This window comes from Polistes fuscatus, unplaced genomic scaffold, assembly GCF_010416935.1.
Source record: "Polistes fuscatus isolate 324 unplaced genomic scaffold, CU_Pfus_HIC Scaffold13, whole genome shotgun sequence".
NCBI lineage: Eukaryota > Metazoa > Arthropoda > Insecta > Hymenoptera > Vespidae > Polistes > Polistes fuscatus.
Window position 1 is genome coordinate 4525948 of NW_025113031.1, and position 285063 is coordinate 4811010.

At 34.0% G+C, this 285063-nt stretch overlaps 25 protein-coding genes and 4 long non-coding RNA genes across 67 annotated transcripts in view; 18 read left to right on the plus strand and 11 right to left on the minus strand.

Annotated features, from left to right (window-relative positions):
* The first annotated feature begins 13326 nt into the window (after positions 1-13326).
* LOC122513945 (synaptotagmin-C) lies at positions 13327-44637 on the plus strand. Its single transcript, XM_043630482.1, has 10 exons — positions 13327-13491; positions 16330-16669; positions 38938-38998; positions 40465-40726; positions 42310-42543; positions 42635-42656; positions 42908-43267; positions 43341-43574; positions 43973-44140; positions 44321-44637. The coding sequence occupies exons 2-10, from the start codon at positions 16391-16393 to the stop codon at positions 44498-44500; spliced, it is 1800 nt and encodes a 599-aa protein (XP_043486417.1). The 5' UTR covers positions 13327-13491; positions 16330-16390; the 3' UTR covers positions 44501-44637.
* Positions 21742-24241, plus strand: LOC122513746. The gene is made up of 3 exons (XR_006302840.1): positions 21742-22256; positions 22774-22817; positions 24172-24241. It is a non-coding gene; the product is annotated as an uncharacterized LOC122513746 (long non-coding RNA).
* A 3812-nt stretch (positions 44638-48449) lies between the features above and the next one.
* On the minus strand, positions 48450-51374 carry LOC122514042 (caseinolytic peptidase B protein homolog). Of its 4 annotated transcripts, none has more exons than XM_043630667.1 (11): positions 51069-51373; positions 50844-50873; positions 50701-50753; positions 50440-50629; positions 50104-50354; positions 49900-49990; positions 49609-49816; positions 49402-49534; positions 49100-49312; positions 48715-49012; positions 48450-48636 (listed from the first exon to the last, which is right to left on the minus strand). In XM_043630667.1, the coding sequence occupies exons 1-11, from the start codon at positions 51196-51198 to the stop codon at positions 48488-48490; spliced, it is 1746 nt and encodes a 581-aa protein (XP_043486602.1). In that variant the 5' UTR covers positions 51199-51373; the 3' UTR covers positions 48450-48487. The 4 variants fall into 4 exon arrangements, with proteins under 4 accessions (XP_043486602.1, XP_043486601.1, XP_043486600.1 ...); XM_043630666.1 differs by having other exon boundaries at positions 50829-50873; XM_043630665.1 differs by having other exon boundaries at positions 50844-51374.
* A 776-nt stretch (positions 51375-52150) lies between these two features.
* LOC122514041 (97 kDa heat shock protein) lies at positions 52151-58950 on the plus strand. Of its 2 annotated transcripts, XM_043630661.1 has the most exons (12): positions 52151-52572; positions 53721-53919; positions 54308-54664; positions 54753-55074; positions 55158-55413; positions 55498-55628; positions 55708-55973; positions 56182-56289; positions 57784-57909; positions 58017-58256; positions 58346-58636; positions 58737-58950. In XM_043630661.1, exons 1-12 carry the CDS (start codon positions 52457-52459, stop codon positions 58920-58922), a joined length of 2598 nt encoding a protein of 865 aa, XP_043486596.1. In that variant the 5' UTR covers positions 52151-52456; the 3' UTR covers positions 58923-58950. The 2 variants fall into 2 exon arrangements, with proteins under 2 accessions (XP_043486596.1, XP_043486598.1); XM_043630663.1 differs by lacking the exon at positions 56182-56289 and having other exon boundaries at positions 52152-52572.
* A 1375-nt stretch (positions 58951-60325) lies between these two features.
* LOC122514043 (vacuolar ATPase assembly integral membrane protein VMA21 homolog) lies at positions 60326-61142 on the minus strand. Its single transcript, XM_043630669.1, has 3 exons — positions 60972-61142; positions 60791-60896; positions 60326-60691 (listed from the first exon to the last, which is right to left on the minus strand). Exons 1-3 carry the CDS (start codon positions 60984-60986, stop codon positions 60552-60554), a joined length of 261 nt encoding a protein of 86 aa, XP_043486604.1. The 5' UTR covers positions 60987-61142; the 3' UTR covers positions 60326-60551.
* Positions 61143-61667: 525 nt separating this feature from the next.
* On the plus strand, positions 61668-77215 carry LOC122514044. Of its 7 annotated transcripts, none has more exons than XM_043630672.1 (14): positions 61668-62087; positions 62370-62480; positions 62589-62660; positions 62789-62893; positions 63098-63392; positions 73104-73205; positions 73821-74068; positions 74275-74873; positions 75012-75312; positions 75394-75895; positions 75969-76127; positions 76255-76430; positions 76774-76980; positions 77090-77215. In XM_043630672.1, exons 7-14 carry the CDS (start codon positions 73954-73956, stop codon positions 77170-77172), a joined length of 2142 nt encoding a protein of 713 aa, XP_043486607.1. In that variant the 5' UTR covers positions 61668-62087; positions 62370-62480; positions 62589-62660; positions 62789-62893; positions 63098-63392; positions 73104-73205; positions 73821-73953; the 3' UTR covers positions 77173-77215. The 7 variants fall into 7 exon arrangements, with proteins under 7 accessions (XP_043486607.1, XP_043486606.1, XP_043486609.1 ...); XM_043630671.1 differs by having other exon boundaries at positions 62789-62889; XM_043630674.1 differs by lacking the exons at positions 61668-62087; positions 62370-62480; positions 62589-62660; positions 62789-62893; positions 63098-63392 and adding exons at positions 63415-63940; positions 64470-64606.
* A 1825-nt stretch (positions 77216-79040) lies between these two features.
* LOC122513878 lies at positions 79041-82788 on the minus strand. The gene is made up of 5 exons (XM_043630377.1): positions 82615-82788; positions 82444-82536; positions 82067-82228; positions 81753-81990; positions 79041-81670 (listed from the first exon to the last, which is right to left on the minus strand). Exons 1-5 carry the CDS (start codon positions 82679-82681, stop codon positions 79546-79548), a joined length of 2685 nt encoding a protein of 894 aa, XP_043486312.1. The 5' UTR covers positions 82682-82788; the 3' UTR covers positions 79041-79545.
* Positions 82789-82918: 130 nt separating this feature from the next.
* Positions 82919-86065, plus strand: LOC122513879 (TBC1 domain family member 19). 2 transcript variants are annotated; one of them, XM_043630379.1, is made up of 12 exons: positions 82920-83363; positions 83440-83562; positions 83677-83881; positions 83959-84046; positions 84111-84171; positions 84244-84271; positions 84332-84474; positions 84550-84624; positions 84687-84921; positions 85049-85250; positions 85328-85514; positions 85594-86065. In XM_043630379.1, exons 1-12 carry the CDS (start codon positions 83262-83264, stop codon positions 85660-85662), a joined length of 1518 nt encoding a protein of 505 aa, XP_043486314.1. In that variant the 5' UTR covers positions 82920-83261; the 3' UTR covers positions 85663-86065. The 2 variants fall into 2 exon arrangements, with proteins under 2 accessions (XP_043486313.1, XP_043486314.1); XM_043630378.1 differs by having other exon boundaries at positions 82919-83363; positions 84244-84474.
* LOC122513877 (coronin-7) lies at positions 85711-97569 on the plus strand. 11 transcript variants are annotated; one of them, XM_043630369.1, is made up of 19 exons: positions 86211-86551; positions 87140-87374; positions 87451-87599; positions 87690-87876; positions 87970-88267; positions 88340-88595; positions 88676-88828; positions 89991-90365; positions 90695-91319; positions 91450-91563; positions 91637-91807; positions 91896-92337; positions 92413-92551; positions 92622-92828; positions 92924-93059; positions 93135-93268; positions 93567-93656; positions 94043-94089; positions 97439-97569. In XM_043630369.1, the coding sequence occupies exons 2-18, from the start codon at positions 87215-87217 to the stop codon at positions 94049-94051; spliced, it is 3645 nt and encodes a 1214-aa protein (XP_043486304.1). In that variant the 5' UTR covers positions 86211-86551; positions 87140-87214; the 3' UTR covers positions 94052-94089; positions 97439-97569. The 11 variants fall into 11 exon arrangements, with proteins under 11 accessions (XP_043486302.1, XP_043486310.1, XP_043486309.1 ...); XM_043630374.1 differs by lacking the exon at positions 93567-93656 and having other exon boundaries at positions 86210-86551; XM_043630370.1 differs by lacking the exon at positions 94043-94089.
* Positions 97570-97604: 35 nt separating this feature from the next.
* LOC122513946 lies at positions 97605-98252 on the minus strand. Its single transcript, XM_043630483.1, has 3 exons — positions 98217-98252; positions 98007-98143; positions 97605-97761 (listed from the first exon to the last, which is right to left on the minus strand). Exons 1-3 carry the CDS (start codon positions 98250-98252, stop codon positions 97608-97610), a joined length of 327 nt encoding a protein of 108 aa, XP_043486418.1. The 3' UTR covers positions 97605-97607.
* On the minus strand, positions 98243-102768 carry LOC122513880. Its single transcript, XM_043630380.1, has 5 exons — positions 99432-102768; positions 99210-99329; positions 98945-99062; positions 98612-98873; positions 98243-98518 (listed from the first exon to the last, which is right to left on the minus strand). Exons 1-5 carry the CDS (start codon positions 99684-99686, stop codon positions 98389-98391), a joined length of 885 nt encoding a protein of 294 aa, XP_043486315.1. The 5' UTR covers positions 99687-102768; the 3' UTR covers positions 98243-98388.
* Positions 102769-105038: 2270 nt separating this feature from the next.
* LOC122513813 (calcium-dependent secretion activator) lies at positions 105039-121592 on the minus strand. Of its 2 annotated transcripts, none has more exons than XM_043630290.1 (16): positions 121483-121592; positions 121062-121279; positions 114532-115128; positions 114215-114382; positions 112905-113396; positions 112319-112725; positions 111736-112200; positions 110656-111015; positions 109999-110238; positions 109599-109899; positions 109006-109162; positions 108451-108902; positions 108228-108386; positions 107973-108089; positions 107648-107886; positions 105039-107173 (listed from the first exon to the last, which is right to left on the minus strand). In XM_043630290.1, exons 3-16 carry the CDS (start codon positions 114946-114948, stop codon positions 106966-106968), a joined length of 4182 nt encoding a protein of 1393 aa, XP_043486225.1. In that variant the 5' UTR covers positions 114949-115128; positions 121062-121279; positions 121483-121592; the 3' UTR covers positions 105039-106965. The 2 variants fall into 2 exon arrangements, with proteins under 2 accessions (XP_043486225.1, XP_043486224.1); XM_043630289.1 differs by having other exon boundaries at positions 109596-109899.
* A 1055-nt stretch (positions 121593-122647) lies between these two features.
* On the minus strand, positions 122648-132521 carry LOC122513816. 4 transcript variants are annotated; one of them, XR_006302878.1, is made up of 8 exons: positions 131207-131390; positions 128911-129014; positions 128336-128438; positions 127533-128214; positions 124898-127282; positions 123334-123510; positions 122933-123100; positions 122648-122806 (listed from the first exon to the last, which is right to left on the minus strand). It is a non-coding gene; the product is annotated as an uncharacterized LOC122513816 (long non-coding RNA). The 4 variants fall into 4 exon arrangements; XR_006302877.1 differs by having other exon boundaries at positions 122933-123510; XR_006302876.1 differs by lacking the exons at positions 122648-122806; positions 122933-123100; positions 123334-123510; positions 124898-127282; positions 131207-131390 and adding exons at positions 132197-132288; positions 132359-132521 and having other exon boundaries at positions 127501-128214.
* Positions 126887-127446, plus strand: LOC122513817. The gene is made up of 2 exons (XR_006302879.1): positions 126887-126975; positions 127052-127446. It is a non-coding gene; the product is annotated as an uncharacterized LOC122513817 (long non-coding RNA).
* Positions 127766-130253, plus strand: LOC122513814 (beta-1,3-galactosyltransferase 1-like). The gene is made up of 2 exons (XM_043630292.1): positions 127766-127898; positions 128012-130253. The coding sequence occupies exons 1-2, from the start codon at positions 127766-127768 to the stop codon at positions 129112-129114; spliced, it is 1236 nt and encodes a 411-aa protein (XP_043486227.1). The 3' UTR covers positions 129115-130253.
* Positions 132522-133149: 628 nt separating the features above from the next.
* LOC122513815 (WW domain-binding protein 2) lies at positions 133150-136789 on the plus strand. 2 transcript variants are annotated; one of them, XM_043630294.1, is made up of 6 exons: positions 133152-133303; positions 133722-134056; positions 134179-134331; positions 134443-134631; positions 136069-136154; positions 136269-136789. In XM_043630294.1, the coding sequence occupies exons 1-6, from the start codon at positions 133248-133250 to the stop codon at positions 136314-136316; spliced, it is 867 nt and encodes a 288-aa protein (XP_043486229.1). In that variant the 5' UTR covers positions 133152-133247; the 3' UTR covers positions 136317-136789. The 2 variants fall into 2 exon arrangements, with proteins under 2 accessions (XP_043486228.1, XP_043486229.1); XM_043630293.1 differs by lacking the exons at positions 136069-136154; positions 136269-136789 and having other exon boundaries at positions 133150-133303; positions 134443-135481.
* A 610-nt stretch (positions 136790-137399) lies between these two features.
* Positions 137400-139453, minus strand: LOC122514045. The gene is made up of 3 exons (XM_043630678.1): positions 139213-139453; positions 138011-138828; positions 137400-137912 (listed from the first exon to the last, which is right to left on the minus strand). The coding sequence occupies exons 2-3, from the start codon at positions 138764-138766 to the stop codon at positions 137697-137699; spliced, it is 972 nt and encodes a 323-aa protein (XP_043486613.1). The 5' UTR covers positions 138767-138828; positions 139213-139453; the 3' UTR covers positions 137400-137696.
* An 844-nt stretch (positions 139454-140297) lies between these two features.
* LOC122514046 (ubiquitin domain-containing protein UBFD1-like) lies at positions 140298-142871 on the minus strand. Of its 5 annotated transcripts, none has more exons than XR_006302926.1 (6): positions 142768-142871; positions 141821-142210; positions 141542-141732; positions 141251-141439; positions 140964-141172; positions 140298-140443 (listed from the first exon to the last, which is right to left on the minus strand). XR_006302926.1 is itself a non-coding variant. In XM_043630679.1 (5 exons), the coding sequence occupies exons 1-5, from the start codon at positions 142778-142780 to the stop codon at positions 141062-141064; spliced, it is 894 nt and encodes a 297-aa protein (XP_043486614.1). In that variant the 5' UTR covers positions 142781-142871; the 3' UTR covers positions 140593-141061. The 5 variants fall into 5 exon arrangements, 3 of the variants coding, with proteins under 3 accessions (XP_043486614.1, XP_043486615.1, XP_043486616.1); XR_006302925.1 differs by lacking the exon at positions 140298-140443 and adding an exon at positions 140593-140679; XM_043630679.1 differs by lacking the exon at positions 140298-140443 and having other exon boundaries at positions 140593-141172.
* Positions 142872-143206: 335 nt separating this feature from the next.
* LOC122514047 (polycomb protein suz12-B) lies at positions 143207-148402 on the plus strand. Of its 3 annotated transcripts, XM_043630683.1 has the most exons (10): positions 143207-143557; positions 144780-144826; positions 145128-145140; positions 145267-145450; positions 145526-145617; positions 145890-146082; positions 146158-146523; positions 146589-146890; positions 146994-147271; positions 147360-148402. In XM_043630683.1, exons 1-10 carry the CDS (start codon positions 143489-143491, stop codon positions 147982-147984), a joined length of 2169 nt encoding a protein of 722 aa, XP_043486618.1. In that variant the 5' UTR covers positions 143207-143488; the 3' UTR covers positions 147985-148402. The 3 variants fall into 3 exon arrangements, with proteins under 3 accessions (XP_043486618.1, XP_043486619.1, XP_043486617.1); XM_043630684.1 differs by lacking the exon at positions 145128-145140 and having other exon boundaries at positions 143208-143557; positions 145284-145450; XM_043630682.1 differs by lacking the exon at positions 145128-145140 and having other exon boundaries at positions 143209-143557.
* A 121-nt stretch (positions 148403-148523) lies between these two features.
* On the plus strand, positions 148524-149959 carry LOC122514051. The gene is made up of 2 exons (XR_006302928.1): positions 148524-149611; positions 149675-149959. It is a non-coding gene; the product is annotated as an uncharacterized LOC122514051 (long non-coding RNA).
* A 188-nt stretch (positions 149960-150147) lies between these two features.
* LOC122514050 (methyltransferase-like protein 22) lies at positions 150148-153561 on the minus strand. Of its 4 annotated transcripts, none has more exons than XM_043630688.1 (6): positions 153236-153561; positions 151621-151693; positions 151271-151402; positions 151027-151212; positions 150767-150934; positions 150148-150704 (listed from the first exon to the last, which is right to left on the minus strand). In XM_043630688.1, the coding sequence occupies exons 2-6, from the start codon at positions 151691-151693 to the stop codon at positions 150424-150426; spliced, it is 840 nt and encodes a 279-aa protein (XP_043486623.1). In that variant the 5' UTR covers positions 153236-153561; the 3' UTR covers positions 150148-150423. The 4 variants fall into 4 exon arrangements, with proteins under 4 accessions (XP_043486623.1, XP_043486625.1, XP_043486622.1 ...); XM_043630690.1 differs by having other exon boundaries at positions 153279-153560; XM_043630687.1 differs by lacking the exon at positions 153236-153561 and adding an exon at positions 152778-152896.
* Positions 152393-156836, plus strand: LOC122514048 (protein disulfide-isomerase). 2 transcript variants are annotated; one of them, XM_043630686.1, is made up of 9 exons: positions 152393-152435; positions 153666-153874; positions 154273-154604; positions 154687-154824; positions 154903-155133; positions 155220-155591; positions 155676-155804; positions 155879-155965; positions 156037-156836. In XM_043630686.1, the coding sequence occupies exons 2-9, from the start codon at positions 153718-153720 to the stop codon at positions 156085-156087; spliced, it is 1497 nt and encodes a 498-aa protein (XP_043486621.1). In that variant the 5' UTR covers positions 152393-152435; positions 153666-153717; the 3' UTR covers positions 156088-156836. The 2 variants fall into 2 exon arrangements, with proteins under 2 accessions (XP_043486621.1, XP_043486620.1); XM_043630685.1 differs by lacking the exon at positions 152393-152435 and adding an exon at positions 153408-153516.
* Positions 156837-157162: 326 nt separating this feature from the next.
* LOC122513947 lies at positions 157163-159411 on the plus strand. Its single transcript, XM_043630485.1, has 5 exons — positions 157163-157178; positions 157242-157448; positions 157526-158344; positions 158404-158689; positions 158752-159411. The coding sequence occupies exons 2-5, from the start codon at positions 157254-157256 to the stop codon at positions 159003-159005; spliced, it is 1554 nt and encodes a 517-aa protein (XP_043486420.1). The 5' UTR covers positions 157163-157178; positions 157242-157253; the 3' UTR covers positions 159006-159411.
* Positions 159314-162179, plus strand: LOC122514053 (dynein axonemal intermediate chain 2). The gene is made up of 10 exons (XM_043630692.1): positions 159314-159475; positions 159547-159708; positions 159814-160072; positions 160144-160397; positions 160469-160628; positions 160710-160902; positions 160964-161099; positions 161167-161313; positions 161397-161612; positions 161713-162179. Exons 1-10 carry the CDS (start codon positions 159404-159406, stop codon positions 161788-161790), a joined length of 1677 nt encoding a protein of 558 aa, XP_043486627.1. The 5' UTR covers positions 159314-159403; the 3' UTR covers positions 161791-162179.
* On the plus strand, positions 161713-167189 carry LOC122514052. The gene is made up of 7 exons (XM_043630691.1): positions 161713-161770; positions 162384-164228; positions 164311-164456; positions 164528-164881; positions 164945-165100; positions 165183-165631; positions 165704-167189. The coding sequence occupies exons 2-7, from the start codon at positions 162449-162451 to the stop codon at positions 166950-166952; spliced, it is 4134 nt and encodes a 1377-aa protein (XP_043486626.1). The 5' UTR covers positions 161713-161770; positions 162384-162448; the 3' UTR covers positions 166953-167189.
* Positions 167190-182812: 15623 nt separating this feature from the next.
* LOC122513734 (active regulator of SIRT1-like) lies at positions 182813-184370 on the plus strand. The gene is made up of 4 exons (XM_043630205.1): positions 182813-183046; positions 183130-183225; positions 183623-183771; positions 183846-184370. Exons 1-4 carry the CDS (start codon positions 182986-182988, stop codon positions 183966-183968), a joined length of 429 nt encoding a protein of 142 aa, XP_043486140.1. The 5' UTR covers positions 182813-182985; the 3' UTR covers positions 183969-184370.
* A 142-nt stretch (positions 184371-184512) lies between these two features.
* LOC122513735 (translocation protein SEC63 homolog) lies at positions 184513-188630 on the plus strand. The gene is made up of 12 exons (XM_043630206.1): positions 184513-184910; positions 185285-185387; positions 185485-185599; positions 185670-185775; positions 185972-186195; positions 186303-186464; positions 186530-186758; positions 186848-186993; positions 187078-187225; positions 187303-187798; positions 187918-188209; positions 188277-188630. Exons 1-12 carry the CDS (start codon positions 184787-184789, stop codon positions 188415-188417), a joined length of 2286 nt encoding a protein of 761 aa, XP_043486141.1. The 5' UTR covers positions 184513-184786; the 3' UTR covers positions 188418-188630.
* A 350-nt stretch (positions 188631-188980) lies between these two features.
* On the minus strand, positions 188981-192503 carry LOC122513736 (inhibitor of nuclear factor kappa-B kinase subunit alpha-like). Its single transcript, XM_043630208.1, has 12 exons — positions 192055-192503; positions 191736-191932; positions 191488-191646; positions 191196-191413; positions 191027-191131; positions 190802-190940; positions 190478-190663; positions 190195-190406; positions 189795-190076; positions 189585-189731; positions 189280-189477; positions 188981-189204 (listed from the first exon to the last, which is right to left on the minus strand). The coding sequence occupies exons 1-12, from the start codon at positions 192164-192166 to the stop codon at positions 189141-189143; spliced, it is 2019 nt and encodes a 672-aa protein (XP_043486143.1). The 5' UTR covers positions 192167-192503; the 3' UTR covers positions 188981-189140.
* Positions 192504-251616: 59113 nt separating this feature from the next.
* The window catches only part of LOC122514038 (CUGBP Elav-like family member 4), a 486258-nt gene continuing 452811 nt past the window's right edge, over positions 251617-285063 (plus strand). The window contains exons 1-3 of one of the 3 annotated variants that reach the window (XM_043630660.1): positions 251617-251659; positions 252223-252249; positions 253441-253539. The gene's annotated coding sequence lies outside the window, so the exon portion shown is untranslated. Of the gene's footprint in view, positions 251660-251862; positions 252250-253440; positions 253540-285063 lie in introns of those variants that run through there. The other 2 variants (XM_043630651.1, XM_043630654.1) reach the window with 2 other exon arrangements.

Consider the following 285063-nt stretch of genomic DNA (forward strand, 5'->3'; position numbering starts at 1 on the left):
AACAATTACTAATGGGAAAATGTAAATTATTAAAGTTACCATTATGATAGAAGAAAGCTGAGGTGTTTGCTCATTTAAATACAAAAAAAATTGCCATGATTCATTTTAAATCTTGTAAAACTCTTCTTTTATGTATGTACTTGATACACAAACAATAAGAAAGCCTAATAGATGCTGTGCTTTTCCAAATCCTAAAATTCTTGCAAATCTGAAAATCATAAGATTGTATTAGTAAAGTATCAAGCAAACTGAAGAGTCTCTATATGTATTTGTATGTATTTGTATAAGATGTCACTCACTCTCTTTTTCTCCTTCTTATACTTTTTATAACAATCTTCATTATGTTATAAAGAAAAGACATAAACTTATCACAACTGACATCAATATAAAAAAGTAAACACAATTAGACTGACAATGAGTATGTTGTATTCATGCTGTATTCTACCAATGTTTGGAAACAACTAAAAAAAAGTAAAATACTTAGCATTGGTATAATATAAAGAAAATTAAAATATAAGTGTTTATTATACGTGTAACACTTTCCTTGTTAATATTTAAAAAATAATGCTAGAATAAAGATAATATACACTAAAACTTTGTCACATTGCACAGAAAAACACAATTATATAGAAAAGAAACCACGTTGTTGATATTTTATAAGACAATTGACATCACATTGCACAGAGAAACATAATCGTATAGATAAGAAACCACGTTATAGAAATCTTTAAAACAAATGACATAAGCAATATAGCCATCCTTAAAGAATTAAAATAAATTGAAACAAAACAATTGACATCTCTCATACCAACGATGAAAGTATAAATTCCCATACTCTGTTTTGATATGGAAATACTCTTGTTATTTTAATTCTTGAAGGATGGCTACAATGCTGTATGTCAATTGTTTTAAAATATCTGCAACGTTGTTTCTTTTCTATATGATTGTGTGTTTTCTGAGCGGTTTTAGTGTATAACCTCTTTATTTTATTCCTTTTCTTAAATATATAAAAGAACGTGTACACCTAATAGGAAAATTAAATTATTTTTGATTTATTAAATAAATAATTTTTTGTGTTTTTCTGTGCAGTGTGATACGTTTTCGTGCATATAGTCTTTATTATACACATTTGTTTTTAAATATTAACAAGGATAGCTTGATATTATACTATACAATCTTATGATTTTCAGATTTGCAAATATTTGAAGATTTGGAATTACACAGCATCATTAGGCTTTCTTATCGTTTCATGTATCAAGTACATATATAAAAGAAGAACTTGGAAGATTTAAAAATGAATACATGCATTATTTTTGGTATTTAAACAAGCAAACACCTCAACTATCTTTTATCATAAAGGTAAACTTCACATTTTCCATTAGTATATTGTTTATTCATTGTTTTAATATATTGGTTTTATAATTGTTTAGAAAAATGTACTTTCTTTTTTCATTTACATATACGTTAATAAATGCCAAAAAAAGTAAGTAATTTTGTTACATGTTAATTTATTAGTATTCATTCAATATTTACAATTGCTTAGCTGTAATTTATATATAAAAATTACATCTTTTTAGTGTAGTTTTTTTAAAAAATTGTATAAAAATTGCATAGACACTAGCATCGATTAATTAATAATTATTATAATGCACTAATGACTTTTCTTATATTGCAGCTAAATGTAATCCTGGAAGTCATCTCTGTGCAGGAGCAATAAAAAACTACATAAAACATGATAAAATACGAAAATCATAACGTTATAATCTTAAATTTTATTGATTAGATGGATTATTCCTTTTATACACATGTGCAACGTTAGGAAAGTCAGATAAACAACGTTTAATAAAAGTACTTTCATAGAGGACAAGAGCACATTTCAACGGTGGATTTCGAAGGGAACGATACATAGATCGTATATTCCTAGCTTTTAGACAACAATAGACATTCCTATCGATATTTAACAATTTTTTAAATATTCTGATACACTCTACTTATATTTCAGATTGTTAAACACATATGTACTTAAACATTACATACTTATTAACATACTTTGAATATAAAATAATTTTAATATAATATTCTTCTGGATGAAAATTTTATTATCCAAAGTTATCATTGCACAGGGATGTTAAAACAAATGTATATTAGTTTAAACGATTACATAAAATTGAAGGAATGTTTAAATCAGAACGTATTGATGTGATAAAGTTTTTAGTCTATATTGTCTTTATTTTACTCGTTATTTTTTAAATATTAACAAAGAACGTATACATCTAATAGAAAAATAAATTTGATAATAATAATATTAATTGGATATATAATAATAATTATAAATTGCATAATTATATATAATTAATGATAAAATGGATTTTGATTTATTTAATAAATAGATTATGTGTGTTTCTCTGTGTAGTGTGATAAGGTTTATAGTGCATATTGTCTTTATTTTTTCGTTATTTTTTAAATATTAACAAGATACGTGTACATTAAATAGAAAATAGAATAAATCTTTTATTTATTTAATAAATAAATTATCATATCTAGCTTGACTAGCGTGGTCATGAAGAAAGCCAAGTTACGTATATGTGACATGGCAAGCTTGTGTGCGTGAAATTTCTATATGGTAATTGGGAATTTCTGATTGGTCATCTTTTTCTTTCGCAATAATTATCAGCCAATCAGGGCTCTTTGCTGATCATTCCTCTTTCTTTTCGCGGCGTCGGTGCTGGAGATCGGACGGATGCTACGTCGTCCCGTTAATCTCAGGTAATTAAAAAATATTTTCTAACGTAAATAATCTTCCTATATACTAATAGATTCTTCTAGCAAATGACTTCCAAATGATATAATCGAAAGATTACGATAATGTCGAGGATAAAGAATATTTGCGTAGAAAAAAATTCCATGTACATTGGTATGCATTTTTCTACGCAATGATATATATCTTGTTTTACGGCATCATTTCTATGGATATCGACTTATAATGTTCAATTTTGATTGTTTGGATTAATAAAGTATCTATTTCGACAATTTTTATGTTCCTATATCCTTTTTTAACTATTCGATTTTTCTATAATAGATGGAAAAAATGCAAATCTCAAGTAGCCATTGGTCAACGGATCTCGCTACTTTTTTTGAAGTGGACTACCGCGCATACTACCGCGCGCAGCAGATGCGCACCAGAGGCAACGCAGTGGCAACGGAAGGGGGCAGGGGAAAGGTAGAGGAAACGCCATTTTCTGTCAGCTGTATATGTTCCAGCGTACTGCGTCATCTCGTTTAATTCAGGTAATTGAAAAGTATTTTACACCTTTCTATTACATATCAAACGATAGTTACAATAAGATTTTCATACGTGAATGTTTTCAAAACGAAATATTGAAAAGTTCATAAGAATTTGTGAGATTATAACATCGATATATCTCGATATCCCGCCAAATCTCACCAATGTTACTTAACAATATTTCTTCTAATTTCCAGCTTTTTTCATGGTATCGATACTTACTACCATCTCTAATGATGCTCTAATTAATTATTTTTCATAATTATGTATTCAAAGATCGTATTTCGTATTAAATTCGATTCCTGTACATACACACACATACAGGCATATATGCATAAGTATAGTAGCTCGTACACATACACTCATATATTTGATTTTCTTTATGTTATACTAATGTAATCTTTTTTTTTCCTTTTTTAGGTACCGAGCATTAGGAGAGTCCAGCAGGAATACATATACTCAGTCTAACAATTGTGTTTACTCTTTTTATCTTCATATTCATCGAGGTAAGCGTTATTCTTTTTTTTAAACCATACAGAAATGTATACAAAGAGTGAGAACGAAAGTGAGAGAGAGAGAGAGAGAGAGAGAGAGAGAGAGAGAGAGAGAGAGAGAAATAAGAAAACAAAATATTCTATCTACGGGCAATAACGAATGTGTACGTATATTCCAGGAATTTCTCGAAGTGAGAACAGAAGAAACGAAGACAGCCGAAAACAAAACGAAGACAGCCGAACGTTCGACATGAAGGACGCGATTACGTGTTCATTCCAGATCATTCCTTCAACGAGCTAACAATAAGATCTAACGACGTGACGTATTAAACTATTATATATATAACGTTATCGATTTTTATTAACAATTTTTACTGATATTAAATACTTTATATGTAATTTTATACAAGTAGTGAGATAAAGGCAATTAATATTGCTTGAATTTATATTGATTCTTTATGATAAAATATCTTTAAAAGTGTGCAATGCCTTCAGGAATGATTCACAGGATATATTGTTCTATAATCTTTTAGTATGTTTCAGCTTTTCAGAGTTTTATTTAATTTTATTTTATTCATCGTCATCCTAAGGGTAGGATACCCATCCTGCAGTCATCAATGAAGACTAAAAGTAAGTATATTTTCCTATTAAACGTTTCTATGATAACTTTAATGGTTTTTTATTATAACGATGATATTAATTGTTCTTTTTCTTTTTCTGTTTCAGAACATCATTGCAATCGAGCGCGTAGGCAATGAGGTACTCGTGTGTTGCATCGTAAAAATAAAATACAAAAGAATCGGAAAGTAAAGTCAGTGTTGATCGTCGCATGTTAAAGTTTCGTTTGCTCGGTTAAGAAACTCCGTAAGTTTCTTTTATTCGGTTTAAACGTGTGCTCATCGTCATCCTAAGGGTAGGATACCCATCGTGCATTCATCAATGAAGAATAAACGTAAGTCAATTTTTATTTTAAACACTTTCTCAATAATTATAATAATTTTTTTACTTACAACAATGATATTTATAATTTTGTTTTTATTTCTGTTTCAGATCATCATGGGAATATATCAGTGTTGGAAGTGTTTGTGAATTGTGTTTGTGAAGTGTTGCAAGTGTTCGTGCATTGCTATCGTGCGCGAAGCAATATACGGGAGTGTTGTATCGTTAAATATAATTAAAATCACGGATTAGAAGCACGTTCGTTCGTTTTCATTTCAATTCCGTCGCGTTCGCGAACTATTTTTGAAATTTATATATTAAATTAACTGCGACCAATGCAGTAATTGCATTAGAGTTTGTTCGAGTAAAGTTGTATTTTTATCTTTAAACAGTCGCACAGACTGTTCGCGTATTAGAATCAGTGCATCAATGAAGATTTTTCTACTTGCATTGACTGTGTGCAAAGCAGTCTTTGAATTAGTTGTGTAGAATCAGTGATCGGGCGTAAAACAAATTAAAATCAAACGCGAATTAGAATCAGTGTTGTTCGCCGTATAATAAAATTTCGGTTTCGCGATAAGAAACTCATCTATAGTTTCTTATTTTCGTTTATACCGCGTATAAAGATATACGTTTTAGATTCACGCGAGGTGCATCGCCATGGTGCAATTGAATTTCATCCCATTGGAATGCATTGTAAGTATCTATTTTTATTTACATTTTATTCGATTTTATTTTATATGATTTTGGATTATATTGCAATAACTTATCGTTTTGTTCTTTTTATTTTACAGATATGACGACGGACTTTCTACCTTATCAAAGATGTGGAATGAATTCTTCGATGGATCTTCGATGGATCTTCGATGGATCTTCGATGGATCTTCGATGGATCTTCGATGGATCTTCGATACTCGCATTCTACAATACTTGCTGCGAAGTAGGAGTGTTTTGGAGCCATCGTAGAACTTCTTATGCCGTGAGTTAAAATTTAAAGTCCCTCCGGTGCTCAATCATGTCGAGGATGAAAGGTCCTAATCGGCACGAGTTACTGGTTGTAATTATTTAAATAAATTAGTGACGAGCACATGAGTAATTCCTTTCTAGGAGTTACTCATGAAAATTGTATATTATATTGTATATTGTATTGTATATTTTATATTAGTTCAGGATAGGTTTTCTTGTCTCACCGGTTAAATTCATTTAATTAATAATGCAATTAATAATGCACTTTCTTTTTATTACGTGTTTTGTTCGTGGTTAGTAGTGGTGAAATCGAGCATTATTTACTCGTTTTGTCCAGAAAAGCATGTAATAAATGTCTTACATGCATTGCTTCGTACTTAGTTTATCTAATCGCGATTAATTGATATATCGATACTTCGATATTATAAATAAATGAGCAAGAAGACAAACTCATTCGCGACGGATAGATTCTAGCAGTTAAGTGGTGGCTCAAAGCCCAGTTCTTTTATTAGAACAGCCAACTTAATGAAAGGAGTCGTCCGAGGTTTTTAAATATATTAAAATATATTAAAAGATATTAAAGATATTAAAAGTTAATATTTATCAAATAAATTGTAGAGTCCTTAGCCGCTTAGATAAATTTCTATAAAAATGTATTTATGTCTTATGTATATATGTGTTTTTAATCATATTTTTTAGATCAGGATTTTCAGCTTCTAATATACTAATCTCCCGTTTCTCCCCCCTATACTTTCTGCGTTCTCATCTATGCGTGTGCCCAGGTGCTACTCGTATGGGTGAGAAACGGTTAGTATAGGTTTAGTTTTAAGTTTTTCCCCTATTGGCGGCTGTCATTGTGCTAGTGATTGCACGTTGTACGTTGCACCTGTGTGTGCGTTTAGGTGTGTGCATTGTACATCGTTTCGCGACACGTAATACCGCGCTAATTATTTTTAAAGTTATTGAATAAAAATAACTTGTAGAGTCACGTGTACGATACGAACTTTTTTTTTTTAACAATCGTTTTGCATAGTAGAGTTACCGCATTTATTTGTGGAAACTTTGATATACTCGTATATTACTAGTATGCATATATACTAGTGTATACTTGTATTTTTGCTGTAGTTTTTTATGCAATAATCACTAGCCTTGGCAGACGATTACAGCATTGGTACGTACTCCCATAAGTTTAGAAAACGCGTTTGAACTAGGGTGTCGGAGGTGCCCCGGGGCATGCTCTCTAGTTTAGGCTTTTGCACCCTGGTGGTATGTGAGAGAATCGTGGAGTGGGTGGGTGGGTACGTATGTGTATTTGCTCTTTTTAAATACGGGTAATTGGCAGGCAGGTAGCATACTTCTTTGAGTGAATGTGAAAACTTTAATTTTAAGTAGGTAGGATCCAGGAAAGGCACGAGATTCGCTTCCACTCCGGAGTGGAAATTTCGCCTCCTGGTTTATACAGAATTGTTGCAAAATTTTATCATCTCATTCTATTATGCTTGTTTTGTAAATTTATTTTGTGACTGTTCTGTAATCTTGAGTATGTATCATAATTTATAGAGGTATTTGCAACCATTTGGAAGATTCATTTCTTTTTCGATTCTATCTCGAACGAGATAGAGTCGAATCAAATTGGCAAAGCCTTTGATGAATTTGATACTTAGTTTTAAGTATTATGAGATTAGCACTTCGCACAATAGCGATTTTCTCTTGTAATAAAAAATATTTAATATAGTTCAATATAACAAATGAATGAAATGAAAATATTGCAAGAAAATGCATTACATTTGTTGCATTATTTAATTTCAATTGAATTTTGTTATTTGATATTAAAAGTGCGACGTGTTATTAGGTCATCGAGGGAAATTATCTGCTTGGACGTTTGATAATTGTGCTCGTGTAATATTATGCAATGAACTCTAAGTTCATCCATGGTTATACGAGCTTGAATATAAATGCTTGAGCATTAAATATAAATTAATTTTTTCATAATTCCATATTAGAATCATAACGAAATAAAAGTTAATTTGCAAAAAAAGATATGAGATATCTTATCTTTCTTGCACGTTGAAAATGTCCAATGCAGTTTTCAGGGATGAAGAAAGAAGAGGCTAAGGCCGAAGAGGCCCCCACTTAATTGTGGCTGAAGAGGGCAACTACATAGACTTTTGAGTTATTTTCAAGGGTTCAAACGGCAAGTTCGAACTTTTCGAGAATAGCTTTCTAGTCATATTTTATATTTATTATATTACATTCTTGCTCGTCATTAATTTGTAGTTGTAATTGGAGATGATGGACCATTCCATCTCCTTGGCACATCAAATCTGTGTGCCATATCGTCCAAAAGATGCATATGTGTTTAGTTAGTCTGAAATATTAAAATTTTTGTATTATTAAATTTGAAGCTTAAATAACGTTCGGTAAATATTACAGTAATTTCTCTTTTCTTGTTTCGTCTTTAAAATTTTTGACCGTGATCGTATTTTATTAAATTTGCAATTTTTCTTTTCTATATAATGCAGTTTAAAAGTATCTCATAATAATTAATAGATATTATTTTTTTAGTAACTTAGTATTCTTACTTTTCCTATTTCTTTATATTTTTATTTATTTTATATAAATGTAAAATCACGCGTTTAAATTTAATTTTATGCAACGGTAATTAGAGATTTGATAAAAGTAAATAAAGGATTCAATTGAAAAGTGCATCTGAAATTGGACCACTTATATGTCAGGCTATTGTGTCACTTGATTGTATGATTAATATAGTTTTCTTCTTGTTACAGGTGATCATCGTTGGATTTATCATTAAACCTTCTGGATTCTTTTTTATTTGAGTGTTTACATTGCTTCATTTTAAAATGTATATATAAATGCATTTCTGAAGGCACACACATGTTTATATATTAAAAATTGAATATAATATATAAACTCTATATTACAATATAACTATACTATATATACTTTCAAAGAATATTGCATTCTTTCCAGTATTGTACTGTCATCGCATTAAGTATCTACTATCGCCCATTGATGATCAGGTTAGTAACAAAGATGAATGGGGTTACGCGAAAAGTAGACTTGTGATCTTCTATGTAATTCTGTCTAGCATTAAAAAGTGTTTTAAAATATGTTATACGCATGAGCAACCATATGCGCAAATTAAATGCACTTATTCATTTTTTTCTGACGTTGAGGTTCTATGCCAACTTTTTAATGTTCGAGATAGCTATTATAAAGGTTCATGGACCTGGAAAAAATAATCGCTAAAGTTATTTTAGTGGCAGGCCGGCTAAGGCGATATCGATAATAGTAGTGCTCTACCTTTATCTTTCCTACCGTCGGTAAAAAAATATTTACAGTCGATAATAGTAGATTCCTATTTTAAAATATCAACTGTTGTTATTGGTAGTTTGTACTTTAATAATATTGACCACTAGGAACCTTAATATAAATTGTTACCTACGTAGAGTTAAAAAAAATATAAATCTACTATTACCGATATCGCTTTAGCCGGGCTGCTATTAGAGTGGCTTTAGCGATTATTTTTTTCAGGTCCACGAGCCACTATAGTGGCTCACTCGAGTAGCTTATTTTTTCACCGTTTGAATTAAATAATCGTCTTCATAGTCATTCATATTTAAGTGAAATGTTAAAGTTTTAGTATATATATATATATATATATGTACAATATATTTTTAAGAAAAATTATAATTTAATCATTAAGGAATCTCTACGTAGAACATACGAACTTTTTTTATATACGGCTGATAATTTTAATACATTTAGATAGTAAAGAACTGCTTTTATATCCGGTAACTATTTAATAACAGACTTCGCACACACATTAACTTCTATTATATTTTATTATTATTATATCGCGACAGTTGCATAATCCTTCTGAAGAAGGTATACAAAAAAAATAAAGCGATTAAAAAGGTGATAATCAGTCAGGGCTAACAACTTATTTTAAATAGCACAACCATCATTTTTTTGTGCTTGGGTGTTTTGTGATTGTAAAAAAAGACTATAGTATATTATTGCATACAAAAAATAGATTATTTTTTGTTTTTCAGTTCTTGTCTCAACAACCAAAAGAATATTGAATACATTTATTATCGTTTAATCGTAATTATCACAAAACAACATAAGATTCAATTAAAATTTTATTTCACAGTATATATTTGTTTTATAGTTCTCAGTTGTATAGTTCTTGATGGTTTTATAAACTTTAATTGAACTCATAGAGAGAGAGAGAGTCGTCTCCTTCAATCTTTCAAAGTTTCTTAGATTTCACTTTCACAATACTTTTCTTCTCGGCCATTATAAGAAACTCACTTACTTTCTTTTCTTTTTTTCTTTTTTTTTTCTTATCTAATATATTTGAAAAACTTTTTATCGTTTTCTTTTTTCCTCTCCTATTTTTTCATTATAAGAAATTTTTTCAAATATGATCCATATAGTTGAATAAAACGTACACGTAGAGCTCTATTCGAGTTCGTATAATCAAAATATCGTAAAGCCACACAATGACGATTTCTTCCATTTACTTATCTTCTCTTTTTTTTTCTTTTTTCTTTTTCTTTTTCTCTTTCTTCGCAAAAAAATTTCTCCACGAGTAGATGATGGTAGTATACGTTAGGTAATATCGATCGAGTTTTCAAAGAAACGTGAGTTACATTGGAAAACGTGGACAAGCGTTGAATGATACGTAAACCTTGAGAATACCGAATGATTTTTCCCATCGGACTAACATCCTCCCATGCCATCCTTTAAGCCATCGCAAGCAAACATATTCCCCCAATCGAGCAATGTTTTTTAATCCGGAAAATAATAATTAACGTTCGATTGATTTGTTTAAAGTTTACAATGTAAACATGATTTTTTTTTTGCGCTAAGGTAGATTAACCTTTTGCGTTGATTTCAATGAAATGACAAAGCGAAAAAATAGGTTGAAAGGAATGGGGAATGATAAAAGAAAAAAAGAAAAAGGCTGGAAGAAAAGCAGAAAAGCAAAGAAAAATTATAATATGTCACGACCTTAATGACATTACAATTACGTATGTCACATTTCCTTTTTTTTTTCTTTTTTATTTTTTATATGAATGAACGTCCCATGTTAGAGTATATTTTATTTTCAATTTTTTTGTTGTCTTCCTACGCGTTTGAATACATTATTCAATCATTTATTATCCATGAGGAAAACTAAAAGAGAAAGAAGAAAAAAAGAAAGAAAAAAGTAAAAGTACCTCAGCCGATACGTGACATTAATGTTTCAAATTTCTCGAGTACCCATTTGGCATTGCAGTCATGAAAGTTCTAATCAAGTTTCTCTAGAAGTATTCATAGCAGATAAAGAATAATAGAGACTGTACTTGAAGGGAGGATTTGACGCGCAAACGATGTTAATTTGATTAGTTTGATCGATATAATTTTATTGACAAAGTATTTTGTTTTTTTTATATATATATATTATATATAAAAAAGAAATTAATCATTTTTAATGACCAGGAGAAATTATAAGCTGATTAAAATCCATGAAAAATTCATAAACAAATGAAAATACTTTGATATTATTTGAAAGGCAATTGAAACACGTATGAACCTATTCATACATTAAAACCATCTCAGTGTCACAAATATAAATGATAATTCCGTCTATTCACATACATGCATCGCAACTATCATCTAGGAGGATCCACACGTGGCAACAGAATTTCAACAAACGATATTCTGTATAATATAGTCTCTATTACGAATTCCAAAACGTGCTACGTCAGTATAACCAATATATCATCCTCAACATATCCAACATGTTTAGCATTTGTCATTTCATTGAAATTAAATTGGATAGTTATAGCACTATCAAAGATAAATAGATGAATAATATATATGTTACCGTGAAAGATCGAAATTGGAGAATATTAGGATTCGCATGGTCGCTTGTCAACGCATACTAAATACGTCAGTGAAAGTCCAAATGTTTGGATTTATTTTTATATATTGATCTTTCATGGTAACATATGTATATATATGGAGAGTGAGAGAATAATCCAAAAGTTTCTTGATTATAAATTATATTTGTAATTGAGCCCATAATTATGAAAGTAGTCTAATTGCAAGTCATATATCTCTTGTTTCAAGATATTTAAATATTAAATGAATTTCAAATACATCGTTGAAATACCAAGTACCATCAAACGATTCATTTTGGACAATATCGTAAAAATGACATTGAATTAATTTAGTTTAAAATAAAGCGATGTGAAATAACTGATAAAATCATTTTCTTTGGCCTAATTTTGACTTATAATTAAATCACTTTCATAATTATGGACACGATTAATCTTGGAAAAGGAATTAGCTTCAAAAAATATGAATTGATCGTTAAAATCAGCTAGGAAATTTTGTCCTAGGTTTGGAAAAGCATCGAAATAAATCTTCAATAAAATCAAATGAAATATAACGAGAAGAGAAAAAAATAAACTAAATATTGAATAATTACAAATATTAGGATATTAATAAAAAAATAAATATATTATATCAACTAATCGAGAAAATTCGTACCATTTAAATCAATAGAGATAAAATAGATGAATGATACACAAACTCAGAAAAATGGCACGTACTTTCTTGATTATATCCAATATTAAAGAGGAAAGAAGGGATCAAAATGCAGAGAGAGAGAGAGAGAGAGGAAGAAAATATAAGTGGATAAAATAAATAAAACTGAACAATGAGCAAAGAGATAACAACGTTCGGTTGGTGTACGAACTAATTATCGGATGATAAAAAACGACTGATAAACCATAGTTGGTAAAGGTCAAATGTCATGAAGATATTGAGATTGATCGAAAGAATAAGAAGAAGAAACTTGATCCGTTTTTCTATTTTATTTTCTCCCTTATTTTAATTTAATTTTTCCTATCTTACTTTCTATTCTAATCTTTCTTTTCGTCCCTTTTTCCCTTTTTTTTTTTCATCGCCATCTATCTTTTCTTTCTTATTTACATTCATTCTCCGTCTCTCTCTCTCTCTCTTTTTATTGCGATCAGTCCCTGCCCGTTCATTCATTCTCTTACTTTCTCACAGCATAGTGATTTCTGTCTTTTAACTGTTGATTTTCTTTCTCTTTCTTTCTTTCTTTTTTTTTATTAATCAATTTAATCTCCTTGACAAATACGTTCTCTTATTTTCTTTCTTTCTAATCGAAAGATCGATAATTCTTAAAATTTTACCATTCATTCTATCTTTATCTTAATCTTTTCTAATCGTAGTAACTAACGTCCATTATATTTTCTATTAATTTGTTTTGTTCCATTTCTTTGTCCCTAATGCGTTCATTATCGCATCATTTATAACCCTCTATTTTGTTTGTTCCGCTTCAATTCCCTTTTCTATTATTAATTTGATCATTTTATTTGCTGCCATTCTCTTTATTATAATTCGCCTATTCTTCTTCTTCTTATATTCTCTCGCACATATTCCATCTCTTTCCTTTTCCCCGTTAGCTTTTGTCTTCTTGTTCTCTGTCGAATAGTAGCTCTCTCACTCACTCACCCACTCGTTTGCTTTCATCACCCTCTTCTAACAACTCCCTTTTCGCACAGACTCTCCTTGAACGGCGCGTAGGTCCTCAGTTCGAAGTGCGCCGCGACACGAATAAGATCGTTCCTTATTCGTCAAACCTTTGCCCGCCAAATTTTTCATCTATTCCATTATCTATATCAATGTATTCCATTTGAAAAGTATTCCAAAGATATTTGAAATTGATGCACGAGGAATCGATTGGGGAACTTTGAGACAAATGTGCGTTCACTGTGAGAAATTATTTTATTGATAAATTAAGTAGCATAAGTCAACGATTGCTTAGTTCATCATTTCGTTCGTTCATTTACACTAATAATTTCCAATTAATGACGATCGTCAAATTTTTTTTTTATTTCTTTCCTTTCCATAAATTTATTTTTATCGAAAATTAATGAATAACAATCTTTTTTTTTTTTTAGTTATAGTATTATTAAAATTAATGATTTAATTAAAAAAATATATTATTTTTCAATTTAAATTTAATTCTCTCTCTCTGAACAGAGACATTTATGTTTCAATTACTTCAAACTACGATCACGTACTTTACGTTATTCCACATTTTTCTCTATTCGTGTTTGTGAGAAAAATTACGATGTCTGACAGACCGTGGTTGACTTTTACTACTGAAATAACTAGTCTGACTAAATCACAGGTTTTATTATCTACTCCTCGTTTGACCACCCCATTGACTTTCACTACTTAAAAACTTAGTAATCTCAACCGACCGACCGACCGACTGACCGACCAACGCGAAATTTTATATTTATTTATTTTTATTTATCTTTTTGTTTGTCAAATGATATGGAAGATCGTGGAAACAGATTAGACGAATCGTACGAGCATTTAACGTTATAATAAAGTCAATGAGATGACTATAATACCAGCTATGGCGATAACTAATCTCAACTGAAGATAAAAATCCGTGAGAAAATCGATATTACGCGTTATCAGAGTTTTCGTGCGTTATCGTTGAAATACGACGAGAAAAAGAGAGAGAGAGAGAATGGATTAAATGTTTCGGTAAAAAAAAAAAGAAGAAAGAAAGAAAATTAAATAATTAAGTTCTTCTTCTTTTTTTTTCTTTTATATATATTTATTTTATTTTATTTTTGTATTCATTTATCTGTCAATAAAAATAATAACGAGCCGATGATATAGTCGTAGAAGATAAATCTATTAAGCACGTCGTAACGAGCTTATACACTCGTTAATGATGATATTGCCAGACGAGTGTAATTGCACGTTCAACCAATAATACGAATAACAACGCTTGCGATATTCGCTTGAGCGTGAATGACGCCTATCCCATTGGGCGCGTGTCATACCTTTTTTTAATACGAAGATGAACGTTGAAGGAAGAGATAAAATTAATAAACAAAAAAAGAAAAAAAAGAAGAAAAAAATGATGGAATAAAAAGAATGATTTATCTTTTAACATTACTCTCATTGTCGGTTCATTACTCTCTCAATACATTTATCTATTTATGAAATTATATATTTGAAATCATTTGATAAGATTAAATAATTAATTGAACAATTATTTAACGAATTAGAACGTTCAATGAAAATCAATTAGATGTTGGCGGATAGACAAACAATGAAAGATAATTAATTCTCACGTACACATCTTCGTAATCGTAATGTACCGAAATACCAAAATTATTCGTATAATCTTCAATAATAATCAGACATCATACGCGAAGTGTAATCCCTTTGTGTGTGCAGAATTCCATGCTATTTAGAAATTTGTTTCGCGAGAAACATTACATTAACAATAATAATGCTCATGTGGGAGATTGCACGCAGAGATAATGGATTTTATTATTGTGAAATTAATTTGAAATAAAATGTTGTTGGTTCATCATATATAATCCAAATTAAAATCTTTTCCAATTGAAATATTGTTTACGAATTTACGATTTGATATTTTATGCAAATATTTGTAACATTTCAAATAGAATATAAAAATTACTTTTTTCCTTTGTCATTTCGAATATTTTTAATGAATTAATTGGAAAATTCGATGTTATTAATTAAATGTACCTTCATGTGGAAACGAAAATATTCATTTTATATATTTACGTGTGTACATTACTTTAAAAAACGAGGTAATACTTTTGCAAATAGCATCAATAAAAGAAAAAGTTCAAAATTTATGAGAAATTATTAAAAGTATAATAGATTACTATATCGTATTTTTAGATTTATTTTTCCCTGTCGAGCGCGTTTAGATGAATCGTTAAAATTGATAATAACAATCGCAGAGATATTTTTGCCGGTACATTAAATACTTTATAGCTTTCATTTCATCTCGAACGATTCAGATAATGATCACATTTTTGACATTACTCATACTTGTCGTACATATAAATCTACTGAAGTATGTGGACAGATGAAAAGAAAAATAAAGAATAAAAGAATTCAGATTTTTATTTACGACGAAATTTTCGTAAAACTCCAAGGCAGGCGTTTAGAAAAAAAAACAAATTGTAAGATGGCATCGAAGAAAATAGTATGACACCCTCTCCAACTTTTATGCATGTAACCTTGTTATCCTTATTTTCTTTCCTCGGGGAAATGCAACATAATCTCACCCTTCTGTAAATCTCGAGAAGGCTACGTTTTCAAAAAAGAAAAAAAATGAAATAAAGACAAGCAAACAATAAAGTAAAACTCGTGAGAAAAAGAAAAATAATCGATAGAACCTCACGCGTGTTATGGAAGGAGATAAATAAAATAAAAATTAAAAAAAAAACAAAGTAAAGAGAGAGAGAAAAATGTATTGAGAAGATTAAGAAAAGAGATTATAAGGAAGTTTTAATGAAATTTTTTAAATTAGCATTGTAATTAAAAAAGACAAAGTTATTTTAATTAAATATTTGTATTAATAATTAATATTTTATAAATATGTATATATAGGTATATATATATATATATATATATATATATATACCTTAAAAAGAATTTTAATCAAACAAGTTCATCGTCATAATCAATCGAGAGCTGTTTTCGACATCTAATACAACTTACGTTTCTTTTTTCATTTTGCTTTCAAAGACAGGAGAATAACAAGGAACGGGGAAAAAGAGGATAAAGAAAGTTGAGTGTATTGACAAGAATGGTTTCAATGGTTTCTTCAGCAGTCCTTGGAGCAGCAGCAGGTACAGGCTTGGCTTTGGTAGTGGCAGTGACTATAGTCGTCTACAGGTATTACGCTTTTAAACGTAAAGTAAAATATTGGAGTAATCTCGATCGATGGCCAGATCCACCTCAAACGAATAGGAACAACGAAAAATCATCTGAACCTAATCAAAATCACTGTCGCGAAATTTCGACTTCTTACGTTTTGGGTTGCTGGAAAAAACCTCAACAAAGTTTCTATGCCGTCCAGCCAACCGTAAGTTTATTTATTTTTATATTCATTATCTCTTTCTTTTTTTTTTTTTATTTATTTTTAAATCCGTTCAACGTCGATTCGTTTCTCCTCTAGTTGCGTTAAAATTCTTGTCAGGCTTTAAAAATTATTGATTCGTCGTTAAATTAGTTTAATTGATAACGATTTGTTCATGTTAATTCGTAACCGCAAACTCGTTGCTCGCGTTATAATTCAATTTCATTTCGAAAATTCAATCTCTTTCGTGTTAAAGGATTCTCGTTTGTTAATTATATTTGCCCGTTTATTAACGTCAATTACTTCAAGGCAATTATAAATAAATTTCCATTGAAATATATTGTCTAATTAATATCTATATATATATATAAATATTTATATAGATAATCTCTGAATATACAGGAACAGTGTCGTTTTAAACGATTGAATTTTCGAGAAACGTTGAAAACATCTACAGATGATAAAGAAGATTTGTTTGGTGAATGTAGGTTTCTATATTATCGACTGAATAAAGTTCGTCGGTAACATTATTCGTTATCGGTAAAACAGAACTGTCGGTAAAACAGAACTGTCGATAATTTTCTGTATTATTCATTTCAGATAATATAATATTTTCAAATTTGAACATTATTTATTTTCATATCAACGGAGTTTATTATTTGATTAAATAATTATATATAAACAATTTATATATATATTAAATATATTAATAAAATATAAATTATATATTAAATTAATATATAACATAAAAGCATAGTTTATTAATAATTATTATACACATTTTAGATTAAAGAGCATACCAAATATGATAAATTTATTTCCAACTTATTCGGAACTGTCGATACATTGATAAAACATAGCTATTATTATTATTCTATCCTCGAGTGTATAAAAACCACAAACTTTGAAATATCTATAGGAAGCTAATAATAAATTGATATTAATCAAACTCCAGAGGCGTATTTATATGTCATCTAAAATCCTTGAAACTTTTATGAGAATGTAATGTCAAAGTTGATTCGTTTAAAAAAACATTCGCTTTCCTTAAACAAACATGTTATTGCCGAGAAATTTAAATTGAAGGCAATCGAGGTTGTTCCTATGAGAAATCAGTTAACTTATTAATCATGTTCTGTATCGAGATTAAATAATAACAACTAATTACATCTAAGAAAATATTCTTATTGTTTTATTTCTTTTAATAAAATTATAAGATTTGATTCTCTCTTAATAATAAATAGTCTTTAATTATTTTTGTATTTTTCGAAATCGGTTAACGAAGGGTACAACAACGAATCGTTATTTCTATCCATCTACGGATTTATATCTACTTTAGATTTTGATCAAAATTGAAGAACGTAAAATTTGTTATCGCACTTATCTTAACAGTACACGCAATCATATGCATGTATACATGTATATATATTATACATATATATTACACACATGAGTGTGTAAACGCACGGGAAACCATCCTCGACGTCCTAATATAACAGTGAATGTATATTCTGGAATTTGGATCGATTCAGCCGCACTCTACGACTGACCGAACTAGAACGTGCTTTCAATCGCAACCTATACAGAGAAAGAAAAAAAAAAGATAGAAGAAGAGAGAGAAAGAGAGTAAAAGGAAAGTGAAAAAAAAAAGGAAAAAAAACAACCCTTTTAACAGATGAGTTTAAAAAGACGATGATGAATCGAGGCAATGGTCTTTGTTTATTTCATTACAAAATTAGATTATTGAATTACCTTAAAGAAAAAATAAATATCAAAGAATAAACGACACGATATCTATTGAAAATTTTAATTAATTAAAAACATATAATATTTCTGTGCAAATAAACTTTCTGACACAATCTATCTGATCATTTATATAAATGAATAAAGTAAATTTAAATGAAAGGGAAGACAAAATTCAATTGAAAAATAATGTTTATCATTATTTATTGTTGTTATAAAATTGATCAATTTTATAAGAGGATTTTCTCGTTCTCTCTTTCTCTCTCTCGTTTCTAATCACTCTGTCTTTCTAAGCTCTGGAATCGCGATTAACGAGAAATACCAGAAAGAAATAAACGTGGTATTAGTTCTCTCTAGAGAAGTTTCGAAGAAAAGGCCGCAGTAGTTACGAATTCTCAACAAAGTTAATTAATTTAGTTAATTGAGAAACGAAAACAATGAGAATTTCTTTTTTTTTTTATCCAACTTCAAAAAATAAATTCACACAAATAGGATGAATTTATTTTAAAGTGGAAGAAATAAAGATCGACAAAAATTTCTACCCTTCTTCTTCTTATTCTTCTTCTTTTGTATTTCTTTTCTTAGCTTAACAACTTCAAATGAAATTACACTCGTCGAGATATTATATATATCACTTTTGAAAAATCGTATATTGAAATTTATTATGTCATATATATTTACTTAACGTTTATCGATATAACAAAAAAAAAAACACATGAGAATCGAGAGAAGATGGGGAGGGAAGAGAAAACACGAGTGTTTTTGAAACATTTCCATCAACGGTTGCCGAAAATCGTTTGGCGAAGAGAAGAGAGACAACGCGTGTGTTTTTAAAACGTTTTTATTGATGGCCATCGGAAAGAGAGAGAGATAGAGATAGAGATAGAGAGAGAGAGAAAAAGAGACAAATATAATATTTAGTATAAAGGTTGAAAAAAAGTTTCCAATGGTTGCAAAAATAGAATGATTTATTCGCATGACTTTCTGACGACATTACGTAAAACAGGAATAGGTATGATATATATGATGCCGGAAATGCATTTTTCGATATTCGTTAGTCATCATTGCCGTCATCGTGTCCTTTCGCAGAACAATATATTCCGTTGAATAATAATATCTCAAAGAATTTGTTTCTCTCTATCTCTCGCTTCTTTGTTTTAAATTTTTATTTTTATTTGGTTTGAATTATTTTGTATGTTGCTTTATTAGCAAAGCAACGTGCCTTATGCAACGAGAAACGAAGATTATGTTTGTAACCTGAATTTGTTTTATTTGGCTTATTAGATTTTTCGAAAACTCGGTATTGATCTTAAGTCAAATATGAAACTTCAACTTGTTCGTATAAGTTGAAAGAAAAATAAATAATAAAAATATAATTATATACGCTTAGATTATTCAGCGCCTGGCGATAGGCAATACGTTCGTACACTCGTGTAATAAGTGACAATCGACTAATATAATCTTTTAGAAGAAAGGAAACTACATTATCGACGATATCTGATATGTTGCCTATCATCGGGCGACATTACTCTCATGTTAATGAAATTTAACATAAATAATAACAATCAAGAAAAAATAAATACTTTGTTCTTTGACACATCTTCGTTAATTTCTTGATTAAAAAATAAAGTGTTCGTTATATTTCATATTTACATTGTAAGAGATATTAAATGTAATTATCAAAGTTTTTATCGAACTATCTTATGATTTTATGATTGTAACAAAATAAATCTCAACGATTTTCATTTGAATTGTTAAGTGTTGTATGTAATATTATATTCTAACGTGATCAAAAAGAATTCATTTCTTTTTATCATCGATTTCATCCATCTTTTTTTTTTTTATATATATATAATAAATCGTCGAGATATTAAATAAGAAGGAATTGAAAAGTTTCACTCGTTTTGTATTGAAATTCTCCGTCATCCCTTACGTATTATTGTTTCTGACAGAAATTGAATTCCAAAAGGAAATAATTATTTATTTCAGTTATATTGCGTATCCCATAAATCTCTTCTTACTTTTCATGGTATTTGCATATACATAGAATATCTTTGAGGAGGACAAAAGACAGGAGAGGAGAACTTTACCAGTAACACGAAACATATTTCTTTATCATGACCACGTTCCATTATTTTGCACGAAACATTTAACTAGTTTCCATTTAGTCTTTGGTAAACAGTTATGAACGTTATCTAAAAATCGATTTAAACTCTCATAGATTATTTCGTCCTTCGCCTAGTACCCTTTAGAAAATAAAAAATCAAAAGGAAACATGAATAATATTGGAAGGGAAAACATATATCTTGCTGTATAAGAAATCGTTCGATAATCAAGCTTGACCTAGAAAATTAAAGAGAGAACGAGTAAGAGGAGAGAAAATAGAAAGAAAAAGAGAGAGAGAAAGAAAGAAAGAAAGAAAGAAAGGAAGAAAGAACGCAGAATCGTAATTAAATTCGCGTAAATACGTGCTTTACGCGAGTAAAAGGTGAAATAATAAATTGTAATATCGAAGATATGGAAGAAGATTTAATATATAAGGTAACAAAGTATTTAATAAAAAAAAAAAGAAAAAAAAGTAAAATATATAAAACGTAATAAGAAAGAGAGAAACAAAATAATAATAATAATAATAATAATAATAATATAAATGGATAGAGAAAGTAAGCGGGAGAACGATCAAAAATAAAATTAATCGATATGACAGATTCGAATAAGAGGGAAGAAAAATTATAAAAAGTAAATAGAAATGACTAAGTAGATTTGGAAAGGTAAGGAAAGAAAATCAAAATAAAAATAAAAGAGAGACAGACATACAGAGACAGACAAGTAAAAGAAATAAAAGATAAAACGAAGGATTTGAAATAAGATAAGTAAGGGGAGGGGGGTGTGGGGATGGGTGGGTAGGTAGGACGAAATAAATAAAGGACAGGGGAAAAAAAAGAAAAAGAATAAGAGAAGAAAAAGGGGGGTTGAGGGGAGAGTAGAAAAGGAATAAGGAAAAAAAGAGGAAGAAGAAGGATAATGACGTAGACTGGAACGTATCCAGGAGCGTATCAAAAAGGGTGAGAGAGTAACCTGTTGCGGCGCACGCACATTACTATCTCTCTCTTTCCTTACTTTCTCTCATGGTCGCCCTTTTCCAACACAGTCGAGGCAAGTCTCTTCTTCTTCTTTTACTTCTTCTCTTTCTCTCTCTCTCACTCGCTCTTTGAGTTGAACTTTCTCTCATGGTCGCCCTTTTCCAACACAGTCGAGGCAAGTCTCTTCTTCTTCTTTTACTTTCTTCTCTTTCTCTCTCTCTCACTCGCTCTTTGAGTTGAACCTCCCACCCCCACCCCCACCGGCAGCATCACCAACACCAACAAAACCAGTACTAGCATTACCAGGACTGCCACCACCTCCAACCATGTTCGCCGTTTCTGATTGCACACGAGCCCAGGCTTAGATAGAAGCAGAACGTTAGTCTGCTCTCACCAGCTCGTGGTGATACAAACGTTGCATTATATCTCTCCAGTTCATATATATATATATACTATTCACGTTATACTGTGTCCTACGTATGTGCGTTTTTCTTGTTTTTTTATTCCTAATATCTTGGAAATAAGAAGAAGTTGTTTAACCGCAAGTTGCTGCTTTATTCTATCTGATTTAGAGATCTCGTGAATCGTCTAAGTGTGAACAATATCAATTATTGTATTATTATGATAATAATCTCATAGTGTGAGAAAAAGAGGAAGACTTTTTAATAATATTATCGTTGTTATGGTTGTTCTTGTTATTTATCAACGAGAAAAGCTTATTAACTTTGTTAACAATCGTTAAAATAGTTCCAAAGGATTCATACCATATAGTAGGTATTTAAAATATTTTTCACACACATGTTATCTTCCTTATTATTTACAATTAATTATTATTAATATCTTTTTCGTAAATATGATCGTCTTATTATAACCGAGAGAAAGAGAAAGAGAGAGAAAGGAAAGCTAGACAATCTTGATTATACGTTTTAAGCCAAGCTAATCCATTTGGAAACAATAGAAAAGCAGAGAAAAATTGCATGAATTAAAGAGTCGAGTACTTTGATTGATAACCTTCTTCTGAATAAAGTTTTACATACATTTTTTCAATATATTTCTACATTTTGTTATATATATATATAGATAAATAAAATAAATAAATATATACACGTATATATGTATTTATATCTTTTCTCTCTCTTTCTCTCTTGTTTTTTATCTCCGTCTCTCATTCACTTTTTATTTTATTCGTAGTTTAATTAATTTTTCTTCTCTCTCTCTGAGAACGATTTATATTTTTATTTTCTTATTATTTTAATTAATATTTTTTTTATATATTCGTAAAATTAGGAAAAAAGTTCATGGGTTTGACATCGACTAATATAGCAATTAAGGTAAATATCGATTTAACGAAACAGATGGTCGATTTATTTCCCTATCATTCTTTTTCTATCTTTTTCTATCTTTTTCTTTGATATTTTGCTCTGTCTCTTTTTTACTCTCTTTTTTCTCTATAGACAGAAAATAATTATGATTCCTTAATCGTTCTATTCTCTTTATTTCTCTCGATCGTACTCTAACGTAGCTTTTTTCACTAAATAAAAGTTAAGAACATAATATTTAATCGGGAAAAATTACAAATAATAATCTGTGCCCTACTCAAACACCGCCTATTCTACTTACTGCATCAGACCTGTTAAGTAGTAAAAACGTAAACATAGTCAGACTTACAAGTCCAGATTCGATACGTCCAACTTTGTAAACGTTTGCTAAATTTTTATTTTTTATTCAACTGAACATTGTAAAATAGTATCGGACTTATTATAACACAATTTATACATTGAATTTTGTTCTCGGACTTTTGAAAACAAAAAAAATATTCTCGAAAATATCATTCCAGTAATTTCAGTTCAAAATTTTATTTTATTTAAAATACATTGTAAATATTTGAACAAGAGAGATATTTCTACGAATTTAATGCAACAAACTATTGCAAATTTTAGCAACGGAAAATATAATCCTACCAACACAAGTGTTATACACATTCTGACCGTCATGGAAATTTAAACTCTTCTCGTTTCAAAACCGAATTCCAAACTGAAAGTTAATATTATCGTCCTTTGTTCTACATTTTTCATTTTACTCGTTTCGCGTTAACAACCAGAGAGATAAAGAGAAGAAGAAGAAGAGAGATAGATAGAGAGAGAGAGAGAGAGAAAGAGATAATATAAAACATATCAAATATAATTATACTAAACTTTACTTGCAAATTTGTGGAAAATTTTCTTTCGCGAAACTTTAATCATTTCTAAAGAACGTCATCATTCATTTCGAATATCTTTCTTATGAATAATTAATGATCCCTAACGATGTTTCATAATAACAAAAATATTCAATCGTTCGTTCCTACGTTCTGAACTCAAAAAATCACTTACATCAATCTTCAAACTACATATTTCACTTTGTACAAAAAAATATTCGTAAAATTAAATCAGACATCCTGTTAAATAAATGACTTTTGACGCGCGTGTTATTTGAAGTCAATAGAAAAAGAATCCAATCGAATTTACTCAAAATTCGACAAATTTTCCAACTTGCAAGGAAAAAGATAAGAAAAAAAAAGAAAAAGAATAAATCACACATTTCTAAAGCGGTAAAAAGAAATCGGAAATTAAGCAAAAGAAAGAAAAAACGAATTGTACGCGTTACTTTAACTTAAAACTGTGATCTTGGACGCGCTGGTCAAAGTGCCGGATAAATTGTCGGAAGTCCTGGGGGATGTTCTGGAGTTAGCATGCGGCGGCGGAGGAGGTGGAGGTGGAGGCGGGGGTAGGAGCCGGAGTGGTTCTGGAAATACTACTACAGAAAAAGGTACGAGTGGTGGAAGTGCGACGAGCAAAATCGGCATGGTCACGGGAGTGGCCATCATCAGAGGGAAATGGGCTCAAAGGGGGAGCAGGTCACCTCTTTCGAGTGTTGCCAACACTGACAGTGCTGACAGCACTACTTCTACTAGCTCAGAGGTCAGTTTTTTGTTCACCTTACGCACTTTTCTTTTTTCCATCTTTAATTCCACCTTTAATTCTGTCATCAATTCATTTTCGTATAATTTTATTCGCATTGTTTTCTTTTTATTTCTTTTTTTTTATAACAATTCATCGATCAAGAAACAGATTACCATTTAACCCCCACCGGTTACATATGTGCACGAATAACTGCGAGAAAAAGAAGAGTAAATGAGAAAAAAAAAATAACGAAAAAGAAAAAAGGGACTACGAGGGGGAACTTCAAGGGTGACTTTGAATCCCTTTGAACAGGCTTCCCCCGGTTTCAATACCAATGCTATCGACGTTCAGTCGAAACGTCAATAAGATACCTCAAATAAAATTCTGACGAATCGCTTGATACCTAAGAAAGCCGACTATGATACACGTTAGATTTTTAGATCCAACAAATTTACGAGTCATTTTTCGTTCACATTTGTCTAAAACAATTATTAATATAATACAGAGATACCACATTATCATATATGATTATTATCAATAATATTTATAGATAATAATACATACAATTATTATTATTATTATTATTATTATTATCGTATAAATGAAAAATCAAAAAAAAAGGTATCATTCTATCAAGTGTAAAATTCACTTCATGCATTTATGCATTTATACGTCTATCTATTATTATTACTATAGTATTGAATCGATAGTTGGTTAGTTGATATCGATTCAATAATGTCTTCTTCGGCTAGGAAAAACATCCCTTACCGAAAATATTTCTTACCTCTTGGGAGTGAGCTCGGAGGAAGCACCGATCGTGTTCTTGTCACGCGAGTTGAAACGTTCCTCCTCTTTGAAATATATTCTATGAACGTATATATAATGTATAATATATATAATGAATTTATATATATATATATATATATATATACTTTAGAGATATAGTTCTCACGAAATTTATATAGGTATATATAAAATCGTGTACTTTTATGCTTGAAAACGATCGATACATATTTTTTTCCTTTTTTTATTTTTTTTATTTTTCTTTTCCCCCAACTTTCAACGAAACGAAAGAATATTTACTCGTATAAATTAAATTTATAATCGATTAATAACGTTAGTTTTCTATAAGAGAATCGAACGATCACTTCTTTTTTTATTTATTTATAAAGGATTTTATTTATTCTTTTTTTTCTTTTTCCATAAAACTTGTGGATTACTAATTAAACTTTTTGGAACGAATAGAAACTACTTTTGTTTTTTTTGTATAAATAGGAGCTGCATACACATTTGAATTAAATTTTTTATTCGAAATGAGAGAGAGAGAGAGAGAGAGAAAATGATGAAAACTAAAGAATAAATTAAAATCAACGTATTCGATGAATGCAAAACGTTCCTCCGAATATTATAATCCCTACTATATGCGTGCGTTAAACGAACGAATTCGTGTATCGATTTCAATTAAATGAACGCTCGAACGATTTCTTCTGCCGATCATGTTTCATGTAAATAATATAAATACGAAAATATATATATATAATGTTTTTATAATAAAAAATTAAATATCTCGTTCTGAAAATTACTCATTAAAATGGAATTTTATTTACAAAAAAGTTTCTCGATTAAAAATGAAATGAAAATAAAGACAAACAATCTATATTTAAAATGTTAATTTTTTTGAAAAAATATTCAAGAAAAAAAAAGGAAGAAGAAGCAAAGAAGAGAAATCGTAATAAACGTGAATCGAAGTTAAATGATGATGGCGTACATTGTACTTCCGGTGTAGTAGAGAAAGAGAGATAAACACTTCCGACACTCAAATAACGTTTAAACTCTTGTTCAACATGTAACGACACGTGTATCGCCATGTATTTCTTCCCTAGAACAATATACGTCTCACGTATATTCCATTCCTTTTAACATAAAATATCAACTACCATTTACTTCGCGTTAGTATATTTTGATCATAATTATTATGATAATACCGTGTTATCTCATCGTCATTTGTTATTTATTCTCGTGTATATAAATTAATAATCCGTCGTTTTATAAACTTCACATACTATATAGCACAGATTTGAATTATTTTAATTAACATTTTATAAATGAAAAACGTGTATCTATTAATAACGATAAATAATGTTAATTGATCATTAATCTTACAATTAAAGATACACCATGTATTACATTTAATCTTACTATTTAACTCTAGATTTACAGACTGTGCCAATTTGACTCATTTGAAATTATTGTTGTGTTACATATAATATATTAAAATGTAAATATTATTTTGACAAAATATATGTTGATTTTAAATGCCGGTAATGAAATATACGTAAATATTAATTCCTCCTCTCTACTCACATAGTTCTTCGTTCAAACAATGTTTTTAAAAATTTATAAAAAATAGTCAACAAAACATCTGTAAATCTAGTGTTGAAAATATTGCCGTACGTGCTGGCTGTTACTACTTAAAAGTGTCTAAACCATTTCATCGAATGATCTACTTAAAAACAAGCGCAACTTCCAACGTTGCTACTACTGGCATCAAAATGTCTGACCATTGCGTTACACGTTCCACTAAAAAAATGGTCGACCATAGGAATGATCGTACGTACTGACCACTACGCGTTATATTTTTACGTAGAACGATAATACGATCGACTCTCGAACTTTTAGCGAAATATAACCGAGTGCATACGTTAATAAGGCTCTTTATGACACTCGAGATTAAAAAGTGTGTCGAACGTTACGCCTCGTAATGGATATCGAGCGAGATAAAGAGAAAGATAGATATAGATGGATAGATAGATAGATGGATAGATAGATGGATGGATGGATGGATGGATGGATGGGTGGATAGATTTTTTTCTATGCCGTAGCAATAAGCGTCATAAAAAATGTTTAATAATGCCGTGATATACGATCACATCATCGTTTTATTATGCAGTGTTCCTTCCTCTCTTGTTTACGTCATTATATTCCTTTCTTTTTAGTTTTTATTTCAATCAAAACGAGAGAGGAAGAAGCTAATATAGGAAAAAAAAAAAAAAAAAGAAAGGAAAACGAAATAATAAGCGGGATAAAAAAGAATACACAATGTAATATATAAAATATAAAATAGAAAAATAGAAAGAGAAAGTGCATTTATATTATTTTCACATACATTTATATATATTTCAGTATCCTATGTTAAAAGTAAGAAGCGAAAAAATGCTTTGAAATATTTGATATTTCGTTATCCTTAATACGTTACGTATTCTTGTATTCTTTTAACTATAACTATATTTATTTATATTTGATATTTTCTTTTCAATAACGGTTGAAATATTTGATTATCGAAATGAAATTAATCGTCGATTATAAAATAATAACATTAATTTTCTTTTTAAATGAGAAAGAGAATGAAAGGTAGAGAAGAAGAAGTATCGAAAAACTCAAAATAACGTGAAAATTAAATTTTCATCTATTACTCGAGCTACCAACACACATAAACCAATATGAATAACCTAGAAGCTAAAGAAGATAAGAAAAAGTATATATAATGTTCGTCGAGAAAGAAAATATTATTCTTTTAAATAGAATTAACATTTTTTTTTTGTTCTCGAGAACTTTCAACTTTGCCTATTAGACAACTTGACTATCTAATAAAAAGAATATAAAAATCTGACATTTCGTGACTATACTACTTGATACTTTTATTCTCAACGATAAAATCAAACTAATATTGTTTTATTGGAATTTCTCGATGTCATCGTTCGAATAAGGAACGTTTAACTTATATGAGAACTGTCAGATTGAATAAGAAAATGGAAATATATATATAGAAAAGATAAAAGCAAAAAAAAAATAGGAGAGGGGAAGAGAGAGAGAGAGATAAATATGTCATCGAGAGTGGATAAAATGACTTTTGTAAAATAGATTTAGATAATACACTTTAGATATGATTTTCTACCTTTCTTTCATTTTTAATCTTATGAATTATTACATGTTCTTATACAGTTTGTTAATATAAAATTATAATAATAGGATGATTCACTTTTTCTGATATTATTTTTATTTAAAACGTGATGAATTTATTTGAAGAAAAAGAAATGTGTCTGTTCAAAAAATAATTTTCTATCTTTCTCACGTCCGACTTCTTAAAAATAAATAAAAAGTAATAAAAAAAAAGCTTCTCTCTCTTTCGAGAGAGAGAGAGAGAAGAGTAAGGAAAAATGAATAAAAAGGAAAATGAGAAGTACCAAGTCTCGTAAGATCTTTTTACGTCAGACTCATAAAGATATAGAGCTTTTTCGTGGGACAACAAGGCCGTTAAAGACCATGAGTTTCACCATAACTCCGTATTATAGTTATTTTTCATAGCCACCCTATATGTAATATCTGTATAGGTGTGTATATAAAAAGGATAATATATTTCGGTTATAAAATAAACACTATATTCTTTTTAAAACGTAAACTTTTAACAAAAGCCTAAAATTTCAATTATTCCGACGCGTTTGATATTTTACGTAAATGAATATTTCAAAATACAGAAATTCTAAGAGATCCTATATTTAAAAATTTGATTTTATATATTTTACATATATTACATATACCACCATATATGCACCCGTAAATATTCCCGATGGCATTTTCGTAGTAGCATCAACGTTAAGATTTAAAGGCGTTCCTTGCATTTTCTTTGTGGGATTTCAAAAAAAATATATCATTTCAACGAGAAAATGCATTAAAGTTGCATTCTACCTGACAACTTTTACGATCTCTCTCTCTCTCTCTATTGTTTTCTTTTTATTATTATTATTATTTTTTATGGGCCGGCAAACGGATCGAGAAATTGTTGTTTCTTTATTCTTTATAAAATAAGTACATCTTTTTATTATCATCAAAAATTACGACCAAAGTAACAACGTATTATAATTCTAATATCATTTTTCGTTCAAATTCATTTATCATAATACAAAGTCGAGATAAACGTTCGCTACTTTCTCAGAATAAAATACGTAAAAATATGATAGATACCAATGAATGTACATACATATGTGTCTACAAGAACAAACAGAACAACGGGCAAATAAAAATTGTATTTGTTCAACTCTGCACTCGAAGACATCGGGACGACAAATTCCCATCATTTTCCGTAAAAATATACGATCAAATAATAAAGATAGAAAAATAAGATAATAAGCGGAAAAAACCACAGATGTAAAAAAAAAAAGAAGAAAATAAACATGAATTACTAAATTATTGTTATTAATATTAAATCAAAAGATACGTTTTATATTCGTTTTTATATTTTTGATATATAAAAGAGTGCATCGTTTATTATACGATAATAATAATAATAATAATAATAATAATAATAATAATAATAGTAATAATTTATTTTTCATGTATAAAAAATTAAATTACATGTTTTTTAATTAATGACTCGATATAATAAAAATAATCTTAATTAATAATAATAGATGACTTTATACGCGTTTATTAATTGAATTGAACGTGATATTATCTCGCGCGAGGCTTATTATAATAATTTTTATTGAAGTTAAACTATCTCGATCATTGGAATACTAATTCTTGCAGATATTCCTACGAAAGACATATAGGATTTCAATCGATTCTCAATTACGCTATTGCAACAATTAATTGAATGAAAATTAAGTTGATTCACGGCTAGGCTTTCTACGGCTGCCATTTGCTTCAGATAGAAAGAGAGAGAGAGAGAGAGGGAGAAGGAAGAAATTGTAAAATGATCTTATTTATTTTCCAAGACAATTTTTCAGAAAACTCGAGAAGGATGATATCAATTTATGTCATTGAAAATTTACTGGCTTATCCATATAAAACATTATGAATTTTTCATGATTAATCAATTGTTAATATATTTCATTTATATCATCGATGCATTGTATATTTATTAGATGAACTATGCAACATTATTCAAATTGTATTATTGATATAAAATATTATTACGAAACTAATAATAATTTAATATAAAACATATTTATTTTTTAAGAAATTTATAATACCATCGATATAAATAAATATTTTCTATTCGATGATTAGAATCGATTTTAATATAAGTTTCGAGAATATTTTCAAAATTAAATAATATTTTCTAAACGCACATAATGGAAAATATAAAACGGGGAGTATATAATAATAATAATAATAATAATAATAATAATAACAATAATAATAATAATACTAATAATAATAATAAAAAAGTTTACCTGTCCCTCCTCGCGGAAAATAAAATAATAGTCGTTTAACTGGAATTGATTAAAAAGTCTGGGGAAATAGTGGTAGTGTACGTTTAGCTAGACTCGGAAGGACGTACTTCGCATTCCGGATCGATGCTTTCTACTTGACGATTCCGAACGAACGAGTGGTTAATTGGTATTGAAGAGCTGACAGAGACACGACCATCCAACGACCGAGCCTTTATAATGGATTCACATTCGCATATTCTACGTGTCTCTATGTAAACGGTGTAAAATCCCTAGGAATATTTCTAAACAAAACGAACGTATATGGATAAATAAGTACAAATTGAATTTAGAGATAAAACTATTCTCTCCCATCACCCCCACCCTCTTCTCCACCCCCACCCCATCCCATCCCTTCTCAACAAAAAAAAATAAAACTTCACGTGTGTTGTATTCTACAAGCTCGTTAAGTATCTTATTGCTACTATTATTGTTATAGTTGTTATTGTTAATTAAGGTGAAAATATTTCGAAGTAAATAACACACGTGATAGGAACACAAAATGGAATGAAAATAGGAGCATCGTATTATATTGCGATCGTGAGGTCTCTAACACGTACATGTGCACGCGCACACGCGTCTACACACTCACACACATTCCCAGAAAGAGAGAGAGAGAGAGAGAATGAGAGAGAAATAGAGATAGAGAGTAAGTCTGTTCGTCGTTTTAGATTCCATCTTGTTAATTTTCTTAGTCCTTTCCCATCGCCGTCATTATAATTAGATTCACGATCGTGCCATGGACTAAATTAGGTTTAATAAACGGCTCGTCTCTGCTGTGGTTACACGCTTGTCTCGCAAAGTACCGACGTTACAAAGCTATCACTCATATATCAATTAATTCTTACAATAATTATTAATAGTCAAAAAGATCGAACAAAAAAATATACATGCATATATATATTCTTTTTCTTTTTTATTTCTTTTCTTTTTGTTAACAGACACGAACAATCAAAATTATTCCAAATTTATATTATATACTATTTGTACAAAATATTATATGATCATTTAAATAAATATAACTGGATTTATATTGAAAATAATTTGAGATAAAATCAATTACGTCTTCTTTTTTGTTGAGATGGGTTGAGGAAGAGGGGGAGACTTTTTAGGGTCATTTATTTATTTCTTTTTTTTTGCTTTCCGATTGAAACAACTGACAAATCTTTTCGAATTTTTAATCGATCTCGTATGCATTAGAAAAAAAGGAAAAGTAAACGAAGTAACTCGTTACTTGGAGAACGATCAAAGAATCACAACACAATGCATCCATGCATCGAGCAACGTTCAAATATGGACACGCGAACGTCGAACGAACTACTTACGAATGTATGAGAAAAGTTTTTTTTTCTTGTTTTTTTTTTTTTTCAAAGAATAAAAAGAGACAAAGAAAAGCCCGCGAGTAACGTCGAACTTTTTCTCGAGAATGGAGGGAGACTAAAAGAAATAATAAAAAAGAAAAATCTAAAATGTCCTGACTTTTCCCTCGTGGTGAATTTTCTTTTTACACTTATTCTATGTTGTAAGTGTGTGTGTGTGTGTGTGAGTTTGTTTGCGTTTGTTTGTGTTCTCTTCCTTCTTTTTCTTACTCGATTAAAATTCTCTCGTTCTTTTCTATATAATCAGAATTGCATTAACTGTTAGATTATAAAATCATACTTAACGAGACGCAAGAAGGAAAATGGGACAAAGGGGAATAGGAGTGTTTTCATTTACACCTTTTCCAAACTCTATGTATCCGTGTCAATGTATGTGTGTGTGTGTGTGTGTGTGTTTATGTCAAAGAAAAAAAGCTTTTTCTTATTCCTTTTGGGTGATTCACCTTGTACAACATCGTTTTTAAATATGTATGAGAGTAGCAGAGTGAAAAAACGAAATAGAGTAAAAAGTTAGTCAACCTTGTGCCAACATCTTAACTTTTTTATATTTTAACTTTCCTTTTAATCTAATTTCTTCAAAATAAAAATTAACTACGAGAATTTTACATATTTACCGAAAGAAGTATACAAAAATTACCGCAATTTTTTATATCTATTATTATAATCTTATCTTTTTGTTATTCTTTATTTTATTTTATTTTATTTTATTTTTCTTTTTTTTTTTCTTGGTAAATTGGTAAATTTTCATTGTTCGAGTATTTATAATTATTCTTACAACAAACCATAATCTTCTCTATTATTTAATCTATTATGCTAATTAGAAACGCGTTTGTTAATTATTAATAGATACCCCATTGTCTCGTTCTTCTATGATATTGTTCTCTCGTCATCGATTCTTTTTTTTTTATATATATATTACATATTAATTAAAAATAAATATTTTATAAGTATTATGTAACATAAGATTTTTATTTTTAATCTTCGTATCGTTGAAATGTATAATTTAATTTTATCATTGACTAAATATTATATATTAAATAACTGATTTCTCTCGAATACAATTATGAAATAGGTCTCCTCGCGTGTCTACCAAGAAAAATGAATGTAATCAGATTTGCTCGTACGTTAATCCTTGATTTCTACCATTGCGTTATTCGATCCTCGAAACGACGCTTTCTCGTGCAAAGGAAATGAAGATTTTTATTCCAGATATCTTACACATTATGTTATTCTAAAAATATACGAGTATATCCATGGGAAAGATCTTACTCAAATGAACATTAAATTAATAATTCCATACATTTATCTCAAATACTTATATCTATATGTCAAGGTAATTTGCTAGAAGTGTAAATAAAAAATTAATAACACTAATTTTAAAATTATACGATAACAATCATATTTAATATTTTTTTCTTTTTTTTAACCATATGTTTATTGCTTTGAACCAATACTACTATACTACTATTATAGAACCTTATACTTTTATTTATTATTCCTAATTTCTTTTTACATTTATCTACTTACTGTGCGTTACTACTAATATAATGCTAAGTTTAATAATACTACATAATTTTAATTTCCGTTTTGTTTTATCTATACATTACATTGTACTATACTGTAATTAATGGTCTTTAGGGAGCCTAGGCTCTAGGGTCAATAAAATACTATTAAATAAAATAAATAAAAAATAAATCATATTAATCATCCATGCAACCGATCAGTATAATGATCGTAAAATACAAACGATAAGCATATTTAAACAAGTTAAATATATAATTGTATGAAAATTGCAGTCAAAAATATGTGATTTAAAATAATGTTTAGGATTATCGGTAAAATCGATAAATACATCGTCTCATCAGTTTATAGACACGTCTCTAATGTGTGTACGATGCTCTCGCGTGTGTGTCTGTGTCTGTATGTGTGTGTGTGGTTGTAGTGTAGGTAAGAAAAAGGGGGAAATATCGAACGGTAGAATAAATAAATATATAACAAATCTCGTAGGAGAAACTCACCTTCCTATCGACACCGGACTTCGTTGCATTGTAATATTAGACGTCGAACTGTATAGTGCTCGTATCAAACGCATGAAATTATTAAACGTTGTGCTATTGAAAATGAGAGTGAAACGAACCCAAGGGAGAAACAAAGGGAGAGAGAGAGAGAGAGAGAATGACAGATATATATTACGATCGAAATAATATCGAATGAGAGACAATTTTTGGATGAATGAATCGTAAATCTCGAACGCATTGAACCTTTCAAATCGTTTGTTTTAAACTCGCATGAATTTTTCAATAGTCATACTTGACAAAACACATATATCTCGTTTTATTATTCAAATTCATTACTTTTGATCGAACTTTTCTTTCTTCCCGTTAAACAAAGGGATCGAAAATAAATAATAAAAATAAAAAAAAAAACGGAGAGCTGGGGGGATTGGTGGGAGAGTTGAAAGAGTAAACAATCGATTTATATTATAAAAATAAAATCAAATCGAACCTGTTTTTGCTTTAGAAAAATTTAATACGACTTACTGCGGAATAATATCTCGTATTTTTTTATATTGATTCATTTAATAATAAAATTCAAAAGAAAGAGTAAATGTCTCCTTAAAATGAAATTTATTCAAATTAACGTCACAACCATCGTTCTTCTTCTTCTTCTCTTTCTGCTTTTTCTTAACAAGATGACGTTATCTATTTTTTCTTTTCTTTTTCTTTTTCTTTTTCTTTTTCTTTTTCTTTTTTTATTTTTTTCTTAATATAAAACTCAAGACGAGAGCTATAGTCTACGTAAAATGGGGAACAATGCGACCGAAGTCAAAGGGGAAAAAAATCGGATTGTTTGTCTGAGAAAAACAGTAAGCTACAATTCTCTGGAGTAAACAGCCTGGACGAGAGATACAGTAAATAGGTAAAATACTTTATTTACGTCAGTTCCTAAGCCGTAAGGGATAGCTCTCGTCGCACGGATCTAAGAAACATTCGGTAAAGCTATGGAAAATGTATTTCTTTACTAACGAAAAACCCTCATTCTGTTTTCACCTTTCTTTATTCATTTTTATTCAATAACAATCTTCATTGTTGTTTATTAACTCTGTAAAACGATAATTCATTTTTCTAAACAAACCAGGATAATTAATGAACGCTTAATTAGCAGTAATTTATCATTAAAAAAAAACAACAAAAAAAACCATACACACACACACACACACACACCTATAAATTTATTCGTGTTTTATTATAATTGATTTATTTATCAATATTGATAACCAAGCCTAGATACACGCAACCCATCAATTATCGTCGATAATGTTGCTTGCCAAAGCCATCTATCAGTAAGCAACTTTTCTCTTTTCTTTATTTTTTAAAATAAGCAATCAATTTTTCTAAACGCGTACGACGAAGTTACGTATCCTTCAATCTAATCAATTATTTAATTTAGAGATGTTTTCTCTCTTTTCTTTTTTTTTTTTTTTTTTTAACAAGAATATTTATTTACTTTTATTAATTTAATGAGGAAGAAAGAAAAATAAATTATTTCAAATAGCCTGTCACATTATAAAACTTGTACGATCGAATAAACAAAAAGAAAAAAGAAAAAGAGGTCAAGTCGAATGATAAATTGAAAAGTTATATAAATAAAAGTTCGATAAAATTTAAATTCCAACCTTTTGTTGCTTTTTCTCAATCTATCTATCTCTCTTTCTCTCTCTCCTCTCTCTCTATATACGTATATATTTATATATACAATCTTCTCATAGAAAACGATTTGTGTGTATCTCACAACCTCCCTCCACTTTCCCGGTGATACAAACTTCGTTCCAAAAACACTCATGCGGTTTCACGAGAACGCTATCACAGTTCGTGGCTTTACAACTATTGTGCTATGGATGGAAGATAAATCGAGCGTGGAATCCTTTTTCATCCTATTTGTCACGCGAAATATGTGAATGTTATATCTATCTTACCGGTATTTTACAGAATGCCTAGGCAATGTGTGAAATATGAATACATTTCTTACATTACCGGCTAATTTTAAGCATTTTCAACAATAACTAGGCATTCTGTCGAATGTCGGATTTCGTACTTTGCCGGTAACATATATATACCACCGTATATACAGGTGTTTATATAAATTTGTCCGTCTATGTGTCTCCTATGTGAACTATATTATATACCACGAGTGTGTGTTAGTATATAATCCTTTATTACGACGATCGTAAAGTACATTATTAACGTTCTACGTGACACGATAAGCCTTGCCTATCTCACGAACATATTTTTCGCAATTTAACACCCTTTTCTCTTTCTTTCTTACGTGATCTTAATTAAAAACTTTTCCCTCCCAGAGTATTTTTGATCTCACAACACATTGATTAGAAAATAATACATTGATCTAATTAATAAAAATCTAACTTATCGTACTTTCAACTTATTTCACTTGTTTTTTCTTTTTTTCTTTTTTCTTTTTTTTTTTTTTCTTTATTTTTCCATGACTAAATGAATATCAATGGTAATCGAGAATGTCGTCGAAAAGTTTTGACGAGATTTATTTGAACGATGAGTAAAGAAGTGTAATGGTCGGATCAGGGGGAAGGGGTAAGGAAGATTTTTGCAGAAAGAGAAAAAAAATATTCGAATAAAAAAGAGAAAGAGATACGTCAGGAGATTTCATATTTGAGTACGGTGGGCGTAACCACAGGACCTGCTCCGGTTGCTCAGAGTATCGACCCGTGAAAAGCAGCTTCCAGCGACCTCCGCCCTCTACCTGACAACTTTACCCTTATCTATTCGCGTTTTCCCAGAATGTTCAAACTCGAATTCTCCCTACCACCCCCTCTCCCCAACCGACCCAACAAACAAGAAAAAAAAGAATAGAATTTCATCGATAGGATACGTTTCAAATTTAAATCGATGTTAAGGTAAAAAAAAACACAAGCGAAACGAGTTTTTATATATAACCATACTATATATATATATAACAATATATAAACAACAACATTCATAACATTAGTAATTATGTTATATTATATAATATATATTAAGTATTATATATAACAATGTAACATTACAAATCAGAATGATTGAAAAATTTTCTTTCTATCCATTGGCATTATTTAAATATAAATCGATTATTATATATATTTAATTAAAATGAGAGTTTTTTAATTATTATTAAATAACTTTCTTTGCGTTAAAATAAATATTACGAAAATTGAAATACTCTTCTCAAATGTCTACTTATTAAGTACTTCGATCAGAGCATTCGTTAATTCATATTTAATCATTCTGAATGAGAGAAAAGTATATGCTTACTAAAATTTATTCATTTACATTCATAAATGCACTTATTTACTTACTGCGAGCTTTTTATTCGCACTCCTTGGTGCAGGTATATACTTACTATGATTTTTATATGCACTCTTCGGTGCATTCAATCGCAGAATGATTCAAATTTTCCTTTCATTTATTTATTAATATTTAAAATGAAAGTCAACGATCATATATTCAATAAAAAAGAAATTATTACATATATTCAATAAATTATTATATCGTGGAAAAAAATTGAAATGAATTTAAATATGTGATAATATTAAAAATATTTATTTATTATATACTTTGATTAATGTGTGCGCGTTTATTAATTCAATTTGAATAATTCTGAATGAAGATTATGAAATCTTTATTGCGTTGTTCTTATCTGCATACCTGAATGCAGGAATATCTTTCTCCGGGTTTTTTCATCAAATGTTGTAGATATTTTTCATCAAAATTATCAGAATAATTTGAATAATCAAAATAATCAGAATAAACGTAATCTGACAAACGTAGTCAAAAATATTGAATTATTATATTCTTTATAGGGAGCTTCCATTATCATTATCATTATTATTATTATTATAATTATTATGATTATTATCATTAAAATTCGTCGCGTGATGTATGCGCGTATAGGGAAGGAATAAATTCGAGAGAAAAATATCCGAAAAGGGATGACGTATCCTGACGAGGAATTTGTTATAAGAGAAATATAGTAGAAGAAGAAAAAAAATAGTAGAAGGGGGTGGGGGGGGGTGGAGAGGGAGTGTATGTATCATTGGATAAAAAAAACATAAGGGAGAAAAAAAAGAAGAAGAGGGGAGAAAAAAAATCGTATAACGAGTATTCCTGAGCATTCCCAGGGGGATTAAACGACTTCTTCGATGATAGAGGGGGTAGTAGTAATGGATGGGGGATGAAAATACATAATGACGATTCCCGAGTGTGATAAAAGATCTTGTCTGGAAGTGGGTCAAGAGTACCTACGCGTTTCTTCGATTCCTTTCGACACGTGGTGTCGATAGGAGGTCATCATTTTCAAATATAATTCAATAATTTGTTGATACACATCAAGAAATTCGAACAAAAGGAATGCGAACTTTAATAAATATTCGGATAATGTATATATTTTATGATTTAAAAATAAAAATAGGTATAAAATTTCCCTACCTTTTTTTTGTTTTTTTTTGTTTCTCTTTTTCTATCGGTTATTAATTTCAGTGATAAATTATGCAAGGATAATATATTCGAGAATTTTCCAACGTAATAATATATATTCAATTTCTAGATTTTAATCAATTAAATAACGAGCTCGGTCATACGTTAATTGGCTTCTTTTTTTTTTTATAACGAAAAAGAAAAAGTCATTGGGAAAGTGAGAGAAAAACAAAGGGACGTTTCATATAAGGGTTGATAATTTTAGATGTTATTATATATAATAATTATATATAAAATTATACTCCCCTTTCTCTCTTTTTGTATTTATCTTTAACATTATTAACAAAGAATATTATTTTGTATATATTTGTAGGAATTCAACATCGCCAAAGAACAACACGCCGTACAACCCTCACCTGTAATGATCGAGTCAGGTATTCATTTTTATTTTTAATTAACATTTGAAAATAATTGATTGTAGTTTTTAAAAAAGCATACATTTGTTTGCATATATTTTTTCTTTTCGTCTTGTTGTTTCCTAGTTTTCTTCTTTTTTTTGTTTTAAATTTATTTCTATCTCGTTCTCTCCATTGTTTCCACACTTCAGCATGATAACCATAATACATGCGCCAAGTTTTACGTAGTCTCGATTATCTTTCATATTTAGATTTTCACGAGCACACGACACTGTGTTTACGAGAGCAATATTTTATATCCCGGTTATAAAACTAGCCGACCAAGTTACAGACGATTTTTATGCACGGTAAAAGGGGTGTGGATCAGAGTCCTTGAAAAAAAAAAAAAAAAAAAAAGAAAAAAAAATAACACGACAGGAAAACAAAGTGCGTTTATACGTGTGAATTTTTCATTCGACGCCTCGCGTACTCCTCTTTCCCTTACCCCCAACCTCTCTGACGTTTTATAATTTTTTCTATAAAAAAAAAAAAAAGAAGAAGATAAATCGATTTAATTTTTTTAATATTAAAATATTCCATAGTACTGTTCCGTTAATTATAAAAAAGAAAAAAAAAGATAAAAAATATAAAATTCAAGCATTGAAGCAAACATTAACGATTCGACGAATACGAACGAGCGTTCAAATTTCCTACGAATTCCTTCTCGTTTATTTGTGTAATAATTTAAAGGACGGGTATTTTGTAGCTAAATAATTTTTCAAATATATTCCATTCAATATACCATATTTATATTATTTCGTTTTACTCTCGGGTCCGTTATATTATATTCGAAAATACGGATTTTTTCCTTTCAACTTTTCTCTTTCTTTCTTTTTTTTTTTTTTTTATGATTAAATCTCTGACACGGATTCGCAATTTGCGTGTCGAAAATTCGAAACGACTGGAATTCACGAAAATGTGTTATAAAATGAAGTGGAAAGGAGGAAATAATAAAAATAAGAAATACAAATGGTAAAGGGAAAATCGAAGAATAATTTATGGTGTCAGTCTGTATCATAGAAACTTTAAGATAATTGATAAGAAAATATAACGTTAATGATGATTACTATAATGAGATTCAAAATTCAAGCAAAACATTATCTAATGAACATTCGAATAATAATAATAATAATATTATTAATAATGTAAAAGAAAACAAAAGAAAGAGAAAGAGAGAGAAAAGGAAAATAGTGATTGGATAATTCTGAAAAATCGTCAACTTCCATTTTTCATAAAAACTCCAGTGTAATCCGTCCATTCGTTTTGATACTTTTAAAAGAGATTTAAAACGACTGTAAAACAAGCTTGAAATTCTCGTAATTATCCAAACAACAAAAGTTTCGGATAAATTTACCTGTCATTTTGTAAAAGGAGTTATTTATTTTTTACTTTTCATTTCTTTTCCCCCTTTGAATTTTTTCTACGTAAATTCTTCGATCTCATAGGAAGCTTACCCCATCAAAGTCGCAGTTATCCAGGTGGTAGCGGGGGAAGTGGGAGTGGACGAAATCTTGGAAGAAATTCATCGGTCAGTTCGCAAAGTTCTCAAGAAGGTGCCTCCTGTTCATCCCCGCATCGTGGCTCTTCCCCACAAATCAGAGCATTTGGACCGGACGGACGTTATCATCAACATCACCATCACCACCATCATCCCCATTACGATCCATTGCACGCTGCTTCTTCCTATCCACCGAGCAAGAGTTCGAGGTAGACAAAATAAATCTCTTGTCGTTAGATTTATATTCATTCATTTAAATTTATTAATAATTATAATCAAACTTGTGTGTGTAAGATAATCAACTCGTTTTATCTTTTAAAGAATAAATATGCAATGTATTTTTACGTTTCATATTTATAACATCTTAGAACGTAAATATTATTTGATATTATTTTGAAAATAATTCTCTCGAAAGAATAACACTTTTAAATCAATTATCCAAAGAATTATAAAATTACATTCGAATGAAATAATGAATTGGATATTAAACAACAACAAAAAGAAAATGGAAAAAATAAAAAAAATAGTAAGAAAATTGTAAGTGAAACTTAAACGAAACGTCTTTTCGTTTGACTTCGAGATCGTTTAATATCATTGATGGACGGTAGATATTCAATCTCGGTTGGTGCATTAGATGTCCGGCAAGATATAATGAGTCGCGTGGGTGTGTCTATTAGGCTAGGACTTGCTGTTAGACACGAACAACCAAGCAGGGAAATAACTGTTCCAGCTGGCATTAAACTTTTTGATGGCAATAGTTGATAAGAATGATGATTGCCCGATCCAATTTCAGATAACGTAAAACTCGCTAACCCTATCATTCCACTTTTACTTGTATCTCTATACACATAAATACATTTAATATATTTTTGCAAAATGAATATTCTTCGTTCGTTATAAATAGTGTACCACAAAAGTTAATCGTTGATGTTTCAAATCAATTAGATTTTCTTATTTTTCCAACTTGTTGAATTCATTTTTCGTCTTTCGTTTTTTCTCTTACAACGTAAAATTGAACTCGTAAATCAGACCTCGTAGCTTTACCATATTTAAATATATAATAAGAAGAAGAACACAAAGAACTGAGCTTGAAGTCTTTAACAAGAGCTTAATTGATTTGTTAAATTACCCGACTACTTTTAGCCTACTTTGTTTATTAAGACTCGAGTTTATCTTCTTCTCTCTTGTTTTTTCTTTTTTTTTTTTTTTCAAAAAAGAAAAGAAAAAATACCTTCTTGTTTATTAAAGCTTACTTACTCAAAACAACTTTGTAAGACTTTAAAAACGGACAGGCTATTTAATCTTTTGAAATGGTTTTGAACTTTTAACGTAAGCAAACTTTCATCGTGGCGATGATTTCAAAAATAAGAAAAAGAATTAACGCAAAAATTAAATAAGTTGTTACATTTTAATGTGGAATACACCTCCTCCTGTTACGTGGGAGATATTTTAGAACTTTTTTTTTTTAAATTGGATAACAAGCGATGCCATTGTGATTATTTTCTTCGAGAGAGATTCACAAAGTAAAATTTATCGTAGACTTAAGATATTACAGTTTTATAATCATAATAATTCGACCCACTATTGTTTAAAAATAATACACCTACGCATACATGTATTTTAAACAAACAAATAGAAAGACTCGTAATTGAAGAATACAATGTTTGTTGAAATATAATTCAAAGAAAGCTTGGTTGTGTGTTTCAAATTAGATAAATACGAATTCGAAAAAATGATGATTTTTCTTTTGTCCATTTCAATTGTTTAAACAAATAATTGAAATTTCGGATAGATCACCGTCACCGGCAAGAACAGCATCGCTTGATGCTAGATGTGGAAGTCCAGGAAGTTATACCGGAAGTCTGCACAGCGGTAACGCTTCCCCCTCTCAAAGTTCTCTATCGTCAATGGCAACAGGTGTAAGTTCATCTTGCGGATGTCCTTCGATTAGTGGAATTCAGGGTACGCCAAGGGCAAGTCGTTGTCTTTCGCCACTTCTCATTCCTCCTTCGCGTGCTTCCATCAGGTTAGTCGAATCAAAAATTCCCTCCACCCCTCCCCCCCAAAAAAATGATGAAAATAATCAAAAGCTAATAGTAATATTTGAATGACAATAGCGATGGTGGTCCAGCACCACCAGCAAATAGATAAAGTACACACGTTTATTACTTTAATCCAGAGAGTAATTGGATCATCGTAAAATGGTCAATTTATTTAAGCAATATCCAAACAATGTGGACGATCAAATCACCGATTAAACGGCGTTTACGTTCAAACAATACGGTATAACTATTGTAGAAATGAATTATTATTTAATATCCGACATATATGTACTAACACGCTTGTTGGATTTATTCGATATACAAGACTAGCATGAACAAATAAAATAGATAAGAGTTATTTTTTGTCGTATAGAAGAAAAATCTAAGGAAATAATTGATATTTTTGCTTGTTTGTATTTGTTTGTAATTCGTAGAACCGGTAAAAGTCTCGGGAGATTGCATCTACGTTTGAAATACGATTTCGATCGATCGGATCTCAACGTTCACCTAATCGAAGCACACGATTTAGCTGGCAGCGATCAAGGTGGTTTCAATGATCCATACGTCAAACTAACGCTCAGCCCTGAAGTCGATGCACGCAAAAGGCAAACACCGATTCATAGAAATGATCCCAATCCTTTCTTCGATCAACACTTTAAGTTTCCGGTCGGCTTCGAAGAATTACAGGACAAAACCTTGGTTCTACAGGTTAATTTATTTTACGATCCGACTAATAATACGTCATTTTCACGTGAACACGCACTTTCATTCGATATTACAGGTATTCGATTACGATCGTTTCTCGAGAAACGATATTGTCGGATCAGTTAGAGTTGCAATTGACAGCTTAGAATTACCACCGACTTCATCTGCCATAGAAGTTTGGGGTGAGATCGAACGCGAGAGAAAACCACCTGAAGAAATTCAAGAAGTTCTTCTATCCCTTTCTTATTTACCCAGCGCCGAAAGGCTCACTGTGGTTATACTCAAAGCAAGGAATTTATTTCCCTCGCAGGTGCGATACTTTTTTATTTCAATATTTTATTAAGATTTAATTGGTTCGACCGATCAAACGAATAAACGCAAGAAAATTACTGGTTAGATTAATTAAAAGATATTGCCCCTTGAAAATAAACAACATTTTTATTATATATCATCGATAATACCCCACAGAGTATGCAACCGTGTATACAAATGTTGTACGATAACGTTGCATTCACTAGAGTATTCAACCGATGCATATAAAAATATATTACGATATTATTACATACTCTAAGGAATAGAAAATATTCTAAAATCAAATTTACCTCTCTTATAGAAAACATTTCTTTTCTTCGGTTTATTTCTTATCGGTTATTGACCTACACTCCGAGATATCTCAAAAACTAAAAACTAAATAGAAATTCTATTTAGGAGAAAGAAACTTTGGACCCTTTCGTAAAAGTTAGTCTGCTTTGTGGCGAGAAAAGGATAAAGAAGAAAAAAAAAACTGCTGTTAGAAAGGCTACGACGTGTCCTGTATGGAACGAAGCCATGTCCTTCAATGTTCCTTCGAGTTCTCTCGCAACATCCGCGATCGAGGTAACATTTTTATTTTTACAATTAAACAACATTTCATCATGATTTGTCTTCTCCAAAAAAGAAAGAAAAATAATAATAATAATTGAAAAAAATGAGAGGAAATTCGTGTGAAAATACAAGAAACACATACGTTTATATTTTAATATTAATTAAGAAATGTAATTTTTGTTGTTATTAAAGGTATGCGTCTTAGATTCCAGCAGTGAATTGATCGGTGGAAATGCTATAGTTGGTTCCTGTATAGTTGGACCGGCTTCAGGATCAACAGGAGGATCAGAAAGTAGTCAAAGTCGAGAACATTGGCTTCATATGACTCAGTCACCGAGAAAAACCATTGCCATGTGGCATACGCTTCATTAGTTTTATTTATCATGATAATAGTCTTCGTTGAATGTTTATTAAGAAATTTTGCAACGAAGCAAATATCTTATAAGAGAGAGAGTCGAGTGAATAGAATTCAGAGGATCCTTGAGAACAAAAATAAAACAAAAAGGAAATAAAAGGAAAGAAACTGATTAGAAATTAAATCGACTGATTTCATATTCACTTTAGAAATCGTTTAAGTAATTAGCTGATCAAAATCTGATATTGATGGTAACCGAGAGAGGAATGTGCTTTATCATTCGTGCTAACAAGATTCGATAAGAATCTATGAGTTACCATAATCAATAATTTGAACGACGAAGGAAAAAATATGTATCTCCTACTCTCTTCATACTCGTCCTATCTATAATAGTTTAGATAATCCCTTGCTCACTTTTGTGATAGCCTTAGGGAATATCGTTGATATAAAACATAAAAGCTAAGTAGTATTAATAATACATGTAAAATTGAAAAAAAAACGACAAAAGGGAGGAAAAGGAAGAAAATAGAAAAAAAGTAAAAAAATAAAATGAATTCTAAATCAAAGATTTATTAGAAATCGTTACACACTTTTCTTATTATTATATTATATTATTATCTCACGTTTATTTTTTAATATATTATATTTTATATTGATATATTATATATATTATATTGAATGTGTGTGTGTAATTATGTTATAGCAGGTTTATTATTAACTGTGAACGTATAATAATCGTGATTTTTAATTTGGATTATTTTAAAAATACTTCCGAACGACCGTATTCGAATAATTACAATGATTTGTTGTACAATTTATTTATAAATTCAACTCTTTATTTTTTATTAATATATTTCAATTGATTTTTGAGAAATATATATGATTACGTTATTGAAATATCTTTATAAGGGTGAAAAAAAATAAAATCCACGTACCATTTTACTACGAACGTAAGTAAATCGTACAAAGTAATGTTTTAAGATAAAAAGTCGATAAAATAAAAAAAAACGCAATTCAATGTAACGTTTTAGTATTTCTAAACAAAACGTCCGACAAGAAAGAAAGTCCGATATTACGTTCAATCGCGTGTATTTAATTTAAAAAATAAATTAATAAATGGGAGAATTAATAAATAAAAGAATAACAAAAAAAAATATTGAATAAAATAAAATAAAGGTAATTAGGAAACCTAACTGATAAATGTGCAAAAAGTGTGGCCTCTAAAATATATTGTCGAAATAACAAAAAAAGAAAATGAACAAAATTATCCGAAAACATTAAAATAAATATTTAAAACAAAACAAAAATAAAAAAACAGAAAAAAATTACGACAAAAGAATTTACACGCACGAAATAGAAACGGCTTGCTCTCGAATTCGAAGGCCTAAAAAATAATACGTCTTTCGTGTAAATGTATTTATTATTATTATTATATATATATATAAAATATATATATAATATATAATAATATAATAATATTATTATTATTATTAAATTATAAACTTCTAAACTATTAACTGTTCGCTATAATATATTATAGTATGTATTGAATATATTATATACTATAATATTCTATACCATATAGATACATATAAACAAAAAATCGTTATTATTAATAATCGTATAATTATCGAAGCAAAGCAACAAAAAAATGCATAAAATGTAATCTGTAGCATGAGACTAATAATTCATATTCATGTCTTCGGGAATATTTAAAGGAAAATAATGATCTAAAAATAATAACTCAATAAAAAAAATAAAATATAAATTACGTATTAATTTAACGTTTTCAATGAAATTATTACGATGTGTAATAAAAAGGAAAATTGAAAGAAAATTATTCGAAAGATGATGCATTCGTATATGTATCGAAATCCTATCTCGTTGCGTGAATTTTTCCGACCAAATCGTCATATCATAATAAAAATACTATTTTCAAATCTTACAAAATAAAAAAAGCATTATTATACAATTTAAAAGGATTCTAAAGACTCCGCCTATTATTGAAAAATGATTAAATCATTTAATCGTTTGACTGACAAAAAAATATAAAAAAATATGTCACGGCACAGCAACGTAAAAATATTATAAAGTAATATAGGGGAAAAAAAAAATAGAAAAAAATTAAAATAAAAAAAAAAGCAGATAAAAAGAAGAATAAGAAGAAGAAGAAGAATATAAAAATTAAATACAATAGTTGTAATCGTTATCCATATAAAAATGAGTATAACATATATAAATTTAATATTAATACACGTATAAGTACAATTATTGTATAACGCAAAAATTGTAAAATCAAATATGAATTTCGAGGAAAGAAGAAAGAAAGAAAGAAAGAAAGAAATGATGCAATGAAAGAATAATAAAAATAAAAATGAAGGGAAAGAATTGAAAGAAAAAAAATTTAAGAACGCTTTATCGTTGAAAAATAATCGGTCCGAATCGTACGCTTAAACTTATACTTACACAGTATTTCTATGGTTCTACGTACTTACTTACATACAGCGAGAGGTATACTGTTTGTATTAAATTTACATGTACATATATATATATATATACATATATATATATACACGCATACAGAAAAGCGTGCATATGCATATATATACTTGAGATATATGTATATATGTTTACCGCCGTATGAACAATCATCCCGGGTGTCTACCGAAATACTCTCTCTTTTTAAACGCCTTAATCATTTTGTGTTACGAACATATTCAATATTTACATACATATATATATATACACACACGTAAAATATAAAACTTATATTAATATTATTAAAATGATATTTTTACTAAACTATCACACATTTAAGCCGTAAAAAAAGAAAAGAATAAAACCAAAATCTCACTTCTCATTTTCGATAATTATTTATATGTATAAATAACTAATATATTCCTTTATAAATATATTATACTTGATATCTTTTACAGAGGAATTTTGCAACATACAAAAGAAAAAAAAGAAAAAAGTAAAAAAGAAAGCGTCAGTAATTTCTAAATCGATAGACACCCTTGTTGGTCGGACCTGAATTTGCCTTGAACTGTATAGTTAACAAATACCGTCAGCATGTTTATTGTATATGTCGAGAATATTCTATCAAATATGGAACTGCTTTTTATTCTGTCGATTATGAATATAACAAAAAATAAATTGTGTTTTAAACTTCTTCGATATTGTGACTGCAAATATTACAAAAGATAAAAATTAATTAAAAAGGGAGAAAAAAAATGAAAACAAAAAAAAAGAAGAAAGAAGGGGGGGACATAATATTCTCCACAACTGGCTTTGTGGATTATTTCTTACGAATAATATCTATCATCTTGGTACGCGTACACTAATGTATCTTACATGTAATGTGTAATCTATATTTTTCTTGTAATGTATCCTTATCGTGATTTTATTCGAAATAAAAAATAAATTATTTACATGGTAATAGTTAATATATAATATTTATCAAGGAAGGGGCATGCATCTTTTCGCTGATATATCTTAATTGAAATAACAAAAAAAAAGAAAGAAAAAGAAAAGGTATAGAGAATCAATTTTTGTTCAATTATAATCATTATAATAATATTAATAATAAATTAAACAATCAATTTGTGCTCTTTGATATTACGTAAACTATTTGAACTATATAACTATTAAAATTTAATATCACTTCAAATAATATTCGAGCCTAATATCATAGTATATTAATTAATTTACAAAAAATATCTATAGAAATAGAAATTCGATTAAATATTATATCCTGTCTGAATGAACAATATATTTACTATATCTGTCAAGCGTAATAACGTTATTATGAAAAACTATTGAATAGAGAAAAATCTTTGAAATAATATATATGCATATAGATTTATGCATATATATATCCATATACACAGTTTTATATTATCTCAAAGTTAAATAACTTAATAACAGTAGAATTAAAATATGTAACGCATTTAATCCAATGTATTATTATTATCTAAGTCTATCTATTGTAAGCTGAAATGATTTTAAATCGTAAAAGAATTGACGTTTTTAATTAAATTATCAGTTTCGGCGATTTCCACAAAATCTTTTACTCCCTTAGGTCGAACAGCAAGACATATGCTTGCTCCATTTTCGTGCCATTTTGCTTTAAGTAACACGCTACATCCCTTTGCTATAATGCAAAAAATATATCAATTAGTAAAGAAATTTAATTAATTCAATTAATTAGCGAATAAAAATATTAACATACCAATTTGTCCTCGTTCATGAGCAGCAGCCAATTGATTGACTACACGTCTTTCAACTTCATACTTAATCGAACGTGCACCATAATGAGAATCATATCCATCAGCTAAAACTGATAACACATCTCTCTCCCACTTTAATTCGATCATGTGCTTTTCACGAGCACGTACAGCCCATGTTTCTAATTCTCGTGCTACTAATTTTAATAATTCTATTCTTGAGAATGGCAAGAAATAAACTATTTCATTTATTCTACCCAAAAATTCGTCCCTTCGAAAATAAGCTTTCAATATAGGACGTACCTAAGAAAATAATCATTGTTTAATTAGAAATAAAATTATTCCGCAATTTTTCTTTCATAATTAAAACATAGAAATTAAATGCGTTACCACTTCATCTTTAAAATTACGTGATATCTCAATACGTTCCGGTTCTTGATCTTCGTTAGAATTTTTATCAAGTCTTTGAGATAATAAACGATCTGCTTCTTCGCGAAGCTGTATAGCATATTCTGCGATCTCTTCGTTTGCTAAATTCGATGTCATTACAAAAATTGCGTTTTTACATTCAATAGTTTTTCCTTTGCCGTCGGTTAATCTTCCCTATTAAATTATAGTATAAATGGTATAATTATAAACTAATTTTTAATATCTAATTAAATCAATAAAAATATATTTATCTATTAATATACCTCATCAAAAAGTTGTAATAATACTGTTAACACATCAGGATGTGCTTTATCAACTTCATCAAACAATACAACAGCATTAGGAAATTTTTTTAATAACTTTGTTAACTGACCACCATTTTCGTGTCCTACATATCTAGAAAATAAAATATGACATCAAAATTAAATATGAAAATTATCTATGCAGATTAGAATATAATATAGACATACCCTGGTGGTGCGCCAATTAATTTAGCAACTTCATGTTTCTGTTGATACTCAGACATATCCAAACGAATAAAGCCATCCTTTTTATTTTTATGAATGTATCCTGCTAATTGTTTAGCTAACTCAGTTTTTCCAATTCCAGATGAACCGAGGAATAAGAATACCAATGGATGTTCCTCATCTATCCAACCATTTTCTTTTCTCCTAATAGCTTAATACAATCATATGTATTTTAAACATTTGTATATAAAATATATATATTCTATATAAATTAAGTAATTAAATTCAACTTACTAGAGGCAACGATTGAAATTGGTCCTTCTTGTCCAACGATATGTTGTTTAAGACGTTGTTCCAATGGAAATCTACGACGTTCTTCAGCTTCCTACAGTTAATGATCCACAAATTATGGGTAGAATTTCAAAAATTCTCTCAAAAAAAAGAAATATCAAGTAACATAGAATAGTTACGATTATTTTCGTTTAAAGTTATACATACTTTCTCTTTAGAAATCTCATCAAACTTAGAAGCATAGTCAGTTAGCATTTCTTTAATGTCTGCTTCTTTCGTATATTCTACTGGTCTATGTCCTGCATCATTTTCAATGGTAGGATTTGCTCCTGCATCTAGTAACGCTTTAATGCAACTTCTAGAATTTGCTAAAACAGCATAATGTAATGCTGTGAAACCATGAAATGTAGCTTTACTGTTCAATCCATCAAAGAATTCGTTTGACCTTATCTGAAGTACTACAAATTATTTTGAATACATTAAAAATACAATTTATTCTTCATTTTTATCATAATTACTAATAATCCATTTTATTGAAAATACCTTCTATAGTATGAAAGCCTTTCTGCATAGCAGTTTTATATACATTAATAAAATTATCTCCTGCATTTAGATCAGCACCCCTTTCTATTAAAATTTTAACTGCGTCTACTTTTCCATTCATCGCTGCTGCCTGTAAAGCGGTCCAGCCCATGTGATGCCTTGCATTCACATCGATACCATCTGATAATGCCTATAAAATAAAAGACGATGAAATAACTCTGCTTGTATAGCCTGCACGTAATCAAAAATTCATTTACGTACTCTTGTGAGTTCTGGTACATTGCCATATTGCGCAGCACGAAAGAAACGCTTTTCTACAACATATAAATTGTATATACATATTAGTAAAAGAAATGATATTGAATAGGATATATCATATATGTAGATACCATTTAATATTATACCTGTGGTATAATCTGGTATATCACAGAAAGCTGTAACGAGACCAATACCACTTAATATCAATGCAAAATTTTTATAATGGTTTTGATTACTATTATTCCTTCTTATTCTGAATGGACCACTTAAATATTTAAAAACTGATGGACTACATGTATTACAGAATACATTTATCAATTTACATAATGGATAAGTCTGTTTTTTTAGGATGTAATTAAATTGTCCATAACCTCTATCATACTGACAGAAGATATCTCGGATTATACCATTTTTTCGAAGTTTTATATAATTTAATATTAATTCCATATGCTTAGAACTCCTCATGGTTTTATATAATTTCAAATTATACCACCGTAACATTTTTTAAATGTAAACTTTTTTTTTAAGTTTTACACATTATATTCTTTTTGCAAATTTTTTTTGTTAATATTCACTATTATTTCGTATTCATTTGAAACGACTGATAAGCTCGTTTCTAAAAAATATTATAATTGCTTATTTTGATGTAATTAATGTTTATATTTTTTATACGCATTAAAAAAAAACATTTACTTCTATCAAACGTATTTATATAGATGTGATCTAAACGAATAATTTATAAGAAAAGTCACGGGTTTTTTTAGTAATATAATATATAGTAATAAACAAATTTTTACAAAAATTACAAAGACAATTTATAATTCGATTATTAAATAGATGTTAATCGTAAAAGAAAAAAGAATAATATCAGTTCATTGCGTAATATTCAAGGAAAATTTGATCGATCTAATCATACGATCTTGAAATGCGAAAATTATATCATACTAGAAAAATCGAATAATTATCTAAAATAATAATAACATCGTGAATTTTGAAATAAAAGAGTATCCAATAGTATTAATAAGACATTACAACGCGTATAGCATCATTGAGAAACGTTCGAAGGACGAAGGAATGATAATAATTTTGAAAATTAATTAATGATGCCATTTTGTTTGTCCTAGCCAATCATATTAAGCCAGCGCAGTGACGAAACATTCAAATATTTTCTCTTTCAAGAAATCAAGGTTATTGAAATAATTCTGACAAATTTAAACCATGTTTGATTATCGTTAAAAATTATGAAAATAAATGTATTAAATATATCACTAAAAAAATCTATAATTTTCATGAAATTCCAAGGATTCGATTAATTCTGATTGTTCGAGAAAATACGCGTGCAAGGTATCTATTGCGGAAAGGTATTATATCGAAGATTCCAGAATATTCCAGAAGAAGCTATCGACCAATCAGAAAGCGTATAACTAGCGCCATGATGTTTTAGCGGGCAATAGCGGAAAGTTTTGCATCGTTAGAGTCACGGTCTAAAGGATCCTCTCTTTCAGTTTATCGTACGCAATCGGAGCAAGCGGAAGGTTTTTTCGTGAAAGTTGTGTTGCTTTATCAACGTAATTAAAGACTCCGAAATTTTCATCGAACGATCTTATTCGATTTACATTTCATCTTTCTCCAACTAAATAATCGATTATCGTGAATAGACGAGTGATTGAAAATACCCTGAATAAATTCTAATCGATAGTAATTCGTGTTACACAGTGTCGTTAGGAGAACATCGTAATAAAAATCAAAGAAATCAGCCATGGCTGCTATGTCCGTGATCGGGATCGACTTCGGAAATGAGAGCTGTTATGTCGCCGTAGCAAGAGCGGGAGGTATCGAGACTATAGCTAACGATTATAGTCTTCGTAACACACCGTAAGTTTCATCATTCTTATCGATAAATTCTTTGTCATTTTCTTTTTCATTATTCTCTCTCTCTCTCTTTTTCTCTTCCTCCCTATCATCTATCTTTCTCTTCTCTTCTCTTTCTCTCTCTTCCTCCCTCTCCCTCCCACCCTCTCTTTCTCTCTCTCTCTCTCTCTCTCTCTTTCTCTCTTTTTCTTTCTCTCTTTTTCTTTTTCTTTCTTTCTTTCTTTCTCGTCGTTAAAAAAGACCGCTGGATTGCGAACATGCCGGTACTTTTTTAATTCATCGATTTTTTATTTTTCTATAATTGTAAAAATATCTGAAAGGTGTTTTCTTTCATCTAATCGTCGAGAAAAAAGAAGATCCATGAGTGCTTCGTCATCTAATACCAAAAATGGTCAAACGTCGAATTAAGATTTTGATCGACGCCTATAATTCGCTAACGATTTTCTTCTTTTATGGTTTCGATAGAAATCGTCTATAATAATTGTCTATTTTATTTTTTATCAAGATTATTTCTTTTTTTTAATCTCTATTCAATTATTTGTAGGTGTACTCACCTTTAATATTTGTCACTTGTAATCTTCGATTTATTGATCATCCGATATGATGTTCTTGCATAGTAATGATTCACTTATATTCTTTTTTATTTAAATAAATAAATAATCAATAAAATCAAGCATCAAATAATCAAAAAAAAAAAAGCATTACTTTAGATTTTTATTTCATTTTTCACGTGTCTTTTGAAATCTAAAAATTATAAATAACAGAAATGAATTTGATTACATGTTATTAGTATACTATTCATATGTAATGTAATGGTAACACTTATAATATGATGAAGTAAATCTATGAGAACAAATGCATATACTATGTAGAAAAAACGTTGATTACTTCTTGCACAGCATGTACACAAGTGTTTTTTTTTTTTCGCAGTGCTTATTATGATTATCACATACATCATACTATTCATTTTCTAGAAGAAACATTATTGATCCGGTGATGGAAAGAATTCTTTGAAATAAACCAGAATTGCATTAGTTCGTCGAATAATTTTTATTGAAAAAATTGTCTGACTTGTTACATTTGTGAATCTATTAATTATATCTTAATTTAAATCTTTAATTTTTTTCTTTTTTTCTTTTTTAATCTCTCAGATCATGCGTAGCATTCAGTGGAAAAAACCGTGTGCTTGGTGTAGCTGCAAAAAATCAAATGGTAACCAACATGAAGAATACCATTTATGGATTCAAGAGGCTTTTAGGTAGAGAATATTCAGATCCCCAAGTACAACGTGAACTTAAATGTTTGTCATTTAAAACCTCCCCACAAAAAGATGGTGGTATTGGAATACATGTAAGTTTGGTGATTCATGATTGTGAAAAATAAGTTCATTCATTTCAATAAATTATTATTTCTCATTATTGCATATAATTGTAAAGTTAAATTGTTCTACTAAAGTCTATTTAATAGTTTTTTGCAATGAAGAATGAGGATTAATAGGAACTTTGCCAAGAATTCAATAGTTTATGAAGGCTGACATTTTATTTATATCAATTTAACATATATTATGCACGATGAATCAGAATTTTCATTCAATTTATAAACCTCGCGAGAAAATTTGTATCTTAAAATATATAAATTAAATATGTAATAATAAATATAAATATTTAATACAAATTCTCTCTTTTTCTCTAAACGTATTTGCTTACAGATATTTTATGTTATATTACTTTATTTGCAGGTACAATATTTAGGAGAAGAACATATTTTTTCACCAGAACAAATAACAGCTATGTTATTCACAAAATTGAAAGACACTTCTGAAACAGCACTTCAGACAGCAGTTAATGATTGTGTTATATCTGTACCATCATATTATACACAAGCTGAAAGGCAAGCTTTGCTCGATGCTGCACGTATTGCAGGCCTAAATGTTCTAAGATTGTTTAATGAAACAACTGCCACTGCTTTAACTTATGGTATTTACAAACAAGATTTACCAGCTCCCGAAGCGGCACCAAGAAATGTAGTATTCGTCGATTGCGGTTATGCTAGTTTACAAGTGTGTATTTGCGCTTTTCATAAAGGAAAACTCAAGGTTTGTATTGTATTATTTCTTATTTGTTCGTTTAATACGTTACCAAGTTATTCAATACATTAACAATGAATTAATATTTTATTTACAGATGTTAGCTAGTGCAGCTGATAGTAATTTGGGTGGTAGAGACATAGATACTATCTTAGCGGAACATTTTTGTAAAGATTTTCAATCTCGATATCGCATAGATCCGCACACAAGTCCGCGGGCGTACTTAAGGTTACTTGCCGAAGTAGAAAAATTGAAGAAACAAATGTCAGCCAATTCTACTACTCTTCCACTTAACATCGAATGTTTTATGGAAGAAAAAGACGTTCATGGCGAGATGAAACGAGCGGATATGGAAGCAATGTGTGCTCACATGTTCAAACGCGTTGAATCAACTCTTAGGCAGTGTTTAGCAGACTCAAGTAAATATTTTCTATCTAAATAATATTAATTTTTCTTCCAAATAAACAATGTATAAAATACAATCATTAATATTTTATTATAGAATTGTCACTAGAAGAAATACATTCAGTAGAGATAGCTGGTGGATCTAGTCGTGTTCCTGCGTTAAAACGTGTAGTCGAAGAAGTATTTGGTCGGCCGATATCAACGACATTAAATCAAGATGAGGCTGTTGCTCGTGGTTGTGCATTACAATGTGCAATGCTTAGTCCTGCAGTTAGAGTTAGAGATTTTTCGGTCACTGATATACAACCGTATCCATTAAAATTGACATGGGATCCTACTCAAGGAGAAGAAGGGTAAGTAATCTTAATTACATAATGAATACTTGACAATGAGTATATTGACAAATATTTTAATTTGTTATATTATACATTAAATAGAGAAATGGAAGTGTTTGGATATAATCATCCTATCCCATTCTCAAAAATGTTAACATTCTATCGTTCAAGTCCATTTAAGCTTACTGCTAGCTACAGTATGCCTCCATCATCATATCCTTCAACATATGTTGGTATGGATTTATACGTTAAAAAATGTAATAATTCAAACAAAGGAAAAGTGTTCTCATCTTTTTCTGTCATTCTTCTTAGGTGTGTTTTCCATTAAAAATGTTAAACCAACACCAGAAGGCGAGGCATCGAAAGTTAAGGTAAAAGTGCGAATAAATCTCAATGGTATTCTTACTATTGCGTCTGCATCGCTTGTGGAAAAACGTGAGCCAACGCAGCAGGAAAAAGAAGAAGAAGAGAAACTATTGCAACAACAACAGCAACAAAATAATATGGACGTCGAACAGGATAATAAGAAAGATAAATCTGATCAAGAAGCACAAGCAAACGAACCACCAGCACCTGAGGTATTTATGTTTATAATCTGTATGATTGTTTTTTCTCTTATTGAATTCTATTGAATACAATAATAATAATATTGAAATTATATAGCAATGATATAACCATATAATATTTGTTCATTCGGTATTATTAGCAGGGTGCGAAAAATCACATTCAGTAACTAAACTATAAATATCTTCAGATGCATGATTACGTGAGTTTGTTGTGGTTTAGGTGAGCATGGATAAGACTCGAAGGAACTCAGATGCTGACGATGGTGGAAAAGGTGTTAGGGGTTCTGCCCCTTCCTGCTCCTCGAGGATTCTCTCTTGGTTCAGCTCGGTACGCGACACACTACCTCTACTTGGACCCATACGCATAGATTTCTTCAGCGATTATTATGCTGATTTTATTTCTTACATTTGCTTCAATTAGGCCATTATGTCGTCGTATCAGTTTTATGAGTCGTGACTATCCCTTTATTCATAAATATCAACGACATTGACTGTCTTTTGTATTATTAAATTCTTTACATAGGATCCATCGTTTGTATTTTAAAACGCGATTTGGTTTATCATTTTAGATTGCAATAATGAGAAAAGTTTCTGCACGTATTTTATTAACCTGAAAATACTTTCTTTCAATTTCTTCAATACTTGAAACAAATCTCATACTTTCATATTTGCCATGCAACAAAATATCGTCGATGTCATCTTTCATGTTGTACACGTGTAGTTGAATACGTCGATATAAATTTAGATATCACCTTCGAATCAGTCGCACTAAATCCATGTATAACTTTCTATGTTGTGTATATATTTAACGAGTATTAGGATAGAACTATATATGTATATATTTTATTTATTATTTATTATTTATTATTTATATTATTTATTATTTATTATTTATTATTATGACAAAAAGCACACTTGCATGAAAAATCAGATGCATATTAAAATCCTGAAGCTCTGTGTCGATTTCTTCTGCAATCTCGACCACTTAAGAATTATTTCTGGTGGCCATATCTCCATTCTTTAGTCGGCATGGAGTATTAGTAAAAATGTTTTAATAATTCCAGATTTATGTATACTAAAAGTGAGAGTATATAGTGCATATGGGTCCAAGATACAGCTGTGTCATGCCGTGCTGTCTGTTTTTGCTCTGCTATTCTTTAAACTGGGTCGCAGAAGGAAAAGGGACAGTGATCTCTCTTCATATAACTGCCATCTTGTAGTTCTGCGAAATATTATTATTAGTTGTAAAGGCAGGCAATGCGGATTCAGTTTTCTATTCGTACTAGTCATTCATATAATAATTAAACATGTATTTCTAAGAGGAATACATTTCTCAACATATTCTTATTAAAATTATTTCACAGAGAAAATGAAACGGTACGAATTGTAAACTATACGCATAAAAACTTGTCCTTGTGTTAATATTTAACAACTGTCAATGCCTGATTTCCAACTCGAATCCTCTTATCCTTGCCTAAGCTTTATTTTTATATATATATATATACTTTCTACCTTGTTATGTTCTGCTCCTTTACTATAAGTGTAATATACTGATGAGTCAGAATCTAAAAAAAGAACAAAAAACAAGTTACAAGAAAGCAATGTAGTACAGCAAAGGTAAGTCGAAAGAAAATAAAAAAAAGAGTTCTACGTTTAAAAAATAAAACGAAGCTTTCTTGTAAATGTTCTTTTTAACATGACCACTAAATAAATACTATCGTGATCTATTTTTTATTTATTGCAAGTGTAAATATATATATATATTAAAAAAAAAGATAAAGAAACTATTATCGTATAATTAACAGAAAATTTAATGTTTCAGGGTGAAGATAAAGGAGAAGATGCCAAAGGCAAGAAAAAAGTTCCTGTACGGACAATTGAATTACCAATCGAGGCAAATGTCAATGGACTTTCTCAAAGAGAATTAGATATAGCCTTAGAAAAAGAGGTATTATTATTTTTCTCTTTTAAAATAGATGAAAATCTCTGCCACTGTATTAATCTAATTTTCTGAAGTTTTGAAATTTGTATTTATATTTGTAAACAATATTATAGTGTAAAATGATAGCTGAAGATAGACAGGAGAACGAACGTATTGATGCACGTAATGCATTAGAAGAATACGTTTATGATTTACGTTCTAAATTGACCGACGATTATCAATTGGCTACATTTGTTACGGAAAATGACAAAGATTCGCTTTGCCGTACGTTAGATGAAACTGAAGTTTGGCTTTATGAGGAAGGAGAGGATTGTCAGCGACAAGTTTATATAGATCGTCTAACACGCTTAAAGGTAAATCATAATATACGAATAAATTAATTAATATACGATTATAACAATACAAATAATATATTAAAAATGAATAATTATCAATTTAATAGGCACAAGGTGAGCCAATAAAAGAAAGGAGACGAGAATTTGAGGGAAGAGGTCATGCATTAGAGGAACTAGCAGGTGCATTACAACTTGCTAAAAAAGGATTAGATAACATTAAGGCTTCCTTTGGGAAGGACGATAAGTATTCTCATCTAACTGATGATGAAATAAAAAAGGTCGAGAAAATAGTGCAAGAAAAGTGGGCTTGGTTAGAAGAGAAACGTGTAGTACTTGCAGGTACTCCGCGTACGCAACCACCATCAACAACAGTATCTCAAATACGTTCGGAGAAACAGGTATTATTTTTTATATATTTAATTGTATTATATATTATTTGAAGATATATTAATGCTAAGTGTATATTTATTGATATTTTTATTATTTATGATTACATAGGCATTAGATAGCGTTGTATTGCCAGTTTTGAATAAACCTAAACCTAAGGTAGAACCTCCTAAAGAGGACAAGCCAAAGGACAAAACTGCTAATGATCAAAAGAGTTCTAATCAGAATAGTCAGGGTGATTCTCATATGCAAAATAATCAACCACAAACCGAAGATGATAAGATGGATATTGAGTAACAGTCGTCTCAATTTATGTTTTTTTAATAGTTGTTGACGATCGTTTGTTATTTGAAAGTGGGTGTCTTGGAAATACAAAAAAAAAAGTACACACACGATAAAAATAACTTTAGTAATTACACAATGAATTTATTCGTACTATCATGTCATTCATAGTATATTGTAATATATATAAATATATATATATACCTAAAAAGTGTAATATGTGTGTACAGGGTAGCCCATTTAAATTATTAAAAATAATTAATACAAATTAATTCATCTCGCTTATCATCTATGGATTCGATTCGAAGAAATAGAATTTCATCCTGTACACATGTATCATCTTTTGCGTACATATTGCGACATATTTTAAGTAATGTATTTAAAAAAAATTTATGAGAGATTTATTATATGATTAATAAATTTCCAAGACACAATTTATTGAAGGAAAATTGCTATGTCAGTAAGATATAATCTAAAAAAAAAGAAAAAAGAGACTCTCTCTCTAAGTGTTCTCTAAAATGCCAGTGAAAATGTTTAATACTAAGTTAAATTTAAAAATGAGAACTAAAGTAAATTGTGAAGTAGTAGAAAACATCGCTGGCGATCTTATGTATTTAAAAATAACATAATATTGTTCATTCCATCGTTTTCGAAAAAGCGGACAGTTAACAAAAAATTTACTGTCAAACAAATTTATGTTGCATTTATGATACTTAAATAAATTAATGTTTCATTTATTAAGTTCACCAAGCCTGCAAATAGTAGTTACATTGAGTAAGTATTAAGCAGCTATGTAGCTTTTTGAAAGCTACAATCTTTCTTAAGGAAAAAATGCAAAGAAGTACATTGAGGAAAAAAGGACTGTTGTTATTTTCATTAATTTTCATAATGAAAATTGAGCTTTCAATATCGAAATAGTAAATTTCTAGTTCCTAGTTAATTAGATATACTTGTAATTTTACATAGTGACAATGTGTATATAATTAATAAGCTTTGGTACATTTCAGCCATTCTAATTTTCTTTATTATTGAGTTTAAAGTATATGTAATACCTGTCGATTTCTGGTCACAGCGAGGCATGCAACATGTTTGTTTTATTTTTATTTAAATTTAAAATATTATGCCTTCACGTAATTACTATATATTGATTATAATAACACTACTATTATTTATGCTTGATTTAAATAAAGAACAAAATTAAATAAGAATACACAGGTATTTATTGTTAATATATTATATTCAATAATAGTAATATAATTTTTTGTTCGTTTTTGTAACACATATTAGACAAAAATGGAAAATTTATTAAAATTAAACATTAAGTCATCTACTTCCAATGGTAATATCGTTATAAAAAAATATATAATATTTGAAAATTCGATAGGAATGTTCATTATCCATTTTTAACTTTTTTTTGACATACAAATGATATTAATTTTTGCTATGTCGTGCAACACACCCACGTATCTTATATAATTACAATACTTTATATATTAAATATCATCAAAGCTTATGTAATTTATATATTACAATTATACAAGCAAACCACATTTTTTTTATTTCAATAATATCTTGATGACTGATTAAATGTAGATGAAAATTATGGAAGTGTACTGAACTGCACGTGTAGACTAATAAAATTAATTAATCTTTCTTGACTTCTGTTTTGGACCGTTCATCAAAATATGCTCTGTATATAAATGCTGCCAATGCGATATGTAAGACCACGATTGCAACTCCTGCTGAGTATACATTGCTCGATATGCTATTTTTTCCCAATAAACCTGTAAGAACATATAAAATATTTATTAGAAAGTAATCCTCAATTGATAAAGAATTGTTAATACAAAAAATCGAGTATATAAAACTTATTCAAATATTACCATCAAATATAAAAATTTTGCTCATAAAAAACGATAGCACAGGAAAGGCTATTATTATCAAACAGTGAAATAATACTGTTTTAAAAACTTGCAATTCTGGTAATTCCTAAAACAGGTAAATATTAATCAATTGTGTCAAATTTTGCTAATATTATTTAAACTTTGCTATTATGACACTTACTTTTGTATTCGCCATAATATAAATTATATATTTTCAATATAGATTACAAAAGAAGATAAATGAAAAGGTTAAATAAAAGCACTTTGATCTATATATTTTACATTAACTAAAGCATAGCATTAAATAATACTGCATTTAAGTACATAACCGTAAAAAGCAAACAATCAAATCGATATTGATTAAATTTGGAAAAACAATTGTTTATTATATATTATACTTGTTTGTAAATTATTTACAATTAAATATGACAAAACCGGCTTAACAATAAACTGCAAAATAGCTAGCTGTATTTATGTCACAATGATTTTAGTGTTAGGGTTATCACGTGCATACAGTTTTGCCAACATTGTGAACGGTAGCGCCAAATTTAAATATTCAATACAAGAAATAATTTCATTTTACATAATCGCAACAAAAATAAAATTATAATAAATAAATTATTGCAAATATATAATAAATTAGATTTTATATAATTCTAGTATAAGACAAAGGGAATTATCTATCATTTTTCTTGTCTAATATAAATTTTAACCTATATATGCAGAAAAAGAACATTTCATTAATTTTAAAATATATATGAACAATTACTATTGTTAATTTAATTTATATATATAAATGTAAATGTGATTATAAAATATTAAAATATTTTATCGAAATAAATTTCGATAGAATAATCGATATAATAATCGATATACATGAATTATTATATCGATATCTCGATTTTTTGGGAGACCAATCGTGATTGGTCTATTTCATGTAATGCGCCAACGACAAAAATGGCGGTGAATGTAAGAATCGTGAAGAATTCAAGTTAAAATTTTATAAATAATTTCTTATTTTATTCACGTCCAAAACACTTTAATTTAAATATATATTACAAAACGAAACTTCCAGTACTAAAATAAATATCAAAAGTATATAATTCAACGTATATAAGTACGATAAATGGAAAGAATGTATTGAGGTTAATCGAAAGCGCGCGTAACGAACTACGTTCCTGATTTAACGATAACTGTTGCGTTAAACTAGTTAAATGATCCTTCACTATGTTCGGAATCCTGATTGAATCACTGATTACAGTGCATTCTAAAAATAGAATAGCAGTCTTAGAATGAAGTAAGAATACAATTTAAGATTATTAAACATCGACATACTATTTTCAGACGTAAATAGAAAAAGTAAATGTTTTCGTTAAGCAAAATAGAAGTTCGTCAAGTTTAATATACATAAATTTGTATATATATATATACCAAACATTTCTCAACTCAAAATTAGAATATTAATTAGATGATGGTTTACATCTTAACAGAGAAAATTTTTATTATTTACTTTTAATATTATATATATTTCATAATTATATGGTTTAATTCTAACCACATTTGTTAAATAAATTTACAGCTATCTCTTTCTGTGTGAAAAAATCTATGAGGGCAAGTTCACACAATACTCACCGGCAGGTGCGAGTGTACCCAAGAGCGCGTAATCCAAATGCTAATGAATTCATTACAGGTAAAGAATTAATTTTACGATTTCTGGTTAGAATGACGTCATTCTTCCATATGCATATAATTAAACATTTCCGTTTATTGATTATTTTCTTTCACACATTGTTTACAGAGAACCATTACAAAAGAAGAAAAATAAATCAAAGGATTTCACCGGTAAAGAGAATTGTATAATAGTTGAGAAGTAAGTATAGACAATAATCAATAGATTTTTATTACTATTGTGAAGATGATAATAATAGCATAAGGGACGTGGAATATAGTTTTATGATTTACGATCGTTAATGGGGGTATCATAAATGTTTTCGACAGGTATCACGAGGTGGTTTGAGCATCAATTCCAAAGCCCTTGCCATAAATTTCCCTGGAAAATCCTGACCCTTCACGCGCAGGAGCATACCATGCAATTATGTGTACGTATGTATCTGACATCACATAGAAACATAATGTAAATATACATATGTAAACGAATTATTGATTAATTATCGAATGTAAATAGCGATTACGAAAGTAACCTAAGTTTTTGATAATAGATATTATTTACAATCTTGGATCACACTTTCTTAATTACATTGATAGATGTTTAGACGTGTTAAAATTGATGAAATATTTGTATTGCAGGTCTCTCGGACTTTTAAACGATGTTAAGAAAAATCTTATTGTCCTTTCGAATCCGGAGTCGATCGTTACGTTAGAAAGAGGTCATTGAACTCGGAAGATCGAGCCACCCGTTCTCTGAGCTCGACGTACGGGTCAAGACGAAAGAGAGAGTAGGAAAAATGGGTGGTAGGAGTGACGAAGAGGAGGAGAACGAGGAATAAAATGAAAAAGTAAAAAACAAAAACAAAGACAAAAAAGGAAACGAAATTATATGAAAAGCTAAGCCCGATGTGATGGTAGAAGGAGTGCTTGATAAGTAAGCAAAATGAAATAATTACGAAAACTAATTGCAAGTGGTAAAATAAAAAAAGCAAGGAATCTTCCTCGATAAGTCTAAACTAGCTAGCTGGATAGCTAAATGCCTTTGCTAACTGATAGAACATAGCAAAAGTATAATCTAGGAAGTTAGAGGAGCGTAACTCGCATTGACGTTTACCACGCGGAGAAGCGCCGTGTACGAGAGACCAGCCAGGGAGTTAGAGTAACAAAGAGGGAGTGAGAAAGATAGAGGAAGAGGGGGAAGGCTCGTGTACAAACCGGGACGGGGACGCAACAGTCGCTCGGCGCACTTTGTGCTGGAATCATCGACGACGATGCTGCTCTTAGATAATAGATCTGACGTTTCGTGATTATTCCTATTAATTATTACCATCATTCACTGATATCACTCGTTCATTCCCTTTCCATTATTTTACTGTCATTTTCATAGCAATCACGTCTACCTTCATTGTCGTGTTACCACTTGAATCGTGAACCAGGAAGGCAAGAGCACCGTTCCCCTCATTCATCAAACCTTTCGTTCAGGTAAGCCGTTACTTTAATCCTCTCTTAATTTGTTTGGTTTCTTTATTTTTTTTTTTTGCTTTTCGTAGGATAAATCTTTCCAGTCTGTCATAGTTTATCCTAGGAATGAAATCATTCACTTTCATTGTCGTTATTCGTTTATTCTCGCACATACGCATTAGTTCTAATACTAGATTAGGATCATTCCTCTTCCTCTTCCTCTTCCACCTCCACCTCTTCTTCCCTATTACTAATACTACTACTACCACTATCATCACCACCACCACCACCACCACCACCACACCACCACCTACCCTTCGTTCCAGTTCGAACTGCGTGACCTCCTTTTCGAGCCGAATCGTCAGCAATTGTTTTTAACGGACGACATCCTCCTGGCCTAACCGGAGTTTCGGTTCGACGAGGAACCCTTTTTTCCCTCTTCTTCCTTCTACAGTATTTTTTTTATTTATTTCTTATTTACACCGAGTTTTTCATGATTTCTTTAGATCTTTTTTACTTACATTTTCTTTCAATATTGCTTTTCTCTTAGTAATACTACCATCGTCGATCGAACGTTCTATTCTCGTGCGAATATAAACAATACGATCAATGATCTTGATACTCAAGAGATTTATCTTCCAAGATAAATTGAAAATATTGAACGAAGAGGAATCAATAAAATTATAAGTGAGATACCATTTGTAATGCTTCAACATTGTAAGATAGGAGATATAATGCATGGATTTGAAAATTTTAATGAAGGATTTTAGATGAGAGAATCCTTATTATTAAAAAAGTCATTTCTTTTGATGAAATTTATATCGAACGTTATTATCGGGACATCTTTTCTCTCGCGACGAAAGATTCTATAATCAAGCGAGGAGATAAATATTGTATACGTGACATCGTTATAACACGTATACTTTCATTTTTCTCTCGAGCGAACATACTATTCAATGACCCGTTTATCCTGTAATGATGATATCGCGTGATGGTTCACGCGTACGGAAATAAAAAAACAATAAGTTGAGTTCTCCACCAACTATACACCTACGCATTCACGAATAGATGATATATTGTAATCGATTAACAAAGGATAATCATATTTTGCATATTTCTTATCATTTTATCTTTTTTTTTTTGCCAAAAAATGTAATTATTTTATAAAATTATTTATAATTTGTTCTTTTACCCCCCCCGTCCCCCCACGTATCAAATTTAATCAAATAATTATTATTAATGAGAATAAGGTAAAACTGGCAAAGTTCTTAGATGTAAAGGTGAAATTCAGTGCCGTTCTTTGGCTTCTTCTCGCAGAGGAATCGTGAGTGACCTTTGAGATTACGTATCGACCGACTGGAGTGTGTACCATTCCGTTCCATCGGCTCCAACCAAGATTGAATACAAAAACGTTTGCGGTATTGTTCCTATTATATCAATCGTATCGATAAATGACAACGAAATCGCGAATTATATGAGAGATTGGAAAGAAAACTTATTATTATTTGTTTCCGCTTGGTTAAATTATTCCAATATAGAGTAAAATAAAATGGTGATTAAAAATCAATTTGATTTGAAAATAAAATTCATTTTTATTATTGCGTAGGATAGATTGATAATTTAATATTTATATATTGTTAAAGAGTAATTTTTAGATATTGTTTGAACTTGTTTTACATGCATGATTGTATATATAGATCGATCGATAATTGAATGAAAGGGAAAACGAGATTGGACGATTTGAATTTTTAATGAAAAAATATCGCGAGAGACATACATATACGACGAACAATTTATTAACGCATGCGATCTTTCGTGTATAACAGTCGTCGGTATATACACGTACATCTTATTTATATTTATAAACGTCGTGTCGATAGAAAATGTAATTAACCATTCATTTAATTACCTTCGTAAAGTCATCGCGTTAAAAGGAATAATTTTATTTATTATCTTATTAATTAGATCTAATCCAACGTAAAAAATATTTTCATAGGATCACCCTAATTCAATACTATGGAATTGAAAACATTGCGTGATGATGTTACTCGTTTTTAAAATAATATTTTCTAATCGACCACGTACATGCACGAAACAAGGTCGTTCTAAACGTTTCGCGTACGAATAGATTCCAACGGAAATCCAAAAAAGACTTTCTTTTCATTTCATTTCGTTTCGTTTCGTTTCGTTTCGTACTTTTTTTCATGGAAAATAATCTACAACAATATATACGGTACTTACGCATACATTTATATATCATAAAGCGTTTGCCTCGGTCTATTCAACATCGTCAAATGCATCGTCGTACTTCACGCGAATATTTCTCGCACGATTGCATAATGCATTTGCAAAAATCTTCTTCTCTCAAATATACCGACGAATCATAGTATTTCTATATATATATATATATATATATATTTTTTTTTTCTTCGTTTAACCGTTCACGATCGATGTTTCGCGTTCTCTGGATCATTCGAATATTTCTTCTTCTTCTTCTTCTTCATCTTCCTTTTAAAGAATTTCTAAGAAAATTGAAAAAAAAAAAGAAAAATAGAACAAAAATAATATATCCCTCGTTCTTATCTTATTTCAAATAAAAATCCATACATCTTTTATCTGTTTCTCTTTCTTCTTCTCTTTTGAAAGTCGTACGAACGAGAAGGTACAAGCATAGCCAACGTGGTTCCGTTATCCGCGGTAAATACACGGCTGGCCATCCTGTACGTTTTACCTCCGGTGAAAATAAACGATAACCACTCCAGAGCCCTGTACGATTCCCCCTCTTGCTTCACATGCCGATAACCTGGATCCACGTAGCTTGTGCGTGATCGTAGAATCGATCTAGATCGTTTAGATTGCCAAGTGAGACAGAGAAAAACATTTATTCTACTCTAAGATCATCTTTTATAACTGATTATTATCATTACGTATTCATTTAATTCGTGTATCATATATTTATTTATAATTCGAACACACAAAATATGTTAATTCTTGATTATATTACATTTCTTTCTTTTTTTTTTAAATCATTTTTATTATTACTTAAAAGTTTATTCTTATATTGAAAAATATTATATTATTAATATAATCGACATTTATAATCGTATTTCAATGAAATTTGATTGATGTTGAAATAATATTTGGAAAATTTGTATTGTTTAATTGTTATAATATAATTTTATTGAAATAATATTGGAAAATTTTATTTTAAGGATAATCGAAGGATTATGATCTCACGAAAAGGGGATGTTGACATTGAACAGCAGCTGTTGCACTAAGAAAAAAAAACAAATTTATAATCGTTGCATAATCACATTCTCTTTCAATTCAGTATAAGTATCGTAAGATATTTTCTATGCTCTCGGAGATGTAATATATTCGAATAACGAGTTCGTGCATCGTTTGAGATCATTGCAAGGGTGCTGTTCTATCGAGAAAGAAAGAGAAAGAGGGGGAAATCGTGAGAAAAGAAAGGAAAATAAAAGGGTAGACAACTAACAGAGTTGAAACTCCAAGAAGAACGGGGTTGGAGAGGGTAAAACAGCCGAGAGAAGAAGAAAGAAGTGATGGGGGGTTGAATTAGGTGTCCAGCAGTGCTGCGACTGTTTGAATGAATAATTTCCATCGATCGTGAAATCTGTCTCGACGTTTCTTTCTCATTTCTTTTTTCTAGTTCTCTTTCTCTTTCTCTTTCTCTGTTTCTTTTTCTCTTGCCTCGGTCGTTCGAATTGAAAAGAAACGGTTTAGAACAACCTAACGTCATCGTCGACTATAGAAATGACCCTGAAGCAATGAAACTTCTCGAGAAACATATGTGAACGTTCGTATATATGTTCTACATACTTATCTTTGCTACATAATCATTTCGACAAATTTCTTATACATTTCGTTCATTGTTATATTATACAAAATTATTACATTAATAGAAAAAAATAAAAAAACAATTGATTTAAATTAAATTTATTGTCATTAATATAGTAATTATAATAACACACATTTTTATTATTATTATATTAAAATATAATTATATATAATTATTATATAATTATACTATAATAATATATATAAAATATAATTAATATTATAAAAAAATATAAATATATATCATTTTTATTATTATTATATTAAAATTGTAGATTAAAAAGTACAGTTAGTTGTTGTATATAATCTTTTTCTTTTTTTTAAATCGAACGTATTATTATTATTACTATTATTTAAAGTTAATGGGGACACACACACACATATATATATATATATATAAACTGTGGGTTTTCTTCGTGACACAAGTAAGTCTTCTTTAGTCAGCGTAAACACGTGCTCTTAACTCGAACGTCGAGAACGTTATAAAACGGATTATAGTTGTTCTGTCCGAATGCGACGCGATTTGGCACATAACCACATCTCTTTGGCAACTAACTCGGACAAGGATTCTCGAGAGATCTGTTCTACCTGTGTGAGTTGAATTATCCTGACCGCTCCTGCTGTTCTCCTTTATTTCGAATTATTGTGTCTTAAAATAGAATCGTATCTTTTTATTTTTTATTATTATTATTATTATTATTATTAGGTCAGCGTGCATTGTATAACAGACAATATTAAAAATAATTGTTTCATTTAGATAATTAATAGAATAAGAAAAATGAGATCGAATCGTTTATGGTGTTTTTTAATTTTTAATATTTTTTTTCTTTTCTTATTAGAGTATTTATTTAATTTGATTAGAAATTTAATTACGGGAACAAATAAGGAAAAGTAAATGACTTGTAATTTTGTTTGATGTTTAGTTAGTAAACCATTTAAGTAAGTAATTTATTTTGTTTTGACCCATTATGGTATCTCGATGTCCTCCGTAAGAGATAGATCTTACGTCATCGAGAACAGGTTGCCAATTACGTCATTTTTCACATTCCCGTATCGTCCAGACTGCGAATATTTCCTTGGTATCTTTGATAGTAGTAGGAGATAGACCATAAACTCTAAAAATAATCCTTTACGTATTTGTCAGAGAATCGAGGACGAATCCTATCTGCATACCGAAAGAAAAAGAAAATAATCGGTCGACCGAGGAACAGGATTTTGAAATGGACAAATATTTTCGTATGAAACAATCAAATTTAAATTAGAAGAAATTAATTTTCCAATTTAGATTTTATAATGGAAGATTACATATTACCAACAAAGCTAACAACTTCACGCTAGTTCTACAATAGTTGCGTGTAAAGTTAATTGAAACAATTAATATCAATACGTTTCCATCCATGACGCTTTACACGTAACACCCACACAGGTACATATACACATATACACACACACACACCAATTGTCTTATCAGCTTTCTCCTCGTCGCTGATTTTTTCTTTCCTCGGTTGGTTAACATTATTTTTTCTATTTTTTTGTTTTCTTTTTTAATACAGGATGAAAGCGTAAACAATTTTGTATACTTAACCTGTTTGGAAATAGAAATGAATACCATAGAATAAGATTTGTGTCAGTAATTACGTAGCTCTAACATCGGGAAGGTAAAAAAAAAAAAGTGATAAATAATATATACTTTTTTGTTTCTACAAGTAATTCAATTTAAAAAGAAGCAACGTGTTAAACACTTTACTATCGTATTCCTTACACACGCGTGACGGTAGGAATTAATTTTGAATGAATTTTAGTCGAATGAGTTGGTCGAAAAATTGCATAAATATTATTAATTATTTTAATATTCTAAGTTTTGAAAGTATGATGACATAAGACAGATTAAATTTAACTGTTTAAATAAATGTTCAAGGGTTCAAATCCCCTTATTTTTTCTTGTCTATGGGAAATGAATTTTCAATGGTCCATTTTAAAGAACATTTATTGATTTTTCTTTCATACAAAAGATGAGATCGGAGAAATTCATTTTCAATGAAAAATCGTCTCATTTTAGGAGGCTTCGCAACCCTTTATCCACTTTCACGTAGACCAATATGGTATCTCTTGTGCGTACTCATACGAGTATCATCACTATTCGCTTACCAACGACTCACTTTTCTACATAGGACGAAGTAGATCGATGCAAGTGAAGAGTACTCAACTATGACGGAAACTCAACAATATATACTACCGTTAGAATAATGTCGGACTCATCGTTGACTCGTACCACCAACTCTACTCGTGTTTATCCCATACTTTGTTTGCCTTGAACGCATACAAACACAAATATATATATACACGCATGCATACCTGCAAACGTATACATGTAACTTTTTTCCTGTTATCTGATTGTGAGACTAATTAGGGAAAAAAAAAGAAGAAGAAAATATATAAATCTTTTTAATCTTTTATTTTTCTTGTATTTTTTCTAATTCTCTGTTCTAATTCCATCAAATGTAAGATTTTTCATTTATATATGAGAAGAAAACGAATAATAATGAATAGAAATTAATGAAAATGATACAAATTCTTACAATCGTTCTAAAAGTAAAATACATCTCTCTCTTTCATCATCATTTCGATGTAAAAATGTCGACTACTTCATCGAATACGTTATCTACATGGGAATGGGCGAAAGAACAAGAACAAAAAAAAAGAAAATATAAAAAGAAATAGAAACTGTTCGGAGAAAAAAAAAAAAAAATGCAAGAAAGCTTTCACGTCAGGAACAATTTGAAGACAGCTAACGGGCAGATATAAAAAAAAAAAGAAGAAGAAAAAAAGCACAACTCAGTCTCACAGTTTGTAAGGACGAAGAGAGTACTCGTAGGAACGTTCCCTGAAGCTCGTTGAAAATGCATAATAGTAAAAAGTAGTAGTATAGTATAGTAAAGTATAGAATAGTATAGTCTATAGAAACTTTTTTTCAAGAAAAGCTCTATATATATATACACATCTAAACGCGCTTTTCTACGATTTACCACGAGAATCCCATCCGTCATGTGTGTCCGTTCTTACAAAGCCGGTTGCTGACCGTGTTGAAGAACGTAGTAGGTGCATACGCACGTACGAACGAACGAAGAATACGATTGAATGAAGGAGACGGACATTTAATTGTGAAGAGGCGTAGGAAGAGGTACTGAAAGAGGAACAGAATATAAACGTGAACTAGGTAGCCAAGTGTGTCGTCTCCGTAAGATCTGTGTATGCACGTATATGTGCATTTATGTATATAAACCCGTATATTTGTGTGTATGTGTATGTGTATACGGGGAAATTGTGTTCGTCTCCGATCCCTCTTATTCTCATAACATCGACGATTACCCGGAGCGACGTAATCACTCTTAGACCATATCCCGTTCTTTTCTCTTCTACTTTTAAAGCTTTGTTCTCTGTGTTAGAGTAAACTCTTATACGAGAGACGATGGTGTAACATTTTACTCCAATCATAATCAAATCAAATTCATATATCTTTTAATTGTATATCGGAATTATCTTTCTTTTCATTTTTATTTTTTCTTCTCTTCTTTTTTTTTCTTTTTTTCTTATAAGAAATAAAAAGCGAAGTAATTGAAACGCGTATTATTTTAATTATTTCTACGAGTGTTTTTCTTTTTTTTATTATTATTATTATTATTATTTTGTAATATATAATTGGTATATAGAATTGGTTATACTTTGTTAATAATTTACAAATATTTTTAGATTGAATATTTAAAGTTTTTTTTTTTTAATCAACGCCCTTATAAAATATTCTCTACGGAAATATTTGTTTATTTTTAATACTTATTTTTTTACTAAATTGGCGGTGTAGAAATTAATATGCAATTTATATGGTTGATAAATGAGGATGCATCGCTATTATCCTGTCGTAAACAACTCGGATGTTTCGGATTGATTATACATAACGCGTTGTGTGTTTGAGAGGTAGCTAGATAGATAGATAGATAGATCATTAGATGAAAAATAGATAGATAGAGAGGGGGAGAGAGAGAGACAGACATAGAAACAAGATTCATTGATTTAATAATATTCACATCTTTACGAACGTAACAAAGTACGAATGCGTGTTTACCTTGGCATATATTTATTGCACTACGACAACGACGTTGAGACGTGCAGCATCTTCCACGTTCATAGGTTTACAAGTTCCTCTTCATTAATAGATAAAAAAAAAAAACATAGTATCTAAATAAATATATATATACAAGTCTACATAAACTGTTCCCATTCTTCCTATTGTAAGTGTTTCAAAAAAGTGAAACAAAAAATTAGAAAACAAATATTAAAAATTGTATCTTCTGTTAAAAAACGATTAATTATTTTTCTTTCTTTTTATAATATTATATAATTTCGCAATGCTTTACGTGAATCATTCAATATACATTTATGTTCTTTGAAATGATAATATTCTCTTTTAATGCAACGAGTTATCACGGTAATTACACTTCGGGCGAACACTTGAAGAATATTCTGCGCTACGAATAAAAATGAAATGAAAAATTTTTTGTTAACTTTACCTTCGAGACATTATTAAATTAAATTCGAAATCGATCCACTCTCCGGGCTGTTAACTTTACGAGAAGTGCTTTTTCGTTAGTTTCAATCCTTTCTTTTCCGAATCTACACATGATTAAAGTAACGCAGACGTTCGTTAGTGAATTATGATACAGTTTTAATTACCAGACGTTTCGTTTTTTTCTTTTTATGTCTGAGAAAAAATGTAGAAATAATAATATTTGTCAATTTGTTAATAACACAATAATAATCGATTTATTCGTTGATTTATCATTTAAGTTCTAATAATTATGTATTATATACAGTATTAATATACTTAATGATAATGAGATCATTTATGATGATGACTTTATAATAACAGACAGGAAGGAAACGTTCCTTGTTAAGGTTAACGATCGAAGATCGATCGATATCACGTCACGATTTCCTTTGCCTTCTTAAAGACAACAATCTTATCTTCTTGGCGTTCGTCTTTTGATCGGTACCTTTCATGTCTCTTGTATGCACGCGTGCTAGGTGAAAACGTCTTCCTGTCTTGATTACAATCCATTGAGTACGCGATCCGCATGACAGGTTTCGTTCACTCTAACATTTTTTTTCTTAGTTTGGTATTGTCAAAGGTAGACCCCTTAGAGAAATATATAAATCATCTTTTGATGTTCGCATCAAGAATATATACTTTTAATCTTCATATAAATTCTTACAAATAAATATAAATATTATATATATATATATATATATCTTTTATATTTTTTTTTAGTTAAGCAAAATCACTCGTCGTTTCAACATCACGAAAATATGCAGAACATTTCTTTTAAGAATCCTTCCGTCAAACTGGGCTTACAGCGCATTTGTAAATGGCGTAAGATATAAACATTTATTATTTTAATATAATAATATTTTTTTTTTTTTTTATAAAATATCGTATTCATTATTATTTATAGATACTATTGTAGAATGAATGATTAAAAATTATTAAATAGAAGAATGTTTATATTTGTGCGTTATATAATTTAGAATGATATATAATTATTTATAAAAAAATATTAATTTTTATTCCTGCAGATATGCAACACTCCATGCATGTCGATATGTTGCTTGCGAGCGTCATCTATCAATATGAAACATCCCCTCAAAGTATGCAACTGCAGCTTACAGATATGTACGACGATATTGCATATCTCTGGGGAGATGTTTTATACTGATAGATGGCGCTCGCAAGCAACATACCGACATTTTATAGAGTGTTGCATACTTTCAGGCGCGATATTTAATAATTTGCATAAATAAAAAATTTATATAAAATGAGAGTAATTTAAGTAAACAAAATTGATTAATAAATTAAATTGAAATTGAATTTAAAATTTACAGCATTAACAGCTCTCTTTATAAAGCTTTTAATGATATTAAAATCTAATTAAAAGAAAAGCTGAAAATACTTTTTTAATTCATAAAAATGATGAAATGTAAATTTCAGGTTTATGAGAAAGCAAACAAAGTGGACGGAATTAGAAGGAATAAGTCTGGCTTAGTGTCGCCGACCTCGAATCGTCGAATATCCGTAAATATTTGCTCGCTGGAAAAAAGTTAAGTAAGTCTAACCGTCAGCAATGGCAACGACAGCGTCAACCGAAAGGATGGAGTTACCGAAAGATATCCTTCAGAAAAGATTCATCAACACGAATCTGATATCTTTGAAATGTCTGTTATTCCTCTTTTTTGGAGGTACGCCTTCGAGAGTTTTACTTTCAATTTCTTTTTATAAAAATAGATCATTCGGGATCTAAACGACTTAATTTATAAAAATGAAGTTCATCGTTCAATATGTATAATTTTAATATATTTTTTTTTTACATTATTATTTAATAATATTAATGTGTGTAATATAAAAAAGAAATAATGTAAAGAATATATATTTATATTTACAACAGGATTAGGCAGTCTCTTTCCATTTCTTCCACTGCACATGCAAGAAATGGGATTGAGCATAGAAGAGATACGACTGATCTCGATGATTTCGCCAATCGTAGCACTTCTTGGACCACTTGTCGCCGGTCCGATAGCAGATAAACTCGCAGGACATCAAGGAAAAAATGAAAAATCATCGACTGGTCGCTACTTAAGAGTAATGATAGCTATTTGTTGCGTCCTCTCAGCCGTCTTCTACGCAGCCTTGCTGCTCTTACCGTCCGTTAACAAAACGGAATTATTAACAGTCACGGACAAAATCGAGACACCTAACAGTCCAGGTTTAAAATTTAGTTGCGACGAAAATGGTGCGATAGTACAGCAAGAGAGATGCAAAGAAGATATGGGTTGTCATCGTTGGTCTGACGAGGACAAGATAGGCGCATTGCTTTTAGAGAACTGTAATTACGCTTGTTATCCGATCGCGACGAAACGATGGCAATCATCGGAATTCGAGGAAGAATCCACGTCTGATCGGACCGTTGAGCCAGAAATCGATGAAGAAGGTAGTGCTGATGTAACCGTTACTCCTTTAGATATTGGAGGGGATTACGATGTTCAGGTAGGATTACTTATCGGCGGATCAAAATCTTACTACTTTTTTTCTAATTATAAAATGATGCAGTCAAATTATTTTCTCTCTTTTTATCTTTCATTTTTGTAGTATATTTATAATACGTTATTTAATTTTTTTGGGTAGGATTTAGAAGGATCCAAAAAAATCCGTAGATTTATAATATCCGCAAACGAACCACCACACCTTTGTTTCAAAGACGGCGACAACGTGGTTTGCCACGTGTACACAGAGTACTCCGAAGATTTATCATTAAACGTTAGTTTAAAACAAGCTATTAATGCGGAAGATAGAGAAGCTTGGTGCGCGTATCCTATTACGGAATACTTCGATTGTCGAATACCACCTGAACTTGAGACGAGAATGGTTGAATACAATAAAACTTGTGCGATAGAATGCGACTTAAAGGATCCTTACGTTACTCCTGGTATGCAAATTCAAACGTCAGGTTGTATCAACTATAACTAAAATAATATATTGTATATAAACGTTTCGTTTGTTAAATTAGGTAGCATATTAGCTGAGAGTCAATGCTCACAACCGTCCGGGCTCGCTGAGTTAACATTTTGGACTTATTTAGTAATTCGATCGATTGCTGATATTTTTCCAACAACTGCTGTAGCCTTGGTCGATGCAGCAATCGTGATAGCAACTCGAGAAACTTCTTCAGGTCGCGGAGACGTTGGTCGACAATTAGCATTTGGTTCTCTAGGATTTGCCATTTTCGGTCCACTCACTGGTTATCTTAGTAATCTTTTACAAGGTGCAAACAGGATTTATTATCTACCAATCTTAATTCACGCCGGACTGATGCTTCTCGTAGCAATAGTTGCTTTAGCAGCGAATAGTATGCCACTTAGTCCACCCGAATGGTGGTGGCATACTAGAAGTGGAATGTTAGCCTTGCCTTTAAGCGCTATCAAAAGATATGGTAGCGAGACTGCTGCTCTTGTCATTGTCCTTGTTGTAATGGGTATCTTCTGGAGTGCTATGGACAGTTATTTACCTCTGTGAGTCAAAATTATTTTATTTGTGTTAATGTTCATTCTTGAAGAAATTTGAAGTTTTCAATTTATTTCGTAGATATCTCCAAAGGCTAGGAGGTGATGGACTATCTATTGGTGTTGCTATGACTGTTGGAGCAGTCCCTGCATTTCTATTTCTTTGGAAGTCAGAACATCTCGTTGATTACTGTGGTCATAGTAATTTACTCATCACTGCCTTTACTGTTTATATTATTAGGTAAGTAGGTGAGTCTATCTTCTTCTTGGAAATTAATCGAACAAAATTTGTTTTAAAGAATTTCGTATTGTTAGAAAAATAATCTTTTTATTCCTGTTTATTTATCTTCAATTTTTTTCTTTTCTAGATTTACTGGACTAAGTTTTGTCGGAGGACCATGGTGGTCATTAATTTCCGAAGGTTTAGAAGTATTCACATTAGGTATCATGTGGGTTACTGCAATTCTTTACTTGAGACATCTCGTCCCTCGTCATTTAACAGTAACTGCTCAAGCTTTGCCTGTGATTGCTCACTTTTGCATTGGTAGGTGTATTCATATATGTGGTCTTTTAAAAAAAAAGTTAAGGGAAGTTAGTTCTCTTTTTATTGGAAACTCTATCGATTTCCGATAGTCTTGGCAAACTTTTTAATGACACTTCTCGAAAGAACTTTCTCGTATTCTTGTCTGCTTTTTTATTTTTGTATTATTAATATCATCTCACTTTAAAAAATAGAGAGAAATTTCGAAAGAAATAAAATATTAATAATAACTAAGTAAACATTTATTACATATATACATAACATTTATAATAATAAATATTTATTTATTATTATTATAATTATATAATAACATATAGAAAATGTAAAATGTACATAATTTACGTAGGTCGATGCATCGGTGCTGTAATTGGAGCTTACATAAATATCGAAAATGCTAGTGCAGTTGATTCGTTAAGATTTGTATTCCGTTGCATGGCCGTTGCTGCAGCAATCGTAGCTGCATCGTACTTCATACTCTATCACGGTTTATTAAAACCACGATGCCATGCTCAAACTGTTCAAGGCCCAAGACAACCGCCCTCAATTGTATTAGGTAAATATATCATTTATTAAATAATTACATATAATATATACATTTAAAAATATAATCAAATTTAATTCAATAATATATTCTAATTTTCATTATTTATTTATTTACCAAGCAGCCATGAATGGAAATGGTAATTATACACCATTGAGGGTTTATCATAATGGTATGGGTAGAAAAGGTCAATTCAGATATTAAATACCATGTAAAAAAAAATATATATATATACATATATATATAAGCAAAAAATGCCCTAATTAAAGATCAATGGTGCTTTCACCTCTATGTCGTTCTAAAACAAATAGATATTTTCTTTATATTTTATTTTTAATTAAATATTTAGTTTTATTTAATTATAGAGTGATATTGAAATACTCATATTCGTCATATTAAAAAAAAAAAAACTCTTGTACGTATTGCATATGTATATCTTGATAGAAATGTATGTATAGAAAGAGATGATTTATTTTTTTTTAATTTTTATTATTATTACTATTTTTGTTCATACCATTGAAAATCTCTTCATTTACTCATACACAATATTTACATAAAAAAGACATCTAACAATAATGATTGTTTATGAGTTCCAAGTATAAAAAAAGGAAGTACGCTGTGACTAAACTAAAAAAACATATTTGTTAAATACGATTAAAGTAACTATATATATATATATATATATATAACATATATAAACATATCTTTTTTATATAAACAATTTTCTCCCTTTTTTCTCTTTTTATATCTTGTCAAAAATAATTGAAAAAAATATGTGATAAATATGCATCAAACACTACTGCCTTTTCTCTCTTAATAAAAAAAAGAAAAGGGAGAGTAGTTTTTTTTTCAAATAACTCTACGAAATGATTATGTATATAACACTGAAAGTTCGATTATTATTATTATTATTATTATTATTATTATTATTAGCATTATATAATTAATAATAATATATGTATGTATGAAAAAAATTCAAACAAGAATTGATAGAAATAATACATGAATTATTCAAAAGTCAGTTATTTAGTTGTATGTATGTATGTAAGTATGTGTATATGAGAATACTATAAAATAAAATACATTGAACGAAATATAATTAAACTATAATTCTTATAGAGCTGTTATATATGGTAGAAGTTTATGCCTTGTTAAATAATTAAACCATTTTAATAATTTATATATATTACTGTGAAAGATCGAAATTGGAGAATGTCAAAATTCGCATGGTCGTTTGTCAAATCATGTCAAATCATACCAAATACGACGTTGAAAGATCGAATATTTAGTATATGTATATAATTTCTTATACATTAATATTTCGGATATATACCAAGTGACCATATGAATCTTGACATTCTCCAATTTCAGTCTTTCATGCTAACATATATAATTCATTTATTCCAGTTAATATATATCTAAAAATAAAAATTTCCTTCAAGGATTACCGATTTGACGATGCATTATTTTTTGTTTCCTTTTATATTGTGCGTTTACTTTTAATGCATCCCGGTATAAAAAATGAAGTTTTCTTTTATTATATATATTATTATATAGCAAATATGTTTAAAATTTCTTTTTACATTAATTTTCAATGACAATTCATATGTATATGTAAAAGTAAGTATTACTTTAGATAATATATTTTTGTTTAAATAATAGGTGCGTCGATTGCATAATATGATTAGGAAAGTAAAACAGATTTTTCCCTAATAGGAATATTATATACTTTTGGACAATATATATATGGTTCTTATTATTAAGCATTCAGTAATTATTTTTCTAACAATTTTAATAAAAATTAATATACACTAGTGTTAGTCGTTATTTTACTACTCTTTTTATTACTATTATTATTATTATTATTATTATTATTATTATTATTGTTATTATTATTGTTATTATTGTTATTGTTATGATTATTACCAAGTTATATAATAAGAATGAATTTTTATATCCTACATAATTTTTTAGATATAATACAAATATATATTCTTCAAATTCAGTCATAAAAAAATATACAGTAATAATAACAGGAAATAAGTGAAAATAAAAATTTCGGTCAATGTTTCCAAGAAATTGATATTTTTATCAAATGATATATTAAGACTATGTCCTGTCCGGTGATACCACGTTGATGTCGCGTTCAAAGCTAATAAAACAAATGCCGGCATCAGATGAAAGAATTTCGGTTACACGTGCCGGACGTCACAGTTTAATGTACAATTTCATTTTAATGGAAATATTTCATTTGAACAATCAATTGTACGCTACAATGATTAGTCTTTAGCATTATTATCAAATAAAAGATCTAATTGTTTTAAATAAATATACATGTAACAATGAAGTCAAATTGTTGTTGCACGTTGTATAATAGGATACATATATATCCAACATATGTTTTTTTTTATGACATTAAATCTATATTTTTATATCGACAAGTATTAACAATACAGAAATCGGAAATTTTAATGAGTATGCTCTTATTTATAAGCATAAATTAATTTGCCCAATAGTGACGAACAATTCCATTATGAATTTATTAGGTCGCTTTTATTACGTTTTTTTAATATTCTGTTAATCTTCGATAATGGTGATATCATCTTCAGCAGTGGAGTTGTTTAAATTTGTGGTTACATTTGTTTCGTTACTTATTAATGAACTTATAACGGTCTCTAAAGCTTTTTTTACATTTATCTTTTGTTTTGCGTGTATTGCATCGTTCGTCACTGTAGTACATTCTTTTTCTAATTCTGTATTTATATTAGTTTCATTGGTTGGAATTTCCTTTATCCTGAGATTATTTGAAACAGATTTAGAAACTGGAAGTATAGACTCTGCTTCCAGTGAATTATCCAAGGTTTCCGTTTTACTATTTTTTTCATGATTTCTTTTCGACGTTAAAAGATTATATAATTTAGTGCATTCGTTTAAATTATTGGATGGAATTTCATTAATTAATGTTTCTGAAGTACTTGAAGAATCCGTTTCTATGCCTATAAGACTTTCTAAAGCAATTTCATTTGATGTATCATCTATTTCGATTCCATGATCTTCAATATGTTGCAAATAAAGTATAAATTGTTCTTCGTATTTGCCAACATATTCACTTGGCGTTGCCATAGATGATGAAATACTGTCTTTAGTCGAAGAATCATTGTTAGGTTTCATTAAAACCGAATGTCCAATTATTTTTTCATAATCCTTCGATTCAAAGTCAAATACTTGTATTGATTTATCTTTACAAACAGTAGAAGAAGTTTCAACACTTTGATTAACCATCTTTTTCTTGTTACAAAAATCTTTAAAAGCATTAGTTGAAAGTATAAGTTCAGATAGTTTAATAGTTGTCACATCTTCGTGGTCAGATTCTTCACAAGAATCTGCTATGCAAATCATATCAAGTGGTATCTCATTATTTTCTTCAAATGATGATCTCCTGGAAATGTTTTTCTCAATTATTTCATTCTTTACATTTTGAGATCTTTCCCAGCTATTGTAGTCTCGTATTACCCTGTCATTAATATATGTCATTTCGATAATGGTGCTGTAAATTTCATTATAAAGAGACCGAATTTTATATCGTATTTCTTGTATACTATTCTTATTCGTATCTTCACTTTGTGTATCTTCAAATATTTGATTAAGTTTAACTTTAAAATTATCCAAAATTTGATTAAATTGTTCTTTATATGGTTGTAATACAGTTTGATTCAAACTTTTGTCGGGTTTCTTTAAAGTTGTATCCAACTCACGTAAAGGCTGTTCTATTACCTCATTTACTTGTACTCTATCAATATTACAACCATTATCTGTACTCACGAGTGCTACAGGTACAGCTACTGTTGACGATGAATTAGCATTAACTGTAGTATTATTATCAACAGGAGGCGTATTTTGTATATTTTGAGAATTCATCAATGAAATAGGCAATGGTTCATCAGAATCACTATCCAAATTGATAACATTTGGTGTCACCATCATATTTATCATTTGTTTTGGTTTTGGCAGTAAGACTCGAGGAGGTCTATTTAACACTACAGGATGCTGTGGTCTTGGAATAGCTACCATTCGCGCTGTAGGATAATATGCAGTTTGAAATGAATTCTTACTTGGAACATGTGAAGTTAATATAGCTTGCATCGGTTTAAATGCTGCTGTGGATTGCAGTAATTTTACAGTGGGCACTGCAGTGATGTTAGCATTATAAATTGTCTTTACATTAGGTAGATCAACTTTTTCTTGAATGGTTTGATTAGGTCGTGAAAATAATTGATTTTCTTGTGTTTTTGGTGGAACAGACAGACTAACTATATCGCTTGACTTCGCACTAGTGTTAGCAGTTTTTACACTTGGGAGAGAACTTAATGACATACTTACTTCAGGAGGCTTACGACTATTTTTAGGGGGCAAAGGATAACGTCGAAGGACACGTCGTTTTATAGGTACCAATCTTGGAATACTTCCATTAGATATAGTTAATCTTCTGTGCTTGTGTCTTCTTTTTAATACTCTTCGTCTTGGTGTTACTGGTTCATTATTAGCATTAGGATCATATGTTTCATCTTCATCTTCATCTAGATCTGTAGATCCAGTCCTTTTGCGTTTACGTTTCCTTCTACGTGGACAACATTCACTCTCATCTAAATTCATTCTTTTTTGCAATTCTTCTGGAGTTAATGTCTTATCGTTTTGCAATATTCTACAAAAATATAAACAAAAATTAGATTTAAATAATTAATACGTAGAATAACTCCAATATTTATTTTCCTAAAAATTAGCACCTTGTGGCTGCTTGTACGTGCTGTAACAAAGCCCAACATGTAGCTCTAGCAGTGTACAAATCTGCTGGATCACAAACAAAACATTTCCACTTTTCATCGGCCTCAATTTTTTTTCTTATTAACGAATCAAAATTCCTCTTAATACATTTGTAACAAAAAGTATTACTGCAATAGGAACAACAATATAAATTGCCGCCATTTGCACACCACCTACAGAACATATCAGTAGCGTCATCTCCTAAAACAATATGTTTATAACCATTTGGTATTGTGAATTAACCGGTGGTGTATAAGATATAGAAAAATATATATACCTTGTTCGAAAGTACCATCTCCATAAAATTCATTACACTTAGCGCATAATAATGTACGCAGCACAGGATGTGATAACATATTTTTTGCTTCTGCTGGAGCTGAGCCGATATGCACATCACATGCCGTACAATGAATTTTACGAAACCTTACTATAGAAATATCTATGGAAAAGTAATACAAATTTTTTCATTATTAAATTTCTAGTAATAATAATAATAATAATATTAATAAAAAATTTGAACATTGTAAAAGCAAACTACCAGCAGAGCTCCATAGTAATCCAATAATAATAATAATAATATACATTTTTTAAGTGAATAAAATAAATGAGAAATATAAAAATATTAGAGAGAGAAAAGAAATTTAAAAATCTTACCATTGCCAAACATAAGCTTATAGAAATTATTTTCTTCTTGAGAAATTGGCGGTGGGGTAATGGTTACGGAAGGAATTAAATCCTTCGGTGTAACTACAAAACGTAAGCTAGGTTAGTCTTAAAAATTCACATTGTAGGTTGTCACAGGTTGGAATTATTCGATAATCCTACCGTTCTTCTTCCTATTAACTTCTTTCATTTCGTCTACTTGTATTTCGAGCATAGTTGAAACATCCATACTCTTCAATTCTAATATGAAATAATGTTGGCTGGGAGCCTTTCAAAACACATTCTGTAGCAACGCCATTTTCTTATGTAGACATACCGGCCCAGGGCCCGTCCTGTTCAACTGGTCCGCTATTTATACTTAACTCACCTTATTTATTTGATTTATTTACTAATCGATTCACAATTATTTTAATTTTAATTTTCTTCATTAAAATCTTTGATTAAATAAATATTTTTTAACCTCATTGAAAATATTCTTATTCTTGTCGTATCGAATCGCGTTGGATTTTAAACATTTTCCCGCTCGATGTTACAACCAATGGCAGATAAATCGTTTCCTTAATTTAATATCGTTATTCGATTATTATAAAATCGATTCTAACGATTTTTGTAATAGTCATGTGATCTTCGATCGATATGAAAACTTCATACATAGCACTTTGGTTTACATGGGTATTTCGTATCGTTTTTAGGTGAGTATAAATATAGAAAGTGTTTCGTTGCGATGGCGGGAAGGTTTATTTACAAATGGCGTTTCATCGGTAGTAACATGATGGTCTGATTATCTAAAATATTTAAAGAAGAAAACGATGGAGGAATCTAAAGAAAATTTCATTGAAAAATCAGCTGAACGATTAACCAAAAATGTACAAAATATGGCTAATTATCGAAGCCTTTATAATGAAATTCAAGTAAGTATTGTACTCATATACTACATGCATCAATTGAATTTTTTATTTTAATTGGTTTTTTTTCCATTATTTTCAGAGACTAGTTGCTTCGACTGTTGTAAAAAAAGACGATTTTAAAAATACTCTGATCGATGCTCTCAAAGTAAATGGTTTAGAAACTGAGCTTAGAAATACTGTGTTTCATTGGGTACGATCACAGGTACATTTTTATTTATTAATGTATGTATTCATTTTTATTTTTTTTGAGGGGTTATTTTGTTTATACGTTTAATATTTAATTGTAAATATTTTTATACAATTTTTATTCAAATAGGATTCGTTGAGATCGAAACCAATACTCACTGAAAATACTGATTTGACTTACTTGAAAAAAGTTCAAATTCAATGGGAACGTCGTATTCAAAAATCTTTAAATTCCATGTGCATTGAATTAAACGTTCCATTAGCTCGTATAAGACCTAGTGCAGATAGAGAAGAACTTGCTGAGAAATGGAACGAACTTAGTACTTACGATATTGGTAAAAAAAATAATAAAAAATTATTTTCATAAATAATTCATATTATTTTAATGTTAATAATTAAATTATTTGCATAGATCTGTCTCGATACAGGCCATTGTATGCTCCAAAAGATTTTTTAGAAGTATTGTTTTCTATACGAGATCCAGCATTTAAAAAACATCCGTATGTATACATAAACAATTAAATAAACAATATAGTGATTAAAATAAATTTTGATATTTTTTAGTGAGGAATTAAATTGGGATTTCAGTCACATACAAATTCGTGTAAGAACACTTGCAGAGCTGGTATGTATTTTTTAATTAACATCGTAAATAATTGTGCTACCAATATAAATAATATTTCATAAATATCGACAGAGATGCTTGTACGTCGAACTAGCTCAAGGTATGCCTTTGCTTGGTGTTAATCCTGATATGCCAGCTACAGGAAATTTCTTAAATTTAGAAGCCGAAAGAACTCATATAGGTGAAAAAGTATTAAGTACAAATTATGTGCCAATTGCACAGGAATTTTTAAAGAAAGGAGCACCACGTGCTTTAAGAGGACGTCTTTGGTCTCTTGTTTTAGGATCAGCCATTAAAGATAATGTATGTAATATATGCATCTCTCAATAAAAATTTAAATTTTTGTATTTAAAAAAATCATAACTTCACATATTATAGGACATCGAATATTACGAGGAATTGAAAACTATGGTCTTGCAATATGACATTATTGTTGATAAATTAATTATAAAGGTAATATTCTACAGTTAATTTTTTTTAAATGATTTACATCAATTATGGTTTTTATATTTTAGGATGTACAATTAACAGCGAGTAACGACGATCAATATTTTGTTTTCGAAGATGTTCTTTATAAAACGATGCTGTGCTTTTCAAGGGACTCGGAAGTATTAACTCCGGTTACTACCGACAGAAGTGCAGGTGGTCAAGTGATACATGCGGTTTTACAAGGGAAACCTGCAACCCTAGAAAATACTTTAGTATTCCCTCCAAGTGGTGTAATACCATTCCATGGATTTACTATGTATGGTAGGGAAATTAAGAATTATTCATTTAATTATTTAGAAGATATTTGATATTTTCTACGACCTATCATACTTATAAAAATAATATTTAATATTTCATATGCATAAAGTAATTCTTTTTTATTTTTAAGCTACTCCATTCTGTTATTTGTACGACGACCCATGCATTATGTATTATACATTTCGAGCATTTTATTTACGTTATTGGTTTCGTCTTCACACAGTCTCGAGTCACGAGCAAGGTATAGTTGCATTATGTTTATTATTTGAAAGATTATTGCAATGCTATGAACCTTTATTATGGGCCCATTTTAAGAACATCCATTTACAACCGTAAGTTTCCTATATATCTTTTATTTAATTATTATATTATATATTTATTGATATAATTTTTTAATTTAATTTTATAGAATTAAAGTAGTATTCAAGTGGTTGATGAGAGGCTTCAGCGGTTACTTACCACCCGAGCAATTATTATTTTTATGGGATTTAGTATTAGCATATGATTCTTTAGAAATAATAGCTCTTCTTGCAGTGACGATTTTAAGTTTTAGAAAAGATAATTTGATGCAGGTTAATACTCAGCACAACGTTGAAGTAAGAAATCAATATGGATATATATCTAACAATTAAAAAATAAATCAATGTTATCATTCACAAATTATATGTTTTTTAGGCTGTCTTAGCAGATTTATCATCGTTAAAAGTGATACCCTTGTTACAATTAGTCTTATTGAAAGAATAATTAGATTGCTTTGATTGAAATAGAAAAAAACTATCGTCAAGCTTGCGTCAAATTTGAATGACTTTCGAAACGCCTGTAGATCTGCAACCCGTTCTACATGTAAGCGAAAATGCACATTTTCAAAACACCAATAACTTTTTTTGATTACATTTGATTAGAATTTGTAATGCATTATTATTGATTATAATCATGTAGTATACATTTACATTTACATACTGATTTAAATCGTCTACGTTGACAAAAAGAACATATGTAAGTTTATTGAGAGGGGTGGACATGCCTGTTTCCGGCCAATGGAACACGATCGAAACTACAAGCTACGCTCACACACGTAATTGTATAAGCAGTCATTATGACGTCATCGTTGGAATCATACAATAAAACAGTTTAAAGCAATTAAAAATTATCCTCGTTTGTGGCATAATTTGTAAGAAGCAACGATTAACACACATAATCATAATAATTTAGGTATATAAAAATTTGTTAACTATTGTTTTATCTTTAGTTTGATGTAAATATAAAAATAAGATAGAGTTTTTTAAAAAATATAAAAATATACATTTAACAATTTTTTTAAATGTATAATTGAATTTGAGGAAAGAAATTATGTTAAAATCTGTAATATTTGTATCGATGTGTCGATTCTCGAAAGTAGTGTAAGTTGGATGACGTCGATTCTCAGATGCGCGAACTCTCTGTAAAAAGCTTTGTACTAATCGAGCATACCCTGTAGTGTTCGTGCGATGCACGAAAGCAGAGACGCCTACTACTTGCTGTCGCCAATTGTGTTTATATAGTTGTACTCTAAATATCCTATCATCTCTCTCTCTCCTTTTAATTAATTTCAAGTGATAATTTGTCGCTGAATTAGTGTAATAATCGATAAATTGTAAGTAATAGTAATTAAATCTGTAATGTGAACGTGTTAAAATCCTTTTTTTTTTTAAATGTAATAGAATATGTCTATGTATATGTACGTGCGTTCTCTCTTACCGTGTAGAATTGTAGTTATTAAGGGTGGGGTGGTTTTCACCCCCAAATTATTAGTCATACTCAAGTTTGTGTCACTGGCTGTAGTCCCCGGTTCAGCGTTCTTTACAAATAATTCGATTACCGTCGAATTGACGTTTTAGTTTTATCTTTTTGGTCTTTCAAACTCGATAATGAAAGTGGTAATAAGTCTTGTTAATCATAGCACGTCGATCACCGCCCATTGAAACAGGACGAAACATCTGGATCGTTTGTTTTATCGAATATATCATAAATATATGTATTTCCGCTTTTTCTTTTCTTTTTTTTTGCTTAGATAATGATCTGTGAACTCATAGACAGATATATATATACATATGTATATACATATACTTATATACCTATTATATATATGTATATATATATGTATATATATACAAGAAATTAAAATACTTTTTCAATAAAATAATTTTTATTCTCTTTCCTATTTATTTTTTTTTCTCTTCAGGCTTGCATTGTTCCATAAGATTACATGATTTAAGAGCAATTTAAATCGAAGAGAATTCAAAGATAACATCACAAGATGGCTTGGCGTTTCAAAGCATCAAAATATAAAAATGCTGCACCTATCGTACCTAAACCAGAAGCATGTATTCGAGATATCTCGGTAGGGTCCTACCAGACTTATGGGAACAATATTACAGCTTCCGCTGCATTCATGGCATTTAATGTGGATCATAATGGTATTTTCGATGATAATAATAGTTATTATACATTGTGTATATATGTTTCAAATACTATGTCATGTATTTCTTGTAGGATCTAGTTTGGCTGTATTACCACTGGAAGATTGCGGAAGAAAAAGTAAAACTATGCCATTGTTACACGCTCATGCTGATACTGTGACCGATATGGAGTTTTCACCTTTTCATGACGGCCTACTTACTACCAGCTCACAAGATTGTTTGGTAAATTTAATTAATTTGATTAATGTTGTATATGTGGTATATTTTTTTATCTTTTTTCTATAACAATAACATTATTTTCTTATCTATTAGGTAAAGTTGTGGCATATTCCAGAAACTGGATTAGAAGAATCTCTTTGTAATCCTGAATGTACATTTTCTCATCGTCAAAGAAGAGTAGAAGCAGTTTGTTGGCATCCAGCTGCCGAACATCTTTTAACAACTGCCTCATATACAACTTTAACTCTTTGGGATGTCCTTTCTCAACAAGAATTATTTTGTAATAGAAACATTTTATTATTATACAATTATAATTTTATTTTACATACAGTAGTTTGTTTAAGATCTAAAATATTTTTTAATTATTTTGCAGCTAATAGTGATCATACCGAAGTAATACAATCATTAAGCTGGAAACAAGATGGAACTATTTTAGCAACGTCTTGTAAAGATAAACAAGTACGAATTATTGATCCTCGTGCATCAACGTGTGTTGTTAATTCATGCTCGAGTCATATGAGTATCAAGGATTCCAGAATTGTATGGTTGAATAACTCTGACAGAATATTAACTACAGGATTTGATGCGGCACGTCTGAGACAAGTATACATAAGGGATTTGAGGCATCTTAACGAACCAGTTAAAACATTGGAATTAGATTGCAGTACAGGGTATGAATTAATTGTAATTGTTATTAATCAACGCATAGAATAGCTATTAAAATTTAATATATTTTGTTTTAGGATCTTAATGCCTCTTTTTGACCCTGATACAAACATGCTATTTCTTGCGGGTAAAGGAGACACCACTATCATGTACATGGAAGTTACGGATAAAGATCCTTACTTGGTAGAAGGAATACGTCACAGTGGAGAACAAACTAAAGGTGTGTGTCTGGTACCGAAAAGAGCACTCAATGTTATGCAAGCAGAAGTCAACAGATTATTGCAACTCACATCCAATATGGTTATTCCCATCATGTATCAAGTACCTAGAAAGGTAAATAGTATTTTCATTTAATAAAATACTGAGCACATTTTATTATATATTTATTTTAATTTATTATACTTATTTTTTAGACATATAGAGATTTTCATGCTGATATTTATCCTGATACTAATGGTTCTGTCGCTCAAAATAATGCAGCAGCATGGATCAAAGGCCATAACGCACCTGTTCCAAAAATATCGTTAGATCCTGCCAAGAGAACCAAAGGTGAAGACCCCATAACTGTAAGTAAACATTTTTCCAAATAAAAATCTATGTGTCATTTAATAAATTATTACAAATATATTGTAGATTATATATTTTAAGATTTAATGCCATCTCATTTTGTATTAAGCGTTCATTTTTTCGATATACGCACGTTTTTCAATGCTTCTGTATGCCTGTACTTATATAGCAAACAAGAGATAAGTGCTGACAATTTAATTACATTTTATAGAAACACACGCTTTTAGAAAAATGTTGTTATAAATATTGTTGAATGTTTTTTATCAAATTTATTCGTTTTTTTTCGTTTTTTATTAAGAAAACATATTTTTTGTGTTTGCTATATACCTAAATTATTTTGCTGTGTGACTCGTACCTCTTGTATAATTATTTATAATATATTTATTCTTCATATTGCAACATTCGTGTAAATGTAGCAAGGTATTTATTTGTAAACTATATCATGCATATTATGCATGTACTCAGAAAAAGTATTATTTTCTAATATATTTACATTGCTATATTTACATTATTAAAAAGTATTTAAATATAGTTTAGGTATTTCAAGGATTAATGGACATATATGTATACATATATATATGTATGCATATACATACAAATATATATATATATATATACATATATAAATGAATTGTACTTTCCCAGAATATGCATATGTCATTTTTATTTTCTTTCATTTCTCTTTTTATATTTTTTGTATATTTTTCATATTTCAGATATCCAATGTATATTTTATAGTTAATACATTAGCACTATTGAAAGTGTTATTCCTGGCACGTGTAATTGTAATGGCAATTGATGTTCTATAGCTTAATCTATCAGCGTAAGTAATATTAAGTTCGCGTAAAACTAAGTTATGTATTTTTTATGATTTTCATTATTTTCTATATGCTCAAATACATACATAGAGTAGTTTGATAATATATATATATATGAATTAGATTAGTTGGTACATTTTATTTAGTTTCTGTTACGAAGTAAAATAGATAGAAGTGTTTTTGTGTGTATGTATGAAAAAGAAGCTTGTAGATATTATTATTATATATATATATTTATATAATATATATAATTTAATATAAACGCAAATTAGAAAATATGCAATTGGACATTCATACGTGGTTTGACTAGTTTGCGTCATTAAGGAATTTACCGTACCTTTAGGTACACAAAGGAAATTTAACAACACTTAAAGAAAATCAACATGAAATTAAAGTGGAATCAATCAAGTCTCCTAAATCAATAACTATCGCAACGCCAAAAGGATTTTGCAAAGCTCAAGGTATCAATCACGAAAAGGAGAAGAACTTAGAGAATGATATCGAGAAGATCGAAGAAAATAAAAAGATAGAGATAGAAGATGAGAAGATCAAAATGCAGAATGGTGGACAAACAATACCGCCAAAGCCTTTACCCAGAGCATCAAGAACTAACAGCGTTTCCGAGGATGAGCCTAAACCCGTAGCACGACCGCGTACATCACCAAATCCAGGATCCGTCGTTACGTCTGTCAATCCAAACGCAATCAGCGGATACAAGGTTGTAAATTAGTTACAAAAGAAAAGAACAAAAAAAAAATCAAGCACAGGCGTTTATTTTGTATGTGTGATTTCGGTGTGCGTTTTCATCTTTGCCATTTCTTTTCATATATCATCATATTTTTATAAACACATTTTTTTCTAACACTTATAATTATATTTTAATTGTTAATGACTCATATCATAATCATATCGTAATCATATTCAAATTATTATGATTTCGCAACTACAAATTAATTTGTTTTCTTGTAGAATTAATGAAACAAATTGTTTTCTAATGTTATTTGTAAAACAAAGGATCAATATATAAATATTTTTTTCTTTCCACAGCCTCGCCTTGGACCAAAACCATTTCAGGCAAAATCTGGTAGTCAGGAATTCTCTTTTGACAAGGTCTTCTCTGTGCCAGTTGCACCAAATAATGATACAAATGGTTATCCAAATGATATTGGTATCCCTATGGATAATGCTACCGATCCCGAGAAATCACCAACGTTTTCTAACGAACGTATGAAGGAGGCAGAGAATGGAAAAAGTGATTCTAGTTCATTGGAAGAGGATGCGAATTCAAGCGACTCTGGATATAAACCTAAAACCCCAAGCACGGCAGAGAGGCGAAAAGTTTTTGAAACTAAAGTTAAGGATGAATCGCCTGAGAATGAAGACATTGGCGGTTTTGAACGTGGTAATGTTAATAGAAACTCAATCGCAGAAAGGCGACGTTTGTATGAAAGTAGATCTGTATCTGTAACTGATGGAAATTTAGCCGAGAAAGCAATGGGATCGCCGACGATGTTACGAAGACGAGATTCTTTCAAAACTAAGAGCGAGGTAATTAAAGAAGACGACGTTAAGAAAGTTGTACCAATGTTGCGCCAACAAAGTATGGATCCACGCTTGGAAAAGGTTGAACCAATTACAACACCAACTCCTAAAAGAACATCCACAGTATTTGGTATAAAATCATATATAAAACAATTTCAATAATATATATATATCTATATTAATATATTAAAATATTTTAATGTTATATTGTATATAAAAAAAAAATTTTAAGTATCTAGAACTAATATTTTTATTTATAGGTCGAGTATCCAAATTCAGACATCTTAAAGGTACACCTGGTCATAAATCAACTCATATTGAAAACGTAAGAAATATTAGTCGCCAGATATCAGGAGAATGCGATGGTTTTCATGGTATGTATGTGTTTGAAAAAGAGATAGAAACTTTCTCATTAAACAAATCTGACGAGTGTAAAATCAATTGTAGCCAATTCCGATCGCGTTGCTGTACCTCTGAGTGGACCTGGGGGAAAAATTGCAGTATTAGAATTGAAGAAAACAGGTAGATTGCCTGATGGTGTTATGCCAGCATTAGTTCATGGAGCAACAGTGATGGATTTCCAATGGGATCCATTTAACAATCAGCGATTGACAGTCGGTAAATTAAAGAAAACAAATTCACCTAACATCTAATAATAATAATAATAAATCTTTGATATATATTATAATAATTATTTATTATTCAGCATGCGACGATGGAATGATCAGATTATGGGAAATACCTGAATCTGGATTAGCAGAGCCAACGAATGAACCAAGTCACGTAATAGAAGCACACGCTGATAAAATTTATTTAATAAAATATCATCCATTAGCATCTGACGTACTCGCATCAGCATCGTACGATATGACAGTTAAACTTTGGGATTTATCACCTTTAACATCAGGAGAATCAAATCAGTTATCAAAGATAACATTGTTAGGACATACAGATCAAATATTTAGTTTAGCATGGTCACCATGTGGACAGTATCTTGCTAGTGCATGCAAAGATGGAAAATTACGGATTTACAAGCCAAGATCCAGTGACGTGCCTATAAAAGAAGGAAAAGGACCAGTAGGTACTCGTGGTGCAAGAGTTATATGGGCATTGGAAGGCAGATACCTTGTTGTAATGGGTTTTGACAAGTATGTTGACTTCAATCATTAAATTATTTCATTTTGATATATGTATAATATTTCTGTACTATTCTTTTCTTTTAGGGTCTCTGAAAGGCAGATAATGGTATTTAAAACTGATAATCTTAATCAGCCTTTGAATACAGTCGGATTGGATGTTTCTCCTGCGATTTTGATGCCATATTACGATGAAGATAGTTCAACTTTATTTTTAACTGGTCGTGTAAGTTTTTCTTTCTTTTTTTCAATTTTATTCAGATTAGATCATTGCTTTATCGAAAATATACTTTTAGGGCGATTCTACCATATATGCTTACGAAGTTACGGAAGAAGCTCCTTATTGTTGTCCTCTGAGCCATCACCGATGCAGCAGTTTGCATCAAGGGTTATCATTCCTTCCTAAGAATAGATGCGATGTCGCAAGCGTAGAATTTGCGTCTGCTTTAAGGCTGACAAATAACACTATTGAACCATTAAGTTTCACGGTGCCACGTATAAAGGTATTTCGAATGTTTTTAACGTTTAAAACAGTTTAACGTTTTAAACAATTAAAATTGTTGTAAAATTAATAATTAATAATTAATATAATATTTAGAGTGAATTATTCCAAGACGATCTTTTCCCACCAACTAAAATTACATGGAAGGCAGCATTAACTGCCAATGAATGGTTTAATGGAATTAATAAACAGGCCTCTAGAATAAGTCTTAAACCACCTGGTATGGATAACTGTAAGTATAATTATTAATTTGCAAATAATACATTAATTAATAGTATATAATAAATATAATTTGATATCTATATAGTAACAGAGAATCAAGGACAACCAGCAGTTACTGTGCCATCTGCAACAAAACAATCAACAGGCCCATTTTCAATCTCTTCGCAACCCTTCAGTAGGCTTGGTTGGAACACAGACGTAAGAGCAAAGCAAGAGGAGGTAAATTAATATTATTATATTTATTATTATTTTCTGCACGTATAATTTTTTCTCTGAGAATCACATATTGAAGAATGATTTATATTAATGATAGTAGAACCACGCGTAGAAGTTATGTGTGTTTGATATAGTCGTGAAAGATTACAAGCATGCTTTCAAATTTTCACTTTGACAAATGAAGATATATGAATATCGATAAAAAATACACGTATTACTTTCATCTCACATATCGAGCAAATATTTTTTTTTAGTTATTTTATGTCTCTCAGTGTATTGCATAATGTGTGTAATGTGGTAGATCCAAAAAACAATGAGCAACAATGTGGGGGATGTAATACAGTGCTCTTTGGAACAAGACCACATGGAGGGTGTGGAAGAGCACGAATGGGTAGGTTCATCATTCGTTGTTATGCAGTATTAATTATTTATTATTATATTTCTTGATTTGCTCTTCAATTATGCACCTTATTACGTTTTTTTTATATTCAGTATATTACAAAATTGAGACGAAAAAAAGAAAAGAAAAAAACATGAGTTTATTTGAATATTTTGCTTGCTATTCTCGAAGGAGACTTATCACATTTGAATTGATTTATTAGAAGTTATTATTATATTAGTAATTAGTTTTTGGCTGTGCTATTTCTATGCTTTTTTTTTTTATTAATTCCAATTTATTCTTTGCTAATTCATTTTCTATAGTCTCTCATTTCATTTCTCATCTTTAAATATGTTATATTCTAGTATAATGGCACGAAATTATTTTTTATATTACAGGATGAGTAAGGATTAATGACGTACTGGTAGAGTATTTTAACTAAATGGTAAGATAGGATCTAGATATATAGAAATTTAAGCCATAAGTTATTAATTATGTTGAGAATGGAGGCAGGGGATGTGTCCTAATGTTACTACATGCTGGGCAGAAGAAGTTTTACATTTTGAGAAATACTTCCAAAGATTTACCTTCTAAGAGCAAAAAGAGACAAAACGGGATGGTGTCTAATTTTTTATGTTTTAAACACTATTACGTATTTTTTAGCCATTTTATATACGAACAATTTTATAAACATATAAACGTAAAAAAAATTCCGCGAAATAGTGTAAATATTCAGGCTTTGTATTTGAAGTTTAAAAAAGAAAATGGAAAACACGAAGGAAAAAAAAAAGACAAAAAAAAAATACGAAGGAACCGACTGAAATTTTGTGAAAGTCACAAAACTACACGAAACTTTTGTAAAACTCTTAAGGATTATTGATGGATTAATATTTCTGTTCTTTTTTTTTTATCTTATCTTTATTTTTTTATATATATTTTGTTTATTTATATATATTATATATTCATATAGGAGATGCGTGATGATACTTCTAGTCTTAAATAATTGTGCTTTTTTTTTTATTTTATTTTATTTATATGTGTATCTCATGCTGCATATAATTATTATTAAAACAGTGTCATATGTTAAATACGATATAATTAACTTGATTATTATGAAATGAAATGAATTTTGTTAAGTAGCAAGGAATGATTTTGAAGGAAAAAAAGAAGTTTATGTGCAAATTTTATTATTTGCTAAATGCGTGATAGATCTTAAAAAAAAATCATATTATTAAAGTGAAATATTAAAAAAAGAAAAAAAAAAGAAAAGTATCGGTTAAAATACACATACATACACACACGTATATATTATCCTAAATGCAGAATGAAAGATATCGATTTAAAAAAAAATAATTCTGTTGTATTTATATATTATATATATATTATATATATTATATATATAAGATTACTATAATTATGATGATTTAACTTATAATATGCCGATGAAACGAACGCGCAAAAAAAATACGTGCCATTGATAAAAAGCCAAGAGAAAGATAAACTTTCATCGACTAGTGATAATAATTTAAAAAAAAAAAAAAGAATAAAATAATAATAATAATTGTTCCCTGGTGTGTTGCAAAATAGATATTAATTAATATCTTAGGCGATGCACACATTGGTATTGAAACAATGATTTTTCTAGGAAAATGCAATATAACATTTTAAATTAGGAAAAAAATTAAAAAGAAAGGATAAATTTATAATGTCTATCACAGAGAATATTAACAAAAAATTAGAAAAAGAAAAAGAAAGAAAATTTTCCTCAAGAGACATGATTGTCGTAAATTCTTATAGCACGTTTTTGCAACTTCGTACGCGTAACGCACACATACACACACCACATACACACACATATACGAAATACGTTCTAAGAAAAAAAGGATAAATAGTTTTAACGAGGAGGATATACGTATCAAGTATTAAATTATAATATTTAGTAATTTAGTCGTGTAAAAGAACAAAAAAAAATACACATAGAAAGAAAAAACTAACACGAAAGAAAGAAAAAAAAAAGAGAGAGAAGAAAGACGATATGGTGGAGTGATTTGATATCAGATAATTACAGTTATTTCCTGTATATCTCTCGGATGTGGTCAAGTGGTAAACTTTTATACACATTTGTATCTCGTAGCAATGCATTTATTTTCAAATATGTATCTAAGAGAAAGGAAAAATATCTCGCGCGACATTTTCTTAAAATACAATAAATAAATACACATGTATATCATAAATATATAAATGCATACACAGTGTATTTGAATGAGGGGAGTGGGACTCTCTTTTGATATACAAGAATTTTTCATATTGGTGTGAGTCGTGAGTTGTTTGATCTACATATTTGTAAACGATATTATGGTGCTATAGTACATTTGATAAATTCTTATTTATTATAGCCCTGAGTGAATTGCAATTATCACAGCTATTGTGTCTAACACATACATACATACAACGTACAACATACATACATACATACATACATACATACATACACTAAACACATGGATAAATATATACTTTCGTATCGTCGAATTAATGAGTGCTTATAATAAAAAAATAAAAAGAAAAAAAAAAGAAGAAAAAATATGAAGAAAAAAAAAGATAATAGACCATATAATTAACAATATCTCAGAAATTACCTAGGGCACAGTATTTTATGCTAATTCTTTTAAAAAATAAAAGATGGAAAAAAGGAGAAAAAAAAAAAGAATATCCAACGAGGTGCCAAAAGAAAACACATAAAGACTTGGTATTTAAAACTGAAAAAAAAAAACTAAAGAGAATAAAAAAGTAATGACGGGCTAGTAATTATGTGTTAAACAAAAAAATTGACGATGCAATTTATAATTATAAAAATACATACACCTTCGCAGGCATGTTACACACATATTCACACGGTATTTAAATTTACTATCGAATTTTTGGTGAAAGTGATGAGTATATATTTACATACTATATTATATTTTTCTCTATCATACGAGATCGCGTATCTTTCTCAGTCCTGTTTATATTTTTAGAGACTTTAAGGTAATTTTACACTCGACGATATTCAAATTAAAAAACTAACTATCACATTGTCAATCACGAAAAGAAACTATAATTGTGTCGTCCATATTATTATAAGTAATTCAATCTTTTTCTATTCTCTTCGTACGAAGTAACCATCCATAACAAAACCAAAAACTAATCTCTGTAGTGTTGAGAAAAAAAAAACAGAAAAAGTAGAAAATCTACTCAATTTATATTAGTCGGAATGAATGAATTTTTTCAGTTATTATTTTTCTATGCCATTATACTCTTTTCCTTGTAATACTGTATTTAAATATCATATATGCATATAACTTATTGTTAGATCTCTGTATTTCGATTGCTGCACAGCTTATGTATGAATAATTATACTTTCTCGTCAATGAAAAAAACATTTTCATTGTTGGTGTAGTATAAACCTACTCTCTCTCTCTCTCTCTCTCTCTCTCTCTCTCTCGGAAAACAGAAAGACTCGCGTGAGCGTTTTTTTGAATCATATATTAAAAAAAAGAATAATAGTATTAATAATATTAATAATAATAATAATAAAATACAGAAATTTATCGGTCAACCTTGTGCGCTATGTCCAATAGTTATTTAAGTAATTCTATCATGTAGTAACATACCTTTATATCGATCTTATACCTTCTATGTATATCATCTATAAAACCTTTTTACCAAATATGTAAATTGCATTTTCGACTTTTACCTTTTATTCGTTATTTAGTCATATATGTTATATGTATTTAATATATTTTCAACTTCAGGAAACCTAATCGCGAGCTTATTGCATCGACGAAAGGACCATAAAGTATGAGGTGGATGTTTGCACGACCTTAAAGAAAATAAAATTAATGCATATATGTAGATGCTAATAAAATGTCTTATGGCACATTTACATATCTTCTTAATATTTTATTTTAATTAATTCATTCATTAATATTTATATATTCTTACCGTAGAGAAAGTTTCTAAACAAAATATGAATATTTTTCCTGCGGTTAAATAAGAAGGTCTCAGGCTCCTTCGAATAATAAGCAATATCATTTTACGTACTACCATTGGTGCATCGTACCATAATCCGCTATATCTGAATTAATTTATTATAATATATTTTTTTTATTTCTGTATAATTTAAATATATTTGATAAAAAGTATATTTATTTTTTCTTTTTTATCGACTGTAACCTTGTTACCATGAAATGGTAAATGAGTTCCTTACTTTTCGGATAGATGGCATTCGTAAGCAATGTTACCGACAGAAATTGAAAAATATCTTATCTTTTAAAGTGTAGTATATGATAATAAATAAATAATTCTTATATTTTAACTCACGCTTTAAAACAAATATCACTGCTATGATCAATTATTCTTTGACCGACAAAACTAATGCAATACACATGGAAAAGTTGAGCCAGTGTAAATGCGGCAAATTTAAATACTTCCGCTGATTTTCCCAGTAACTCTGCTACCTATGATTTTAATAAAAAAAATAAATAAAATTCACGAATACGTAATCATTGAACTTTAATAAATAATACATACGCGCAAAAGAGAAACGCTTAAACAAATTATATTCATTCCTGTTATTAATAATGATGGTAATGAAAAATATGATTCCATAATATCGGCGAATCTTCAAAATTACAAGTAAATTAAAAGTTAGATTGTATAATTATTCGTTTATATATTTTATAGATTTTTATAATTCTTATTTTTATACTAACTCGACAGCTCTTTTGTGTGCACCAATAAGAAGCACGACACTTCGAATACATTCCTTGCGTCGATGATTTGGAGACATTTTCTCACAATTGTTTTCCTTTAACAAATGTTCTAAGCGATATCTGAAAAATATGATCAAATCTATTTTCCCTTTCGCGTTACAAAATTTTTCTTGTAAAATAAAATTAATAAAAAAACTAGAACATTTCTCTTACCCAACAGTCGCAAATAAACCGCAAACGTGGGAAGTAAAAACCAAGAAAATGACATCGTTAGCGAGAAAACACGTAATACCAATCATAATAGCCGATGTCATGTGGAAATAAATTGGATAAAAGTATTCTTGCGGATCGACAAAGTATTCATTCATAATTACGTGCTGCAACGGACGGGATTCGTTCAATGGCAAAATGAAATCGATGATTTTTGGTACAAACGATACCAAAAAACTTAATATCACAGTTGTGTAGATGTATACTAAACGGAAAAGAGCAAAACAACTGAATACATTTGATGATACATTTAATATGATGAACATGAAATCTTACTTATGTATCCTATCGTATATAATCTTCCTTCTTTGGCATACTTTTCCATTATAGTTATCTCTTCTTTGGTTTTCCATAATTTCCATTCGTCTTCGATTTTAATTAAAAGGTTTTTTATCTGTGAATATAGTTTGTCAATGATATTGAAATAAAATAAAATCATTAGGAAATGGAGTGCGATAAAAATTCTAAAATAATTCCTGACCGCGATAATAGATAAAAAATATTATTATCTATTTGTGAAATAATAAGACAATTAATTGACCTTATTACCACCGAAGTAACACGCGTGACATTTGATAGAAAGAGTTGACATAAGTGATATTCCTACAATAGCATCAGCCATAAATTCTAAAACTCCGTTAGAAGAATACAATAGTAAAATCTGTAATAATAATAATTAACTGAATCAGCTTATCCGTTAGACGAACAAACCTTTTTTTTTTTATATTATATCGAATTATAATAAATCTAAAAATATATTTACCTCAGTGATAATAATAGACGTGGTCAGAGAAGTAACAAGACAGAGAGAAAATAAACGAACATTAGGATTTTGATCAGGCCACTGACCTATCATTGATAAAAAAAGTTTACTAACCCTATAGTAGGGAAGATCGAAAATATCCATAGGGTTGTTAAGAAGGCGTGAAACATTCTGAACGAAAGAAGAGTTAGAAAAGTGACGAGAAAGAACCGGGCGTATCCTATTAAAATATTTAAACCCTCTTTTTTCCATCATCTTGAAGAAGTAGTCACGAACTTTTCGAAAGTCGGACGTAAGACGAGTGACTGCAAATTTAATGATCTCCTTTTCTTTGTAAAGTCTTTTCTTTCATTTTCTTCTTTGTGACATTTCCTTTTAATTGTATGTTGTTTCTAAGAAGCACGCTGTTAGAAACGTGTAATTACAGCTGAGCAAGTTCTTCAGTTTATTTTTTCTTCTTTTCATTTCTGAGATAGATGGAATATGCTATTATTTTTTTTATGAAATTAACTGTCAAATCGATCATTTTAACAATCTATAATTAATTTATCTCGCACAAGCGTATAGACGTTAGACGGTAGATTGTTCGAAAAGTTTCAATGTCTTATAACAGTGTTACTTAGCTCTTTCGTTCATAGAAAAACGATCGTAAAAAAAGAACTGTTTAATTAATATGATAAACTATTATTCCAAACTATTGGAATTAATTTTTTATCGTCATGCTAAATATTTAAATTTTTGGTGAAAGAATTTTCCGAGCAATATCAAATGTTAATATCAATATAAATCAGAGTTTGTTCCTTCTTCTTGGTGTTTGCCTATTTTATATTTTTAATATTATAATGTGACATTAAAAATGAGTGATTTATATTATATATATAATTTATAATTATTTATATTAATTAATATAAATTATCACCCCCTGGAAACATGCAACACTCCAGACACCGTTGATAATGTTGCTTGTGAGCGCCATCTATCAACATGAACGTCCCCTCGGAGTATGCAACCGCAGCTTACATGTGTGTCCGACGGTATTGCATACTCAATCGTACTGGTAGATGGCACAATTACAAATCACAAGCAATATTATCAACGGTGTCTGGAGTGTTGCATATTTTCAGGGGGTGATAATTTATATTAATTAATATAAATAATTATATATATCGAGAAAATCGCATTAAACAAATTTCATGACTAAGCTTATTGAAAATGATTAGCGGTGAGCGTTGAATAGTGTCTAAGAGTTGGTGAAACAATGACATGAGGTACCAACGTACATATATCGTTTATTTACACAAGGTAGATCGTTCTTTTTAGCAATATTATCCTTTTCTTCCTCATCTTATCTTCATTTTCTTATACAATGACGATGCCATGTGAAAATGCGTGTGTGTGTTTTTGCGTGCATGAAAAATTTCTGCGTAAGTAAATAATGCCGGCGCGCATGTTTTATTTAATGGTTTTTTTTTTTTTCTTATTGTTTTCCTCTAAAATCAAGTTTATATCTCGCACTAAAATGTATCATGTAATATGTTTTTATGTTATTATGTATGCATGTAAATATGTGTGATCGGCTTAGCGTTTGATAAAAAATTTTCTTTTATTTTATTTTATTATTTGTTAATTTTTTTTTATCTTTCTTTCTATTTTTAGTGAAGAAGGACTAGATGAGCGGATGATCATTTATGTATATATATATTATTTTGTTGTTGTTGGTTATCAATGTGCTTATTGATATCTCCTTCCCATTTCTCTTACAAGTCTTTTTCCATTTTCATTGAATCATTGTCACATTTCGTTTATGAAGGAAGTAAATTTCGGGGATACGAATTGAACCGTTCATCATTTTTGTTGAAATCTTGTGTAAGTCTCTTTTTTTTTTTTGTTTTTTTTTTGTCGTAAATTTTCTTTTCTTTTTTCATCGTCGGACTTTTTATTAACGAGAGAACAACAGTTTTGAGTAGAAGTTTAAAACGACTAGAACATTGGCTAGAGAATTAAAAAGATATCTTTCCTTTCTCCACAGCCGAATTTTGTTTGTTTTTTTTCTTTTTTTGGGTTTTTGTTTGTTTGTTTTTTTTGGTATTTCCTTTTAAGTTAAGTTAATGTTAAAGTTAAAGTTAAAGTTTTAAAGTTAAAGTTTAAAGTTTAAAGTTAAAGTTAAAGTTAAATATCTCTTTGTGGTTTTAAACGCAACATGAAGAGACAGAGACAGGACATAAAGATAGAGTGAATTTTAAAAGGGTTGAGAAAAGGGGCTTGAGGGGGGAGGAAGATTAGAGTGGATTTTAAAGAGGTAAATTGTGTAACCGTGTATTCGTTTGTAAGTGTTAATGTAATTGAAATGTCTCGATTAGAATGTAGATTAGGAGACAAAAAGGGTAAGATTTAGTGTATATTCTTGTGTGTTCGCGCGTGTTTATGTGTTTTTTAGTGTCATTAATTTTAAACTCTGTAGATATGTATGCGTGTATATGTAACGTAGTACATGTACACAAAAATTCGTACATAAGTCCAGTCGGTGTAGAGATTACTATTGCCGGCGCAGAGATTCGTTTTGTAATTAATTGTTTCTAAAATCTAATTAGTCATAGATTATAGAGAGATAATAATTATACCAATAGTAAGAATAATAATGATAATCATAATAATTCTAACGATTCGTTAGCGTTAAATGTAGGTACAATAGAATCATTTTATAGTAGCTTTACTTTTTTGCAATAACTTTTAGATATTATTATTGCCTTTTCAATTATTTCTCTTTTCGTTATTCTTGTTGTTCCTTTCATTTTGTTTTGAATTTCTTTTTCCTCGAGAATAGGAAAAAATAGAGCTACTTGATTATTAGAAAAAGAAATAAACTTAATTGTACAATATTTCCAAACCTAAACCGGATAGGTTTTGAAATAAGTCGGCGCGTTCGGCAACGCATAGAGTTTTTCTTAATAATTAATAATTAATAATAGAAGATATTTATGTAGTAGAAATAGATAGAGAGAGAAAATGAAAAGATACTTAAATAGAAGGAGATCGGTCAAAGTATGTATTAGCGTGTAAAGAGAAGTTATAATGAATGAACGTACGGTAACAGAATTCTTTTAACAAATAACCAAAAAAAATAATAAAAAATAATTTTCATATAATTTATTTCTTTTTGTTTTTTTGTTTTTTTCTTTTTTCTCTTTAGCCCAACGTTTGAAACAATCGTATCATTTATCAAAAGTATGTAACACGTCTTGCACATTTACATAGAACAGTTTACTTTCTATTTTTCTTCTTTTTTCTTTTTTTTTTTTGCACGATTCGAGAAAATATTAGAACAGCTCGTCAAACTTTTTTCTATCTTTTTCATTGTTGTTTCATGTTGTTTTTGATATTATTAATTGGTTGTTGTTGCGTGATTGGTTGTTGTTGTTGTTAATACACTCAATATGATATACGTACGAGATGAAAAGAATTTGTATACGGTGTGATAACAATTACTTTCCTTTCTCTTTATCTCTTTATCGTCTGGTTCTTCCTTTCTCATACATTTTAAGAAACTATCATGCTTCTTTTTCTTTCATTTGGATTTTGACAATGAAAATTACTTTGTCAAATAAATCCAATCGAAAAGGCGAATGTTGGTACCATGCGAAAATTTGTTTATTATTATTATAATTATTATTATTATAATTATTATTATTATTATTGTTAATATTATTATTATTGTTATTGTTGTTAGCTTTTGTCTTTCTTCTTCTTATTCTTCTTCTTTTTGTTCTTTTTTTTTTTGTTCGTTTCTTAACATTTCGTTAAATCTAGAAAATCGTTTCCGATCGAAGACTGTTAATTAACTGGGAACATTTGTGTCGTTTAACATTTTGGCATTATTTTTTTCTCTTTTATTTCTTTTGTATTTTGTTTTCTTATTTTTTTTTTTTGTCTTGTTTATATCATCTCCTCCCTTCAAATGAATTTCGAAGCATCACATAAACTTTTGCCACACACCTATACAGCGAGAGAAATATGCTAATTAAATTCATATAAAAATTACGATGCTCCCTTATTAATCTTTTTTTTTCTTCCTTCTTCTTCTTCTTCTTCTTCTTCTTCTACTCTTCTAAAAATATTTACAAACGAATGGGATAATTATATTATATAAAATTGTCCCTTATCTTTTTTCTTATATTTTTTTTTCAATTTTTAATATTTTTTCTTCTTTTTTTTTTAATCCAAGTTTTAATTTCTTTGTATCACTGCCCGGCACATCGAGGAAGGATGAAAATCGTTTAAAGGACACACGATACTTTGATTTCATTTAAATTTGTTTTATACTCGGAGCTGTGCACTCGATATGTTTCAGTTCGTTTAACGAAACTCTTGTTCGTGTAAAATAAATTATTAAAATTATTATTTCGTAAAAAAAAAGACTTTAATGACAAAATTTACTATCCTCTATGTTTACTTTTACGATTATTAATATTTTTCGTTACGTTTTCTAACATTAAAAAGACATAATATAAATTATAGAAATAATTCTCACAGGTAACCAAATTAGAACAATCAAATATTTCTTTTGAACGTGAGGTAGAAGAGAGACAGTCAAACAGCTCTGTAGATAAATCTCAAAATTGAACTTTTTATCGTATTAAAATTGTGCTCTTTTTTAAATGGAATCGTGAAAAATTAGTAATAACGATTTTCCAAATCCTTCTTCGTGCAACTAATATCGCGCACATATTTCTATATTTATATTTCCAACAATATTTTATCAAACTAAATGGAACATCTTGTTATAATATACGATCATTATTGTGGCATTCATATTACAACTATATCTTCTTTTTTTTTTTCCTCCTTCCGTTTGTTTTCATTTTTATTGAAAATATGCACACAACGTCGTTCAAATATTAAACCTACATAACATTTATTTATTTATTTGTCTTATTGTTAATAGAATATTTATAAAGAGAGGATCCCCCCTAAAAAAAAAACAATGCAAACAGAATTATATAGAAGAGAGAAGTATGTATGTATGTATGTATGTGTATGTAATTCCAATTTGAAACGTTAGATAATCATTATTGTTAATTAATAATAAAATAAATCGCATTTATCGAGATCTCATCTCGATCATGCCAATTCGCCCTTCGTTAAATAAAGTCTCGATTCCGATCGATAATCTTTCTTTCTCTCTCTCTTTCAATCTATGCACGTCAATTATTTCTTTATTTCTTTCTCTCTCTTTCTCTTTGCAAATATTTTAAAGGCACGGGCCAACGTGTGTTTAATTATTTAATTATTTATTTAATTATTTATTTATTTAATTATTCATTCCTTTTCTCCATTATCGTTTAATTATCCAATCCATACGTTACCATAATCATTTCATTCTTTAGCATAATGTATATATGTTATGGGCAATGTGTAAAATGTGGACATTCAATAGAACGTCTGGTCATTTTACAGAATCCCCAAGGTTTCAGAACAATCTCAGCCCAGAGAGAAAATTATGTTATTCTTTAAATCTGAATATTTAATAATACATTATAGAGAAAGCTTTGCTGTTCTGTTTTATTCGTATTTCTTATCTTCTCCCTTTTATCTTTTTTGTCTCCTTTATTTCTCTCTTTTCTTCGTTAGAGAATTATTTTTAACTAGTACCATCGAAACTATATTCTTCATCGGTTCTATTTGTCTGTCTGTCTGTCTATCTGTTTGTCTGTTACGCGCGAAAACTATGACAAAATTTACTCTCTTCCAGTCTATATCTTTTTTTTTGTGTTTTTTAACTCGGTTAATTAATTAATTAATTAATTTTACATATATTTATATATATTTATATATAGAGTCATCATCATCATCATCATCATCATCATCATCATCATTATCATCATAATCATCGTGTGGAGAAGTAATAAGTTCTTATTTATAAGATATTTATTGCCGTTTAGGAAATCATCCCTTCTCGAATATTTCACACTCGCTTCGTTTAATTGTTCTTCTTCTCTTTTTTTTGTTCGTGGCAATCGGTCTAACGAAAAACAAACAAAAAAATACGAAAAAAATCGACGTAATTAAAAGTTTCGCGATTTTTTCTCTTCACATCAGGTGTCATGTTTTTTTAAAGTGTGAAGAAGTGTGCGAATGAATGATATTGTGATAGAGGAAAGATAAGAGTGGTCATCCAACAGATAACAGCGATCGTATACCTTACAATTATGAAAGTATTCTTCCTGTGTTAGAACAGTCGACGCTTCTCTCGTTTGCTTCATATATATTTAGGTATTTCATTATTATTTATTCATTTATTTCTTTTTCTTTACCGTGCAACGTTGCAATCGACCGAAGAAATCTTTCTCCCCCAACAAAAAGTCGTATCTTTTTAATTAATTTCTCTGCGTTGTTCCAAATTATTTTTTGCTTTTTTTTTCTTTTTTTTTTTTTTTGCTTACTTAACACTTTCCCTCTCTTTTATCTTTTCTTTTATAATAATAATAATAATAATAATAATATGTATGGAGATGTATATAGAACATCTTGTAGTTAACACGGACTCAATGAAAATTTCATTTTCATGTTTCATGTTTCATGGGCCAACACATTTTCCAAATGATTTTAATTCATTAATTATACTCTCTCGTGACTATAATTTTGTTTGTTAATATTGTAAAACTGCGAGCTTCTAATTTGAATGATTTGATAAAAAGAGTATAATTGATTTCTTAAAATCATCAAGAAATTTTTGACCCACCCAATGTGTATATGTATATAATATATGTATATGTTGCCACAATATCTGCTAATATTTAACGGAGTATTTAGTTTACATTTTGAAGAAAATGTATTCCAGTACTTCATAATTACAGAGCGCATATGTAAACACATGTATTAATGCACCTGCTATATATACATATACATATATTTTGCATAAGTTATATTTATAATTATACTGGTATTCTTGAATCGTCATAAACTTGATTTTTCAATGGACAGATACACGATATTGTTGTTGTTCATTTTTCACTATTCTGATATCCAACAAAAATGGATAAATTACTTGAATGTATTAGAAACGTTTTATTTCTCTCTCTCTCTCTCTCTTTCTCTTTCTTTCTTTCTGTATTTCTGCCTTTCTATCTTTTATCTTTCTTTTTGTTCAAAAAATCTTCAATCGATCGTAACATTGCCATAAGTTAAAAAAGGGAATTAGATTTTAATTAAATCGAAGGAATTCCCGATCGATGAAAACATTTTTTTTTCTTTTGTAATGAAGTAAAATTCGCTGTACGGACGAAATTCTAAATCATTGTATACGTTTTAAAATACGGTGCTAGAATTATGTATGTATGTACTATTTAGAAATCCTGCCACCTGATTTTTCTCTCTCTCTCTCTTTCTTTCTTTCGTTTTTCTGTTTGTATGTATGTGTGTATATCTGTCTATCTGTTTTTCTGTCTATCTGTCTGTCTTAATTTACTTATAACAAAGAAACATTCCTCTAGACAAATATAAAGTTTTACTGGCAGAATACTATTTAAAATAATAACTAGAACCAACTAGTGGCACCACCAAGTTTGCCAGATAGACCACCGATACCCTTGCCGAACATACTGCCGACTTTGCCAACAACGTTAGAAGTTACGTTGCTAATATTGGCTACATAGTTCGCATCTTCTCCTCCCATTGTTTCGACGATCGTCACCTTCGTTTTTGGTCTTTCCACGTCTTCGTCGTTACCATTCTCGGAAACTCCTCTGCGAGATTGATTTTTTGTGATGAAAAAAATAAAAATTAAAATTAATTAGTTAAATAAATTAAACGCTAAAACAATACTAATGATTATAAAAGCGTGATCTAAGTCATTTAGAATATTAAAAAATAAGTTGAATCACTGATCTTTATACATATTTATAAATAAATCATAATTATAGTGCCTGGCTATATGCAACACTCCAGACACCATTGATAATGTTGCTTGCAAGCGCCATCTATCGGTATGAAATATCTCCTCAGAGTATGCAACTGCAGCTTACAGATATGTACGACGGTAATACATGCTTTCAAGGGATGTTTCATACTGACAGATTGTGTTCACGAGCAACATGTCGATATTGTATGAAGTGTTGCATATAATTTCAAACGCTACATTAATTAAATATATATGACTAAGATCACTACATCGTTATATAACCTAATCATCAAGAAAAAGATAGTAATTAATTACATACTCTTCGTTCTGAGCGCTCATGGTTAAGGCACAAGTTGCTTCTTCCGTCTGCATCCTCTTGGATATAGTCTGATATGTCTTCGAGTTGAGCTTTTCCTCCATCACACCTTGAAGCTCAAAGTCCGAGTAGATCTTTTTAACAATGTGTGCGAGACAGGTACATTGATAGAGATGTAAACTATGATCGAGTCTCTCGGACAGCCACGTGCACAGCATTTGAATTTGTGCAGTGTACCATTGCTAAAAAAATAAAATAAATTGTTTCTTAAAAAAGTGTAAAATACTCATGAGAAGATATAAATATTTTAGCATGATTAATAATTTACCTCGAAGAAAGTCAAAATCCATAATTCATCGAGTACTTTACTGCGAATCTGATCCAGACAATTCCGTGTGAAATTAACGTAAGCTGCACCCATTTCCTTACCGCTTCCCGACACCTTCTACAAAAAGTCCCATAAAATATCTAGGATATTTTGGAAACTATCTACGTTAACGTGCAAAGCATTTTACAAAATAAATAAAGAATAATAATTATTCATGCAATTATTCGATTGACAAAAGAAAACTGAATGACATACCGTAAAGCTAAGAATAGAACCGATAAGAGATCCTTCATCGTAACGAGATAACTTGGACAAAGTTGTTTCCAATACTGTAACTAATTTATTAATCATTCCCAAGTTCATAGCAGCTGAAGTTTTCTCTAATAGATCGTCGATCTTTGAGTGATATTGGTGCTGAAAAAAATATATCGATAAAAGTTTTTCTTATCTAAAAATGATAATTAAATTGTTTTCATACCACATCGACACCGTCAACAGTGCAAAGTTTGAAGCTCTGATTCTTTGCATCCAAAATGACGTTCACCATGGCACATATTTCCGATGGTATAATATAATCGGTCGATGTAAACGTCACACCCTTTTTAAGCCATTGCTGAAAAGCCGTATCTGTCCTCTGAATGCACGATTCTATCATATCACAGGCCATTAATTTCAATCGTTGTTCTAGGTGTTGCCGAAATTCTTGATCTGGCCAATGTAAACCACCGATAAAGGATTGCAAAGCATCGAGCTTCCAAAAAAGATCTTCAGAAGTTGCACATCCATTTCCTTTGATCTCCCAACGTTCCTTTTCAAATCCTTTGTGAATGGACTGGGCGATTGATGTTTCCATTAAGTCGACGTATCGCACAACCAACGGTGCAAACGTGTCGCGTAAGTGTTGATGAAATCTTCCGTTTTTCAAGTTGTCTACACAAATTTGAATGAAATAACACACAATTAATTATCTCTATCTTGAATCTATAGTTTTAATTAGAAATAAATGAAAAATTGAAATTTGAATTATATTCACCGTCTGTCCTAAGATAATCGTTCAAAATCTGGAACAGTGGAAAACTGTCCCAGGTGTCAGGTGGTTGCTCAGCCAAGACCTTATCCATATCGACCGCAAATAGCGACCAGAAGATCTCGGCGTGCTCCACCATGAGATCGCTGAACCAGGCGAACGCCTGCGGTACAGTATAGTAGGAGCGGATCGTGAAAATATTGGACGTCACACATATACGGTGGGCACTTGTTTTCTAGCTCAGAGCAGTGGGAACGCTACCCTGAGCACGGAGTCCTCGAGGACCCAGAAGACACTACTTCTACTTAACGTCTAACTTACGTCAGTGATGTATGAATTATTATTCTTTTATATGACAAAAAAAATAATTAAAATGAAAGCGTAACTATATTTTTATTATTATGTTACGTGAAAGTTTCAGGTATCACACCGATTTGAAATTCGTCGCGATTATGATAATGAACAAAAAATAATAATAAACGCGAGTTTTGTCTTCTGAGGAGGCTGCGGACCCTTACCAAATCCGTTTTTGAAGCATGCTACCCTCTCTCTCGAGAACTCCGAGAATGGACACTCAGTTCTAGAAACCCAACTAATACCTCCGAATAATGCTCTTCATTTTGTTGGAGGAGATCGACGCACAATTCAGCAAGGTGTATCAAATCCTCCAATTTTTTACTTGGAGGTACGCAAACCTCACCACTGAAATCGTCTTCGATCTTAGCCTCCGCCGACAACTTCGTGTAATTCACGAGAGCTGCCGTTTCTAAACAGGACTTTATCAAGCCCTTAACTTCCTCCTGGGGAACTGGTGTTACACTGTCCTTCATCAAGACACGTTCCAAAAGGGATAACGTTGACTTAAGTGCACCTTCTGGTCGTCCAAATGGAAAGCAATATCTGTGTAATTAATATACAAATTATTTATTTCTTTTTTTTTCATTACGTGGATAATGTTTTATAAATATTTTTTAAGAAAATTCAAAATTGTCACTTTGCCTGAAATTGGTTATTTGTTTTTCCAGGATTTTCCTAAGCCTCTCTTTGACCTCCTGAAATTTATCTTTCTCCTCGTGAGTTATCGAACCAACCCCATCCGTGGTATTACCATAAACGTGAGTAGCACAAAATGCAAAGCTAAAGTGTAGCAACGTCGGATCTATCATAAGTCCACGATCAAATCGATCTAAAAGATCATGTAGATAGCAAAGGTGACGGAAGCAACCACGAACACCGTATCTATAACACAATTAATAAATAATATTATTTCTTTTCTGGATAATTCCTTCATTATTTCATTTTAAAAATAATTATTAATGTTACATATTTATATATAAATATATAATTAATCTGCCTGGATTTATGTAACCCTCCAAACACCATTGATAATGTTGTTTACAAGCGCCTCCTATTAGTATGAAATATCCCCTCAGAGTATGCAATTATAACTCACAGATGTATACGACGGTGTTGCATACTCGAGGGGATGTTTCATACTAATAGATGGCGCTCGCAAGCAACATTATCGACATTGCATGGATTGCTGCATAATTTCAGGCGCCATATTAATTACATAAATAAATAATTTTTGCGCATTATATTCTTGGTTACGCTATAACGTATCTTATAAACGCTTTATAATATTAATGACATTACCTAGCACAATACTCATCGAGCACAAAAACTTGACCAGGAGAGAACCAACCCAAGGAGCAGTAAGGGTCGTTCAGTCTGTAGTCTAGGATTAAATTCTGTAGAAATTTGAAAAGTGCATGATGATCGAATTTACATGGATCCGCACTAATATAATCTTCCATTCCGTGTTTCTTAGCTCTGTCAGCGTCCCCTTGAATTTTACTAATCGTTGAATTCTTCTCTGCCACGGATACCGGTGGTGTTGGCTTGTGCGACTGTCCCGTCGCTCTGTACATAGCCATTACCCACAAATGGCATTCATTTTCGTCATCCGAGGCGAAGACTATAATGTCACTTTCACGTACCGCGTTGAAAAAGAACCTGTCGAGTACACGTAATGAATGACCAGAATTTTTTGTTCGTTAATTTTTTTCCTAGCATCAACCTATCCACAGCATACCACTTCTGAAATATCATTGCTTTCATTGAAATATTACAAGAAATGTCTTATTTATCATAATTAATCTGTGCACTTGTTTCATGTGTTCGTTCTATCTATACACCCATCTATATGTATATATATATATATACATTAAACTATATAAAATCTACTACGAAGCACAACTTTTAGGTCGAATTGAGTCTCAAATTAGTCGAATCTCTTGTGGAATTCGGATAATTCCAAAGAATTTGGATAATTTTGGAAGAAAAATCCAAATACTCGAATAACACTCGAATCCCAAACAGTTCGATCGCGAGTCATAACTTTTGAAACTCGAGTCGATCTAAAAGCGTTGACAAAATTTTTAGCCTTTTTATGTTTTACCTTTTCTACAATTATATTTGTAGAAAACAACAACCAAAAAATGAAAGGAACAGAAAATGGCTACTGTTGTAAAGAGTCATCGTGATATCATGCCTAATAAAAGGATGTACAGATAGTGTTCTAATAGTGATAATACCAACAAAGTGCTCGTTACGTTAATAACATGTTAATGCATCACCGATTGCCGTTGATCGTTGAAGGGCTACATAAATTGTACTAAGAGCATGCCACTACGGCGTTAGGTATCTCCTCTGATATTTCTTTCGGAAATTTACCTTCCGCCTTCTAAATCCATGCCGACCATGATATTAGCGGAAATAGCTTCGATATAGTCCACGGTATAGCCATCGAGCTGCATCATTTCCGACGGCTCGCTTTTCTTTTCTTTATACGAGCACATCGCAAATGTGTACTGCGAGACTTGGACCAACACAAAATATCGCTTCTTCCACTTTTTCCATACAGACTTGCCATGAGCGTAAAGATAACCGCAGTGTTTCATGTTCAACGGCTTATCCATTCGGCAAGCTATCTTCATACGGAGATCTTGATCGGGATTATTTTTTGGTACCCTCATTCGATGCCACTCTGGTACCTTGGACGATAGCGGGGTCGGCCTGAGTACAACTTTTCCCAATTCCTTATCCTCCAAAGCCAATACAGCTGGATTTTCGGTGTAAAGTCTAACTTTGACTACTGGGAGTGGATGCATCGTGGTGAAATCACCTTGAGTGTCCCACCTAATAACATTAAAGAAAAACCAGGCAAATACGCACATCGCGATTCTTTGTTTTTTTGTCGTTTATCCGTTTGCTTATCGTGCCCTTTTTTCCCCTTAAATATAATTCTGCTACTCACATTGGTTTGGACGCTTCAGCCTGATCAGTCTGTAACTTCTCGCTACCCTCCACTTGCATAGTGCAATAAACTATTTTATTGGATGCTAGACTCTTTAGGCCTTTGACCTCCATAACAACTACTTCCAATTGGAAAGTCAGGCCGACGTCTATTTTTGACAGCTGGGGATCGGAATCAGCGGAGTCGCCCTCCAGTTTAGCGAGGGAACCCTGACCGCGGCAGCGGGAGCGCTCACCACGATAGTTGTAGCGCTTCAGCTTCTGCAGCCCGTATTTGCTGTCTATCGAACCCTTGGAGACCGGTAACGACTCCAAATTAGCCATTAGCAGGTTGATAGACGACTTGAGCTCCTCGATGTAGAGCGACTCCATCTCTTTCAGGAGGAACCTCGGCATGAGCTTGCGGTTCTATGGGACAAGGATTGCTAGATGTTTTTCAGACTTACAGAAGAGGAATATAGATGCAAAAGGGATAGTCAAGAGATCAACAAATAAACTTCGTATTCTTCTCGAATGCAAGCCCTTTTAGTAGATTCATAACTGTTGGACAAGAAAAGCCTAATTAAATGGATAAATAAATGAAATACCTTCTCCATTTCGCTGACTTTTTGTATGCGACCGTCCAGCTCCCTCCTGATGGCGGCAGCCTGTTCGTCGGCTGAGTCCAACAGGAGGGCGTTGAACAGAAGCTGATGTTCAAACTTCTTGATTCCAAGGATTTGCTGAAACATGTCGTACAACTGCTCCTTTGACAATATCAATTCCGAGTTTAAAGACTGCTGTTGCATCCTGGAAGGCCTCTTTGTGTCTTCGTCACCTGTCCCCTTGATAATACAATCGAACTTGGCCAACCAGGACGTAAGCACAGTCTCTTTGCTTAACCCGTCGATTTCCTGGAGGCTTCGAACACGCTTTTGAATGTTCTTTTTAAATACCTCGCGGAAGTCGATTTGGGAACAAGCACCGCTTTGTACCATTCGAACTACTCTGTCCGATTTCAGAAATACGTCGAAGTAATTCTGTATAGCATTGCGGAATGCCTCGTCGGCCATTATCTGCGTCTCACCTTTCAAGAAACCCTGAAAATCGAAACCGGTTAATAAGATTTATAAAAGCTCTACGTGTTTTTTCTTTCTTACTTTTTCTTTTTTTTTTTTGTTTCATTAACAAAATACTTTTAATTAGAAGGATCTCGTTAACCTATTGACCTAGTCTTTCGGTAACACTCATTTCAAATGTTATTCCATAACGTCATTAAAATTTCCAAAGGGTTACTCTTGAGAATTAATTGTGAAATTATCTAAAACCATTCGGTGCAACGTGCTAAACCTGGGAGATCTCGTTTTATTTTGCGTAATCTTGTAATTTCCAAAATGAACATTTCTTTTTTGGTTTCTATCGTATCACAATGAAATCTCATTTAATTACGGAAATTTGTTTGACCCGATGACGCGTGAATTTATTGCCGATAATAACGAATTCTATGGATATACATCTATATTCGATCAAATAGGAACTAATGTACTTAGGGCCTAGACCAGAGTAATTATTGACGACCATCGGCTCGTGTATAGATAATTTAAAGCAGCGTATCACATCGATTTACCAGAGAGTGTAACGAAGGTGAAGGTTATGCACGAATCAACTGTAAGACTCCGTGTAAGGTTTCGCGAAATTACCGTCTATTTTAAAAGGTTTCTAACACTTTCGATATTATAAATCTAACATATAATAATTATATATATAAATTTAACGTTACGACATTTAAATTGTGAAAACTCAAACGTTACGATCATCGTGTCGATATCAATATCTATGTCGTCTGACTAGAAATATATTCATGTTCCAGATCAACAACTGATAAACGAACACAGAAAAGCAAGCAAGCTCCATTCACCTGAAAGCGAGAGCAGATCGTTTCGAGTTGCTGCTTCGTTACTTTCATTTGCCTGCGTGTCATATCCATCGGTTGTTTCGCATTGAATGGGTAAGCAATGCATCGTGAGATAAAAACGTACAATTGTATCCTTGTCTTTCGTTCTTCCTCTTCTCTTTCTTGTTTATCCTAAGGGACCCAACAAAATGAGAACAAATAAGTAGTCAAAGACAATGTTAACAGTAGGTACCTGTGCAAATTAACGAGGAGAGGCAACAAAAAAAAAAAGAAGAAAACAAAGAATAAGGAAGCGGCGAAGGTCAACGATAAGACGATACCTGCAAATCCACTTCAGTTTTTTCGCTGGCAACAGAGGGTGAAGGGCTTGTTGGTCTTTGAGAATAATTTGCAGCATCTTGAGCTGCACTCATAGAAGGTGACAAAGAATTTCTCGCACTAGAAATGCTTGGTACGTCGAGAGCAGAGGCTGAATCTTGCGAGAGAGCGCCGGTAGTACGAGCTTGTATCCCAATACCACCGGGGGGACCGACGTGGTTCGAGCCACCAGGAGACGCGGTGATGCCCGATGCGAGCGAACCAACGCTCCCAGAAACTGTACCACTACCAGGACCACCAGGAGGATGGTGGTGGGAGCCGTGGGAGCTTCCGCTACCTCCACGACCACCGCCGCCACCTCCATGGTGAGTACTCTGGTCCTCTTCGCTCTCCTCCTCCGATGAACTTGGATCTATCATCTTTTATATATGTTAGGCCTTCTACCAAGGCCCAAACGCTTCACCGAGCGGTCTTCGACCTCCCAATTCGGAGGTCCAGCCGCTTCACTTGATCACGGATCCGTCTTGCTCAAATGTGAATTATCTTAGATTCTTATTTTTCTCCAGGTTATTATTTTCAACTTATTTTTCTTCTTATTTCTACAAATTAAATCAAATATCATCGTTATACGCAATTGTTAAACGCATTACACTTTTTATTCATTCAAAAATAATTCATATTTATCTTTATTTTAAATAACACGTATAAATGTTCATTTAATAATCGTCTTGTTACGCGTTTTTAAAAGAAAATGGCACAAAGCAATGTTAACAAATTCACAGAGAGAAATTTATTTCATAGAAACGAGTTTAGAATCGCGTCTGACTATATTCGTCTTTTACTACTCAAAAGAACACGTCCTCCATCATCATCATCGTACTTCCACAACTATCCCACTCTTTTGAAATGCTTTAAGGTTTCAAGGGAAACTGAACGGCTTTAGAGCAAAGTGTATGCATATACATATATACATCATCGACTGTAATATTTCACTCTTTCAGAAAGCTTTTTCAGATTGCACAGTGATATGATGTAAGTGGAAATATCGATGATAAGTCAGGGGTATACCAAAGAAAAGATTTTTTCATCGCAAAGAGAAAACCGATAAAATAGAAAACAATCAAAATATATATATATATATATATCTTTGTACGATGTATATAAAAATTAACATAAATTTTCTTCAGTGATTTTCTACAATGAAAATTGTAACAATGGTGTATATGTTTATTTGAAATGTGTCTGATAAGCATTTAATATACATTCTCGGTATTATAGAAATGAGCTTGTGTGAATGTTAAAACAACACTACAAAACGATAAACACGCATACGGGCGCGTTAATACCTAACCCAGAAATGCAAATGTTTCCGCCGTAACGTTGATACCGAATGTCATTCTAAGCACGGAAAGTGAATATACATAGATACATAGATTTCTCTGTGTGTGTCTCCATATATGTATATAGATTTAAGCTATTACTACTCAACATTTGTTACGTAACTGTTAGAAAAAAAAATAAAAGAAAAAAAAGAGAGACAAAACTTTCACTATTTTCTACTAGGAACATGATGGTATACATAGAAAATCGTTTACAAAATATACAATAAGTTTCAATTATGCAAGATTGAAATATTTCAAATATTTTATACAAATCAGATATCCAATAATGAAACTATCGTATGAAAATAAATGAATTAATTGTTAAATCGTCAAAGAGAAAAAATAGATTGATGAAAAGATAGAGTCCTATCGAAGAATTAAAAAAAAAATTATAATAATGTTAAGTATATAGAGAGACATAAATGAGATGTACACATAAGTTCGATAATATCATTTGCAAAAGGGAAGGACCGTTGATCTAATTAAACCCAAAGACACACTTTCAGACACGTATCCTTTGTCATAGTACTCGTCTCGAAAATTCGAACACTATTTACACCCTATGATCCCTAAGTGACAGAGAGAGAGTGAAAGAGAGAGAGAGAGGCTGAGAGAACCCTCAAAGTAATCGTTTTAGTACATTATTAATGCAAGAACGGCGCGTACAGAGTAAAGCTGCCTTTTACTTCCAATGCAGAGAGCTTTGATCGAAATTTGTCCTTCGTCTCTATTCGATTATCAAACTATGAACATACTATAACGCATGATTAATATCATTATTTAATATTTCTTTTCTTTTTCTTTTTTTTCCTTTCTTTCTTTCTTTCTTATTTCAATAGAAAAATTGATTACATTTATCTCATAAGAATGTGAACTTAATTTATTTGATTAATATTTGTAATATAATTATTTATGATACTTTTATGATAATTAACATAAAAGATGATTTATTTTTCAAACGGCAAATGATTATTCACAAGAGAAACGCGTAGGAAAACGTGGTATTAGGTTAAAACATCGATTTATGGAAAATGTGACGCACAACTTAATTGAAATACCTTATGGACTTGCGCACATTATTTCTGTATAATTATGTGGCAATATGTATACATGTTGTGTTGTACGAGTAAATAAAATTGTTACTTCGTCCCAGGTGTTTTACGTGTTAGCTTCTATTAAACATCACCGCGATAAACAAAATACTTTTTTTCGTGTTTTATCGACGAATTTGTGCATACTTTTTTTTTCTATTTATTTATTGTACGTATTTATATTTAATCCATAAGAATAAAAAACAACGAATATAATCTATTTTATTATACAAACGATTAATCGACGACACTTTTAATCCGTATTTATTTTCATCTTTTGTTTATTTTAATCTTTAAATACTAATCGCATAAAAGAGAGCATAAAAAAGAGAGAGAGAGAGAGAGAGAGAGGCAAAAAAGGGGGTCTCGTTAAACCAAAAGATAATAGATTTAAAATGTACATCGATTAATATAATCAAATTCATCGATTTATTTATTACACGCACGATTCGAAGATTAAATAAAGAACAATTTATCTAATTCTCTATTCGTTCGCTAAACAATCATATTTTTCATCATATGTTACTTTATTATAATTCAACGAATAAGAAAATAAAAGAAAAAAAAGTATAGAAAATGTTTCATAATAAACGAGAAATTCTTTCAATACTATACGAAACTGAGAGAAATTTCAGTGAAAAATTCAAAGAAAATTATTTTCCATTGAATGAATATTTTTCTTTCCCTCTCTCCTTCTCCTTCTCTCTCTCTGTCTCTCTCTCTGCCACTCTTAGTTCTACTCTCTATGGACGATCTCGTAAATATGAAAAATACATGTCCTTGTGAATGCAAAACTTTTGTGCTTGTATGCGTCTATGCACAAGAGTGCATCCAACTGTGAGAGGAAAAGATTTGTCGTCTACATTGAATCTATATATATATATCTTTATCTTTTTCTCATACAATGTGGAAATACGAGAATGAAAAATGAGAAATTCTGAAAGATGGAAAATAAAAATTTGAATATCCCTGAATGAATGTATAAAAGAAAAAAAAAAATGATAATACATCTAATAGCTAAAAATGCAACACAATAAAGATATTTATATATGATAGATATCTTTCGCGAAGCAATCTGTTCATATTTTTACTATCTTGCAATATATATTTTTTACTTACGTACAAGCTTTTGTGTAGGTGCGTGTAATTCGTGTGGGTAAAAGTGTATACGCTTTACGATACTTAATCAATGAATGATGAAACAAAAAATCCATAAAGGTCATAGTGGAACGAGCTTATCTTCCTACTCGAATGTGCGTAAAAACATGAACATATATATAATAGTTGAAATAAATCAATATAATACGTATTATTTGTCAAGTAACATATATTAAATTTATTTATATTAATATTGTTTGATTAATTAAATCCAAGTAATTTAAATAAGAAAACTTGTATAATACTATGAAACGACAGGAAAATAAATAAATGCATTTATATTTACTTGTTTTTTTTTTTTTTTTTTTTTTAATAATCACAGATTTATTTGAGTGAAAAGTTTATGAGATTTCAAAGGAGACGTGCTCGGAAAGAAACCGATAAAATCTCATTTGTATTTAAGCCCGGTCCAATTAATCTTTATGAATTTTTCATAGTAATTATAAGTTGAAACTTTAACGTGCGTTTTTAACAAATTAATATTGCATAATTTTCTGTTACAAACTTGCGAAAAAGAAATAATTTATACATTTATTTACGTATCCTACTTTTCGTTTAATTTTTCTTAATATCTAGTTATCACTTTTCTACAATTTTTTATATCAAAACATTTTCAACAATTATTATTTATAATCTCCGAATACTTTTTTATTCATTTAAGGAGGACACTTTAATGCTTTCGCAAATATGCATTAACAATACAGAATAGTATAAACTACCCTTTAATTCTTTCCATTATACTTTTTCTAACTTGGAAGCTTCTCTTGCGTACCGCATTACAAGCCTGTTTAATATTAATGATAGCTTTCTGTGCTTGCAGATTTCGAAATAGAAGAAGAAAAAGAACAAGAAAGAAGGAAAAAAGAATAAACGAGAACAAAAAAAAGTTTTTCTTTGAAACCGCATTAAACTCAAGAGTCAGACGTTAAATGGAGCTAATCGAGATGAAAAGAAGAAAAAGTGGAATTTATTTTTCGTCGTTTTTCGATAAATCATTTACCTATTCGATTATATCGAATGGTGTGACGAGATAGAACAATATTTTCTTTTATATAATAAATTTATATTTCCACACACATACGCAAAAAATGAAATTTTTCGTTTCTCTCTGTGTCGTAGGAAAAAGAAAGAAAAAAAAAACGAAAAATAAAAAAAAGGATGTAGAGTGAGAGAGAGGGGGGGGAAAGATAGAAGAGATAACAAATAAAATCGATTGGACAGCGGCCTATTTAACAGGACAAACAACGTAATCCAGATTATCGACGTTCTTGTTTAAACGGTTGCCGTTTAAACGATCTTAGAAAAAGAACAGGAGAAAAAAAAGATAATATTAAATCTGAACAATATATTGAAGTAGCTTTCCTATATATCTATATCTACTGTACCACAAATACGATAAAGCTTTTTTCCTGTTTGTAACATGAATGACGAAGCCACCGACAACCGTTGGCGAGTGTTCCATTCAGTTGGACGGATAACAGAACCAGTTTTAAATGAACGAACGAACGGCTCTATCTTATTTCAAACGAAACCATGTTGCTTTGAACATTTTTCTTCGACTCGTTCTTTTTAATCAACGATAAAAAATGAAAGGGGGGAAATACCCGAACGAAGAAAAGAAAAGAAAATAAGAATAAGAATAAGAATAAGAATAAGAATAAGAAGAAGAAAAAGAACATTTCCACGAGAAATTGCACGGAAAAGTCGTCAAATACATAATCAAGTGGAAAAAGAAAGGAAGAATAAAAAAAAAAGAGTAAGAGAGAGAGAGAGAGAGAGCAATCCATCGTCAGCGCTTTGGGAAACGTGTCCTCGTTTCCGTAATTTTGAGCTCTACTTTTAACAGAGCTGAGCTTCCGCATTCAGAGTATTTTTTTTCTCTCTCTCTCTTTCTCTCCCTTCTCTTTTTCTTTTCTTTTTTTTTTTCTTTTTTTTAAACCAAAGCTCACTCTTTCTATAGACTGTGAACGCTACCGTATACAGATCTTAATCCGTTAAAAAGAAAAAAGAAAGAAAGGTAATACATAAAAAAGGAACGAAGAAAAATAGATCCTCGAGTAAATTCCACTAACGGGTAGGTAGTTCATTAAAAATAAGTTGAATCCTTCGTAATTGCTATTCCAGCTTGGTGATAATCACAATGGTATGACGTTGGCATGCACGGTGTGCCAAGATTTTCATATTTTTTTCTCTATTAAGTATTAGACGAAAATTAACCCCTTGAGAGAAGAGAAAAATGAAGGAAAAAGCGTAGAGCAAAGAGAGAGACAGCGAGAAATAGAGAGAGAGAGAGATAGAGAGTTTTCCGAACGAATTAAACATCAAGAACAACTAATAAATAATAATTGCAAAAATACTATAAATAAAAACACCTGTTTTCTATCTAAAACGAAATCGTATCAACGTGAAAGAATTGAGAACGCTCTTGCTTGGATCGAATGGTAATAAATCGAGCATGATTTCTTCGAATAAAGTAAAGATACGATTCTACATAAGTGTGTGTAATAAATAAATAAATAAAAGATAAAATTAAGACGTATAGCAAAAGGAAGAGCATGTTTCTTGGTGTCGAGGAGTCTGCTTGAACTCCTCGGCAGTGTTTTATTGATCTAGCTTGAACACGAGCTGGTGGCTTCGCCATTGCTACTGGTAGCCAGGCAAGGCATATCGGCTGTTTCGCAGCCGCAAAAAGGACGTTCTGTGTAGTTGGGTGTGTCCAAAGCAAAAAGGGAAGAGCAGGACGATGTTGATGATAACTTGAGAAAGTTAGTGTCGTGGTGTCCTGATCTTAAGTTTCACGTACACGTACAGGTACACGTACACGTACACGTAAGAATGTACGCACGCACGCACATGCACATGCACATGCATATGCACATGCACGCACACAGAGAGACTAACCTCGTATCAGATGTAGCTTGGTCACGACATAGAAGAAGACAATTGTACAGTCATTATGATGTCTCTTGAAACACGTACACGTACACGATTTTTCGATTAGGTCTTGATTGTTTAAATGATTATTTAGTAATACGTTGTTTCTCGGTGAATATTTATATATAATATTCTTCTATAAGTAGTTACAGGCGACAGATTCTCGTTCGCGATGACGTTTCTTTCTGGAGGAAACGAAGAGAGAAGGCTGATTAGATAAGAATCAAACTTGCCAATAGAACCGGGTAATTGAGTAACAGAAACAAAGAGACGGAGTGACAGAAACGGAAAAAGAATGAAAGAAAGAAAGAAAGAAATAAAGAAATAAAGGGAGAGAGAGAGAATTGTTGGAGGGTTGTAAAAGCGAGTAAAAGCGAGTAAAACGGACGACGGATCCTTGCGGTGATCCGCAGGGTGGCGCGTTCGACTGGCTCCGTTCGTCGACTGACGTGCCGAAAAATGAGAGAGACGGAAAGCGCTGTGTCGGCAGCGGGAACGATAGAGAGGGAGCCACGAAACGGTGGATGAGATATACAAGTGTATGTGTGCTTGCTTTTCCTCCCTTTACACATCTCCACCTTTCCATCGGGCTTTTCATATATTTACAAATACATTTACATATATGTATATGTATATGCATATGTGTTGCGTTAGAGACACAGTGGACGAAATTTGACGCATCTGTTGGAAAGTGGAAGACAGAAGGCGGTCATATTATTATCAAATTTTTGTTGTTGTCTACGCAATTAACCACGTTAAAATTTACCACGCTTTCTACTTGGTAATTAGATCAGTCCAACGATGAGGGACAAACGTCGTGACGTGACGCAAGTATGCTTCGAATGGAAAAAACGGTACTTGCGCGGTTCGGGGGTTGCTGCAAGTGTCGGTAAAGATAGAGGAGAGGTCTGATGAAAAAGCATGACGTTAGAGAGAGAAAGGGAAATAGAAATAGAAGGGGGAGAGAAAGAGAAAGGGTGAACACGGAAGGCAGTCGGAGGGTGAAGGGTGTAGGACGTAGAAACGCACGACGAAGTTAGAAGTGGGGAGACACAAGTGCTACTGGGCCATCGATCGGCTGCGCGGTCGTCGTTGTAGCAGCTGAACGTTCCAAACTGTACGCAGATATCCGTAGGACTTCTCTTAGCACTTTCTTAGATCGTTTTTTATATACATATACTAGATGATATTCTAAAAGAAAGAGAAAGAGAGAGAGAGAGAGAAAAGAAAGAAAGGAAAAAGTAAATGGAAGGGGTAAGGGAAGTATGAAGAAAATGAGAAAATAAAAAGGAAAAAGAAAGAAATTGAGATAGAAAAAGTCGGAGAAGGACAGGGTCAAGCTAAAGGATTTGGGGATTACCGGGTAAGGGATACATCCCCCTTAAATCCTTTTTGTCAATCCTTTGTTAGGTCGAGTTTTTCGCATAGACATGTAAGTACGTGAGTACCAAAAAAGAGATGTAAAAGAAGCAGCCGTACTTTTTAGCTTTAGGCCAATCTTTTTCTTCCTCTTCTTCTTTTTTTCCTTCTTCTTCTTCTTCTTCTTCTTCCTCTTTTTCTATTTCTTCTTCTTCCGCTGCTTCTTCTGCTTCTTCCAGTATTTTAGGTCAAGTGGATCCCCGAGTCGTGTTGAGCTTGACAGTGTCATTTTCATGCGACTAGTAGGTATGTACGTGTCGAGCGTACGTAAAACTTTCGCCGGTGGTAGACTACTAAGATTATCATCGTAAGTACGTCTTTAAAAGCTTGTCGTTGAAAGATGGTATGAGAATGAAATAGGAAAAAGGAAACAAAAAAATATAAGAAACGACAAAAAACAAAAAAAGAATTCAAAGTACCTGCGTGACGATATTGTAGAAATATCCCCGTTGATTTGTCAATCTTATTAAATCTTTTCAGGATCGTAAACATTTGTCTTCCTTATCAGATTGTCCGGAAAATTTAAAATCATGATAATTTATTTCAAATCAATATCCACAGATTTTGATGTGTAACACGGGTCAACCCTTAAATTAAATAAAAAGATATTATCTTTATGAATTAATGTCTCTCTCATTTAAAATGAAAAAAAAAGAAAAAGAAAATCTTTAATCCGAGATGTCGTTTCTAATCTGGATTAGTGACGCTTGATATATGTTGCGTTACAATACTCATGAGAGACAATGTTCATCGATCGTCCTTTTTCTTTTCTGATTCGAAGCATCAAGTATACATATAAGTATAAAAGTAAGTAACATACATTGATGTTAAAGAAACTTCAGGGAATATTGATTTTACATAAAAGAAAACGAAGGACAGGGACGTCTATAGGATTGGCTTGTAAGCTTATCATTTATCATTCCTTCTCTCTTTTTCTTTCTCTTCTTCGTTGTCCAAATAAGTGACTCGTTCGGTACGTACGAACAGCCCACGACGCCTGTGGAATGACAAATCGGTTAGAAAACACGATTAAAAGTAGTAATAACAGTTTGTGGTCAGACCACGATCCCCTACCGGTAATATTAACGCTTGTTATCGTCGGTATTTGAAACCAGACAATAAAAAGCGTGTCGTTGGCCTACTAAAAATAAACTGCATACTTTCGAAACCTTTTTTCTTATTTTTTTTTTTTTTATTTAAGTAGACACGACTTTTAAAAAACCTTTATCCAAAATAACTTTCACATCTGTACTAAATAAAAAAAAATAGATAGCCTTGAGAACATACATATATCTTTCCTTGCAACGTGATCTTAAAAATTTATTATTGTCGCAAAAATGAGAATGATCTTTCTGAAATACATATATATATATATGTAGATATCAAATGACTCAATTTATAGAGATTAATAGATCATACAAGATGATAGATACACGATCCCAAAAGCGATAAACTTACTATATCGTTGGCATTGATCCTAACAAGCGATCAAGTTCAACGGTAAGTATTTTGCACTTGGTGTCGAGCACACTACAGGCCAGAGGATGGTTGGCTAGATTTTCAAAGGTTCAAACGAAAGAATGTGAAGAACTATGCCCGGTGAGAGTGCAACGTAAGCGATTTTTTACCGAATGACGTAAGCATAGACAATCGAACGACAACGACCGTCGATGAATCATCTATGGTATAGCAGTCAATCGTTCTTACAAAATTTTTCTCTATTTGACGTAATCTATTAAATTAATAACGAGAGAAATCGTCATCATTCATCAAACTTGTCAATGGTTATCCGTGTTGGTACTTGTGATGATAGAATTCGTGTTAAACGCGTTGCGACGTTAAGAGTCCTTCTCTCTATCTCCCTTTATCCCTCATGGTGGTCATGGTGACCGAGCTGTTGAATGAGAACCTTTAGAAAAAGACATTAGAAGACCGTTCTGCCAATCCATTGGAAATGATGGCTCGTAACGTGGCAGTGAAGCTAACGACTTTATCTCGTTATTAATCGTTTCTGCATTCTTCTATCATCATAACAAGCGCGCGCAAAAGAAAGAGAGAAATAAAAAGAAATAAAAGCGAATAATAAAAGGGGAGAATCGATCGAAACCACCTATTTGTGCACAATGCAATGTGTGTCCCCCTCTCTCTCTCGTTCTTTCTTCCTTCCTTTCTTTCTTTCTTTCTTTCTTTTTATTTCTCTCTCACACGAGCGCTTATTTTAACATAGAAAATGATATCACTCGAAATAGGTACTGCAGTACCATTAACAGCAGTACCATCGTCGTTTTCACGAATCTACGAAGGCCAGTCGACTATCTAGCTAGCTAGCTGACAATAACGCTTCTATAAATTTTACTCCGTTTTCAGCAAGGTCAAGCATTTACTTCGAATCGTTGAAATTGAAAAGCTCCTGGGCCCATTATTCGTTGAAATTATAGAAGACTTGTGCTTTGTACAAAAGCTGAAGAAGATCTGTTCGTTCGTTCCAAAGGAAGAGGGATGATATCTATTTAGAAGAAAAATAACAAGAAGAAAAGGAAAAATGAAATAAGATTTTTAAGAACTAAGATTAGTAAGAGAATATATAAAGAGGATTTATGAAATAATATTTTTCTCTTGTATACTTATAAGTTTCAAGCAAAAAGAAACATTTTGGTCCAGTAATGATAACTCCAGAAGGATCCTTACGAATGGTAGCACCCTCTTTCTCTCTCTCTCTCTCTCTCTCCCTCTCTCATACTTTCCATCGAATTTTGAAAACATTCATGACCTAGCTCGAGGACGAGGTTATTTTGTCGTGATGTCAAAGAGTCAGCAGCACTCAGTAGGAATTCTGGCGCTGTGCCAACCACCGAGAAATAGGTTATCGATCAACCTCTTGCTCTTGGTAATAACTACAGTCCGAACTACGATACGAAAGAGAGCTTTGACTTGGGAGATTTCATCCTTCTAAAGTCTAGCGCCTGCTTTGTTTTTTTTCTTCTTCGGCACAACTCTTTTAAACAACATAGATTTTCTTCGAGGAAGGAAGGAAGGAAGGATGAAACCATAGGATTTCCTAAAAATATAAAAGGAAAAGGATATTAATAAATTATAGAGAATCCTCTGAAGGCTTGTTAAAAGCGTTTGCATTAGTAAAATAAATAAATTCTTTCTTAAACTAATATTTATATCTCTCTGTAAAAACATCTAAAGATAATGTTTGCTGAACTATCAATCAACGGTACAGTGTCTTTGAATGGTTATCGAGTAAATGGCGCCGCATTCGTTTCCAATGCTCATTCAAAGAGCCTTCACGCATCAATGATCATGTATGCACCTATATACGTCTCTCTATTCGTATTTTGTATTACAAATATATATCTACTATTTAACTATATATAGTAGATATATCCCTTTTAAAAAAAAACATTGATGAGAGTCTACCTATCTAAAAATATCAACTAATTAATAATGATATAAAGGATTAATCAATCTTTCATTATCATCGCTGTTGACATTTAAATTACTTATACATCAGCTAGAAATATTGGATTTTGTGTTTGACGAAAAGAAAATAAAAGAAAGAAAGAAAAAAAAAGAACTGACAATAATTATTAATGCAAATGTGAGAAAGATATTCGGTCATGATATTTATAGAAGACTATTCGCGTATAGTTCTCTGAGTGAGATTGATCGTGAAAACTCGGCCGAATACAAACGGTAAAAGTAGGTATATATATTCCATTTTTAGTTTAGTAGAACATACATGGTATACGCTTTCTAATCGAGAAAATAAACTCAGCTTCATAACGAAATGTATAAAAGAGAGAAGGCTTATCAAACTTCTAATTTATCTATTTATCTATTATTCTTTTTAGCGTTTTAATGAGTAGCGATCGGAAATCCGGTTCTGTTGCGATAAACAATTTCAACTTACGCGTGGGAAACATCTATAATATATATCTATATATATATACACTTTCTATTGCAACAATAATCAATCCTTTCTTACAAATATCAATAATTAATTCAAAAATAAATTAATCGATAAATAATCTCTTTTCGAAAAAACTTTTGACGATATTAAAACTACGATATTAATCCAAAGGAATTAGAAAAATTTGATTTATAATAAGCAGCATGTATCGACGAATCTCGCGCCATACGGAAATTTAATGGTAACCATGAACACCCTCGTCGTGAGTGTACGGACTTCGTCCTGTCTGCCGCTAGACGTCGCAGATTCTAATAAAAATCATGCGTTCCTCGAAAGCGGTATATATATATATAGAGAGAGGAACGTTACAATATATAGATATATATATATATATACACACATATAGAAGTTGTATAGAAAATCTAACTGTGTTGCGCCCTATAGCGAGTGTTATATTGAGCATGTAAAGTAAGTAGTAGGGTCCGCTCGTCAGCCCTACTGATGAGATGATTCATCGAGCGGGAACCAGGTCTAAACGTTTAGGTAGCAACAAACTGTCCAAACTTTTTAACACTGAATATACAGCTTAAAACTAACATCTCTGTACGATATATAACAGGAAATAGTAGCAGGAAGTGGGGAGAGAAGAGAGGAGTAGAGAGAAGAGAAGAAGGGAAGAGGAAGGATCGACGCAAAATCGCTTCGAGTAACGTGGTCGACGTCGATGCGTGTACTATATATCGATGGGTGGCGAATGGGTTGCCCGTTGGGTGCTAGGCAGCAGCAGCAAGCTCGATCAAAGAAGAAGAGTGGAGAACACCTCGGTGACCGTCGAATAACGTGCCTGAAACTAGAAAAAATGAATCTCAGTAAAAGATGGTGGTGAACGTTTATAATTTTTCTTCACTTTGATAAGATTCGAGTTTAGCTTCGAGGGAACTCCACAGGACACAACGGTAGCACAACAATCATAACGTCGATAACCGGAGAGGTGAAAGGATAATACTGAAGCAAGTAAAAGGGAAAGAAAGAGAGTGAGAGACAGAGAGAGAGAGAAAAAGAGACAGATAGAAGAATCTTCAAGAGTTTACTTTACTCACAGTATGGAATTTATACCTGCACGCTCGCTTCTACTTTGAAAAGAGTACTACAGTGGTTATCGGTAGTTAACAGTAACCAGACGAGATAACACGACACTTACTAACGATTCTAACGAAACGTGACAATCACGACGATATATAATCAACGACGTATGCATGTACGCCGTTATTATTTGATAGAACGGAATTAGACAATCGTACGAGGCCCCCTCTTGCAAAATACGCGACTCGTCATGTACCAATTTTTGCATCCTCGTAATCGCCCTTTGCAGAGCCTCATTCTTGGCTTGATAGTTCTAACTTTTTATGCTTACTATCGTACCACCTTCTATGATATTCACCAGTTTGGTTCAGCTAGAAATTTCAGTGAGTATTCTTTTTTGATTTTTAATGCTTATTTTAGAGAATCATCCTTCATTGAAAATTTTCCTTTCCAAATCCTTTGTGCAACAGTCATCTGATAGATTTATTTATTTCAGGTCACGCCATTTATCAGGATGCACTTAGAAATCAATCGAACCATAGCATAGATATCCAATCCATGCCCAAAAATATGACGTATGAACCTTTGACTTTGAATTCTTATTCTCAACATAATGCAAGCAATCCTGCAACAATTATCACTACACTTTCTACGTCATCTAGTTCTCAAGTTTTGTCTTCCGTAAGCACCTCGCTCAATCTAAAACAAAGCAGTGAAGTACCTTTATTGGAAACAGAAATAGTTGTCAATACACGAAAGAGCATTTCTGTAGTTTCTAATGATTATGCACGTGCCATATATGAAGCTGGACATACCGTACCTATACCAGAAAAATGTCCAGATTTTGGCAAAGAAATGGACTTGGTTATTATTATAATGTCAGCACCTACGCATGTGGAAGCAAGGACAGCAATCAGGCAAACCTGGGGACATTTTGGACAAAGAAGAGATATCAGTATTCTCTTTATGTTAGGTGTTACTTTAGATCCTAAAGTTGAAAAAGTACTTGAAAGAGAAGAAAGGATATATGGTGATATGATACGTGGAAAGTTTCTAGATTCTTATTCAAATCTCACTCTTAAAACAATCTCAATTCTGGAATGGGTAGACAGTTATTGTTCTAAGGTGAAATTTGTTCTGAAGACAGATGACGATATGTTTATTAATGTTCCACGTTTGTTAGCATTTATAAACAAACATGCAAAAGACAAAAGTGTTATATTTGGCAGATTGGCCAGAAAATGGAAACCGATTAGAAATAAGAAGAGCAAATATTATGTATCGCAAGCACAATTCAAACAGCCCGTATTTCCAGACTTTACTACAGGTCCAGCTTATCTATTATCTAGTGACATAGTGAGAAAATTGTATGACGCTGCCTTGGACCAAACATACCTTAAACTCGAAGATGTTTTCATGACTGGAATCGTTGCGCATAAACTAGGGATTAAGCGAGTGCAAGCTAATGAGTTCCTCAATAAACGCATAGCGTACAGTCTCTGTAATATACAACGGGGAATAAGTATACACATGGTTAAATACAGCGAACAATTCGATCTCTGGAAGAAGTTGCTCGATGGTAAGAGTAAATGTAAGTGATAAGAATAGATAGAAGTTGTATACATAATATTGGAGAATCAAGTGACAGGGTCCTTTGTCACTAAAATTTGACTTGATTCATTCTATTTCACATTTAATAATTACCACTTTTTGGTGGTCTGCGATATATGTATATTTTATTCTACTTTTACGGCCTCAGTGAACAAATACTCTACATAATGTAGCCCATAGGTAATTTAAATTATTCTAAGTATATATAAAATAATAAGATTTTATATTTTAAGATCTGGAGTCTATGTTTTTACACATAGTTAGTATTTATTGCGAGATAATATGCCAGCAGGATGATATAGTTTGTTGTCGTCATATTATTGGTCTTCTTCTTTTTTCCATTGATATATTATTATCAATAAGTTTAAAACTTTCTAATCTCTATGACGTAACAAAAAAGAAGAAGTAAATTTCACATTTAAACGCATTTTATATCGCATAACTCTTACTATATCTATTTTAATATTAAAAAAAATAACAAAGAATATTAATCAATCAAGTCTAAAAATATTCTAATGCCATTTTTTAACCAGTGATTCTCAATTTGTTTCACAATAAGTAAGAGTATTTCAAGCAATTACAAGCAATCAGAAAAATGTTCACTTGAGCACTGCTGCCATAAAACCAATCATTTTCCTACATATATTTATACATATATTTTGCTCATAAATATATATTACAGTGAGAAGATCGTATTATACTTGGACTGGTCGTATATAAATTTCTTATTTAATAATTCACATAATCGTAAAAGAACAATCATATATATATATATATATAAATATATATATGTGTGTGTGTGTGTATACATTTATAATATAGATATATATTTTTTTCTCTGAATTATTATCTAGTCATTGTCTAGATAATATCTCTACATGCATTGTAAAAGCAAACTTCCACGTTATCTATTTATTTTTCTTTCTTTTTACTTTAACAAAAATTTTCGATTAATATCTCCCTGCTCACGAATGATACGTAGTAGACATTTAAACTGTGTTATGTTTTCCAAGTGCCATATATATAAAAGGATAAAATAAAATAGTATTGTCGTATACGAAAACTATTTTCCTAACGTTAAAAAAAACAAGAATTTTGTTTGGAAATTCTTTGGTTTGTGACCATCTTAAAATATGACTGTTTTTTCTCGTTTCTTCCATCTCTCTCTCTGTGTCCTTTTTTTATTATTACTATTATTGTCACAAGAATAATATTATATATTTAAATAATCATGAATCATTTTATATAAAAAAAAAAAAAAAAGGAAAAAAAGAGAAAAATGATTGTGAGGTAACGATTCTAGTATTAAAAAAAAAACGTTTGGGCCAAGGTTTTGTCGAGTAATGCAAATGAGAGCCGCTTGAGAGATCCGATAGTGGCCTTGACACAATTTTCATTCGCATCGAATCGAGATTTTATGATGGCACGTAATTATTATCAATTAGGTGCGCACGTTATTTCATTCTCCTCGACGTTGCATTTATCGCTGATGTGCGTAACAAAAGGGTATAAACGATCCTAAACGATCGCATCTGATAAGTGATTAGAATTTAGAAAGAAACTAACTTCCACACGAACAAAAAAAAAGAAAATAGAAAAGAAAAAAAAATCCTACGAATACAAATCATAATATATACGTAGCAAGTATTTGCGTGATATGAACTTTTTAAACGAGACAAAATCGATATTAAAAAGAAAAAAGCTAAAGAAAGAAAGAAAATTATAAAAAAATAATAAAGAATCGATGTTTTTTACTCGTATCTAATAATTAACAATAAACTGAAGTTTTACGTAATCGTAAAAGATATTTTGTAAAAAGAAACAACTTCGAACCCTATTTTGTAAGTGAATTCTATAATAAAAATAAGATCGCAACGTAAACATAAAGAAGCACGTAAATTTCAAATGAAAAAAAAAATTTGAAAGAAAAAACAAGAGGAAAAAAAAATAAAAACAAAAAAAATATTGTATATATATATTATACATATATACATATTACCCTCGAAATATTTCAAGCAAATATCTTCGACCGGTTTGAAGAATATCAAATATGAAGGCAAACGAGAAAGAGAAAACTTACTTAAGATTGCACCAGACATATTGGAATTGCACTGAAATGTTCCGATAAAAAGAAAATCTACTAGCGTAGTACTGGTACTTATGTATTGTAGATGTGAAATTGGCGGTTTGTATTGTATGCGTGTGTGTGTATCTGGTAATGTCACGTGACTCATCTCGCGACGTTACTCAAGAAAGAGAGAGAGAGAGAGAGAAAAAAATAAAGGAAAAAAACGCGCAAAATTAAAATTTATCTTTTTACATTCCTATTAACGTTAAATTAATCTAAAAAATTTAACAACAGAAACATTTTGTGTTTTAGTTTTTATACAAATCAACGATGATGATGTAATATTAATTTAAATTTAAATGATCTTAATTTGATCCACTACTTGTCCTCCATTTTTTCTTTTTTCAACGTACTAATAGATATATATTTTTAAGTTTATCTATTATTTAAAAAAAGACGTTTGAATATTAATATTTGTAGATACGCTACTGAGAATATTTATTTCAAAAGAAGTACATTTAAAATGAAACGGAAGCAAAAGAAAAAATGAGATCATAATAATTAGGTATAGAAATAAAAAAAAATAAATGATTCATATTAGATCGTGATATTTCAAAAAAGGATCGCGCAATAATATGCGGTATATATTGAACACCTTTCTAGAACTAGTCTCTAAAGATTGTGATTTCTTGTTCTTTTTTTCCAAGTGTATCATTACGATCCAGTAAATTCTCGTTGCAAAACGAACGAACGAGTGAATTCACTGAGGGTGAAACTCTTTTACGCAAACGTCCGTAATTAAATGCAAATACTGCGTGTACTCGTCGAAATTAGTGTTTGTACCGACGTCGGCTCGGTCGTTCATCCTTCCTTGGCTGCCAATGCAACCGGTAACAACGAGTTGCGAGACAACCGTCGACGACGATTACTTTTGTCGATAATAAGGAAGGAGGTCAAGCGTGAAATCACGAATAAATTGAACGAATCAAAAACATTTCTTACTTTTGAAATTTTTCCCTTCCTTCTTTCTCTTCCTTTTCCTATTTCACGCCATGTTTTTAGTACTGTCCCTCTCTCTTTTTGTTTCATTTAACCTTAAGTAAACAAAAATTAAATTAACCATTTGTCGTAATAATTGGGTAATAAAATAATTATAATACTTACTCTATAAGGAATATTTTTAACCGATGCGTACATCACGTCCTTCATATCAAATATTACTTGATTATGATTCTGTATTGTAGTTGAAAATGATATAACTGAATTTTTCAAATAATATACTATTTAATTTAACGGATATGCATCTTATTAAAGCTAGTCAAAATGGAATCTAATTATACCATGAAAATAATATAAATACGATAATTAAATGAAACTAATGAAAATAATAATATTTTTAATAGGAATAAAACCAAATGATTATCTTTATTAATGTTTCATTTCTAATTGCAACTTATTGTGCAACGTTTTTGTATATTTTGATTAATAATTACATCACGTACACAGTTGGTATGATTTCTTTCTATATTACCGACTTATCTTTACGTAGTTTTAATTCCTGCCAACATTAGCGCTATGATCTGCTCTGTCGATAATGCAGCTCATAAAATGGAGAATAAATTAATGAAAAGAATAAAAATCAAATTATATAAATTCCTATATATTTAACAATATTTATATTATTTAAAAATTTTTTAAATAATATATCGATTAGTGCTGCAATAAAGTTGTGTGGGAAAGGAACCCAAATAAAATTAGTAATTAGTGATGGTAAAAAAGGAAACATTTCCATTGCGTATACATAAATATTTTAATGACGAATCTAATTAATTCAGCCAATGGTATGATTTAAATATCGAATTACTTGCATATTTGTTTTACATTCACACAAAATAAAATGTAAATAATATTTCAAATTAAGTAGTCCAAGTATTACATTAGAGATTGTATGCGCTTGCGCAGTTTTTTATCCTTATCACTTATGAATCAGCTGATGACAAGAAGACGTTGCGAATTAATAAAAATTACTTTTGTGTTATAATTTCAAGTAAATATGTCGTTAAATACAGCGCACGCCAATGGAGGCGTACTTATTCACGCCGGTGAACTGTAAGTATAATAAAATAATTAAATAAATAATATCATAAATGTGTGTGCTATATGCGTGTGTAGATGTAATGCACTCGTTCGATTGCATCGACTACTAACATTTCTGTAACATCGTAATAATTCATTTTAACCATAAATCAATTTTTCTACAAACTAATAGTCTAGTTCTCATTCCAATCAATGATAATTTAATTACATTAAAAATTTGTAATAAAATTTATAAGATGGTCCTACGTTAGATATTTTCTCTTACAGTTAATTATATGTCACGAAGTCAATATATGTCTCGTGTGACGTGTCTAGCACTCCTTTGATTTCTTTTCTATACTTAACTTTATGTTACTAAGTATAAACGATATTATTAAGTTATTTTTTTACATGAATACTTGTAACTTATTGTTATTTTATATTCTTTTAGTATTTTGTTATATTGCGACAATGTTTCCATGGAATTTCACGGTCAAGAACATTCCGCATTTGTTGGTACGAAACGTGGAAGATTATACTTGACAACCCATAGAATGATTTTCAATGCCAAAAATACAAATGATGAAATGAAATCATTTAGTTTCCCATTTATTACATTGAGCGAAGTTGAATTAGAGCAGCCTATGTTTAGCGCCAATTGTATCAGAGGAAAATGTCGAGCTCAGCCTAATGGAAATTGGATAGGAGAATGCAAATTTAAATTGTATTTCAAGAGCGGAGGTGCCATTGAATTTGGCCAAACCATGTTAAGAGCAGCAGAATTGGGTATGGTCAATGTCATAATGTTATGCAACTTTATAAATTCCTACATACTAATCTCTTGCCATAAAGATTGCTAAAGTTATTGCATGATAATTGCATGGATTTGTTTTCTGTGCTCTTAATAGCACAACGTAATGGCCCTGATCATGATGCTCCACCACCATATACACCACCAACAACAGGCTGGTATGCGGCACCACCAGTAGCTTATTTAGCTCCAGGAACTAGAAATTATGGATGGATGCCACCAGGCAATGTATTTCCTGATGCTCCACCAGGTGAACTTTCAATATAGACAATTTTCTTCATAGTATTATGTATCATTAAACTTTAAAAAAAAAATATAGTATACTTAACTGCATATTTATTTGGTATTTTTATATTTACAGCAAATAGTGTCTTTATGACCGAGATGCCACCTCCCTATCCTGGTATAAATTCTCCTTATCAGGGATACGCAAGTGGAACACCACAACATCCGCAAGGTGCATGGGGCGGTGTCAATCAGCAATCAAATTGGGTACCAACGCAACCAAATGGAGCACCAGGATTGGCCAATCCCAATTACCCTCTTGGAGGTGTGTATCCAAATTTTAATGAGTATCAACAATGTCCACCATACACGCAAAGCCCACCATACACACAAAACCCACCATACACACAAAGTCCACCATATTATACTCAAAGTCCACCATATACACAAGCTCCTCAATATCCACACAATCCACAGTATACACAAAATCCACTATATACACAATGCCCACCCTACACACCATATCCCGGTGGTAATAATTATTATTCAAAATAATTGTTTGTCTCATTTAATTAGATTTTGATCATGGATTATTAAAAATTCTAATTGATATATGCTTTTTGAAAAAGTTTGAATTTTAAAGTATATTTTATGCAGAAAATTATTAAAGTATTATATTGTTACATATTTTAAATATTATATATGTATAGATACATACGTTCTTATATTTACATCTTACATTAATTAACACTAGAACTACCAACCAATTTTCACCATACATCTGTTAATTTAACCCAACAAAAAAAGGAAATATTGTATTTATTATTTATTTTAGTTTATGCAATTTTGCAATAATGATTAATAATAACAACTTATTTTTAACAATTCTCTAATAATTGTGATTTTGAGTATGTAACAAAAAATAGCTTTAAAATCCACAATTTTGATGAATTTAGTAGTTCTAGTGTTAAAGTATATTTGTCTTTAAGAAATGTTAAAATATTTGCACAAATATATATATATAATATACATATATATATATTATATATATATATATATATTTATTAATCATTGTAATGTAGCAGTTAACAATATATTGTTTCTAAGAGGTTATGACTCTCTGAAACGAGTTATATAATTGATATAACGTGGTATTAAAGGTCAATAAAAAATTACATGCTGTTTTTATTTAACACCTGTCAATTACAGATCTAAATTAATTAAAATATTTTCAAAATATTATCATCCTGTAACACCTGTTGACTCACCTGTCAAAATTGAAAGTTTTTGCTAGCATTATGCAATAGCGTTGCATAAATAGTCTTTGAGTGGCACATTGCAAGATTGACTTTCACTGAGCTTAGTTATTATCTCACTCTGGTATCATAGATATTTTCTAAATAAATTAATAAATATAATAACTACACTTTTATATTGTTTTATATTCTAAATTCTCTAATGAAATATTACAGAGATCCAAAATAATTTAATTAAAAGTATAACATAATTATTGTAGTGAAATATTTGTAAAAAAAAAAAAAAGGAAGTGTGAAATAAGAAAATTTTTATATGAAAATAGTTTAGCAGTGTTTTAATTTATTTAATGATTAAATAATATTACTGAAAAAATAGAAAAATGTCAGATCAAAAGAAATTTGGCATGTTTCATATCTATTGTATGTATTAAATTTTTTATTTAACATATATTTTTTTTCAGTGTATCAAGTATAATAAAAATACATTATGCTACATCATGTTGTAGATACGAAAGCTGCAGAGGCTACTCAGAGCGCATACTATGATCCCAATAGACCTCAATGCGCTTATGTTCCACCACCTGCGTATTATGTAAGTAAATTTTATAGTTTAATGTATTTTTATTTTTTACAAATTAGCTAACATTAATATAATATATAATTGTATATATATATACATACTTTATTAATATTATATTAAATTCAGGAAAGCCCTCCAAGCTTTCAACAAGCAACAGGAAAAAAGGATCAGTGAGAAATTATATTGCCTGGATAAAAGAAATAATGACCGGAAATAACTCTTTAAATAAGCAGTATTACTGCTCTTTTTCTTGTAGCACTGTATATGTTACATTCGCATCTTATATATAAAAAACGGAGAAAGCAAGCTGTATGCATTCCACTAAAAATAATCTGCATATTACTTCTTTGCACGTATGGCTCTCTTTAGTATTACGAAGCATTTTTATTATAATTATTTATCTGGATTTGCAAATTTATATAATAAAAAAAGGAACAGAGGGCTCGTTGCAAAAACAAAAAGAATTTTTGGATGTAATAATAATACATATAGTATTTAACTATGTTGTATAAAATGTTCTACAAATATTTACTATTATCTGTTATAGGTAAAATATATATGTGAATTGCTACACAATATATAATTTTATTGTTGTATTTTATTAGACCCGATTTATATGCTAAATAAAGCTTGACATACTCAATTTATCAAAAGTTTATTTCTATCCATCTACAATATATTTTCTTATAGAATATTTTACATTTAATTTCATAAATATATAATATATAAAGTAATATTTATAACAAATATCAGGTTTGACGTTTTATTAATATACATATATTTGTATTTTATAATTAAAGAAAATGTTTAATACGAACATATATATAATAACAATCGAACGTCCTGAAGTTGTATAAATATCTAAAAATATATATTTTATTGTGGTATATTTCTATCATAAACAATTTTTTATATTAAAACAAGAATTATTTTTTTATTATATATATATATATATACGTGTCTGCGTATATGTAGATTATTTTATTTATATTTTTTATTTTTTTAATAATTTTATTTTACTTTTTTCCATAGACTAGCTTTAACAATGGCAAAAAATTATAAACATTTGGATAGATATATTTCGAAATAGAACATTATCAGTAAAAATAATAATTTTCATTTATCTATATAAATAAAAATAGTATTTAAACTAATAAAATATTATGACACTTTTTTTAGAAAATGTCATATGTATATATATATATATGTATATTTATATGTGTGTATAAAAATATAATACTTTTACTAAAATACTGATTATTAACAGTACTCGAGTTTAATTTTAGTAAAATATTAATCTCTTATCGTTGATTTTAATTGGCACATTCTAGTTTTATACGTAGAATATTCATTTGTATAAAGTTGCATTTATAACATACATACAACTATATAATATGATTCTAATAGACTTAAAACATTTTAAAAGATCTTTGAAACATTGTAAAATATCTGGCAAGTAATAATTAATTTACAAGGTACTTATTATTTTGTACTAAAAGATCATTAGAGCTAGAAAATAAGAGGAAGATTACACCGATATCAAATAATTTTTTTTTACCCATATTCAGACGAGATAGTTAAACTAAATTTTCCATTTTCTGTGTACGTACTGTGATACCATATTCTTGTATCCAAAAGAATAATATCTCCAGTGTCAACAGAGAAGTTAAATGGTTTACAAACATGATTGCATTCAGGAGTCGGTGCAACAATCCATTTTTTACTACCTATAAGTTGTCCTTGCCACATCAGTCGAGATATATAATCAAGCTAATAAATAAAAGAATATATAAGAATTTGTCAAATACTTTATATATATAAAACAGATTTTATATTTATTATTTTCATTGTCATTTTTTAACACATACATGCATATTAGCTCCCTGTTTATGGCCCATAAAGATATAATTTGTCTGTGGAACTTCTGCATCATCTGGGAGAAACTCCGGCACATTGTAAAATTGTTTCATGACATCTAAAACTTCTGGATGACAATTTTTCCAACCGACATACCAAGGCTCTTCACCTTCTTCATTCATCGCTCTTTCTTTGCTCATAGCAAAGACTTCACGCAAGTTATTGAAGTCGCTGTCAAAATGTAAAAATTGACTTTCCTCTTCTATAGATTCATATGCACCTTCGATATGCTCGTATAAATTTTGAAAAAACTCAAAACTAAAGATTTTCGATGCTGGCCAATGGCTGGTAGCATTTTTTACTATTATAGGTTTGGACGAATAAGCATACGGTTCAAATTCCTTTTTAGTCACATCCGACAATATTATTGGCATATTAATGTTACGACAATAATCACAATTTGATATCGGTCTTGTAAATTCCCATATCAAATAGTTGTTTGGCACGATACAACGAGTTTCATAAAAATTTTTTGTTATAACATCAATGTACAAATACGTGAAAAATAAACCATAAATAATGGATATTAATAAAACAACAAATGCTTTTCTGAAATAATACGCATTACCATTATTATTTATTTTGATATTATCCGTCATGCCGATGGTCATTTTTAGATCATTAATTGTTACTCCATATTTCAATAAATCTTCGGTTAATACAAGAAACGTTTCTTCTATAAGTTCTAAACGTTTGTTAATTTCCATAATTCTATCTATATATTTTTTGGAGTAGAAATCTTAATATGTCATAATATTATATTTTTAATCTGAAATTGGTAATTATTAAATTTTATTAATAAATATAATATTTTTGTCCTTGAAAATTTTCTATTAATTTTGATTTAAAAAAAAAATGCCTAATATAATAAAATTGTCTATTTAAGTAATTTAATGTGTATCAAAAATTTGATTAAACGTTTTAAATGTTCTTAAGTTAATCATATGATTTAAGTTATCTAATTGACCGACAGTTGAGTTGTAAACCTAACCCAAACTTATAAAAGAACATACAAATATGTTAGAATTCGTTGTTTCTATACATTATTTTTTTTTAAACGTTGAGTATTTAATGATATTAATATCAATTATGAAAAGAACAATTATTATAATGCAAAAAAACATATTGAAATATATTTAATTTAAAAACTCACTTTCATGTGTTTATCATGCAGCATCATGTCTAACCTTGAACTACTTATGACTGTCACTTATTCATAACAATGATAACATTGGAAACTTATAGAATACAAAATAGTAAACGGTTTTCTTTCTATTCTCCACGAACGTATAACATCTGCTTTTAACATTTCAAGCTACTAGACAGTGATGCAGCCTACAAGCATATCAATGCAATATCCTAATAAGTCATTTCCTGTAATCCATGTGGTTAACAGATGTAGACCACCAACTAACATAAGAGAGTTTTGCCTCAACAAAATACAGCATTTAGAGAGAAAGAACAAGAGAAAGAGAGAGAGAGAAAGAAAATATATATTTTATTTTTTAATTACATATTTTCGAATATTTAAAAGCATGATAAAATTAAAAATAACAAGCAAACATATCAACAACAGAAATTACAAAGATTTTATAGTTTTAAAACTTCTTATTTTATTTTATCAAATCACACAACATAATTTACAAGTTTTATTTTTAAATGATCCTCCGATACAGACTTTAATAAATGTGCAATGAATCGACTCTTTCGATAGATGTTAATAATAAATTTTGATTTTTTTTTATCGTGTCAGTACTTCCATTTAAATTACACGTATTACATGGTATAAAACCTAATTTACAAGAGTTATAATACTAAATAAGCTACATAATATCTTTTATTTGTGCTCGTCGAGATGCAATCCATATGGATTTCAAGACAGCAAGGATTTGATATATAATTTCATCTTCTTTTTTTTTCCTCTTTTTATCTTCTTCTTTACAATATTATTTTTATCCCTAGGCCAATGTGAAAATAGTTTGAGTATATTTTGTAATTTAAGGTAGAGTGGAATTCGTTGTTATTTTATGTTAGTGTACACTAATATTGAGTTTATTACTATCTTGCTTATTATCACAAAGCAGTAAGTTTTAATTTTTATCGCAGAGAAAGAGAGAAAGAGATAGAGATGCAATATTATATTAATTATTATCATACGATGCTCTGTGATATAATAAAATTTATAAATATAGTTAATGTATAAAACAAAAAAGAAAAACTTGTTTTTTAATTGTGAAATTGTTTCAAATGTCTAATAAATTGATTTTTGATAAGTAAACAATTGATTAAAAAATGTCCACAATTATGACAATCAGATGAAATATTTCTCGACGAACTTCAAATGTCAGTAAATGCAACATCATAACTTCTTTCTTCGCTTCTTCCTACAAATGGAATTTTATAAAATGTTCACTTTTATCTTAAATTTTAAAAGCCCGTATTTAAATAATCAGAAAGACTTGGAATTTTCCAATTGACTCATTCATTAAGCTATAACTTTTTCTGCTAAAGTGTCCAAATAAAAACAATACTCTTCTCGTTATTTTCGTATTTTAATTAGGACAATTTATAAATTTGATGTAACGCAATCGTAATAATTTCAGTACCACTCCCCCCCTTCCTAGAAAAAGAAACTGCACTTTAAACTGCGTAACATTGTAATAGATTATGAGCTTTGGAAGTTCCAATAATCACAGATTATGTCATGTGTCACATTAATTTAAAAGTACTTTCAAAAGTTTATTTTAAGAACCTGAAACATTGGCAGAATGAATAGAGACGCATATCATGTAACAGTTATTAACTGAAATCTTAATTATCTATATAAGGTATTTTTTACTAGAACAAATTATTTTTATTGGGACTCCTCAGTGACATTTCAACGCAAAATAAGTTATTACTTACTGTTAAAAGTGTGTGACTAGCACAATCGTATTTGTGTCAATGTTTACACTCGATTACACATTGTTTTCCGAGAAAACAAAATTTCCATTTGCACTTGATCAGAAATAACACCATTTTCCAAGAATAGCATCTTTGATGGCTGATACGTATTGTGCCGGAACCCAGTATATCCAATATCTTGATGCTTCTGTTGTGCCTAATTGTATACCCTATGTTATTCAAAAAATTAATAATTAAAGTTTATTATTAAAAAAAAGAAAAATAATATATCCTATACTTAAACATACCATAATATGATACTCTGGATGATCAGTTATTGGTTCGCTAATGACACCTTTTATTGAGTTCATAGGTAGTTTATCTGTTCTTTCTTTTGTACCGATCCAAAGCTGATCTTGTTCTAATTTAAATGTAAGTCTAACCTTTCCACCAGATTTATTCAACATACCTGAGATAGGAAATTCAGGTAGTGGTTCCTACAAGAAGAAACTAAAATGTTTTTATGTGGGTCTGTAAGTTTTACAGAATTTGTAATCCACATTAGTGGATTTTTTTTATAGTTTGGAATATTTGATTACCTTACTATCTAAAATACCAGGCATGACATCATCCGGCATACCTTTATCTAGAACTTTACGGTGTACTTTTTGTTGCGATAAAGGTTCCTTACTTGCAGCAGAACTAGCTTCATCAGCGAGATCTTGCTTTGACGGAATAGATACGGCTAATATGTCATCTAGTTTTGATCCTACTATCATGACTTTGGCACCTTCGCAAACATAAAATTCGATAATCTATTTAAAATTTCATGATATTATTATTTATTATAGGAAAGGTATCAATGTTACAATCTTCACCTTTTGTAACTCCCAAGTTTCTAAGAGTTTGTTCATCTTTGGCTAATCCTTTAAACATAACTTTCTGCATTACATGGGGCACTGAAATAATATTTTGAAGATGCGTTTTCAATTCAGCCACGGTCCCATCTAATGCAAAATTAACATTTATCTTCTGTTTGTTGTAGATTACTTTAAAGTCTATTTTTTCTTCTGATATAGTTTGTGATGTTGTAGCAGCAGCTGCATCTTCGGTATGTTCTTGTTGCTGTTGTACACTAGCATTTTCTTCATCTGTTCTGACTACATTTATTTTTTCTGATGCATTCTCATCTGACATAGAATTGGCTACTATTTCTGGACATAAAGTTGAATTACAACATTTGTCATTTTCGTCACCTTTGGTAGTACCTACGTAAGTATTACAAAAAAATACATAGTGAACAATTTGAATGACTTTAAACTTCTTTAATTATTAAAGATAAAAACTATAACGAGAGATTCGATAATTAAAATTTTAACTATATAAAATCGATGAATTTGTTGATACATGTGATAATGAAATCATACAAAAGTCCACCTGTTTTATACGCTCAGACAATAAGGTTGTCTGAGCGTATTGTGATTACCTTAACGTGAAGGTTATGTTGCATAAAATTGATTTAGACAAAAACCATATACTTGATGAAAATATTTTCTAATCATTAATTGTTTAGACGTTAAAAAATGTTATCAATACGTACAAAACATATTTATATAAAATGAAGAATCATTGTTATAGTAAGATTAACAAAGTTACATATATATGTTGTTATTTCGAATGTTCCCTTATAAATCAATTTTTAAGAAGGAATAAATAAATGTTTAATATACAAAATAATAAAAATAATCATCCGTAAGGACACACGATTATTCCTAATAGTTTTTTCAAAAGATAGGACAATAAATTGGCAGGATTCAATACCTACCGACGTACTCCATGATGGACTGTATTCTGTTGACCAATCAAAATGATTTCAGGTCTACCAAATACTTGTGTAACAGTTCGTCGGAATGACTTTCACTTTATTCTTAAATAGAGTTTACAAAATGATAAATAACGTTGAGTTCACTTAACATTATGCATTTAAAAAATTATATACGAATATACGGCTCACGATAATAACAAAAAGAAATTGATGTAAAAAAGTTATTAATTTAATACAGAATTTGATTAACCAACGAAAAATAAAGTTTTCTTACGTTTAGATAAGTACAAATACAATTCCATTAAAAACGCATTTATAAATTAATTTCTTTTAAATTTTGCAATAAATATCGTTTAATATTATTGAAATTTTTTTAAGAAGAATTAAAAAGATTAGTCGATATTATTGGATGATCTTCATTTACTTAATCGTTGTAATTGGTGGACGTATCGATCACGTGGTCGACCACGTGCAATAAGTGCTGCATAAGACCAGGTGTCGGTGTGTAGTACTAATTATTTTATGATTCGTGGATTTGGGAAGCGAATACAAAATAACGTTGGTAGGGCGCGCTTCCGTCAGTGGCAGTCGAGTGCCGCAGTTTTCGCGCGGGGCGGGTGTTGTCATCGGATTTTACACGGGAAAAGAGTGTGACTTTCTGTGGAATAATCTGTAAATATTAAGGTGAAAATGCCCCCAAAGAAGCGGGAGAAAGAATTGGATGGACAAAAGGGCCCGCGAATGGATCAAATACAGGCAGACCATGAGTTATTTCTTCAAGCCTTCGAAAGTGAGTAGAAAAAGTTGCTATCTCTTTTTCCCCCCTTTTACATATATTTCATTCTTATCAGTTGTTTCAACCTATCTAAGTACTAAAATTTTAATTAGCATTGTTCCAACGGTATCTTTATGGATCCTAACTGTTAATCTTTTTCATGCTAATACATAACCCTATTTTCAAAGGGTTCGTCCAGCGCCGTGGCGCGCGTCGGTTCAGTTACCTCCCTCCTTTATTCTTCTTGCCGCAGACACCTGTCAGCATTTGCCTCTTTGCTTTAATTTTTACAAACCGCGCTTTTATTAACCTTACTTATGAATATATTTAACTTTTACCAAACGGTTAAGAAAATATCGATTATATTTAATCGAATGAAACGATGTCTTCGTTCTGTTGTATTTTTACTTTAAATCCTCTTCGAAAAATAACTCAAGTTATTCTCACAAATTTACTTACAGAAACATTGTATTAAATTCTGATGAAAATGTAACTATAAACGCTACTTCGTACTTATAATATGTTTGTTCTATTTTATACTCAATTAAATTTTGTATTTAAGTAAAATCCTGGTTAATTGAAACAACATTAAATAGAAAAAATAATAAGTAATAGATAATATAATATTTTTAAAAAGAAAATATTTCGAAACTATATAAATCGGCTTTCTCGTCAACTAACATTTTTTTGAAATTTAACACATAACGTATCATGTAGGGAACGGTCAGAAATCAAAATTTAGTTTCTATCAGGAGGGCATTAAAGTTCTATATCTGTTAGAAATAATAAATTGTTTTTTAATAATAATTGTAAGTCATGAATTAAAAATTTAATGGGATCAGAGAGGTTTATCCTGCCAAAATCGTAACAAGAGTCGGTGCAGGCATCTCGTAACGACGAGCAAAACCAAATCATCATGTCCCATTCTGATCAACAGAAGGATCATCAGAAATCGCTTCTTATTCAGTATTTGAGCTCTAGAATAATATTATTTCCTTGCGAGAAAAGTTTTACTTAATACGCCATCTAGTTATTTCTCGTGAAACTGTCTAGATTTAATTCTACATTTATATTAAAAATTCCTATACAATAATTTTTAGTTTACCAATCAAATTTCTTTTTTTAATTTTATAACATTCATTTTATAATATATATATATATATATAATTAAAAATCTTTTATTTGTGCATTTAATATCCCTCAGATGTATTTGATAAATTTATTCATTCCTTTACAGAACCAACACAAATTTATCGCTTTCTACGTACAAGAAATCAAATATCAGTAAGTATATAAGCAAGTTATAAATTATTATATTTAATATTGTATATGTATAATGTGTGTTAATTTCTAATCCACTCAAAGTGTTAATGCTATATATTTTCTATGTATATTATTAAGCATATTACACAATGCTGTTAGTATCGTTTAATTTTTAAAAATTATAGGATTTTCTATGACCAGTGATTGAATGTGATTTATAGTAATTTATTGTGTTTGTTTATATGTTAATGCAACGAGGTTACTATCTCATATTTTAAAAATTATAATCTATTTTTTTATTATTATATAATTTTACATCCAGGATACTTATTACGGTAGGTATAATATTATATTTTTTTTTCTCATATATTTATTATTTGATTTTATTAAATAATTTTTATTCTTAATTTAATATCACATGAAATTTAACAAGTTCAACAGTTTGATTTTATTTATTTTAGCCAATATTTCTCTATAGAAATTTGACATATATGAGGCAACGTATGTCCAGGAGTCATAAATCCCGTAGGGGATTTAAAATTGATACAATATTGGAAAAATTAACGTCGAAAAATATGGAAGAACAAATTCTTGGTGTACGTGGATATATGACACTTACATTTTTAGGATTCTATGATAAAAAGAGTAAGTTTTTTCTTATATAGATTGATATATTCTTTGAATTTACTTACAAAGTATTATATTTTCATATCATTATAGTTGAAGCATCACAGGATCCAGTAAAGGTAGAAACTTTACTCTTAAAAATTTGTCACAAGAAAAGAAAAGATGTAAGCTCACCTATTATGCAAGTAAGTTTATTATCAATGAATATGTTTTATTGTATTAGGTCGTTGTATAATTTCCGTCGTATTTTTAATTGATTTAAACTACCAGAAATCTAAGAAAACATTTATTTAATTAATGATATATATCGACAATTATTAACAACAATTTGTCAATATCCAATAAAAAAATGTCCTACTACTATATTTATGCAAAAAATAAAACACTGTATGAGAAAGAAATACGACAGAAATTATGCAACGACCTAATACATACTAATTCAGAACTTTTTGTTTAGGTATCTGTTGGAACCAGTGAAGTTCCAATTAATCCTTTAGAAAATCAACCTCCACCTAAAGCACCAACAATCTCAATACCTAATGAATCATTTACCATAAATAATGGACATTTAGCGAAGACGTATATGCTTTTATTAAGGGTATATTGTACGTCTAATAATAGCTGCCTTATACATAGCTGTGATTTAGAAGGTATATGCACAATTATATCAGATTATATCTAGCATAAGTAATATATAAATACTTAAAATACGTTTCCTTTTGTAGAACCAGCACAGAAACGTCGAAAGTCTTCTGCAGGTTCAATTAAAAGTGGTGGTGAAGAAGTAAAATTGTATGGCTCTGAGCTCATAGTATATGATAAACATAACAGATGTCTTCTGACAGATGGTGATTATGAATTAGGTTTGCAGGAAGTACACGCTAATGTTAGATCCAGCCCAAAGAAATATAGTTCTTGGGAAAGTGTACCTGACATTAAAGATAGTGGTCCTTTTGAAGTGTTCAGTAGAGGTCCTACACTCAAATTTAGACTTAGTTGGACTATGGAGCCAAGTAATGGTTTAGTGGATAGACCTGCTCCTATTCATCCAGTGCCAAGCGGTGACAATAAAGAAAATCGATCAGGCAATAGTAAGTTCTTGCTACTATTTAAATAGTAATATGTATCTAACATTGTGCATATGTAATTACTTTAGCTGGCTTTGAGCGTTCTTCTACAAATCATAATAATAATAACACCAACAATAACAATAATGCAACACTGCCAACACCTAGTCCATTGACCCCCTCGAGAATGTCTGTATCCACTGAAAAAATGGATAATTCAATGGGTACTCAACAAATAGTTTATCAATTTTTATATAATAATAACAGTCGTCAACAAACAGAGGCTTGTGAGGATCTTCATTGCCCATGGTGTTCATTAGATTGTGGAAAACTCTACTCTCTTTTAAAGCATTTGAAATTATGCCATTCTAGATTTACATTTACCTACGTGGTAAGCTGTTTTTCTTTTTTTTTTTTTTTTGGGAGAAGAAGAAACTATCTAATATAATTTCGTTAGTTGGGCGTTAATTATTAAGCAAATGTATCGTTTTTAGCCAATACCACAAGGTGCCCGTATAGATGTAGCAATAAACGAATGTTATGATGGTTCATATGCTGGTAGTCCACATGAATTAATTACTCAACCATCTGCCCCCTCTGGAGCTGGGGCAGCGTCAGGGCAGCAACGTTCCAATGGCCCAACTAGACGTACGAGCGTAACTAATATTTTAGTCTGTCGGCCAAAGAGAACAAAACCGAGTTTATCTGAATTTCTGGAACTCGATGAAAATGAATTTGAAAGCCAAAGACCTTATATCACTGGACACAATAGGTAGGATCGATAATATTTTATTAGAGGGCCAAAATCTTTTTGTTTTTTCTTTCTATTCGCATCTGATCAATGTTGTTGACTTATGCAGATTATATCATCATACCGTTACTTGTTTGCCTATTTATCCAAAAGAAATGGATATTGACTCAGAAGGAGAAAATGATCCAAAGTGGTTGCAAACAAAGACAATGATGATGATCGATGATTTTACTGATGTTAATGAGGGAGAAAAAGAACTAATGAAAATGTGGAATCTACATGTTATGAAGTATGGATATGTAGGAGACTGTCAAATACCATTAGCCTGCCAAATGTTTTTAGAAACCAAAGGAAAGGAATTACTTATGAAAAATTTGTATCGAAATTTTGTACTGCATATGTGCAGCTTATTTGATTTTGGTTTAATAAGTCCCGTTATTCTTTATCAGACTATTCAAAAGCTCCAGGAAATTATGAAAGAAGGAGGTGAAAATGGTGATGTTCGCAAAGTTTTGCAAAAATCTCATGAGGCTCAAGTAGATAGATGGGTATCCACAGGTTTTCAGGCATCTACTGATGTTACTGCTACTAAAGCAAGTAGTACAAAAATCAGTTTTAATAATGACTGTTCAAGTTCTAACGCTAGGAGGAAAACATCACTACCCTTGGGATCACCAAATTCTCAAAATGTAAAATCGACTGTTTCTATGCATATGTTTCAGTCAACACATTAACGTTTATTTTGATTTTATATGCAGTTTTTTGATGAATTAAAAAATGAATAAGAAAAAGGAACGCTTAAGCTGTTCCTGTCTAAGTAATTTGCATTAGTTCAAAACGCATTATATTAATTAATAATTATATATTGGCAACAATTATTATTTTTTAAACATATGGTATCATACTGATTTTTGTATGGTCTAGTCAATGATACTATTTATGTTATATATATTTTATATCTTTGGATGTTACAACGTATTGGTACAAATGGTTTAAAATTTACGCTCATAATAATATAATGTAAAATTCTCTGCCTCATAAAAGTAGTAAGACACATTAATTTGTAATAGAAATTAAATTTTGTGATAAAAAACATTAACCCTAAAAGACAATCAATTTTTGGGGAAATTATTAAAAAAAAATAGAACTTTTTAAAATTTCTTGTTAACTTTTCTGCTTTCACATATAATCAATATGTCATCTTTTTTTTTGTACATGCTGTTTTTTTATACAGTATAGTAATTTTGTATTTTATAGAATGTTAACTTAAATTATCCTATAACTTATCATATTAATATTTTAACATCTATACCATCATGGATGAATTATACAAACATATTTTATTGATGAAAACGTCATAATGAATGATAGAATTGAATTAATTCAAGTTAATCTTTTGTGCTCTATTTGAATTACGCAAATCTTAAATTGTAAATTTAAATTTATAAAAGAAGGAATGCATAGGTTGAAAGTGCCTTTACCAAACTAGCAAGGTCTGTATATGAGAGTAACAATTGTTGACCATTTTGGGAATCTCTATGTGTATATTTTGTTTCCCATAATATATAAGTCATATTGTTCTCTCATAAAAGCTTGTAAATCAGAGCTAGTGCATCATGATAAAATGTTTACTTGAGTGTAATATATGACTTTTACTGCCCGTAGTTGTTCGAAGAAACGTCTACATTCCTTTACGTATAATAATATCGTTTCTTTTAATTTGTTTTTGTTAGTTATTCATATACTTGCTCTTAATGTTTGTTAAAAATTTTGGAATCTTCGTTTTCTTCGAACGACTTCAACTACTGTCCATTAATATTATTGTCTCTATGCTAGGATGTAAATAGAAAAAAATAAAAAAGAAAAATTACAATAAAATACATGGACATAAAAATAAGTAGTAATTATTACTTTTGTTTGGAATTTAAAGTATATTGAAATACTTTCAAAGTTTCTCTAACGATAGTTTGTATTAGACTACAATAAGATGTGTTATTAAGAGAAAGAATGAGAGAGAGAGAGAGAGAGAAAGAAAGAAAGAAAGAGAGAGAGAGAGAGAGAAGGAGGGAAAGAAGTTTTGAGTATCTTATTATGTCTCTCATCATATACATTTTATGAAACAAGCAAATTTTAAAAAACGAACTGTATGAAATTGGTTTTATCTAATTGTCTGAAGGAACCAGTTGTCATCACAAATTTTAACTTTTGATAATAATATTTATCCAAGGAAATGAATGTTATAATCCACGATATAAAATTTTTTATTTATCCTTAAATTTCTGTAATCCATATCCTTTAGTATGTTAACATCTATTTTGTCTGTTATATCTTATAGTGGCAATGGATGTGATAACTTTAAAGGTAATTTTAAACTGTTATATATGTTTGTTAAAAGAAATTAATTCATTGATATAAATTGTTTAGAGAAATCAACACCAAAAGATATAAATCTTATAAAATTAAGAAAATTTGCTAATGTGAAATTAAGTATTTTTGGTAACATTGGCAATATTGATGTTACTACAAAATAAGTTAAAAACTCTTCCCGTATTCGAATGGAAAAAGTTTATTTGGAAATGTAAAACGATCCTACTGCAGACTTGATAAATGTCAAAGAAACAGTCTTCATATATTCACCAAACTACATAGTTTAAAGAAAAATACCTGATTTATACACAATCACAATACAATTGGATATATTAAAAATGATGTAAGAAGTCATTATTTATCCACTAATAAAAAGAAGAAATAAATAGTAAAATGAATTCTAATTATACCCATACTTGGAATTATAATGGAGTACAGAGAATTGTACAGTTGTAAATACTTTTTTTCCTAAAAATTGAAATGATAGAAACTGTACTATTAGATAATATTATAGACTTATTTGCAAAAAGTGGAGTACCGAAATTGCTGTGATTTATTATGATGACGATGTGAATGAAGATAAATCATTTTTACAATATATAGATATATATACATATATATGAATAAAATAATAAAAAATTATATTTATTTTTTAGGTAAAGTAATATAAAAAAAAATGGAATTGCTTTATGAAGAAACATATCTACAGGCAAATTTAACTAGGTACATTTATTAAATCCATTTGTAAGGATTTATAGTCTAAATTAAATAATTTAATATTTTGTATACTATATATTTACTTATCATTATTTTCTATCTTGTATTTTCATTAAAATCATATGTTTTACTCTGTCGTATTTAAAAAATCGTGGAAAATCTATTTTCACATATTCTATGTTCCAGTTAAGATTTTGCCTTCTAATACAACGTAGAAATTCTTCATACATTGGAGCAACAGTGTCCATATTAGCAACAGTGAAAACATACCTTTTTTCCAATGCTATGTAAGCTATTTTTGAATCTTTCTTTTTTAAGATTTTGTCTAATGTGGTAACAAATCCATCCGTTATAACGTCATCATAAATCACTGCAAACAAGAACAATAATGCTTTTAATAACAAATTTCATTTCATTAGATCACAAGCTTACCATCCGCAGCTATGATAATATCCGTCACATTAATTTTTTCTTCTAAACTTTGAGACCATTTTAAATTTAAAAAATTTAATTCTTCTATATAGAATTTACATTTCACATAAGATATATTTCTTATGAAATTTCGTTTAACTATGTTTAATATTTCACCTAAATTAATATCTAGACAAGAAGAAGAAGTAAACAAATATTAATAATTGAATAAGACTATTTTCACTAAAGTACTATTTATCTCTCATCTATTTTATTATCACCTGTACAAATTATTTCTTTTGCTAGAAAGCTAGCAACAATGCTAGTTAAACCGACACCGGATCCTAACTCCATAATTATCTTTCCTTTAAATAAATCAGGGTTGGATAAAATATAATCGGCTAGTAAAAGGGCACCACGCCATACTTGCAAGCCTACCATTTGCAATTCTGTAGATACATTGTGTTCTAAAACCAAGAGAATTTTTACTATTTAAAGTAAACTAAATGAATAGAAAATGCATACCTATATATAAAATATTTTCTACATTCCTGTCTATATCCAGATCGTCATCTTGGTCATACTTTATTGCTCTTATATTTGATTTTAATTTTATCATATAAGATGGGCATTTGAAGATAAATTGAGTAACTGTACCTTATAATGAAGAACGAGCAATGATTATATTATAAAAAGAAATTAATATATTAGGGGAACGGAAAGTAATATCGTTTCTGGGCATCTCAATATTTGTTTATCATTTATCATGTACTTCAAAGCCGTGTTTGAATGTAATGTAAAAAACGACATTACTTTCCGTGATCCCCATAATAAATGAGATAATTATAATAAAAATTAAAGATTAATAAACTTACTACCGCTAGGGAGTTCTTTTGAATTCTTATCATTTTCAGTAAATATTTCTGATGTTACTTTATGAGCAGACATCTAAAAATAATATATTAACAAATGCACTTAAGAATTATGATTTTCTAATTATTATTAGTATGATTGTTATGTAACTTTTTCTCGGCTTATGTGATCACTTAATAATATTAAACAAAAATATTATTAGATTAATTATTATAACATTTTTAATATAAAAAAAATAAACAGTTGTATAACAACATTCTAAACGTTACCCTGACTTCACTGTCTAATGTCAAAAATATAAACTGATTGCTTTCTATTAATAGCAAACAGAAAAGCTTGTATAAGTACAATAAAGAGTATTTTAACTATAGAATAGTTGGCACATAATCTAACGTTCGAGATCCTACGAAATCTTTATGAAAATTAAAGTTAAAATTCGTAATAAAAACTAAATTCTATTATTCACACAATATATAGAAATTTATTATTTAAGTATTCAAAAATCGCGCCAAAAAATAATAAATTGTATTTTTTAATTTTAATTCTTATATTTTTTAATTTATTAAACTTCGAAACAAATATTAATTGTTATACAAAATTCAAATATATTATTATAATTTCTTGAAATAGTTTAAATGTTATTGTTATCTATGAAAAATAACACTTATTTCTTTTATTTATAAAAAGTAAAACATAATTGGAAAATTTTAAATTTTAAATTCAAATTTTAAAAACCGCGCTTTAAGAATGATCGTTGGTATGTCTTCCGTTATTAGTTATACTGTTGATTCTTGTTTTTTAACAACGTCTAATATATGTGAGTATTTAAATAATAATTGCATTATCTAACATTAAATTAATTATTATTTTATAGTATAGAATATGGATTAGATTTTGCTACTTAATTAGCAAATATATATATATATATAGAGAGAGAGAGAGAAAGAGAAAGAGAGAGAGAGAGATGTCATCTGACGTAATGAACATAATTTCTGATGATTCGGTAAGGTTATGACAAAAACTATAACTTTGTTATCGATTTTATGATAATGCAATCATTTAACTCTTTACATCGATTAAATATTATGAAATACAAGGATGAATTTACATAACTATTAGGCAATACTTTTGTTTGATAATTTAAAAATATATTACACACCTGTTTACACAGCTATATAAACAGTAATGGCGGCAATATTTAACTGTCGAAGATAGTGCATCAATGAAAAAATGATCTTGCTTATTACAATTATAAAATTACATTAATTCGTGTGTAATTAATTAGATTTTATGAACAAAAATAAGAATAAACTAACACATTCTCGAATCACAATGAAATAAATAAATAAACATATATCAGAAAAAAAAGGAAAAGGAAATGTAAGAAAATAAACGAGCGGAGCGATACTTTATTCGCTTTTCGTCATTCCTAAATGAAAATATAGATGAAAATCGTACCATGAGTAATATTATTAAAAAGAAAAAAAACAACTAAGGTTCTTTAAAAAGAATGGTTTTAATCTATTAGAAATATCGATGAGATACGTGTTATAGTTGAACGATTGATAAGAATCACATAGCTCCAAAAATAAGAAAAGTGTATCAATAAATGTGAACCTTGATACTTGTAAGTATTATGATGTAGAATTTGTCATTATACTAGAGATAATTTGGATCAACGGCGTCAGCCAATGAGTGGCTCCCACGATGAATAGGAGATGCCACGCGTTAACTGTGATTCTACTATATACATAGAACGTTATAGTCAGACAGTATCGTCCGCGTCGGCTCTGTTCCGTTCACTTGATTCGCGTTCTCTTTATATTCGTCTCCCTTATTCACCTAACACACATTATTCTCCTTCTATAATTTATTTTTACGAATATTATACACTGTCAGTTAGTATATACATCTTTTTATATCTTATTAAAATTAATTCCAATTGTTGATCTTTTTTAAAAACGAATTAATTTGCGTGATTTTGTTCTCTTTTTAATTTTATTTTCTCTTTATTTTATTTTATTTTATTTTTTTCCTTAATTCACAGTTACTTCCAGCTGTCTTCTTGTCCAGTACAAGAGTAGTAGTCGAACGTGATCATGTCAAAGATGAATGCCATTACGGCGATTATTTTGGCGGTTCACTGCCTAACTTACGCTATTGCAAAGATTGAGCTCGACGAAGGTGTATTAGTCATTAACAATGACAATTTTGAATCGGCGGTCAAAGAAAATGAATATATTCTTATTGAATTCTGTGAGTATTACTTTTTTTCTTTCTTCCATTCGTTATGCGTTCTCACCGCCTACGTATTTAAATCTGGCCTCCTTATGACCTCCTGTTGCTTCTTACTTTTTATTATTCTTTATTTAATTGTTTAATTAAGTTTAAATGCGTTAAAAAATTAAGACCAGATGTTCGACCCTTACACGTCATCACTCGCGTACCGGCTAACGACGTGACCATGTTCATTTTTTTGCTCGTTTATTTGTAAGTTTAATTAACAATATTGTAACATCTGTTTGTCCAATAATATTTATTATTCAAGTCCTACTTGATTTAACTATTAAATCTTGTCTTTTTGCTTTTTATATAGAAAATATTTTTTAAACAGTATAATACAATAATGAAATAATTTGTGCAATATCAATTAGATGCACCATGGTGTGGACATTGCAAGGCATTAGCACCCGAATATGCAAAAGCAGCCCAACAATTAGCTGATTCTGGTTCAACTATTAAGCTAGCCAAAGTTGATGCAATTGTAGAAACTGAATTAGCAGAAAAACATGGTGTTAGGGGATATCCCACGCTTAAGTTTTACCGTAAAGGAATTGCCATAGATTACAATGGTGGACGTTTGGCAGATGATATCGTTAATTGGGTTCTTAAAAAAACAGGACCTGCTGCTAAAGATTTAACTTCAGTAGAGAAAGCTAAGGCTTTCATCGATGAACATGAAGTTGTAATAGTTGGGTTCTTCAAGGTATAGATTATACTTTCCTATATATATATAGGCAATTATATATAATATAGACATTACATTTATTATTTTATATTATACAAAGGATTTAGAATCCAAAGCCGCTAAGTTATTTTTGGAAGTTGCCAACGCAGTCGATGATTATTCATTTGGTATTTCAAATGCGGAAGAAGTCTTGAAAGAATATGAAGTAGAAGATGATGCTATTGTATTGTTCAAGAAGGTAATATGTCATATGTAAATACATGCATATATATAAGTATGTAATATATTCATTACACATTAATTAATATTCTTTTAGTTTGATGAAGGCAAGAATAAATTTGACGGGGAACTTACTTTTGAAAATATTCAAAACTTTATCAATGTTAATTCTCTACCTATAATCGTTGATTTCAATCAAGATACAGCTCAAAAAATATTTGGTGGTTCCATCAAAAGTCACCTTTTAGCGTTTTTAAGCAAAGAAGCTGGTCATTTTGAAAAATATGTTGATGAAATTAAAGAACCTGCAAAGGAATTCCGTGGAAAGGTAAATATTAGAAATTGTAAAATATATATATATATATAAGTATTGAAATATAATATTAAAAATCTATCATTTTGATATGTACTTAGGTTTTGTTCGTAACTATCAATTCGGATGAAGCTGATCATGAAAGAATCTTAGAATTCTTTGGCATTAAGAGGGACGATGCTCCTGCTATTCGTCTTATTAAATTAGATGAAGATATGGAAAAATATAAGCCTGAAAATCCAGAAATAAGTAGCAAAAATGTTTTGGAATTTGTAACTGCTTTCGTAAAAGGCGAATTAAAGAGACATTTTCTTACTCAGGATTTGCCCGAAGATTGGGATAAAAATCCTGTTAAAGTTCTTGTTGGTACTAACTTCCATGAAGTTGCATTTGACAAAGAAAAAGACGTTTTAGTTGAATTTTATGCTCCCTGGTGTGGACATTGCAAACAGCTTGCACCTATATACGAAGAAGTACGTCTATTAATATTATTAAAAACGTTTTTCCTTTATATATTGACTTGTAAGATTTTATTAAATATAAAAATTTATTTTTAGTTAGGAAAGAAATACGAAGATAATGAATCTGTAGTGATAGCGAAAATGGACGCTACTGTGAATGAATTGGAAGATTTAAAGATTATCAATTATCCCACTATTATTCTTTTCAAAAAAGGATCAAATGAGGTATATTTTTATTTTCATTTATTCAATGTTACAAATAGAATTTTTTATGCTTATTTTATTCTTTGTTATTTTAGGGTATTGAATACAATAAAGAGAGGACACTCGATGGATTATCTAAATTCATTGAATCCGGAGGTGTATATGGACAAGCTCCTAAGGAGGTTTGTGTTAAAAATACATAAATGTAAAGTCATATTTTTCACGTATTTAATCATTTATATATTTATTATAGGCTCAAGAAGAAGATGAGGATGACGATGTGCCAAGGAAAGATGAATTATAGACGCACATAATCAAATGAAATAAAATTAATAATTGTCTCTTCTCTTTCCTGCATCCATTCAAAGAATTCCACGATTTCCTCTCAGATAAACATTCGTTTTTATTAAGATCTTTTTAAATGGTGCATCTACATTTGTTATTTTTAAGTTTTATATTTTTAAATCAAGGCGTCGTAATGTACAATTTATTATTAAGGAAATAATTGTATTTTGTGCAACCTTTTGCAGGGGTTCTTGAAGTAAGTCTAGCATTGTTGTGAGTGGCATGAGATGTCCATATTATGATCCTGTTTAAAAATCTTTACTTCGATAATAACTCATACAAAGATAGATATTAACTTATACGTTTTATATATTAATCTAATTATGATTCAGTGATTCCTGAAAACTTTAATGTTTTCAGATTGTGCCTGCTTCCGTTGTCGTGATATCAATGAGTGTGAAAACAGGATACTTAAATAATCTTTAAGATGAGTTTGGTACATCTCTCTAAGCTAATTTTTATTTTTATATAAGATAACTTATCGCGGTGAATAATGTTTCGAAAATTAATACAGTAAGAATATTGCACAATCATGATATTAGAGGCAACGACTCGTACATATTATTACATTTCCATTACAGCATTTACATCAATCATTAACTTAATTGTCTTGAACTCTAGCGTAGGCAGCAAATTTAATGTTTTCCTAAATTTGATGGACTGAAAAACTCTAGGGAGCTAGAAATTGGATATAAATTGAAAAGAAAAGAAAAAAAAATGAAATATATCTTTAAGTCTTTATTATATTATTCTTAATATATAAAATATTATTCTATAGTGGCTATTTTTTTTCCAAATGAAATCCCATAAATACCCAATAATACTTTGTTTCGAAGCATGTAATGTTTACATACATGTCTTCATCGTAACCAATGTTACATATTAAAAAAAAATATTCTATATATATATAATATATATAATAATATATATATGTTTATATGTTTATATAATATATATAATCTATATATAATGTTCTATTTATATATACATTATTTAATTTTTACGTTATCGATATTCCGATTTAATATGTAGTATTCAACACTTTGAGTGGTAATGTTTAATATATAGTTTTAATATTTTATTTTTAATTAATTCTTTTTTTTTTGTCGCTAGAATTGTTCGAATATGGTCGAAGCAACGAATCCAGAATTTAAATTATCATCTTTGAATAACTTCATTCGTCAAGCCTTAATATTCACGGAGGCAGTAAAAGATACATTACAATATGAATATGTAGAAGCAAACTATGCTTTAAAACCTTGGATAACTAAAACCGTTGTTACTAAAGAAGTTTATAAGAATGATTGTATTTGCAATAAGGTACAAGTTTAATTTATATTTCATTAGCTAGTAACAATATTTTCTTTATATAATTTTATATTTTTTAAATTAATTAGGTATCATCTGAAAGTCAAGATCAAAATATTTCTGAAGGGATAGGCAGAGCAATATTGGAAGCGCAAAAGTTAAGAAAGAAACTTTCATCCAACGTTTCGAAACAAGAGAAACTTTTGAAACAAAAGGAATTGGATAAGATAAATGTGCAGAAAGTATACAATCGTAAATCAATAAAGTATGAAAATAAATTGAAATCTCCTGAAGAAACAAAATTAAAATCATTTGATAAAAATCCGAAAAACCCACAGAATGTTATCAAAACTGTATCGAAGACTGCAATATCAAAGCAAGATTCTACAGAAGCATCAAATTCATTATCTACGAGTAAAACAAATGTTAAAACGAATGGTAAACCAAAAGGAAAAAAGAATTTTCTTTTAGCAAACAAATTAAATATAAAAAATATACAATCTGCCAAATTACAAGATAGTAATAAAAGTAATAAAGAAATAAAGAATAGTAATACAAAACCTGTTAATTTAAAAAAAAAACCTGAAGTTTGTGCAGCATCAACAAGTGAATTAACTAAATTAATAGAAGAACTATCTTTAGCATCATCCAAGAATATGTCAAATATATCTACTAATATCAATAGAACAGATTGTCCATTACATGGAGAAAGTGCTCCGCTATGTACCGAAGAAATCTTATCAATGGACGTAGTGGATGCTCTTAATAAATTTGGTATTCCGAAAGAAATGTTAAAAGTATTTAGAACGTATCATTCTTACGTAAACTTTAAACATACACAGGAATCTGCGAATAATTTGCAACATCAAACAGCAGCAGCAGGATTTTTAAAAGAATTCAAACTAATGGTAAGCATAATGTACCAAATTTATATTATGGACAATTATTTTCCTTTTTTTTTTTTCAGAATGAAAATAAAAGTAATTATTCTGAACAAGAAAATAACGTTGCAAGCGTCGTTGTGGAATCCTTTTCTATATTAAAAAGTGTGTACAATGATATGATTGATATAGAAAAGATCGAGAAATTTGACAAAAGATTGGAATCTATTTATAAAATGCATACTATAACAAAATTTAATATAAATCCTAACGAAAATGTGGAACCTCATAAAACAAGATTAAAATATTCTGAGATTGCAGGATGGATGTCAAATGGAATTTGGAATAGTACATGTATCAAGGACCTCCAAGGTAGAACAAAAATTATATTTATTTTTATTAATCAATTTTATGATCCAAATGAATAATTTCAGAAATGTCTAAAGCATGCTGTATACGTTATAACGATGTCACACAGTTGTCGTCATTTTTTGAAAATCTGCAAGAGTTTCAACAGAAAAAATATCTCAATACGATAATAGAAATTTTGTTGAAAGATGTAATACCTAATATGGGACATTTTTTAAAACAAACAGATGATGCATATTTACAGATATATAAAATGATTGATATTTTGAGCCAAGGTTTAAATCCACAAAATCCAGTTTTAGTTAGAATAGAGGAATAGTTTTATGTAATTTAAATAAGTTTCTATATAGTATTAGGTCCTTAGAAAGTTGCTAAGGTAACATGTTTGATTTAACAGACATACTTATGTGTACTGAGTGGATGTTTGCGAGCTTTATTATAATTTAATTACAGTTTACCTTTTTGCTAGTGGATTTTTTTTTTCATTGATATAAATATATTTTTTATAAATGATTTTTAAAATAATAATAAAAAAAGGATTAATCGTAATGTAAACATTTTGTATTCTATCATTGACAGGTGGTATTCAATTTAATTACGAAAAGAAAATTATTAAGAATTTGTAATACACGTAATGTAAAATTGCAATTTAGTAGAACGTGTAATTTTTCAGAGTTAGATTATATAAAACTAGGTATTCAATTAAGTCCAGCACTGATGCATAATAACATGAAAATAAATACTATGACACGAAGTACTCAGTATAGCAAAGTATTCGCTGCTCATGAGGTATATATACATATGTTTAAATATATTTAAAAATAAATAAAAATAATAACTAAGTGTATAATTATTTATAGGTAAACACAAATACTGTAACTTATAGGAATAATGGAATGTATCATTATGAGGGTGGGTGGCCAAAAGATATTAATATGAAAGAGGCAGAACAAACAGTTCGATACAGACGGAAGATAGAAAAGGATGAATTATATATTCATACCATGTTACAGTTATTACCTGTAATTATAACAGTTATAAGATTAATCAAAATAATTAACTTCTTATTAAAAATTAATTTTGTACATTTTGCATTCTTTATTTATCTTTATTTTTAATTTTTTCAGCCAATGGAACATTGCATTTTACAAAATAATGTATGCGATATTTATGAACAATATTTTAATGATACGGAAGCAACGTCATTGATACCAAAAACATTTTCCCGTACTGTAAATGTATATCGTGATCCTTTATCAGTAAAACGTCAGATAACACATGTTTCGTGGTCACCTGATCAAGGAACTCGTTTTGCAGCTAATTATTGTAATACTGATTTTAAAAATACAATCAATTTCAATCCTACATCATACATTTGGGACATTGGTAAGTAAATTACTTATATTAATATTAAATTGCATATAAACAAAAATAAAATGATTTTATCTACTTTCCAGAGAATCCAGGCAGTCCTTTTATGACTTTAAAACCATTTTGTCCAATTTTAACTTTAGAATATAGTTCGAAGGATAATAATGTTTTAGTTGGTGGTTTAATGACTGGGCAAGTAGCATTTTGGGATATAAGAAAAGGATGTGAACCTAATGAAGTCAGTTTAGTTAATCAGAGTCATAGAGATCCATGTGATAACGTTTTATGGATCAATTCGAAAACTGGAACTGAATTTTTCAGTTCTTCAAAGGATGGACAAGTTTAATATATTGTAAAAATATATATGCAATTATTAATCAATTGATTTTTATATTTTTATGTATATTGTAGATCAAATGGTGGGATACAAGAAAAATGAAAGTTCCTACTGAAACTTTGGTGATAGATTTAGAAAAACCTGAAAATCAAAATGTGGATCAGGCAACCGGTGTATCTGCGTTACAATTTGAACCTTCTATGAGTTCACGATTTATGTGTGGTCTAGAAAATGGTTATTCTCTTTTTTATTTTTGCTTATTAATTTTTTGATTAATATCTTAATTATATTTACAATCTTGTCGTATATTTCAAGGTATGGTAATATCCGCAAATCGTAAAGGAAAAACACCGAGTGAAAAATTAGCAGTTAGATTTGAAGTTCAGTATGGTCCAGTAATAGGTTTAGTAAGGAATCCAACATTCATTAAAAATTTTCTAACTATAGGCGATTGGACTGCTAGAATATGGTCCGAAGATTGTAGAGAATCTTGTATTGCTTGGACTCCGTAAGTATGATAAATAAAATATAAAAAAAAATATTAATTCTGAATGGTTATAATCTATCAGAGGTCATCGACAATTTGTAATGGGTGGTTCATGGAGTGCAACAAGATTTTCGGTATTTTTCTTGATCAAAATTGATGGAACTTTGGATGTATGGGATTTGCTAATACAACAGGATACTCCGGTTCTTAGTATAAAGGTCATATTTTTAAATTTATTTATTTCTTTTTTTTTAAATACATATAAAAGTCTATTTTAATTTTTAGGTATGCGATGAAACTCTTACTTGTGTAAGACCTCATGAACAAGGACAATTAATTGCTGTTGCTAGTAGAAATGGTATAATATATTTACTCGAATTATCGGAAGCACTTAAGATTAATCATAAAAATGATAAATTATTATTAACAGCAGTGAAGTATATTTTTATATTTAAAAATGATTCTCAGACTAGTGTGTTTATTCTGTATAAATTTATTTAATTATATTTGTATAGCTACTGGATAGAGAAACACGAAGAGAAAAAGTGATCGAAGCAAAAAATAGAGAAATAAGATTGAAAATGAAGTCTCTTCGCGTTAATGTCGATTCAGACAGCATGAACGATCCTTCAAAAAGTAACAATCGCGAAGATTCAAAACAAAATGTTCTATGTTCGAAGGATGCATTGATAGAACAATGTGAACAAGATTATATAAATATTATAGAAGCAGTAAGAATTTTGGATTTTATTTGAATTCCATCAAAATTAAATTTTCTCTTTTATATTTCATATGTGATGTTATTTTTAATTAATATTTTTTATTTTTTAGGAAAAAGCGAGAAGATCTGCAGAAAACGACATTGAACTAAACAACAATGATATAAACGGTAATGAAATTATCAATTAGCTTAACAAATTAGAATAATTAACTTATGTTAATCTACATACAATTATGTGATTAATAAATATACAAAGGAAAAAACCTATTCATCCGTTTAATAAAAAACATTTTTTCTAATACTATTTCGAAATCGATTTGATGTTAGAAAAATAGGTGGATTATAAGTGCATTATAATCAATACGAGTTTCTATACACAGACAAACATGAGAGCGGTAAACACCTGCCGTTTATCGATCTATTCACATTTCCGCGAGTAGTATGAATAAATGTGAGTTTAGTTCTTGTAGGCCATGCAATCAGTTTGGTGTCGTATGTCAAAGTGTTAACCACTTTAAACGTGTATCAAGAAAGTAAAATGAATATTGTTAAATAAAGTTCTATAATTTAAAAAAAATATTAACTGAAAAATGTACACTCTATCATTAAATTTTAGTAAAAAAATCGATATTTTAAGAGTACCAAGAAATAGATCAGTGATAAAAATCTTCATTTAAATCTTAATTATGAGCGTTAGTTAATGTTTTAATAAATTTATACGCTTTTATAGTGACAAGCAAATAACGATTTATAATAATACTTTTTACATACGTGACTTAAGGAGATGAAGAATTGTCGAAAAAGTTTTATTTTGTTATAAAAATCTAAATAACAAAAAGATTAATAATGTCAGAGAAAGATAAGACACGTTTGGTACGTAATTCTGATTGGACGTCTGATTTAAATGCAAGTAGATCAGAAAGTGAAATGGAATCGATCAATCAATTAACACTTGTGAAAAGAAAAAAACCAGAGAAGAAGAAAAATGCGCAAAGATTTGAAACTAATGATCGTAAAATGTTACTGAGTTCGAAAAAAAATGATTTAAATGATTCTCTGACAAATTCAATGAGCAACGAATCGGATATAAAAGAAGGAACGAACTCAACTCCTTTTCTTGTTAATAGAAAAAAATTAGAAAGATCTAATAATTTAAAATCCGTTGATGTGGTCGTGGACGTTCATCAACGTTATGAAGAAACGATACCAATGAAATCATTGAAAAATGATGTTGAAATTCTTGACTCCAAGTTAACTGAAGTATCAGAGTTAGAAAATTTGTCTTCAATTAGTAATTCTCAAGAAGACTCTAAGAAAAAGATCAAAGTTGCATCGAAAGATAATTTTGTCACAGATACGATAGAAAAATTTGAAGACAATGACGAAGAAACTATTTTAACGCCTGTCCTATCATCGAGATCTTCGCAAAATTTATTAGAAGAGAAACCACGTCGTAGAAAACAATGGGAGACAGTACGTCCTATGACAAATGAAGTTACGAATTTAAAAAAGCCAGCTAGGAAACGTTGGTCAAAAGATACCAGCGTTATTCGTTTACCCGAAACGTTAGGTTCTTCTTCACCGATAAACGAAAATATTTCAAAGACTTTAGAAGGTTCAAAAATACTACCGGTACCAGCTCCTAGATCATCTTCAACTATCAAATCAAATTCACGTTTTACTTTTGAAAATGAAGCATTTGTTTCGGAGAACGAAGAAGTATTGAGAATTGAGAGAGATCATTTTAGAGATGACACGAGAATTGAAATAAGAAGGATAAGTGATCAAACTGATACACCTTCCTCGTCTCAAAATTCGAAAAGGAATTTTTCTAGAAAACAAGAAACAACGTCGATTATAAAAAATACTCAAGATTCTAATGTTTCTTCGTCGTCTATGAATAAGACCTCAGATTTGTCTAAAAGAAGAAGAAGAAGAAGAAGAAAAAGTTCTCTTCGTTCGAATTTTTCAAAAAGTATCGAAGAAATTTCAAATGATAGATTGCAATATGTGATATCAGAAGACGAATTAATTAATGATGATCGCGATGATGTATTAAAAAGGCAGACAAAAATTACGAAATATTCGAGTTGTGAAAGTTTTTTAACGAATGAGGAGAAACAAGAAAAAGAAGAAGAAGAAGAAGACTCTTCATCTAGAATGTCGATTGATAAAACTTTATCTGAAAATAACAAGAAGAAAGATCGTCGATCTAAAGAAGAATTTCGTCATTTAACGAAAGAAGAATTGAAAAAAAAGAAGAAAAAGAAGAAAAAAATTGAAGCAATAAAATACATCCTAATTACGATTCACAAAGCTGATATGCTTGAAATTGATTATGTGACGAAACATCCTATGGTTAAAGTACATATTATTGAAGCAGAGACTGGTAATTATTTAAAAAATCAAAATGATAACGGTGGAAGTTCTTATCTACAGCCAATGATCACTGAAAAGTTTGATTTTAAGGAGAATAGATCAATGATACCTATTTGGGAAGAGGAACTTATATTTGAACATGATTTTAAAATGATTATGAAGACTGGGAATGAACAAGTTATTATTTTTTTTGAAATTGTTGATCTATTGAGTTTCGCCGAAGCTAGCTTCAACTACGATAGGTTTGGCAAGTTTTCTGATCTTATTTCACATGTTTAATTTAATCAAATCTATTATGTTTTATAATAATCGAAATTTCTTGCGAATAGGTAACGAAGGATGCTGGTACAAAATAGCCTGGGCATTTTTAAAAACAGTTGGAACGAATAACGCGATACACGTTGACAAAAAGATCAGATTGCAATTGTACAGGCCTCAGAAAAGTATAAGAAACTTTGGTTCAAGAAGATGTGAGGTGAGAACGATTATTTCTTATTTTATTATATCTTTTTTATGACAAAGCTCTTAATGACATCTTTTTAACAGGTTTACAATTGGTGGAAATCGAATAAAAGAGACAAATACCCAAGTAGTCTTTACGTCACTGTTACATCAATAGATCCACCGAAATTAGAACCAGTATTTTATCAGCAGCTCTCTTTCGACGATATTTTGGATATTGGAAAAGAATCTCATAAGTTATCGGTGCAATCGTCAGAATTAATTAATTTACCAAGATGGACGAGATTGGCTGCCCAATCTTGTAAAATACCGAATGAGAAATGTTTCGAAAGTGAAATTAGTGAAAATGGATGTTTCTTTCTTGCCTTTAATAACGATGGCAAATATTTAGCTTGCGTTTTTTCCGAAGAATATGATTATCCTATAGTAGTATATGAGGTATAATGATTTTTTAAAATGATTAATTGCAACGAATGTCTTGTAACATTGAATGAATTTTAGATTGAATCTACTAAAGTTCACGTTCGATTTTCTGGACATAAAACGTTCATCTATTCATTGAACTGGTCGCCTGATGATCATTATTTACTTTCTGTTTCATCGGATCAAACAGCTCGTATATGGGATGTTCGTAATAAAATTGTACAACACATTCGAGTAAGTTGATAAAATTAATATTTTTATAAATATTTCTATTATGTAGAATCCCCCCAGAATTTTCCATGAAATTTCTGTTTAGATGTTACCTCACCCTTCTTACGTTTACTGTGGTAAATTCAATCGAAAAAACACATCTATAGTAGCTACAGGGTGTTATGATCGTGTTGCAAGAATATGGACGAGAGATTCGAAATCAAAGAATTACGAGCTTAGTCAAGAGTTAGAAACACATGAAGGATTCGTTAATTCTTTATGCTTTCTCAAAAATGGTAATCTTCTAACAGCTGACAGTGTTGGTACGATTATACTGTGGACGGTGAAAAAAAATCGTAGAATGTCTTCTGGGAAAGAATGGTACTTGTCAAAAAAGATAAAAATTCGTGAAATCGAGAATATCATAATAAACACGATCATTTTGCATCCACTCGAATCAAGATTGCTCGTTCATTCGAGAGACAATGGTCTGCGAATGATAGATCTTGCTGCTGGTGTGGTATTACGAAAGTATGATGGTTTGAAAAATCAAAGGTATTCTTTTCTTCTCTTTCTAAATCTAAATATATTAAAATTATGAACTAATTAACTATAATTATCTTACAGGATACAATTAACAGCATGTATCTCGCCCTGCGGTGGTTTGATTTTTTGTGGTGGTGAAGATTCGACTTTGAATGTGTGGAATTTAGAAACTGGTAGATATTTGGCAAGATATACGATAGAACGAACCTTCAGAGCAGTAACTTGCGTTGATTATCATCCTTACGATCATGTATTAGCATTCTCGAGTTTTGGAAGTCCTGCTCCAGTTAGAATTTTTAAGTTCGACAAGAATTCAACAGGAAAGGATATAGGTTTGTCGATGACGATGGAAACTGAGACAGGAATGGGAGATTATAGGATTGATCTGAGCTTAAATCTTCCAAATGTTTCTGTCAAAGAAAGATCAAGATCAATGTCAAGTGGTAGACGACATGAATTATTAAATGAAGGAGAATTAAACAGTTTTCGATCCGCTCGAAGTCATAATTCAACGATCATGAATATTTTTCAAGACGAAGCAAACGAAAGAAGGTACGAGAGTGCAAAATTAAAATTACAACGACTGAAGGAAACTGAAGAACAATTAAAAAGTCGTAGCACAAGTCGTTTGTATAACATTATCGAGAAAATCGATAGAATACTTTCGAATACGTCTAGATCGTCGAATGATCTTGAATCGGGTCGGAGTTGTCTTTTTAAGGACCAGGATATATATAATGATAGAAAGAAATTATCAAAGAAATTATCTTCTGTGAAAGATAATATCGTAAATTATCGTTCTAGTTCGTACAATGAATCCAGTTCTTTGAGTTACGATGACAAAGAGAAGATTGAGCTAAAAACGTTTCACGTTTTGAAAGAAAATTATTCGGATCTCGATATTCATGGGAGAAGATCAAAAAGTGCTAAGGATTCAAGAAGGAATAAAATTGTTCAAGAAAACACACCGAAAGCTTTTTCTGATGGTGCACAAAGTTCTAGAAGGAGTCGAGTTTTTCGTAAAGAAATTTCGGACGATCGTTTTGATTCTTTGAATTCTGTGATCAAGCAAGAAGTTCACGAATCGAAGAATATTTCTTCCACTTCACCAGAAAGTGCTGGCACTTATGTCGTAGAGAAAGCTGAGTTTGAACAGAATCATGATTTGAATTTCATAAAAACTTCAGCTAATGAAAGATCTTTGAATGATAGTGAAAAAACTTTTGTTAAAATGTTAGAAAGTGATAGTTCGCTGCCCAGTAATGCTACATTCACTATAGAAAACGAGATTCCTATTCCTAAACCAAGAAGAAACAAGTTTGTATCTTAAAAAAGAAAAATCAAAATTATCTAATCTACATATTTAATTATACAATTTGTAAAAATATATTGCTGATGATTATGAAAGTAGTTTAAATCATATATTAATCATTTCAATACAATTTTTACAGATTTTTTTATTTACATTAAGCAACTTTCCTAATTACTTGTATATATTTTATCAGCAGTTTTTGTTATATATTGTTATATATGTCATTGGAATTAAAACAGTTAATGTAGATTAGAATTTTTTCGGATATCTTCTTTTTTTTATTATAAAAAATGCGACTGTTTCAAATGATAGCAAAATTTTTTACTAACCTAATTTTTCTACCGTTTTTATATATTTTATATTTGTATATGATATTTCTTTCAAATCTCGTAAGTGTTTCTTTAGGAATGTATTTGTTATTAATGTCTTTAATTGCTGGTATTGATTTGATGGATATAGAAGAAATTGATGAATCAATGCAGGTATGCTAATTATACATTCTGTATACGTATTTTATTTATATGTGTTTGTATATAAGATATGAAAAAATAACAAATGTATGATTAGAATGAAAAAGTTAGTGAAAAAAATTTAAAATGGGTAATATATTAAGAGGTTTCGCTGCCATAGGCCTTACTATCATTTTCTTTCCATTTTTATTAATATTTAATTTTTATCTCACATTTATTACTGTGATCTTTAACATTCTGCAATTTACCTATATATTTCTAATGATTTTACTCGGTGGTTTACCAGATAGTACTTTAACGGATTAAAAGGTGAAAAGAAAGAAATAAAATTATATGTATATATACATATTTATAAATAATTTATAATAATAAGGATATTATTTTTCAGAATTCCGATGAGGTTACATCCAATGATTTAAATTAACGTCATTTAATTTTCTACAATATCGACATTCACATTGTTTAATAAGACTGAAATATTTATATAAATTCAATTGATTTAAAATTATTGGAACAATATGAAAATTCTATAAAAAGAGCAATATGTGACTAATGCATTTTAAATATTATTTTAACTATTAGATATTTTTCAATTTAAGTACTCTGTTTCTAGTTCTCGTAATACTCATCAATTTTTTGTTTGAAGTAATTTGAAATATTGCGCCTTGATGCTGGCAACGAATATGTCGGTAATGCAGTTTGTAAGTGACATCAATAGAAGCGCACAAGTCCACTTTTCGCGTAACACAAAATATTTTGGATAGTACCCTGACCACCAGTGGGCGAGAATAGGTACACAATGACGATATAATACTATCAAAGAATATTGTATTCTTTGATAGTATATATGATCGTATATGATATATTCTTTAATAGTATATATAGTTTAATTATATTGTAATCAAATTTTAAAGAATTATATTTAATTTTTAGTGTATAAAAATGTGTGTGCCTTCAGAAATGCATTTATAAATACATATATTTATATTTTAAAAAGTATTCATGGCGTTCAAATAAAAAAAAATCGCAAAGATTTAGTAGTTAAATCCAACGATGATCACCTGCAACAAAAAGAAAACTATATTAATCATACAATCAAGTGATAATATGGCCTGACATATAAATCGTCCAATTCGCAGATGCACTTTTCAATTGAATTCTCTATTTATTTTGATTAAATCTCTATTTACCGTTGTAATGAAATTAAATTTAAACGCGTGATTTTACATTTACAAAAAATATATATATAAAAAAAGGAAAAGTACAAATATTAAATTACTAGAAAAAATAATATCTAATATAATTATTATGAAATACTTTTAAATTGCATTTTATGGAAAAGAAAAATTGCAAATTTAATAAAATACGATTACAGTGAAAAATCTTAAAAATGAAACAAGAAAACAAAAATTACTATAATATTTACCGAACGTTATTTAAGCTTGAAAATTTAATAATACGAAAATTTTAATATTTTTGACTCTAACTAAACACATATGCATCTTTTTGACGATTTTGAGGGACACAAATTTGGTGTCCCAAGGAGATGGAATGGTCCATCATCTCCAATTACAACTACAAATTAATGACGAGCAACAAAATTATACAATAAAATATAAAAAATGACTAAAGAGCTATTTTCGAAAAGTTCGAACTTGCCGTTGAAATTTTGAAAATAACTCAATAGCCTCAATAGTAGTTGCCCTCTTCAGCCACATTTAAGTGGGGGCCTCTTCGGCATAATGCCTCTTCTTTCTTCATGCCCTAAACGCTGCTGTGAGGCTTTTTCTAAGTGCATTTTATAATGCATTTGCTGAACAATCGCAGCTTAAAGAAATCCACAAATCGTACAATTACATTTACTCGAATGCCTCAACAGATATTTGATCTAATCGATGAACCTATTATTAACACTTTGCATTTAAAAGATTAAATAATATCAAACAAAAGCAGAAACTTTGTCACACATCTTATGGTCTTACTTTTTTACTCGACCACTTTTATATTTATTCTACTTTGTATTTACTATACATATATAACAAATGAAATATTTTCAGTAGGAATTACTAAAAAGAGCAAAGCGTTAATATACTTAATATTAAGTAAGTATCCAACGTATTCAGCTATCTTCACTTTTTCTTAAAAAATTAATTTTTAAGAAAACGCAAAGACTTTTGAATCGTTCGATACTGATTTATATCTCGCGGTACAGAGTATCAGCAATATATGGAAAAAAATAAAAGAAATATTTAAATGATAAATGAATCTAAAGGTTGCTGAAACTTTGTATAATATCCGGAGAAGAAATTTTCCACTCCTGAGTGAAAATTACAATCGCGCGACTTCTCCGGTCTCTACCTACTTAGAAATTAAATAAACATTCACACCTAAGTATGCTACCTGCCTGTATATTGGCAATATCTAAAAAGATCAAACATACGTACATACCCACCCACTCACTCCACGATTCTCTCACATACCACCAGGGTGCAAAAGCCTAAACTAGAGAGCATGCCCCGGGGCACCTCCGACACCCTAGTTCAAACGCGTGTTTTCTAAACTTATGGGAGTACGTACCAATGCTGTAATCGTCTGTCAAGGCTAATGATTATTGCAAAAATGACTAATGCAAAAATACAAGTATACACTAGTATATATTGCATACTAGTTATATACGAGTATATCATAGTTTCCACAAATAAATGCGGTAACTCTACTATTCAAAACGATTTTATTACAAAAAAAAAGTAGAAAAATTTAATATAAATATAAAAATATAGAAACACTCGTATTTGTCATATCACACGTGATATGTAGAAGTAGTGTTCTCAGTATTAAATGATGTATCAATTAAAAAATATCGCGAAACGATGTACAAAACACTTTACCTAATACGCACATACAGGTGTAAAGTACATCGTGCAATCACTAGCACAATGACAGCCGCCAATAGGGGAAAAACTTAAAACTAAACCTATACTAACCGTTTCTCACCTACGAGTAGCACCTGGGCACACGCATAGATGAGAACGCAGAAAGTATAGGGGGGAGAAACGGGAGATTAGTATATTAGAAGCTGAAAATCCTGATCTAAAAAATATGATTAAAAACACATATATACATAAGACATAAATACATTTTTATAGAAATTTATCTAAGCGGCTAAGGACTCTACAATTTATTTGATAAATATTAACTTTTAATATCTTTTAATATCTTTTAATATATTTTAATATATTTAAAAACCTCGGACGACTCCTTTCATTAAGTTGGCTGTTCTAATAAAAGAACTGGGCTTTGAGCCACCACTTAACTGCTAGAATCTATCCGTCGCGAATGAGTTTGTCTTCTTGCTCATTTATTTATAATATCGAAGTATCGATATATTAAAATTAATCGCGATTAGATAAACTAAGTACGAAGCAATGCATGTAAGACATTTATTACATGCTTTTCTGGACGAAAACGAGTAAATAAATGCTCGATTTCACCACTACTAACCACGAACAAAACACGTAATAAAAAAGAAAGTGCATTTATTAATTGCATTATTAATTAAATGAATTTAACCGGTGAGACAAGAAAACCTATCCTGAACTAATATAAAATATACAATACAATATACAATATAATATACAATTTTCATGAGTAACTCCTAGAAAGGAATTACTCATGTGCTCGTCACTAATTTATTTAAATAATTACAACCAGTAACTCGTGCCGATTAGGACCTTTCATCCTCGACATGATTGAGCACCGGAGGGACTTTAAATTTTAACTCACGGCATAAGAAGTTCTACGATGGCTCCAAAACACTCCTACTTCGCAGCAAGTATTGTAGAATGCGAGTATCGAAGATCCATCGAAGATCCATCGAAGATCCATCGAAGATCCATCGAAGATCCATCGAAGATCCATCGAAGATCCATCGAAGATCCATCGAAGATCCATCGAAGATCCATCGAAGAATTCATTCCACATCTTTGATAAGGTAGAAAGTCCGTCGTCATATCTGTAAAATAAAATAGAACAAAACGATAAGTTATTGCAATATAATCCAAAATCATATAAAATAAAATCGAATAAAATGTAAATAAAAATAGATACTTACAATGCATTCCAATGGGATGAAATTCAATTGCACCATGGCGATGCACCTCGCGTGAATCTAAAAACGCGGTATAAACGAAAATAAGAAACTATAGATGAGTTTCTTATCGCGAAACCGAAATTTTATTATACGGCGAACAACACTGATTCTAATTCGCGTTTGATTTTAATTTGTTTTACGCCCGATCACTGATTCTACACAACTAATTCAAAGACTGCTTTGCACACAGTCAATGCAAGTAGAAAAATCTTCATTGATGCACTGATTCTAATACGCGAACAGTCTGTGCGACTGTTTAAAGATAAAAATACAACTTTACTCGAACAAACTCTAATGCAATTACTGCATTGGTCGCAGTTAATTTAATATATAAATTTCAAAAATAGTTCGCGAACGCGACGGAATTGAAATGAAAACGAACGAACGTGCTTCTAATCCGTGATTTTAATTATATTTAACGATACAACACTCCCGTATATTGCTTCGCGCACGATAGCAATGCACGAACACTTGCAACACTTCACAAACACAATTCACAAACACTTCCAACACTGATATATTCCCATGATGATCTGAAACAGAAATAAAAACAAAATTATAAATATCATTGTTGTAAGTAAAAAAATTATTATAATTATTGAGAAAGTGTTTAAAATAAAAATTGACTTACGTTTATTCTTCATTGATGAATGCACGATGGGTATCCTACCCTTAGGATGACGATGAGCACACGTTTAAACCGAATAAAAGAAACTTACGGAGTTTCTTAACCGAGCAAACGAAACTTTAACATGCGACGATCAACACTGACTTTACTTTCCGATTCTTTTGTATTTTATTTTTACGATGCAACACACGAGTACCTCATTGCCTACGCGCTCGATTGCAATGATGTTCTGAAACAGAAAAAGAAAAAGAACAATTAATATCATCGTTATAATAAAAAACCATTAAAGTTATCATAGAAACGTTTAATAGGAAAATATACTTACTTTTAGTCTTCATTGATGACTGCAGGATGGGTATCCTACCCTTAGGATGACGATGAATAAAATAAAATTAAATAAAACTCTGAAAAGCTGAAACATACTAAAAAGATTATAGAACAATATATCCTGTGAATCATTCCTGAAGGCATTGCACACTTTTAAAGATATTTTATCATAAAGAATCAATATAAATTCAAGCAATATTAATTGCCTTTATCTCACTACTTGTATAAAATTACATATAAAGTATTTAATATCAGTAAAAATTGTTAATAAAAATCGATAACGTTATATATATATATAATAGTTTAATACGTCACGTCGTTAGATCTTATTGTTAGCTCGTTGAAGGAATGATCTGGAATGAACACGTAATCGCGTCCTTCATGTCGAACGTTCGGCTGTCTTCGTTTTGTTTTCGGCTGTCTTCGTTTCTTCTGTTCTCACTTCGAGAAATTCCTGGAATATACGTACACATTCGTTATTGCCCGTAGATAGAATATTTTGTTTTCTTATTTTCTCTCTCTCTCTCTCTCTCTCTCTCTCTCTCTCTCTCTCACTTTCGTTCTCACTCTTTGTATACATTTCTGTATGGTTTAAAAAAAAGAATAACGCTTACCTCGATGAATATGAAGATAAAAAAGAGTAAACACAATTGTTAGACTGAGTATATGTATTCCTGCTGGACTCTCCTAATGCTCGGTACCTAAAAAAGGAAAAAAAAAGATTACATTAGTATAACATAAAGAAAATCAAATATATGAGTGTATGTGTACGAGCTACCTATACTTATGAATATATGCTTGTATGTGTGTGTATGTTACAGGAATCGAATTTAATACGAAATACGATCTTTGAATACATAATTATGAAAAATAATTAATTAGAGCATCATTAGAGATGGTAGTAAGTATCGATACCATGAAAAAAGCTGGAAATTAGAAGAAATATTGTTAAGTAACATTGGTGAGATTTGGCGGGATATCGAGATATATCGATGTTATATTCTCACAAATTTCTTACGAACTTTTTAATATTTCGTTTTGAAAACATTCACGTATGAAAATCTTATGTGTAACTATCGTTTGATATGTAATAGAAAGGTGTAAAATACTTTTCAATTACCTGAATTAAACGAGATGACGCAGTACGCTGGAACATATGCAGCTGACAGAAAATGGCGTTTCCTCTACCTTTCCCCTGCGCCCCCTTCCGTTGCCACTGCGTTGCCTCTGCTGCGCATCTGCTGCGCGCGGTAGTATGCGCGATAATCCCCTTTCAAAAAAAGTAGCGAAATCGACATTATCGTAATCTTTCGATTATATCATTTGGAAGTAATTTGCTAGAAGAATCTATTAGTATATAGGAAGATTATTTACGTTAGAAAATATTTTTTAATTACCTGAGATTAACGGGACGACGTAGCATCCGTCTGATCTCCAGCACCGACGTCGCGAAAAGAAAGAGGAATGATCAGCAAAGAGCCCTGATTGGCTGATAATTATTGCAAAAGAAAAAGATGACCAATCAGAAATTCCCAATTACCATATAGAAATGTATTTTACGCACACGTACGTAACAAGCCTTTCTTCATGACCACTCTAGTCAAGCTTGATATGATAATTTATTTATTAAATAAATAAAAAATTTATTCTATTTTTCTATTTAAGGTACACGTATCTTGTTAATATTTAAAAAATAACGAAAAGAATAAAGACAATATGCACTATAATCCTTATCACACAGAACAGAAAAACATACATAATTTATTTATTACAATAATTAAATATCTATTTTATTATTAATTATAATGATCTAATTATTAATTCAATTAATAATTATTGTTTTCTAATTTATTTTTCTATTAAATGTATACGTTCCTTGTTAATATTTAAAAAGAAAACGAGTAAAATAAAGACAATATACACTAAAACCTAATCACATTGCAACGTTCTGATTTAAACATTCCTTCAAGTTTTATGTAATCGTTTAAACTAATATACATTTGTTTTAACATCCCTGTGCAATGATAACTTTGGATAATAAAATTTTCATCCAGAAAAATATTATATTAAAATTATTTTATATTCAAAGTATGTTAATAAGTATGTAATGTTTAAGCAAGTACATATGTGTTTTAACAAACTGAAATATAAGTAGAGTGTATCAGAATATTTAAAAAATTGTTAAATAATCGATAGGAATGTCTATTGTTGTCTAAAAGCTAGGAATATACGATCTATGTACCGTCCCCTTCGAAATCCACCGTTGAAAGGAGACGTTGTCCTCTATGAAAGTACTTTTATTGAAAGTTGTTTATATGACTTTCCTAACGTTGCGCATGTGTATAAAGTGAATAATCCATCTAATCGATAAATTTAAGATTATAACGTTATGATTTTCGTATTTTTATCTATTTCATGTAATTATTTTAATGCTCCTGCGCACTGAGGACTTCGAGGGTAAAATTTAGCTGCAATATAAGAAAAGTGCATTAGTGCATTAAAATAATTGTTAATTAATACGTAATGTACACGTATATGTAAATGAAAAAAGAAAGTACATTTCTTTAAACAATTATACAATTTATATATTCAAACAATTAATAAACAATATACTAATAGAAAATGTGAATTATTAAAGTTTACCATTATGATAGAAGAAAGCTGAGGTGTTTGCTCATTTAAATACTAAAAAAATTGCCATGATTCATTTTAAAATCTTGTAAACTCTTCTTTTATGTATGTACTTGATACACAAAACAATAAGAAAGCCTAATAGATGCTGTTCTTTTCCAAATCTTTAAATATTTGCAAATCTGAAAATCGTAAGATTGATTAGTAAAGTATCAAGTTATCCTTGTTAATATTTAAAAACTTATATGTAGAATAAAAACATTATACACTAAAAACTTTGTCACATTGCACAGGAAAACACAATCGTATAGATAAGAAACCACGTTATAGATATCTTGAAAACAAATGACATAAAGCAATATAGCCATCCTTAAAGAATTAAAATAAACTGAAAGAAAACAATTGACATCTCTCATGCCAACTATGAATGTATAAATTCCCATATTGTGTATTGGTAAGGAAAAATTCTTGTTATTTTAATTCTTAGAGGATGGCTATAGTGCTTTATGTCAATTGTTTTTAAAATATCTGCAACGTTGTTTCTTTTCTATATGATTGTGTTTTTCTGAGCGGTTTTTAGTGTATAACCTCTTTATTTTATTCCTTATATTTTAAATATTATAAAGGAACGTGTACACTTAATAGGAAAATAAAATTATTTCTGATTAAATATAAAAGTGAATTTTGTGTGTGTTTTTCTGTGCAATGTGACAAAGTTTTTAGTGTATAATGTTTTTATTCTACATATAAGTTTTTAAATATTAACAAGGATAACTTGATACTTTACTAATCAATCTTACGATTTTCAGATTTGCAAATATTTAAGATTTGGAAAAGCACAGCATCTATTAGGCTTTCTTATTGTTTTGTGTATCAAGTACATACATAAAAGAAGAGTTTACAAGATTTTAAAATGAATCATGGCAATTTTTTTAGTATTAAATGAGCAAACACCTCAGCAGCTTTCTCTATCATAATGGTAAACTTTAATAATTCACATTTTCTATTAGTATATTGTTATTAATTGTTTGAATATATAATGTATAATTGTTTAAAGAAATGTACTTTCTTTTTCATTTACATATACGTGTACATTACGTATTAATTAACAATTATTTTAATGCACTAATGCACTTTTCTTATATGCAGCTAAATTTTACCCTCGAAGTCCTCAGTGCGCAGGAGCATTAAAATAATACATGAAATAGATAAAATACGAAAATCATAACGTTATAATCTTAAATTTATCGATTAGATGGATTATTCACTTTATACACATGCGCAACGTTAGGAAAGTCATATAAACAACTTTCAATAAAGTACTTTCATAGAGGACAACGTCTCCTTTCAACGGTGGATTTCGAAGGGGACGGTACATAGATCGTATATTCCTAGCTTTTAGACAACAATAGACATTCCTATCGATTATTTAACAATTTTTTAAATATTCTGATACACTCTACTTATATTTCAGTTTGTTAAAACACATATGTACTTGCTTAAGCATTACATACTTATTAACATACTTTGAATAAAAATAATTTTAATATAATATTTTTCTGGATGAAAATTTTATTATCCAAAGTTATCATTGCACAGAGATGTTAAAACAAATGTATATTAGTTTAAACGATTACATAAAACTTGAAGGAATGTTTAAATCAGAACGTTGCAATGTGATTAGGTTTAGTGTATATTGTCTTTATTTACTCGTTTTCTTTTTAAATATTAACAAGGAACGTATACATTTAATAGAAAAATAAATTAGAAAACAATAATTATTAATTGAATTAATAATTAGATCATTATAATTAATAAAAGATATTTAATTATTGTAAATAAATTATGTATGTTTTTCTGTTCTGTGTGATAAGGATTATAGTGCATATTGTCTTTATTCTTTTCGTTATTTTTTAAATATTAACAAGATACGTGTACCTTAAATAGAAAAATAGAATAAATTTTTTATTTATTTAATAATCAATTATCATATCAGCTGACTAGAGTGGTCATGAAGAAGGCTTGTTACGTACGTGTGCGTAAAATACATTTCTATATGGTAATTGGGAATTTCTGATTGGTCATCTTTTTTCTTTTGCAATAATATCAGCCAATCAGGGCTCTTTGCTGATCATTCCTCTTTTTTTCGCGGCATCGGTGCTGGAGATCAGACGGATGCTACGTCGTCCCGTTAATCTCAGGTAATTAAAAAATATTTTCTAACGTAAATAATCTTCCTATATACTAATAGATTCTTCTAGCAAATTACTTCCAAATGATATCGAAAGATTACGATAATGTCGATTTCGCTACTTTTTTGAAAGGGGATTATCGCGCATACTACCGCGCGCAGCAGATGCGCAGCAGAGGCAACGCAGTGGCAACGGAAGGGGGCGCAGGGGAAAGGTAGAGGAAACGCCATTTTCTGTCAGCTGCATATGTTCCAGCGTACTGCGTCATCTCGTTTAATTCAGGTAATTGAAAAGTATTTTACACCTTTCTACATATCAAACGATAGTTACACATAAGATTTTCATACGTGAATGTTTTCAAAACGAAATATTAAAAAGTTCGTAAGAAATTTGTGAGAATATAACATCGATATATCTCGATATCCCGCCAAATCTCACCAATGTTACTTAACAATATTTCTTCTAATTTCCAGCTTTTTTCATGGTATCGATACTTACTACCATCTCTAATGATGCTCTAATTAATTATTTTTCATAATTATGCATTCAAAGATCGTATTTCGTATTAAATTCGATTCCTGTAACAACACACATACAAGCATATATTCATAAGTATAGGTAGCTCGTACACATACACTCATATATTTGATTTCTTTATGTTATACTAATGTAATCTTTTTTTTTCCTTTTTTAGGTACCGAGCATTAGGAGAGTCCAGCAGGAATACATATACTCAGTCTAACAATTGTGTTTACTCTTTTTTATCTTCATATTCATCGAGGTAAGCGTTATTCTTTTTTTTAAACCATACAGAAATGTATACAAAGAGTGAGAACGAAAGTGAGAGAGAGAGAGAGAGAGAGAGAGAGAGAGAGAGAGAGAGAGAAATAAGAAAACAAAATTCTATCTACGGGCAATAACGAATGTGTACGTATATTCCAGGAATTTCTCGAAGTGAGAACAGAAGAAACGAAGACAGCCGAAAACAAAACGAAGACAGCCGAACGTTCGACATGAAGGACGCGATTACGTGTTCATTCCAGATCATTCCTTCAACGAGCTAACAATAAGATCTAACGACGTGACGTATTAAACTATTATATATATATATAACGTTATCGATTTTTATTAACAATTTTTACTGATATTAAATACTTTATATGTAATTTTATACAAGTAGTGAGATAAAGGCAATTAATATTGCTTGAATTTATATTGATTCTTATGATAAAATATCTTTAAAAGTGTGCAATGCCTTCAGGAATGATTCACAGGATATATTGTTCTATAATCTTTTTAGTATGTTTCAGCTTTTCAGAGTTTTATTTAATTTTATTTTATTCATCGTCATCCTAAGGGTAGGATACCCATCCTGCAGTCATCAATGAAGACTAAAAGTAAGTATATTTTCCTATTAAACGTTTCTAGGATAACTTTAATGGTTTTTTTATTATAAGGATGATATTAATTGTTCTTTTTCTTTCTGTTTCAGAACATCATTGCAATCGAGCGCGTAGGCAATGAGGTACTGCGTGTGTTGCATCGTAAAAATAAATACAAAAGAATCGGAAAGTAAAGTCAGTGTTGATCGTCGCATGTTAAAGTTTCGTTTGCTCGGTTAAGAAACTCCGTAAGTTTTCTTTATAGTCGGTTTAAACGTGTGCCCATCGTCATCCTAAGGGAGGATACCCATCGTGCATTCATCAATGAAGAATAACGTAAGTCAATTTTATTTTAAACACTTTCTCCAATAATTATAATAATTTTTTTACTTACAACAATGATATTTAATAATTTTGTTTTTATTTCTGTTTCAGATCATCATAGGAATATTATCAGTGTTGGAAGTGTTTGTGAATTGTGTTTGTGGAAGTGTTGCAAGTGTTCGTGCATTGCTATCGTGCGCGAAGCAATATTCGGGAGTGTTCGTTAAATATAATTAAAATCACGGAAGAAGCACGTTTCGTTCGTTTTCATTTCAATTCCGTCGCGTTCGCGAACTATTTTTGAAATTTATATATTAAATTAACTGCGACCAATGCAGTAAATTGCATTAGAGTTTGTTCGAGTAAAGTTGTATTTTTATCTTTAAACATCGCACAGACTGTTCGCGTATTAGAATCAGTGCATCATGAAGATTTTCTACTTGCATTGACTGTGTGCAAAGCAGTCTTTGAATTAGTTGTGTAGAATCAGTGATCGGGCGTAAAACAATTAAAATCAAACGCGAATTAGAATCAGTGTTGTTCGCGTATAATAAATTTCGGTTTCGCGATAAGAAACTCATCTATAGTTTCTTATTTTCGTTATACCGCGTTTTAGATTCACGCGAGGTGCATCGCCATGGGCAATGAATTTCATCCCATTGGAATGCATTGTAAGTATCTATTTTTATTTACATTTTATTCGATTTTATTTTAATGATTTTGGATTATATGCAAAACTTACGTTTTGTTCTATTTTATTTTACAGATATGACGACGGACTTTCTACCTTATCAAAGATGTGGAATGAATTCGATGGATCTTCGATGGATCTTCGATGGATCTTCGATGGATCTTCGATGGATCTTCGATGGATCTTCGATGGATCTTCGATGGATCTTCGATGGATCTTCGGATCTTCGATACTCGCATTCTACAATACTTGCTGCGAAGTAGGAGTGTTTTGGAGCCATCGTAGAACTTCTTATGCCGTGAGTTAAAATTTAAAGTCCCTCCGTGCTCATCATGTCGAGGATGAAAGGTCCTAATCGGCACGAGTTACTGGTTGTAATTATTTAATAAATTAGTGACGAGCACATGAGTAATTCTTCTAGGAGTTACTCATGAAAATGTATATTATATGTATATTGTATTGTATATTTATATGTTCAGGATAGGTTTTCTTGTCTCACCGGTTAAATTCATTTAATAATAATGCAATTAATAAATGCACTTCTTTTTTATACGTGTTTTGTTCGTGGTAGTGTGGTGAAATCGAGCATTATTTACTCGTTTTGTCCAGAAAAGCAGTAATAAATGTCTACATGCATTGCTTCGTACTAGTTTATCTAATCGATTAATTTTAATATATCGATACGATATAATAAATGAGCAAGAAGACAAACTCATTCGCGACGGATAGATTCAGCAGTTAAGTGGTGGCTCAAAGCCCAGTTCTTTTATTAGAACAGCCAACTTAATGAAAGGAGTCGTCCGGTTTTTAAATATATTAAATATTAAATATTAAAAGATATAAAAGTTAATATTATCAATAACTTGTAGAGTCCTTAGCCGCTTAGATAATTTCTATAAAAATGTATATGTCTTATGTCTATGTGTTTTCATATTTTTTAGATCAGGATTTTCAGCTTCTAATCTACTAATCTCCCGTTTCTCCCCCCCCCATACTTTCGCGTTCTCATCTATGCGTGGCCCGGTGCTACTCGTAAAGGTGAGAAACGTTAGTATAGGTTTAGTTTTAAGTTTTTCCCCCTTGGCGGCTGTCATTGTGCTAGTGATTGCCGATGTACTTTAACACTACTTTTTTTTGTATAAAACATTTTGAATCTTCCGTTTCACGCTTATTTATATTAATTTTTCTATGATTCCTCGTATATCTGTATGCAATATATACTAGTGTACTTGTATTTTTTGCATTGTCATTTTGCAATCTCATTAGCCTTGACAGCGATTACAGCATTGGTACGTACTCCCATCGTTTTAGAAAACACCGTTTGAACTAGGGTGTCGGCGGTGCCCGGGGCATGCTCTCAGTTTAGGCTTTTGCACCCTGGTGTATGTGAGAGATCGTGGCGTGAGTGGGTGGGTATGTACGTATGTTTGATCTTTTAATATTGCCAATACGGCAGGTAGCATACTTTGTGTGAATGTTTATTTAAATTTAAGTAGGTAGAGACCGGAGAAGTCGCGCGATTGTACTTTTCACTCAGGCGTGGAAAAATTTCTTCTCTCCGGATATTATACAGTTTCAGCACCTTTAGATTCATTCTCATTTAATATTTCTTTATTTTTTTCCATATATTGCTGATACCTCTGTACCGCGAGATATAAATCAGTATCGAACGATTCAAAAGTCTTTGCGTTTTCTTAAAAATTAATTTTTTAAAGAAAAAGTGAAGATAGCTGAATCGTTGGATACTTTACTTAATATTAAGTATATTAACGCTTGCTCTTTTTAGTAATCCTACTGAAATATTTCATTGTGTTATATATCTAGTAATACAAAGTAGAATAAATATAAAAGTGGTCGAGTAAAAGTAAAAGACACATAAGATGTGTGACAAAGTTTCTGCTTTTGTTTGATATTATTTAATCTTTTAAATGCAAAGTGTTAATTAGGTTCATCGATTAGATCAAATATCTGTTGAGGCATTCGAGTAAATGTAATTGTACGATTTGTGGATTTCTTTAAGCTAGCGATTGTTCAGCAAATGCATTATAAAATGCACTTAGGAAAAGCCTCACAGCAGCGTTTAGGGCATGAGAAAGAAGAGGCTTATGCCGAAGGGCCCCCACTTAAATGTGCTGAAGAGGGCAACTACTATTGAGCTATTTAGTTATTTTCAAATTTCAACGACGAGTTCGAACTTTTCGAAAATAGCTCTTTAGTCATTTTTATATTTTATTGTATAATTTTGTTGCTCGTCATTATTTGTTGTAATTGGAGATGATGGACCATTCCATCTCCTTGGGACACCAAATTTGTGTCCCTCAAAATCGTCCAAAAATTGCATATGTGTTTAGTTAGAGTCAAAAATATTAATTTCGTATTATTAAATTTCAAGCTTAAATAACGTTCGGTAATATTATAGTAATTTTGTTTTCTTGTTTCATTTTTAAGATTTTCACTGTAATCGTATTTTATTAAATTTGCATTTTTCTTTTCCATAAAAGGCAATTTAAAAGTATTTACATAATAATTATATTAGATATTATTTTTTCTAGTAATTTAATATTGTACTTTTCCTTTTTTTATATATATATTTTTGTAAATGTAAAATACACGCGTGTGAACAATTTTATTATTTCATTAAACGGTAAATAGAGATGATAATCAAATAAATAGAGAATTCAATTGAAAAGTGCATCTGCGAATTGGACGATTTATAGTCAGGCCATATTTATCACTGATTGTATGATTAATATAGTTTTTCTTTTTGTTGCAGGTGATCTCGTTGGATTTAACTACTAAATCTTTGCGATTTTTTTTTATTTGAACGCCATGAATATTTTTAAAATATAATATATGTATTTATAAATGCATTTCTGAAGGCACAACATTTTTATACACTAAAATTAAATATAATTCTTTAAAATTTGATTACAATATAATTAAACTATATTACTATTAAAGAATATATCATATACGATCATTATATCAAAGAATACAATATTCTTTGTAGTATTATATCGTCATTGTACCTATTCTCGCCCACTGGTGGTCAGGGTACTATCCAAAATATTTTGTGTTACGCGAAAAGTTTACTTGTGAGCTTCTATGTACTTCTGTGTTCTTTGGTAGGACACATGTTGCATCTGTCTAACGTGAGAACGCGTGCTTAACCGTTTATATTAAATAGAGTTGATGTGTACATATTAATCGTTACTATCAATTAATTATAATTTTGTAAAAAAGAATTAACGATAACATGTCCAATTCACTTGTTCGGAAAAGTCTCGAATTGTCCGGATACAATGATTTCAAGAAAGGTAAATTTTAATCATATTTATAGGTTATACATATGCAACTTAATGTGAAGCACATGGAATTTAAATGCGATTTGTGTTTACAGAAAAAAAGAAGAAGAAGAATAAACATAACGGTTACAAAGGAACTTTAGAATTAATTCCTGCTAAGCATAGAATTGTTTCTTCCAAAGAGAAAACAAGTAATGTGTTGATTATTTTGTGTGATTATTTTATATTGATTTATTTTATTAGGAGGTTTGGAACGTTGTCGCCGTTCCTTTGCTTCATATATGCATTTACTTCAATATCAAAATGAATGAATACATTCATCAATGTATTTGCTTTTGGCAAAGCTTTGTCCATCTCTTTTTGGGTAGAAGTTGGATTCCGTATTGATAGAACGGCTTATTTTTTCAGTTGATCCATTCGGTAACCTATTTTTTTACTCCTCCTTAGTTTGCGGAGTATGTATCCTCCAAATTGTGTTTTATTTTATGGAATAGATGATAATTTATATCGGACTTTTAAAACCAAACCTCCTAATACTTACATTAGCAGCAATGTTTTATTGAACATTGATTATATTTTTGTATGTAGATATCAACAATATTTTTGGTTGGTCTAAAAAAGTTAATATAGAAGAAGCCAAAAAGCGACTAGAGTCAAAGAAGGATTTAACCGAAGAGAACGTACAGAATCTTTTATTGTTGAGTAGTAATCATTTGGACCAGCATATGGTTGACAAGGTATGGAATATTAAGAAACATTGAAATTATGTAGAAGTGAATGTGTTTAGATGTTATTCTCTTATATGTTCCAGGTTTTAAAGCGAGCTGTTGAGAAACGATATACTAAAAAACTAAAAAAGAAGAAGAAACAAGAAAGTACTGTGTTTACAGAGGAAGATTTTAAGAAATTTGAAGAAGAATATATAGATGAATAAGATAGGATTTAATCTTTTATGTATAAATATGCAGAGAAAAATCAATAATTGTTTAAATCATTTATTTGATAAATAATTTACATCAAAGAGGAAGATACTGGAAGCGTTATAAATTTAATATTATGTACATGTGATTTATATTTAATATTACATTTAATATTAAGAATAAATTAAGAAAAAATTTGTTTTAATATAAACATAAATGTAATTTATATTTAATATTACACTTAATATTAAGAATAAATGGCACCTCGGAAATTGCTGCAGCGCCGCTATTTTTAAATAATTTAATTAAATGTAAAATTGTAAAAATTTATTTGTGGAATGCCTGAAGCTGTATTGTATGTAATTCACTTTGCATGTGTATAAACATTGGCTTAATATTAACGTGAAACAAGAAAACAAGGTAAATTATTATTTATTATAGTAAAAAGTACAATTATAAATAAGAACGAAGTAGTTTTATAATTAAGGTGAGAGAGAGAGAGAGAGGGAATGAGAGGGGTGGAAAAGAAAGAGAGGGGGAGGGAGAGAAAAAGAGAGAGGGCTTCGTAAAAAGTGGGAAGGAATAAAAAGAAAAGAGAGTGAAAAATAACGGTTAAAACTGGTAGAAAGAATGACAAGTATTCTCATTTTTAGTGAATCGTCAACGTCACTGCAAACGTCTATTGTATGTCGGACTTAAAATTATTCATCCGCGGTCTATGCTGAGTTGGCACTCTTGATGAAGATAAATGTTACATTCTAATGATGTACATGATGGAACCGTGAATTCAAAGTGTAGCTCAATTATTTTAAATATTTGTATTTAATGAGCTATGAGTGGACAGAAATTTCAATATGACGAAAGCGGAGGGACGTTTTTCTATTTTCTGCTTTCATTTCTGGCACTTCTCTTGATACCCGGAACGTATTATCTATGGCCACGTTGCCCGAAACAAGGTTAGAGTGTACATATATCAGTTTGTTTAAAATTTATTAGACTTATGAAGTAATATAATGATGCTTTTTATTATACTTTATTTTTCTTCTCGATTACTTTTACTTTAATATAGAACAATAATGTTATTGGTAAGGTTATATATGCATGATTGCTAAATTAACAAATATTTCATGCGTTAAATTTAATGATTAAATTTTATTTCCATGAAATATATTTAGTGTATCATGTATAGTTTTGATGAATTAACATATTGTTTAAAGCTTAGTAAAATCTTTTACCAATAAATCTTTGATTAACTTTTTTATTATTGACATATTTGTAATTAAATTATGGAAAAGAGATTGTTAAAATTTATATTTTGTTTTTTATATAGATCCGGATAAAGATTCAAAAGAATGTCAGTGCGATGGATGTAAAAAGAAAAAGATCATTTTACAATCGAATGAACCTTGGAAAGAAACTAAGGCATTGTTTACGTAAGTTTTATGTCTCTTTTATAATGAAATTATTTAATTTAAGATAAAGTATGTATAAGATATAATCGATATTATAATAATCTATATATTATTATAGGAAGTTTTTGATTATTTTGGGATGGATCATTCTTATTTTACTTGCTTATAAAGTATCTCAATTTGATTATGAAATGGCAAACTTTGATCCATTTGAAATACTGGGAGTTTCTCCTGTAGGTATAGATAATGTATAAGATACATGTTTAATGAAATAATTTAATTATTAATCATATTCTCATTAAGGGTTCATCACAAGGTGAGATTAAAAAGGCATATCGTAAACTTTCATTGATATTACATCCAGATAAGGAAACAGGAAATGAAAAAGCATTTATGAAGTTAACTAAAGGTTGGTATATAAAATGCATTAGAATAAAATACGATTATCTTTAATTAATGCCGCAATATGTATCATTAAAGCATGCATATATTACATATAAGCTTATGATATAGTACATGTCATATTAACAAAATTTAACATAAGATTAAACAAAAATTTTAATATACAATTTAATATACAATTAAATCTTTTAATATACAATTAGCTTATCAGGCTTTGACGGATGATGAAGCACGAAAAAATTGGGAAAAATATGGAAATCCAGATGGTCCAGGTGCAATGAGCTTTGGAATTGCTTTGCCTTCTTGGATAGTTGAAAAAGAAAATTCAGTTTGGGTCTTAGGTTTATACGCATTGGTTTTTATGGTAGCTTTACCTACAGTCGTTGGAACATGGTGGTATAAAAGTATTCGTTACACAGGAGATCAAGTAATTCTATTTTATATAAAAACTAACTTTATCAGATAAAAATTTGTAACGTAAGCTGTACATGTAGAAAGTACTATATATATTTAACAAAAAATACAATTTTTCAGGTTTTATTGGCTACAACTGAAACATATTACTACTTTTTTATTAAAACTCCATCAATGACTTTAAAGAGAGTCATTATGATTCTTGCTGCATCCTTTGAATTCTGTAAGAAACGTAATGCAGAAATAATTGAAAGACATACCGATATTGAAGAAGTTCCTTCGGTAAGGTTTTTATAAACTTGAAGTTTGATTTATATTTTATATACAATATTTTTTATTACTTTCAGCTTATTAAGCAAATAACTAATTTAGGAGAAAAAAATAAAGAAATACCATTATGTCATCTGTATTCAATAAAAGCTAGAGCTTTACTTCATGCACATTTATCACGTATACCATTAAATCCGGAAACATTAGATAAAGATAGACAGTATATTGTAAAGAAATGTCCATATTTAATCCAAGAAATGGTTGCATGTGTTAATCAAGTAATTTTTCTAGCTTATGCAAAACGAGGTATATATTCTATATATACATATATGTAAAATAATTTTAATTCATTTATCCAAAATTATTTTTATAAAAGTGAATACATTTTTTTCAAGTTCCGCGAGTACCCAGTATAAAAACTATAGAAAATTGTATGAAACTGTGTCCAATGATTGTTCAAGCATTCTGGGAATTTAAAAATCCTCTTCTTCAACTTCCACATATTTCCGAAGATAATTTAAAATACTTTCTAGCCAAAAAGGTAATTACTGATATTATTTTAGTGTTTATTTTTTGTAAATGTAATGAAATGTAAAAATTGAGTTTTTCTTTATATACTTGGTAGCGCCAAATTAAGAGCCTTCAACAATTTGCACAATTAAAAGGAGAGGAAAGAAGACTGATTCTTAGAAACTTGACCGACAGTCAATATGAAGATGTTATGAAAGTCCTTGGAAATATGCCATACATAGAATTCAAAGTACGATCTGAAGGTAAAACAATCGTTCTCGATAGATAATGATAATATTGTTATTCGATGAAACTAATTAATGTCTTATTGAAATTTTAGTGATTGATGACGAAAATCCAACAGTGTATACTGCTGGTGCAATAGTAACAGTAACAGTATCATTAACACGAAAAGATATGAAACATTTATTTGGCGATGAGACTGTTAAAGAACAAACTATGATAGATGACGTTAAAGTTAGCGGAGAAGCAACAAGCAACGAAGGTTTAGAAGAACAAAATCAGTCCGTGAAGAAACCTGCATGGCTTAGACAAAAGAAGGGTCAAAAGAAACCTCATAAAAAAGGTACCAATAAGAAAACAGCCACTGTAAAAAATATACAAGCTCAAGGACAGACAACACAGCAGAGTAATAATAATACACAGCAAAGTAATACACCAAACGCAAAAAAGAAAGAAGACAAAATAGAAAAAGAGTCTTCCAAAGAAAAATCTGATGTTAGTGACAGCGAAGCTGATAGCGATAGAAGTGATGACGAAGACAGTAATGATAAGAAAGATATAGGTATTGATGATGATGATACAGAGTGGGAAAGGTAATCACTTATATTATAATAAATCATGTAAATACTTAATTCAAAAATTCGAATACTGTTATGCAATTATTTTCACTTATAAATATAAACACATTTTTCATATTATTAATTGTTTATAGATTTCAACAAAGAATTTCAAAAAGAGAAAGAGTTTTAGAAGGAAGAAGTAATTTATCACACGAAGTACATTGTCCACTTTTTCCTGATGTTAAACAAGAATACTGGTGGGTTTATATCTGTGATCGTAAAAGTCAAACTTTACTGACAACTCCAGTACACGTAACATCGTTAGCACAATCGGAGGAGGTACAATTGCGTTTTACAGCACCACGTTGGCCGGGTTTATACACATTTACCGTATGCTTACGTAGTGATTCATATCTTGGGTTTGATCAAGCACAAGATATTAAGGTACGTTATATTGAATAAATTAATTTTTGTAACCGATCCAATTATATTAAATTAGTATGCTTTAAAGCTGGATGTAAAAGAAGCTCCCGAAGTACCAACAGAGCATCCTCAATGGGATATTTCAGATGAAGAAACTGCAGAGGATGTGGATGCAGCTGATGAACATTCCGAGTTCACAACTGATGAAGACATCAGTGATAATGAGTAATGTCTTTTTATCTTATGTGATCGGATGAGTGGATATTCTAAAAATCTTCACTTCTTCTCTTTTTTTACTGGTTAAGTTAATGTACATTTGTCTTTTATACATGGAATTGCATAATCGTTGATGTATGTGGACAATCTAGGAACTAGTATGGTGTGTAATATTTCTCAATTACGAGAAAGTAATAGCAAATAAAGAACATGATATTTATTTTAAGATTGTTGTTTAATCTTTAATCTTAATCGTATATACAATTGTGTATTTTATAATATATTAGTAATTTTATTTTCATATAATAATTATTATATTACGCGATTTTCTCATGTTTTGGAAATCGTATTCTATAAACTATATATATAAAAGATTTATTGTGTACATTATAAAAAATATGCATTGTATATAATTTTTAATGCCAACAATAACATAATACATATATATATATATATATATATATATATAAGGATATAATATATATATATATATTATATTTTTTTTCTATTTCAGTAATACCAACTAATCTTTTATCTAAGTTAGAAAGGATAAATAAATTTGTAAGGATTTATACATTTTTGGTAGAACTGACAAAGAAGTAAATATAAAATAGATTATATGTTATTTGATTCAGTAGATTTTATGCAATTTAATTCAGACGAACGTGCTGGCCATGAGACAGTTAACTAACTCATCTTGTATATATAATTTATAATTCATAATTTATCTTTGATTTTATGAATCAAGACTTACTATCTCTTGATATATTTTTTCTATTTCTGTAATAAGATTGTCCATCCTATATAATAAACATAATTTATAAAAATATTGCAGAAAATAAATATTAATTAAAAATAATGTAAAATAAACTCACGTATGTCGTACTATTAAATTTTCATATATTAAACTGTCATGACACTCTATAGACTTATTACACTCAGATGGTAATTCCTTATCTGAATCTTCCTTTATTATAGCATGCAAGTCGTCTTGATATTTTTTTGTCATGACTATTACAGAATTGAATGAACCTTCTAATTTCAAAAGTTCATATTTCAAATTATTTATTTGGCTGTAAAAGGATTTTTAATGTGTAAATTGATACAAATTATGACTATGAGATTCGATAAAAGAAGAAAAATAGTTATAATAATAAATATTTCTAAATAGATATAATACCTGACAAGTTGAACGATTTTGTTTTCATCAAATTGTGTTTTTCGTAATTTCATAAATTCAAAAAGTACCTTAACCATTTTTATTGGTATCTCAGAACGATTACAAGTCTTTTTAAAAGTCTCATATATATTTAAGGCTTTGTCATATCTACACAAAAATGTAATAAAAATATTTCATATGGCATTAAAATTAACATATAATTTTACTTACGTTTCATTTAAAACTTCTATTGAAATGTTTAGGATAATGCTTTTTAATACATTATTATCTTCGTTTAAATTCGTAAACTTTAATCGTATTTGATTAGCAGCAGTTAATAATTTGTTCACCTTTTTAGAATTCTCTTCTAAAGCTTCAATTTTTTCTCTTTTTGTTTTTTGATCGATATGAAGAGTTTGAAAAGAATTCACTTCTGTAGCTAATAAATTTGTACTTTGTAATGTATCTTTTATGCATTTTTCAAACTTAACAAGTCTAGTATTTATTATGTCTCTGAAATATCATAAATAAATATCATGTTATTATAAGACCATTGCATTGCATACATTTCTATAGATATTTAACAATTGTTAGATAAAGATAAAGATTAAAAAGATAAGAAAGAACTTACACTTCTATAGACAAAGAAAAAATATATAACTTGAAAAGATGCAATTCCTGCTTCATCATGAATATGGTCACACGATAATAATCATTTAATACTTCAAAACCTAGCTTACTTTTTGATTGTTCTATCATTTTTTGTGCTAGGAAAGGTATATTTAGTGCAGGTATATCGTGTATTAATATATTTTCAGTTTGCAGAACAAATAACATTGAATTCTATATAAATTAATAAAATTATTTTTAAATAATATCTCGTATACTACTATATATATTATATTAATACGTACGTCAATTTGTGCAAGAACTGGTATGTCATCGCGGAGGATATTCCCATAATAATCAGTTAATATTTGTTGATTAATTGAAATATTTACATCTTTTTCTATAATTAATTGCAATTTTGAAAGAGTGGTGTTGTTATCAATTACATATGTGAAAATTTTATATAAGTACATAGAATACACATATAGAATCTGTAAAGGATAGAAACAAAATCATATTTGAAGAAAATTCAATTCTATTACTGGCATTTACATAAAATTAAAAAATGAAACCAAAAACAAAATAAAAGAAAAATTTCACATTTTTAATTGTTGCTTACTTAAAAATACCTTCTGCGATAGAACTGGTTCAAGTAATTTAAAGACTTCTAATTGAGGTATCCCGTTTACATCTAATTGTTTACCCCGTTTCTTAGGATCCCATTGAAGGACAATTTTAAACCATTTTACCATAGAAGACCTGATATAACTATTAAACAGAAGAAAAGATATCATAATAAAAATTAAAAATCTAATTCATTTTTATATAATTAACTTGTCTTATAACGTGTTTACCTGGATAGATCTATTGGATCCTCTATATCTTGTCTAAATAATACTTTTCCATCGCATTCATAAGCACATATATCATCAATGGATTTATTTTTAATAATTTGCATCCTACATAAGTTAGTAATATAACATATTTATAAATTTTTTGTAGTTATTTTATAGGGATACTTACCACTCTATTGTATGCGGCATACTAGGTAAAAATGGCCTTTTCCCAGTTATTATTTCATAAAAAAGTATTCCTAAGCTCCAATAATCTACAGAACAACTGTATTTCTCATTACAGAGAAGTTCTGGTGCTACATAATTCAATGTGCCTACTATAGACGCAGATATACTGGCTTCTCCAATTTCTTTAGCATATCCCAAGTCTATTAATTTATATAAAACCTACAATATATTATAAATATTGTAGAAAGATTCTAACAAATTCTCTTTTACAAGATTAAATAATACACTCTTACTGTGTTATTTACAGCTTGTAAAACTACATTTTCTGGTTTTAAATCACGATGAGTAATATTATGCGAGTGTAAATACTTTACAGCAGATAAAATGTTGCTCATTATTTTTAATGTATCCATTTCTTTAATACCACAGCAATTTTCTCCTTTATTCAGGACCTGGCAAAAATGAAAAAGTAAAGGATCCAACAATAATAATTAACCTTAAAGTATCGCATAGAAAAACATAGATATAATAAAATATATACTTTTCTAAGATCACCCATTGTACAATATTCCATACATAATGCAGGCATGTTTTTATTTTCATCTAGTTTAAATGGAACATGCATTGTTTTTACAATATTAGGATGTATTAGACGTTTCATTATTTCAACTTCTCTGGCCCATCGAGTTTTTTGTATTGCTGTTAACTGTGTATCGTCCCATTTGCATTGTTTTATTGCTAACAAAAAATAATTACTACAAATTAATAAATTATAATTTTATATACTAATTATTAATTTAAACAAAGTGCTTGATACACTTGTTACATACTATCTAACTTTTATTATTTATTTAATTTACCTAGTTTTTGACCAGTTTCTTTCTGAACCCATAATTTTACAATACCAAAACCTCCAGTCCCTAAGACTCGTTCACAATTCCAAATTAAGGGTGTAACAGGTTCACTTGTCATTTTTATATTATTTTCGCAATGAGCAAAACATATGTATATATATATATATTTTTTTTTTTTCACAACCAGATCCTGATATCTATATATTGTACACTTTAAAGAATGTCATCACTTTTAATAGAACGAAGTACTACACTTACAAATTGTTCTTACATTTTCTTTTCTTTTATTTTTAATCGTACTGTGATTTTGTTAGCTTATGTAGTAGAGAATTAGTATTGAAGTAGCACATGAAAAGGCATTTAACCAAATCATATTACGATTGATGTAAACATCTGCCGACAAAGAAAATGGCTATCTAGTATGGTTAACTAATACCAAATTCGTTCTGCTTTAGTCAAGCTTTGTCAAGATTTTTATGATAATAAGAGGGAAAAAAGATATTCATTTTGCCAATAATAAGATAAATATATAGTATCAAATGTATTAGATTATTTAATATATGTATTACATTTTAATATGTGTTATCTAATTTATAATAATTAATTATATTTCATGATAAATCATTTAGATTATAAAAACGTTTGAAAATAGAAAGAACTTGATACGCACTATAAAACAAATGCATCTTACTTTCCATTATATTTCCCATAAAATTAATATCAACTTTGGGATGCAAGCCCCACGACATTATATATAGTAACTTTTTAAATATTACCGCGAAAAAAAAACAACCAATGAGGTTCTAGCGGAAGTAAGGTCCTTTTTTGTCTAGAAGTTAAGTTCTTTAGTTAGTTAAGTTCGAACCTTAATGCGTGTTACTGGTGATTAAAATTTCTTTATCTTTGTCAAAATGTACATATAAATAACTTTTAGTGTATATTTTTAAAGTGCAGTGAATGAAAATTTGAATCTCTATTTTCAGTGTCTACCTACTGTTGGTAATGTTCGTGGAAATAGTTTGAATCGATGGATGGTAATTGATGGATGATGCTTGGTTATATGGTGCTCGATGGAGGTGCCCGATGGAGATATCCGATGGAGGTAAAACAGGGTATGTAAGCAAATTCAGTTTTATCGTGAGAGGTGGCATTATAGTATTAAAGAAAAGTTTTCATTATATAAATTATACGAACTCATAAAGCAAAATGCTTATAAAGCATCCAATATATATATATACTAATATGTATACTAAAAAAAGAAGGAATTCCACATATATATATATATTTATTGATTTATATAATTTCATTTTATTTGTATCTCTCCAATTAACAGAGAGAGAGAGAGAGAGAAATGTAATTATTTTATTATTTATTTAATATATTTTTAACTTTTTCTCTGCGTTCAACATTAATCGTAATTTCTTCTCTTTTAATTTAAATTTTAATTGCAATTGTTTGTCCGTTTAGGAGCACAAATGTTTTCTCCTTGTATTTTTAATTTTAATGTTCTCCAAATCATCGTTTATTTATTTGGAAAATCAAAATTGTTTAACGCAAATATGAAAGATAAAAATATATTAAAGAAGGAATCGCATGCATCTATGACATATGCATTTCTGTTTTTTGTTGTAGTTTTATTCGTTTGTGCTGTCGTTCTTGGAAGGAAAACTTGGTCGTCCAATGAAAATCATAGTAATGAACGAGGAATGGTTTTGTTGCTTGCAAATTTCTAATTGTTTCCTGCCGTGAGAGAAGCAGGTGGAATAACTAACGACCAATTTCCTTTTCGGCAGGAAAGTCATCCCTCGTGTACGATCGATCCGATTATCGCCCCAAAGCGAACATATTGCGTTTCCTGATGAATTTCAGAAATTGCTGCCGGTACTCTACGTGCTTCATTTTCTTTTACGTCTATATCAATATTTTTCCCCTTTCCAAATATTCCTAGCAATTTTTTTTTACATTTTTACATTTGTAACAATTTTTAAGATATTTTTAATTGTACCTATCGTACGTATACACTTTTAACTTTAAAATTGCAATAGCTTTAGGAAAAAGAAACGCGATCTTTTGATTTATCGTCCACAAATCACGCGGAGCAAAGAAAACGCTTAATTTTTATTGGCCGCAGTTACTTGTAATACATCATTCGATGTTCACCACCCTTGCGCGTTTCTTTCTTTCTTTCTTTCTTTCTTTCTCCTTCCTCTTCTCTTCTCTTCTTTTGCTTTCTCCTCGGGCCATTGGCTCCCACGTACACTGCTGAATTCAATTCCGGATTCTAGAGCCCAGCCGATAATTCCTGTTCTTCCACAAAAATGGATATGTCGAATTCCCGTGTAAAAATTTCTTTCTCAATGTGTGCCGAAAATAAAGTAAAAGTTGTACAAAAAATAGAATATAAAGAAAGAATAATAGAGAGAGAGAAAGAGAGAATATTAATTTGTAATAGAAGATTTCGATAAAAGTTATTGGAATATAGTACAAAGTGAATTATTTCAACGATGCGTTTATATTTGCTGCGAGAATAGGAATTTAAACTATCGTTCATCGAGCACACGATTACGTTATTCATTCGCAAATGAACGATTCATAGTGTGCTCTAACGGTTCCGGTTGCACGCTTCGGACAAAATAATCGAGGAAATCGTTTCCATTTTAGAAACGGGTAGAATCGTTTTGTTATGCAGAAAAGTCGGTAATAATTAATTAGCAATTACGATCGTGGGTAGTCAAAGCTCATTGGTGCATAGAATTGCATTACACGTTGTTTGAACACAACGCGAGGTGCTTCGTACCGAAACACCCAGTTTATGCTTCGAAATAGCTTATTATCTCATTGTCCGGGGTGAAATGCATTTTTAACACGGTTCAAATCGAACCTTTCGACCAACACCAGCTGTGAATATACATTATAATAAATATAATAAACATATTATAGAAATAATATCCTGCAGATAATTCGTATAGGCGTCGTCTTCGTCGTTGTCGTCGTCATCGTTGGATCGATTAATTAACTGATTTATTATTGGCACGTATTATTAAATGAAAAATCTTTATGCACGTTCCCCCTCCTCCGAAATTTCGTTACGGTTTACGATAAAAATAAAAAATAATAAACACAGCTAAATAAACACATGATTTATTCGCAGAGAAACGTTCGAAGAGGAGAATATCGTGTATTCCTTTCGGCATTTTCCATTTGGTGAGATAAAATATACTACGTGTCCCTCTACCTTTATATCGGCTTTACCAACGGTATATGGAAAAATTATAGAATCTCAGCTCGACCATTATTGCTATCCCGTGCACGTTGCACTTAACGCCATCCTATGCATCGAAAACATATTCCGAAAGATTCTAGAATAGCAACTTATTCCTTTTCTCCAAGAGAGGGAGAGAGAGAGTGAGAGAGAGAAGATGCAATTGAATTTCCAAACTAGTATCTCAAGTTTTCGCGAAAATTGTGAACCATTTCCTTTCTTTTCTTTTCTTTTCGCGAACGAGCTGAGAGAAAACAAAAGGAAAAAAAAATAAGAAAATGTCTAAATTCGTTAACCTCCTTTTCATCTATTTTTTTCTTTTTTACCTCTTTACTTTGAAGCAAAGGGACTCGGACTTTTCTATCGTCTCTTCGTTCCTTTCTTTATTTCTTACTTATTCTTGTTCTTCTTCTTTTCGCTGTTATCTTTCGCCTAAGAAAGCTTTCTCGCGCGAACGGCAAAAAGGAACGCGGCTAATCTCTGCGGCACCCCGGTGAGAATACGTTCGCTAAAGAATTCATGCGTCGCAGAGTTAATCCGCGGCGTTTCCAAGTAGTAGACTCAATTTAAAGTCAGCTGGCGTAGGGAAAGCTCATAAATACGTGGCGGGGGCTACCGAGTATATTCTATGCGTGTGTGGGTGTATATGTGCGGGGGAGTGTTATCGTTGTCTTTCTCTTTTCCATTATGCATCTTTATACAGACACACGCGCGCACATGCACGCACACATGCACTCACACATATATTAAACATATATATCTCCCTAACTTGTGCGATACTTGGAGGCAAGTAACGTAACGACAGCCTTGGGAACTTTCAATCCACCGGTACAGGTTCGCACGACCCTCTCAGGTTACCAACGCGTTTGCTTTTATTTTTTCTTTCTTTTTACTTTCTTTTTCGCTTTATCACTTACCACCTAACGCTGATTATCGTACTATAGAGTACGATAAATATTAATCGAAAAATAAATTTCCCCTGGAACCAATTTGTGTCACAAGCGTACGCAGACTTCAGTCATTTCAAAGGTAACGAATGAATTTGTCATAGATCTACAATAGTCGTTAAATTACTCGTATAATTGTAGGAAAGTATTAAGGATTTAAGTAAGACACGTAATTTTACGGATGGAATATTTTACGTAACGTAGTTTACCTGTGTAGTTCGAATACGTTTTAACAAAGAAGATATTTTTTCCTCGACAAAAGTTTTCTACGTTTCTCGTTGGAGAATCCAAAGGATTTCGTTGCGAGTATGGGAGAATTTGGGATGGTTGGTTGGTTAGAACACAGCCACGAAATGGTGGATGAGTAAAAGAATGATACGTAGGTCGGCGATGTTTTACGGTGTTCCCAATGCAATCCGTCCTTTATATCAATTTCATTTCCTTAAAAGTATTTTTATCGACGAGACAGGCTGCGCGAATTCTTAGACGATTGCAAAGCGCCATCCGTAAAACCGGATACGACTTTCAACGGGATAGGTGGTGCCCAACGGGCCGTTTTAATGTCGCGTCGTTTCCATGATAGACAACGTTTTACTTAAACTCTACTTACTAGGCAACGTAAGGAAAAAGAAAGAAACAAAGTCAAAGGTAGAGATAGAAATTGTTGGCAATCTTCTTTATCCCTTAAAAGCGCTATAAAGCTGATTACACGATAGTACTAGAATAAAAAAAGAAAAAGTAGGAAAAACAGCAGCACTGGCTGCAAGTATTTCTTTCCATGAAAGAATGGTGTAGCAGTAGTCGAGACAAAAAATAGGACTAATTTAATTCGGTATTACAATAAATTCACAATAAACGTCGATCCTTTTAAATCCAATTACCAGTATCGAAAGATAGAAAAAGAGGAGGAAGGCAATCTAAAGAAGAGCGCGCGTTTACAAGGAAAAGGACGAGTGAAAGACCGCGAAATAAGATGAGGTCGTTTGGGAATCGAGTTGGACGATGGAAGAAGAGTAGGGGGTGGAGGGTTGGTACTACTTTCGAATAGCGATTGGCGATAGATTATGAACGTACGAGCAAATGCATACTCGACGGTGTAGAATACAGTAAATCCGTTAGATTCGTAATTCTCTAGACAACACGAGCAATCAAATTCTGGGGACACGATTGCCAACACGTGTGAGTATATTAGTACTATCCCTACCACCGTTCTCCCACCGATTCTCTTCATCCCTTCATCCCTTCTCTCCCACTACCCAAATGTTCCTCCCCTCTTCTCCTACCCGTTCAGAATACATGTGGCATGTATCTGCATACCTACCTCGCCAATTACCATGCCCAGTATCTATCTGTACACCAGGCACACCGATGCCCAACATTTCATGCAACGCGGATCATATAGGCCCATAACTGCGGGCAAGCTCGTTAAATTATACAACGAAGATCTATCCTGACGAATTACACGATCATTTGTAGTCCTTTGTCGCGATATCGGGAAATGTATATTCCCTAGGGATATAGAAACTCCGATTAAATTCGTAGAGACATTTTGTCTAGAGTATGTTTGCCGAAAGAAATATTGTATTAGGTTGTTCGAAATGTAATTTCGTTTCTTTTCAATCGTAAATAAAACATGATCTTTTTATATTTTTCATATTTACTATCTTAAGGAGTTTTTCAACTTAATATAAAATATAAAATATTCGATTAGTTTTTGAAAAATGATACTTTTGAAAATAAAATATTGCATGACACGAAGTATTTTCTTTTATATTTCAAATTATCAAAATAAAATATTTAATTTTATGTTTCGGATTAACAAAATAAAATATTTACATCATGATTCAGCTTTGGATTATTAAAATGAAATAATTGATTAACTGAAATTTAATTTCAGATTTGAAATATTATTTTATTTCAATTATGAAGAAACTACTATTAATAATAATATTGGAAATATATTATTTCTATAATGATAACTTTTCGAACAATCTAATATTATATCTTACAGAAAATTTAAAGATAATAATTCGAGAAAATCGATATTTATGAATGTTTATTCTCGTAACCGTGCCATTCGTTAATTAATAAGACGAGTTAATCAACGTATAGAACAAGAAAATAGAATGAAAAAGAGAGAAAAGAGAAATGTTCCAAATTGATTTCTTGATCGTACCAACTTGGTTTCTGATCGTTTTATAATTTACGATGCAATTTTCGTACGACTCATAATACATATCTGTAAGAATTTTGGACGAGATTATTGAACTCTCTCTGATTTCTAATATTGGAATAAATCCGTTGGGACGTTAATCGATTAAAGAAACGAATTTGTGAATGATATTAGGTTGTCCCATAAGTTCCTTCCTTCTTTTTTTTTTTTGATGCAACTTCAATAGACGATATTTGTTGTTTAAGGTTGATTTACTGTGTTATATATGAACCGTTCTGCTCTATTACCTGCATTACCTGCATGTCTAGAAATATAGCCGGTTAGAAGTCATACATAGCGTGGCGCGGAAAGAACTTATGGGACAACCTAATAGAATCGATGGTAGGGAGAAAGAGAGAGAGAAAGGAAAAAATAAAGAAAAAGAATTGTAATAAAAATGATCGCGACGTGAATCAGAAGAAACAAAGTTTTGACGCTCTTTGTGCTGACACGCGGATCGTTTTAACGGAGAAAAGGTTGGAAAGAATGAAGATCCGGGTAAAAGTGGAAGGGAGAAAAAATGATTTACGTCGTCAAAATTTATTCGAAGGGTTCTCTCTTTCTTTTCTCTCTCGCACACCCGCACACGCTAAACTCGCACGGTACAATTCCATCCGACTTTATGGCGACGCTAGCGGGTATCGGAAATCGACGCATCGATCTTTTGATGGGGCGGGATGGGTGGTGGTTGCGGGGGATTTAAGCGGGAACGGGGAGAAATTGTGGGTTAAAGCACGTCAGCACTTTTAGCCTCGTTAATGACGTCATTTACTTGTCTCAGAGACCAGCAGAAGCACTCTGTCACACGTGTAAGTAAGTATATACTTACATTGTTGGAGATGATCGCTTGGAAAAAAGATTAGAAATGCAAAATTCTTTCGAGGATTCAAATCTTTTAGCGTATCTGTAATATCGAATAATAATAATCGCTGTTCGAACGAACAATCTATTGCAAACAAGAACACGATAGGAGAATCAATTGTCGTTAGAAAATGAGACTTTCGTGATACTTTGGATAGGGTAGAGTTCAATGTACCTGGACTGTTGTTGGAATACATACGTGGGTTGGGATACTGATTCTGAAACTATCTTTGGGCGATTGTCGTTTACAATGTTGAGAGAGGAGAGTCCATACCAAACCCGAGGAAAGGTTTCCTCTTAAAGTCTACGCCGACGTCGTCATCGTCGTTGTCGTCGTCGTCGTCGTCGTCGTCGTCGTCGTCGTCGTCGTCCACACATAGAGTGGTCCATGGGTCCATAGCGTCTGCTATAGCTTGCCTCTGCAGTTCGCCGGCTATTTCCCATTTGGCAGGCGAGCCAGACCCAGCACTTTTGGTGCCAACCGATAATTGGACGAATCGCAGTCATTCGCTTCGCGCGAACTACTCTCTTCTCTTTGCCCCCTCCCGTTTATTTCCTATCTCTATCTCTTTCCTTTTGCCTCATCCCCTCTTCCTTTCCTACCAACCCTATCATCTCTTTTCGTCTATACTTTGACTCCCATCCCTCCTCTCATTTCGCTCTCGAGTTTTTTTTTCTCTTTTTCTCTCGATATTCGACTTCTGTGTCGTTTTTTCTATCTTGTCTCGTCACATTATTCGCTCTCTCTCTTTAACTCAAAAGCTCACCTATTTCTCTATTCTTTCTATCCATTTAGGATAGGTTGGACGTTTCTCAAAAGAATCATTTCTGCGTATCATGAACCGAAATTTCAACCCCCACGCTCGATTCTTCCCTCCCTCTTTCCTACGAAGATTCCTCCTTCGCTGCCGTTCAGATAACCTTCGATGATCGTGAAAGGGGGTCGAAGGTGCCATAAAAACTCGATATTCCTTGGATATATTCAGGGGCGTTACGACTCTTGGCACTGTATACCGTGATTTCGTTTTGTACCGCGCGCGCCGGAACGAAACTCTTTTTCTTTTTCGTCTTCGTCTTCTTTTTCTTCCTCTTTTTCTTCTCCTTCTTCTTCTTCTTCTTGTCGAAGAAGATGAAGGAGAGAGAAATAGAGATAGCAGGAAAGTTCGTCTAATTTTTATCCAGACTCGGCCTCGTTTCCATCCATCTCTTCTTCACTCCCCCATCCGCCTACTTCTGTTCGTTCTCATCCTACTCTTTTCTATGCCTTTACCGTCTCGTATTTATGGCCCGTCGACCAGACACGAATAATCTTCGCATTATGCTTATGTAAATGGGGCATCGGCGTCGGCCGCGCGTTATCTCGCCAACGCCATACTCTGCCGTTTCTACGACAGTGTGCGCAAATGTGCGTCTATACGTGTGCGCGCGCGTTCGAATGAAGACAAGAAAGATTCAGAGAAATGAAGATGTTCGTGCTATGATCTTTTTTCATCTATCGAAATGTAAGAAACTTATGAGATAGAGATAAGAGGATTAATAAGATAATTCTTCTTTTCTGGTTGTTTATTAAGAGAGAGAAAAAGTTTAAGTGGTATAACCAATTCGGATATTATTTGGTAAACGATATATTTGCTAATAGAAATAGATACAATGTAATAAAGAATAAATGTCTATACTCTTAGGCGCGAAGCAGCGCTTTACTGCATTCTTTTTGGTTAGGCGTGACCATGCGCGCATAAGAAATTCGTAAAAGCATTAAGTTTGCTTTGGTTGTCGGAGTAAAGGTTTACTTATCCTACCAACCAACCAACCAACCCTTCCACCACCACCCACCAACCCCCCGAACTCACGCGCTGACTGCAGGAAACGTGAGAAGAGGCATGGAGGAGGGTGGGAGGACGTGTATGCACTATCTACAGGATCCGTGCTATTTGCGTAAAGTGGCCTAAACTACACCACCCACCGAACTAACCCAACCCAACCCAACCCAAGCCAGCAGCCCAGCCCAGCCCAGCCACCCTTTTCCAACTCCCTCCAGCCTTCCCGCTTTTACCATCGAATTCAGCGTAACCGCCTACGTTTAGACGGTCTAGAGGGTAATACATTGTTTGCTCTTCGTTCGCTAAACTAAACCGCATTCGGAATTAATTGCACGTTAGGAGGCCGCGGGATAATTAAAGCCGCCCCCGTTCCACCTCCTTCCCTCCCTCCGTTCCTCCCGTTCCACCTCGTTACCACCGGACGTCTTCCACCTTGGTATCTCTGCGGGATTCTCTACCTGACCGTGATATGACTACCGTTAAAGCCACCGATTCACGCGTTAATATTACACCTTCGATATTGAAATTCTCTATCATTGAAAATGATCGTCGCGTGATATAACTCCTATAAAAAGAAATGATCAATGTATACTAAGTTTTATAACAAGGATAATGAAAAATTTCCTATGACATCTCTATTACGTATAAATCATCTATTTATTCTTCATTTTTATTTTTGTACCAATTGGCAATTACATCTTCGTACGTTCTCGCGCGTTAATCTCGATTAACAAGATTTGGGGTGGCTGAGTGTTGTTGTACCGCGATAGCGTGTGTCGTGTTATTTGCTTCAATGAAACAAGAAAAGTCTTTCCGGGATGCGCTTAAAAAAGAAAAAGAAATAAAAGGGAAGAAAGGGAGATAAAGAGAGGGGAAGAAGGATGGAAAGAAAAAGGACGAGGTGGCGGTGCCTGGTCTCGCTCTCTCGCTGTTTGTGTTTTTAATTTTCCTGGGCCGTTTTGTATGCAGATATCTAGCGTAATTTATCCGGGGGAGGGGGGCTTAGAAAGGAAGGTTGGGGGTTGGAAAGGAGAGGGGCGTGACGTAGGGTGTACGTGTGGCGGATAGCCAGACTCGGCCGCGCGAACCTCTTCCCCCTTTCACCTCTAAACCCCTTGAGCTCTCCCACTCTGTTTCTTTGACTACAACGCGAACACACCCCCTGTTCTCTTCTCTTTTCTTTCGTTCGTTTCTTTCCTCGTCGGGTACTGGTTGGTGGTGGTCCTACGTACTACCCTGTAACGTTCCGCAGCTGCGAACTTGATGGAATCTTCCGCCCCGCACCGATAGCAGTAATTAATATACGCCGGTCTGCTTCCGCGGAACTTTTCTTTGTTCCTATTCTCAGCTTATATATATGTATATGTATATGTATATGTATATATATATCTATAGATATAGATATTTTTCTTCTTCTTCTTCGTCTTCGTTTTCGTCTTCGTTTTCGTCTTCGTCTTCGTCTTTTTCCTTCCTCGTCTATCCTTAACATTCTCCACTACTTTTATCTCGACGGTTTAAACCGCGATTATTTCCCGCAAAAGCCCGCTTTCAAATCGGTTTCTATCATCGTTAATTAATCGCTCTCGTAATACGTTTTCTCTCTTTCTTTTTCTTTCTCTAATCTTTTTGGCTGGTAGACTGGAGCACGAATTTATAAGTGGAAATGAAATCTTAAGACGGTCGGGAACGAAAATGAGGATTCCGAGGATTGAGGATCAGAGGAGAGGAGAGGAGTGGAAAGATCAAACGGCCGTTAATATATTAGTATCTTTAATAAATGGCTAGTCGAATTCGATTATGGTTTAATATGGAATTACCTTTTATAGTATTATAACATTATGCCAACGAAGATAATTAGTTAGCTAGCTAGATTCGCGGTTTACGTGCGATCGAACGACAAAGCACCCGTAAAACCGCATCGATATTCGATATGCTATTACGCTTCTCGCGTTCTCGATGGTTAACTATGTATATCCTTAGTATCGCGAACGAGTAGTTTGGCCGAGGAATCATTTCCTGTCCTCTTCCTCTCTTCTCGGAGAAGAGAATATATTCCTAAGGATAGCCAACAAAAACGCTTTTTACACGAATTGGCAAAGACTCTGGTTGGTTGGTTGGTTGGCTGGTTGGTGAGTGTGTGAGCTAAGTTTTACCTTTGCACAAACTTTCTGCAAGAACTTAATTATCTGAGGAAACAATAGCCGGGATAATTACGATTATTATTACACGCTTTTCGCTGGAACCTTACAAGAAATGGTGTTAGAGAAAGAAAGAAGATTAGGTAGCAATGGTGGTGGTGGTGGTGATGGAGTAGGGTTGGGGTGGGTGAAATGGGGTTTCTTGGGGTAGATCCTGCTTGGTCTCTCCATCCATGGTGATAAAAGTTGCGAGCGTAAATAGAGGGATTCGATTTCCTTTTCCAAAGGACTCTCCGTGAGTGGAATTTCGAAGGAAAACAGCCCCGATGAGAAGTACTCTTTTTGTCTATTTCTGTTCTCTTTTGTTTTTTTATTTCTGTTTCGTTTCCTTTTGTTTCCTTTTTTGTGTTTTTTCTTTTTTTTTAGTTTAACTCTCCTCGTTCCTCTCTCACTTCTATCTTTCCTTGTCCCTTCTTACGTACGGGCTTTCACAGCCGTACGACAAGCTACAACACAGTATCCTGCTTTAAACCCAATCTATATTCCCGTTCGTCCTCCATCCCGAATCCCGTCGCTAAGTAGGTTTCCTTCTTGGCAGATTCTAAATTGCCTTCTACATTGCCTCTTCCTCTTTTCCTCTTCTCATTTCCTTTTTTTTCTTTCTTCCTTTCGTATTGTTTTCGATATATGTTTAATGATTAAATATTGTTTCTTGCGAATCGATTAGATACCAGAAAGACGAAAAGATTGTTCAGATAATTTCTTAATTCTTTTTCGCGTATGAGATCTTTAAGCAGATCAATTGTTTATGCGAGGCCTTTTTTGTCCTGTTGTTATTTTTTACTTGGTATGATCGAAAACGATCGTTGATTTTTAGCGCATGTGCACCAGCGAAATGCGCGCGCCTATGCACATGCGTATTAGCGAAATGCGCGCGCCTAAATCATTTTTAGCGAATCACGAGGCGCTACTGATCGCGTCTCCCCACTCTTCATGCCCTTTCCACTCTGTTGGGCCCGTTAACGCAGACGCGCGTTCTTTTCTTCGATTGGACGCCGACGGGGACTCATCGTAAGCAACAGAAAACCGACAAAGAACTCCATATACTTCATGGACACCATTCGTTATTGTATTTGACATAGATTTTTTGCAGCAAGGCATTTCCCTGCCGAGCCAATAAAATATTTATTATTTTAATTTAATCTTTATTTTTATAGCCACACTAGTTTATTACAATCACCATAGAACTTAACGTTGGAGGAATTTGCGTACATACATATGTTAAAATTACAATTATTAATCAATATTAAAATGTTGGAATTAAATTAATTAATGGTTGTATATATTATTTGTATTTATTTATGTATATGTTAAAATTACAATTATTAATCAATATTAAAATGTTGGAATTAAATTAATTAATGATTGTATATATTATTTGTATTTATTAATTGTAAAAAATATAACGTTCAATAAAAACCAGTCGTGTTTGATCGGTTAAGATTTAAATAAGTATACTTGAACTGTCGATAGATTTCGAGTTAATTCCCGAGATTGTAAATACTGATAAGTAAATTCCAGTTAAAGTGCAATAATCGTGATTAGGATCGTCTTATCGTAACTTTTCATTCCTCCGATGAAAAATCACGAGTTTCTCTTTCTCATTCTCTCACCCACGAAGTTGTTTACGAAGGCATGAAATCAAATTCCATCGATGTAGATTCGATGCAAATGAAACTTTGCGAAATTGCTTCGGAAGAGATTTATTCGGTTAGACTTTGGTGTGCTCGTGCGTAAAGAGGGAGCAAAGAGTGAGGGAGGAAGAGAGAACGAGAGAGAGAAAGTGAGGGGGGAAAGGAGGAGAGACTATCGAAACTATTGGGAGTCGCAGCCGGCTTGTACTACGTCCCTGACGTTCCCTGGGAAATATGATAATGCCCGTGGCGACGACAAGACGAATAGCTTCTACGATCCCTGCGCTCATAGCGTCGTGGTTAACTCGCTGATTGGTCGTTGGCCCGCGGTAAAACGATTGCCTTGGATTTTTTTCAAATATCCGCGTTTTCTTCTTACCTTAACTCGCATTCGATCGTATCTCATCGTTCCTCTTTTTTCCTTTTTGTTTTTCTTTTATCGTTATTCATATCGTTTTAACTCGTTTCAAAAGTTATGATCGTTTTGAGAAAATTTACGTAAAAGGAGTGGAAGAAGAAGAAGAAGAAGAAGAAGTAGAAGCAGAAGTAGAAGTAGAAGTAGCACTTTGTTGGGGAAAAATTTTAACCGATAAACAAAGACTCGGAATAGAAGTTTTTATCTCTTCGGTTGACGGGCAGGAACTTTGTATTTTCTTCGAGGATCCAGGGATTGGGTCTTGAAGAGAGTTCTAGACCAGGCTCGTCGATGATCATGGATACCAAGGGATAAAAGAGTTCGCAAAGTATATCGTTCTTTGGAAGCTATACCAGCCAGCAATGTACGCGTACGTACATATACCCAACATCTAGACCAACTCTATCCAACCTAGGTAGGTTTTTGAGATAGAACTAGTGCTGTACGTTGATATTACTCTCGAAAGACAAAATCCGCTTGAAGGATATCGCTTATTCTCGCGAGAATAAGCGTGCCACCGAGCGATAAATATCAATCTCGAGGTAATCCACTATTAAGCTATCGTCGTGAACCCAAAATCAGATCCATTTCCTGGTATTCGCACGGTCAAACTTTTGATCCTAGCCGGTTACGTATGAGTACCACTAGCTAGCTAGCATTGGGGGGATCTCACGACGACGACGACGACGACGACGAGTACCTACCATCCTCTTCTTTCTCTTCCTATTCCTCCTACTTCAGCTACTACTATAGTTTCCAAAGTTTCGATTCGCAAGCGTGGTAAGGTAGCGAACTGCTGACCCAAAGGCGTCGCCGCGGGATTTCAATTAGTCCCCTGTCTCTTCGTCGAAAAGCAATCCTACCGATCCCTATTCCTATCCCTATTCCTATCCCTATTCCTATATCCATTTCCCCCTTCCTATCCGTTTTGCCCTGCTTGATCCACCCTTAACCTTTATTCGCTGGCTGCACCAGGTCCACCCACTTACAACTCACCCATCCTCGTTTGGATTATCTATGGTCTTAATCGACGTTCTCGAATTATTTCCTACGGTTCCTACTTAAAGCTCATCCTCGTCCTCTCATTCTTCCTTCTCCTTATCCTCCTCCGCCGGTTCGCAAATTTCTCACGACCGATTCTTAACACTTCGACGAGCGTATTTATGCAAAAACTTTAATGACTCGATCTCTACTTCCAATGTCTCTCTCCCTCTGAAAAAGAGAAGGGATCGTTAGGTGAATTATCCTCGAACGAGCGCGTAATGAACGCGAAAAACTTTACGAGAGCTTATTTGTTAACGCGGTTTAGCGAATTCGCACGATTACGTGTTTTCTATTTTTTCCTTCTCCTGACGGTAATATACGCGAATGGATCGTAAACGAGTCACGTTTCTTTTTCTTTTTCCTACCACCGGTCCTCTTTTTTACGGAAATACGTCTTCATTTACGCCGCCGTAACTTTTTAATGGCCGCCCACCGGTGGCCCTGTGTTATATTCGGTGTGCACAAACTATGGGAGAGAGAAAGAGAGCGACACAGAGAACGTGGTTGGTTAGGTGGACATTGCCCAACCTGTAGACCACGTTTTCCGTCCCATAACACGCGAGACTGGAGACAGGGCTGACGGAAGAACGGAGGAGGGACGCGTTTGGTATCCAAGGTGAATCTAATGATCCAATTGAAAATTCGATTCTTCGATCGATTACGAATTTTCCAAGAAATTCGATTAAATTCTCGCTTGCTTGTAAAGTTTTCAAACTATTTCCTCCCCGCCCCGCCCCTTGCCCCCTCTCTCTTATTCGTTTAATTCACGTTTAGTTTGCTTTGAGTTAGGCGCGTCGTTTAACAGCAGATGGTGGTAGAGAGGATGGGACGGAGGATATGTACGATCTCTCGACAAAGATTTTCCTGTGATTACGGAAAATCCAATCGCCCGGTGCGGAGTAGAGCGTCACGTCAACGTGCAATCGACGTCAGTTAATTCTCACGGCAGTTAGGCATCCTATTGCTGGAACAAGCTCGAACAGCAGGTTCGTCCGTGAGTATCGATTTTATCGTAGAACGATAATGACGAGTAACGGATACGATGAGACTCGCTCACTCTCTCTTTCTATTCTCCCGTACTTCTACGATGCATGAGAGGAGTGCATCATAAATGACGTCTGCGGTCGACTTTATTTCTTTCCCGCGTAGCCAAATGTTACACGCACAACGAAATGGACACGCGATTCTGTAAAACCTTTGACCATATAACCCACAGTTTGCATGAATAATTTATTATTTAAAAGTTAGACTTGTGGAACTCGTGAAACTTGGCATCACTCGGGAAGTACTTGAAAATCATGTGTCGGTAACTGGCTTCGTTTTATTCCGGGTATTCCAAGTTAGAAAATTCTACCCCGTCTCTCATGAAAAAAAAAAAAGAAAGAAAGAAAGAAAAAATACACGTACCCTTGAAAGTGGATAATTATGTTTTTCTCTTTTATCTGCTAGGCTCGGGAATAGCTGGGATGCAATATGAGTTTGTGTTTGGGTGTAGGTACTGTAAATAAATTGGAAACCAAATTTTTATCAAATTGATAATTAATATTATAATATTATTTAGTAATAATTATACAAGTTAATTGTGTGTGTGTGCACGTTTCAAGTACAAGTCGAATAATCCGTTAAGACATTGATCGTAAATTTGTTCGGTCTTATGGTACAAATGTTAAAAGTATATCGATAAGAATTCAATTAAGTGTACGAAACGAGAAGTAAGGAGGAAAAGGAGGAGGAAAAGAATTGAAAAGGGGGTGGGAGGGGGTTAAGTTAAGTCTCACAATCAGAGTGACGGAACGTCGAGAGATCGAGGCAAACATCCAGGTCGTCGAACAACTAACTCGATCGAGAAAGAGAAGAGAGTACGTCATTATATTCATTAGAGCTCGTCCAAGCAGATAAAAGTTACCGGATATAATGGGGGCTCCGGGTTATTAATGATGCCTGGTAATCTCTCTTTGCCTCTCTACGTTCTTCCCATTCTCTTTCTCTCGCTTTCCGTGTAACTCTCTCCCTCACATTCTCTCTTCTTCGTAGCTATAGACACGAACAAACGAACAAACTCTCACCCTCTCTCCCTCCCGTTCCTAACATTTGCAGCCCCAAATTTGTTTGAAACCCTCGCAGCCGCGCGCGCGGGTTAAGGTTGGCTCGATTCATTCGGGCTATTATCTTTAACTACGTACCGGTGACCACAGGAGTTACAGTTTCCTGGGATGACTCCATCCGCAATATTTTTTCCCAACCTTCCGAGCTCGCTTTTTCCCTAAACCAACCTTCCAATCATCAATAATGATCTTTAGACATTTTTTAAATCGAACGAGAAGAGATGATTGGGATGTTTCTTTTTTTTTCCTTTTCTTTTTTTTGTTTTATACAAGAGAGCTCAACGTTAGCAGACAAATGGCCCTTGCTAGGGGTCTTGAAACAGTTCGTTCGTTCGTTCTTATTGCAAAGCCTATATAGAACACGCCTCGGCTCCATTGTAACGACGAATGGGCGTCGTAAAGAGTTTAACAACATAGCATCGAGTAGAGAAAGTTTCTCTTAAGACTCTTTACGGAATCGTTAACTGCGCGTATTTTAAAACAGTTGTAAAGACCCGAAGATATGCGCGGAGACAAAAAGAGCGAAATATTTGTAGGAATAAACTGTGTCTATCATTTTGAAAATACGGTTGTAACTTCATTGATATTAGAAAATATCGTTCTTCTTGCATGCAATAGTCCAGTATATCACAAGAGTTGAGAATCATGGACTTAGGATTAGAACGGTGACTATGAATCGAGTTCATTACTTTAATCCTTTCGTTTCCGGTGCGTTCGCGGCGCAGGGAGAACGCACGTGGAAGCCGGAAAGGAATAGAAACTCTCTCTCTCTCTGTCTCTCTGTCTCTCTCCACCCTCTCCTCCAGGGAAACGAATATTTATCCAAATAGATGGACGCGAGGATTGGTGCACCTGCAGTAAAGCTGTCCTCGGTAGATAACTCCGGGCTAGGCAGCAACCAGCAGTCGTGCAGGCAGCCAGGCAACCAGGCAGGCACAGACACATTCGTATTACTTAACTCGGCGATAAACTCACCCCCGAGATTTGTAAACCCCCGTAACTCCCACTCCTCGTACTACCTTCTAGCAAGCAAGTGGTACTGCTGGTGGTCCAAGCTGCATTTTCATCGCCATTAAATCGTACGATTTCTCTACTAGACTCGACTACAGACTTCCAAATTGACCCTCGAGGCCCGATGGAATCGAAAAGATGAATCGAACGATTTGAACTTTACTTTATTTTCCGAGTACTCTCTTCTTCTTCTTCTTCTCCTTCTTTTTCTTCTCTCCGAGTTTCTTCATCCATCTATAGAGAGGAGAGAATCCTCTTTTGAGTTTTTCCAAGTAGATTGGTAGATGGTAGGTGGATGATAGGTGGTATGTGGTTTAGCAAACGTGCGTATCGATCATTCGTACGCTTCGAGTTCGATTACTTCAGATCTAGTTGGTATGTCTCGTTCATTAAGTAAAGCAGCAGATACTAGAGTACTTCACCGATACACCCTTTACACACTCATGACTGTGCGTTAGGAGGTATCTATAGGTACGTGCGTGTTCGGTTCATTAGCGGCGCTTCGCGAAGCGTCGAATGGTCACTATTGAATGGGTTGCGCGCGTTCATTTTGCGGCTTAATTGGAACAACCGTGTATTCGTGGACCCTTCTACCAGCGGTATTCGCGGTTGGTCGTTATTCTCGGCCCTCTTGATCCTCCTCCTTCCTCTCTTTTTTAATAATGAAACATTTGTATATATGCTCTTATAAAGGAAGATGCACATTGCGGTGCAGCACGTTCGTTTCGAAACAAAAGCACTCGACCGGTGGGCGAGGGAGTGGGAGGAGTACGAGCAAGAGCAAGAGGAAGTGGAAGAGGAGGAAGAGGAGGAAGAGGAGGAGGAGGAATGGCCGGAGCTTCAAAATCGCACACAGAAGTTAGCTGGCGTATGGCTGATTTTTAGTTGGACGTTCGCGTACCTACGTAGATTCGAACCTGCATTTTATCAATTTACGAGAAAAATCCGATTTGCATGGCGCGTGACGCGAGTCTACCTAAGTGGGGACGACGGGATGCGTTGACGTTGGAGGGATGAAAAAAAAGAGGGAGAGAGAAAGAGAGAGAGAGAGAGAAGAGGCAGCTAACGAGTGCTCGATTGTAAATAACTGTTGCAGGTTGCCACCGTCGGAATACTAGCCCAACATCGATCCTCCCTTTCTCTCTTCCTCTTTCCATACATATATATACATTTATTTGTCTTTTTTTCTCTTTCCGTATCTTTCCAGCGACGTTTACGTGCGTAGCGACGAGAACGAGGCTGTTTCCGTGACTTTAGCTCGATTTGGATCGATGCGAATCGCGACTAGCAGCAGCTAGCGAGAGAACGTAACTGTCCGTGATACCCATTGACAAAAATAGAGAGATAAATCCGACGGGAAACATTTCCGACGCGTGATCGACAGTTTTTCGTGTCGTTTCGATACCTGGACATTTGTTTTGTAACATAGCGTGTTGTATACGAGATATCCGTGCTGTTCTGACACCGATCGTCTTAACGAGCATTCGCGGATTTGTTCCGATGACATACGCATACATACGTCATATATACGTGTCTCTACAAAAATACATAGGATTGAACGATCGAGCGAGCGAACGAACGAACGAGCGAACGAACGAACGAGCTAGAAGGAGTGTTACGGACAGATCGGATCGTGGCGTTCTGTGATCTACGAGACGCACCAGGAGGTGGACGCATACGTGGAGGATTCCCAGCGATATGCGTCGGTTCATTACAGGAACGTGCGCGCGACGCTAATGCGACATCAATTATGCGCCAATAACATAACAATACATAACACGTCGCATTGCTTGCATAACAATGCAGCACGAAGCCTCCGCGTTTCCAAAGCCTCCCGGCCACCAACCGGGACCGGTTCCCACATATCCTTCTATTGTGCATCGTGTACGGCCGATTGCTGCACGTAATACGCCGTGTAATTTTGTCCCCCTCCTTCTCCTTTCCCTTTCCTCCTCTATCCGTCCGTTTGTCATTCACTTTAGTCATACTTTTCAACCATAGATCTCCTTTCCCTCGTTCCAAAGGAAATTACGTTAAGGTTGCTTCCAACTTTTCATCCCTCACCGAACTAACATTATCAGCCAGTGAAAGAGAGTAACATTAATCTACGTCCGAGTTAAGTTTAACAAGAATTTTTGGATCTCGATGTTAGGAGAAATGAGCATGAGATGTTGAAGAATGTGAAAAATGTAATATATTATTCGAAAGATCGTATATTTATGTTACGATAATGGCTGTTGGATGTAACAAAATTAGTATGAAATCGTAAGAGGATTTAAAGAAAGATCTTCTCTATGTTTTCTTTAGGTCCCAGTAAAAGAGCTTTTTCAAAGCTCGCTACCTTTCCGTTTTAGTTGAGGAGAGAAGCAGAGCGGCACAGCGGCACAGCTTCCTCTTTCTCGTCGTCGTAGGGTTCAAGGAAGCGTAACTTGCGTCGTGATCGAATCACTTCGGCCAAGTGTATACGATTTTCGTTGGTTGGAATCGATCGTAAACGCGGCCTCCTCCCCCTCTGCCCTGTCGGAGATAGGAGTCAAATGGGAAATTGTTTTTCCGTGTACGAGTATCGGTTCGATCGGCACACGGGTGATTAAATTAAAACGCTTAATCCTTTAGCTACAATAAAGATCCGACTACCGGGTAAATAACACGGACGATTGCATGGCCCCTTGCTTGCGAGCCATTAATGCGAGTCGCTAATTATCGTTATAACCAACGCTGTGACAGACACGTAGGAGAAAGTGACTTTTTCATTCGACGGATTCCTCCCTCGATCGAACTTTTGACGTTAAAGTGCGTTTAACGAGTCGGATAGATTAACCCTTTGGTTTTAACACGCTTTGACGGCAGCGTATCGTCCCGTACAAATTCGCATGGTACGACCCCGATACGGGTCTTTGCATGGATGGCTAGTAATCTTGCAAAGCTTACGTTAATAGTAAGAGCCACTAACAGCCATAATTTACGAACTCGATAATTTATCAGTCCTCGAGTAAAGTAGCTTTAAATCGGGTCAGTGTAACTTTGTCAGATATCGCGTATGGATCCTAAGAGTCGGACGGTCGTTTGTCCCCCTTCCTAAAGCATTTCATTCATTCGCACCTGCGAATAATCAGCTGCGATAGAGAGAAATTTGGCGGCGTTTCTGCGAATTCCGTGTTACTTGATCGGTCGATCCCGGGGTAAGCCATGTGCTAGGTCGGTCAGTACCGTCCGCGAGGACATTCATTATGTACGGCCCGTCAAATGGCCGTGACCGCAAACCTGCTAAAAGGACTGTCTACCACCCTTCCGTGTCCTCGTCCCTGTCGTAGATGGGACGAGGACCAACCGTGGTTCGGATAAAGAGAGGGGGGGAATCGAGGGTCGGGGAGAGAAAGGGAGTCAAAGTACTCGCTCGCGTTGAGTTTGTGTTACGCTCGCGTTTGCGGTGGTTCGGAGTTGCGGTCGCGATTCGATGCCCATTCAGTCGACCAGTTTTGGTTTGCTTTGGAAATGACCCAAGCACTCCGAAGCGAAGTCCCCTGAACCGGAAACGCAAACCGTCTCCCGCCACACCAACAGCTCAGCAATTCGGAGCCGCATCCGCTCTTCGTTGCACTTTTTTTTCGAAGCCCAAAGCCCCACCACCATCAGCAGCAATGGCAGGAGCTGCGCTAGTACCAACCAACCGCCGCCGCCACCCGACCAAACGAAAATGGATTGCGAATTCGTCGAAAAATTACATTCGTGAAATGCCGTTGTTGTCCTGGTTGCGTTTTAGTTGTATCTTGCGTTGTTGCAACTGCTGCTGTTGCTGCTGCTGTTGCTGCTGCTGTTGTTGCCGTTGTCGCTGGGGTGGTTGCTATCCACGAACGAACGCGTAGTTTTCCTAGGAACGTGCGCGTACATACAAGTTTATAGCTATTGCAAATATATACCAACGGTTGTTGGAAAAACGGACTGATCGAAAGCTATCGCGACGTTGGAATGCGATTGAAACGAGACTGCGCTCTGTTTCTCTCTGTAATCTGTAACCGTGACACCGATTAAGCACGATCGGTCGCGTTATTTCTTTCGTTTGGAAAACATTCGTGTCCAGTCGCCCCCATCGAATTCGTTATTTCCTGTTAAAAGATACTTCTTTTTTTTTTATATCACTTTTTATTCAACAAACATTTATTGTTCCCTTTTATTTTCTTTTCATCCCTAAATTTCTTTTGGAAAATTACGATGAACCGAACTATTTCGAATGTAGAAATGTTTAAACGATTTCTAAAATCCTTTTACGTATTTCCTTAGCAAGGATTGACTTTTGTATCGTAATCGAAGTAAACGTTCGATTTTCTTGCCACTGGTGGCCGCGTTTCGAAAAAGGGGCTTTCCTCCTCGTAGAAGAAAAGGAAAGCAGCATCCTCTTTTACTCTCTCATCTCTTTCTCTTTCTTCTTCTTCTTCTCTCGGTGGCACGATAAATCACGTGCCTGTTTTACGAAACCCCGGTGAAAGGTCTACGTACAACGTACACGCTACAGACGATAGCTATTGCTTCTGAAGAGAGATAGAGGCGGCGTAGTTTCAGGTAGATGGTGGAGAATAGAAAGGAAAGGAGGAGGGGGAGAGGGTGGAGGTAGTGAATTGGTGCACCGAGGGGTTGGCATAGCGTTTAGCGTTTTCGTACACAGGCACAGCCGCACCCACACGTACTCGCGCGTACGTACGTATACGCAGGAACGAGAGGGTGAACACAGTACCTTTATGGAGAGTGAAGGATCCGAGGAGGGTGTGGGCTGGGCGGTAAGGGTGGTGCACAGGGGGAAACGTGATGCGGCCCTAGCTCGAGAGAGATAGAAATAGAACGTGTGAGTGTTTCCGCGTGTGCGTATGTGTATGCCTTTGTGTGAGTGTGTACAGAGCGAGGGTTGTTATTGCAGATTGCGTGGAGTGAGGGCCGAGTGCACTCAGTAATGGTACCGAACGAGAACCTCGCTGCCTGGCTGGGTCTCCACTGCAGCCGACTGATGCAGCCCTCTCAATAACGAAAATCTATACGCTTTCATTTGTTCGCTCGACGCACGACTTTATTTGCGTCTCGAGCTCGGCCACGTTGCTTTCTCTCTCATTTTCTCCACGACGACGACGACGACGACGACGATGATGATGATGTACTTTACTCTTCTACTTTGTTGTTTCTTTGGTTTTTAATTTTAATTTTGATTTCATCGTCGCCAGAAGTGGACACGATTCTTTCTATACAAGTGGAATCGTCTTCGTTTTCGTCCGAATAATGTTGCTCCGAAGCTTTCCTCGTCGTCGTCGTCGTCGTTTTTTAAAATCTTCTTTTGAAAACAAATAGAACTGAGAAGAGTGTTTGGTTGGTTGATTGGTTGTTGAGCGGGGTACCAAACGTGTCGTTTATATTCCACATAGACATTTGTCCTCTTCTCGATCGTTTCTCTGTTTTTTATTTTGTTCAACCTATCGTTGTTAGTAGTCGATCCTGCTGTATCCTATGGGGTGGGAAAAAATCGATCATTTTTTGCGAAGCCAGGAAACAAAAATAACGAGAACAAGAGAGAATAACAAGCGTGTGGGAGCTTAATATAACTGAACATTTGTTGTTGTTGTCGTCTTCTTTCTTTTTATTAGAGATAACTTTGTCTCGCTTGAATAGGAGTTAAAGCCATCGAGCAAAACTTCTTAATATAATATTTGAAGAGATATCTCTAGGTAAAAACACGATTGTAACAAAGATACTTTAGCTCGCGTAGCTCGTTTTGCGTAATGTTGATGATACATGATGGACGTGTAGGTAGAAGCACCTCATCCGAGCAAGTAAGCAAAAGTAAGCAAAAGCAAGCAAGCAAGCAAGCAAGCAAGCAAGCAGGCAACTAAAGCGAGTAAGCAACGGGTAGCGTAGTGCATTCTCTGTAATGCCAGTCTCTTCTTCGTGTGAGTGACGTAATCTGGCCCGAATCCCGACTTGTAACACCCCACGAGTAACTCTTCGTCCCAGAGTCAGTTGCCCACCCCCTTTCTACAGCCACCCCCCCTTCTCTTCTCTTCTTCATCCCTCGTACTCTCGTAACTTCAATGGCATGCATATCACTTCGCGACTGCAGCAAGATAAACCCCCGACCCTTGACCCCGCCTCCCCGACGTCCACCCGTTCCATTCGACCTCGCGCGTTCATCCCAGTTTATAAAACTCACGCCACCCTCTACGAGCCATCGACCATCCTCCACCCTCCCTTCCCACCCCCATTTTTCTCCTCCATTTCGTGACATTCGAGCGGACTACACAACCAAACTTGGTGTCAACGCGCGTCCTTTCCCGACCTCTAAACCTGACTGATCCTTCACTGTCGAACCAACAACCCACAAAATAACACGTTCTTTCTTTTTATTTCATATATAAAACTCTACCATTTTGTTTGACTAAAAAACGAAAAATACCGGAGACAAATATTATGACTTTTTTCAAATTAAATATAAAAGTTATTTTACAATATAGAATTCATAATTTCACAATTATTTGTATTAAATTAGACCGGAATATTGATAGAATACGTTACGGGAAACAAACAGACCTTTATAAAACAGATTTCTTTTATTTTATATTCTCAAAAAATACGATTCCAAAAATATAACACATATTTGTATTAAGAATATAAATAATAGAAAATTGTTTCGCTCGAAGCAGTCAGTTTGAATGCGTTTTAATATCTCTAGTTGCTAATACCTTTGAACATATACATGCATAGAAATCTGAAACGCACACGTTTCCAGCAGAGAGAGAGAGAGAGAGAGAGAGAGAGATAGAAACTATCGACTTTGCAGGTGACCGATATATTTGAGACTCCAAAATGTACGCATATATATGGATGAAAATATATTCTGGCGATCTCTCAGGGGATAATCTGGCTTAGGGACGCCGCTAGGATACCTGCGCGCGTGTACAGACTCCAGGATAAGAGACAGAGAGAGACAGAGATAGAGAGAAAGGGTCGGGGTGGTGGGGAACGGGGTGACGAGGAGGAAGAACGAGGGGCGAAGGGGTAGTAGAGTCAGGAAAGGTATTTACTGGCCGCGACCAGCAGCCACCATCACCACCACCACCACCAGCTCGGTTGGTGCCCTAGGAAACCGCTGAACTCTGCTTAATGATTATTTGTCGTCGTGGTAAGTGCTACGCTTAAAACAACATTACCAGACCGCAAGCTCGCGCGGATCGCCGCTTCCTGAGCTTTCTTCCTTCCTTCCTTCCTTCCTTTCTTCCTTCCTTCCTTCCTTTGCTTCCTGTCTTCCTTTTTCCAGCTTAATTCCCTTCGCAACTCGACTCTCCTCTTTAAATACTTATCTCGCATGAATATTCGCTCTCTCTTTTTCTGTTTTTTAAGTGACACGCATCGTAATACACCTGTTCGTTATAAATAATTGTTTCTTGATTTGATTTGTTTTGATTATTTGGAATGGATTTGTTTTACCGGTAAGAGTTAAGCTCTTTTCGAACCTATAGAAGTGGGACAAATCGTTCGACGATCGTTTTCTCTTTCTTTATTTCTACTCCGTTCTAGGTTGGTATCCCTAATCCTTTAATATTCCAAGCTTCGATACATTATGGGCTAGCTATTAACTCCGCGTTAACTCGGCGCAAACGGGATAGCTCGGATTTGCCGGTTGGCTGGATTACGGAGGAGAAAAATGAGCTTATTGGTTCAAACTAGAGAAAGCGAGCCTTCGGATTCCGTTACGCACTCGGATACATAGACAGCAGCTGGATATAACTGAGAGGGAATATGTGGAGTAACTCGTGGAGAAACTCGTAGAGATTTTCGCAATAATGTTATTCCTCTTTCCCGCGTTTCGAATCCTCGTCTTTTTGATCAAAAAAAAGAAAAAAAAGAAAAAATACAAAAGGAAAAAAGATGAAAAAGAAAAAAATTCAAATAAAATTCTTTCACTCGTATACGAAAATACGGAAAATGATGAAGTGCATTTTCAAAAAAAAAAAAACAAAACAACGATAGATATTTGAGTTATTTTTTTTTTTTATTTGTTAGAATGAATTCGAATGGACGCGTTAATATTGAGAATGTAATGAAATGCAATAAAGTTTTCTCGCAGCCCTTTTTGGAAGCATCCACCTCTATCATTCCCTCTTCTCTGTCTAAAAGCGTTAATACTGGCAGCTATAAACACCAAATAGAACCGAACAGAATGCAATAAAGGGTAAACCCCGTATCTATGCGATTAACGTCTACGTGAATGTACGTTATATACAGAAGACCGCCACTACCACCATCGCCGCCATCACCACCATCACCACCTCCACCAGTACCATCCTCCATCACCACGAACATGTACACATACGCCTACGCGTGAAAGCGCAAGCATCGAAAGCAAATCGAACGAGTCATCGAGTTACTGATAGAAGCTCCAAGTAGCTTTCTCTTTTACCTTGCATTCCCCTTCCTGTTTTTTTCTTCCTTTTTTTTTTCCCTTCGAACCGAGCATTACAAGCACTGGATTTCGAAAGATTATCCTCGATACCGTTTCAGCCACGCCACGAATATGCTCTCTTATACTCTCGACGATCTTTTGCGCGATTCATTGAAAGACTTTTACGCGCCATTCTCGTGCAACGTTATGCCATGCAGCTGCACACAACAATGACGATCAGATGATATTCCGTGAGGTTTAAAACTACGTTTAGTATCGCGAGGATTTTGTGCATACTGCTGTTGTTGTTTTTTTTTTTACGATACGATAACACGCTTGCACCCTCTCTATCTTTTATTTCGGTAACGTTGGTTATGGGGAAAAATGTTTATTTCTCTACAATTTACTTGTTACCCCATCGCGTGCTGGGGAAAAAGAAGGGAGAGATCGAATAAGAGAGAAAAAAAGGAACGAGTGAAATATAAAGACAGACGGACAGAGATAGAGAAAGAAAAGGGAAAAAGAAAAAGAAAAGTGAAGAGGAAAAGGGTTCTCGCTAACTAACGGCCTCGGCCATTTTTCTCGGTAGCGAAGAGTAGCAAAGTTTCCAATTATCAGTGCGGGCGCTCATTAAACGACTGCCGGCACGGCTCTCATTAGCTACTTAATTAATTACAGACGGGCATGTTTTATATTATACCGTGGCCGCTACGTGCCATACACACGTAGGGTGCAATAATCCGACCCTACATCAGCGTTGCAGTTTCGTCGTGCTTGTGCTCCTGCCGCTACTGTGTTATATAATAGTGTGCGTGTGCGCGCGTGTGCGAGAAAGAGAGAAAATGTACGAGGGAGAAAGCATCGGCCTCGGTAGGCATTGTTTGTTACAAAACACAATTCGAATGCTTGCAGCCACTGCTATTTCGCCTATTAAATAAAATACGAGCGACGTCAGTTGGTGTTCATTAACGGCACGACTAACGAATCGATTGTCGCACGATTGCGCATTTACTCCCGATCGCATGCACAATCCGGCACAAGGGCTATCCAGGATTATAAATCAGTGATTCGTTCGGTGTACAATTGCTTTCCTCTTTGTGTGTTATATCGTTATACACGTGCGTCGATATCCTACTCTTCGCTCTTTGCCGGATTGAAACGCGAATATTATGAGCTAAAATTGCTATACCCATCGACCGACCCACCGGCCGACCCACCGACCGATCCACCGACCGACCCACCGACCATCACACTGACCATCACACCATACCCCACTTTGCTAGAAAGCTCCCAGAGCTATTAGATATTTTTTTTTAAGTGTCTCTCATATCGACCACGAGTTATTCACCGAACAAAAGCGACATTAAAAGCTCCGAAAGTAGGGACAACGATTTTTCCTAAAATCCGGATTCCTCGTAACGTTTTAGGTTGTCCCATAAATTCCTTCCTTTTTTTTTTTGATGCGACTTCGATAGACGATATTTGTCGTTTAAGCTTGATTTACTGTGTTATAATATATGAAGGAAATATTATCTCGGGAAGGAAAATGAAAATATTTAAAAAATCTGTCCATTTTGCCTAACTTTATCAAATGAAAATCCCGTTTGTCAAAAAACTGGATTTCTTATTATTAAATATTCAACAGATAACTCTTTTCGTTCACAATTCAGAGGGATTTGCAACTATATTTACAGAAACGTACACCCCTATCTCTGTTCGTTCAGAAAATCGAAAATCGTTCTACGTTTTTGTTTAAATACGCACACGAAAACGCAAACGCAAATGCAAACGCAAACGCAAACGCAAACGTAAACGCACACGCGCATTTTCTACGCCGTGCTACTCGTTTTCCCGGCTCTTTCAACTACGCCCTTAACAAGATAGCGCGAACGATAGCTTCAATTTCAATCGTACGATACAGTTACTCAAACCGAATAGCCTAGCTATTCCCACTACCACCAACACCACCACTACTATCACCACCATTGAGCTACTGATTCCATATAAAACACATTTCTATACATCTCCATTCACCCTCGTTCGATCGAATCCTATAACTTTTTACGTCTTTAATTTCGGTTTTACGATAATCAAAACCAACATTACGATGATGGTGATTATTATTATTAACGAATTTAACTAATAATTTCAGATTATAAGGAAGACAAAAAATTCAAAGTACAATTCGTTAATAATTATATTAACAAAAATAAAATCTAATACATGGTGTAAGGGTAAAGGTTGCATACATGATATCATGAGCTAGAACAACTATTATTTATCGACGAATTCAACAATCTTGTCCTGTAATCGTATAAATGAAATCGGTCTAACGACCTCGTGGACTCACTTACGGTGTTGGGTCGAACGAGGAAGAGAGAGAGAGAGAGAGAGAGACGAGGTAACGGCGGTTTAGTGGATGGTGAACTACTCTTCCCCGTGGCCGGCGGCCCTCAATCCCCCAGGTTCTATCATCCTACTCGCACGAGTAGGCGGTGGTGGCCCCGACGGCGTCGATTAATTAAAATAGCGCGAACGCGATTTGGCGGCATAGCTGCGGCGGGGGTTGCAGAACCCTGGGTAGATTTTCCACGGCACGACCCAGTCCTCTCTCTCTCTCTCCCTTTTTCATTGCCGCCAGCAATGCCCAGAGTCCCTCTCTTTACCCTCTGCTTTCCTCCAGCCCCCACCACTGACGCCACCACCACCACCACCACCACCACACCACCATCACCATTTCTCCATTTCTCCAGCAGTTCCATCTCCACCCTCGGCACCCCACGAACCAGACTCGCGGGGCCATTCGGCGTGGTTTACGCGCCCGGCATTCAGATGACCGCATTCGCACGGACCGAGGAATGTCCAACAATATCCGCACGGCTACGGTCAGCGACGACGAGCGCCCTCCGCGCGCCCTCCGCGCGCCCTCCGAGCCTGGAATTCGCCCTCTCATTTCGCTTTTTTCCTCTCCTCTCCGCCCTTCCCCCGCAACATGTACTACCCCTCTTTTCTTCTATTTCGGCCACTATCTATATCCATCTCTTACCCCTCTCTCTTTTATGCCAGTCGTGTCCCGGGGTAAGCTTTTCGTTCCGTTGTCACCTATAGAAAGCTTTCAAGCCAAGTCTCTCCCTACTGTTAAAAAGAAACATATCGCTTCTGTTCGACGCCTATTCTTCCCTGACACAAATTTCTTTTCGTTATTTTTTTCTTTTTTTTCTTTTTACAAATACGATTTTTCATACTTTTTTCTTTGGTCTATCTTTACTATTAGCTTTGCCGATAAGTCTCGTGTAGTTTTTTTTGTTTTTTATTGATAATTAAAAAATGAAACCACGCGGACTTATTCGAGAGAGAAAAATAATGTCTGTTGGTTTAATGAAACACGTAATTCGGATAGAACCAACTGGCCGTAGTCGTACGTATTAATCATCAAATCTGTTCGCATAAATAGCATTTTCATCGTCATTGTATCGATTGTAAATTATCGGGAAAATATAAAATGAAAAAAAAAAAGAAAAAAAAAAAACAAGAAATGGAAAATAAAAATGAAAAAAAAAAAAAAAAAAAAAAAACAGAAAATGGATAAAAATAAATATAAAACGGGAAAAAAATGATTCGGGGCATAACCCTGACGCATCTGGAAGAATTCGTCTTGTCTCCCCTCCAGACCCAAGCCTGCCTCATCCCACTTTGTCGTTCATCGATAATTTCGTTTTTACGTTGCGCGGTACGAAGTATGAGGGGGGAGGTGTACCAATTACCTTTCCCGCGACTGTCGCGTGAGAAATTATGCAACCCCAACTACTATTCGTTATGGTGTACACCCCCGTCCTCTCTTATTTCTTTTATTATCGTACTTTCCAATAATAAATTCATAACGAACGAAAATCGTGTTCAATCGTTGAAAATCTGTCCACCCCCTCACCCAGTACCATCGACTTGGATGCTAATAAATTAGCGTGCTATTATATCCGACTGGAAAGTTAGGAGCAGGGGGAGGTTTTAGCGAGCAAACAAGCAAGCCAGCAAGCAAGCAAAGCAAGCAAGCAAGCAACACTGCACAAATTTCCTAGGAGAGCTTGACGCGCGTATATGGGGGTGGGGGGCTGTGTGTTGACGTAGTTTTTTGCTTAGGTTAAAACCGAATTGTGTGAGTAATCTTTACCGATCGCATTGTACGATCTCTTATACGGACGATCACGAACAAATTGCCTTCTCGGTGTAAAATATACTTAGAAACAGTGGCCCCCGGCTTGCACAGAGATAAGCGTAGTCACGCTTTAAACGAGTTAACCGTAAGAGATTAAATCTTCGCGACACGTTTATCGGCGCGTCGAACATGAGAGCACTTATAATTTTCTAAACCCCGATCCCCTCCCCCAACAGCCCTTCCCACCCCCTACTTCGACTACCAACCACGATCGCGTGTTAAATATTTTATTACTCGGTGTTTTATTAATACGAAGACTACTTGTCCTCCCGAGAGTGGGAGAGGGAGAGGGCAAAAGAAAGTGAATTCTTAAATTACCGAGTCGGCTAAACATAAATCGATAAAACAACGGAAATATGAACAAATAGAAAAACAACAAAAGAGAAAGAATGGTCGTAAGAAATATTAAAATGTAGGTAGTAACCTTTTTGCGAGTAATTTTAAAAGGTAATCACCGTGCTAATAAAAAAAGAGACCGGGTTGCTATTGCGTGCAATAGAGAACGAGAAGAATGCGGTGTAGTTTTGACGGCTAGACTGTGAAAAAATAATCGGCAAACGTAAAAAAGACGATAGCGTTATAAACGTGTGTGGGGGTGTACGATAAAAAAAGAGATTTAAACAGGAGTCTTGAGAGAGAGAGAGAGAGATTGACGAGCGTATATTTCGGAATGAGCGAGTAACTTTTATTGTTACTAAAGGAATTTAGAATTAACATGTTGCCTGGCTAAGTGTAGCTATAAATCAGAACCCAGGCAAACGTTATTAGAAATTTTTTATCAATTCCGTTTAACCGTGAATTCCAAGTTAATTGTTCATTTCGTTTGATAAGATTCTCTTGTCTTACGATTGCAATATATTCAAGTTATATTCAAGTAAGCCTAATAAAACAGGAATATAGGAAAGAATGTTGGAGATTTTGGAATCCCGTTTGTCAATGTTCTTCCGAAAAAGTTCGAAAAGGTCCTGCGAAGGACGAGCGAGGAATTCGAAAGATAAGCAGGAAGCATAACTTCTGGAGGCCGGTGGCCGGTGGTCGGTGGTATAACTCAGTAGAAAACCAACGGGGGTGGGTTGGGATAGGTTGTCTAGCACGCGGATCGTTATGCGTCCCCCGTCGCTCGTAACGCAACTATCTCAAAACTTGTTTTTCTCCTTTATTTTAATAGATCCCTCCAACTCCTCCCTCCCTCCCTCCTTTCCCCCCTCTCTCTCTTTCGCTTTCATTCCTTTTATCTCGCATTCGACGCGTTCCCCGGCGACTAATTCGACTGCGAAGAAAGTTCGAGGTCAGTAATTGATGCAAACGAGGCCGAGTGAGAGGCCTCTTCACGAATATCGCTTTAATTTAATCCAATAAATTTATCCCAGTCTCCTTTTAGGTATATTACGGTTTTCTTTCAAGAAGACTAACTAACGCACATTTTTTCGGATAATATAACCGATGATATAGGATAATAATGTATCCTAATCGTAAATCGATATAGGATATACCATAATAAAATGGAATATTAATAAGAGATATTATTAACGAAAATGTTCATGTGAATTAGTAACGGGTAGAGGAAGAAGAGAGTATTTTCGCAAAGTATGAGAAGAGGACTTGGCTAATTGCAAAGTATTTTTCATGCTTATACCGATTTAACATTACCGAAGTCCGTACGTGTATGGGAACACCGGCCGTTCAAGTATATCGGTTATTGCCTGAATACTAATTAATGAAAGTATCGTGAACGGAACGAAGCAAAGAGAAAGAGAGAGAATGAGAGAGAGAGAGAGAGAGAGAGAATACACGGAGGCATAAGTGCTTTGAAAATTTACTTTTAGTACGTGCTCATTAAAATCCGGTACTTCCTTTTTCATTATAACACACACCTCTACTCTAAGCGAACAATTGTTCTTATTTATCCAGCTCGACGCGTTCAAGCATCGAATAAAGGTAAAAGAATTCGAATCTTCAAATGCATGGTAAATGTAATGCAAACACAAAGTAAAAAAATAAAATAAAGTAAAAGAAAAGAGAAAATTATACAAATAACAATGAAATTATAATCCAAGTTTTAGTAGCAGGGTAAATAAAATCGAGGAATCGAATTGTTTCCAAGTGCATATTGCAACCACTCGCCTTATCATCGTAAGAATTACAACAAATAATAAATGACAATAACAGCAATGGTTCTTTTAGAAGTGTAACAACGAGTACTATGATAAATTACAATGGAAGGTTAGAGACGTTGATCGTTTAGCGAGGCGATAATTTGCCGGGCAGTGTATTTACCGTAGTTCAATCGATTTCTCTCCGATAGCCGGTTGCGATCGTCTCTCGCTTAATTGCAATCCCGTGGTTTATGGGGTGGAAGAGTTGAGTCAACGTTCCTGACGTGTTCCGACGGGCTGCTTCGATAAACGAGTAGGGTTTTCTCGGCCGTAAGGGTGGCATAAGTCACCCTTAGCTCTGGCCGAGTCAATTCGTGCCGGTACCTCCCCTTCTCTCCTTTTCTTTTTCTCGGTCTTTAAACTCACCGCCAGCACCGCCGCCAGCACCACCGACGACGACGACGACGACGACGACGACGACGACGACGACGACGATGATGGCGTTCCTTCGTGTTTCCTTTCGTAAGATCATAAACTTCTCGATATTTCCCAGCGCCGATGTTCTGCTGCCACCCCTTCGCGCACACAAACACATACATACGCGGGAACCGGGAAGATTTAGTTCGTTGCGTGAAATATATACAGCTCGTCCATTTAAAAAGGTACTTCGTCGTTGTCTCGCATTTGAATTTATATTTCCTTCACCTTTTCGAAAGTGGTAATAAATCATTTGAGAGGCATGTCCTCGCGGTTCGATTAAAAATATTCTATCTTGAGTCTAAGTCGAAATAGTAGTAGCAGCAGTAGTAGCAGCAGTAGTAGCAGTAGTAGTAGTAGTAGTGATAGTATAACAGTAGTAGGTAGGGTAGTAAATTTGAAAAGTGTGCTAACAAAAAAATGAAAGTGGAATCGAATTCTCTTGAAGTGCATATTGCACCACCACTTGCTTTATCTTCATCGTACTCAAGCGGTCGTGCGACATATCAAATGGTCGTCCCGAGACCACCACCCCATTCCTGATCGCTATCGTAAAAATTTATATTCGCTGTCCAGCGATATTTGAAGAGAAGAAAAAGAGAGAGAGAGAGAGGGCAAGCAAGCAAGCAAGCAAGTAGCAGCACGATGCCACCGATCGTTCGACGATATACTCGAATCCTTTTCTCTCCCTTTTTCTTTCTTGTAATAAAGTGAAAACGACCGTCGAAGATTTGCGGAAAGGAAATAAATCGGCCAGTTCGGACTTTCGGGGATCGTTCTTCTCGTACTTCTCAGTCACCCGTTGAGTCAGTTTGGGTGTTTCTACCTAGAAATATGTATGCCCTGTGCGTTTATATAACAACACATAGACATATATTTGGCCGCAAAAGTCTTCTGGAAACGATCCCGCGAGTCGTAAACAAGCCGGGAAGCATGTCTGCCCTAGCAGATATATGACGTAATATTTTTGTGCGTGACAGATCCCGCAGACATTTCCGCTTGCATCGATCGGACCAGGGGCCTCTCCAATACGCATCACAAAGAGCACGCAACACGCTTCTTCCGCGACGGTTACTATTCCCATCTCCGCAAATCCTAGCTAGCTAGCTGGCGTATCTATATTCTCCTTGTTGGAGTCTTTTCCTAGGCAGAGAAGGAGAAAGGGAGGGAAGTAGGAGGGTACGCATGGGCGAACAGGAACGCGGACAAATGATTGTTCCATCTTTTTCTTTCCTTCTATAAATCCTCGTCTCTCTTTCGTTCATTCAAAGTAACAGTGGTAGTTGTAGGAAGGAACGAGAGAGATCTCTGTTTGCTAAGGAACCTTTGCGAAATCGATATTAGGTCTTGTCCATGATATAGGTTTCTCTTTTCTTTTGTTACCATTTGCTTTGATGTAGCCAGATGAAGTTCCCCGAGTGAAGTAGAGTCATCGACATATCCAAAGTATTTTTCTATACTTGTATTTTAAATTGAAATTATTCTCTTCTACAAACGTTGTGTGTGTGCGTCTTCGGTATTATTACTTTGAAGATGATTGGGAGTATTGAATCGATGCTCGTTAAAAAGAAAATAAAAGATTTGGAGGAAAGTTTTGGTACGGGATCGGTGATGGAGGAGGGATCGTACCGTGACAAAGTCGTTGGAAAATTTTCCACGAGGTTGGACCATCTCGTGGTAGTTACGAGGTTGGAATTGGTCGGTGAGTTCGAAAGGGTTTAGTAAAGAGGTGGAGGCTGAGTGGAACAGGCCAAGAGAGTAAACAGGAGACGGCTGCCGTCGCGACGGTATATGCCGAGTAACAAGATATTGACACTGGCCGATAATGGCCCTTGGGTCGCGGCCCGACCAAAAAGCGAAGCGGCAACTTGAGAAAATGGAGCTGAAATTGGTGAGAGGCCTTGGGGAAGCAAAGGGAGAACCGACCACCCTGCCTTCACCCTCTCCCTTCACCCCCTACCTTCACCCTTTCTAGAGATACTTTTCCGCTCCAGAAATCGTCTTTATCGACCAGGAGTCCCGGTGTTGCAACGTCGACTAACTGGCGACACGTCTTTGCCAAGGGTCGGAGGATGAACTTTCGTTCCGCTGATTTTTTCCACCCATCCCTTTTTCTTCCCATTACCCACGCTCGAGTTTTGCCCCGTAAACTTGTTCGCCCTCTCCCCGCCTCTCCACTTTCGGACGATAATTTCATCGTTTCGTGTTTGCCGTCTGGGAGAAGTTGACAAAATTGTGGCTCGTTAAAATCCATGGGTATTGCGTTAGAGTTGGAAATGTCGTCGTTGGTTCCTTTGAAGAGCTAGAAATCCGAGCTTTTTTCGATACGAGGGAGGGGCAGCTTGGCAGGGGCAGGTTGGCAGGGGTGAGGAGCTCGCGGCGCGAAATACGTCGGCTCATATCACAGGCGAAACGCGTCGCGCTTCGTTGAACACGATCCTTTCGACGAATATCGAATAATCCGGGATCGCACATCTGACGTTCGAATTGATATTCGTCTTTGTCTCCGCAATGGCCGACATGTGATTTATACCCAGGGATATTGGCTCCAAGATGGCGTAACAACCTAGGTATACCGTGATGGATCGGCTGACGTTTCATACGATCGATTAATCGAGATCCGTGCCGCGCGTCTTTGCTCCCCAAGTCATCGATGAAGAAGGAAACAACAAAATATTAACTTGTCCCATAAGTTCCTTCCTTTTTTTACTGTGTTATATATGAACCGCGTTCTGCTCTATTACCTTCTTACATCTCTCAGGAAGCCTTATTATCCTTTTCAAAATTAATAACTAATATATTATAGACTTTAATTCTTTCGGCTTCGACGGATACTCCTCTTTAGGATAACAGCATTCGTTGATCGTAGTTTGGATGTGCGTTCAATTTACTGCTAGTTGTATAGGAATAGTTTTTTCAATTTCACAGATTGAAATATGGGCCTAAATTAGAAATAAATGTTAGCGAGATCTTCTGCTCCGATTTTATTTTCGTTTTATCAAACCGGGGTTAAATATTTTTGACTCGAACGTTGAAGATTCTGAGATACGTTTGGAGCAGTAAAACAAAATGATATCGCTTTCGTAAAATCTCTTGGGGAAATTTTTAGAATTGCCCAACGATGATAATCTCAGCCGTGAATTCTCTCCCCTACTCTCTTTTTTCTAATAGATAGATATGTATCGTCCTACGTTCCCCTATTTTTTGGTTGTCCTACCAAGATACAATTAAAAGCACACGAAAAATCAGCGAAAGTACAATCACTGATCTATTTTGTGTTGGCCAACAATAGCGGTTACGCGATTCCGCAAACGTTGTGAAAGCGTGCCGCAAAATATGCTCGAAAGGCACGCTTTTCGTGAGAGTCTCGCGTTTGGAAGACGAAATGCTTTCATTTCCTGGAATTCATTCTCGCGTCTTCCGACGACTCCTACGTGTATATACATATATATGTATTCTTCGAGCAAAGGGTCGACTATATTCCTTAGTAATTGGAGATCATCCTGATCCGTCCTATTCTTTTCACATTTTTTTTCACCCTGACTTTTTTACCTTCTTAACTAACCCTTTCATTGCACCATACTTTCCACTTTTATATAAATTCGTTGGACTCCCCCACATGGGTCGGTGTTTCGTACTGGTCGAGTCCATGTAAATATCCGTTTTCATACTTGTTTAAATAGTAAAATTCTAGAATGCAGAAGAACTATAAATCACTGTTCAGAAACATCAATTGCGAAGGTGTTAATAATGAAATTCGACGATACAGTGAAAAATTGGAATAACTGGAAAAGTTTGTCATCAAATAGTACGTCAAAGTTTTGATTGTTTCAATGAATAACTCTGAGGTGTCGTGTCATACGTCGATGAATCAAAAATCATTCCTTTTTATTTGTAGATAAATGAAAGGTTTGCAGAGTGGGTAAAGTTGTTGCCGTTAGCCCGATGTCGGGACACGAAACGCGTCTGCGTATTTTACGCGATTTACCGCAAAAATGAGTGCCGCTTGGCCATAAAACGTAATGTATTAGCAGGAAAATGCAAATTGAGCTGAAAACCGCGGCTCGAAACAATGCTTTTAACACTCGTGCGTACTGGGACGACGACGGTTCTCTCTCTTATTGGTTGGTTGAAGGTTCAAGGGAAAACGGTAGCGGAGGGAAAAGAGATTATATGGGATATACGTTGTCAGCTACTTTGTAAATTAACATTAACGTGTTATAAGTAAGTGGCAATTCAAATTAATGCGAATACCAAACTCATGATTTAGTCGTGCGTCGATCGATATTATTACGCGTGTTTGTATGCCACTCCGGTGAGCCGAGTTATGAAGCTAATTATGAACGTTGCTGCCATTCGATCGATTTAAACACATACCTGGTACATCCAAGTTCATGAGTCTAGGAATATCAAATTGAGCTTTCGGTTGTAATTAAAGTTATCGATTATCTGTAATATTAAAGGTTGTCGAAAGAAATTAGAATTTTTCATGATGTTGCACGAGGTTTGGAAGTTTCCAATTTGTTGTATTGTTACACATATCTCAATTAATTTGAAATTGTATTTAGAAGAAGGGGTGGTACATAAATGTTTAATTAATTATGAAGTTTATTTTAATTTTAAGGATGGAAAAGTTGTTGATTTATTTCTATCGGTATGATAACGTTAAATTCGCTATATGTGAACGCGATGAATGCGTATTGCGAGCGACTTGAAAGGCCCATTGGTTTGTCGATATTAAGGATAGCGGTTAAAAGAGAGCAACATGTGGCAGCTTGCCTCGTCCCGCCGTAGCTCGCAGGGATGTCGTCGATGCTTTTCTCGATCTGCGTTTCTCTCTTCGTTTCTCTTTTACATATACGCCTTTTCCCTCGACATTCTTATTGCGACGTTACGAAGCTCGTAAATTATTTGCGCCAGCGTGGAACCCGTGAATAGCTCTATATACCACGTTACAATACTTTATCTACTTTATCAAGACACTCTTCTCAATAATCTAATAATAAAACGTACATATATATATGTTTCTTTTATTTCCTATTGTTAAACAAAATTATTTAGAGTATCTACAAATTATTCATAATTAATTTCAAACGAGGGAATTTACGTGAAACGAGAAACTCGCGTTAATGCATATTGTAACGGGAAGGGTTTAAAAAAAGAAAATATAGGTAATCATAATAGAAGAGAAGAATAGGTAGAAACAAAGTTGTCAAAAGATTAGTCGTTGGTTTTGACTAAAGCTTTGACGTCGTATTGAAATTTCAACGTCGTTCTGGATCTATCCGAGCGAAGATTAACTCTCTCTCTCTCTCTCTCTCTCTCTTTGCTTCTATATCTGAGTTGCGCAGGTTCCACGTCTTTTGGCGTTAATCCAGTTTCCATGGGTTGGAAACGCAACCTCTTGCAGCGGCGCGTTGTACATGGACGAGTTTGTCAGTGAAACGGGCGCTATTAAATCCTAACTGCGTTCGCGAGAACGCGCAGCGCGGCAATGCGGAGTGAATGCACACATTGAATAAATTAGAGAGTTGGATAAACACGCGAGGATCAGCATCAACGTCCCGCTCAGAGAATGAGAATCTTTCTCTCTCCTCCAAGTCCTTCTTCGTGTCCTTCCGTAAAATATTTATGCGAGATGGTCTACATATTTTTAATCGTTATATTTTATTTATGAACATTCTTACTAGCCTTCTTTTACATTTTTTTCATATTTCAAATATGATCAGCAGAGAAGATGGTTATTATTATTTAATAATTTTAAGTATAAGTTTTCGGACCAATTTATTTTATTTGCCTTATGTCATATTTCTCTCTAAGTTAGTCTAAGTGTTTTAGGATTTATGGCAAAGATACGTTCTTGAGAAGTACAAAGAGAGAGAGAGAGAAAGAGAGAGAGAGAGAGAGAGTCATCTTTTCTGTGTCTTAAGAAGTCAACGAAGAATATACTTTCTTCCTTTTTTTGCCCCCACACCCTTTAACTTCTTTCTCTTTCGTTCTAGCTTTTCTTCCGCTAACATCCATTTTAAAGACACTCGCAGAGAGAAAGAGAAACGGAGGGAGGGAGACCCGCTTTTACTTTGGTGCAAAAGTGGATGGGTGAAAATGAAGGAGGAAATCCGCTCCCTCAGCAAAGTCCTCCTCCTTCTCCGGAGTCGGTGCATAATTTTTTTATCGGTGAAATAACAGTGGACCTGCTAGTGCAAGTAATTGAGTTCCCTCTTCCTCCTTTTATTTCCCATTTACTTAAGTCGCGACCTTTTCTTTTTTGCCGATGTTATAGGAATACATAAATGCAATACTTTTTGTAGTAAGGGAGAAGGATAAATCAATGAAAATACTTGTAAAAAGTTGAAGAAGTAAAAGCTTTTATCAAGGAATAAGGTGAATTATTCTAGTCGCGTATACGGGCTCTAAACATTATCCCGGAATGGAATTAACGAGGGGGAACCAATATAACTGTCCGTGACGAAACAAGCGGTTGGTTTAGAGGTAAGGCCAGCTAATGGTAATTCTAAGCGCGGCTCGACCTTTCTGCGCGCTCGTTGCTCAAAGTCTCGGCTCGGTGTGGCTCCGCAGGAAGACGAATGTTCACGATGCGCACGAACTAGTGTTGTATCCCTCCGCGGCCCCAGAGGGCTGACGGAACTACGCTGTAGGGGCAGCTAAGCATGCACGGCTGAGCACGGATAAATGATTCAGAGTTTTCGAAATATGGAAAGTGGAGTGGTTGTTGCTGGAGTTGGGTGTTGCTTGCCATCGTTGCTTGCCATCGTTGCGTTCTTGCCAGAAGAGGAAGGTGTAGGCGGAGAAGGACCTAGCAATGGCCTACCTAACCCAGTAGGCACACACGATTTTCAAGAGTGCTCTTTTTCTAGGTACACGAATGCACCTTTCTCATGGCATCGCTGTTAGCTGGATAGTGCTATCCGTAAGGCATTCGGAACCATCTATATATATATATATATGTGTGTGTGATATACATAGTCGGACAGGTCCTCCTGTTCGAAAGAGAGGGTCGAAATATATTCGAGGAAAATCGTCGATGCAGCGATCGAGAGATACGTCCACGCCACGCCGTACATGAATCCTCTGATATTGCGCGATTCACGATCCATCGATTCCATTCTCGATTTCCAGGTACTCGTGATACACGATTTTATAGGGTAGACTCTTGCATACAGTTTGAGCACAATGAGCGAGGTGCCTGAAAGAATACGACTTTTATCCCTTTTTCAAATGCTGTCGAATCGATCTCTCGATGAGGGAATAGGAAAAATGTTGTCGCTTTTAGATGATTGTGGTGATGGTGGTGGTCCTGCTACTGCTGCCTTTCGGAAATGACTCGTTTGCCAAATATCTTATTGTAAATTTCAAGTGTTAACCTATTCCGAAATCTAGAAACATTCAAGTTTTGGTGGTTTCTCGCGTATTCACTCTCCTTTTGCATTAATGTTTGTTGCTCCAGGTGTGTCTTATTCCCAACGGGAAGCTGCTCGGCATTGAGCGCTTTTGCACGGCTCTTACTCAAGGGTTGCCAAACTTTCTTGCAACACGCTTGCCATCGTCCCCGGTACGTACACTACGTGTATAATCTAAGCTCGTGTTGTACGGCTCGTCGTTGGCGAGTGTGAAACATGGGCGTATATTCGCGCACCAACACTAAAACTTGGCCTCACTCGTAGGTGAGTTTGAGGAAGCGATCGGAAATTAGAAACCATGTGGCGAGAGTTTCGAGTGTGCCGGAATTTCAAAATGCTCCGACAACTACTGCACCCTTCTAACCCCTAATCCTCCGTCTTCCTCCTCAACTGCAGCCCCCGACTCCCACAAACCCGAAAGAATCCGAAACTCGCTAAAACTTTCATATCGTACACGCTGCACCCTAGACACGTATGTGTATTCGCATTATGTAAGTGGAATAAGGCCGTGCCGAGTGTAAAATCTGTATTTTCCGATATTCGCCGGCAGTCTGACCCGTCGACATTGTTTTAAACTCTTTACGAAGGAATCCGCCTTTCTTTTCTGAAATTCAACTCATCTCTTTGTTTTTTCTTTCTTTTTTCTTTTTTTTTTTTTTTCTTTTTATTTTCAATGAGATTACAATGCAAAGGAAAATTTTTCTATCGCGCAAACAAAACTTTTACTCGTTCCTTTAACTATACAAATGTTTCTTTTGGTATACGTGCAAAATTTATACTTTTCATATTTCTATATAAATTATCTTTTCTCTCTCTCTTTTTTTTTGTTGTAATTTCAGCTGGATTTTATTTTTCGTTATACTCCTATTTATCGTATTATATTTTTCTTTCTTTCTCGCTGGCACGAAGCTCTTGGAAAATCAATCCCTTTTTCATTGAATGCTCGTCCTGTGTGTGGGTGCGTGCGTGTGTGTATGCGGTTTGGCGAGGCTTTTTATTCTTTTTTTTGTTTTCCTCCTGGTCATCGTCCGACGAAATAACGTTAATTGATTGGTAATCGGTCACGCGTGACCACAGCACCATCAAGAATACATAAATATTTGTTGTTTGGGCGTGGCGCGCAGGAGCGCCGTTAAACGCGACCGTCATATTGTGGGTATACGGTTATTAAAGCATGCATATATCGGACCGATCCGCGTGGGCTTTATTCAAACCATTTTCAAATGGTTCAGTGTACACACCGGCCACCGAGCCTGGGTAAATTTATAACGCGATAGCGTCCCGCCACTGAGAATCAACGACATATTGCTTCCTCCTTCTACCGTCTTTCTTTTCCTCCGAGTTCTTGCAAATAACATTGACACGCATACCTATAATATACTTTACGGTATACGAAAATATTTTTCCCCCATTATAATCGTCTTATTTCAAACGTTTTCATATTTTTTTAAGGGTTGATTTTTTGTAGTTCATTGCGGGTATCGCGATTGCCTGAATTTTGTCAACGATATTATCGAATTTTCCAGTTATTGGTCAACCAAAACGAGGACCACTGTAGATCTCAGAATGTCCAGACTAAAAATGCTCGAACCATCTTTATTATTGATAAGTATTCGGGCTCACGTTACTGTCCCACAACTTCGTCGTCGTACCCACGAATTATCTCGTTCTCTTTTAGCTATTTTTTTTCTACCCGGTGTTGATTTACTGACAGTAATTCCGCTAAGAGGCCACTACCGTCGATTTATGACTCGTTCGGATGTTCTAATTCACTTTTCCTGCCGCTCCTCTCCCTCCCTCTATCCCTTTTCCGTGTATAACGATCTTACTTTCTATTTTATTCTCACGATGCGTGCGTTATCTTCCATATAATTTGATTTTTTCCTTAAACAACGTCTCAACGTTTTAACACAACTTCGTCTCGGACGATCATTTTCGTTTTCTTCGTAGATAAATCAAAAAGATATTGGTGTTTGCCAGTTTCGAACTTAAAACTGAACTCTGAAGATGAAGAGAGAGAGAAAGAGAAAGAAAATCTATTTAACAACTTTCTTCTCCGAAGGTACAGAATTTTCTCGAACAATAATTCACGCACCGCAGGGGATGCTTTTACCTTGGCAAACTCTCTCTCTCTCTTTTCAGAAAAGTCGTATACATGTAGGAATCGCAAGTATCGGTCAGTTAGTAAGTTAGCTGTGTGCGTTTCGTATGTACGTGAAGAAGAGAGGGGCAGGAGGGAGGGGGAGAGTGCAAGTGTATGCGCAAGTATGACATAACTCAGTGTAAAGTTCTAGCCCACTTGTGCAACGTAAATTATTAAGCATGTGTTGCCTCTTTGACCCGTCCTGCGGCCACGCTACTAGGAAACGAGAGGTAGCGGGGGAGGGGGTTAGGAAGGAAAGGGAAAGGGATAGATAGAGGACGAAAGGTCAGAGAATCGTCTGTGCGAGGACGCGATCTCGGGTCGTGGGAGCAGCAGGTAACCAGCAGAGGTTTCTCTCTAACTCTCTTGGTCCTTCTCTCCACGGGATGAAGCACCATTGTAATGCCACGTAATACAATGCAATGCGATCTAAGTGAACTTTGGCCGGGTCGGGCGCATGCATATTAGCCTCATCGCCAAGTAGCATTACCACAACCACCTCTGCACAGAGCTTTACTTCCACTCCTCCCTCTTTCTCATTCTCTTTCGTAGTTGGTACGTAACACTAACGGAAACCGTGCACGCACACGATCGTCGCTTCTTTCGGCCCTCCTTCGCCCTCCTACAAGCGTAGCTTCTCATTTTGCGTTAGGGTGTTTGCGTCCGTGCGCGCGTCTTTCCCAACCCCTCCCAGTTGCTGCTATCTTTGTCTGTTATCGAAGCTATACGCTCGCCATCCCTCCTTCTTCTTCATCCCGCATTCTCATCGTCGGGCCGACTCCAATGTGCACGAGGGTGCCATGGGATTTGCCGGATTAGAAGCGAGAATTAGCAAGCAGACGCGGCAAGATGCTAGCCGACGTAGCGCAAATTATTTGTCGCTTCGTCGCTTTCCCTTTTACCTTGCCACCACCCCGACCCCATAAGCCAAGAGTGTACAGTAGAGAAAAGGACAGAAGTGTTGGTGTTAGTGTATACCCGTGCACTTATAACTGTACGCGACGAGCATCCTTCTTGCATCCTGAACAAACGTTACGAAATCCAAATCTCTCGACCTAAATCAAAATCGACATTCATTTTATATACACAAGGATTTGTTCACGTCCGATGGTATTTGTTTTATCTCTTGCGGTTTTATTTATATCTCAATATATCTTTTTCTCTTACTCTCTCTCTCTCTCTCTCGCTTTCTCTCTATCAGGAGTTACTACCAGGAGGAGGCATCCCTCGCGTTTTTTCGCTAAACCGACGAATTGCTTTCAACATAGAAAACGATACTCGAGTATCCGAAAAGTTTTTGGCAGAAAAGAAGGAACCTCTCGTAGTAGATCTCTCCTATTACTTGTCCCAAGTATCATCCGTCCGCAAAACTTTTATCGTTAGTGGTTCGAGCAGCGTGACTCGAATCTCCTTCTCTTTCAACCCCCTGCCGCTCCTCTCTCTCTCCCTCTCTCGCTTTCACCCTGTTACTTTCTTACTCTATAACAGGAGGAAGCTTATCGTATTTACGTTGGCGTTGTCGCCACGATAGACCAAAATCTTGCGTGCTTAAGCAAGGGGGAAATAACGTATCGCTCGTGTTACCGATTAAATATAAGCACACGTCGTTAAAGGCTTCTCAACGGCGACGGTGCTTCGAGTAAAGGGCTATACTACTCTCGCAATACTATCGTCTTGAGCTTGGTTCTAGCGTAGTATCGTTGCTGTAGTGGTAGTGGTATCGTCGTCGTTGTTGTACTTGTCGTAGTCATCTTCTTCGACGCCATAGTTGTCCTCGTCGTCGTAGTCGTCGTCGTCGTCGTCGTCGTCGTCTGGGATATTTGCAAGTCGATTCCATCCACTTAAGCCCGTGGTTTTACGAGGCCATGCATCGTTCCGGCACGTCGATGGCGGGAAATAAACACGGCAGGCGCGTTTCGAATTTAACGCCGCCATCTCGTGCGCGATATGAGCCGGAACCACCCCCAAACCTCATTCTCCTTCTTTCCTTCCTTCCTTCCTTCTTCTTCTTCTTGTTTCTTTTTTTCTTTCCTCCTACTCCTTCTTCCAGACGAGCTTAATAGTTAATTAAAATAGCGTAACCACTATATTATACTTAAATCTTGCCAGGAGAATATTATTATCAACTACGTTAACGTTGCTCTTAGCCGTTGTGGGAAACCTTGAGGAAACCCTTAATCGTTGGTTTAAGGGAATTAGGATAATTAGCTTCTGTTACTACTACTACTACTACTACTTCGAGGTCAACGATTTTTTATTCGTTTCAATTGTTTAATTAGCTTTTTCTTTTTATTTGTAAGTAAAACACACAATTATTGAATTGAAATTTATTTTGGTTTTTATCCGCCACGAGAGTTAGATCAAATTACTTATTATAATATTGTCAGAAATATCATTGATCATTGGTAAAAAGGAATCTCTGTTTTTTTTCTGTTCCCTTTTGCAAACCATCCCCCACCTTCTCCTCCTTCTTCCTCATCCTGACGTCCCATTTTGATTTCCGTTCTCCAAAGGGGAAATTGAGTTTCTACTTCCATTGTATTCTTTTCTCGAAATTGTTAAGCAAATCTCTCCTCGACGTAAAAAGAGAGCTGGCCTCCTGACAATAGAAAAATTCGACTCGGAACGAGATTCCAGTGGATATTAGAAGGTAAGAATATCGATTGTAAGTTATTTGTGGTGAGGGACGGGGAGGCGAGTGGAAAGAATGGGTAGGATGGGGAATATTTCGTTATATATCCGACGAAACGACCATTCGACGCATCCCCCGAGTTTTTTTCTCAAAGTTGCAACCGAAGATGGATACCTTCTATGAAAAAGAAACTACTAGTGGGTTGGGGTTGGGGGTTCTACGGGGTGAAAGAAGAACTGGCTTTACGCCATATCGCGAAACTCGTAAAACCGTATTACGCGAAAACTGCCAATGCGCACGATATCTTCGAATTAGAGACAATCAATTATACGACTCGATCTATCTCTCGGTTTTCGAAGGATACTCCCGGATATTATTTAATTTCTCGAGCTTTTAACTTAGGAATGACGAGCTGACTCGTCAGGGTTTCTTCTTTTTCGAAACTATCATATTTTACGGACAACGTTATTGTGCTTTTTCGAAAAGTATTTTTCCGCGAGGAGAAGGAAGAAGAAGAAGAAATGTTGGAGGTTTAGAACGCGTTGCTAGGAGGACGAGCTGGAGCTTTTCACAAATCACGTTTTGCAGGTCTGTCCTTCGACAAGGAATTCGTATACTTCCGGGCAATTTCCTTTCACCATAAATCACCGTCCCCGCGACGTGAAACACGTCCGACGTGCCTCGGCCGTTGTCGATCTCGAGCATTCCTCGCACTTTCTTCTTCCTCCCTTTTCTTCTTCTTCTTCTTCTCCTCATCCCTGATCTCTTGCGAAAAAAAGGGGCTAGAGCAAGATGAGTCCTTCGTGATTTCTCGATACAAGAGCTTCGATCGGACCAAAACCTTCGGAAGCTTTTTATCAATCTTCTTCTTGCCTCGACTCTCGGACAAGGTTCTATGATTAAAATGTTGGCCCCCCCTATAAAAGGTCTTGAAAGATAATTCGAACAAAATTTTAATAGAGTTGCATGCATGGGTGGGCTCAGCGAGAAATAAACTTTTGTCTTCACTCGTATGAATCATTACTTTTGTAAATTGGGAAAAATAAATGTCTCCCAGATGTTGAACGTTAAATCAAGAAAAGAAAAGCAAAAGAATCGCGCGTGTGGGATCAGCAAGGAATGAAACAGTGTTTTGATGTATGCGCGTATAATGATGTAGAAAAGAAAGAAGAAAATAATGCAATATTTATTCCCCGGTTTGTGATGCCTTCGAAAATAGCAGTCCACTCTCTGTGGGACGTTGTTATGGTCTGCATTCGCGTAGTAGAAGAGAGGGTTCGAGCGTGCAGAACATCGGGGAGGGTCTCTTACGACGCGCATACATACAAAGTTCGTAGCACGCACACGTATCCCTGCGAGACGGTGGCCAGGTCTGTGTTCAAGGGTCTGGTATAATGTGACACGATCGAGTATCGCACGAGGCGATGACTCAGCTCGTCAACCCCCATAGGACACGGGACCATTATACCAGCTACCCTTTTTAGCACCACTGGGAAAAGCAATGTCCGTAATAGTCGATGGTTTTGGCTCGATCGCCTAAATATATATTTTTCTTCTTTTCGATAATATCAAACGAATAAACAATAATCGACAATTTTCATTGCCATTGCACCGCATTTATATTACTCGTTATTCCAAATTTATTTATTCTGGTCAAGCATAATAGAAACAACGTTTATTACCCTTCTATATATTCCACCTCTATTAATATTATTTGTAATCATACGCGAAACACGCGGGACTCTTGTTGACAATGTTTTCTTCGTTAAAAATGAAAATGGACAAATACGAGGGGTAAAACAATAGCGTGCTGTGGAATACTACTAACCGTGTAGCGTTTAACAACGAGTTAAGGATATTTATGGAAATAAGAAATTGGTAATTTTACGGTATCGTTGATCTTAGCCCAGTAAAGGGAAGAGGAGGAAGGAAAAGAAGAAGAGTATCGGGCTTGGAAAAAGTTCCCTTTAGCACGTTCGAAAAACTACTTGGTAGAATCCAATTTCAAGGCGGATTCGGGTGAATGGGGCACCAGAGATTAAGGGTAGCCCATGAAAATGAATGTTACAGGCAAGCCTGCCTGCCTGCCTGCCTGCCTGCCTGCCTGCCTGCCTTGCTGCCAGCCTGCCTGCTTGCCGAGATGGTGCGTAGGCTAATAAGAGGGAACAGAAGATGTCCCTACGTCGAGAAAAGACCCTGCAGCGGAGAGAAAGTATATATATAGTCCCTTTCGCACATTCGAGATATAGGGTGACGTCGTAAGGGTGGCTCTTAGGCGCCCACCAGAGGGTAAGAGAAATAAAAGGGGGACGGGTGGTACGTACGCGTACGTACGTTCGTCTACGCTTACGTACCCCTCCTCTACGTGTGTGTAATTTCCCGGTGGACTGTGGCGTCAGGGCGCGTGGTGCGGATCAGGCACCGAGGGTCGTTCAACCACCAGTGTTGTCTCGTGTCTCGTGCGGCGTGTCGTAGTAGTTCTGTTCTCTAGTGATCGTCAACGTGCTGTACTTGTGTTCGTTTAGCTTAAGAACAAAAACACTTTTTCCATATTACCTTACATTTCGACTTTTTCTGTAAACTGCACGCACTCTCATCTTCTACTCATCTTATAAATGTTACGTTCTCAACAATCGTGTCTTTTAGTGTACAATTATAATTCGTTGCCTAGCAATAATCGCGAGTAATAATCGGCCTTCTCAGTTTCCTGACCTGCGCATAAAAGAAGTGCTTTCAGCGAAATAGCCAATAGCGCATCTTTCGCGAAGATTCCAAAAGAAATTTAACTGGTGTACCTGTGTCGTGTACGTGAGGTATCGTGATCGGAGTTTAATCAAAATCCTGTACAATTTCATATCCCAACGTGTGTTAACATTGTCTCCGTCGTTAAGCGTAAATTATTTTTAAACCGAACCTGGGTTATCCAAGAAGACATTTTTCTAAACCTGTTTCTCTAATGCCTTTCGAAGGCCATTAATCGTAACGCGTGCGTAGCTATCTTTGGCTTCTTCTTTTTTTTTTCTCTATCTCTCCTATTCTTGCTTTCCAGGTCTCTCACCGTTAGATATTTTTCGCGTGCACACCGCATTAGCCTCATCCCACCCACACTTTATCTCTCCTATCTCGATCCTCCTCCTTTCTCTCTTCTGCCGATCCCTTCCACTCCTGTCACGTCCCCTTGCTTTCCGTTCCAACGAAGATTACGCTATCGTGTATTTTTTATCGAGGCCCTGATTAAAACCGGACCCTCTTCCCTTCCCTTCCCTTCCCTTTCCTCTTCCTCTTTCGTTGAATAGCGCCTACGTTTCACGCGTTTTCCTTCCTCCAACCCCTCTCTCTCTCTCTCTCTCCCTCCCTTTATTTCTCTCCGTTTCTCCTTCCGATACCGTCCGGTCAAGCTTTTTCGGCATCGCGCGAAAGCTCCGAAATTAACGACCACCTTCGTGACGACTTTCGTGCATTTCAAAGCCCCTTCTATCACCACCCACCTCTCTTCTTCTTCTTCTTCTTCTTCTTCTTTCTTACGATTCACATGTCAAACACCCAGCAAGTTCACGTTTCGTCGTCGTCGTCGTCGTTCTACGGTCAAAAGCCGATAAGCTTTGCGAGACCTTCCCCTTTCTGTCTCCCCTCTTTCCCACCCTCTTGAAACTTCTCCCCCACTATTACTTTCTGAGCAAACACGTGGACGAACGAACGAACGATCGATTTAAGGTTGTGACTGTGTGTGGGTGGGTGCGTGCGTGTATATCTGTGTTCCTGTTACAGACGACAAAGAAAGTTAAAAGGAATCAAAATAATCAAACAAATTCATTAGAAAGTGTTCGTGGATTCTGTTGGTTTATCAGTGCTTTTGTGCGTTTAGATATTATATTCGGGAAGATTTCTAATTAAAAGTAGAAGATGTTGATACCCGTGTCTTCGTCACCCTCGTCATCCAGTAACGGAGATGGTGCTCTTAAACTTTTCGTTGGACAGATACCCCGACATTTAGAAGAGAACGCGTTGAGACCGATGTTCGAGGAATTTGGAAAGATCTACGAGTTTACAGTTTTAAAGGACAAGTATACTGGCATGCACAAGGGTGAGTTTTTTTCAAGAAAAAGGGAAAAAAAGTAACTCAAAGAATGCCTCGCGACTGTTCGGACCAACCAAGGTTCCCCATTGTTACGTGTTGGTGGTAGGTTGTAAAAATCGTTGAACGAAATAACGCATAAATAAAAGGGAATGTGGGAATGTACCGTCGTTAACCACTCGCTTGTTCTGTAAATTTTAAACGGCGAGTCGAACTCGTAATAATGAATATTTTATAACGAATTTTCGCACAATAAAACTTGGACGGGGGAGGATGGGGTGGGGGCAGGACCGAACGGGGAAAGAGGGGTTGCGGGAATTTAAAGGAAATTTTAATTTCCACCAGGAAATTGACTCGTTTTAGCCAAGCCGAGCGTAAATGCATACACGTTTCTCGAAAAATAAATAAAACAAATATAAAAAGAGAAGAAAAAAGGAAAAAGGTAAACGCTGTTTGCCCAGGTGTACACAAAGTCGAAAACAAAGAAATAAAAGTTAAAGAAAAACGTGGAGAGCTTTTGGAGTAGTTGTAATAGTAGTACTAGCAGTAATAGTAGTAGTAGTACTAGCTGCAGTAGTGGTAGTTGTAGTAATAGATGTAGTAGTCCGCATACCAAAGTAAAAGCGTTCTTTCGGAACTGCACCGAAACGAAAACGAAATAGAACAGAACGGAACGGAACGCAACTCAACGCAACGTAACGCAAAGTTGTAAGTTTGAAAAGGGACGAAGGAAAAAAGAACGAGAGAGGAAAAAAAGGGGAAACGTTCACGCAAATCTATCCTTCTTTCTCTCTCTCTCTCTTTTAGTCTTGTTCAGCGAAGAAGTGGGAATTTAATCCAAGTCATGACACTGATGTGGGACGATCGACGAACGAAAAGGGGGAACACGGGGGAGAGAGACGAATGCGATTCAACCTGCGCACCATCCTACGCGAACGAAGAAGAGAAGAGAGGAGGCACACAGATGGAGGGGAGAAAATGCAGGAGGCTTTCGTTGAAGCGCGACTGAGAGATTAATCAGGATTTATTCTTTTGTCCCATGGCGCACATCTACGCTCGGGAAGGGAAAGAGGAAGAGGAAGAAGAGGGATGCGAATATACGGCAGAGTATGGAAGAGTGGGCTAAGCCGGTGAAACAATAAATTTCGCGGCCATTCACGTCGATCGGTGAGGGAGGAGGAGGAGGAGGAGGAGGAGGAGGAGGAGGAGGAAGAGGAGGCGAGAGGGGAAGAGATGAGCCGCGGCGTCGACGATCGACGGGCTTTGTTGGGCAAAGGTAGCTTCCTTCTATCCCAGGTACCCTCTTTCTAGCCCTTCCCTCTTCTCTCCCTCGATCTCTCGACGCAGGTTGCCTTGGAACGTGACGGAGTCGATGCGATAACTAAATGTTTCGTCTCGGGTGGTTGCGGTTTCTCGGCCGGTTTCCGTAGCGGAAACTTGTCCCGGAAGGGAGGACTTTACTAGCAAAAGCCGTCCTAGCCTGCGTCACCGGCTATCTCATCTTTTTCGTCTTTTACTTCTTTTCCTCGGAGCATCCAAGTCAGGATGGGTCACCGTCCTTGTTATTTCTAGAAATAGTTGATATGGCTACTTATGCGACACCAATTTCATATCTTTTTCTTATTCTTCCTCTAGAGTAACAGAGAGAGAGAGGGAAAGAAAATAAGGGAAGCAAGCAAGCAAGCAAGCAGACAGCGAGATTTTCGAAGAGACACAGCACAATGGCTATTTCGAAAAATGAGACAACACGGAGACCGTTTCGTAGGAAGGCCATCTTCATGAATTCAACATCAGCCGAAAAGCCAGGAACGATTCCAGTTTGAAATTTTTGCTCTAGACCGTTTTTACCGATCGACCTTACTTCTATCTCTTCCTCTCTCTCACACGATACAGACGTAGCGAGAGAGCTACGTTATTCCGGAGTCGATTTTCTAATGGAGAAGTCATGTCACTCCTCGATACTTATCAATAATGGACGATACGCGATATGGAGGTGAAAGTACCAAACGATATTTGACCCGAATTCTTATGAGCTTCTCCCTAACTCATTCTCTATTTCTTTTTATTTTTCTCATTCTTGGTTTCTCGCCGAGAGTATTTTCTCGACGGGTGACTTCCGTCTACCACGAGGAGCCGTAAGAATTTTTCTCCAAAGTCCGAGAAAGCTTCCCTCGATCGACGGGAGATCGATCTTTTCGTTAATTTAATTCCAAGAAAAAATGGTTGCTACGCGAGCTCGCCTGACCGGTATAATAGCTCGGCTATAATAGCGAGCGAGAGAGAGAGAGAGAGAGAAGAGAGACAGAGAGGGAGAGGGAAAAAACAGAAGGATAAAAGATAGAATAGAACGTAGGTATTTTACAATAAATATCCGGCCGATAAGCCGCGTTTGCACGAATATCCTCGGTGCATTGTCGAGAGAGAACGAACACATTTTTATTATTATTTTTCTAGGCACGTGAAATTTATGGTTGACGAATGGCCGTTTGACTTTTTGCCTGGAAATACCTCGTTAATCTTTCGAATTATTCTCGCTTCGCGCCGACCACGCGAATTCACGAATGTTTTGTTGTTGTTGTCTCTCGGTTGGGTAGAAGGAAAGCGTAAAGTTTTCCAAGCGTAGGTGTGTAAGCGCATACACGTGTGTCGTGTTATTTAAAAGTCTCCGTCGAATGCAAACTCGAACCGGTACAGACGCCAAATTCAAACGTTTCATTTTATTCCGCGCGCGTATTTATTTTTTAGCCCATTTTCTTGGATCTAATTTTATGCCTTTGGAGGTAGAAAGAGAGTGGGAGAAATCGATGATGCTGGTCACGAAGAGATAAGTAATTAATCGATTCGAGTGCAGCTCGAAAAAGAAAGGTAACGAAGTGGTGTGGTTAAGTCGTCGACGTAAAATTCACGATAACGGTAGCCGAGCAGCAACAACAACAGCAGCAGCAGCAGTAGCAATCCTTAGAAAATCCGAAGGTAAATAATTAAATCTCGCCATCAGCAGCCTGGTGGTCCTTTTTTAATGAGCGCTCGGTAATCACGAAGGAGAAATTTGATTGGCCCTATTAGTAAGTTACGGTTGAAGAAGCCAAAGCAGTAAGCAACCTATAGATCGATTCGGAGCGGTGGTAGGTACCATCATCGGCATATCTCCGGTTTCAAAATAAAACGAATAACAAGGGCTTTCTAGGCATGATATTAATATTTTCTCAATCTCTTCGTTCGCGTTCTTCATTTGTGCTTTCATTTTTGTTCCATTGTACCCTATACTGTGGTGTAACGATGATGGTGGTGGTGGTGGTGGTGGTGGTAGTAGTAGTATCGATTTATCGACAGTTTCCATCCTCGAATTCTATCCGAAGTATAACGCCATTGATTTAATTCTCTTGAAAACGTCGACGAGTTTGAATGAAATATTCGTCGTCGTTGTGGGTCCTTTTTGTTTTTTCTTTCTTTCTTTATTTCTTTCTTATTTCTTACGATGAGTTTATTTCAACGCGTAAAGTTCTCGTATGAACATTTCCTCTCGGTTAATAAATTCGTGAAATCTATACACGGGGTTCCGCTAGCTGTCGTTATACCGTTAACGAATCCACTATAATATCGTGACAACGTCCCGCCCGGGTCCGCGAAACTAATCCTTGGTTGTCACGAAACAACGGTGTGCGTCCGTAGTTTGAAGCTGACCGGTAAACAAGGGTGCATCGATTTGCTGCACGTTCGACGAGACAATTGGAGGGTCATTTTACCAACGGCGAATAAAATACGCTCGTTTGCGTCGAAGCTCGTTTACCAAATCAAATAATTCGTTTCAACGCGTATCCTCTGAACCTGTTTCGAATCAACGCCTGAATTTCGGGCTACAAATTTTCCACCGAATGAGTGACATAAAAAGGGAGTAGGTGGAAGGAGTTAGAGAAACGTAGTCAAAGAAACAGAGAAATGGCGACAAAATGACAAAGTGCGTCGAGTATATTTTTAGTTGGGAAGATATCGCAACTTTGCAAAAATGCATTTTCGAAATCTCCTCGCGGGATCTCCAACTACAACCGCCTTCTTCTTTCTACGCGTAAAGAAAAAGTTGAATATTTTACTCGCGTAACTAGGAAATTCTACTAAGCAGCAACAAACCCACCACATGGTAGTTGGAGGTGCGCGTTGGGTGTGATGGGTAGCAAGCAAGAAGAGTTGGGCATGCAGAGATTTTAAGCGATGTGGAACGCGCAAACGGTGTATGAAAGGGGGGAAAGGTTAGAGGACGAAGAAGAAGAAGAAGAAGAAGAGAAGGAGGAGGAGGAGGAGGAGGAGGAGGTTGGTCGCGGGCTAGGAAAAACGCAATGCTCGACGGCGACAAGGCTGCAACCGACACGGCAGTCTTGTAGTTTCGAAACAGCTCTCCAATTTTAATGAGACCCGTCTATTTCCCCGCGATTCTGTCTCCGTGTTACGGGCTGCCTTTGTGTAATTATATTTTGATTCCTCGAGCTGTATGGGTTTCTCTCTCCTCCGTTCGGTCCCTTTTTTCTCTACCCTTCCTTTCTCTCTCTCTCTCCCTCTCTCTTGTCCAACGTCGTGTTGTACACCCCTTTCCACGATCTTCTCCAACTCAACCGAGCGCGTCCTCGCGAATTCTTCCTTTCCTTTTCTGTCTTCGCCAGTGATGGCGCAGACTCGTTGTGAATGCTAATACATCTGCCTTTCCCTTTCTCTCCCCCGAAGTTACCACGAACGACTTGGATCATGGCAGTCGTCCACCCTTGTCCTTCTTTACTCTCTTCCTCTTTCACCGATGCCTTTCCTCAAGAGATGCTTTTCTTTCCTTTTTTTTCTTTCTTTCCTTCTACTTCCTTTCCTCCTCGTACTTCTCCAATTTGTTCTGTCCCACAGATCTTCGTAGATTGAGTTACAATTCAAGGCAAATAGAAAACTACTACTACTACTACTACTACTACTACTGGTACTACTATCACTATTACTACCACCACTACTACTATTATTCCGAACAATCTTCTCGAGGCACACTGCGAAAAGTCTCTTTGCATTCTCTTTATTTCGGTGCAAGCTCCATTGGACGACTGGTTGGTACTTGGGATCCTCGGCATCCGTACTTAATTACCAGGTAGTTACGATACTTTGGTCGTCCAGTGATCGAGGGCACTCCTCTCTTGTCTCCCCCTTCTCCACCCACTCCTTCTCCTCTTTCTGCTCCTTTGTTTCACTGCCAGATGCTGTTCCGTATTTGCAAATGAACCGTGTCCTTATCGAAGAAGGAAAGAGAATAATTGCGATTTGTAGATCTTACCGAGAACCTTACTTTAATACTTCCAATTTCACTTGTACTTTTGTCCAACGGTATAATACTTTTTATTAATTACTTTGGCGAGGACTTTCGACTATACGATGAGTTAAGGTAGGATTGATTTTCATCGTAATATTTAAAACGCGGGGAGAGAGACTCGTTAAAATAAAACAATGACCCAGTACCTGGATGTATTAGAAATCGATAAACACAATTGATTCGATTGGGGAGAATTCCTAATAGATCTTGTCGTTGGCCCCTGGAGAATCGAATAAAACTTTTGATTTCGTTGTCGACTACAGGAATAGATTTGGTTTGGTTCGGTTCAGTTTGGTTTAGTTTGGTTTGCTTTGGTTTGGAGTGGTCGATGAAGACAAAGGGGGGGAAACAGAGAGGGACAGAGGGAGGGAGAAAGAGAGAATCAAAGCACTGCCACCTTTTAGCATGGCGATCGTACTCTGCGCGCTACTAGGGTAGATTTTAAAGAGAAAGCGCCGTCTATCGATTCGCGCGTATATCGATTTGAGCGATAACTACGAGTTTAACTCTCGCGAGCGGCCTGTTCGTTTCACCGTATTTAACAGCAGTGTACAGAGGTCTCAGCTGTTGGGGTGGCTGGCACATGGGGACCATGGCACACGCCATTACAATGCCAGCGAAGCTTTCCTCATCCCCCTTTCTCTCGCTCTCCTTCTCCTCTTCTTCTTCATCCTCCATCCCTCCAATCCAGCCGTAATTTTCCCCTCACGGAACACAAGGTGCATGAGTCTTGTCTGCCTGTCCGTTCTCCTACACGGACCTGTGTTATCCCATTTTTTGCCACTGCTCTCCATTCTTCTCTTCCTCTCTCTTTTTCTCTCTCTCTTTCTCTTTTTCTCGGTCTAGGTACTCCTTCTTTTTTTCTTTCGTTTTTTTGCTACTCCGTTTTTCCTTTTGTTCCACGTTTCTCTTCTCTTTATCCTTTACTTTTTCGTCTCCCTCGAAAAGAGAGCATAAACTTGCTCCCCATTTTTCTGTTTTCTTTTCTTTTTTTTCGTTCTTCGTTGCAACCACGAGATCTCGATCTAGCGTTACGCTATAATATTGTATTCTATTTAAAGTTAATTTGAATCTTTCGTAGAAATGATTTGAAAATGTATCCATCGATGGTAGAGGCGATTCAAAGATTTAGAAAGTATCTCAAAAGTATCTGACATTTCATTTGATCTTGTAGCACACTTTCTTGACATCGATCTGCCGGAAACAAAGACGTCGTTACGCAAACGTTAAGAGCGATTTTCATGGGAAGTATAAGAATGAGTAAGGGAGAGGATTGGACGATATAAGAGTGATGCTCGTTGTCTCTGTTTCTCTCGAATAAGAGGGGTTGCATCCGCGTAAGAAGGATTTGTGCGATAGGAAGAAGCTAGACGCTGGGGAAATAAGGTAATACCACCGGCTTTGTCTCGATCGGAGGCTAGGCGAGTTCGTGTAAAGGAAAATAAGGGGTGGCAGAAGTGTATACGGGAGTGGGTAGTTGCTGTTGGATCGTGTAGTCTTCTTCCTCTCATTGTCAGTAATGCGCCTTTTGGCTACTCTCTCCCTCTCTCTCTCTTTTCTCTCTTCCATTATTACATCCAAAAGAAAAAGAGAGAAATAGCCGCGCGCTGAGGTTTTTCTCGCTGTTTTCTTTCCTCCTTGCTTTCTTACTTTTCTTTTCTTTTCTTTTCTTTTCCTTTTATTCTTCTTCTTCTTCTTCTTCTCGTTTCTTCCTTTCTCAGCATCAAACTAAAATTACACTCTCGCGTTGCGGTGGCTGCTGTTGCGGCTAAGAATGAGGCTGATGCTGATGCTCCAAGTAGAGGAGGAGGGTATGTCGGAAAGAGAAGAAGCCGTCCTCGAAAAATTCCGGACCGTCGAATGCGAAGAATAGAAATTCCCAACGAGGCTGACGGTGGTGCTCGCGAAGAAGAAGGATTCTTCTTGAGATGGGAAAAAACATAAGCTGCCGATACATTTTCTAGCATAGCTTCTTCGTTCCCCGGTTCCTGGTTCGTTCTTACGAAAATCCTCCTTGGATTTGAAATCGACTACTACATCAACGACATTTGAATTCTTTTACCTGCACGGAAGGGAAGGAAAAACGAGACCTCAGTGTTAGCCGTTGTTTTTGCCCGTGTCAAAACTTAGAGACTACAATTTATTCTCCCAGTCCTGGTTGAATTTAAAGTATCTGATATTTCACGCGAACGATGATGATAGAAATTTTCCTCGTTTTTCGAATAATATCATGTAAATGTTAAAACGGGGTTAAAAAGACGTTTATTCGAGCAAAGCCACTCTTTCTCTCTTTCTCTGTTTAAATCATCGGAGACGACACGTTACGAGCCAAGCGAAGATCCGCATCCCTTTCGTTATTTTCAATTCGTTAATGCATCGGAAGAGTTTCCGCAGTGTCCCCGATCGATCTTTAATAAGCGTTTCAGTTTAGCGAGAGGAGTATTGGGGATCCAAGGTGGTATATAACCAATTGGGATCCTTGCCGATGGTAAGGTATGAGGAAGTGGGGGAGGAAGGTGTAGGAATAACGTAGAACGCGTTGGCTAGGTCAGGAGGGAGGTTCAGCCGTACTCACCAACTACAGTCGATAAGGACTTGCCAACCATACCCGTTAACGACTATGTAAATTGGCATGTCTATTTATTCAACCGGTCGTAGTAGCCATACCCCGTTGCCAGATGAAGACATCAGAAAGGAATTTTCTTACGAATCTCGTCGAAACGAATTTGGCTTCGGCAGAACAACAATTAAAAGAATAAGAAAAAATGTTTGGAGGGATGATCGTGCCTCGGTAGATGTATGGGGTATCTTAATTATGCTAATAATATTCTTTTCTCTCGTCATTTAACCGTTCTCTATTTATCCGATGGAAAACATTTCATTAACGGATGTCATCGTTTCCGCGGATCATAACGACGTACATCGTTTACGTCAGGAGTCAATCGTAAATAAATTTACTGCTCGCCAAATCGTTTCTTCGATGGGCACTCGATAGGAGAGCGGACTATCATAACGCTCTGTTTGAGCATTTTATTGCAATACTAAAGTAGGTATTGATCCGAATCCAAGAGAATCACGAACCAAGGTGCTCGACGACCATCGATCCGTCCTGGAGAAGACGAAAGAGAGGCAGAGGAAGAGAACGAAGGAAGGGAGAGGAGAATGGTAGGCGGAGGAGGAGGAGGAGGAAGAGGACGAGGACGACGACGACGACGAGAAGGGGTAGAGGGTAATCATTTTCCGTGTCCTCCTGCGCTTCTCCTTCTCTTCCGTCGGTTATCCGAATTGAGTTCGAGGGGGTCTCGTAGTAAAGTTGGGGGCTAGGAGAGAGGACACAAACACCTCCTTTCGAACATCCTACAGTCGGAGGAGAAGGAGGAAAAGGAGGAAGCGAAGGTGGAGTTGGAGGAGGCTCGGTAGGCTTTGCTTGCCGAAGAAGAGAACGGCTGGATGAAGGAGGAAAGATAGACTAATATATAGATCTTTCTCTCTCTCTTTCTCTGTGTATATACGTATACACATCTTTATATATATGTATACACCCTTCTTCCCTGTTCCTCTCTCATTCCTGTCTCTCCTACCGTACCTTTTGCTCCTCTCGCTTTCTCCTTACCCTCCCGTTCTCTTTCTCTCCGGAACGAGAGGATGCATGAGAGACTGCTCCAGACCGTGGAGAGCGGAGCGAGGGTGCTGCCTTGGGGTTCATTATTCAGGGCTATTGATTTCCATCCACCTTCTACCAGTAGCCCACCCAACGGTACCAACGACCGAGAGGAAAAGGGAAAGAGTCAAGAAAGTGATAGAGAGGGAGCGAGAGATAGAAATAAAGAGAGATGACGGGAGGACGCTTTTTCTCGCACTGCTTTTTTCTTTTTCCTTTCTTTTTTCACCCTTTGTTTCATTCCCTCTCCCTCTCCCTCTCCCTCTCTCTCTCTCTCTCGCTCTTTCTGGTTTCGTACATTTTTGCTTTGACGTATCAACCTACATATACGTCCGGTATGCGCGTACTTAAAACAAGTGTCCTACCTACGGACCAGTCGACAATCGTTACGATTGCTTTCCTTTCATGTTTAAGCCTATCCATTCTTTTTGATCTTCATGAACATATCCCTACTTTACGATGACATGATATTCTTGCTTTTTTTTTTTTTAGCGCACAATCGATGAAGTTACTCCTCTTTTAATTCGCCGAATAAGAATTGTTCCTTCGTACAATTTTTGTTCGTTTGTATTCGTTTGTCAATGATGATGGGATAACACGTCACTGATCTATGACGTGGTATTCGATATAAATCCAATCGTTAAGAAACACAGCGTCATTCTTATCTTTCGTCGATTCTTCATCGTCGTCGTCCTCGTCCTCGTCGTCGTCGTCGTCGTTCCTTCGCTCTTTTCGAGTTAACCGAGTTAGTTTGAAACTCTCGGAGGCAAAACTTTCCACCCCCTTAACGACGGACCGAGGGAAAGGAAGGACTACTACTACTCTCCCCCAAAGCTTTCTCCTCGAGAATTTGCCCGTTCCTTCGTGGTTTTCTGCCTGTAGAAGATCACTCGAAGGATCGTGGCTAACACCGCGGGAACGAGCCACTCCCGATCTTTTCTTTCAGAGACCTCGCGTGGAAACTGTATTTTATTACTCAGACCGAAGGAGAAAGAAGGAAAGAAAGAACAATCTCGTTCATGGAATTCTAATTTTGTCTCCCCTATTATACTTACAATTATTTATTAAAAATGTCAATGTTCAAAGGCAACTCATCATTAAGATCGTCCAAATTCTAGGTGCAAATATTTGAGCAATCCTGAACGTTAAGAAAATGTATCGAAAATCTATTATTATAAGAAGTTGATGGGAAGAAAGGGGGATACCCTGGCGGGGTTGATAGCATAGGTCGAATCGTTGGTATGATCTCTCGGAGCGTATCCTTCGTCGCGTAAGGTAAAACCCCATTACGTGTTAGCTCCTCCGTCGACGGTTAAAGCGTTACTCGGTCTCTCTTCGTTCGCGTAGGTGGAACGGAGTAGGTCTGGCTTTAGGTAGGTGGGGTGGTGTAGCTAAGTATATACAGTGATACCGGCATACAGAAGGAAGCAAAGCGTGGTGGAAACGGGAAAGGTATATCGTGTCGTATGCCTATAGGGATTGCAGCGCCGCGGGCGCCGGCGCGAACCGGTCGCTCGCGAGACCACCTCCGCGTGGTGGGCTCGTGACGTCAGCTATCCTCAGTGTGCGGAGAGCGACCGCAGTGTACACCATCTCCACGTTTTGCCAAAGGAGGTGGCGTCGTTGCCGAGTGCGCTAGTTCCCACTCTCTCTCTCTCTCTCTCTCTCTTCTCTCTCTCTCTTTTTCTCTATCGTTTAAACTCGTTTTAGTTTTCCACGGATTACGATTAACCCTGCGGACCCCTGAAGTTTTACTTTTTTTTTTTTATATTTTTCTTTCATTGCCCCGTTTGTTTTATATCAATCCAAACCACACGTCCCCGTGTCGTCGTCGTCGTCGTTGTCGTCGTCTAACCACCGGTCTTCGTCATTTATCCTTCTGTGTGTGCGTGCGCGTGCTTTTCCCATCCCCGTCTTTGTTTTACTTTCTTTCCCCTTTTTTTCCCCTCTCTCTTTCTTTCTTTTTTTTTTTTCCTTTTTTTCCTTTCTTTCTTTCCGTTTTCTTTCGTTTCAATTTTTAACTTCCTCTCGAACCTGGTTCATATTATTTACATGTGCGTTTACTCAGCTCCTTTTACGAATTGTGTCGTTCGTCGATGAACGTTATTCGCGATTAATCGTTGCCGGTGTTGAGTTGAGTTAAAGGGGGGGTTGGGGGGAATTGCATTGGCTGACGTGTTGTTGTTCTCTCAGGAAAAGGACGCGAAGAACGAGCCGAAGGTTGGTGCGAAGCATATCTATCTTATCTAACCTCTCGAGTTGAGCAAAGTAAGAAAAATCGAGAAAGAGAGAGAAAGAGAGAGAGAGAGGGAAAGAGGGAGAACAAGGGAGAGATGAAGAAATAAATAAAATAACGTTGATAATTAATTGCTTAACTTTTCTATGAAGATTAAATAAAAAGCCGGTCGTTGGTGGTTGGTTGTGGTAATTGGTGGTAATTGGTTGGTTGGTTGCTGGTGGTTTCGTCGGCCAGCTCGTTGAACTTTTCCACGTTGTATCTCCTTGATGAGTACGCCGACGACGACAAGGACGACGACGACGACGAAGACGAAGACGAAGACGACGAGGACGAGGACGACGACGACGACGACGACGAGGACGAGGACGAGGTTGACAACGAGTAGAAGGAAAACGACGAGGACAATCGAAGGTGGTGGTTGCAACCACGCGGTCAATTCCTCCAAAACGGCTGATACCTAGCACGCGAATAACATACAGTGCTGCACCACTCGTTCTCTCTAACCGCGTGCTGCGTGGGCGCGCGCGCGCGCGTGTGCGAGAGAACGTTAGTTAATCCATTTGGATTTCGTGGTTTATCGTTACTTTTTTCTACGACTGTGAAAGAAAAATTATCGTGGGAAAGAGAGAGAGGGAGAGAAGAACGAACACGTGGTTAGACAACATAGACGAAGCCGACCAATTACTCGCTACGAACGTGGTGTCGTCGTCATCGTCATTGGTTTCTCTCCTGTGCTCACGTGCTTCAATTGATAAATCGGAAAAAGTGTTTGTTTGTTTGTTCCTTCGAATCGTTGTCGATACCTTTAATCTATCGAGAATTCAAGAAGAAAAGGAATGATTACGACGATGACGATTAAGATGACGCTTATCGAACGTCATAGATTTTCTACGGACACGTTACGGAACGATTAGCGAAAAAAGAAAAGAAGAAGAGACACTCGCCAAGAAAAAGTTTTTTTTCGATATCTCGAAGAAAAGAAAACTGACCATTTAGTTTAGTTTCTTCTACTTCTTCTACTACTACTACAACTACTACTACTTCTTCTTCTACTTCTACTTCTACTTCTACTCCTTCTTCTTCTTCTTCTTCTTCTTCTTTTTATTCTTCTTCTTTCTCGTGCGTTATTGTGCCTTGTGAAAACTATTATTTTTCTTCGTCTCTCTTCATAGGATTTCCGGGATCCGCAAACACGCGGAATCAAACAGGCAGCGTGGAGCGCTCGGCGATCGTGTGGCCGCGCGCCGCGGACCTCTACCTTTATCAGCCAGGTACGCTATTTTCACTCGCGATCGATTTAGGATCACTCAATTATTATTTCCTTATTACCACTTTCTTTTCTAAAAGGATATGCGAATAGTTTTGCAGTAGAAATTGCATTTACGTTATCTCGAATTAACCTAGGTACAGATATGAAATAGGCGCGCGCGCGCGCATGCTCGCGAACCTCTCTCCCTCTCTCTCTCCCCCTCTCTCTCTCTTTCTCTCTCGAGTGGCTTACTCAAAAAGTACTTTTAATATTCGCAAGTTCCAACCGCTACTCACTCATACGGGTGCCGCATGACAGCGCGTGCATTAAAAAAGATGGCGAAGAACTTACGGTATGCTGGCCCATTCTTCAGTGACTCTCTGGAGCAACGCGAGCTTACGCCGCTTCGTCGTCGTCGTCGTCGTCGTAGTCGTTCGCATTCTTGCATCAGCCGCGAGCTTTTGCCAGGGCATATTCTAAGTATGCTCAATAGGATTCATATCCGGTGACAAAGTGCGTGCTATTTTTCCCTAACGTCGCGTGCTTTTCCAACATTCTTCCGGAGAATTCGTTTTTTCCAACGATTTACCGTTTCAACATCTTTCACGCGATAAGGATCTTTCCGTGTGGAGACGTTACTACCTAGACAATAGATCTTCAAAAAAATAACATTGCATAGAAGACATTTTCTAGCGATAGATCAATCGTCCCCCGTTCTTCCCTTGTTTAACAATATCCAAAGATACGTCTCGATATAAAAGTATATTATTTTCTATTTTGTACAATCCATTCTCTTATCTCGGGCGACCATCTTCTTTCTACTATCGCGTTTGGACGATCCATTTTAACGGAGTCAACGTATATGTTCCTTTACTTGTACTCGCACATGCACACCCACATATCTATACATATATACTTATTCGAGAGACTCGGAAAAGAAACTGGAAGAAGCAATGCTTTGTGTCGATGCAAAACATAAGGTGATATTTCGCACGAATATTTTCCCAAGTCAAATTTCGTAACACGGTACTATATCGTTTATTTGGAAGAGGAAAATAGTAGAATAAAAAGAGAGAGAGAGAGAAAAAGGAATCCGATTAAAGTTTTGCATTTTAGTGGTAACACATGGAAGGGTATTGGTATTGCAGCTAGCAGCAGCTAGTTGCAGTGGCGGATTTAACACTTGAGAAATCCCAGATGCAATTTAATTCGGAGCCATCTCTCTGAATAATGAACATCTCGCGATAAATAATAGTTTTATTCGATGACGGTTATAAGGATGACATTTAAAAGGAAACAATTATATCTTTTTATTTTGGGATCGTAGATTAAAGGGCCCTTTGATTTAAGAGGCCCCAGGCGCGCGCCTTGTGCGCCTGTGCGGAAATCCGCCACTGGCTAGTAGTGCTACTTGAGTTTTGGTTTTGGCAGCGCTTCCAAGAGCTGTGTTTCTCCTCTGTATTTGCAATCGAGGCAGGTTACAGCCTGACCCGAATCCTTAAGCTAGACCACGGTCACGGGATGCCCCGACAGGCAGGCACGTAGTAAACTACACGCTAGGCTGTGCCAGGAGCGTCTTCCTTCCTTCCTTCCTTTCTCTCTCTCTCTCTCTCTTACTCTTACTCTATCTATATCCGTCGTCCCTTTTGCTATCCTTACCCTATCCCTTTCCCTCTTCTCTCCTTCTTCGTCTTTGACTCTATATTCAAATTTCATCCAATACCTACTCTTGGGTTTTTCGTCTAATGATATTTCCGACTTTTCGTTTTTTACTCAAAAATTCCTTTCCATTTAATACCACCACATTCCTTTTGAGTTTTTCATTAGATGATCTTTAACTCTTGATCTAAATAAATGTTTTCCTATATCCAACCACTCGATAGAGAGAGGATATAGCAAGAGCCAAACATATATTACGATTCATCGATCATTGACGCAAAAGTCCTCTCTCATTTTCTCTCCAAGAGGTAAAGAAAAATCATGAGATTTCTTCTCGTATCGTTTTTTTGAAGGGAATAGACGACCGATATCCTCTTCCTCTTCTTCCTTCTCGTAGAATTTGAAAACGTACTCGAAACGCTTGACGGAGCCAACGATCGTGAAAGAGAGGGATGGAGGGTGGGAGGAAGAGGAGGAGGAAGAAGAAGAAGCTCTTCCAACGTTCTCTCTTCTCCCTCTTTCCTCTTCCGAATCGATCGGCAGTGACGCCGAACGCGCCGTTTAATGGATCTCGTCGGCCTCGCGAAATTTGATTCTCCTAACACGCTCGGAATACATTTTTGATGGAACCGATCGGCCGAGTTGGCCAAACTCTCCCAAACGCGAGAGGAGATGGAAAGGAGGGTTTAAAGATATTCATAGGCAATTTGTAGACGAGCTTGTAGTTACGTGTTTTCTCGGCTACTTGAAGAGTCTTTCATCTTTCCCTCTCTCTCTCTCTCTCTCTCTCTTTATCAAACCGTATTCTCGGATAACACCCCGGAGAGTTCCTTAGTATTCCGAATGCATTTCGAACGCGATGTTGGTAAAGAGTCGCACTTGTTGGCATCGAGGGACACAGGGGACATCGGACGTGTTGGACACTGTAGGGAGAGAGAGAGAGAGAGATAGTGAAACGGAAGCGCAGACTATAGCGCTACGAGAGGATCGTACTCAGAGGGACACTGGAAAGCGAAGTGAGTGCACGGTGGTCAGCTCAGAGGGTCCCTTGAGAGATTTCTCGACCGCAGTCCTAAATCAGGTTTTATTCCCTTGTGGAGTCTCCGACGCCTCAGCCCTTCTTCTCCGGCATTACCCTTTCTCTCTCTCTCTCTCTCTCTCTCTTTCTATCTCTCCCTATTTCTGTCTTTGTCTCTGTCTTTCCTCAAAAGCCCATTCGTGATATCGAAGAAAATGCTCCTTTTATTCTTACCTCATTTGAATATGCTTTTTTTTAATTCGCATAATTTTAATCGAGCGAGGTTATTGCGCGATTAAAAAAGAAAAATATAAATGAAAAGAAGTAACACGTGCGTCTATCCCGATGCATTCCCAAAGGTACACGTTTTGAGATAAATCTAAAAAAGATTTATTCCCGTATCGAGGATTCTCGCGAACGAAGCTCATCGCCAACCTCGAAACTGTATATGCGAATCTATATTTGTATATACGTATAGGTGTATTCAGATTTACACAAGTTAGGAAACGAGGACCGCCTTTGTGCCATTACAGGCGGAACATTATAGAAAGAAATACTCGTGCTTCCAGTCGGTTTCGTTTTCGTATATGCAACGCGACGGCGACCTAGGCTCTGCCGTCACGCCCATAAACATAGATCAAGTTCAACAATGGGTCGCCGGTAAACGTATTGACATTTTATACTTCCCTCGAACGCTGTGCTGACTACTGCTGCTTTTGCTGCTTCTGCTGCTGTGCTGTTGCGCTGCTTCGCCTGTGTATGCAAGACCGTATTTTCTAGTTGCGTTAGTCAAACTGCAATATCGGGACAAACTGCAGGATACAAGCGTTCTCTCCTCGAGATTCTCTTCAATGACGCTATCTTTAATGGAGGAGGAGAAAGCGTTAATACGATCATGAATTTTCGATCTATTTCAAATGTTTCTCTATTTGATCATAGACATTTATTATCGCGTATTGGTTAAACACAATGAGCTTGCAATTTTTCATGCAACGATTATAGACTTTTTTGAAGTTATACTTTTCTTTTGAGAAAATGTGATGGGAGTGATTTTTTTCCGAGCGACACCACGAAGTTGTCGGTATTTACGATGCGCGGCAAAGCGATTTCAAATTTACGGCACAAAGTCGTCTTCTTTTCCCTTCTTCTTTTTTTTTCTCAAGCGGGTCACCCATCCAAGTACTAATTTTACTCAGCGCTGCTTGACTTAAATGATCGAGCGGGAAGTAGTTCTATCACCGCGCCATGGCCGTTAACATAAAATAATTCGATATATCTCCCTTATATTTAGTGTGGACTGATATTTATATTTTAATATTCTTTTTTTTTGTATTCTTTCTTATATATATATAAAATTAAATAAATAAATAAATGAATAAAAATGCGTGTTGACCTATATAAATTTGTCCCTAAAATTCTATCGGGAAGTAGTTCAACGCACTCTCCAACGATTTGATTTCTCCAACTCAAACTATTTTTCCTGACCTCAAATACAAGCAAGCCCTTGTAAAAGAAAAAAAAAGAAAACCGAAAGAAATATACTCTTGAAGGATGTCTTCGTATATTCCATCGGCCCGAATGTGTGTTCATGTTTTAAAGATGCAGCTTCAATCGCGAATCCGTCATAACTCGAACACGAACGTGAACGTGTTCGCGTTCACTCTCACGAATAGAAACTTTGAATACCGTTAGAGTAACTCTGGAGGTTCCTCTTTTCACTTGGCCATTCGTTTCTATATATTCTCTTTCTCGCGATCCCAATAAAAAAGGAAGAAAGAAGAGAAGAGAAGAGAAGAGAAGAAAAAAAAAGAAGAAATGTTTCCCTCCTCTAGTACAGAAATGAACGGGTATCGACATTCTTTCATGGCATTGTCGATGAGAAACGGCTTTCACACTCTGCGTTCTCGTCTCGTAGCAGCGGTGACTTTTCATGGCACGAACGGTATTTTATTTGTTGCGCGCAATATATCGTGCGCGCGTTCCTTTCAAACTTGGAAGACTTGGGGAAATAGAGAAAGAAAGAGAGAGGGATGGGAGAGAAAATGAGAGAGAAAATGAGAGAGAAAATGAGAGAGAAAATGAGAGTAAAGAAAGAGGTAAAAGGTGGAGGAGGGAGAGAGAACGTGACTTTCATCCACGTAGGAAGGTGGTGAAGCTGGTGGTGGAGAAGGGGTGGGTGGAAAGCTGTACTCTCTCGCATCAAAAGCAATTTATACGATTATATGCATGGCGCCTTCAATGCACCTTAATCAAATAAGCCGAGCCAAGTCGACGACGACGACGACGACGATGGTGACGGTGGTGGTAGTGTTGGTAGAAGATACTAGCGAATAAATGAGAGAGATAGAAAGAGAGGAAGAGGGAGACATTGAAGATGTTCTGAATCGATGTACTTTGAAACGCATCGCCTGGAAAATGTTCTCCTCGATCCGACTGTGTCGTGTGTGTCACTTACGAGAATAACAGATTGCCTCGCGACCTATCGGTCTGGAAGAAATCAAAATTTCCATGACATTTTTTGAATGACGATCTATCCAAGGTTCGCGTATCTTGGTTAATTTAAGAAAGAAAAAGATTATACTTACTTTATCGTTCAAAGAAAACGATTTAAAGCAGAGATTCGAAGAAGACGACGAAGAACAAATACGCGTAAGAATCGTTCGAAATATCCTCTGATATAAATTGTTGTATTTATCGTAATATTAGGGTATCGAAGGGGTATACGTGATCGATTTATAAAATGTTGACACTGGCAGGTGAGGGAATAAAGTTTTGCTAGCACCGTTCGGGCGTTTCACGTCAGATCCGTTTACACCCGTCCGTGGAAAATGTTTTCGAATACCACAAGTTGGAATAGGCTGCCGGCGACGGTAGAAACGGTGCCAAAATCTCAAGAGAAACACGGCCACCTCTCTTTCTCATTCTCTTTCTCTTTCCGTTGGTTTCGTTGTGAGGTATCCTTCCTATTCCGAGCATCCCTCGCTCCCCTTCGCTTTGTTATGTTAATTGTTTCAAACTCGGGGCATCATCGCTACGTTTATTTTCCATTCTCGTCGCCTTCCTTCCTTCCTACTATACTACCATCACCACCACCTCCACCAACAGAAACCGTTCCACGTTTTCGCCCCTCGAATACGAGGCTGCTTTAGGATTCTCTCTTCTAGCAAAATAGAGGCACTCTATGGCTTATCCGAGAGAAAGAGAGATAGAGAGAGAGAGATAGAGCGAGAGAGAAAGGATCCCTTTACCTTAATCGTGCACACATTTCGCAACACATGCCGCTTCTCTTTCTGCAGAAATCGCACGATTTTTTTGTTAACGCGCCTGAATATTACGATATTATATATACGCCAGGGTCCATTTACATTGTAGCAGAGTGTAAATAGGATAATGCGACTCGGTTTGATATTCCGTTTTTTCTTTTACCTTTTTTTATTTCCGATACAAACCGTGCACGCTTTCCATAATATCGGAAGCTTACCTGTGTCCGAATAGCGCTTCCATTTAACTTTCCATTAGTTTCTTTTTCAACTTTATGCAATGATACTTTCTAATATTATAATCTTGAAGAATTTATCTCTTAAAAATGTTTTATTGTTTATTATTTCAATTATGTATGACCATTTGATGATGCGTTTTGTCTACTTTAAGACCATCTTCCGCATCAGTTTTGTAGACAAGAACGTGCTGACAAGGTCCTACAATTGCGACTAACTTCTTCTATATATTTGAATGTGTGAGCAACGGAATGCAGTGAAAACTGTTATTACAGTTTTAATTAAACGAAAATGATATCATTTCATAAATTCTTGATGCAAGGCTGGGCGCCGACGCGCTGGGGCATGCTGACGTATTCAACGTTAACTGTGCGCCATCCCAACGACGACGACGACGACGACGACGACGACGACGACGACGACGACTCCATCTCTCTCCCTTATTTCTTTCTCTCTTTCTTTTCTCTCTTTCTCTTTCTTCCCCTATTTCGAATATCATACCGAGTCATCCCTCCAGAGACTGCAACCACAAACTTTTGTAACATTCACGCAAGTTTCGCCCGCTCTCGATTCGTATCACTTTTTTTATCCCTCTTCTTGTTCCTTGTTTTTTTTTTTTCCTTTTTTTCTCTTCTTTTCTTTTCTTTTTCGCCGTAGGCTTATGTTTAATTGTTGCGCACAAAGTCGTTCTACGTATCTATCGTTCGTAGTCGCATCTTTCCCTCGAAAATATTTTCGCGTTTGTTATTACGGGTAGATCGTTTGAAAATACGTGTACCGGGGAACGAGACGCGAGACGAGTAAAAAATTAAAATGAAAAAAGAGAAAAAAGATTTCTCGATATATTTGTTCGACCACGAGAAAAATTGTCGAGGAGGAGGGAATATTTTTTTAGGGGATACGGGAGTAGCAAAGAGTCTTTCGGTATTTGGAATAATGTCATCACATTCGAATTTTAAAGCGTTGATGACAATAATAGTAATTGAACACGTTTTGTTTGTAGAGAGATCAGAATTATTCTAAGATGAAATATATAAAATAACGTTGTAGGATTATAGACCACGGATGACCCACGCGGCCCCACCGGCAAAAACATAATACACCTGTCATGGACAATCAACGTGGCAGTAAAAACGGAGAGACATTTTTTGGGACGTCAAATATTTTTATTCCTTTTTCGGTCGATACACTTCGACCACGTTAAACGATGACACGAGGGGATGGAAGATACAAAAAAAAATACAAAAAAAAAAAAAAAAAAGAAAAGAAAGGTGTGGGCGGAATGGATGAAGAAGAAAGAAAAAAAATAAAAAAAGAAAAAATAAAGGAAAAGAAAAACAAGCGTTGTAACAATATTATTCTCGAGGAAGGGAAGGGTATAGGCGAGCTTTTCATTTTCGGTTATGACTGCTTTCGTATATGAGACTTCATATCTATGTAGATTCGTTTCACGCGTGGTATGCGGAGCATACTCGCCGTCTTTGGTATTTATACTGGAACGATAAATTCAACGAACGTCTCAGAACGAGGTTAGAAATACGTGAGAGAAAACGGTTTTCGCATGCATACACTCGACATCAGTATATTTTTTTTCTTTTTCTTTTTTCTTTCCTTTTTTTTTTTTCGTATTTTCTCTTTTTTCTTTTTCCCCCCTCCTTACCAAGATGATGATAGCCCGCACTTTTAACTTTTCTCGGGTGCAAAAGGGTGCCGGGATCCCCTCCCCCGTACCGGTTTTTCCCCTGCAACGCGAGCACGTTGCAGAAGATTCCTATCTTTTTCTTGCGCTTTAAATGCGAAACTCTCTTCCTCCCGAATTCGGGAAAAGGGTTGTTCGGAGAAGGAGAACGTTGTTGTCGTCGGCAAAGAAACGATAAAGAATAGCCAAAGGAGAGAAGAGAAGAGAAGAGAAGAGAAGAGAAGATCTCGTCGTTGAAAATTTCTTTATTTTCTTCAGTAAGTAGGAGAGAAGAGGGAAGATGTATAGGAACATATCGTAGAAATGCCAAGAATATACGACAATACGTTAGACGACCGCTACGATTCGATAGAATTTTGTCTCCCTGATGGAATCGTGATTTCGTGGTAGGAAGAGAAAGAAGATAAGAGATGATAAAGAATGGAGAGGGAAGAAAACTGCTACTACCATTTTATATTTCACAGCGTTCCCTTCCAATTCTGTTCCCAGAGTTTGTACTCCCACCTTCGATTTCGCTCTGGCTATCATCGAAATGGAGTCGACCTATGATTCGCTCGGAAGTAAATTTCACGTTTAATTCCCGCGTTCTAGGAATTGTAAAGGTTGTGGCGAACGAGCGAGGGAGAGAGAACATGTAGTGCAGCAACGTCGTTTAGGAAAATGCACCAGGAGGGATCAGGTGCGCTCATTCCCGGTAGCGCTCGTCTCGTTAATTCGGATCGAGGCTCCTTGGACGAAATTGTGCCTTAATTTGAAAGCTTCGTAGCGTTGGTATAGAAGCATGGATGGTAAGGCGTGGTGTTCGGTCAGCCAGCCGCTTTCCCTTGCCTTCTCTGGTAAGGTTGGGCTTTCCTACTATCTCTCTCTCTCTCTTTCTATTTCTATCTCTCTTCATCTTCCTTTCTCAATCTCTCTCGAAGAGAAAGGCTAAAAGAGGAAGAGAATCAAGAGAGAGAGAGAGGGAGAGAGAGAGAGAGAGAAGGCGCCTTTGGCCTTTCCTGTAAGGGGTGACCGCAGGATCTCGGGTTGGCTATCGACGTTGCTTGGGTTCCGCTGTTCCGAAGGGAAGTGAAGGAAGGAAGGCCAAGGGATTGCTTCGTAGTCTGGTATCGGGTAACGGACGGCCTGGCTAACACCAAAGATGTCAGCACAGCATAATATTATCCTAGATGCCCTCCAGTTCGGAATTTACTCAGAGATGCATAAGCCAACGGTTAACTAATACTCCTCCTGTCTCGACCTCTACATCCCGGAAATAGTTGGTCCATAGCTAGTAGTACTACTATTCGCTTAGCTTCAGTTCCTTCTCTCTCTCTCTCTCTCTCTCTCTCTCTCTCTCTATAATCGACGTTAGATCTACCTATGACAAAGAGAGTTCCCGATTGATTTAACAGATTGCTTAGAGAGAATGGAATTCCTAATTGACTGGATAGGAATATTGTGTGAATTAATGTTTCACATTCGCGTGATAGAATACATTTGATATACTCTTTGTGAGATAGTGGTATAATAAGGGAAGGAAAAAAAAAACGTTCGTCAGATAAAACAGCGAATTACAGAGAGGTGAGAATGCGGGTTTGTTTCATCGTCGGTAATGTGTCGTCATAGTCGTCTGTCTGTCGATCGTGAGGGTCCGTAGGTCGTATTATCTCGCCTGCAGTTCAATGGAATGAACCGAAACAAAGGGACCACCGAGGAAAATAATGCCAACGTTCAGGAACCAAGAACAACACCGAGAAAAGAGATCCCGACGTAATTGCGCGCGTGTGCGTGTGCGTGTGCGCGTGTGTGCGAGTTGATGCTCTTGCGTCCCTTACGACGACGACGACGACGACGACGACGACGACGACGACGACGACGACGACGACGACGACGACGACGACGACGACGATGAGGAGATCGTGCAGACGTTTTATAGACGTTTTACGTGTCTGTATTGGAAAGCGAGCTTTCGTGTGAGAGCAAAATGAGGACTACGTGAGGGTAGTGTCCGCGAGGAGTGGAAACAATGGGGGAAATAAAATAAAGCTTACTTCGTCCAAGTGGGAAAGAAACAGAGGATCGAGATATAGAGTACGTTTATTCAACCTGAAGCAAAAGAGAAAGAAGAGTTATGAGGGACGAGCAATAGGGGTAGCAGTGGTAGTGCTACTGCTAGTGCTAGTGGTAGTCGTTGTCTGGGGAGAAAAGAGGGTTAAATACGCTCGGCCGCCTTTTTCGATTTTAACGCGTCGAAAGGGATGCTTGTTGAATAAATAATTCTCTTCCTATTTTGGTCTTCCAAATGGGCACTCGTCAAATTCCCCCCGGCTCGAAGTTACATTTGACTGTCACTTTGTTTTATTTTTTTTATCTCTTTCTCTTTCTCTCTCTCTCCCTCCCTCTCCGTAACTCCCTCTTGTTTGTCGATAGTTCGAATTGAATCGTTACCGAAAATACGTGAATCGCGAATCAAGGTGAACGCGCGTTCGGCGGCAGCAAGTGGCAAACACGGTTTACGTGCTCGCCAGCTTTGCTTTCAATTCCACTTTCAAACTTTTCCAACCGTCGCGTACCACTCAAATAAACGTTATCAGACCGGCTATTTGTTTCTCACCGAGACACGACATTCGTGCGGCACACGTTTTAATGCATTAAGAAGATATTCGCAGGCACGCATCGGTGCAGGCTCGTGTTTACATTGTTATACTCTTCTTAGGTACTTAATCGAAACCAATTCCCATTTTCCCTTTTCTTCGGCGGATTATCTCTTGAACAAAGATTACTTCTCTTCTACCATTTATCGGTTTTTACATTAATTTTCTAGATTTTGCCCATAGGATAAAACATTTTGTAATAATGGTTCGACTTTATTACGCAGCTAAGACACGCGCTAAAGAAATTCTTCGGTGAACATTGCCAACAACACATACACACACGCGCGCACACACATACACCCACGTACGTTATCGTCCAACAGTATTACTTCTCTCAGTTCGTTTATTCAATCGATTTCTGAGCATCAACGTTCAGCCTTTTTTCCTCTCCCTTTTATATCATGCCACGAAGTAGTAAAGAATCAGAAGCTTCAATATCGTTACATCGAAAAAAAAACTACGATCGGCTGAACGTCGAGGGCAAATGAAAGAGAGGGAGAGAAAAAAAAGGGAAATAAAAGGGATAAGTGCGAGGACACAAAGAGAGAGAGAGAGAGAGAGAGAGAGAGAGAGAGAGAAAGCTGAAACCGGGCGACGACCTCGGTCACCCATAAGCCCACCTCCTCTTTCTCCCTTGCTCACGTCACCGACATAACCACCCTTGGCTCCGATCAATCTGGCGTCCACTCAGCCATCCTCTTCTCTCTCTCTCTCTTCCCCTAGGTTCGTGTACAATCCCGTGCAGGACTACAGCAAGGATCTGCCATGCACTAACGTGTTTAGACTTACCGTAGCGTCAAACGGTTGTCAAAATCGGTAATCCGCAAGTTCTGCTCATCTATCTAAGCTTTGTTATCCGTGTTGCAGGAAGTCGATGACGGATCGTTATACATGGTACACCATGTGTACACTGAGGGACCTTATCTAAAGCGACAGAGAGAGAGAGAGAGAGAGAGAGAGAGACGGAAGGAAACGATTGGTGTTTTACGTTCGATCTTTCTATTGCATAGAATTAATCGGCAGAGATAATAAATCCTCGGTTTAAATACAAATTTCGATACATCTGATATACTTTCCATAATATCATTTACGAAGAGTTATAACCTAGCAGAGTGTGTGTGAGAGAGAGAGAGATATGAGGACTCTAATATATCTCGAGCTTTCCTATTTCGCTGCCGGCCCCGTAACGTCCAATGGTTTATATATTTCTCTTCCTACCAGCCGCGATGATCTATCTCTTTCGATATTGCTCGTCCATCAGCCCTCTTCTCTCCGCGTAAACCCCAACTTCTGAGGAAGGAGACAACGAGAGAAGAATAGATGTAAGAGTGGAATAAAGAAAAAAGGAAAAAAGAAAAAAAGAAAGAAAATGCAAGAGGAAGAAAAAAAAAATGTAGAAAGAAATGAAGGTAGGATAAAAATCATATATAAGTCGGGAGGCTTGCGGACAGAGCCACGCCCTTCTCGCCGGCGCGATAGCACGATTTCATACGCGTTTGAAGTTGGTTTGAGGCCAGACCGATGTCGAGGAACGTTGGCTGGCTAGCCAGCCCCAGCCTGCTGCTGCTGCTGCTGTTGCCGTTGCTGCTGCTGCTGCTGCCGACCGTTCGTTCGCTCGTTCATGTGCGGCAGTCCGCTTTTTGGCGAGCGACCGGACAGAAATGTTGTTTAGCTTGATTGAACTTTCAGCGCGGGGTCCGTTCTCTCTCAAAGCACGATGCCCGTTCTGTACCCGTTTCTCTGCCGGTATTCCTCTCTTTCTCTTTATCTCTCCCTCTCTCTCTCTCTCTCGTTCCCTTAACCGCGTTCAGCTATATCACTCCTCCTCCTCCTCCTCCTCCTCGTCCTCCTCTTTCTCTTTGCCACTCCGCTGACGAAACCTCGAGTACCTACCCACATACCTACTACCTCTCTCCCTACGGTTCTTCCCACCCTTTCAACACTCCTCGCTACATATATCGTCTATACAGGGATATACACCTCTTCGAACGTTTGACTGTTTCATACGCGATACCCGCACGGTTTACTCGGTTAACACGATGAACCTTGATCGAGCGTATTCGGAAAAAAGGTTCTGCTCTACTGCGGAGATCCGCTCGAAATAAATACAATCTGTATCTTCCTGTAACTTCTTGTTATGCGTATTCATCTCTCGATTAAATTCATTTATATTATTTTTCTCTGCGAATAGTTTACGAATGAAAACAGAAAAAAAGGAACTTCCTTTTCTTACGTATTTCATAGAATTGTTAAATAATAAAACGAGCCTGGGAAAAGACGTTTCCTTAGATATCGACGTTGTAAATGTGAGTTGACGTAAACGGAATGAGGTTAAGGGAAGAAGTGGAGAAAGAAGGGAAGGACAGAGTTCTCGCCAAGATCAACGCATTCATATTGAACGCTGCGAACGTTCTGAATATTCATGCCATCGTGTACGAACGTTGCTGAATAGGTTGAGGAAGGGTCCGGTAGGCAGAGATGAAAAAGGTATAGTCGCGGGAGAAGGAGGACGAGGAGTTAGTTCGTCGTATGGAAGAGCAAAACGTGCCTTAATGCCTTGATGATGCGAGCAAAACACATCGCGTAGGACTTTGTTGCTTAGAAGTCGTCGTCCTAGTCTTGCCTGTGATCCCCTGTATTGAGCGAGCGTCCGATAATCTTCGACTCTATCTGAGAGAGAGAGAGAGAATCATCCGCAAGAAATTGTGTTCATGGTTAATAGATATTTATTCTTTGTATCAACTTGCTAGCATCGATCGTACACGATCAGAAAAACCTACCAACAAAATGACAACGTGTCCGAGTGCATGTACGTGGATGAAATGCACAATTTATTTATTTTTTTATCCAACGAGTTAACCTTTTATCGTTAAAATGAAATCGATGTTATAAATAAGTTTGTTTTCTCAATGGCACCGAATTAATTTCTACTGCTAATACACTAAACACATCATTCTGTAAGCATTAGTTAGAATTGTATAAGTTACTTCAATTTGATGAGGAAATATTAAGTTTGCCTACTGCAGTAGTTAAAATGATAGAACTTGTGGTATTTTAGCGGCAACGGCGGTGGCAGCGATACCGGGAACGTTCATTCCAAGTAAATTTATTCGATATAGGTAGTCGGACAGTAGGGATCCGATGGTACTGAGATTACCCATCAGCCCTTACACTGCGCATACGTCACCTAACGCATACATCGTCGTGTAGAGGAGCGAAATTATCTATTGATTTTGAATGGGTGGCCACCATGGCGGATTAGACTGACCAGCAGGTTGCGGTGATTGAGGCTGTGTCTGGCCTTCTGCCCCGACCGTCCGCCAGCTTTATCATGCTCTCCCAGCATTGGCGCGGAACACATGTAATCAGCCGCCGATCAGCCAAACACGAGGGCCTGACCAGCCGCATATTATTTTGTGGTGAGCCACGGCTTAACCGATAGACGAAGAAAAATTTATGACCCCACGCGTGTGTTCACGAAGGTTAGGAAAGGAAGGGTACGAGAAGGGTGTATATGGCGATCGAAGTCTCGCAACATTTTCACCCCAATCCATATTTTAGCGTTCCACTTAACAGATTTACTACGAAACAATGAATGTACGATAATCAAAGGAACTCGTCCGTCTACTCAAATACGAAGAGTCATCCAATTGCATTCTTATATAATCGGAATTGAGAAGAAAGGAGAATTGAAAAAAAAAGGAACAATTTGTAGCGTAAAACAAAAGTGTGAAAGGAAGGAACGAGGGGCGAGAATCAAAGACACAACTGGTGATACGATGGTATTGCATTGTGCCTCGAAATTGGCCCTCAGAAGTGTGCGATCGGCGCGTTAGTCTAGCACGCGAGATAAACGTTTTCCTGGGTAACGGCAAATAACCAAGAGTCCGCTGATTTATCGGCGAAATTAAAGAACTTTCGAGCCGGCATTCCCAACCCTTTCTCGTTCCACAAAGTGGCTCTAATTAAAAGACCATAAAGAGCGCTGGAGCTTCGCGTAACACACACTGTTTTAACGTAGGAGTAGGACTCACGTGCAAGAACAACGACTACTACGACTACGGGAAAAGGAAAGACGTGATCCTAGCACCACGATGACGACGAAGACGACGTTGCTCGAGGGCTTCTGTTAGTGCTAGTGGTGGATGCTTGGATGCTAGCAAGGAGTTTAGTCGAGGCGAGTGTGGATTGTCTGGGAAAGTACGACCGCTCCCTCCTTTCATGTCCGCTCGTTGGTGTGTAACAGCTGAGAGGATGGCTGTTTAAGAGTAGCTGAGAGAAAGATACTCTTGTATACGTATGCATGTACGTGTATCCGTGTGAGCGGGTTGATTGCAGACTAACATAATCCAAAGAAAAAGATGAAGGGTTTGCATTTCCACGTGCGAGTTTGAGAAATTCACTAAGGGTGAAACTTAGTCGAAAGGGGTAACGCGCGTCCCTAATTATATCATTCTTAGTTTATGAGCAATGACTATACAGTTGAATATCTCATTGTTAAATTATTTAATTTTTTCCGTGCCACGAGCATGGTATATACGTCTGGAATTAGTGGCACGCGAACACGATTCTCGTGCCGGTGTTCTACTCTCGAGTTAAAAAGGAGGAATGGGGGTGAGTAGTTACTCACTCGTTTTCTTTTCTTCGTCTTATTTACCCTGCGGCTTTCTCCGCTAAAAAAAATTCTATCTTAAATCTGTTATGAGATCATCCATCGGACGAATACTTTTTTTCTCTCTCTCTCAAGCCAATAAATTTATTTTATACTCTATAAATTATTCGGAAGGGTTGAAGTGCATGTAAGCGATTATCTCTTCTTTCTGCTTTTGTTTTTCATTCGTTTTTTTTTCTTTAGTAATCTGAAGTATGCACACAAAGGAAAAAATCGATGTAAGAAGAAAACCATCGTAGTTACTCAGATCCGTCATTGTTACTCGTAAGCTTTCTATCTGTCGTTAGAAAGTTGCAGTCGCATATGAATAATCTCGGTTGGTTCGTTGATTCGTGGTATGTAAGTAGTAAAGGAAAGAAAAAAAGATAGACGGATAGTAAAGAAAGGAGAAAAGAGAGAAAAAATAGAGGATGGTAGGTATTCGTCGTTTGTATTCCTGGAAGATACTTTTAGGAAGGATAATGGAGAGGCAAAGCATGAACGAACGACGACGTGAAGGGAAGAACGAAAGGAAGATGGTACGCTAACGATCTCGCGTCTATTCTTGGTTCGTTCCTTCGTTCCAAAGAGAAAGAGAAAAAGAGAGAGAGATAGAAAAAGATATAGAACTCTACCAATGGAAAAAAGTTCTTCGTTCTTCCGCGACATCTCCAATTTCGATTGGCTCCGAACGCTTTTAACGCTTTCTATCTCTCTCTCTCTCTCTCTTTCGCAAAGATTCACATAGATATAAATGCATATATACGTACATGGATAGAACACGAACGCACACGGAGACAGATAAAAGAAAGAGTGTCAGAACTCGGGAACGACATTGGTGGTTTGGTATTATGCGTGAAAGCGACGAGTCTGTCTTGGCGCTTCTCGTCGAGATATCGCCAGGCTCGAAACTCTTCTTTATCGATCTAGAGAGGCTGTTCTCGGCCCCCTTGTATTTCCAGTGGCGGTAGTACCATTATCTCCGGCGTCGATACGCTTTTAGGCCGAGAGATCTGGCGCCTTCCTCTTTAACAAGGAGAACAAGAGAGAGAGAGAGAGGGGGGGGACTGCCGTTTTCTTGGTCGTCGTTGTCGTCGTAGTCCTCGTCGTAGTCCTCGTCGTAGTTCTCGTAGTCGTCCACGTCTCGTGGGGTAGGTTGCTAACATTTGTTATCTCTCCTTTCGAAGGCTGCTTGACGATGGTGGTTGCTGCTGCTGCTGGAGTCGTGTTACGAGGTGCGTGTTGCTTCGAATGAGAGACAGATCTATAGGAGGAAGAAAAGCAAGAGCACGAGCGACCAACGTACACAGGCATAAAAGCAGGCAGCCAGGCAAGCAAGCAAGCAAGCAAGCAAGCAAGCAGGCAAGCAAGCAGGCAAGCAAGCAAGCAGGCAAGCAAGCAAGCAAGCAAGCAAGCAAGCAAGCAGGCAACGAAGCGTTACCTATAGTAGTAGTAGGCCGTGGCTGTATTGATCAAGACAAGGCGGGACGGCGAAGCCTCCTACGCCTCTATTTCCGTTGTTGCCCCTGTTCTTGCCTCCTTACGCCTACGAGAAACCCCAGCTCCCTCCATGATCCCCCGTTTCCTTGTGCCACAACTTCTTCTATTTCACCTTCTCTCTTTTACGAGCCTACCTCAATAAGCATCGAAGCTACGAGCAAATCACCACCACTAACACTAACACTGACGTTACCATCTACCAATACCCATCACAGCGACCGCATCACAATTTTCTACAGGCTGGAATTTCGTTGGAAGCCGCATCAAGTTCCTTCTAGGATTCGCTCATTTTCAGATCCATCCTCGCGGCGCTTGGCACCGAGTTAAATTACCGTCTTCTTATTCCACTTTATCTCTCTCTCTCTCTTTCTCTTTTTTTTCTTTTCTTTTCCTTCCTTTATATCTTTTTCTTACAAGAGCCACACCCTTCTTCGTTTGATTGCTTCATTCCACGGCATCGAGTTTGATGTTATACGGCCGGATGAGATCACGAGGAAACGACAGAGAGCAGCAACTCGGGGCTCGGTTGTGCTTGGCTTTGTTGGCTCCACTCTCTCTCTCTCTCTCTCTCTCTCTTTCTCTTTCGCTCTCTCCAGCGATACGAAAAGCGTTTCTCGGTTCGCTAGAAGCAACCCCGAGGCGATCGATTTCTACTCTGCTAATGATCCGCGATCTTCGGAATTATTTCTCTATGTATTCTCCCCTCGAGCGATTGTTCCTTTGTCTTTTGTTAACGATAAAGGGCTGACTGATCGCTATAAAAGAGAAGAGCGAGCCAGTAATAGGTTTGGTAATGTATTTAAAACAAAAACCATTTATACTTTATTACGTTAGATTCTAAAACCAGATGAGATATCGTTGTACACGAATGGAGATAACGTTTTTCTTTTTTTATTTTTATGCGAACCAGTAGTTAACACGAATCGTTGATATTCAAAGTTTATATTATAAAAATGTGTGTTTCAATAAAAAAAGTAATGAAACGAAAAGAAACTGTAGGGTTTTGTAGGTAAACTAAGTAAGTAAGTAAGTAAGTAAGAAAGGGCTAATATAGGAATGGCACGACATGGCGCGTTAGTGGAAGAAAAAAAAGGGGAAAGAAAAGATGGCGAATATAGAGTTCGCCGTTCGGGCCGGGCCGAGCCGGGCCGGTCACAGTCGGCGACTATTTTACGCTCAGCTGCTCCGTCGTATCTCATTTTTCCTCGAGCTCTTTCCTACCTACGAAAGAGGACCCTTTCCAAGACTTTCTAAACCACGAGAAGCTTTCGGCTATATCTCAGAACATACAGTTTTGCCTACTCAAGATGGCAGTGCCGCGTGACATCTGTTTCGCGAAACGCAGACTTTCTTTATTTCTTTTTCTTTTCCGCGTTACGTAGTCATTTCGACTAATTCGACTAAAAGAAAAGACCAAAAAAGAAAAAAAGGGATGAAAAATAGCGGTTGTAAACGAAATTCGAGACATGTATTTTTGCGAACTGGGAAAACGCATGACGGACCACGCGAAATTATATTCTCGTATAGGTGGTGGTGGGTTGGTGGGTAGGAAGAAGGGGTGGCTGCGATGGTGGTGCACAGTCACAGAACGCCGACTAGATATTATCGTTAGTCCGTTCTACTCCGGGCGAATGCGAATATCCGGGCGAGTCCAATTTTTCTGTGGAAGTCACAGAAAATTTTGTTATCTCGCTCGATGTCGCACGAGCGACGAAACGACGAGAGGGAGATAGAGACAAAAAAAAATGTATACGCGAGTATAGCACGCTCGCACACACATGTAAAAAAGATACATACGCTCTCGTGCTCGGATGAACGTGTACGTACGAGGCGCGAACGAACGAGTTTACGTTTCACCCGTTGCGGATCGAGTAAATGTAGGGAAAGATGAGGGATTGCGGTTTTCAGGTCGGAGAGGAGGTGCACAAGTTCAGGGGGAAATACTGCCAGCGGAGGAGGGTTAGGATGAGGATGAGGAAGGAAAAAAAACTTGTACGCCCTCCGCGTGTTGGAACGTGCGTGCTCGTTTACATACACAAAGTACGCTTCTCTCTGTCGATGCGTGCACGGATGTGCGCGCACTCGCGCGCGTTTCTCTTCTCCGCACTGGTATTATATTTATGCGATACATTACGTATTCGAGTAAATGACACGTGACTTGATTTACTGACACCGACGGCAACGGAATAAAATGCGAACGGATGGATACGCGCGATTTTCTCTACGACTCAGCCACCCCCTCTGTATCCTCCCCCAAAATGTATCCACGTGTATGTGTTTGTGTCAGATAGCGAGCCAGCGAGCGATTATAGTATTTGAATTTTAATAGGCCAGTTCCGTTGTTAATTAATCACCCTCTCTCTCTCTCTCTTCTTCTCTTTTTCTCTACTGTCTTTTGAGATACTTTGTTTTTCTTTTTGAAGATCATTAATTCAGCTCGACGCGAGCTCTTCGTTCGCTTTCCTTTTACCTTCTGCTATCTTTTTCTATCTATACCTTATCTATACATATATTTCTCTTTCTTCTTCCTCTCCTTCTTTTAATTCGTATATCTTTATCGCAACTCTATTCCTGGCTGAAAATTTCTCTCCTGTCATGTGCCCGACAACTTCCGGTACGAGGAAAGTTGACACTTGCCCTAATAGTTTCGTTAAAATTTCCGTACTTTTCACTTCTTATTCGTTGTGTTAACTTTATCGAAAGTATTACAAGATACTAACAGGTTTTTCGGAAAGTAATTTCATTTTTCGCACGAAGATTATGTTAGTAATTTGGATTCGAACGATACACCAGGTTTTGGATCTTCCAGTTGAAGGATACGAGATCAAAATAGTGGATACTAATTGTCATATAAATAGTTGTCATGTTGAATTTGACAATTAACGATCATTTAAAAAACCCTCGCTACCTAAAAAATCCTCAGCTACCTTGCGTTTCATCGAGTTTCAAATCACAACGATTCTAAAGAAGTTCTCACTTGAAAAAAAGAAATTACTTTCCGACGCATAATGCATTTATGTACAGACGAATAAACACACACACACACACACATACCTATATTTATATTCGTTATAGATTCAACGGGAAAATATCAAAGGGAAGTGGAAACAAAGCCGACGCACAGGAGGCCGATGATTAGAGCGGATTACAATCGAACGTTTCTATAAAAGGGCAACGTCGGAAGCGATCGCGTTTCGGATAATGATCGTGCATTAAATGCCTTACCTTTGTTGCCGGCCAGTTAGTCTCGTGCACAAGCACGAAAGAGAGAGAAAGAGAGGGAGAGAGAAATTGTTGTTGGTAATGCTCGTTTACGTTGGAGCGATATCGCACCGATACCACGCGAATTGTAAAGTCATAGGAAATTGTAACGCGTTATAGGAGATAATATTGGCTGGTGTACTTTCCGAAGCCCGATAACGAACCGATTTCAATAGGGCAAACTTATCTCCATTGCGAGTGTACACGCGATATTACGTGAATTTAGAAATATTCTGCTGTTCGATATTATAATTAATATCGCTTTCTCCTGATTTTGTCTAGAAATTTTTGTTTTACAGATTATGCTAATAGTCGATAATAATTCAAAGCTACGCGAGTGTTAGTGCAATCAATCGTTTGATTTGACAAACTTCGTGGCGTCGATCGGAAAAATATCACCCCCCATTACATTTTCCCAAACGCGCCAAAAGAAGTATAACTTCAAAAAAAAAAAAAAGAAAGAAAATTAGAAAAGGAAGCGAATCGGCGGCGAATATTCCTTTTAATTCCCATTCCTCTTTTCAACGAGCTGAGTTGAATTGAATCGAGCTGAGCTACTGAGCTAGCTCATCGAAAGAGAAACACCGACGGCACCGTCTAATTGATGTAGTTTTTATCGACTTACGCACGCCTCGAGCCGCGCGCGTTATTCATTCAGCCGCTTTAAAAACCGTGAGCTTGGAAAAGTTTGAAAGAAACCGCATCGTTTACCGACACTCATCGTTGCGTACTCCCTATCTCATTCTCTTGCTCGCTTTCCATCTATTTTTAAGCCAATCCTGATGCTTATATTCGTTTTCCTTGAATTCTTGATACTTAACGGTATCAATTGTCATAAAACAATTGGTTCAAATGCCGATAATATGGCATACATTACTGTACTCTGCTTAGAAAATTACATTTGATGTTGTTTGTTGAAAAGGTAAATGGATAAATTTCAATGGACCATCGAAAAGATTTGAATAATCGTTTGAACAGGCTTTTTCCTCAGCTTTGCATAAAAGTAGTCGTCCTTTAATCGTTAATGGCATGTTTTAGGATCCTTATAAACTTAAAACGCGGGTACTCAATGGCGAACAGATGTTTTTAGCATGAAGAAGTAAAAGATCGGTAAAAGAATAGATCGGTGAATGTGGTTGCTCTGGTAGAGTTTCGTAGCTTTGGAAGATCGGACCAATAAAAGAGAGAGAGGGGAAACAAAGATAGGAAGATCGAAGAGACTCCTTAAAAAGAGTAGAACGGTTCTTTGCGATCTAGACAAATGCACTCGAGTAGAGTTTTCTTCGGTTGGTGTTCCTTCCGTTCGGTCTTTATCAAATCTTCTTCTTCTCTTTCGCCTTGTAAAAGAGTCGGCTGAGGAGAGAAGGTTTCCCGCGGTCGAAGGAATCACCACTACCACCACCACTACCACCTGATAAGGTCCCACCTTATCCTTTTATCTTTCCCTTCACTCGCGAACGTTGGATAAAAAAAAAGAAAAAAAAAGAGAGAAGAAAAAGTACCAAGGACGGAGGACGAAGGACGAGGCACCGTGAATCACGATAAATACTTTCAACCGGATCGCAAGACACGAAAAGAGTCGAGTGTTGAAAAAAATAGAGAGGGGGAAGAAAGCGCGAAAAAGAGAAAGAAAGTAGAAAAGAGAGGTTTGGGGGAGGGAAGTGTGTAGGGGGGAGGGAGGGAGGGCTAAGTATCGTTGTGTGGGCTTATATTTCTCTCTCTTTTTTCCCGGTAAAACCAAAAGTAAGTTTCCAAGCTGAAGTAACGTCGAGTAGTTTCGCCGATCGAGAGTCTTCTACTTCTTTCCGCTCCCACCCCCACCCGGCTGTACCGTGCTTCCTCTGAAAGAAATTTTCTCGTTGCTAGGTGAACTCGATCTTTCCTTTGTTAGTCACGCTGAAAGATTTGCTTTTTCGACTTATCGCGATAGAAACTTTAACTCGACTACGATGAGAAATATTTGTTGTTTTTATTTTTATTCTTCTTTTACTCAACGATTATGGGGCGGGATGGGGGTCATGCGTGTTTTGAAGTAGACACGATATCTCGAATATTAATGTCACGTTTTTGCGTTAGAAATACAATTTTATTGATTAAACAGATATCAATGATGGGAAAATAAATTCCTACGTTTCTTTTTTTTTATCATGTAGATCGAAGGGAGGGAGAGAGAGAGAGAGAAAGAGGGACAAAAATCTATAAAAAGTCGATACTCGATTCTCCGTCGTGGAGAATTCTCCTCTTTAAGAGGGTATCCTTGCGTGAGAAATCCGAAAAAGACTCTAACGCCTTACTACGGTAAGAGAAAAAGAGAAAGAGAGAGATAGAAAGACAGAAGGAGGAAGGAAGGAGTGAAATAGGAAGAAGGGGGTGGTGGTTCAAGGTGGAAAGTAGCATCAGAGAGAGAGAGAGAGGAAGGTTGGATGGAGACGTCCCAAAGGGAGAAGAAGGGTATGGAATATCACCCGAGTTCAATCCCTACCCACGCTGTCGCCTCTGAGAGCGCAGCTGCCGTACTTTTAATATTGTTCTAGCAGACTTAAAATATGAGATTGCCCCACAACTCGGGCTCACGCTGCCGGGTTTCGAGCTTCGAGCCTTTCGAGTTTCCTTCCTTCCTTCCTTTTATTTTTTTTTTTCCTTCTTTTCTTTCGTTCCTTCTTACGTTCGTCCCTCCTACGAATTTTCCTTATAAAAGGGTGAATGAAAGACGAAAAGAAAGAGGAAAAGAAAGAGGAAAAGTAAGGAAGAGAGAAAGAAAAAAAATGAGATATATACTTGGAGTAATCTACTCGCATAATAGCCACCAAAGCCCTTCTCTCCCTTCTTTCCCTTCTCTTCCTAGGTAACTGCGTGGAATTACGTAAGCGTAATAATTACCATTTACCGGTTAAACTTTATGCGGAAGTTTCCTTATTAAACGAACACTCTCATTTATCTTCTATAAAAATGTCGGATGTCGAGCAGCCGCTTATTTTCTTCATTACGAAAAAATACCTTTAGTCCTTGGGTTGATCATAATATCTTCTATCCATACCGTAATAAGAAGTTTGATATTTCAGTAGTGAACGTTCGTCGCATGACAACCAAATGTTTGGTCTACGTTGACACAACTCTAAGTGACATTCGTCAATTAAATGGACTCCTAATTTGTTCAGTTCGAGTCCCGGTCCAGTCAGTCCAACGGCCTAATTTTTTCACGAATCCTACATATACATAGACGTGTAACAATACGATACTTATTTTCTCGGATAAAAAATGCTCGTCTGGATGTTCGATAAAGTGAAGAGGGATATAAATACGCGTATACTACTTTCCCCATAAAATATTACCTGTAGGATAGAAGCTGGTGATTCAGAAGTATGGGAGATGAAGGAGACGGGGGAAGAAGTAAACGGAGACTGCCGGGGGTTGGTTGTTCCAGGACATCGAGGAGGAAGAGGCGCTTGTTTGCTTCTCGATACGCGTTGGTTCGTCGTGCACCGTTTGTCGTAATTGTTTACCCAATTTGCCTTGGCGCGTGGCACGACTCCATCACTCTCTAGGCGAATGTTATTCCGCGGAGTAGTCCGTCACAGTGTGTATAGTATATACATATATATATCGGGTATTCATCGGATTTCCGGCGTGGATTTGTTTGCTCGCAAAGTTTCGCCGCAGTACATCAACGTTACTACCGGAACAACGTAGTGCGATTCAGCTGTTGCGAAACCCTTCGTCCGCAACTTCGTAAACACGATTCTGCGCAACGCGTTGCTGGCCTAAGGGTTGGAAAGACGTATCGCATCCTTTGGTCGTAAAGAGGTCATACTTTAAAGAACATTAAAGTTGGATATTAATGAAGGTAACCGTGAAAAAGATGATAAAGTATTTTCAGTTGAATACTTTGACTTATTTTTCTCTCGTTACCTTTTTATCAGTGAAAAATTCATCGATAGGGGTTTGTCGAGAAGTTAGTTTTCATCGGACCTACGACAAAACTGATAATAATTCAAGCAGCTACAGGAACGTAGAAGTCTGGGATCCCAGCACGACCCTTGAGTCAACGTACCATCATCGAATATTAATCTCGCGCCAAAGGTATTCGATATCGATCCCGTCGTTAACAGGAGAAAGAGCTATGAGAAAAAGAGAGAGAGAGAGAGAGAGAGTTATATCGATGTTCGAAGCTTCTGGTATTTAAACAGGCTCATCTCTGCTAGCAACGAGAGAGAGAGAGAGAGAGTTGAGGATCTCTCGATAAAATGCGCCACACGAAATATTCCGTGTTGAAGGCACAAACGAAATGCAAATGGGGCCGGGCTATGCGTCGCAGACGTTTGGCAACACTGTTTGGGTTTCGTCCGAAGGGTGGCTCTGCCAGTTGTAGGGTATATGCGCGAGATAGGCAGAGTAAGAGAGAAAGTGAGGGAGAGAGAATGAAAGAGAATGAAAGAGAGATAAAGAGAAAGGGAGAGAACGAGCTTGGGTCGTTGTACCGCGTTCCGTCCGTCAACACCTCGCCGCTGCCCCTCCTCTCATCCAGGCGAAACTATAAAACACACGTGACACACCTCACACTATCCTTCTACCACCAAAGTTATATCTAACTCAGACTATTCGCATACCAACTACGGCTAAACCCTTACCACTCTTTCACATTTCAATATCTTTTTATTTGCCATCATCCGAGTTATTCAAATTGTTGTCTTCGATGTTGAAGTCCCTAATCGCTGGTATATTATTCTATTACCGATCGTTGTAATCGAATATTCTACCGGGGTGTCGAATATCGTCATAGATTCTCTAAGCTTGTTTGAAATAGCCGCTGTAGTCGGACCGCCATCGGCGTCAATTTCGCAGAGTAATTATAAGTTGGACGAACTCTCTTGTTGGGAAGGAGATAGATAGAGAGGGAAAGAGGGAATGACACTAGGAGGATGAAAATATGCGAAGCGAGAGGTATGAGGGGACTGAGGTGGAGGAGGTTGGTCAAGCGCATCCATGGTCGAACTACTTTAATATTTGAAGGTGTTACCGGGTGTATATATATGGGCCGTTGCACAGCCGAATAAATGATGGGTTTATGGTAATGCTCGCCTAGCGAGGGGTCGGTCTACCATGTATAGGGATGCTCGCTTGTGTAGAACGGCTCGATGCCACACCGAGGCACATATACGTTGAAAGCGTAACGCTAGAGAAAATGGAGGGTGCGTGTTTTGCACCTCGTGTAAATCCCCGTGTCTCGGCGTATTTGTCGTTTAATTTAGACATTTCCTACTCGTGCCTGTACGCCTGCCATGTGGGTCATCGCGTTCCACTCATTGCACAAACAAGTCGTAAAGTTCAACAGGAAGTTCTAATTCAAAAGACGTCCCTTAGTTGTCTCGTTCGTATTTTCATTCGTTCCAAAATATCATCGGTCCAGGTAAACTTTTTTCTACTTTGCCACCCCAAAAGGGAACGTCCGGATGATAGGCTGAGGAAAAATCGAAACGTCGAATAGGATTTAGAGGATGTTGGAACGAGCAAGGCATATCGAAAGGGGGCCCACTGAGGAAACAACGTCGAGGAACACCGCCGAATAGTAAACGGTACATAGGAAAGCGCGGTGGCACAATCAGGCTTGATGCCAAACAGTTCTAGCCACTCCCAACCAGTTCCACCCGTGGGATTGGTTGGCAATTACAAGATGCGCGATAATCCGCAGACTTGGCAGCAAACGCCACTTGCGTTAAGCCACCTAGATTAACACTTACCTAGACGTTACTCTTGACTCTACCTATTTCTCTAATTTTACTCGCAGTCCAACTTGTCGTGACTTTTGGTGATATTAATGGCAAACGAGTTGCATCGGGTATAGTAAGAAGTCGACCCTTTTGCCGAGAGGAAAATAGAAGACAAGATTTATGTAAACCGACAAAGAATTCTGGCCCTGCGTTTCGAGCCCTAACTTCAGTCAATTGATTATTTTTTCACTAGAAACATTGTAATCTTTTACACATCGTATCATGAATGCTAAGAATTTGGCCGTGGTAACGATAAATCTTGAAATTTAACGTGTTAGGCTATTCAATTTTCTCACAGTAGGGAGAAATACAAAAGCTCAAATTGAAAGAGAAATGCAAGACACGAAAGTATCGCGTGAGAGAATGACTCGGAACGCGGAATATCTAGTTTTCGCGGATAATCAAGTTTCGATGCTCACTCGCGTGTCCGACCGTGTCTCGGAATGTACTTTAATCTTCTTTTACGGAGTAAGTTTACAAGTATTTTTGAGCGTCACCTCTGTTTCCCAACGTTCGGGAGAAAATTGAGAGAGACGTTGTTGTTTCCTCGTTCGTTTACGAGCCTGCCAACGAACGGAAAAAGACAACGCTAGAAAAAGAAACTTTTTCGGGACGAGGAAACTTACGACGAGAGTTTATCTACAAAAACGTTTTGGGGTTGGGTCAACGTCAACGAGTGGAGGTTGGGGGTGGGGAGCGAAGGAGAGAGAAAGGTTGTATCGTTTAATCATTCCAATTTTCTCCGAAAAAGGACGAATAGATTTTTCCTTTTTCATTTTGGTACGTGCTTAATGGTATCGCAGTAGAATTAGATCTCGGAAACTTGAAGAATTATCAAACGAACGATCTTGGCGAAGTCGCAGACTTTCGTTGAAGAACTCGACGTAACTCTGAGCAAAAGCGCGATGGTAGAAGAGGGTTGAGAAAGGGGGAAACAAAAGGGGAGGGAGAGAGAGGACTGTCGGGGTGGGGATTAGAGTCGCTCTGCCAAAAGTCTCTGAATCTTGCGGGCTATGCCGGCCGACCCTCGGCCGCAGAAGTTAGATTTATGCCGCGAAACCCTTGGAATTACCGAATTGAGGATTTATACTTCTCCTTTTTTTCTGGCTTCTATTCGCGTCCAGGGTGCTGAGCTTTCCGCTATTGCTAAGGGTTAAATGTTTGCTCTAACGATTTTATTCTAACACCAAAGTTATAACTACGTTTAATGAAAAACACATGTTTATCATCAATTCGAGAGGGAGTATGAAATTATTTTTAATAGTCTCGTACACACACACACACACACACACTCTCTCTCTCTCCCTCACGCTCACGGACACTTTGTCGAAAGTTTGGAAGGTTTCGTGTAGCCAAGGCGAAATTACAGCTTAATCTCTTCTACTTGTTGTTGAGCGTAGAGGAGAAGTAAGGGTAGTAGTCCCCACGGAAGACTCGCACGAATATCGCAAGTAGAGATAGCATGCGAGTCGACTATTAGATCAATGGTGCAACCGATGAGGGAGTCATAATCGTTAAGGCTATTTCCTAGTCTGCGCGCGCGTTTCGCCTTCGAGAAAGACCGAAGAGAAATTTGGAAAGGAGAGCGAGAACGAGAGAATACGATCGCCACCTCGAGAACTCGAACGTTAATCGTGTTCTAATTACAAATTTCTCTATAGCTAGCTTTCGGTTGATCGATCTTCATTTTCCATCGTACACAGTTGGAAAATGGAAACTATTGCGTTACACGTAATCTGTGCATGGTGACGTTGCATCGTTGGACTAACAGACTAGCTGGGTACCTTGCTAGTTCAATATTCATCCCAGCGGAAAGCAGATAGCAAAGTGTCGCGCGTATTCGTAGAAATTGCGGCTTTGGTCTCTTCTCTTCAAGTTTACGGCCTGTGAAATCGGTCCAAAGTCTATCGACTATCTTCCAAGTTTGACTTTGAAAAGATCCTCCGATCTAACTTTACAAATTAGAAATTTCCTGTTCGTTAATGCCCCAACCTGTGTCACCGAAGCTACGCGATATGAATCGTTGGATCATTTCTGACCTCGGTAAAAGAAAGGATGGACTTGGTTAAGTCAAAACGTTTCGGTTAAAAAATCACTTGGCAGGGTGACGAACAACACTACTGTCTCTCATTATCCATCCCTTCTTTGTTTCTCTCTTTCTCTTTCTTTCTTCTTGGATAACCGTTATTATTCTTGGGATCCATTGTAAAGAAAGAGAAGCAGAAGCGGTAATCGATGACGGTGAAAAGTACTCGATAACGAGAGAGAAACAATGCTTTCCGTTCTCGACATAGACCGCTGTTAAAGCATTCGACATAAGCGAAGGAAGAATCGATGTCGTCGTCGAGCGTACTTACTATTATTAAGCGGCATGAAAAAGGAAAGAATAAAGGTGGAATAAAAAGCAAGCGAAAGATGATACTGACGCGAGACAAAAAGCGTTAGAGATGGCTGGCTTAAACCGTGCGTTTTAATTAATTTTCTTGGTAACCGTGATTAACGGATTTCTATCTCGGACAGTTCGCGAGCTTTATATCTACCCTGTTCTTATTCTCTTCTCTCTAGTCGTACCGAAATTAATAATACAAGAGAGAGAGAGGGAGAGAGGTACGGTAAAGATTAAAGGGTTCGCAAGTTGAACGAAACAACGTCGTAAAGAAGCAAGCAAGCACGAGAGTAGGATGAAGATCCATTGATTCTCTCCGTTCCAAGGGTTTCCTAGTTTAGCTGAACGTTCGCGTTTAATCTCTCCGTTAACCGTAAAATTATTCGTCACGGACGAACACCCTCTAAACACATTAACTCCTTGGCAAGAAGCAAAAGCTTGTCGTAGTCGTCGTCGTCGTCGTCGTCGTCGTCGTCGTTGGTCCGAACGCGCTTTTTCTTTATTTCTCTCTCTTTGTTTTATTCAGTCTCTGTCACCCTCGTACCTTCTTGCCGGTATATACGGCTTCCTCCACGTTAGCTCACGCGTTTCCTCGTCCGCAGGAAACGTTTACGAGCAATTCACGACGACCATGTTCCAAGAGACCTTAAAGTTCAGCACGCACGTAAGCGTTGTGCTCATCGAAGCGTTGTTAAAAGGGTGCGCACCCCGAGACTCGAGGAAACGGTGACTCCAATTGCGAATATCCAATGCTGACGCACCTAACTTATATTCCTTTTTAAGCTCGAGACTCTAAGCAAAATTACGTTTGCGTTAACCGCGTTGAAACTATTTTTAACGTTAAATACTGGTGGTATATTGTAGTTTGAGAGATTAATAACGATAGGTATTTCATTATCCAAACCCTGGCAACCGGAAAGTTTAAACGTGCGTGGGAGATATGAGAGAACGAGCAAAGGACTCGTAGAAAATCGAAAATCGACTAAAATGGTAGGGTTGCTTGGTGTCGGGTGGGGTAAAGGGTGCTGCTGGATTAGAGTGGAACGAGCAAACCGGAAAAGCCGAGGTTGTTACGTAGGATATGTAGTAGGTACGTGTCGTGAGCTCTTCCTACGTCGGTAGTCCTAATTTATGCGCAGGCACACCTAATTAAAACGAGGTCACGAATGGTATTCGCTTTTCGAACACCTGCGTTATCATACCAACTCGTATCATTTATTCGTCATTTTATTCTTTCGTTTTTCGGCTCGAAGTTTGAAGTTCGTTCTAGAATTTGTGAATAATTTTCTATATCTTTTTTCACTAGCAGCTCTACCTGACATTATCATCACGTTCGCATTTATTTGAATATAAAAAGAAAATTGTTAGGGAAAATATTTCTTTCATCATTGTACGCTTCTCTCTACTTGTTCTTTCATCTTCAACTTGTTATCGTTCCCACTAACTCGCGTGGTAGAAGAAGAAACGTGGGCTTAAATCAAAGTTGAAAATTAAAGGCTGCGGATTCGTTTTTACCTCGCCCGTGTTCTCTTTCTTCCTTTTTATTTAACACGCGGTGGGTGTCAAAAGTGATCGGCAGCAACTGCGAGGGAGAGGAGAAAAGATCCGAGGGTGTTAACGGGTCGGAGCTTTGAAAGGATAAGCGCGAAGACCGCGAATGCGAACGAGCGAACGAACGAACGAACGAACGAACGAGCGAACGAACGAACGAACGAACGAACGAACCAACGAACGAACGAACGAACGAACGAGTAAGCTTGAGTGAGTTTGGGAGCTTTACTTTGACCGGATTTTAGTGTGCCGTAGGAGGATTTGCGAGGGCGCGTAAACTTTAAAGGTATGCCGTGCTCTCTACTCTCTCTTCAATCCATAGGAACGCGCTATATCTTTTGGCGCGCGTGCGTTTCACCCTGGCTTTTCCATGGGCGCGAAACGAACGTTATCCTCAAGGTGTCTGTGTGTATATGGATGGGTGTGTGTGTAATTAATTTCCAAGCGAGGGTGCTTCCGAGAAGCAGCAGCAACAGCAGCAGCACCAGCAGCACCAGCAGCAGCACCAGCAGCACCAGCAGTAGTTGTAGTAGGAGTAACTGCTTCTTTGAAATGGTGTACGTAAAACGAGCTAACGAATGCCGATGTCGCGTTTTGACTATTTTTTGTCGCGTTACAAATTCTTGGATAAATTTCATCGAAAATTGTGGTACGCGTTTCTCTAAGAAGAAAACGATCAAAACTCACAGACGGATTATTAGATAAAGATGTAGAACGACGCGAACGAAATAGATGAGATAAGATGAGATGGGATGTGAAAATTGAAAAGAAAGAGAGAGAGAGAGAGGGAGGGAGAGGGAGGAAACACGAAGAGAGATAAAAGCACGGCTCAAGTTCGATCGGCAAACTGCAAAGTGTAGGTAACGCCGTCGTGGGAAAGATAGAGCACGTGCGATGCGCTAACGAGATACAGTCATTAGACGTATTTACTTTACGAGGGTGGTGCGAAGCTTTCGGAGCGTGCCAGGACAGAGAGAGAAAGAGAGACAGAGTGAGAGAGAAGGGAGAGGGGTTAGAGTGGCCCTGATGGGCAAAAATTCAATAGACCTCCACGTGATAGAACACGGCTCGCTCTGCTACTGTTAAACGTTCCTCAACCCATCTAATGCTTCGCCGCTTATAACGGGACTAGAAGACGAAGGAAGAAAGTGCTAGGAGATCGGATAGCTAGATATATATTATACAAGTTTTATAACCGAGAGCATCTCTCATCATTCTCTTCTTTTTATTTTTTCTTTTTTCTTCTTTCCACTACTTTTCTTTATCAAACTTCTCCCCAAATGTGTCGCTTTCCCCCATATACCTTGAACGTGCTATTGTCTCTGACGTAGAATGAGACGCGTCAACTCGTTTAACGCGTTAACTGTCACCAATATTTTACATGTTTTGTACAGATGACTCTTATTGCCTCGTTGGGGGAACAAACGACGGTCACGGGTTTGATAGGTCTGAAAGTTTTAGCAGGGTTGCTTGAAGTCAACGTTTTCAATTAAAATTAGGAAAAAGTCTTTGTTTGATGTTAATCAATTCTTAATAAATATCTGTCATTTACGATTATTTGATATTTTTTTTGTTCGTAAAAGCTTTCATTGGATCGTAACACGTTGAACGATTTTATTTTCAAGCGATTTAATAAAACAATGGACGGAATCATTTTCTTTCCGAGAAAATTTCAACCTTGGAGAACGACGTTATTTCCTGTCGAAGAACATAGAAAGTATAACTACTACTAGTGTTAGGTAGCCATCGTTGTCACGTTCGAGTAAACGTTAAGAACTACTTTCGCTCGATTTCATCGGTATAGCCGACGTGCTGTCTGGGAAAAGTTTCAAACCGATGAGGCTCGAGAGAAGATAGCGTACAGGAGAAAACGACTAGAGAAAGAGATAAATGAGAGAAGGAAAGCGGAAATAAAACACG

Excerpts from the sequence above, each read along its gene's own strand:
- LOC122514043 (XM_043630669.1), bottom strand. Across the intron at positions 60,692-60,790 it reads CAAAATTTTTATATTTGATG|GTTTATTGGGAAAAAATAGC; the intron begins GTAATATTTGAA and ends ATGTTCTTACAG.
- LOC122513879 (XM_043630378.1), top strand. The coding sequence starts at position 83,262 with ATGGAGGAATCTAAAGAAAATTTCATTGAAAAATCAGCTGAACGATTA. Across the intron at positions 83,882-83,958 it reads ACTTAGTACTTACGATATTG|ATCTGTCTCGATACAGGCCA; the intron begins GTAAAAAAAATA and ends TTATTTGCATAG. Across the intron at positions 85,251-85,327 it reads AAGAACATCCATTTACAACC|AATTAAAGTAGTATTCAAGT; the intron begins GTAAGTTTCCTA and ends TTAATTTTATAG.
- LOC122514047 (XM_043630682.1), top strand. The coding sequence starts at position 143,458 with ATGCCCCCAAAGAAGCGGGAGAAAGAATTGGATGGACAAAAGGGCCCG. Across the intron at positions 146,083-146,157 it reads ACATAGCTGTGATTTAGAAG|AACCAGCACAGAAACGTCGA; the intron begins GTATATGCACAA and ends TTCCTTTTGTAG. Across the intron at positions 146,524-146,588 it reads AGAAAATCGATCAGGCAATA|CTGGCTTTGAGCGTTCTTCT; the intron begins GTAAGTTCTTGC and ends TAATTACTTTAG.
- LOC122514041 (XM_043630661.1), top strand. The coding sequence starts at position 52,457 with ATGGCTGCTATGTCCGTGATCGGGATCGACTTCGGAAATGAGAGCTGT. Across the intron at positions 55,414-55,497 it reads CCTACTCAAGGAGAAGAAGG|AGAAATGGAAGTGTTTGGAT; the intron begins GTAAGTAATCTT and ends TACATTAAATAG. Across the intron at positions 58,257-58,345 it reads ATCGTCTAACACGCTTAAAG|GCACAAGGTGAGCCAATAAA; the intron begins GTAAATCATAAT and ends TCAATTTAATAG.
- LOC122514048 (XM_043630686.1), top strand. The coding sequence starts at position 153,718 with ATGTCAAAGATGAATGCCATTACGGCGATTATTTTGGCGGTTCACTGC. Across the intron at positions 154,825-154,902 it reads CTATTGTATTGTTCAAGAAG|TTTGATGAAGGCAAGAATAA; the intron begins GTAATATGTCAT and ends ATATTCTTTTAG. Across the intron at positions 155,966-156,036 it reads ATGGACAAGCTCCTAAGGAG|GCTCAAGAAGAAGATGAGGA; the intron begins GTTTGTGTTAAA and ends TATTTATTATAG.
- LOC122513734 (XM_043630205.1), top strand. The coding sequence starts at position 182,986 with ATGTCCAATTCACTTGTTCGGAAAAGTCTCGAATTGTCCGGATACAAT. Across the intron at positions 183,047-183,129 it reads ATACAATGATTTCAAGAAAG|AAAAAAAGAAGAAGAAGAAT; the intron begins GTAAATTTTAAT and ends TTGTGTTTACAG. Across the intron at positions 183,226-183,622 it reads TTCTTCCAAAGAGAAAACAA|ATATCAACAATATTTTTGGT; the intron begins GTAATGTGTTGA and ends TTTTGTATGTAG.
- LOC122514045 (XM_043630678.1), bottom strand. The coding sequence starts at position 138,766 with ATGGAAATTAACAAACGTTTAGAACTTATAGAAGAAACGTTTCTTGTA. Across the intron at positions 137,913-138,010 it reads AACAGGGAGCTAATATGCAT|CTTGATTATATATCTCGACT; the intron begins GTATGTGTTAAA and ends TTTATTTATTAG.
- LOC122513946 (XM_043630483.1), bottom strand. The coding sequence starts at position 98,252 with ATGAATATAATTTGTTTAAGCGTTTCTCTTTTGCGC. Across the intron at positions 98,144-98,216 it reads TAAGCGTTTCTCTTTTGCGC|GTAGCAGAGTTACTGGGAAA; the intron begins GTATGTATTATT and ends TTAAAATCATAG. Across the intron at positions 97,762-98,006 it reads AGTGATATTTGTTTTAAAGC|ATATAGCGGATTATGGTACG; the intron begins GTGAGTTAAAAT and ends AAATTAATTCAG.
- LOC122514042 (XM_043630664.1), bottom strand. The coding sequence starts at position 51,198 with ATGTTACGGTGGTATAATTTGAAATTATATAAAACCATGAGGAGTTCT. Across the intron at positions 50,355-50,439 it reads AGGCTTTCATACTATAGAAG|TACTTCAGATAAGGTCAAAC; the intron begins GTATTTTCAATA and ends AATAATTTGTAG. Across the intron at positions 49,013-49,099 it reads GTAATTTTAAAGATGAAGTG|GTACGTCCTATATTGAAAGC; the intron begins GTAACGCATTTA and ends TTATTTTCTTAG.
- LOC122513878 (XM_043630377.1), bottom strand. The coding sequence starts at position 82,681 with ATGGATGTTTCAACTATGCTCGAAATACAAGTAGACGAAATGAAAGAA. Across the intron at positions 82,537-82,614 it reads AGTTAATAGGAAGAAGAACG|TTACACCGAAGGATTTAATT; the intron begins GTAGGATTATCG and ends TACGTTTTGTAG. Across the intron at positions 82,229-82,443 it reads TAAGCTTATGTTTGGCAATG|ATATTTCTATAGTAAGGTTT; the intron begins GTAAGATTTTTA and ends ACTTTTCCATAG.
- LOC122513813 (XM_043630289.1), bottom strand. The coding sequence starts at position 114,948 with ATGATAGATCCAAGTTCATCGGAGGAGGAGAGCGAAGAGGACCAGAGT. Across the intron at positions 114,383-114,531 it reads AAACTGAAGTGGATTTGCAG|GATAAACAAGAAAGAGAAGA; the intron begins GTATCGTCTTAT and ends TGGGTCCCTTAG. Across the intron at positions 110,239-110,655 it reads CTCGATGAGTATTGTGCTAG|ATACGGTGTTCGTGGTTGCT; the intron begins GTAATGTCATTA and ends ATTGTGTTATAG.
- LOC122513880 (XM_043630380.1), bottom strand. The coding sequence starts at position 99,686 with ATGATGGAAAAAAGAGGGTTTAAATATTTTAATAGGATACGCCCGGTT. Across the intron at positions 99,063-99,209 it reads GTTACTTCGGTGGTAATAAG|ATAAAAAACCTTTTAATTAA; the intron begins GTCAATTAATTG and ends CTATATTCACAG. Across the intron at positions 98,519-98,611 it reads GGTTTATTTGCGACTGTTGG|ATATCGCTTAGAACATTTGT; the intron begins GTAAGAGAAATG and ends CATATTTTTCAG.
- LOC122513814 (XM_043630292.1), top strand. The coding sequence starts at position 127,766 with ATGTACCAATTTTTGCATCCTCGTAATCGCCCTTTGCAGAGCCTCATT. Across the intron at positions 127,899-128,011 it reads TGGTTCAGCTAGAAATTTCA|GTCACGCCATTTATCAGGAT; the intron begins GTGAGTATTCTT and ends TATTTATTTCAG.
- LOC122513947 (XM_043630485.1), top strand. The coding sequence starts at position 157,254 with ATGGTCGAAGCAACGAATCCAGAATTTAAATTATCATCTTTGAATAAC. Across the intron at positions 157,449-157,525 it reads ATGATTGTATTTGCAATAAG|GTATCATCTGAAAGTCAAGA; the intron begins GTACAAGTTTAA and ends TAAATTAATTAG. Across the intron at positions 158,690-158,751 it reads ATGTATCAAGGACCTCCAAG|AAATGTCTAAAGCATGCTGT; the intron begins GTAGAACAAAAA and ends GAATAATTTCAG.
- LOC122513736 (XM_043630208.1), bottom strand. The coding sequence starts at position 192,166 with ATGACAAGTGAACCTGTTACACCCTTAATTTGGAATTGTGAACGAGTC. Across the intron at positions 191,933-192,054 it reads AGAAACTGGTCAAAAACTAG|CAATAAAACAATGCAAATGG; the intron begins GTAAATTAAATA and ends ATTTTTTGTTAG. Across the intron at positions 189,732-189,794 it reads ATAGAAGTTTTAAATGAAAC|ATATGACAAAGCCTTAAATA; the intron begins GTAAGTAAAATT and ends ATTTTTGTGTAG.
- LOC122514044 (XM_043630672.1), top strand. The coding sequence starts at position 73,954 with ATGGCAACGACAGCGTCAACCGAAAGGATGGAGTTACCGAAAGATATC. Across the intron at positions 75,313-75,393 it reads GGATCCTTACGTTACTCCTG|GTAGCATATTAGCTGAGAGT; the intron begins GTATGCAAATTC and ends TTGTTAAATTAG. Across the intron at positions 76,431-76,773 it reads GATTGCTCACTTTTGCATTG|GTCGATGCATCGGTGCTGTA; the intron begins GTAGGTGTATTC and ends TAATTTACGTAG.
- LOC122513945 (XM_043630482.1), top strand. The coding sequence starts at position 16,391 with ATGGTTTCAATGGTTTCTTCAGCAGTCCTTGGAGCAGCAGCAGGTACA. Across the intron at positions 16,670-38,937 it reads TCTATGCCGTCCAGCCAACC|GAATTCAACATCGCCAAAGA; the intron begins GTAAGTTTATTT and ends ATATATTTGTAG. Across the intron at positions 42,544-42,634 it reads CCTTCGCGTGCTTCCATCAG|CGATGGTGGTCCAGCACCAC; the intron begins GTTAGTCGAATC and ends GAATGACAATAG.
- LOC122513877 (XM_043630367.1), top strand. The coding sequence starts at position 87,215 with ATGGCTTGGCGTTTCAAAGCATCAAAATATAAAAATGCTGCACCTATC. Across the intron at positions 87,877-87,969 it reads TTCTCAACAAGAATTATTTT|CTAATAGTGATCATACCGAA; the intron begins GTAATAGAAACA and ends ATTATTTTGCAG. Across the intron at positions 93,060-93,134 it reads ACCACCTGGTATGGATAACT|TAACAGAGAATCAAGGACAA; the intron begins GTAAGTATAATT and ends ATATCTATATAG.
- LOC122514050 (XM_043630688.1), bottom strand. The coding sequence starts at position 151,693 with ATGTCTGCTCATAAAGTAACATCAGAAATATTTACTGAAAATGATAAG. Across the intron at positions 150,935-151,026 it reads AAAAGAAATAATTTGTACAG|ATATTAATTTAGGTGAAATA; the intron begins GTGATAATAAAA and ends CTTCTTGTCTAG. Across the intron at positions 150,705-150,766 it reads TATTATCATAGCTGCGGATG|TGATTTATGATGACGTTATA; the intron begins GTAAGCTTGTGA and ends TCTTGTTTGCAG.
- LOC122514052 (XM_043630691.1), top strand. The coding sequence starts at position 162,449 with ATGTCAGAGAAAGATAAGACACGTTTGGTACGTAATTCTGATTGGACG. Across the intron at positions 164,457-164,527 it reads TTGGTTCAAGAAGATGTGAG|GTTTACAATTGGTGGAAATC; the intron begins GTGAGAACGATT and ends TCTTTTTAACAG. Across the intron at positions 165,101-165,182 it reads AAATTGTACAACACATTCGA|ATGTTACCTCACCCTTCTTA; the intron begins GTAAGTTGATAA and ends ATTTCTGTTTAG.
- LOC122514046 (XM_043630679.1), bottom strand. Across the intron at positions 141,440-141,541 it reads CTGGTATTTTAGATAGTAAG|GAACCACTACCTGAATTTCC; the intron begins GTAATCAAATAT and ends TTCTTCTTGTAG. Across the intron at positions 141,173-141,250 it reads ATCCAGAGTATCATATTATG|GGTATACAATTAGGCACAAC; the intron begins GTATGTTTAAGT and ends TGAATAACATAG.
- LOC122514053 (XM_043630692.1), top strand. The coding sequence starts at position 159,404 with ATGCATAATAACATGAAAATAAATACTATGACACGAAGTACTCAGTAT. Across the intron at positions 159,709-159,813 it reads CCATGTTACAGTTATTACCT|CCAATGGAACATTGCATTTT; the intron begins GTAATTATAACA and ends TAATTTTTTCAG. Across the intron at positions 161,613-161,712 it reads ATATAAATATTATAGAAGCA|GAAAAAGCGAGAAGATCTGC; the intron begins GTAAGAATTTTG and ends TTTATTTTTTAG.
- LOC122513735 (XM_043630206.1), top strand. The coding sequence starts at position 184,787 with ATGAGTGGACAGAAATTTCAATATGACGAAAGCGGAGGGACGTTTTTC. Across the intron at positions 186,196-186,302 it reads TTCGTTACACAGGAGATCAA|GTTTTATTGGCTACAACTGA; the intron begins GTAATTCTATTT and ends ACAATTTTTCAG. Across the intron at positions 187,799-187,917 it reads GATGATACAGAGTGGGAAAG|ATTTCAACAAAGAATTTCAA; the intron begins GTAATCACTTAT and ends AATTGTTTATAG.
- LOC122513815 (XM_043630293.1), top strand. The coding sequence starts at position 133,248 with ATGTCGTTAAATACAGCGCACGCCAATGGAGGCGTACTTATTCACGCC. Across the intron at positions 133,304-133,721 it reads CTTATTCACGCCGGTGAACT|TATTTTGTTATATTGCGACA; the intron begins GTAAGTATAATA and ends ATATTCTTTTAG. Across the intron at positions 134,057-134,178 it reads GTTAAGAGCAGCAGAATTGG|CACAACGTAATGGCCCTGAT; the intron begins GTATGGTCAATG and ends TGCTCTTAATAG.